The 288358-nt window shown below is 48.3% G+C and overlaps 2 protein-coding genes across 4 annotated transcripts in view; both read left to right on the forward strand.

Moving 5' to 3' along the window:
* Nucleotides 1–79672: 79672 nt before the first annotated feature.
* Nucleotides 79673–223275, forward strand: ST8SIA5 (ST8 alpha-N-acetyl-neuraminide alpha-2,8-sialyltransferase 5). 3 transcript variants are annotated; one of them, XM_063958488.1, is made up of 8 exons: nucleotides 79674–80266; nucleotides 119383–119493; nucleotides 181389–181481; nucleotides 198452–198538; nucleotides 199071–199215; nucleotides 200404–200516; nucleotides 216490–216582; nucleotides 222400–223275. In XM_063958488.1, exons 1-8 carry the CDS (start codon nucleotides 80136–80138, stop codon nucleotides 222860–222862), a joined length of 1236 nt encoding a protein of 411 aa, XP_063814558.1. In that variant the 5' UTR covers nucleotides 79674–80135; the 3' UTR covers nucleotides 222863–223275. The 3 variants fall into 3 exon arrangements, with proteins under 3 accessions (XP_063814567.1, XP_063814558.1, XP_063814577.1); XM_063958497.1 differs by lacking the exon at nucleotides 216490–216582 and having other exon boundaries at nucleotides 79673–80266; XM_063958507.1 differs by lacking the exon at nucleotides 119383–119493 and having other exon boundaries at nucleotides 79677–80266.
* Nucleotides 223276–243387: 20112 nt separating this feature from the next.
* The window catches only part of LOXHD1 (lipoxygenase homology PLAT domains 1), a 391860-nt gene continuing 346889 nt past the window's right edge, over nucleotides 243388–288358 (forward strand). The window contains exons 1-7 of the mRNA XM_063958520.1: nucleotides 243388–243562; nucleotides 257215–257370; nucleotides 265127–265282; nucleotides 265873–266024; nucleotides 266974–267099; nucleotides 268028–268192; nucleotides 273428–273626. Of these exons, the coding sequence (XP_063814590.1) occupies nucleotides 257241–257370; nucleotides 265127–265282; nucleotides 265873–266024; nucleotides 266974–267099; nucleotides 268028–268192; nucleotides 273428–273626 (928 nt within the window). The 5' untranslated portion in view covers nucleotides 243388–243562; nucleotides 257215–257240. The remainder of the gene's footprint in view (nucleotides 243563–257214; nucleotides 257371–265126; nucleotides 265283–265872; nucleotides 266025–266973; nucleotides 267100–268027; nucleotides 268193–273427; nucleotides 273627–288358) is intronic.

The following is a 288358-nucleotide window of genomic DNA, read 5'->3' on the forward strand; positions in this document are numbered from 1 at the left end:
GGGTGTGTCAAGCCGCAATGATGATGAGCGGAGAAACCAAGAGAAGAAAGGAAAGGAAAGAGAACGAGAAAAAGAAGAACATGTGGAAAAAAAGCAACACAGAAAACATATAACCATATAACAACAATAATACGTCCTGTAAAATGGCAATGTCACCGCCGTTAAGCCGTAGGGATGGTATACCCACGACTTAAGAGCCAAAACAGGCAGGCAGCCTGACCCAACTGGGGAGCAGTAGTAATGACACAACCCAGGACAGCAACAAAACAGTGCTTAACTAAGGAGACTCAAGAAAAAAATCATCTGACTGTAGCTGTATATAGAAAACAGTCTCCCCTTACTATAATATACGCAGCGGGGAAAAATATCTCTATATGAACAAATGATAATAAATTTATAGAAAGCCATGGAATGCAATAATCCCAAACATCAAGATTATCAAAGGGGGGGAGGGGTGCAAGCATGAAAAGGCAATATCATTAAGCAAAATCTCTGGAGTATAGGAGGAGCAATGACCTAGCAGTGAACTCCAGGATCGGCTCAACCAGACATCTAAGAACCAAGCAGTGCCGATCAGTGTTAGACTTCATCTGGCAAGTCCATGTCGGAGAAAAATAAAATATCATGAATCAGGTCCCGGTTTCTCCATGGTTCGGAGGTGACCGGGTCGATCCCCTTTTTCTGTTGTTGGCCAGGGTCCAGGTTGGCCGTGGGACCAGAGGCGTCGGTGGGTCAAAACGATGATAAGATTGAACCCAGTCCTTTAAAGGCTGGTTTAGGTATAGACAATGATGAGCAAAAATTGTCCAAGTCGTCTGGTGTGTGCAAGATAACCTGTCGTCCCTCAAAGGTGGCTTGAATATTGAAGGGGAAGCACCACCGGAACCGTATACCCTTCTCTTTAAGAGCCTCTGTCAGGGGTTTGAGAGATTTACGTTGCTGGAGCGTATACCATGACAGGTCCGGGAAGATCTGGATCACATTATTGTTGAACTCCAAACAATCCAATTTGCGGGCTTTACTAAGTATCTCCTCCTTTATGTGATAATAGTGAAGCCGACATATCACGTCTCTGGGAGCTTCAGAAGAAAGACCTTTCGGCCGCAGTGCTCTGTGGGCCATATTAAACATTATGGTATTGTCCGGTGTCGCATACATGATCTCATTGAATATCTTAGTGAGGGCGTCCATTATACCTGGACCTTGTACATCTTCCGTCAAGCCCCTGATGCAGTGGTTCCCAAACTGTGTGCCTAGGCTCCCTGGGGTGCCACAAGGCTTTTGCAGGGGTGCCTCTTGATTTGTGGTCCAGGACCATATCAAATTATTTATGGTCAAAGTGACAGGCAAAACCAATGCTAGTGGCTGCCAATCATAAAGCATGTGGACAATCAAAGCACCACTGTACACAATCACATAACTGACCCTAAGGAGGACAGGTAGTCATAATCTACTTAATTGGGGTGCCTTGAAAAAAATGCTGATACTCTAGGGCGCTGTGATTCCAGAAAGTTTGGGATCCACTCAGGGCCGGTTCTGGCGCTCTGTGCGCCCCGGGCAGCAATAGGGGGTGGGGCTTCATACAGGGGGCGTGGTCATTTACGCCCCCTGTACAGACTGAACTGATGTGCGGTGCACGATGATGTCATCGCGCAACGCACAGCAAAGGTCCTCTCCACGAAGGGAAACTAGACGCGTACGCGCCTAGTTTCCCTTCACAGCGGCAGCGGGGGGCAGCGGCCAGCGGCAGCAGGGGGGCAGCGGGCAGCGGGGGGCACACAGCAGCAGCGGATCTTGCCCTGGTGCGGCGCCCTCCGGATGGCGCCCTGCGCACTCTGGAAGGCGGCACCTCGGGCAAAAGTCCTGCTTGCCCGTGGCAAGATCCGCTACTGGATCCACTGCCCTGATGCGTAAGTTATTTCTCCGGCCTCTATTGTCAAGGTCATCCTGTCGGCGCCACAGTGCCTTCAGTTCCTGAGCCTGAAGAGCAACTGTATCACAGAGTTTCCATTGGAACGAAGAGACTTCATCGACATGGTCTTCCACATCTGAGACTCGATGAGATATTTGGGAAATATCTGCCTGTAGGACGGAGATCTCAGATTTAACCGTGTCATGTATCTTTTGTTCCTGATCTAAAAAGTCTCGTTTAGTAGGCAGATCTTTTTGGGTAGGAAGTGCACGCAAATAGGCCAGAACATTGGCCATAGAAGCTTCAGGGCCCTTATCCAATGGAGAAGAGTCAGCTCCCGCCATCTCTCCTGTGTCGGCAGGAGTGCCCGAAACAGAGGATGATAAACGAGTGTCTTCACTCTCTATGTCCAGTTGAAGGTAGCGAAACAAGTTGGGTTGTAGGGACTTGTCACCGGATTTCTTAGCCGCAGATGATTGCACTCCTTTCTTAGTTTTCCCCATCAGCATACGTGAAACATAGTAATATACAGTGAAACAGGGGAAGGGCACATAATTAGATCAAAAGCATTCTATATCTGGCTTGCTGAGTCCCCGCTGCATTACGAGTGTCCCGGGCTATGTCATCAGCCACCAATCCCCATTGTGTACGGGTGAATCAGGGGTTCATGGCATGGAGCAAGGGCAAGATTCAAGGCATTAATGCTGCAGTGGGGAGGTCAAAGTAGACTGTGATATCAATCAGAGGGTGCACATAAACAGCAATCACTACAGGGAGTAGCAAGAATAATGCAGCTAAGTATTACAGCAGCCCTGGAAGTGCAGTGAATACGCTGGGGTGAGAGAGCACAAGCCAGGCAGCTGTGTGTACTTTCAGCTTTCTGTGCACAGCATGTACTCAACAGATTGCAAAATGAAATGGCCGCCACTATGTAGGTAGGCAGAGAGTCTCTAGAGTGTACCTGGAGGTTGCAGGCCTCTATGAGGAGCCCTGTTTAGTGTGGGGTATCCAGAGGTCCAATGCAGGTCCCTAATCACATGAGGAGTGTGAGGGATAATGGCTCTGTGTTCTCCCAGCCCTGGTTTCTGTAGTGTGGGCGTGCAGCCCCTATCCAAGATGGCGCCGCCACCTTCAGTAGCAGGGCCTCGGTGCCCGTGATGTCTGGGGCCAGCCGAGCGGATCCAAGCGTTGGTGGCAGTGGCGGAGCCGTGCTGCGGGCGCTATCCCAGCGCACGTCCGTGAAGGAGAAGAGGACCCGCCGCGCGGCTTCCGGCCTCCCGGTCACAGGTCACTGGGGCGCCGCAGACGCGTCCGCTCCGAACAGCGGTCTCCCGCTCCAGGTAGCGCAGCCGCGGGGGAGCCCACTGAAGGCTGCAGTCAGGCAGGGGGATGAGCGGAGATGCAGCCGGGGGAGGGTGATGGCCTCTGTAGCGCCCGCAAGCGCCGAGCACCCCGCTTCCAGTCCGGATCTGACACAAACTCAAGGCCCCGGCTTCTGGAGGATGGAGTGGGCAGCAACCCGCGCGGGAGCAGGAGGCCCCCGCCGGCTCCGCAGACCGCTCCACCCGTGGCAGACGTGTTGTATGGGTCCAATAAGGTCGTATCTGTGGCAGCAGCGACCCTGAATATATAGTTTAAGCAGGCGTCAGGTAGGAGCTCAGGCAAGTCACAGCATCTACATCCAGCAGCCAGGCCACGCCCCTCCGCAATATTTTGTTTTAATACTTTTGTGTTGTCTTCTGTCTTGCATCTCCTAATGGCTGTATTTCCAATTTAGAGATGTGCAGTGGGCATTTTTCGTGTTTTGGTTTTGGATTTGGGTCCGCGGTCGTGTTTTGGATTCGGACACGTTTTGGCAAAACCACCCTTTCGGGTTTTGGATTCGGGTGATTTAAAAAAAAAAACTCAAAAACAGCTAAAATCATAGAATTTGGGGGTCATTTTGATCCTATAGTATTATTAACCTCAATAACCATAATTTCCACTCATTTCCAGTCTATTCTGAACACCTCACACCTCACAATATTATTTTTAGTCCTAAAATTTGCACCGAGGTCGCTGGATGACTAAGCTAAGCGACCCAAGTGGGCGGCACAAACACCTGGCTCATCTAGGAATGGCACTGCAGTGTCAGACAGGATGGCACATCCAAAAATAGTCCCCAAACACATGATGCAAAGATAAATTAAAAAAAAGAGGTGCAAGATGGAATTGTCCTTGGGCCCTTCCACCCACCCTTATGTTGTATAAACAGGACATGCAGACTTTAACAAACCAATCATTTCAGCGACAGGGTCTGCCATACGACTGTGGCTGAAATGACTGGTTGGTTTGGGCCCCCACCAAAAAAGAAGCAATCAATCTCTCCTTGCACAAACTGGCTCTACAGAGGCAAGATGTCCACCTCATCCTCCGATTCCTCACCCATTTCACTGTGTACATCCTCCTCCTCACAGAGTATTAATTCGTCCCCACTGGAATCCACCATCACAGGTCCCTGTGTACTTTCTGGAGGCAATTGCTGGTAAATGTCTCCACGGAGGAATTTATTATAATTAATTTTGATGAACATCATCTTCTCCAAATTTTCTGGAAGTAACCTCCTACGCTGATCGCTGACAAGGTGACCGGCTGAACTAAACACTCTTTCGGAGTACACACTGGAGGGGGGGAGGGGGGGGGGGGCAACTTAGGTAAAATAAAGCCAGTTTGTGCAAGGGCCTCCAAATTGCCTATTTTTCCTGCCAGTATATGTACGGACTGTCTGACATGCCTACTTGGATGCTGTCACTCATATAATCCTCCACCATTGTTTCAATGGTGACAGAAGTATATGCAGTGACAGTAGACATGTCAGTAATCATTGGCAGGTCCTTCAGTCCGGACCAGATGCAGCACTTGCTCCTGACTGCCCTGCCAGTGGGTGGTTTTGGAAATGTTATCCTTTTCCTGGCAGCTCCAGTGGCGGTAGAAAATTAAGGAGGAGCTACTGGCGGGTCATGTTCTGCTTGACTTGACAATTGTCTCACCAGCAGGTCTTTGAACATCTGCAGACTTGTGTCTGCCGGAAAGAGAGATACGATGTAGGCTTTAAACTTAGGATCGAGCACGGTGGCCAAAATGTAGTGCTCTGATTTCAACAGATTGACCACCCGTGAATCCTGGTTAAGCGAATGAAGGGCTCCAGCCACAAGTCCCACATGCCTAGCGGAATTGCTCCGTTTTAGCTCCTCCTTCAATCTCTCCAGCTGCTTCTGCAAAAGCCTGATGAGGGGAATGACCTGACTTAGGCTGGCAGTGTCTGAACTGACTTCACATGTGGCAAGTTTAAAGGGTTGGAAAACCTTGCACAACATGGAAATCATTCTCCACTGCGCTTGAGTCAGGTGCATTCCCCCTCCTTTGCCTATATCGTAGGCAGATGTATAGGCTTGAGTGGCCTTTTGCTGCTGCTCCATCCTCTAAAGCAGTGGTTCTCAAACTCGGTCCTCAGGACCCCACACGGTTCACGTTTTCCATGTCACCCAGCAGGTGCACTGTGTATCACCAACTGTCACATTTTAAAAATCTACAGATGATCTGCAAAACATGAACCGTGTGGAGTCCCGAGGACCGAGTTTGAAAACCTGTGCTCTAAAGCATAGAGAGGGTTGAATTCCACCTCGTTACCACCTCTTGCTTCAGCTGATGGCAGGGTATGTTCAGGAGTATTTGCTGGTGCTCCAGTCTTCAGCACGCGGTGGCTGAATGCCGAAAGTGGCCCGCAATTTTTCGGCCACCAACAGCATCTCCTGCACGCCCCTGTCGTTTTAAAAAAAATTCTGCACCACCAAATTAATTGTATGTGCAAAACATGGGACGTGCTGGAATTTGCCCACATGTAATGCACGCACAATATTGGTGGCGTTGTCCGATATCACAAATCCCCAGGAGAGTCCAATTGGGGTAAGCCATTCTGCGATGATGTTCCTAAGTTTCCGTAAGAGGTTGTCAGCTGTATGCCTCTTATGGCAAGCGGTGACACAAAGCGTAGCCTGCCTAGGAACGAGTTGGCGTTTGCGAGATGCTGCTACTGGTGCCGCCGCTGCTGTTCTTGCTGCGGGAGGCAATACATCTACCCAGTGGGCTGTCACAGTCATATAGTCCTTAATCTGCCCTGCTCCACTTGTCCACATGTCCGTGGTTAAGTGGACAGTGGGTACAACTGCATTTTTTAGGACACTGAGGACACTTTTTCTGACGTCTGTGTACATTCTCGGTATCGCCTGCCTAGAGAAGTGGAACCTAGATGGGATTTGGTACCGGGGACACACTACCTCAAGCAATTCTCTAATTCCTGTGAACTAATGGTGGATACCGGACGCACGTCTAACACCAACATAGTTGTCAAGGCCTGAGTTATCCGCTTTGCAGCAGGATGACTGCTGTGATATTTCATCTTCCTCGCAAAGGACTGTTGGACAGTCAATTGCTTACTGGAAGTAGTACAAGTGGTCTTCCGACTTCCCCTCTGGGATGACGATCGACTCCCAGAAGCAACAACAGCAGCGCCAGCAGCAGTAGGCGTTCCACTCAAGGATCCATCGGAGGAATCCCAGTTAGGAGAGGACTCGTCAGTCTTGCCAGTGACATGTCCTGCAGAACTATTGGCGTTCCTGTCTAAGGAGGAAATTGACATCGCGGGAGTTGGTGGTGTGGTTTGCAGGAACTTGGGTACAAGAGGAAGAAGGGATTTATTTGTCAGTGGACTGCTTCCGCTGTTACCCAAAGTTTTTGAACTTGTCAGTGACTTCTGATGAATGCACTCCAGGTGACGTATAAGGGAGGATGTTTCTAGGTGGTTAACGTCCTTACCCCTACTTATTACAGCTTGACAAAGGCAACACACGGCTTGACACCAGTTGTCCGCATTTCTGTTGAAATAATTCCAAACCGAATAGGTGATTTTTTTGGTATTTTGACCAGGCATATCAATGGCCTTATTCATCCCACGGACAACAGGTGTCTCCCCAGGTGCCTGATTTAAACAAACCATATCACCATCAGAATCCTCCTCGTCAACTTCCTCCTCGGCGCCAGCAACACCCATATCCTCATCCTGGTGTACTTCAACAGTGACATCTTCAATTTGACTATCAGGAACTGGACTGCGGGTGCTCCTTCCAGCACTTGCAGGGGGCGTGCAAATGGTGGAAGGTGCCACCTCTTCCCGTCCAGTGTTGGGAAGGTCAGGCATCGCAACCGACACAATTGGACTCTCCTTGGGGATTTGTGATTTAGAAGAACGCACAGTTCTTTGCTGTGCTTTTGCCAGCTTAACTCTTTTCATTTTTCTAGCGGGAGGATGAGTGCTTCCATCCTCATGTGAAGCTGAACCACTAGCCATGAACATAGGCCAGGGCCACAGCCGTTCCTTGCCACTCCGTGTCGTAAATGGCATATTGGCAAGTTTACGCTTCTCCTCAGATGCTTTTAATTTAGATTTTTTTGGTCATTTTACTGAACTTTAGTTTTTTGGATTTTACATGCTCTCTACTATGACATTGGGCATCGGCCTTGGCAGACGACGTTGATGGCATTTCATCATCTCTGCCATGACTAGTGGCAGCAGCTTCATCACTAGGTGGAAGGGGATCTTGATCTTTCCCTATTTTACCCTCCACATGTTTGTTCTCCATGTTTTAATGTGTGGAATTATATGCCAGTAATATATCTGGAATTAGACGGCAGTAATGTCTGGAATTAGATACCACTAGATAGATACCAGATACCACTGTGACTGGAATGATGATGGCCTATGCACAGTGACAGGACACTACCACAGCACCCTACAGCAGCAAGATGCAGCACAAGACACTGGACTAGTATTAGTAATGTAGTATTACTGAGCACCACAAGACAATGAGCAGTGATACTGAGCACTGATGATACTACTGAGCACTAATGATACTACTGAGAACTGACACTGAGCAGCACGACGCGCGGCTCTTTATATGGAATCCGAATCTCGCGAGAATCCGACAGCGGGATGATGACGTTTTTCCTCGTTCTGGTTTTCCGAGTCAGGCGGGAACAACCGAGCTGGGCTCGGACCCGTGTTTGACACGTGAAGTTCGGGGGGGGGGGTTCGTTTCTTGGCGAACCGAACCCGCTCATCTCTAATTTCCATACATATATCATAAAGGTGATGCCACTAAGTGCTGCCTCCTCTTCCACAGGTCCAAAATAACAGCATAAATGAAACAAAACAGTCATACTACTGCAAACGTGGGGTGTATCTATAATGGGTGCACCCTGGGGCAGGCCCGGCGCTACCCGCTCAGCGAAGGGATGCAGTGCAGGGAGGCGCTGGGACGGATAGGCGCTTCCACTGCTCTGCATCCCTTCCCTGCTGTGCCGTCCTGTCCCCCCTGCTGCTGCTGCTGCCAGTGCTGTGTCTGTCACTGTATGACAGGCACTGGCAGCGGGCACCTGCAGCATGATACGCCTCCTCCCTCCCCTCACCTCATCTCATCTGTGTGACTGTGAGAGCGCCGAGTACGGGACATAAGGGGGCGGAGCTACACGGGACGGTAGGGGGCGTGGCTAAACGGGCCATAAGGGGGCGGAGCTACACGGACCTGGCTGCTGTACAGAGGGAGACTGGATTAGGTAAGTGGAGGGTGAGAGAGAAGTGTGTGGTGGGTGTGTATGTGTGTGTATATATGTGTGAATTGTGTGTGTGTGAGGTTTGTCTGTGCGCGCGCTCTATGGACGCCACTACTGGGGGGGCATTACATATAAGGACGCTATTACTACAGGGGGGCATTACGTGTAACAACGCTACTACTGGGGGGGCCATTACGTGTAAGGACGCTACTACTACTGGGGGTGCACTACGTATAAGGACACTACTACTACTGGGGGGTATTACGTATAAGGACGCGTCTACTACTGGGGGTGCACTACGTATAAGGACACTACTACTACTGGGGGGTATTACGTATAAGGACGCGTCTACTCAGAGGCGTCACTAGGGTTGGTGTCACCCGGTATTGTAACACATGGTGTCACCCCCCCCACCACCACCACCATCGACCTACTCTCGTATCAGTCCATATAGAAACCCTGACAGCAGGGGACAGCGCTAGGGTGTTTGGAACCCCCAGCAAATGACAAATTTGCGCCCTCCCTCAATACGCAATAAAGGGACTGTGCGTGCTGAAGGCACACACAGCAAAAAGAGGGGTGTGGTCTAACAAGGTAGGGGCATGACCACCAATAGTACCCCCAATTCAAATTACGCCACACAGTAGCACACAATAGCATACAATCTTATTCACATTACACTGCACGTAGTGCCCATGATCCATATTACATCACGTTACAACATACAGTAGTGGCCCTTATACACAATACCCACAGTCAGGGCTGGAAACAGAAATGGGGGGCTCTATACACTGATATCTCTGCCCCCCCCCCCCCCCCCCCATAGGACAGGATTTGTAAGGGGGGTTCCAGATATTTTCTATATAGATAGTATTTGTGCTGGCGGGCCTGATAATAATTTTCTTTTAATTTGTGGGGACCCCAGAGTGCATGCTTTAAAAAGCCCTCTTAAGCACTGTGTCCCCATTTATTGTTCCCCTGAACCTAGGGACCACTCTGGGGACTTGGGGCCTGGTACGGGTGTCCTTTTTGATCCCCCTGTTGCCGAGCCTGCCCATAGTATTAGTTTCCCTTAGAAAACATAACGCCCACAGTAGTAGTGCTTGAAGACCCTCCCAACCCTTCCGTATATATATTTAGCGATTTTGTGCCCCATATTCCCCTTCCCTTATATTTACTTAGAATTTTATACTACCCCCTTATGTTTTTTTATGCTCATTATTACCCATATATATTTTATATCCATCACCCGCCACTCCTTTTTTTTGCCCATCAACACCTTAACCCACCCCTAATATATTTTATGCCCATCAGACCCCACCAGTTATATACTTTAAGCATATCAGCCCCCCCCCGCCATCCCCTTATATAATGAACACACATCTACCCTTTATCTATCCTACATTGCCACACACTTTTTTAATGTACCTTTACTTGGATGTAACTTGGGGCAGTTCTTCAAGGAATGCAGCAGGTTGGATGTACTGTAGTGTCAGTCGAAGACATAGATATGCAGGTAGCCAGAGACAGCCGAAGCCAGTGCAGCGCACTGCTGCATTATAAACATACATAAGCTGTGGTAGACAAACCACCCCGTGACCCTCCCCAAATGCGGCCAGTTAGACAGTTACTGGAGCCTACGTTGGATGGCAGAGGCTGTAGCTCTATGGTAGGGCCGCGCAGGGAGGGGGGGGGGGGGGGGGGGGGAGTAGCAATGTGTTATGTCAGCTGAGGGGGAAACAGTGCAGAAATGAGTGCAGCATTTGGTGTCACCCCCACAGAGTGTGACATCCGGGGTGCGCACTTCACTGCACTCCAGGTCCTTCCGTTTGTCCCTCCCTCCTGGAATGGTATGCGGTGCCGGAGTGCGCGATAACATCACAAGGAGCGACGTACAGCACCCGGCATCATCTTCAGAGAGATTGCATCAGTATGGACCCGGCGGCGCGCAGCGGTCAATGACAGTCCGACAATGAGCTCAGGAGTCGGCAGGGGGTGTGGAAGCTTGGTGCCCCAGGGAGGAGTGGATGCTGCCACGGGCATGTCAAGTCAGTGTTTGGGATGGGGGTGCGTGTGTGCAGCTCCTTTTGGTGTCACCCCATTGAAGGGTGACACCTGGGTGCGGACCGCACCCCCCCGCACCCCCCTCATGACGCCACTGCGTCTACTACTGGGGGGTATTACGTATAAGGACGCGTCTACTACTGGGGGTGCACTACGTATAAGGACGCTACTACTACTGTGGGTGCATTATGTATAAGAATGCTACTACTACTCGGGGGGCATTATGTATAAGGATGCTACTACTACTGGGGTGCATTACATATAAGGACGCTACTACTACGGGTGGGGCATTACCAGGCCCGGCGCTACCCGCTCAGCGAAGGGATGCAGTGCAGGGAGGCGCTGGGACAGAGAGGCGCTTTCCCTGCTCTGAATCCCTTCACTGCTGCGCCGTCCTGTGACTCCTGTCACCCCTGCTGCTGCTGCTGTGTCTGTCACTGTATGACAGTCACTGGCAGCAGCGTCTGCAGAATCAAAAACCTCCTGCCTCCCCTCCCCGTGTGACAGCGGCTGAGTACGGGACAGACGGGGGCGGAGCTTAACGGGCCGAAAGGGGGCGGGGCTAACCGGGATAGAAGGGGCGGAGCTACACTGACCAGGCTGCACTGCAGTACAGAGGGAGACTGGCTTAGGTAAGTGGTGTGTGTGTGTGTGTGTGTGTGTGTGTGTGTGTGTGTGTGTGTGTGTGTGTGTGTGTGTGTGTGTGTGTGTGTGTGTGTGTGTGTGTGTGTGTGTGTGTGTGTGTGTGCATATGGTGGGTGGGTGTGTATGTGTGTGTATATATGTGTGAATTGTGTGTGTGAGGTATGTCTGCGTACGCGCACTATATGGACGCTAGTACTGGGGGGGGCATTACGTATAATGACGCTACTACTGGGGGAGGCCATTACATGCAAGGACGCTACTACTACTGGGGGGGCATTACGTATAAGGACGCTACTACTACAGGGGGGCATTACGTGAAACTACGCTACTACTGGGGTGGCCATTATTTATAAGGACGATACTACTACTAGGGGGGAATTACGTATAAGGATGTTACTACTACTGTGGGTGCACTACGTATAAGGATGCTACTACTACAGGGGGGGCTTTACGCGTAACAACGCTACTACTACTGGGAGGGTGCATTACATATAAGGACGCTACTACAGGGGGGGCATTACGCGTAACAACGCTACTACTGCTGGGGGGGGGGCATTACTTATAAGGACGCTACTAGTACTACGGGGGAATTACATATAAGGAGGCTTCTACTGGGGGTGCATTATGTAAAAGGACGCTACTACTACTGTGGGGCATTACGTATATGGACGATACTACTATTATGGGGAATTACGTATAAGGACGCTTTTACTACTGGGGGTGCACTACGTATAAGGACGCTACTACTGCTGGGGGGGGCATTACGTATAAGAACGCTACTACTACTTGGGGGCATTATATATAAGGACGCTACTATTACTCGGGGGGCATTACGTATAACAATGCTACCACTACTAGAGGGGCATTACGTATAAGGACGCTTTTACTACTGGGGGTGCACTACGTATAAGGACGCTACTACTGCTGGGGGGGGGGCATTACGTATAAGAACGCTACTACTACTTGGGGGCATTATATATAAGGACGCTACTATTACTCGGGGGGCATTACGTATAACAATGCTACCACTACTAGAGGGGCATTACGTATAAGGATGCTACTACTGGGGGGGCATTATGCATAAGGACGCTACTACTACAGGGGGGGGCATTACATGTAAAGATGCTACTACTGGGGGGGCCATTACGTATAATGACGCTACTACTGGGGGAGGTCATTACATGCAAGGACGCTACTACTACTGGGGGGGCATTACGTATAAGGACGCTACTACTACAGGGGGGCATTACGTGAAACTACGCTACTACTGGGGTGGCCATTATTTATAAGGACGATACTACTACTAGGGGGGAATTACGTATAAGGATGTTACTACTACTGTGGGTGCACTACGTATAAGGATGCTACTACTACAGGGGGGGCTTTACGCGTAACAACGCTACTACTGCTGGGGGGGGGGCATTACTTATAAGGACGCTACTAGTACTACGGGGGAATTACATATAAGGAGGCTTCTACTGGGGGTGCATTATGTAAAAGGACGCTACTACTACTGTGGGGCATTACGTATATGGACGATACTACTATTATGGGGAATTACGTATAAGGACGCTTTTACTACTGGGGGTGCACTACGTATAAGGACGCTACTACTGCTGGGGGGGGGCATTACGTATAAGAACGCTACTACTACTTGGGGGCATTATATATAAGGACGCTACTATTACTCGGGGGGCATTACGTATAACAATGCTACCACTACTAGAGGGGCATTACGTATAAGGATGCTACTACTGGGGGGGCATTATGCATAAGGACGCTACTACTACAGGGGGGGGCATTACATGTAAAGATGCTACTACTGGGGGGGCCATTACGTATAAGGACGCTACTAGTACTGTGGGGGGGGGCATTACGTATAAGGACGCTACTACTACGGGTGGGGCATTACGTATAAGATTAATAAGATTGTGCTACATTGTGGCGTAATTTTAAATGGGGGTACTACTGTGTGGCCATGCCCCTTACTTGTGAGACCACACCCCTTTTCCCGGCGCGCGCCAAACGAATATGGGAGGGCGCAAATTTATAGTTTGCAGGGGGGCGCCGAACACCCTAGCACCGGCCCTGCCCTGGGGTCATGGGGACCCACACCGCACATTCTGCACCCATATACACTAACCTCTCAGTCAGCGCTGCTGGTGCATTGTCCCCCAGGGTTATCCGTTCTATAGAACTACACTAAAAAGGTCTACAGTCAACAGGACGACCGCTAATGGTCGACGTGCATTAGGTTGACAGGGTCAAAAGATTGACATGACAATGGTTCGACAAAATTTATGTGTATTTTTTTTTTTTCATTTTTCAACTTTTTCATACTTTACCATCCGCGTGGACTACGATTGGGAATAATAACCTGCAAGAAGCGTGGTGAGCGAAGCGAGCCATTCGAGGGGACGCGGTGCACTAATGGCGCTTGTTTGTGGCAGAAAAGTGTCAAAACAACCGGAAAAAAAGGGTCAACCTATTTGCGTCGACCGTTTCCATGTCAACTTTTGACCCTGTCAACCTTTTCTCCTGTCTACCTATTCCATTTTGTACTTTTGACCTTATGCATGTCAACCATTAGCGGTCGACCTACTGACCTTTTTAGTGTAGATCTAATGATCTACACCCCATTTTCATTTTAAATAGATCTGACGGGGGGAAGAAAATTAATTTAACAGTAAATTATTTTTTTTGCCAGCAATATGATTATTTTTTTTATAACCTTTATACAACTAGGGGGAGATATATCAAACCTTGGAGAGAGATAAAGTGAAGATAGATAAAGTACTAGTTAATAAGTCACTAGCTTTTGAAACACAGCCTGTAACATGGCAGTGAGAAGCTGATTGGCTGGAACTTTATCTCTCTCTCCCCACTTTCTCTCACTCCAAGGTTTGATACATTCTCCCCAGAGGCGTATCTAGCACGGGGCGAGCAGGGCACGTGCCCTGGGCGCCATGGCAGCCCCAACAGAGGGGGGCGCCACCGGCACCTGCACGGACCACTCGCCCCATGCTTCAGGGATTCCGCCGGCGCTACCCGCGGCGCTTTCCCTGTCTCCCCGGCTGCTGTGCCTGTCACAATAGACAGGCAGCGGCAGCCAGGAGCCTCCCCCTACTCCCCCCTGCAAAGTGACTGTGTGTGTACGCGATCGCGACCGCGGAGGTGCGCGCATGCGCGTGCGCGACCTCGGGGGGGGGGGGGGGGGCGTGCGTGCGGCCCCTGCCCTCAGCCCTGACAGCAGTGAGTGGCGTGCAGGTGAGCGGGAAGGGGGTGCGGGACATTTTTTTTGTGTGTGTGTGTGTGTTAAGTGTGTGTGTGTCGGACAGTGTGCGTGTGTGTTGTGTGTGGGACATTGTGTGTGTGTGGTACAGTGTGAGTGTTAATTGTGTGTGTGGGACAGTTTGAGTGTGTGTAAATTGTGTGTGTGTGACTGCGTGTGTGTGTGTGGGACAGTGTGCGTGTGTTAATTGTGTGTGTGTGTGTGACAGTGTGAGTGTGTTAATTGTGTGTGTGGGACAGTGCGTGTTTGTTAATTGTGTGTGTGTGTGACAGTGTGTGTGTGTTAATTGTGTGTGTGTGTGGGACAGTGTGAGTGTGTTAATTGTGTGTGTGTGGGAAAGTGCGTGTTTGTTAATTGTGTGTGGGACAGTGTGCGTGTGTGTTATTTGTGTGTGTGGGACAGTGTGCGTGCGTGCGTGTTAATTGTGTGTGGGACAGTGTGCGTGTGTTAATTGTGTGTGTGTGTGTGTGTTAATTGTCCCGGCGGTTATTGGCGTCTGTAGTGTGCGCCCCATCCTCCTCCGCTGCCGCTGACAGGAGCGGCGGTGTGCGGCTCTCCCCCTCCTCCGCCGGCTCCGTCCTCCCGTCGTGGCCCTGCAGTGTGTGCCGGTCTCCCCAGCAGCAGCAGCAGGTTAGTCTCTCTCCCCCCCCCCCCCTCTCTCTCTCTCTCTCTCTCTCTCCTCCTGTGGATTGCAGTTTGTAAGTATCATTTTAATTTTTACAGGTACCCCTATTGAATTCTACTGGACAAGTGGACGTGACCGGCGTGGGATGTAGGTAAGTAATCTGTCTCTTATTTTTACAGGTACCCCTATTGGATTCTACTGGACAAGTGGACGTGACCGGCGTGGGATGTAGGTAAGTAATCTGTCTCTTATTTTTACAGGTACCCCTATTGAATTCTACTGGACAAGTGGACGTGACCGGCGTGGGATGTAGGTAAGTAATCTGTCTCTCATTTTTACAGGTACCCCTATTGGATTCTACTGGACAAGTGGACGTGACCAGCGTGGGATGTAGGTAAGTAATCTGTCTCTCATTTTTACAGGTACCCCTATTGGATTCTACTGGACAAGTGGACGTGACCGGCGTGGGATATAGGTAAGTATGTGTGAGTGTGTCAGTGTGCTTTAATAAATTTTTACTGTCACGGTGTGTGAGTTGTGTTTTTATTTGGGTATTTTTTCTGTTGTAGAACTACAGGTACCGGCGGGCCCGTTATTTCCCTGCATGTTGGTACTTGAGGTTCTCCAAGTACCAGCAAGCGGGGAGGCTTCCTGAGCCTTGTAGTTCCACAACAAAAAACAATATTCTTTTTTTACTTACATGACTATCAGCCTCCCATCCACAGCCCACGGATGGGGGGGACAGCCTCGGGCTTCACCCCTGGCCCTTGGGTGCCTGGAGGGGGGGTGACCCCTTGATTTAAGGGGTCCCCACTCCTCCAGGGAACCCCGGCCAGTGGTGACTAGTTGGGGGGGTAATGCCACGGCCGCAGGGACCTACATAAATGTGTCCCCTGGCTGTGGCATTATGTCCCTGGCTAGTGGAGCCCGGTGCTGGTTTTAAAAATACGGGGGGACCCCTACATCTTTTGTCCCCCGTATTTTTGGAACCAGGACTGGACTAAGAGCCCGATGCTGGTTGTCTAAATACGGGGAACCCCTGTCCAATTTTTTCCCAGTATTTAAACAACCAGGACCGGCTCAAAGAGCCCGAGGCTGGTTATACTTAGGAGGGGGACCTCACGCAGTTTTTTTTTACATTTTTAACCCATTCAGACCCTTCTCCATTAAGTTAATGGAAACCCTGGACAACAAAATTGCATTCATGTCCTCCTCCCGCTCCCTTCCCAGTCCCAAACACTGATTATTATTTTTTTCTATAAAAATGTACAATATATCATAAGTATGATGAGCAGGCATGCAGCGGGCATTGGCGACTTTGGACTGAGTTGCAAATTAGTGGCGCAGGGCTGGGTCAGTTGATGGTGGGCGAGTTTGTAAGCCATTGGTGGTGGCAGCGGGCATCGGCTCAGAGGTAGTGGTGGGCATTGGCTCGGTGGCGGTAGGGTTCATCGACAGGATTCGGCGGACATTATGGCTGTAGTGCCTCACCGCACGCCACTGACCTCACCGCACGCCACTGGTGTGTGGGACAGTGTGCGTGTGTGTTAATTGTGTGTGTGGGACAGTGTGAGTGTGTGTTAATTGTGTGTGTGTGGAACAGTGTCAGTGTGTGTAAATTTTTGCAGTCCAGTGTGTGTGTGGGGGAGAGGAAAGTATGAGAATGTGTGTGTGTGTGTAGTCTGAGTGGGTGTGTGTAGGATTTGGGGGTGGCCAGTCTGTGTGTGTGTAATGAGTGTGTGTGGGATGTACTAATGGCCATTTACCGAAGAGAGATATGTATTAAACCACGGGCACTGAGATGCCCTTCTCACTCACCATCCAGCTGGGTGGGCGAGCCGGGCGGGTGGAAAGCCAGCAGCAGGGGCAGCATGCCGGATATCAGCAGCCGAGGGTGGGGGCTGTAATGCACATGCGGAGCCCAAAGCCGGAGATCAGCAGCATGCTGACCAGCAATAAGCAGCTTCTGCTTCCGCGTTCAACATGCTGCTGATCTCCGGCTTTGGGCTACGCAGGGTTCGGGGGATGGGTGTCCTCTGCCGGTGTACTGCAGCTCCGGGGGTGCGGGCTCCGGAGGCTTTCAGCACTGTTGAATATCCAGCTGCCTCAAGTATGTACAGCCCGCACCCTCTGCTGCTGATATCCGGCATGCTGCTGCTGGCTGTCCCCCCGCCCGGCTCGGCCACACAGCTATATGGTGAGAAGGGCATCTCAGTTCCTGAGGTTTAACACATATGCCTCAGAAAATGGCCTCTGCGGTAAACGATACTAATGCTTACCGTGACAGTAACAGCGGGGAGGAAGGCGCACATCGGGATCCTGCAGCATGAAACAAGAACCCCTTCGGAGCGCAGCAGGCCACACTGAAAAGGGTGCATACCCGGTGCGGTGCTCTGCATCCCGGGTGGTGCCGAAGATGTGGAGTGTCGGAGGTGGCAGAAGCGCCGCAGCTTGGAGTGAGAAACCGCTGCAGCCCTTCCGCTGCTAAACTCTGCAATTAGTCTATTAAGGGGGTGGGCTCCCCTCATCATAGTGCCCCACAGGCCATGTTAATTCTGGGGGTAGGATCCCCTAACTCTATAATGGGAATTTTGGCTCATATCATGTGCTGTAACGTGAATTTTGGCTAATACCGTGTGCTATAATGTGAATTTCGGCTCATACTATGTGGGGTAATGTGAATTTTGGCTCATACCGTGTGCTATAATGTGAATTTCGGCTCATACTATGTGGGGTAATGTGAATTTTGGCTCATACCGTGTGCTGTAATGTGAATTTCGGCTCATACCGTGTGCTGTAATGTGAATTTCTGCTCATACCATGTGGGGAAATGTGAATTTTGGCTCATACCATGTGGAGTAATGTGAATTTTGGCTCATACCGTGTGCTATAATGTGAATTTTGGCTCATACCATGTGGGGTAATGTGAATTTCGGCTCATACTGTGTGCTATAATGTGAATTTCGGCTCATGCCGTGTGGGGCAATGTGAATTTCGGCTCATACTGTGTGCTATAATGTGAATTTCGGCTCATACCGTGTGCTATAATGTGAAAGGGGCACCAGTACTAGATAGTATAAGGGGTCCTACTACACTGAAGGACACGCCCCTTTTGAGTAACCACACCCCTTTTCCGGAGCGCGCGCGCCTTCGGCGCGCGCATAATTGCTATCTGCACTCTTTCATTCCACCTTCAAAAATTCAACTTCGACCACCGCACCTACATACACATACATACACACACACCCTGACATCTTTATATGCAGTGACACCAGTGGCGTCTGCACATACTTTCCTTTTGTATTTTTTTTTTTATTATCATTTTATTAATGTATTATTTTTATTAAGAAAAAAAATTTTTTTTTTTTTGGGGGGGGGGGCGCCATTATTGATCTTGCCCTGGGCTCCAAAAACCCTAGTTACGCCTCTGATTCTCCCCTTAGATCCCCGAACGTCTCACAAGCAGAGTAAATAGAATAAAGAAATGCCATACACTGGAAATCAATTTCAAAATATACAGAAACAGAGAGCAAGCTGTTTGCTCAATCTTATTTTTAGCCCGAATTGAAAAGCTCAGGGGTGTGTGGTAGAAATCCATAGTCAGTAACACAGGAATATAAACGCCGCCACGTCTGATGCCGACTCCAGATGGCGCGCTGTCGTCATCCAGAAAGAAAGGGGCTGTCAGTCATCGCAGTGGGGATGTCAATGCCTTTCTCATAGTCAGATTAATAACTTTACAGGCGCCTAATGGGAGTCCGCCCACAGCTCACAGCCGTCTGCTGCCATATCCGGGGTTTCAGATAAAGCGGTTTTAAAGAGAGGGTTTTGTCAGACTTCTGGAATTATGACCACGGGGAATCGAGAGAGGCCGATTCATGCCAACAGATTTTTCAGAAGACGTGCAAAACATAGAAAAAAAAAAGAGTCAGGATTACGTTTAGGAAGAAGTAAATGGGGCTAATTCAGACCTGATCAGTGTTTTCGCACAGCAGCAATTAGGCCTGAACTGCGCATGCGCCGCAGTGCGTCGGCACATGCCAGACAGCCGACGGCTGTCTTAACCCTGCGATCGCCTCTGCCTGATTGACAGGCAGAGGCGGTCACTGGGCGAGAGGGGGCGGGCCGGCGGCGTCTGGCCGCCGTTTAGGGGGCACGGTTTCAGGCAACGCAGGCGTGCCCGGACCGTTGGGGTCGAGCCGCGGCGGCTGCAACTCAGGCAGCGATCAGGTCTGAACTGCGCATGCGCAGGCACCGCAGTGCGCCTGCGCATGTCAGAGATGCGATCGGCATCTCTACCCAGTGATTGACAGGTAGACGCGTTCGCTGGGCGAGAAGAGGTGGGCCAGCTGCGCTGGACCGCCATTTTGGGGCGCGGTCCGGCAACGCAGGCGTGCCCAGACCGTGCAGGGGGCAGGTCTGGCAGCTGCGTGATGTCACACGCAGCCGCTGTGACCCAGAGAGCGACGGCTAGCTCCCTGCCAGTGCGCAGGAGCTGCGCTGGCTGGGAGCTACTCTTCCAGTACAAAAGCATCGCCGCTGTGCGATGCTTTTGTACTTGTGTGGGGGGGTCGGGCCTGACATGCGGAGCGCACTAGCCCTGTGCTGGGCGCCCCCCCACATGTCTGAAGACTGATCGTAGATGTGCTAAATTTAGCACATCTACGATCAGGTCTGAATTAGGCCCAATGTGCGTAATAATTAGACATTTTCCTAACAGGTAATGCTATTGGCAGATGCATACAAGTTGGCAGGTGGATATAAGAAGATGACAGGATACAGGTGATAGAAGTTAAACAGCAGTCAATATGATAAGGTATCAATCTCTCCTGGGCTAAGTACTGTACAGCTGTGCAGCACTGTGATGCTCCAATAACACAGTGACAGGCTTTTGCATAGGCAGACCATTTTATAGAGCCAAGTAAACAACATGCACCTGCAGTCTAATCAGCCTGACCTTTTAGTCTGGTGACGCAGATATGGGGTGTTATTGCAGTTAATGAGTCATGAACAATTACACAGACATGTGATGTTATTGTGGCTGATGAGTCAGGCACAATAACACTCAGTTAAGAGATAGCTTGTAGTGTTTAACCATTTCACTGTATGTCAACAAATGCACTACAAAACGCACACTGTATCGTATATATTCGTATTTAATTTTTATTAATTTATATCAAATTAAGCACGGGACCTCTTTAAGAGATGGATATACATGCAAGGTGCACTTTTGTAATCGCCTATGTGCATCGTTTTGTGATGCCAAACTCTTGCGTCTTTCATCTCGGTTGCATTTTGCACTTACGGCTTCCCGTGACAAGGAGGCCAGGGCGTTATTGGAAGAGATATGTAGATGCAGATAAAGTACTCTGACCTGCCGAGCATGTACAACACACGTCCAATTATGCACAGTGCACCGAACATTCATTTTTACTAAATAAAACAGAATTCCTTCTCTGACACAAAACAGAAAAGAAATATGCCGTGCTCGGATTTGCCCATATTGTATATAGTAGCAGCTGCGTGGCAGTATTAGTGCCATATATGTATACAAAGCAGAAAGACTTTTGCGATCGGCGCTAACAGTAATATACTGCAAATCTGTGTACCTGTATCTGAGCGGTGGGTGCATGTAACTGCAATGTAATGCAGTGCTGGACTTATATGCTAGTGTAGGGGCGTGCAGAGAACTGGGGTCCCTGGATGATGGGCTGCAAGCTTAAAAGTTTTTTATTTTATCAAAATATGATTCTTTCTGTGTTTGGGAAGGGGAAGGCTGCTAATTTGTTATCAGTGTGGAGTTTACCTAAAGGTAAAATGTTCTATTTGCACCTTGTTCGATTTGCTACTTATTAACACTTTCCAGACTCTTGCTGTAATGTGTCTGCACTGTGTACTGTGTTCTGCCCTGCTGTGTGCTCTCAGTGAAACCACTCCTGGCGTATCTGCTCCTGTTATTTGCATGGGGAGGGAGGCGCATTTTCTGGGTGTGGTATTGAAAGTCGACAGTAACTAGGTCGACAATGTCTAGGTCGACCACTATTGGTCGACAGTAACTAGGTCGACAGGGTATACAAAAAAGAATAGAGTAGTCCACAAGCGCCACTATAGCTGAGGGAGTCTCTAGTTAGTTCCTGCCCAAATGTTTTCTCTATCTGGATGCAGAATTATTTTCCCTCAGTGTTGTACAGTTCTTTTCCTTCCACACCTAGGTTCGCACCTTTGGACTGACCTCCATTCAGTGCGGGATGTACATCAAAAGGTTTCTTTACATTTCTTTCACAGCTTCTCAAATTGCATCAATTGGACATCATCACGTCCCTTGCAGGGGACACTCACCTCTACTAGGTTCCCTATGTTCCTTGAAAGGTTTCTTTAGCCGTGACACCGTCCTGATTCTCTCAAGGGTCCAGATGTCGTTCACCACATCAATTGATTAAACAGGAGGCCAAAAAACCAAATGGTAATAAAATTCTTTCCAAAAACAGGAATATTTTTATTCCAACGTACAAAAAGGTAACAATACATAAAAACAATTAAAATATGAAAAGCAATGAAGATCCCACTACTCCTGTGTTTGTTCTGCTCTATACCCTCAGGAGCCAATTGCATAAAAAATGGACCTTAATAACGGGTAAGGGATAAAATGAACACTTACAGGCAGGGATCAGCACAAGTACCAACGCGTTTCGGATAAGCTATCCTTCCTCAGGGCATCGACAGGGTGTCTAGGTCGACAGGGTCTTTAGGTCGACATGTTCTAGGTCGACAGGTCAAAAGGTCAACATGAGTTTTTAATGTTATTTTGGTGTCGTTTTCTTCGTAGAGTGACCGGGAACCCCAATTAGTGCACCGCGTCCCCTCGCATGGCTCGCTTCGCTCGCCATGCTTCGGGCATGGTGCCTTTGCTTCGCTCGGCACAGATTACCGTTCCAATTGTAGTCCACGTGGATCGTTAAGTATGAAAAGGTTCAAAAAAGAAAAAATTTGTGAAAAACTCATGTCGACCTTTTGACCTGTCGACCTAGAACATGTCGACCTAAAGACCCTGTCGACCTAGACACCCTGTCGACCTAGTTACTGTCGACCAATAGTGGTCAACCTAGACATTGTTGACCTAGTTACTGTCGACTTTCAATCCGGATCCTGCATTTTCTACCTATGCCAAGTGGGCCGCATCTCACGCTTATACCCGATTCTGCATAAGTAGTATTTTTGTTCCCCAGGCGCATTTATGTTTGTAATAGTTGCATACCGCTCAACTTTCCTGTGAAGGGAGTCGGGACCCTCTCGCAGCAAAGTCGCGTGCGATCCAGAAATGGGCGTGGTCTCACCAAACAGATTCATTTTCCAGCCCTTTGGGGGCATGCCCAGCGCTCCCCAGCAGCTGGGCAGCCCCCTGCTTCCCTCCCAGCACTGAATATATGTCGGGGTTGGTGTGGCTAGGCCGGGCTTCTCCCGGAAAGGAGTCGCCGCTTGCCAGTGCAGGTGGCGGGTCTGGGCTGCACACAACACCATGCTCCACCCCCAAAATGCTGTGATTCGGGGGTCCATGTAGAAGGGCGGGGCTATATGACAAAAATTTGCATCATTAAGCCACACTCCCTCCATACAGACCCGTAATTCCCTGCATGGTCTCCTCATCCTGCCCGCTTGGGATGCGGGAGATCTCGCCACTCTTCCATGGATGCGGGGGACTGCCCGCCATAATAGCACCAGTGTAAATGTTTTTGCTCTCAACTTATATTTTTACGGTTTGCAATTTCCTCCTTTCATGTAAATGGACCAGCTCCACATGTCTACATAGGGGCTAATTCAGACCTGATCGTAGCCGTGCAAAATTGCCGGCGCACTGCGGTGCCTGCGCAGTTCAGACCTGATCACCCGCTGGGCAAAAATGCAGAGCAGAGATCAGGTCTGAATTAGCCTATATTGAGAGAAAATAAACTTACGCAATAATGGAAATACTGTAGATTCCTGAAAACCATGAAAGTCCCTTCTGGGTCCACTAGATGGCAGCACATGTAAGTATTTCCCTATGCTTAAAAACTCATCTCCAGCCCATGCACGAAAACGATTTCTCATCTTTATCACCTTTAGAAATGCCGGCTGTTAAATTAAGTGAGGGCACTTTGGTCCCTATTTTCCACAGTCTGCATTTTTAATGCGGATGTGATAAATTGTTTTCGTCTAAATTTGCAACGTTACCCATGTATGCCGCCACCACTCTCCTTAAGTGTCCCTCTGCCCCAGCCCTCAGATGTTCCTATGACCACCTCCTTGTCTCTGACCCTGCTGTCTCCCCCATTCCCGAATGTGCCTTTTACTCCTCCCCAAGCTGGTGGCTGCAAACAGATGTAGCATGGCGGAACAGAGGCAATATGGCGCCCATCGCCACATAAATCTAAAAATGACAGACGAGTGCAATTTTTTTACTTTAATAAATAATCTAGGCTTTCTCCCTGTAATGGACTGTCTGTAACACTGCTATGAGGTGCGTGTCAGTACTTTGCAGGGTGTCATAGCTGCTGTGGGGGTCAGCACTCCATGATAGACCGCTGCGTCCACCAGGTGGGAGGCCTGTTTCATCTGGACTGGGCCCCACAATTTCTGATGGCAGCCCTGTTTAGCCCTGCCCACTAAGTGCAAGCCCCCTCAGTGATTGGCTGGTTGACCGCCATTCATTACGGCATCTGATGTTTAACATTGTGGCCACATATCTCCATCTTTATCTGTCCTTCGGTTCACCCCTATACCCAGGACATCGCCAGCAAACTCCAGTGGTTCGTTTCTGTTATAAGAGCAGAGACATATTATGTGCAGTATATGTACAGTAAGGGTGTATTCCCGTACATCTGCAATGTATTATCGCAATTTGCCGATACCCCGGCGCTGAGTTGGGGAATCGAGAATATTCAACAGGTTTAAAGATCTCGAGTTCCCGATCCTGAGCAGAAAATTTTCAGAATCGGCAAATTGGGGCTTTTTAATATAAATAATTTCCCCAATTCCCAGATGGATCATTGATGGCGGTTCCAAATGGCGGCTCCAGTCTGGTCAGGGAATCTGGGAAACAGCGGCCAGATGTATGAGGCCCTTTAGACATAATGGACCCTAAATTGTAGCTTGTACGGGTCCAAAAAGACTGGTGACTTCACTCAACATTGTTCAAATGCTGACTTGGATAATAACCATATCTGATCATTAAGGTCTGGCGACATTGGGGTACAAAGGGTACACCCATCCCAGGCCCTGAGGATCAGAGAAACAAAATGGGGACGCAGCGCCTACTAGTGATTTGTAGACTGAACGCACCAGACAGGTAGCCAAAAAACCAATGTCATTGTACCAGGCCGCAAGACTTCTATTTCTGGCCCTGCTGACCATGTATGGGGCCATTGTCAGACAGAGATGTATGATCTGGCCATTCGGCAAGAGCACCAAATGGCTACAACATTGTATGTGCCTGTAAGTACAGTGGTGCTTGAAAGTTTGTGAACCCTTCAGAATTTTGTATATTTCTGTTGAAATTTGACCCAAAACTACCTCAGATTTTCACACAAAAAGTAGATAAAGAGAACCAAACCAAACAAATGAGACAAAAAAATAGACGTGTTCATTATTTTGATGGTTTTGTAGCCTGATGAGCATCAACAACTCTTCTTTTGAGGCCCTCAAAAATCTCCTTTATTCGTGGCATAATACATGTGTACATATGAACATCAGACTTTGATAGATCCCTGTTCTTTTATAAAGACAGGTTGTCCACTCACACCTGATTGTCATCCCATAGATTGAAAATTCCTGACTCTAATTTCACCTTCAAAATATCTGCTAAGCCTAAAGGGTCACATACTTTTGCCACTCACAGATATGTGATATTGGATCATTTCCTCAATACAAAAATGAGCACGTCTAATTTGGTTCTGTTTATCTACTTTTAGGACTGTACCCGGACTCCTGGTCGACAGCAAAAATGTCGACACACCTTAGGTCGCCCGCCGTCAATTGGTCGACACACCTTAGGTCGACATGGACAAAAGGTCGATATGGGCAAAGGTTGACAGGAACAAGGTCGACATGGAATAAGGTCGACATGAGTTTCACAATTTTTTTCTTTTTTGGAACCTTTTCATACTTAACGATCCACGTGGACTACGACTGGAACGGTAATCTGTGCCGAGCGAAGCGGAGCGGAGGCACCATGCCCGAAGCATGGCGAGCGAACGCGGTGCACTAATTGGGGTTCCCGGTCACTCTACGAAAAAAACGACACCAAAAAAACATAAAAAAACTCATGTCGTCCTTTTCCATGTCGACCTTGTTCCTGTCGACCTTTTGTCCTTGTTGACCTAAGGTGTGTCGACCAATTGGCGTCGACCTAAGGTGTGTCAACCTTTTTGTTGTCGACCTGGAGTCCCAGACCCTTTTTGGACTTGTGTGAGAATCTGAGGTAATTTTAGGTCAAATTTCAGCTGAAATATAGAAAATTCATAAGGTTTAACAAACGTTCAAGCACCACTGTATATGGTCAAATCTGACAAAAATTCAGTTGCAGGCCAGGTGGGGCCCCTACAATTGTGGTGCCCTGGGCTGCTGCCCAGTGTGCCTGTGCGTTAAGATGGCCCTAGCGCTGTATCGTTACCTTTGAATCAGCCCCTATTACTTGTGTTGCAGGTAACCTGAATCTGATCTCGATTTGCCCCCACTTATATAGCTGAAGACTCCACAAATGTGCAGCACAAAAAGCATTTGGGCCAGAGCAAGGATAGCACCAGCTGTGACTGCATCCGTACGTGGCATTGGAGCCTCAGGAAATCAGGCGTCTAAGGAAAAATGTCTCCCCCTCCAAAAAAAATAACTCTATAGCACCCATTAAGCACAGTGCTTCCAATTAAGGCCACATTTTTTTTAAAAAAATGACGGAAATATTTCACAAAACAATTATGTCGTTTCCTTGAACACTGATGAGCATATTTCTACCACTGATAAGAGACATCCTCTCTCCCGCCCGCTGACGTCTCCTGAGGTGCCTGAAGTCTTCTGTCTGTCTCCTCGGATGGAGTGTGATTCATATTACAGGAGCCTGAAGGGTCCGGAGCCCTGATGTTCTCATGGCACGCTGTGTCTCTTTCCGTCCGTCTCTGGGTATAGATGTCCTTGCCAAATGATATTTCTGCAGATCTCTCTATAGCTAGATAGGGCAGCGACACGTGGGCCGATTCCTGCCCCAGATTTCTGGAATATCGCACTGAGGTTGGGCATACAACGGAGGACAATGGAAATTCCCCATCTGCTGTAACAGAGGGGGCTGATGGAGTCACTATCTGGCAGGGAGAGCCAGAAACGCTGGCATGCGACATTACGGTGTGCAGCCTCTATTCAGGACAGAGATAATGATGTTATAAACACTTTTTAAGGGGAACTGAGAGGCCCCTGGGTGAACGTTTGGGGTCTGAGTTTTGGTATACAGATGACAGATCGACAATGTATAGGCTGAGTCTTTAGGTCGACACCATATAGTTGACATGCATTATATCGACACGCACAAAAGGTTGACAGGAACAAAAGGTTGACGGGTGAAAGGTCGACACGTTCAAAAGGTCGACCTGAAAATGGTCGATACAAATGGCTGACATGTTTTTTTGTTGTTATTTTGTCCCAGATTTAGGATCTGCTTTATTTACTATCCGCGTGACATGTATTGGGAAGAGTAACCTGCGAGGGTACAAGTTTCTAATGTTGGTGAACAGATGAAAGGAAAGATACTACATATGGGACAAAATAAACCCAAAAACTTGTGTCAACCATTTGTGTGTCGACTATTTCCATGGCGCCTACCCCAGAGTAATTAGGAACGTGCGTGATCCGTTTCACACTGCGCATTAGCCGCATACTTGCCTACCTTGCTGCCCCCTCCTCCTGCAGGAGGCAGCGTTGTAGGCACATGGGAGCGTGTCCGACGGCATGATGGGCCGTCCGAGGGGCGTGACGACAGGGAAGTGGGCAGTCCGGAGGCATGACATCACGATCGCGTCATCGTGGCTCCGCCCCCGCTATACAGTGCTGAGAAACTAGGCACTGTATAGCGAGGGGCAGAGCTATGATGATGCGATTCAGCGCGAATCGCGTCATCGGATCCCCTCGGCCGCCCACTTGTTCTCTGCTGTGGGTGGCCGAGTGGGGGAGTGGAGAGCCTGACAGTGATAACGGGAGGCTTGCCCAACCTTCCGGGGGGACCACCCAATTTTTGGGAGCCTCCCGTCCATTCTGGGAGGGTAAGCAAGTATGAAGCCGGAGTTGGACACAACTCAGCCCCTTCCTCACTTGCTGCTAAAGCGGAATAACGGGGCATTCCCATGTAACGAAGACATGATGAGGGTGTTTCGAGGAATTGTGCACTATTTGGATATGTGCAGAGTCATAAATCCATCTCTTTTGCAGCCGTACCGCCCGCCCACTTTGCAGCTGCAATTAGCTGCAATTCGTTTTTACACTGCACTGCCGTGCAAATTCACAGCGCTCTGCGGAGAGACAGACGGGCCTGCCGGGAGCATGATGCAGACATCTCGCTCCCTGTCATGGCGCGAATGAGAGCCTGTCCTGCTATGCTGTTCCAGCGGTGCCTGTCTGGCCTCACTGGACGCTTCAGACAAAGAAGGCAGCGGTGAGGCTGAGAGACATAGTGAAGGGGGTGGGGAGGCTGAGAGACACAGAGTGAACGGGGGAGGCTAAAAGACATAAATTGAAGGGGGAGACTGAGAGACACAGAGTTAAGGGGAGAGGCTGAGAGACACAAAGTAAGACGGATGGTGAGAGATGCTGGGGGGGGGGGAGATGAGGTGTGGCTGAGAGACACAGGTGGGAGATGGTGTGGCTGAGAGACTCAAGGAGGATGATGGTGTGGCTGAGAGATGCAGAGGGCAGGAGGTGACACAAGTCTGGTTAAACCTCTGTTGTATGATGATATTGGTTATATTCCTACACAAACAGGTTCCTTCCAGACTATGTGATCTATGACATGAATAGTGAATACCGACTGAAGGCCCTGTCTGCCCAGGGGACTCAATTTCTTCAGAGGTTCCCCGTCATGATAAACCACCATATATGTAAGGTGCATTTGGAATGGAATAGAAAGGAATGCTCCCTGTGGGGGACATTTACTAAGCAGTGATAAGAACGGAGAAGTGAGCCAGTGGAGAAATTTCCCCATCAACCAATCAGCAGCTCTGTATCATTTTATAGTATGCAAATTATAGATGTTACTTCAGTGCTGATTGGTTGCCATGGGCAACTTCTCCACTGGCTCACTTCTCTGCTCTTATCACTGCTTAGTAAATGTACCCCAGAGTGAGGAGAAACGGGTGTCCGTTTTCTGTGACCACGTCCCCGTGGCATGTGGCCACGCTCAGTACCACTAAGAAATGTATGCACCACTGAGCAGTATTAATGCACGTGCGCGCTTATAATGCGATGTTACAGTAACCAAGCATGTTATTGGTGGGAGCAGAGATGCGCACAGCTCAGCATTTGGGTGAGCAGCCTGGGTGTGGTATGAAAGGTAGATAGTAACTAGGTCGACAGTGTCTAGGTCGACCACTATTGGTCGACAGTAACTAGGTCGACAGGGTCTCTAGGTCGACAGGGTCTTTAGGTTGACATGGTCTAGGTCGACAGGTCAAAAGGTCGACATGAGTTTTTTATGTTTTTGGGGGTCGTTTTCTTCGTAGAGTGACCGGGAACCCCAATTAGTGCACCGTGTCCCCTCGCATGGCTCGCTTTGCTTGGCACAGATTACCGTTCCAGTCGTAGTCAATGTGGAAAAAGTAGCACTCGGAGTTGGGATGTTTTCCCTTCCCTTGTACATGTGGCCCTTTGTAACAGGTCCTGATTGTAGTGTTGTTGCGGACATAGGCCCTCATTCCGAGTTGTTCACTCGATAGCTGCTCTTAGCAGCCGTGCAAACGCTAAGCCGCCGCCCTCTGGGAGTGTATCTTAGCTTAGCAGAAGTGCGAGTGAAAGGATCGCAGAGCGGCTACAAAAAAAGATTGTGCAGTTTCTGAGTAGCTCCAGACCTACTCCTACCTTGCAATCACTTCAGACTGTTTAGTTCCTGTTTTGACGTCACGAACACGCCCTGCGTTCGGCCAGCCACGCCTGCGTTACCCCAGGCGCGCCTATGTTTGTATCTGACACGCCTGTGTTTTTACACACACTCCCAGAAAGCGGTCAGTTATCTCCCAGAAACACCCACTTCCTGTCAATCACTCTGCGGCCAGCAGTGCGACTGAAAAGCGTCGCTAGACCTTGTGTGAAACTGCATCGGCTTTTGTGAAAGTACGTCGCGCGTGCGCATTGAGCCCCATACGCAGGCGCAGAAGTGCAGTTTTTTTGCCTGATCGCTGCGCAGCGAACGAAAACAGCTAGCGATCAACTCGGAATGACCACCATAATGGGAACTGTAAGTTGGAATGTGGTTGCATCTTGTGAGTCTTAGCAAATGGCACGTGCGCCAGTGGATTGCGTCTCTGGGATGTTTCTCTTCATTCATGAAATGGGAGTTTCTGGGCATCGGGCCTAATTCAGTAAGGATATCAGATGCTGCTAATCAGCAGAATTTGTTATCATTTTGCTCGCATGCTGGGGGCCGCCCAGCGCTGGGTAAGGCCACCCAGCATACTGACCGGTGCCTCCCCCCCTGCTACAAGCAGAAATTGCGATCGCATCGCAATTTCTACTTGTCAGCAGAAACTAAGGTTGACTCCTGCTGGCGCAGCTTAGCTGCGGCCGCAGGACTCCCGGCCCCATCTTACCTGTCGCGGCGGCTGCATGTGATGTCACGCAGCCGCCGCGACTGCACCCCCAACATGCCCCCGTTCGGGTTGCCCTGCCACCGCAATGTTCCGTTTACTCCCTGAAAACGGAGCGTTGCCCCTCCCCCTCCCGCCCCGCGATCGCCTCTGTCTGATTGACAGGCAGAGGCGACCGCATTTTCTGTGGCCCCCCGCAGAAAATGCGGACGCATGTGCGCCCGAGGCACCCCCACAATAATTTCGGGTGGATCGCGATATGCGATCCAACCTGAATTAGCCCCATCATCTGCTACATGCAGAAGCAGCCAGTATTTACCTTGCATGCAGCACCAATAAGCGCAGGTGGTATCAAGCAAGAAAATGCGCTCAGAACTCTGTAAAAGTGCAGTTTTTCCAGGTTTGCCACTAAACATTTGGTTCCCCATATGTAATAAGTGGTCCATAGCAGATATCGTAATTATCCGCTGCGGACCGACGGCACAGCAATCCCCATAGAATTCTGTAGGGCTGTGATGAGTCTACATGCAACAAGCTCCGGAAATCAAAACTTTCTGATGCTTGTGCCCGATAGGCAGCGCCATCTGTAGATGCCATTGTCTATAGAAGCCTATGGGCTTTGTACTGCAAAAATTCCCAGTGAGGATCCCTCTCCTTTCCCCTGAGTCTTGAGATGAATACCAGTCAGTCTCCCTGCCCCAGGTTGCAGCGGCCTCCCCTGCTCCCTACATCAGCAGCAAAGGGCTGAGCATCCTGAAGTGTAATACTCTGTACGGAGAAGGAAGTCACGACTGTCCAGAATCCATCAGAATGTAACTGATCCATCTTATTAATAGGTCATTATTAAGAGGCTTCATGGCCTGTGTTCTTGTGAGTCGGCATTTCTCTGAATTGTGAGTAATAAATCTGTCTGTTGCAATTTTCCGCTATGCGGGTCTCTCGCTCTATTTCATCTTTAAACTTTGTGCTTTCAGTTATAGAAACATACATAGATCTTATTAAAGTCACTGTCTTCCTCTGGTGCAACTGCAATGCCGAGTGCTGCTATCCCTGCATAGGCGTTACTCACAGACGAAACATCTTCACGGATAGCAACACTGAGGTCCAGATGTACTAAGCCTTGAAAAGTGATACATTTCACGGTGATAAAGTGCCAACCAATCAGCTCCTAACTGTCATTTTTCACACCTGGCCTGTAACATGGCAGTTAGAAGCTGATTGGCTGGTACTTTATCACCGTGAAATTGATCACTTTTCAAGGCTTAGTACATTTCCAAAAACATAAAAACCTTAAAGATAATGGTGGTCATTCCGACCCGATCGATCGCTGCAGTTTATCGCATGCGGGGCGGACTAGCCCTGTGTTGGGAGTCCACCCGCATGTCTGAGTGCCTGATCATAGCTGTGCTAAATTTAGCACAGCTTCGATCAACTCGGAATGACCCCCAATAAGCCCTTTATTGGTAACTTCTTCCCCACTATTACCTAAGAAATGTCACTGGACCATGGGAACGAATGCAAAGAACGTGATTGGTCAGTCACTCAAGTCTGCCAGGTCTGTAGGCACCTGATAGGACAACATCCAGAACAGAAACATCCCATCAGGGGGTAAATTTACTAAGATGGGAGTTCTATTTAAGATGGGATGTTACCCATAGCAACCAATCAGATTCCACTTCTCATTTATCTAGCACCTTCTAGAAGATAATACCTGGAATCTGATTGGTTGCTATGGGCAACATCCCATCTTAAACAGAACTCCCATCTTAGTAAACTTACCCCCAGGTGTCAAATATGATGCACACCCTCTCACCCCTCTCAGTGGCTGTTACCCCACTGCGCGCCAAGCATCCACTATCCATTTCTGTATGCCTAATTGTCTCCACAGAGCGGCTGTTTAGCCTATTCAATGCAAATGACTCTGCATGGTAGCTATAAAGACCTTGTTGAAAAGCACAGAAAAAATATAAAGCATTTCGCAAAAGACTTTTACATATATGTTACATATTCTGCAGCGTTTTCCAGAGAATATTCCAGTCACATCAGTCCCTGCCCCGTGGAGCTAACAATCTACGGGTGTGGTATGTTAGGTAGATTAGACTTAGGTCGACAGTGTCTAGGTCGACCACTATTGGTCAACATTTAGTATGCCGACATGATTTCTAGGTCGACAGGGACTCTAGGTCGACATGAGAAAAGGTCAACATGAGGTTTGTTTTACCTTTTTTTGGTATCGTTTTCTCCGTACAGTGACCGGGAACCCCAATTAGTGCACCGTGTCCCAGCGCTTCGCTCGCCATTGTAGTCCCCGTGGATCGTCAAGTATGAAAAAGGGGAAAAAAGTGAAAAACTCATGTTGACCTTTTGTCATGTCGACCTAGAACATGTCGACCTAGAGTCCCTGTCGATATTTGCACTGTGATATTTACACAAGAACGTATCAAACATGGCATGTGGGGACAGAGCTTGTGAGAAAGTCCCTGTGAGTCTCTCCTCCCTCTTCTCAGGGTATTTTTAGCGGGAGGCATTCAATTTGCCGATTGTCGGAATCCTGGCTGTCATGAGACCGACGCCGGAATCCTAACACCCAGTGTAATACCGGTGGTCGGAATCCCAACTGCCAGGCGAAATCAGGTGGTGATCCACGCCACCAGCCAAGGGAGACTATAACCCTGTGGTGACCGAAGATCGCCAACGGGCCCGAAGCATGGCAAGCGCAGCCTGTCGGTATCCCGGCATCGGTCTCCTGACCGCCGGGATATCATACTGATCACACTTTTGCCAAAATCTACACCCCCTCTCATGACCGCCCCTCTAAGTTAACACTTACCTCATTGCCCCCGGGGATGGGAGTATGGCTCCATCTCTCTATGACCCCGGTTAGCTGATCAGTGCTGTAAATTGAGATGCCGGCTGGGAGTTTCATAGCATCAGCTGGCCAGAGAAGGAGCCTGATAAAGCTAAATATTTATCTTATTTAAAACCCTTTAAGAGGCCTAAGAACACTGTACGCTATTCACGTATGGAGTACCGTAAGGGTACGCACGTTGCGTAGCAATCGCTTAGCCGAGGTCGAGACGCTCAAGCGTCACGTTCGCTCACGGCCAAGAGATCACAGGCAGGCACGCTATTGGCTGCTGACTAACGTAATGGTTCGCTATAGCGTAGCGGACGCTCGGGACCACGAGGAGATCACCAGCGGCGCAGACGCTCACAATGTTAAACCTTTATATCTAAACCATAAACAATATAATATGCAGTAAAACCTTAGTGTAGAGATAGGGTGTAGATGCAACACAGTGTAACCTTATTAACTTAAAAGCTGTTTGAGCGTCACCGACACTCTGTGAATACTTAACACTATAATAAATACACAACTACCGGGCTTAGGGTCTAACGCCTTATATGAATGTTATACTTGCAAAAAGAATAATACAATACAAGTCATACACTACCATATAACATAGACTAACTAACCAGGTAACTACACAGGAAATACAATACAATACAATTACGTTTAAGGGAAAATGAGAGAAAGAGGAGAAGAGAGAGAGAGAGATATGGCCCATAATAACAAGAAAGACAATATGATTGCGGAGAAAACTTACGCACAAAGGGGAACGATCGCATGCGCCTCTGGACATCCAGCTCCCGATTATCAGCAATGAGAACCGTTGAAGAGTGAGAGCTGGATGTGATCGGCTTGTCTATTTATGCCCCACACACAATACAATTCAATGGTCCCTACAATCTCATTGTTCATTGGACACAGGAATTCCTCCTCGCATTATAACAAAAGGTCATAGGTTGATTCATACAGGTGGGCTGTGACAATTTCCAACTGCTCAGGTGGGTGGGAAACTAGGTTTCCCGCCGCATGGATAAGTAAGTGCAAATAATAGTAAATGGACATAAACTTCTTATGTCCATAACTATTCGCACGAGCGATTAATCCGCTTCAAACCAACACCGGAATATTGCTAATTAAATATTCTTCCGATGGATACTAAACACCACTGTATTACTCCTGTCTGACCCTTCGTATCAAACAAAGAGGGATTTCTCTGTCCATGAACATGCTACATTAACTAAACTTTCAGATTCTATCAAAGGGACCATTGTCTACAAAATACATTATATAGTGAAAATATGTAACGATTGAGTCGCACGCTACGAACACATGAACTCTACCGTAAATGCACATACCGTGAGCCTGCGGGTGCCCGCAACAGCGAGTATGCGCACGCACGGGAGAGCGCACGCATGCGCAGTGCGGACCTGTATGAGGTGCAAATAGGGCAGTGTGCATCGTGGTATTTTTCTGACTTTGACAGTCCACCCTTTGGCAGTCAACAATAACTGCCACTTCCTAAAACATTTCAAAACGAGAAAAATATATGTCAGGGGTTAATACATTTACATGGTTGGGTAGGGGAGGAGAGGAGAAGGTAGGAAAAGGGTATGACCTAGTGAGATAGCAGAAGCATGTGTGTATGAATCCGTGTTTGGGGGTCATGTATCATCGTGCCGTACGTGTTTTAAATCAAGCTTCGAGGTATTGCGAAGTATACATTCGAATTCCTTCTTATCCCGTGGTACGGGTCTGTGGATGGGCTGTCAAACTTTACCGAGCTCTTTTCGGCTGTGGTTGTAACAAAATGGGGAGCACATTTTAGTTGATGATACATGAATGGGGGAATATGTGATTGCTGATATCTGTGCCTGTATTCCCTATCGACTATGTGTGTAATTACCTTAAGGTTGTAGAGATGAAGAAAAGACATAATTACGGTAAATGCAGTGGTATTCTATGTCAGGTTAATGAACATTTGTCGGTTGAAGTCTTGTTCGGTGTCTGTTGAATGCAGTCTTCTTTGTGCTTTTGCCAAAAGGCGTGTGGGCAAAAAGCTTTGTCAATGTCCATAGACTTACAAAAGTGTTGGGCTAGCGTAATTTTAAAATTTCTAGGGAAACTGGGGGTCTATGGCAAAGTTCATCAAATATCTGTGTATAAGGTTGTCAAAACTTCTTCTTTAATCCATCAGTTGTCTGTATACAGGATCATCAAATTCCTAGTCCAAGTGGGTCTTTTTACCTTGGAGAAAACGGAAAAACAGGTGAAAGAAACGGACCGTAGAAATCGCATTTTCATCACATCATTGTTTCTACATTTGGGTCATAAATCAAATCCATTGGAATTACAATTTCCTCACTCCTTAAACTCATTACCCTGGTACTACGTTTGCACTTCATTAAAGCCTGACCGCATCTAAATATCAAGCCAATCGTTATGACAACACCTAAGATACATAGGAGAAACTTCCCTACATCCATTATGACTCCTTGAGCCCATTCTCCTAAACCAGAGAACCAATTTCGCGGGTTCAACCATGACACCCAACTAGTCAGCTCATTACTCACAGCAGCAAGGGTGAGATTGTGTCTCCTGCGAAATTCCCACTTCAATTGGAGAATATCGTCCATCTTTTGGTCTATGACCTCGACCGGGTCCTCGGTACTATTCGTTATATATGTGCAGCATTTCACGCCGTACTGCGTTGCCAGTGTGACACAATATCCACCTGTCACTGCAGTGAGATAATTGAGAACCATTCTATGCTGAACCAGTTCTGTTTTATAAGCTTGAAGTTCTCTTCCAGTATACCTAAACGTGTCATCATACATTTCTGTGATATTGTCTAACAAATTTGCAAGCGCAGAGATGTATCTATAGTTCAGCACTCCTCTAGCGGTGCGAGTGATATCTAACGCGATTAGAAACTGAATCCCGGTGGATTCATGGATCATGTCAGAGGCCGGATGCTCTGTTCTTTCTATCAGGTGCCGTTTAACTACGTGCTCGTAATGGGTATGAGTATAAGGAGCTTGGGCAACACGGTGTATATCTTTCATTTTGGCATGTGATACAGTCATTACTTCAGGCAGTACTTTTCCAATATAACACAATCCTTCAGAGTTTGGGGCAAGCCACTTATACGCCTTCCTCCCGCATATGAAATATGCATCATCGGGGAGAACATATGGGACGGAGTAGGACATAACCATATTACACATCTTCCATGTGAAATCTCCTAGCCCTAATTCTCCCATCTGTCTAGTACACGTATCAGCTTGTACGATATGTGCACAGTATCCTGGTGATACCTCTCCAACTCTCGTAATCCTACTTCCTAGGGTATACCTATATCGGAAAGATTTTCCTCTACTGGCTATGTGGCGTATAAGCTCTGTATCTGTAGGCATTCTATCTGCTCTATATGAAAAGGTCATGGTTTGGTTACTCCATGACACTTCCCAATTTCCCGGCTTTCGGGGATTGGAAATGTTAAAACATATTAGGGATCTATCCACATGATATTGGTGGAGCTTCAAACTAGGGGGACTGGAGATATTAAACCTCCTGTCCACCGGCCTCCCACCACTTAGCTCAAGTACCTCCCCTATCGTTAAAGGAAATGGTACTAGTCCTGATTTGCTATGACCTTGAGGTACTTGAGAGCATACCCAACAATCTGTTTGATTTAACACACTACCCACTAAGGAGTGATAGTCACTCAAGGGGTGCCGGTCCATGTGGATATTAAAACTGGATTGGCATTTCTTGATGCACCCATCCTCAACCACATTGTCACAGAGCCTACAGATACAGTTTTCTTCAGCTAACAATCCTTCACAATTCCTTCTATGGTCTATGTTATCGGATCGTTTTCTGATACTCGCCTTTGCTTGTTGATTATGTTGTTCTCGGAAAACTACGCCTCCATCTCTGCCATCAGAACCCATTCCAGAACCTCTATCGACCTCCATGGTACTCTCGCCGGAACAGACTGCTCTGGTCAACATCATGGTCAACAGGAAAATCTGGATCACAGTCTCTTGAGGCAAGTCCATCTTAGGAGGAAACGAAGAAGAATGAGAAGGGGGGAAAAAAAATAATTTGAGGGAGAGGGGATGGGAAGTGGAGAAAAACAATAAAAGGGAACAGGGAATCGACAACTGCTTTTGATCTTGTGATTTTCAATGCTCAGGTGCCGCCTCAGTCCTCCTGGAACAGACACTCCAGTGATACAACTTCCTCTACCGTCTGTTCCTTATCACGGGACCTCTCTGGGTCAGCAACCTTCTTACAATGGGACGAATGAACCCAAGTCTCTCTCTCGGCAACTTTCAATGCTGTAGTGCTAGTCAGTAAGACTTGGTATGGTCCTTCCCATCTGTCAATAAGGCAACCTGAGCGTAGAAAATTCTGTATCATTACATAATCCCCAGGTTCAATGTCATGACAATTACTATCTGGTAAATCAGGAATCACTAACTTCAAATTATCATTTTGATTCCTTAACTGTTTACTCATGTTAATCAAGTATTTTACAGTCACTTCATTGTTACACTTCAAATCATCCTGAGGGTTAATCATAACATGCGGTTGTCGACCAAACAAGATTTCAAAGGGAGACAGATTAAGAGGGGACCTGGGAGTGGTTCTGATGCTGTACAGTACAATGGGTAAAGCTTCTGGCCATGTCAATCCTGTCTCTGCCATAACTTTGCTCAGTTTATTTTTAATAGTGCTGTTCACTCTTTCCACCTTCGCACTCGCCTGTGGACGGTATGGAGTGTGCAGCTTGCTATCAATTCCCATCAACTTACACATTCCTTGAAAGACATCACCTGTAAAATGGGTACCCCTATCACTTTCAATTATTCTAGGGATACCATATCTACATACAAATTCCTGCACAATTTTCTTAGCAGTAAACATAGCGGTATTTGTGGCCGCAGGAAATGCTTCGACCCAATTTGAGAACACATCTATACAAACAAGTACATATTTCAAATTTCGACAAGGGGGTAATTGAATAAAGTCAATCTGTATTACCTGAAAAGGACCGCCTGTAGGTGGGATATGAGATGGTTCTGTTGGTATTGCCTTTCCGATATTCTTTCTCAAGCATGTAAGGCAGGCCTGGCCAACCTGTGGCTCTCCAGATGTAGTGAAACTACACATCCCAGCATGCCCTGCCACAGTTTTAGCATTCCCTAATAGCAAAACTGTGGCAAGGCATGATGGGACTTGTAGTTTTACAACAGCTGGAGAGCCACAGGTTGGCCAGGCCTGATGTAAGGCATGACATTGCTCTCTTACTTGCATGAGATGAAAATCCTGGGGCGCACCAATATGCTCTTACCAACTTGCACATTCCTTCCCTGCCCAGATGAGTCAGCCCGTGAGCTGCCTCAGCTAAACATGGGAGATATGCTCTGGGGGCCACTGGTTTACCTTGTCCATCCGTCCAGAGTCCTGAGGACTCCTGGCCATATCCCTTTGCCTTCCAAACTGCCTTTTCCTGTGTGGAACACAAATTTTGCATCTCACACAACTTCTGTGTGTTGATGGTATTAAATACCATCAGTTGTGTGGTATCTGTCTGTCTGGGGGTACCAGCTGCTAACTTAGCTGCTTCGTCTGCTCGGCTGTTACCAAGTGATACTGGGTCTTGGCTATATGTGTGTGCTTTACACTTGATAACAGCCACTCTGTCGGGTTCCTGTATCGCTGTTAGAAGCCTTTTGATGTGAGCTGCATGCGCTACCGGTGTACCAGCTGCCGTCATGAAATTTCTGAGGCGCCATAGGGCTCCGAAATCATGGACTACCCCGAATGCGTATCTAGAGTCGGTGTAGATATTGGCTGATTTGCCCTTAGCCAATTCACATGCTCTGGTTAGGGCGACCAGTTCAGCAACCTGGGCCGAGTGAGGTGGGCCTAGCGGTTCCGCTTCTATGGTGTCTTGGTCATCTACGACTGCGTATCCAGTACACAAGTCTCCCGAGTCTGACTGTCTGTGACAACTACCGTCCGTGTAGAGAGTTAGATCTACATCTTCCAGTGGGTTGTCACTGATGTCAGGCCTTGCGGTAAAATTTTGGGTCAAATATTCCATACAATCATGTGTGTCCTCCTTTGTATTAAATTCTCCTTCCCCACCACTCTCATCCTCCACCCTTTGTGCCTGTCCAGGCACACCTGGGAGATATGTTGCAGGATTTAATGCACTGCATCTCCTTATGGTGATGTTTACGGGGGCCATTAGTGCCAATTCCCATCTTGTAAACCGCGCTGATGAGACGTGCCTGGTTTGGGCAGAATTTAGCAAGGCTGACACTGCATGTGGTGTATGAATTGTGAGGTTGTGACCTAGCACTACATCTTCGCTTTTCGTTACTAGCAATGCTATCGCAGCAACGCTTCGCAAGCATGTGGGGAGGGATCGCGCTACCGTATCTAGCTGAGCGCTGTAGTATGCTACTGGCCTGCTGGCATCACCGTGCTTTTGGGTTAAGACGCCTGCCGCGCAACCAGCACTTTCTGTTCCGTACAGCTCAAAGGGTTTCCCATAGTCTGGCATACCTAATGCTGGTGCCTGCGTTAGGCACTGTTTAAGTCTCTCAAATGCCATCTCGGACTCGTCTGTATGCGAAATCCGATCAGGTTTGTTTGAGGAGACCATCTCCTGCAAAGGTAATGCTAGAATGGAAAACCCTGGGATCCAGTTACGGCAATACCCACACATTCCTAAAAATGTTCTGATCTGTTGCTGGGTTTGTGGCAGAGTCATGTCTCTAATTGCTTGAATTCTATCAGCGGTCAGGTGTCTCAGTCCTTGTGTTAGACAGTGTCCCAAATATTTTACCTTAGTTTGGCATAATTGCAACTTGTCTTTGGAAACCTTGTGTCCTGTGTCTGAAAGATGAAACAGGAGCTGTTTCGTATCCTTCAGGGATGCTTCCAATGAATCAGAACACAGTAGTAGATCATCCACGTACTGTATCAATACTGATCCACTCTCTGGTTGGAAAGACTGTAAACAATCATGCAAAGCCTGGGAAAATGTACTTGGACTGTCTATGAAACCTTGTGGTAATCGAGTCCATGTGTATTGGACTCCTCTGTATGTGAATGCAAACAAATATTGGCTGTCAGGGTGCAAAGGTACCGAAAAGAAAGCGGAGCAGAGGTCAATAACAGTGAAAAATTTCGCAGTGGGAGGGATTTGCATAAGGATGACAGCTGGATTTGGCACTACGGGGAACTGACTCTCAACTATTTTGTTAATCCCCCTTAGATCCTGCACTAGCCGGTAACCCCTCCCCCCACTCTTTTTCACAGGGAAGATGGGACTATTGGCTGTGCTGGATGTTCTTACCAGAATGCCCTGTTGTAGCAAGCGCTCTATTACGGGATACACTCCTAACTCCACCTCTGGCTTCAGAGGGTATTGTGGGATTTTTGGAGCTATCCTACCATCTTTTACTTGTACAACTACCGGAGCTACATTTGCCATTAATCCAGTGTCCTGTCCATCTTTAGTCCAAAGTGACTCTGGTATCTGGGATGTCATTTCTTCTACTTGGGAGGGAGTCCTATTTGTCATAGTGGTATGTGACATTAATTTTGATGGGGAGTCTAACATGTCTCGCACTTCCTGAGCGTGATTCTCAGGTATGTCCAAGAATACACCTTCAGGAGTACAATAAATGACGCACCCCATTTTACACAATAAGTCTCTTCCCAGGAGATTAGTCGGTGCCGATGCAGCCAGCAAAAAGGAATGCTTGGTATGTAAAGGCCCTACTGTAATCTCGGCTGGTTTGCTAACAGGGTGGTGCTGGACTACTCCTGTTACTCCCATGGCTGGAATTGTCTTACCAGTGGTTCTCATGCCCACTGTTGAATTTATCACTGATTTGGCCGCCCCTGTATCTACAAGGAAGTTTAATGTTTTACCAGCTACATTAATTGCAATTTCAGGTTCACTCCCAAGACTTGCAATCAATTTTACTGGCTGCAGATTACAGGTATGGCCACACCCCTATTGGGTATGGTGACCTCCCTGAATCCCGCTGGCAGCAACTACTTGTGAAGGGGTTAAATGGGAACTGCCAGAGGCTTGCCAGTCTCTGTTCGGGGGGTATCTTTTTGTTTCCCCTGCATGTGGCTCATAACTCCGTTTCTGCGGACCCTGCTCCCAATGTCGTGTGTCGTGTCGTTGTCTAGGGGGTTGATATGAGTTTTGTGAATTTTTCACTCTACAGTCTCGTGCCATGTGTCCCTGTCTATGACAAGAAAAACAAGTTACCACATTTGACTTACCCACAGGGTTTGGTGATTTATACAAAGGCTGCCTTGTGGTCAGGGCCTGTATACTTACGGCCATTAACTTATCACCTTGTGACTCCCTGTGTCGGGTGATATTCCGGTCGTGATCAATAGCAGCCTCTCTCAAAGTAGCCACCGACAGACCTCGCCAACATGGTTGCGTGGTCTGTACCCTTGTCTTTAATGTCTCTTTTAAACCATCCATTAGTACAGATACTGCTACTTCTCGATGGTTTATGTTTGTTTTAATGTCCTCTATACCTGTGTATTTTGCCATTTCTAGTAATGCCCTGTGAAAATATTCTGCAGCAGTTTCTGACTCTTTCTGTTTAATGGAGAAAATCTTGTTCCACTTAACTACCGCTGGAAAATACTCCTTTAACTGTAAACTTATTCTTTTTACGTTATCTTTGTTGTACACATCTGTAAGAGGTACATCCTGATCCAATCCACAGTCAGCTAAAAATTGAGCTGCGTCGACATTTGAGGGTAAACATGCCCTCAGCAATATCTGCCAGTCTTTGTTATTGGGCTCTAAAGTGTTTCCTAGGTCTCTGATGTATTTCTGGCTAGCAACTAAGTCTTTCCTAGGGTCAGGGAATTCTGACACTATGGTTCTTAATTCCATTCGGGAAAATGGGCTGTACATGGCAATGTTCCTAACAGGTGTGATTCCTGTCGTGTCAGTTTTCCCATTTGGTACTGCTATTACCCTAACAGGATTAAGTCTACTAACATCATTCTGTGTAGGTTCTACAGCCTGTGGTGAAATGGTTTCAGCATAGTGTATGGTGCCGTACTTACCTGTAGATACGACCTCACCTATCCCTCCGCTAGGGGCTTTTGTTACTAATCTCGTGGGTGGAGCCGTGCCTACTGTTGTCTCTGCTATGGTGGCTGCTAGAGAGAGCGCCGATATTGTTGCCGATTCGTCCTCTTGATCACACTCCTGGGGAAAGTTCAAAACAGGGTACAACTTGCACGGGTTAATACTTGCATTTGTTAACTTATTAACATTTACACAGTTGCTAAGTGTTTGTTTGTTTGTTACACCCTAATGCGTCATTCTCCGCAACCAATTTCTCTCCTGATATGTATGGTGGCGGCGGGGCCGTGGCTACCAATTTCTTGATAGGATTTGATCCCGCCGCCAGAGCCAATCCTCTCTGTATTTCACCCTCCTGTTGCCATAACTGCAAATAATCATAATGTTGGATTCGTCTCTTTGTTGATTTAATGAGACATATCCTCCTCCTTAAATTTTGCAACACTTCTGGGCTAAAGCTACCTACTCTTGGGAATTTCTCCCCGTCATGCACTGTCATTCTCTCCCATTCATCACATAAAACCTCTGTATGTGAACCATATTTTTCACACATTACGTACCTTGCCGACCCGACTGGTCGGTTTACTGAATCAACCCGAACCGAGGTTGATCGCCCCCTTCCTGAACAATTAGCCCCCATAACTTGCAGGCGTTGCTTTCACCACCTCTGACCTTCAATCAGGGTCTTCAGCGAACCCTTACAAAAACCAAAATGTTCACGATAGGCTGACGGTGGCGGTTTACCGAGTACCCCACTCACTCGCCCACGCCGACCAATACGACCTACACACTGCCTTAGCGCTGGCGTACTCGACCCAGGGCCCCTATGAACCTCTATTTACTGGAACATGCGAGGGATATCCGCAGAACACTTACTCTTTCCAGTAACTATTGGTTGTTGGACAATTCCTGAGTGACCAGCGAACTTCCCTTCAGAAAATAAAAAATTACACAAATCACATCAGAATGTACAAATAGTTTTATGACCGGGTTCGTACACAAATGGTACTGGTCAGATTAACTAATGCACACAATTACGTGCGGTACAATCGTTCAGCACATAAGCAACTAATCTTATGTGCTGAGCGACCAGTGGAATCGAAAATTTCGGCTGCGAATTCCTTCAGCCAGAGCTTTATTGGCCTATATGGGTTTTGCACCAACCCCCTGGGTTGTGCCCTTTTCTCTTATTTATGGCAGACTTCTTAGTCTGCTGTACCTGGACCTCCTGGTCTGTAGTATGACCTCCTGGTCTACTATACTCTACTGCTCAAATTTTATATTTAACAAAGGATGCCTCCCTCGCCACCATGTACGACACTTACATGCATGTACCTCTGCGAGAACTCGACTTCTTGTGGTTCAACCTGGAAAATTGTATAAACTTATATATACAAAACACTCACTCACCACATGTACACTTTTGTTTCTATTTCTATTTCTGCGCAGAAATTTTTCTTTAAACCAGATGTGTTGTGAATTTGGAGAAGGATCTGTTAGTCTAAATTTCGGACACTAAAATAAACTTGCGCTATTTATCGCGTTGCCACCTTTTCGCCTGTTACGATAAGACTACCGTGTGATTTGAGCTACGTGGGCGTACCCAGACGCTCCGTTGCGTAATTTAGTCGGCCTTTGAGTTGCGTACGCGAGTCTCACCCTTTGTTAGAGACACATGTACGCAAAGCAAATATCCACCGTAACACAACTAACACGTTTATCAATGTAGATGATCCTCGATCGTCTACCGCGCAACACACCAATCTCTCCTTATACCTTAGGTAGAGTTGCGTGTGGGCTTTACACTTTATCCCTTTATATATTACATTTACACTTTAACTATGAAATAGCGACAAATCTCTCTTAGCACGTTTTATCAATTATAAAATGGCAAACAGGAGAGTGATATGAAAATACACGAATGAAAAAGAAATGCAGATATGTGCGTGCGTGCGTACGCAAGACAGAAATAAACAGTTTTGAAAGACACTAGCGTTTTGTTCTTACCTCCGGTTCCGGATTCCTTCAGCACCCTTTACTAAGCTAAGCAGACGCTTATCCAAACAGCACTACGAGGAATATGACCTCCCGCCCTTTGCTGATGGATAATGTCTGCTGAAATTACCTAGCAGAGATATGTGAAGGACAGGACGAGCCGCCAATTGATAAAGCTAAATATTTATCTTATTTAAAACCCTTTAAGAGGCCTAAGAACACTGTACGCTATTGACGTATGGAGTACCGTAAGGGTACGCACGTTGCGTAGCAATCGCTTAGCCGAGGTCGAGACGCTCAAGCGTCACGTTCGCTCACGGCCAAGAGATCACAGGCAGGCACGCTATTGGCTGCTGACTAACGTAATGGTTCGCTATAGCGTAGCGGACGCTCGGGACCACGAGGAGATCACCAGCGGCGCAGACGCTCACAATGTTAAACCTTTATATCTAAACCAAAAACAATGTAATATGCAGTAAACCCTTAGTGTAGAGATAGGGTGTAGATGCAACACAGTGTAACCTTATTAACTTAAAAGCTGTTTGAGCGTCACTGACGCTCTGTGAATACTTAACACTATAATAAATACACAACTACCGGGCTTAGGGTCTAACGCCTTATATGAATGTTATACTTGCAAAAAGAATAATACAGTACAAGTCACACACTACAATATAACATAGACTAACTAACCAGGTAACTACACAGGAAATACAATACAATACTATTACGTTTAAGGGAAAATGAGAGAAAGAGGAGAAGAGAGAGAGAGAGAGATATGGCCCATAATAACAAGAAAGACAATATGATTGCGGAGAAAACTTACGCACAAAGGGGAACGATCGCATGCGCCTCTGGACATCCAGCTCCCGATTATCAGCAATGAGAACCGTTGAAGAGTGAGAGCTGGATGTGATCGGCTTGTCTATTTATGCCACACACACAATACAATTCAATGGTCCCTACAATCTCATTGTTCATTGGACACAGGAATTCCTCCTCGCATTATAACAAAAGGTCATAGGTTGATTCATACAGGTGGGCTGTGACAATTTCCAACTGCTCAGGTGGGTGGGAAACTAGGTTTCCCGCCGCATGGATAAGTAAGTGCAAATAATAGTAAATGGACATAAACTTCTTATGTCCATAACTATTCGCACGAGCGATTAATCCGCTTCAAACCAACACCGGAATATTGCTAATTAAATATTCTTCCGATGGATACTAAACACCACTGTATTACTCCTGTCTGACCCTTCGTATCAAACAAAGAGGGATTTCTCTGTCCATGAACATGCTACATTAACTAAACTTTCAGATTCTATCAAAGGGACCATTGTCTACAAAATACATTATATAGTGAAAATATGTAACGATTGAGTCGCACGCTACGAACACATGAACTCTACCGTAAATGCACATACCGTGCGCCTGCGGGTGCCCGCAACAGCGAGTATGCGCACGCACGGGAGAGCGCACGCATGCGCAGCGCGGACCTGTATTAGGTGCAAATATGGCAGTGTGCATCGTGGTATTTTTCTGACTTTGACAAGCCGGACACCGATCCCGGGGTGCAGCAGCGTGCAGGTAAGTTTTATTTTATTATTTTCTTTTTTAACTTCTAATTTTCTTCAGTGATCAGCCTGTGATCTGGTTAGGCACACAAGGCTGATCACAGGCACCAGCTCTGCTCTGCCTGTTAGAGTAGAGCAGGGGTAGTGGAAACGGAGGAAAGCCTGTATAACGCCATCTGCAGATGGTGTTATTATCACAGGGCTCCCTCCGGTATTTTTTTACAATTTAATTTAAGCAAAATTGGGCAGATCACATTTCCCATTATAAGTATGGGAAATGTGATCTGATTACTAAAAAATAAATAAATGTGTATTTAAGGGTCTGGAGGAGAATTTAATGAATTGCCAATTGGTGCATTCATGTGATGTAATGTGTAAAGGGTCCTATTGAAGCGAAGCCATAATAAACAACTGTGCCTGATGATATAGACACATTGCTAGGACACCTAGAAGAAGGAAGCTAAGCCTGTACCGAATACTCACATAAACCACACTACTGGTTAAGCCACTGGACTGCTGACTGGGTCAAATACCTGCCGCTACTAATACCACCACATGTACTGTAAACATATTTCCATCACTTTACACCTTAATCAGTGTACTATGCATCATTACAAACATGTATTCCACTAGTCCATGTGCACAGATACTGTAAAGCTGGGTTCACACTAGGCAATATTTTAATTGATATCGCTCATTTTTACCCTTTTCAGCGATATCGTTTGTAATATCATCCTGTGTGTAAGCACAATGGGGGTCATTCACATGATCCCCATTCAAAAATGCACAGCAGCGATCGGGTCTGAAGTGCGCGGGCGCATGGCTGACAGCCGACGGCTGTCATAGCCTAGCGATCGCCTCTGCCTGATTGACAGGCAGAGGCGGTTGTTGGGCGAGAGGGGGGCGGCACGGCGGCATTTGGCTGCCATTTTGTGGGCGCGGTCCGGCCAATGCAGGCATGGTGGGGCGGGCCGCAGCGGCTGCGTGACGTCACATGCAGCTGCTCCGACCAGGGCAGCGACGAGTAGCTCCCGGCCAGCGCACAGGAGCTGGCTTTTGTACTTTTGCAGGGGGGGGGGGGGGGTCGGGCCTGACATGCGAGGCGGACTAGCCCTGTACTGGGCGTCCCCCCGCATGTCTGTGTGCCTGATCGTAGCCCTGCAAAATTTTGCAGGGCGACGATCAGGTCTGAATTAGGCCCAATATCGTTAACGATGTGCGCTCCCGCGGGTCTTTAACCAGGGCATCTGTCGTCTTTACATGCAGGTCAATTTTGACTATCTCGTTGACGATGCATGTACAGGACGGAGACAGGATGACTATGAAAGTGTTATTCCGTTATAAACAACAGTCACCGCAACTGGTGTGTAAATAATGTTGTGAAAGTTATGAAAGAAAACAAATCCATGTATGTGGAATGGGGCTGATTCAGCGTTGTACGCTAACGCAATTGCAATTGTGATTTTCTAAGCTACGCAGGTGCTGGTGTTAGCTAGTGACACTGCTGCCCATAAATGAAAATAGACGCCCACAGGAGCGAACGCAACTCATGCGCAATTTGCATACATATACGCAGTCTATACTCAAGAACATTAAACACTGACTTCTCGAGCAGGCCTAGGGCTACGCAGTATTCGGTATTCACACAGGCGCCATGTTTTTATATGCAGGAGCAGGCATCGCACACACGCCCCATAAACGGCCATGACACGCCCGCGTTTTTACAGGCACTCCCCGCTAACACCATGTTACCACCCCCAAACGGTCACTTCCTGTCAATCACTTTGCAACTGAATCCTCATTGCAAACGCAACCATAAAGATACCTTTGCGCATGTGCTGTGCCATCGTAGCACATGCGCAGTCTGCCGATAGTTACGAAAACATCGACATAGCGTACAACTTAGGCCCAGCGTCTGTATGGAATGCAGTCAGAATACCGACGCCTGAATCATTACACTATGCAGAATGACGATACTGGCAACCCGAATTGTACACATTCCGGCGCCAGAATGCCAAACAGCCGGGATGCCGAACGCCCAGACACCGCGCCGCTGGAGAGGTAAGCCGCGGGGGGGTAGGTGAGGTTAGGTTTAGCCTGCAGGGGGAGGTTAGGGTGCAGGGAGGGGGGGGGTTAGGGGTAGGCAGCGGGGACAGGGGGTTAGGTTTAGGCACTAACGGGATAGTTAGAGTTAGGCACTAAAGAGGGAGGTTAGGGTTAGGCTGCGGGTAGGGAGGGTTAGGGGAGTAGGGGAGAGGGTATAACATCCCTTACTCACCCCTGTCGGCTTTTACACAATCAGGATCCCGGCGTCGGTATTTAGAACGTCGGGATCCCGTGTTTCCTACTGAACCCATCTGTACAGCGTATACTAACTGGAAATTCAACCAATATAACTATTGTTCTTATCAATATTGGATATCCAATTAGCTGGGATCATTTTCCGGCCGATAAAAAACAGCCTGATAGCGCACTGTTTAGTCATTATCACGGTATCCAATTATAGGCCGCTTTGATCGGCCGAAAAAGGACCCGCTACCGTGCGATAACACATGGGATCCGGGATAAGTTCCCGATCCCATGTGTTATCGCCAGGGCCGTAACTAGGTGTGTGCAGAATGTGCATTAACCACAGCGCATTTGCCCAGTGGGCGCACCTTCTACATACACCTTGAGTTGCCGCATATTCCCCCCCCCCCCCTCCTCCAAGTACCGCCCGGGACTGCGCCTGTTATCACTGACCTCTGGCGTTCTCCGCCGCGGCTCCCGCTTCCCCGCTGGATCCACCTCCATCAGGAGCAGGTAAACACTGGGGAGACACGAGTTGCTGGAGCCTGTCAGCACGGCAGTAACTCGCAGCGCGGCTCCTTTCAGCGGATCACCTCAGCGCTGGCTTTGCTCACACTGTCACCAACGTCTCGCAGCCTAGGCAGCAGTGTAAGCTGCATATTATGAAAAATAAACTAAGGTCTCTTTCTGTTTAACCCCCTCCTTAGGGGGTAATTATAACAGTGGGGCACCATATCTCCTTTCCAGGTATCACCTGGAAGGAAGGCAGAATATGCCTACACACTACACTACTCTACATTAGTGCTTCTCAACTTCGGTCATCAAGTACCCCCAGCAGTTCATGTTTTCCAGGTCACCTAGCAGTTGAACAGGTGTATTTATTACTCACTGACACATTTTAAAAGACCCACAGGTGGAGCAAATTATTTCACTTGCAGTCCTGTGAGGAGACCTGGAAAACATGATCTGTTGGGGGTACTTGAGGACCGAGGTTGAGAACCACTGCTCTACACTATACTACACTACACTATACTACACTTCAGTACTCTACACGACGCTACAGTACACTACGCTACTGTACACTACACAACACCCTAAGAGTAGGGAGGGGGATGTACGGTACTTTATCTGCGTAATGTGTAAGAGGAGTTTACCTGCGGTATTTTTAAAAAGGGGACTCTACCTGCCGTAATGTGCAAAAAGGGGACTCTACCTGCCGTAATGTGCAAAAAGGGGACTCTACCTGCCGTAATGTGCAAAAAGGCACTCTACCTGCCGTAATGTGCAAAAAGGGGACTCTACCTGCCGTAATATGCAAAAAGGGGACTCTACCTGCCAGAATGTGCAAAAAGGGGAATCTACCTGCCGTAATGTGTAAAAAGGGGACTCTACCTGCCGTAATGTGTGAAAAGGGGACTCTACCTGCCGTAATGTGCAAAAAGGGGACTCTAGCTGCCATAATGTGCAAAAAGGGGACTCTACCTGCCGTAATGTGCAAAAAGGGGACTTTACCTGCCGTAATGTGTAAAAAGGGAATTCCATCTGGCGTAATGTGTAAAACGGGCTCTACCTGGTGTAGTGGCGCTACAATGCGGCAGTATTTGAATAATGGAGACTACTGTGCAGCGTAATATAAATTGGTATTATTTTGTGGCCATGCCGCTTGTCATGAAGCCATGCCCCATATTTTTGGGCACGCCTACGGCGCGCACTGGCCCTATTTTAAATAAGGGGGGGGTGTCTTGCACACAGCACAAAAATGTCTAGTTACGGCACTGATTATCGCGTCTCCGAAGAATGCTTATTGAAGATAATGCTTGTGGGGGGAGGGGGGGGGGGGGTTCTGAGGCACCTGAAGCATTATCCCTGATAAATGACGGCTATCGGGGCTAATTGGGTAGCCCCCGGCGGACCTATTAGCAGCAGTAAATTACCGCCGCTCATAGGAATAATAATTCTAGTTATAATAATTCATTATTTTGTAAATACTTTGTTGCCATCTAATGCAAGGTATCGCATTTGTATATATAAGCAGATGTAAGATATTGTAACACTGTTTTGTAGTTGTGCTCTATAGAGATGCTCCACAAGCACATTACTGAGACATAGATACAGTATATCTTACACTCACAGCCACATGGGACACTGGAACCTCAGACATTTGTCACTACTGTGATATGTTTTACGCCCAAGTGTTATTCTGTGTGCAATTTGTTATGTATTCCTGGGTTGTCACTGGCTACAGTATATGCCAGCAAGCCAATGGGACTGACAGGCATTCAAGTGTGTGTGTGTGTGTGTGTGTGTGTGTGTGTGTGTGTGTGTGTGTGTGTACTGTATATTACCAACAACCACCAAAGTGCTATGTGACAAGAAAGACAGACACACTTACCTAACTTCCACAATAAATAAATAAATATGAAATAAAACCACCAGGATATCCAAATAACCAAAAACAACTGCAAACGCTGAAAGACAAGAACAAGAGCATCTAGCAAACACACACACACACACACACACACACACACACACACACACACACACACACACACACACACACACACACACACACACACACACACACACACTTTTTACCAGAACAATAACTACCAAAACAGAAGCCAAACAGAAATCTTTAGCAAACGCTGTAAGTGTCCTGAACACCTGGCCTGTCCATACAGTGATAGGTGCCAAGAATGAGAGCCAGACAAACACACACTTACCTTCAAAGACCCAAATGATCATCAGCACCAAACATCAAAGTAAAACCAACAGAAACCTTTTGCAAATGACTATCCGGTTGATAGGTCAACAGTCAATAGCTCGACACCAAATGGTCGACATAGTCACAAGATCAACAGGTTCAAATTATCAACATGACAACGGTCCACATGAAAAGGTCGACATGGTTTTGTTTTTTTTAAACTTTTTCATTCTTACCATCCACGTCGACTACAATTGGGAATAGTAAGCGCAGCAGTAGCGGAGCGAGGCACTTTGCCAGGAGCATGTTCACCTTTTCATGTGTCGTCCATTTCTGTGTCGACCTTCTGAATGAAGCAAAAGAAGAATGACCGGCTGCACCATGCTGCCTATCTCGCTCAGTCCTTGTGGTATACCACTGTGGAAGAACTGGCACTGGGGTCTACACAGGGCCGGCTCTAGCATAAGGCAGCTGCCTAGGGCGCCGGGATCTGGGCGGCGACACTGAGTCTGCCTATCACAAAATGAAGGATATCTCTGAAAGAAACATCCTTGTACTTAATGCAAGTGGTGGCTGTGGAACTTATAAGTCACACTTTTATCTGAAGGGTTGGGAAGTGGGTATTGGTGGTGGTTGGGGGCAGTAGGCTGAAGTTTTGCCTAGAGTGCTGAGAAACCTTGCCCCGGCCCTTGGTCTATAGTAAGGCGTGGGCCACATAGATTCTGAGATGCCTACAACTCTCCTGGGCTTCATCCTGAGATGGAAGCGGCACCGCACCACCATTGATGCCGCTCTGCTCCACCAGTGACCCCATTCTCCATAGGATTTAGGCTGAATCCCAGCACAATGGGCTTCTCCTCTCACAGATTGGGGGTCACTGGTGCATCAGAAGGCGCTCTGAGAGAGGCAGAATGTGCTCCTCCCCTGCATGCAGAAGCTCTCTGCTCGTCTTACCCATGGATTGTGGGATAATGTAGCAAGGATTCTAGATCCAGGCCCACCAGCTGTAACAAAACCTGCCGCAGAGCCCGCCACCTCACGTCAACAGTTCCCCAGCCCCGGTGAGGCTGATCCCATCCCTGGTCAGTGGTGAAGAAAGTTTAGTCGCGAGCTGGCCGCTCGTGTTGCTAAATCTGCACTGAAGCATGGGCACCGCAAGTCACCGTGCAGTGATCTCTTGCCAGATCTGCATATTGGTTGTAGCCAAGGCATGATTAAGGGGGGCAGGGGCCACAGGGGGACAAGTCCCCCGGGCCCCCCTCTCTGAGATGGTCCCCCACAGATCGGATCATTATCATCGATCCTATCCACAGCATTGCAGGCTGCTGCTGCTAGCAGTCACACCCTCACGGTGCGGCGGCAGCAGTGCCGGTCTGCCTGGACTCTCACACTTACTGCTCAGAGTGCTGTGCAGCCGGGGGCCATCTATGGGAATGTTTTTATTTAAAGTTGCATAAAATTTTACATAGTTACGGGGTAAAAATAAATAATTGAAATTAAAAAATAAGATACGCAATCAACAAAAAATTTCCATAATTAAAATTACATTTCCAAGAAATTAACAAAACATTTTCTTTATGTTCCCTCATTTGTACTACAAAACTTTCCTTCACTCACTCAAAATTTTGTTTTTTTTCCCTCAAACCACCTTACCGCTCCAGAAACCCCTCCTGTCCTTTATCTCCCAGGAGCACAGACATACCTCCAAGCTCTCACCCATTCATGCATCCTCCCCACTCTCTCCCATCCTCACTCCCTTCATTCTCCCATTCACCCTTCTCTCAAACCAGGACTACCAACATTCAGTGAGAAAGAATAAGGGATTTTTGCAGCCCATCAGATACATGCAAACCATTTCAAAAAAGAAACATAAGTACAGAACTAGAGTGAACAGATATAGCTAGACCCAAAGGTTGGAAAGAGGGAAGTCATCCGTCACCCTCTAAGGGGCTTCAACTGGCGCCACAGCCACGACCAGTTGACAACATCTCACCTCCCCCTCTCTAACTCCATCATCCTCCTCACCTCGTGCAGAATCAGAGCCACCACCTTTCTGTAGGGAAGGACTTTGCCTCTCAGAGATACCTGACACCGTGCACTCCATACATGGTACCTAACAGCTAAACTAACTAGAAAAATAGTGCTCAACTCAAAACCCTCATACCATTTGAATGTCCCATGGACCCAATCCGGATAGCTCAGCCCCGAAAGGCAAGGGATACCTAAAGCTTTTGAAACTGCCTTGTAAATTTCAATATTATAGGGACACTATAGAAAGAAGCGATCCATGGTTTCTACTTCTCCCCAGACACTCAACACGCGGACTGCCACGATCATTGGCACCTCTAAATCTCAGGTTCCCTCTAACATAGAGCTTCCACTCGATGTCCCTGAATTTAAACAGAATTCTTTTTTAATTGATCAGAGAGATTCCCTCTGAACAAACATCCCCTGGACAATCCCACAAGGCCAGTGGAACATGGAAATGGGTTTCCAAGATCCTCTTTTCCAACTCCCTTCTACCGAGGTCTCTTAGCTCCTCCGCCCCCAAGCTCCACTGCCCTGTTACATTCACGCACTGAATTACGTAGATCGGGAGGCAGCCTTTTCTTACCTGAAGACTTCTCATGCGACCACAATCTAGCCAAGCTCCAAAGAAAGGGGACACCCATTCCCTGAAACCAGCTACCCACCGAGGGGGGTCTCTAAAAAGAGACCTTCAACATTCATCTTTAAAAACATTGTTATAAAGAAAACCACGGGGTTCACCATTCCTAGTCCTAGGAACGTTCGGCGGGGTTGGCCGTACACACACAGCCAGACATGCTGACATGTCTTTAAGATACATGGGGCTAATGGCTGTGCAGCAGAGCCGACCTGATATGTCTGTGAATGACGTGGTTCCCAGACATATCGTTGTACACACCTGCTGATGAACTACCAATATAGCGTTTGTCGCATGAAGGAACAATGGGCCCGATTCAGACCTGATCGCTGCTGTGCGTTTTCGCACAACGGGCGATCAGCTATTAACTGCGCATGCACCGAAATGCACGGCGAACAACAACGGGCATTGCCGGACAGCGACAGATTCTAATCGCACAGCCATTCGCATGCTGAGTGACAGGAGGAAGCCGTTTGTGAGTGGTAACGCAGGCGTGCCCAAGCGTTGTCAGGGAGGGTGTGTGACGTCAGCTCCGGCCCCGATCAGCCTGTTCTCATCTCACTGTAGGAGTAAGTCCTGGGCTGCGCACACACTGCACACACTGGTAACAACCATTCACTGGTGAGTGAGGTGCGTACGGATTTGCAGCTGTCCGCTGACTGAGGGAGTTTTAGCTGCTCGGCGTACACATGTGATCGCACACTTGCACGGTGACTATACATTCCCCTTGGGCGATGACTATCTGATCGCAGGACTACAATTCTAGCAGGCTAGCAATCAGGTCTGAATCACCCCCAATATATCATTCATGTGTAGAGATAGTGTAAAACAAAACTGCCTGTCTAAATTAGTGAATGACGCTATGATTTGAATTCTAGATTTTAGATCCCCCCTGTCTTAAGTGTCCCAAGTCCTCCAATGTCTTAATCCACCTCTGGCTGTAGCCCCCAAATTCCTGTTGGCCGGTTCTCCATTGCCACAGAGATCTTAAGCTTCTTGAGGCTGAAATGTGGCATTTGTGATTTTTCTTTTGGGCCCTGCCTGGGTCAGCAGCCAGCAGGTGATTTGGCCCTAGAATCTCACGTTCCTTCCTGCAAACAGTAGTGCTGGTTCCTGGTATTGCATTTGGAGTGGGTATGTATGTACAGTGGCGTCACCAGGAGCAGTGATGGGGGGTGCGGACTGCACCCGGGTGTCACCCGCCGAGGGGTGACACCAAAATGCTGTCTCCTAGGGGCAAAGGACGCCAAAATGGCGCCCGGAGCCGGCTAAGGGGGAGGGCCGCGGGGGTGGGGGGCGCGTGGCTGGCGGCGGGAAAGGCAGGGAGGCGGGCAAGTGAGCCCGTCCCCGTTTTGGCACCTAGGGTAGCCAGCGGGCCAGTGGGGCAGCGCGGTCGCGGGCAGGGGGCAGTGCTGGCGCAGCATTCTTAAGGAGCAGCAGGAGGGAGAGGAGTCCGGGAAAGGTTGCCCACCCACCCAACCCACTGGGAGGCTATACCAAGCCTTTCTTGTGCGTAGAACCATATTACGGTGTAAGCAGGTGAAGGGTAATTTATTGTGATGTGTGTTTAACATTTTGTGTTGAGGTCACGTTTTAAAAAAAAAAACAACAAAAAAAAACATTAAATAAGAGGTATATGCAAGAGCTGTTATTTGGTAATGCGTTAATAACGGGAAGGTTATGTGGATACGATCAGTGCGGTGATCAAAAAATTGTCACAGTCTTTGGCAGCGGCGTGAGGAAAATGGTGAGCAAGGCATGGTATGGAATGTTACGTAAAGGGATGGCAGATGGGCAGTCGTATTCACCAGGCCGCACGCCTGGCTCCGACTTGGGACGGTTGGTTCGCACGGGCTGTGTGCCAGTTCAAGGTGGTATGCACATGGGGTCAGGGTCCCCAGGTGGGGCGGATGTTGCATGCCTACTAGGTTGGGCCGAACGCCCCCACATACACTGGTAGGCGGGAGGGGGGGGGGCGGGATGCGGCGTGCCCATAAGGTTGGGCTGAGCACACCTCCACCCATAGGTATACGGGGGGGCGGGATGTGGCGCGCCCACGCGGTTAGGGCGGGCACACCTCCACCCAATTTTTACGAACATGGTTATAGGAGCCTTGCTCACTCATTCTTTCCTTGCCCTGCGATTTATTCTGTATTGGGGTGTTTTCAATAAAGCTGTGACCAAGTTTGCCCAAGATCGTTGTGGTCTCAAGTTATTGGGGAATCTCGCTGGGGGCCAGGGGTCACCAGATAGTCGGCCTCTCACCCTTATGCTCAGTGACAGGAGCTGAGTGCTGTACTGTTACATTACGTGCAGCACTCGGCTCCTGTCACTGTGTCAGAGCCAGCACTGCAGCCACAGCACTCCCCGGGCGGCAGCCTCACCTCTCGAACCCCCGGCGGGATGAAAAAACGGGGGCCGGGATGCAAAGCCACGCCCCTCATGTGAAGCTTTACCCCCTTCCCCGTGAAGCCCCACCCCTTTCCCCAGTGCCGCACCGGGTGTCCTTACAGTAAGTGACGCCTTTGGGTATGTAACAGGCATTGCAAGACGAGGCTGAAGTTAGCTTCTTATTCGGCCAGCTTCTTATTCACTTCTTATTCAAGCTCCAGCTTCTTATTCACTTCTTATTCGAACTCCAGCTTCTTATTCAGATCATTCAGTTTCGCAAGGGTTAATGAGTCTTCTGTCACAAATTTGACACCTGAAATCAACAGAGTAGGGTCCCTTGCATGTGACCCACTTGTATTTTGCCTGGCCCAACACTGTTTTGGGCATGAAATACACTGGCAAAGTGGGCACACACACCATATTTTGCCATTTTGAATAAGTAGCTGTAGTTTTGCAAGGGTTAACTAGTCTTGGGCCACAAATTTGACACCTGAAATCAACAGAGAGTGGTCACTTGCATGTGACCCACTTGTATTTTGCCTGGCCCAACGCTGTTTTGGGCATGAAATACACTGGCAAAGTGGGCACACACACCATATTTTACCATTTTGAATAAGTAGCTGTAGTTTTGCAAGGGTTAACCAGTCTTGGGCCACAAATCTGACACCTGAAATCAACAGAGGGTGGTCACTTACATGTGACGCAGTTGTATTTTGCTTGGCCCAATGCTGTTTTGGGCATGAAATATACTGGCAAAGTGGGCACACACACCATATTTTGCCATTTTGAATAAGTAGCTGTAGTTTAGCAAGGGTTAACTAGTCTTGGGCCACAAATTTGACCCCCAAAAACAACAGAGGGTGGTCACTTACATATGACGCAGTTGCATTTTGCTTGGCCCAACGCTGTTTTGGGCATGAAATACACTGGCAAAATGGGCACACACACCATATTTTGCCATTTTGAATAAGTAGCTGTAGTTTAGCAAGGGTTAACTAGTCTTGGGCCACAAATTTGACCCCCAAAAACAACAGAGGGTGGTCACTTACATATGACGCAGTTGTATTTTGCCTGGCCCAACGCTGTTTTGGGCATGAAATACACTGGCAAAGTGGGCACACACACCATATTTTACCATTTTGAATAAGTAGCTGTAGTTTTGCAAGGGTTAACCAGTCTTGGGCCACAAATCTGACACCTGAAATCAACAGAGGGTGGTCACTTACATATGACGCAGTTGTATTTTGCTTGGCCCAACGCTGTTTTGGGCATGAAATACAGTACACTGGCAAAGTGGGCACACACACCATATCTTACCATTTTGAATAAGTAGCTGTAGTTTTGCAAGGGTTAACCAGTCTTGGGCCACACATTTGACCCGCAAAAACAACAGAGGGTGGTCACTTGCATGTGACCCACTTGTATTTTTCCTGGCTCAACGCTGTTTTGGGCATGAAATACACTGGCAAAGTGGGCACACACACCATGATTTGCTATTTTGAATAAGTAGCTGTAGTTTTGCAAGGGTTAACCAGTCTTGGGCCACAAATTTGACAACTGAAATCAACAGAGGGTGGTCACTTACATATGACCCACTTGTATTTTGCTTGGCCCAACGCTGTTTTGGGCATGAAATACACTGGCAAAGTGGGCACAGACACCATTTTATAAATTGCCATTTTGAATAAGTAGCTGTAGTTTTGCAAGGGTTAACTAGTCTTGGGCCACAAATTTGACCCCTGAAATCAACAGAGGGTGGTCACTTACATATGACCCACTTGTATTTTGCTTGGCCCAACGCTGTTTTGGGCATACAATACACTGGCAAAGTGGGCACACACACCATATTTTGCCATTTTGAATAAGCAGCTGTAGTTTTGCAAGGGTTAACTAGTCTTGGGCCACAAATTTGACCCCTGAAATCAGCAGAGGGTGGTCACTTACATATCACCCACTTGTATTTTGTTTGGCCCAACGCTGTTTCGGGCATGAAATACACTGGCAAAGTGGGCACACACACCATATTTTACCATTTTGAATAAGTAGCTGTAGTTTTGCAAGGGTTAACCAGTCTTGGGCCACAAATCTGACACCTGAAATCAACAGAGGGTGGTCATTTACATGTGTCGCAGTTGTATTTTGCCTGGCCCAACGCTGTTTTGAGCATGAAATATACTGGCAAAGTGGGCACACACCATATTTTGCCATTTTGAATAAGTAGCTGTAGTTTAGCAAGGGTTAACTAGTCTTGGGCCACAAATTTGACCCCCAAAAACAACAGAGGGTGGTCACTTACATATGACGCAGTTGTATTTTGCTTGGCCCAACGCTGTTTTGGGCATGAAATACACTGGCAAAGTGGGCACACACACCATATTTTGCCATTTTCAATAAGTAGCTGTAGTTTTGCAAGGGTTAACTAGTCTTGGGCCACAAATTTGACACCTGAAATCAACAAAGGGTGATCAGTTACATATGACCCACTTGTATTTTGCTTGGCCCAACGCTGTTTTGGGCATGAAATACACTGGCAAAGTGGGCACACACACCATATTTTGCCATTTTGAATAAGTAGCTGTAGTTTAGCAAGGGTTAACTAGTCTTGGGCCACAAATTTGACCCCCAAAAACAACAGAGGGTGGTCACTTACATATGACGCAGTTGTATTTTGCTTGGCCCAACGCTGTTTTGGGCATGAAATACACTGGCAAAGCGGGCACACACACCATATTTTGCCATTTTGAATAAGTAGCTGTAGTTTAGCAAGGGTTAACTAGTCTTGGGCCACAAATTTGACCCCCAAAAACAACAGAGGGTGGTCACTTACATATGACGCAGTTGTATTTTGCCTGGCCCAACGCTGTTTTGGCCACGAAATACACTGGCAAAGTGGGCACACACACCATATTTTACCATTTTGAATAAGTAGCTGTAGTTTTGCAAGGGTTAACCAGTCTTGGGCCACAAATTTGACACCTGAAATCAACAGAGGGTGGTCACTTACATATGACCCACTTGTATTTTGCTTGGCCCAACGCTGTTTTGGGCATGAAATACACTGGCAAAGTGGGCACACACACCATATTTTACCATTTTGAATAAGTAGCTGTAGTTTTGCAAGGATTAACCAGTCTTGGGCCACAAATCTGACACCTGAAATCAACAGAGGGTGGTCACTTACATGTGACGCAGTTGTATTTTGCTTGGCCCAACGCTGTTTTGGGCATGAAATATACTGGCAAAGTGGGCACACACACCATATTTTGCCATTTTGAATAAGTAGCTGTAGTTTAGCAAGGGTTAACTAGTCTTGGGCCACAAATTTGACCCCCAAAAACAACAGAGGGTGGTCACTTATATATGACGCAGTTGTATTTTGCCTGGCCCAACGCTGTTTTGAGCATGAAATATACTGGCAAAGTGGGCACACACCATATTTTGCCATTTTGAATAAGTAGCTGTAGTTTAGCAAGGGTTAACTAGTCTTGGGCCACAAATTTGACCCCCAAAAACAACAGAGGGTGGTCACGTACATATGACGCAGTTGTATTTTGCTTGGCCCAACGCTGTTTTGGGCATGAAATACACTGGCAAAGTGGGCACACACACCATATTTTACCATTTTGAATAAGTAGCTGTAGTTTTTCAAGGGTTAACCAGTCTTGGGCCACAAATCTGACACCTGAAATCAACAGAGGGTGGTCACTTACATATGACGCAGTTGTATTTTGCTTGGCCCAACGCTGTTTTGGGCATGAAATACACTGGCAAAGTGGGCACACACACCATATTTTGCCATTTTGAATAAGTAGCTGTAGTTTAGCAAGGGTTAACTAGTCTTGGGCCACAAATTTGACCCCCAAAAACAACAGAGGGTGGTCACTTACATATGACGCAGTTGTATTTTGCCTGGCCCAACGCTGTTTTGGGCATGAAATACACTGGCAAAGTGGGCACACACACCATATTTTACCAGTTTGAATAAGTAGCTGTAGTTTTGCAAGGGTTAACCAGTCTTGGGCCACAAATCTGACACCTGAAATCAACAGAGGGTGGTCACTTACATATGACGCAGTTGTATTTTGCTTGGCCCAACGCTGTTTTGGGCATGAAATACAGTACACTGGCAAAGTGGGCACACACACCATATCTTACCATTTTGAATAAGTAGCTGTAGTTTTGCAAGGGTTAACCAGTCTTGGGCCACACATTTGACCCGCAAAAACAACAGAGGGTGGTCACTTGCATGTCACCCACTTGTATTTTTCCTGGCTCAACGCTGTTTTGGGCATGAAATACACTGGCAAAGTGGGCACACACACCATGATTTGCTATTTTGAATAAGTAGCTGTAGTTTTGCAAGGGTTAACCAGTCTTGGGCCACAAATTTGACAACTGAAATCAACAGAGGGTGGTCACTTACATATGACCCACTTGTATTTTGCTTGGCCCAACGCTGTTTTGGGCATGAAATACACTGGCAAAGTGGGCACAGACACCATTTTATAAATTGCCATTTTGAATAAGTAGCTGTAGTTTTGCAAGGGTTAACTAGTCTTGGGCCACAAATTTGACCCCTGAAATCAACAGAGGGTGGTCACTTACATATGACCCACTTGTATTTTGCTTGGCCCAACGCTGTTTTGGGCATACAATACACTGGCAAAGTGGGCACACACACCATATTTTGCCATTTTGAATAAGCAGCTGTAGTTTTGCAAGGGTTAACTAGTCTTGGGCCACAAATTTGACCCCTGAAATCAGCAGAGGGTGGTCACTTACATATCACCCACTTGTATTTTGTTTGGCCCAACGCTGTTTCGGGCATGAAATACACTGGCAAAGTGGGCACACACACCATATTTTACCATTTTGAATAAGTAGCTGTAGTTTTGCAAGGGTTAACCAGTCTTGGGCCACAAATCTGACACCTGAAATCAACAGAGGGTGGTCATTTACATGTATCGCAGTTGTATTTTGCCTGGCCCAACGCTGTTTTGAGCATGAAATATACTGGCAAAGTGGGCACACACCATATTTTGCCATTTTGAATAAGTAGCTGTAGTTTAGCAAGGGTTAACTAGTCTTGGGCCACAAATTTGACCCCCAAAAACAACAGAGGGTGGTCACTTACATATGACGCAGTTGTATTTTGCTTGGCCCAACGCTGTTTTGGGCATGAAATACACTGGCAAAGTGGGCACACACACCATATTTTGCCATTTTCAATAAGTAGCTGTAGTTTTGCAAGGGTTAACTAGTCTTGGGCCACAAATTTGACACCTGAAATCAACAAAGGGTGATCAGTTACATATGACCCACTTGTATTTTGCTTGGCCCAACGCTGTTTTGGGCATGAAATACACTGGCAAAGTGGGCACACACACCATATTTTGCCATTTTGAATAAGTAGCTGTAGTTTAGCAAGGGTTAACTAGTCTTGGGCCACAAATTTGACCCCCAAAAACAACAGAGGGTGGTCACTTACATATGACGCAGTTGTATTTTGCTTGGCCCAACGCTGTTTTGGGCATGAAATACACTGGCAAAGCGGGCACACACACCATATTTTGCCATTTTGAATAAGTAGCTGTAGTTTAGCAAGGGTTAACTAGTCTTGGGCCACAAATTTGACCCCCAAAAACAACAGAGGGTGGTCACTTACATATGACGCAGTTGTATTTTGCCTGGCCCAACGCTGTTTTGGCCACGAAATACACTGGCAAAGTGGGCACACACACCATATTTTACCATTTTGAATAAGTAGCTGTAGTTTTGCAAGGGTTAACCAGTCTTGGGCCACAAATTTGACACCTGAAATCAACAGAGGGTGGTCACTTACATATGACCCACTTGTATTTTGCTTGGCCCAACGCTGTTTTGGGCATGAAATACACTGGCAAAGTGGGCACACATACCATATTTTACCATTTTGAATAAGTAGCTGTAGTTTTGCAAGGATTAACCAGTCTTGGGCCACAAATCTGACACCTGAAATCAACAGAGGGTGGTCACTTACATGTGACGCAGTTGTATTTTGCTTGGCCCAACGCTGTTTTGGGCATGAAATATACTGGCAAAGTGGGCACACACACCATATTTTGCCATTTTGAATAAGTAGCTGTAGTTTAGCAAGGGTTAACTAGTCTTGGGCCACAAATTTGACCCCCAAAAACAACAGAGGGTGGTCACTTATATATGACGCAGTTGTATTTTGCCTGGCCCAACGCTGTTTTGAGCATGAAATATACTGACAAAGTGGGCACACATACCATATTTTACCATTTTGAATAAGTAGCTGTAGTTTTGCAAGGGTTAACTAGTCTTGGGCCACAAATTTGACACCTGAAATCAACAGAGGGTGGTCACTTACATATCACTCATTTGTATTTTGTTTGGCCCAACGCTGTTTTGGGCATGAAATACACTGGCAAAGTGGGCATAAACACCATTTTATAAATTGCTATTTTGAATAAGTAGCTGTAGTTTTGCAAGGATTAACTAGTCTTGGGCCACAAATTTGACACCTGGAATCAGGAGCCTGCAATACAGTCTCTGCGCATAAAGCTTTTCTTAAATTCTGCAATGTAGTCTCTGCGGGCCTAGGGGGTAATTCAGACTGCATCACTGCAGCGGCAACGATCACAGTCTGAATTACTTTGTGGAGTGCGCAATCCGGGAGCCCAGTGAGATTCTATCAGCATCTCAGGGCTTCGATCGCCTCTGCCTGATTGACAGGCAGAGGCGGTCATGTGGTGGGAAGGGGCATGCCACCGGCTTTAGAACCACAGTCCGGACAACGGAGGCCTGTCTGGACCGTTGGGGGGTGGCCCGAGGCAGCTGCGTGGTGTTACACACAGACTCTGCGACCCGGGATGTGGCGAGTAGCGGACTGCCAGCGTGCAGGAGCTTCGTTTGCAGGGAGTTACTCATCAGGTACAAAATCATCGACACCGTGCAATGGTTTTGTACCTGTGCGAGGGGGATGGGGGGGGGGCTAGGGCCAGTCATGCAGGGCGGACCAGCCCTGTGCTGGGCATCCACCCGCATGTCAGAGTACATGATTGTAGATGTGCTACATTTAGCACATCTGTGATTAGATCTTGTCTGGGGACTGTTTCCTCAGACATTCAGTGAATGATGCTGCCCTGTGGCAAATTCGCGCATGCACCTACGCAGTGGCGGAACAAGACCATAGTGGGCCGAGGTGCAACAAAATGCGTTGCCCCAGCCCGCCCAAGATCCAAAACGTGTGTCAAAAAATAGGGCATGGTCTCATTGAAAAGGGGTGTGGGCACACAATAGTACCACCAATTCAAATTATGCCACACAGTAGTGCAACCTCATTACATTACACTGATTTACATTACATTACACTGAACAGTAGTACTCCTTATATACATTACGCTACACAGTACTGCTCCTGAAACACGTTATGCCACACAGTATTGCTTCTTATACGCATTACGCCACATAGTAGAGCTCCTTCTACACGTTACGCCACACAGTAGTGCTCCTGAAACACGTTATGCCACACAGTACTGCTTCTTATACGCATTACGCCACATAGTAGAGCTCCTTCTACACGTTACGCCACACAGTAGTTCTTATACACATTACAACACACAGTAGTGCCTCTTATACATGTTACGCCACACAGTAGTATCTTAATATACGTTATACCACACAGTAGTATCTTAATATACGTTATACCACACAGTAGTGCTCCTGATACACGTTACTCCACCCAGTACTGTTCCTTATACATGTTACGCAACACAGTAGAGCTCCTTATACACGTTACAACACACTGTAATGGTCCTTATACACTTTACGCCACACAATAGTGCTCCTTATACACGTTACGCCACACAGTGGTGCTTCTTATAGACGTTACACCACACAGTAATACCCCTTATACAGGTTAAGCCACACAGTAGAGCTCCTTATACACATTACGCCACACAGTAGAGCTTCTTTTACACATAACGCCAATATAGTAGGCACTACGGTAAAGTTTTAGGGTTAGGCTGCTGGGGGGGAGGGGGGAGGCACTGGGGTGGTGGCTAGGGTTAGGCTGTGGGGAGGGGTAAAGGTTAAGGTTAGCTACTAGGGAAAGGTTTAGGGATTAGGGATAATGGGGAAAATACTCACCAGAACACTGCTGAGACATCGCCAATGCAATGTGATCCAGAAAAAGGCACTGCTGTCACCGGTATAAAGTACGAAACTGCTATATCACAAGGGACTGTTTGTTGACAGTTCTTTATGTCGACATAATGAATATCAATATGATAACTGTCGGCCAATTGTATCCAACTCCCACAAAAACTCAGAAGACTTCTCACTGTATAAAAATGGGACAATTCCTTTGTACAAGGATACACAAGGCCCATGGAGACAGATGTCCACACTATGCATCATGCAGCCAGCAGCAGCACATGCACCCTGGGTGACAACACATGACCCTGTGCCTGGCTGCCTTAGTGGGGTCACTCTATGCTGTGCTGTATGTTATATGTCACTGCACAGTCACCATTACTATTTGCAGAGAGACCACCACCTCCCAATCTCCGCCCCCTCAATGTAGGCTCCGCCTCTTCGAGGTCCGCGATTCTGAGTTTGCAGGATGAAATGTACAATTAGAAAAATGTATAATAAAATAAAAATAAATAAACACACAGCTGCCTTACCGCCTTTACAAGGAATGCTGCTGCACTAACTCTACAGTTTAGCCGCATGGTCACGTGATGCTCCGGCTCCGGTAGCAAAAAGAAACAGCTGGGCTGCCCGTGAATGAGAGGGGAAGATGGCCCCTTCTCCTTCTCCAGACTCCTCCACTGCATCCTCCTCCCCCTCTGGCCAGACTGCAGCTCAGCCTCATTCTGTTAAGGGGAAGCGGCGGCTTGCAGCGCGCCGGCAGGTGGCATGTAATGAGTCAGTCTCACTCATTGTAGTGCCTCCGGCTGTGGGCCCCTTCATCGTGGAGGGGCCCTGCCGGTTGCACCGCTGCAAGTTCCACCCCTGAACCTACGATAATAGCCCACCAGACCAAAGAATATCCTGAGTTGCGACATACATTTTAGCTTAGGCCATGTGAAGACTGCTTCCACCTTGCCAGGTTGAGGTTTAACTTACCCTTGGCATACAATATACCCCAGATACTTTGCCTCCACAGATATGATGGCACACTTCTCCAGGTTAGCTGTGAACCCTTGTGCCTGTAGAGACTGTAACACTGCATCCACCTTTGGAAGGTGCGACTGGAACAAACCCACTGTGGTAGAGAAGGCTGTTGTTGCTTTGGCAGCTTCCATCAGAGGAATTTGCCAGTACCCCTTCAGTAAATCTAGCGTAGTTAGATACAGGCTTATTGCTAAGTTCATAAACCCGGGGCATAGGATAGGAATCAAACCGAGGAACTTTATTTAACTTTCTGAAGTCATTACAGAATCTCAAAGCTCCAAAAAGCTTGGGCTCTAAAAAAAAATGGGATTATTCCATTCACTGTTTGACTACTCTGTGACCCCCAAGCGCCGCATCACTTCCAGTTCCCGTTTTACTGCTGCCTGTTGGGCCTCAGATATACAATATTGCCTTTGTTTTATCACCCCCCTGGGTGGAGTAACATTGTCATGCTGTATGATTTGAGTTTTCCCCAGGAGGGCAGAGAACACAACCTGGTACTGTGCTACTAAGTTTACCACTTCTTGTTTCTGGCTAGGACTCAGTTACTTCAGTAGGCACCAGACATTCTGGGGTTTTCATGGCCACTAAAGAGGGATGACTGGCACTTTCCAAGGCTTCAACAAATTCACATGGTAGACTTTTACCTCTTTCCTTCTACCTTCCTGCCGTACCTAGACACAAGTATCAGTACCTTGTTGCCCCTATTGAGAGTCCGGTTGACAGCAGTAACGCCATGACTGCGTTTTTGATCCTGTTGAGCTCTTGCCATATGCTTGGTCAGAAGTGGCGCAATTTGCCTTAGACAGCCATATAATTGGGACACAAACTGAACGATGTTAGGCTCTTGGGACGGGATCAGTACTAAATCCCGCAGGATGGGATCCCGGCGGTCGAAATACTGACGCCGGAATTTCGACCACACAATCCCGACAGGGGTGGCGAGCAGAACGCAGCCCATTGTGGGCTCGCTTTGCTCGCCACGCTGCAGGCACGGTGCTTTGCTATGCTCAGCACACTTTTATATTCTCCCTCTATGGGTGTCGTGGACACCCACGGAGGCAGAATATGTCGGGATTGTGCCGGTCGGGGTTCCGGCGTCAGTATTTCAACCGCCGGGATTCCGTCCGGCGGGATCTTAACCGCATCCCCTTGGGACAATTGCTGCTCCCACCCATCTTTTAATAGATCTAGTATCCCTCTGCGTTGTCTACCATAGAGGAGTTTGAAGGGTCTAAACCCCATACAGTCTCTATATAAAGTCTCTATATAAATAAAGGATAATAATAATAATAATAATAATAATAATAAAAAAAGAGGCTTGGGGTACCTCTCAAACTGCCAACATTAGCTAAGGTAAGAGTAGGTCCTAATCTCGCTTCTCCTGTGACACTGCCCTTTTCATCATCTGCATAAGGGTTCTGTTAAAGCATTCAACCAAGCCGTCTGTCTGCGGGTGGTAAACCGAAATGGTAATTCTATCCACCTTTAACAGGCGACACAGGTATTTCATTAATTTAGACACAAAAGGGGTACCTTAGTCGGTCAGGACCTCTATTGGTATTCCTAGACGGGTATACAGCATCAAGAACTCCTGGACAATAGTGCTAGATTTCATGTTACATAGTGGTATGGCCTCCGGGTACCCGGTGGAGTAGTCCACCGTCACCAATATATACTGATGCCCATGATCCGATTTTTCTACTGGCCCTATCAGATCTATAAAAATTGGCTGAATAGGCATGGAAATTATAGTCAGGAAAACCAAGGTCGCCCTAAATTCTGTCTGGGGTGCATTCTTTTAGTACACTGGGCATTCCTGACAATATTCTTTTACTGCAGCATGAATGCCTGGCCAGGAGAAACATAGCTGGAGAGTTTTCCTCTCCCCTAAATGGCCACCCCATAAATGCATGTGAGCCGCCCTCAGTACCAGCTGCTCGTGTTTTCGGGGAATCAGCAACTGGTCTACCCTTTTACCTTGCAAATAAGTTACAAGGTAAAAAAAAAATGTTTTTCACATAAAGTAAGGTACACCTCCAGGTGGTAAAGCAGAGTTTACCTTACCATTTACCACTACCACATTTTAAAAAGTATTAGACAAGTTGCCATCGTTATGTTGATCTCGCCTAAAGTCCTGCAAAGACACTCTTTCACAAATGGGGGACTAATGTGTCTCAATCTCACTGGCAAGAGAGGGGTTTACAGTCATACAACCTTGGCTTCCAGTAGATCTTGGCCCCTGCGACAGCTTAACCTTTGTCTGTCTGCCAATGTCATGCCAGGTAACAAACTCCTGCAACAGTGGGAAGTCCTGGCCCAGGATTAGTGGATAAAGAGGTTTGGAAGCTACTGTGACTACCATTTTTACTGGTCTTACTTTAATCACCACCGGCAGGTGCACTCATGGGCATTCTTCTATGTCACCAAGTATACATAGCATCTTTACCAGAAGCACAACCTGGCCAGACCCGGGAAGAACCAGGTTAGCAGAGATGATAGATAATTCATTGCCAGTATCAACCAAGGCCCAGATATCCCAGCCTTCAATCTGTACCATCAGATGAAATGGTAGTTTCAGCTGGGGAAATAATTCCAGGCGCCATACTGAATACAGGTTGTACTGTTTTCCCTGAGCTGCAATCCACTAGCTCACCCTGCTTTAGGAAGTACCGCTGTGCATGACTGGGCTCTCTGCACTCAAAACATATGACTGGAGACGGGCTGTTTGGTTTAACAATGGGGATCTGGGTATTGGGCTTATGTACTGGCTGTAACCCTTGCTTGGCTTTATTAAAATTTCCCAGGGTCAGGTACCTCTCAATCACCACTGCTAGCTCCTCAATTGTCTGGGGTCAGCCTGCAAAGGCCCAGTGTTTTACACCACGGTCTGATACCCGTATAGCCTGGTCTAGAGCCATCACTTCCACTACCCACTGAGAAGAGTTTTTATCTGTAACCAGGTTTTACTCAGTTTGGCCAATTATGCCAGTTTGACCACTGGAGGCTCAGATGGGTTCAGCTGCAACTCATAATATTCTTGGGCTTTGCTGGGACCCGTCACCCCAATCCTGCTGAGTATAGCTTCCTTCAAGCAAGGATAAGAGCTGACTTCAGACAACTTTAACGCAACATAGACTCTCTATGACTCCCCTGTGCGATAAGGAGCTAATCTAACCCTTGATTTCTGGTATCAAATATGTCGCCCAAGACTAGTTAACCCTTGCAAAACTACAGCTACATATTCAAAATGGTAAATCATAATATGGTGGTTGTGCCTACTTTCCCAGCGTAATTCATTCACAAATCAATGTTGGGCCAAGCAGAATACAAGTGGGTGATATGTAAGTGACCACATTCTGTTGATTGCAGGTCTCACAATTGTGTCCCAAGACTAGTTAACTCTTGCAAAACTATAGCTACTTATTCAAAATGGTAAAATATGGTGTGTGGGCACACTTTGCCAGTGTATTTCATGCCCAAAACAGCGTTGGGCCAAGCAAAATACAAGTGGGTCATATGTAAGTGACTACGCTTTGTTGATTTCAGGTGTCAAATTTGTGGCCCAAGACTAATTAACCCTTGCAAAACTACAGCTACTTATTCAAAATGGCAATTTATAAAATGGTGTTTGTGCCCACTTTGCCAGTGTACTTCATGCCCAAAACCGCATTGGGCCAAGCAAAATACAAGTGGGTCATATGTAACTGACCACCCTCTGTTGATTTCAGGTGTCAAATTTGTGGCCCAAGACTGGTTAACCCTTGTAAAACTACAGCTACTTATTCAAAATGGAAAATATGGTGTGTGTGCCCACTATGCCAGTGTATTTCATGCCCAAAACAGCGTTGGGCCAGGCAAAATACAAGTGGGTCACATGCAAGTGACCACTCTCTGTTGATTTCAGGGGTCAAATTTGTGGCCCAAGACTAATTAACCCTTGCAAAACTACAGCTACTTATTCAAAATGGCAATTTATAAAATGGTGTTTGTGCCCACTTTGCCAGTGTATTTCATGCCCAAAACCGCATTGGGCCAAGCAAAATACAAGTGGGTCATATGTAACTGACCACCCTCTGTTGATTTCAGGTGTCAAATTTGTGGCCCAAGACTGGTTAACCCTTGCAAAACTACAGCTACTTATTCAAAATGGAAAATATGGTGTGTGTGCCCACTATGCCAGTGTATTTCATGCCCAAAACAGCGTTGGGCCAGGCAAAATACAAGTGGGTCACATGCAAGTGACCACTCTCTGTTGATTTCAGGGGTCAAATTTGTGTCCCAAGACTGGTTAACCCTTGCAAAACTACAGCTACTTATTCAAAATGGAAAATAGGGTGTGTGTGCACGCTTTGCCAGTGTATTTCATGCCCAAAACAGTGTTGGGCCAAACAAAATACAAGTGGGTCATATGTAACTGACCACCCTCTGTTGATTTCAGGTGTCAAATTTGTGGCCCAAGACTAGTTAACCCTTGCAAAACTACAGCTACTTATTCAAAATGGAAAATATGGTGTGTGTGCCCACTATGCCAGTGTATTTCATGCCCAAAACAGCGTTGGGCCAGGCAAAATACAAGTGGGTCACATGCAAGTGACCACTCTCTGTTGATTTCAGGGGTCAAATTTGTGGCCCAAGACTAATTAACCCTTGCAAAACTACAGCTACTTATTCAAAATGGCAATTTATAAAATGGTGTTTGTGCCCACTTTGCCAGTGTATTTCATGCCCAAAACCGCATTGGGCCAAGCAAAATACAAGTGGGTCATATGTAAGTGACCACCCTCTGTTGATTTCAGGTGTCAAATTTGTGGCCCAAGACTGGTTAACCCTTGCAAAACTACAGCTACTTATTCAAAATGGAAAATAGGGTGTGTGTGCACGCTTTGCCAGTGTATTTCATGCCCAAAACAGTGTTGGGCCAAACAAAATACAAGTGGGTCATATGTAACTGACCACCCTCTGTTGATTTCAGGTGTCAAATTTGTGGCCCAAGACTAGTTAACCCTTGCAAAACTACAGCTACTTATTCAAAATGGAAAATATGGTGTGTGTGCCCACTATGCCAGTGTATTTCATGCCCAAAACAGCGTTGGGCCAGGCAAAATACAAGTGGGTCACATGCAAGTGACCACTCTCTGTTGATTTCAGGGGTCAAATTTGTGGCCCAAGACTAATTAACCCTTGCAAAACTACAGCTACTTATTCAAAATGGCAATTTATAAAATGGTGTTTGTGCCCACTTTGCCAGTGTATTTCATGCCCAAAACCGCATTGGGCCAAGCAAAATACAAGTGGGTCATATGTAACTGACCACCCTCTGTTGATTTCAGGTGTCAAATTTGTGGCCCAAGACTGGTTAACCCTTGCAAAACTACAGCTACTTATTCAAAATGGAAAATATGGTGTGTGTGCCCGCTTTGCCAGTGTATTTCATGCCCAAAACAGTGTTGGGCCAAACAAAATACAAGTGGGTATCTTTTTATTAAGAAAATTGCAACATATATTATATAAATATGGTAAAATTCATAAAACAAGACACACAGTATACACTGAATTGTTGTCTAGCCAACCAAACAGAAATCAACAAAGCTTGTATGGCTGCACATACTGCCAGTACAGCTTCACATATATCATCTAGACAAAACCAACCTTCTATACAAACAATACACATCATAACCAGAAGCAATGAAAAAATTAATGAAACCTTTTAGCCACATGTAAACCGACTCAACAAAAGAACCAGAAAAAGAAAATCTACGGGGAGGTGAAGAACAGAAAGCCAAAAGATGAACAAGAAAAGGATTTCTGCTACCCACTCAAGGGGGTTTCAAGTGGCGCCAGAGCCTGGACCACTCGACAGCATCCAACCTCCTCCTGTCCATATCCATCATCCCCCTAATCTCGTGTAGAATATTTCCCACCACCACTTCACAGGGGAGGACCTTTGCTCTGAGGGAAACCTGACACCGTGCACCCCATGTGTGAAACCTAACTGCTAAACTAACTAAAAAAATTGTGGTTAAATCATATCCTTTATACCCTTTGAACGTCCCATAAACCCACTCAGGGTAACTATGCCCCGAAAGGCACGGGATGCGTAAGGCCCTTGAAACCGCTTTACAAACCTTTATATTGAAGGGACACTCAAGGAGGAAGTGGTCCATTGTCTCCTCCTCCCCTAGACATTCCTCACGTGGGCAACCACGATCATCGGCACTTCGGCACTTGAGATTACCCCGCACATAAAGTCTCCCTTGGAAGGAAAGCCAGGCAATATCTCTGAACTTCAGTGGGATTCTCTGAGAATTAATCAGAGACAACCCATCTGAGCAGACACTGCCCGGGCAGTCCCTTAATGACAGCGGAGCATAGAAGTGAGTCTGTAAAATTCTTCTCTCCAACTCCCTTCTAGAGAAGTTTTTGACTTCACCCACCTCCAGCCCCCAAAGCCTTGTCATCTTCAAGCACAGTATAACGTAGATCGGGAGGTAGCCATGCCGGACTCCAAGGGTTTTTACTCGGCCACCATCCATCCATAACCCGAGGAAGGGAGACACCCAAGCCCTAAAACTTTCTACCCATCGAGGGGGAGTTTCTAGAAACAAACTCCCTAGATTTAGCTTTAAAAAAGTTGTAGCGAAAAACACTACAGGGTTGACCATACACAGCCCCCCTTGTTCCCTCGATCTGTAGGTGATCCCTCTCTTGACCAGATTCATTCTATTCCCCCATAACATCAGGAAGAATAAAGAATACATCTTGGTCCACAAAGATTGTGGCAAAAAGCACACATAACTGACATACAAGAAAAGCGGAACCAAGTAGGTTTTGCATAAATCAACCCTTTCCCTGAGAGAGAGCTGCCACCTTCTCCAGGACTGCACCTTTCTAGTAGCATCTTCCAGCCTCTTATCCCAATTTTGAGTGGCATAATCACCACGGCCAAATTTAATACCTAGAACTTTTATCTCTGGACTGGCGCGGGGGAGACTATCCGGAAGGGCAAACTCGTCACCTTCCTCCCCCATCCAGAAAGCTTCACACTTGTCCTGATTGATCCTGGAGCACGAAGCCTCAGAATACTCGCAGATAAGACGTTCCATGTCACGCGCCTCTGCCACAGACGACACGACCACAGTAACGTCATCCGCGTAGGCCGCCACCCTCAGTGGTAGCCCAGGGCCCAGCTGCACCCCTGCAACAGTACTGCACTCAATCCTCCGCACAAATGGGTCAATTGCGAATACGTACAGAAGGGGGCTCAGGGGACACCCCTGACGGACACCCGAGTCAACCGAAAATGTGGGCCCAACCCAACCATTGACAAGCGGGAAGCTCTCAGCCTGATTGTAAATGACACGTAGCCAATCTACCACCCTTACTGGAAGACCATACCTTTCCAGCACAGCCCACAGGTACTGATGATTAACCCGGTCAAAAGCCTTGGACTGGTCCAATGCCAGCAAATACTTACCCCATTTTTCAGCACGACATTGCTCTACGGCCTCCCGGATGCCAAGGACAGCACTAAAGGTGCTTCGACCCTTTACAGTGCAATGCTGAGACGGGGAAAGTAACAGCCCGGAAACTTCCATCAGCCGATTAAAGAGTACCTTTGCCAGAATCTTTCTGTCCGTATTGAGAAGAGCGATGGGGCGCCAATTCTCAATACGGGCTGGGTCCTTACCCTTAGACAATAATATGAGAGCAGAGGATCTCATAGAGGGAGGGAGCACTCCCTCACCCAGGCTTTCATTAAATACCTCTACAAGATGAGGAGCCAAGATGTCTGAGAAAACTTTAAAAAATTCAGATGTTAACCCATCTGGGCCTGGAGATTTTTTTATAGACAAACCGTCTATAGCCTTCTTGACCTCCTCCACTGTCACATCATTCCCCAAAGAGTCAAAAGAAGGATCAAGCTGCTCAAGCCCAGGTGTCTCCCCCAGGAACCGATCCATCCTCTAATGAGTGGCTGCTCAGACAAAAGGTCGGAGTAATAAGACCTGATGACTCCCAAAATACCCTCCCTGTCTCCATGAAGAGTACCCTGGTCATCAAACAGGCCCTGGACCTCCCTCAAATCAACTGATTTTCTGCAACTCTGGTAGGGATCAGGCGAGTGGTATTTTCCATAATCCCTCTCCAAAATCAAAGAAGCCAGACGATCATACTGATATTCTCTCATCTGAGCCTTCACCCGGGAGATTTCCCCACAATCCCCACGCCCAGAGATCAAGAAATCTAGTTCCTTTCTCAGGCTCTGGTAGATACATCTTTTTGTCAAGTTTCTCCTGGCTACCAGCCTTTGAAAAAACCTTTGAGTCCTCTTTTTACACTCCTCCCACCACTCAGATCTACTCCAACCAGCCTCCAGAAGTGTTTCCTGCAGTTGAAAAAAGTCTCTAAAGGACTGTCTAACTCCCTCCTCCTTCAGGAGCCCAGAATTCAAACGCCAAAGGCCCCGCCCTTTCTGAGGGGTTTCTGAGACGTTCAAAGCAACACACAGAAAAACGTGGTCGGAGAACTCTACTGGCTTTGTCTCAGGAGGCAAAGTTTTCGAGGACTCCTTAACAAAAAACCTATCTATCCTAGAACTACGGCTACCACAATGATAGGTGAAACCAGTGAGGTCTGGGAAATGGCGAACATGCACATCGACCAGACCAGCCTCTCTAATCATGCTAACTAAAAAATTGGAATCATAGCCCAGGGTCATCTTTGTGACTCCCCTATCTTTTGGCCTAATAACGGTGTTAAAATCACCACCAAAGATGATCTGCCGGGCCGTAAAGAGAAACGGTTTTATCTCCCTGAAAAGACATTTCCTGTCCCAAGCTGTTTGGGGCCCATAGATGTTTATTAATCTCAGGTCATGTCCTCTCAGGTTGACATCCAAAACCATGCACCTACCTACCTGTAATTCTATAATCCTGTGCACGTTTACCATATCAGTAAAAAGCACTGCCAACCCACCGTACGGCTCGGCCGCAAGAGACCAGAAGGAAGGCCCACGCCTCCACTGACCCTTGGCCCGATGAAGTGTGGCCAGGTCACCTATCCTGGTCTCCTGCAAAAATAAAAAATCAACATCAACCGTGTTGAAAAAATCAAAGGCCAAGAAACGAGCACGTTCGGAAAACACGGAAGCCACATTAATGGTGGCACATCGCATAGGTTGGGGATCCATGTTTCTTGGACTATAGAAGTAGGATCCCATTCACTTTTTCTTTGCTTGTCTTTTAGAGTCCTCATCCGAGGATCCAACTCTTTTACATGCCACCCCAAAAGGGATAGCATCCTCATCAGACAGGGAGATCTCTTCCTCCTCCCCCTCCTCCTCACTCACACTATCAGCAACAGGGACCACAGTCTCACTAAGTAGACTCTCGGACCCCTTCCTACCAATCCCCTCCCCAACAACACACCCCTCCACCTTTACCACCTCGTCCGGGGGAGGATCCGGATCAGGAGCCTTTGGGGTACTAATAAAGGAGCCGCCTCCGGGACCACCCACACCAGGGGACCCAGGAGTTTCATCAACCACCAACACCTCATCTGAAGAATGAGGGACTTCCCCTTCTGGACACTGAGCTACTTCAACCACGTCTAACAGGGATCCTACAGCCTGGCTCAACTGAATCCCCACAGGGTCCCACTCCAGCTCCCCCTGAGAACCATTTCTTTCCAAGTGCTTAGTTTTGCTTTGGGCTTTACCTTGTCCCATTTTTCCCTGTTTATCCTTAGCTACAACCTCCTTCCCAGCAACTGACAGCTTAGAGGCCTGCTTTGGCTTTCTATTTTTTGAGACATTTGGGACAAAAACTAATTCTTTGCCCCCAACCATGACCACCTCCCCCTCTTCTTCATCATCAGAAGAAGACAGGACATCGAACCTATTTGAGCAAATAAAATCTGCCTCCTTTTTTTTAGGCTTCCTCCTCCTCCCTTTATTGACGATCTGAAAGGATGCCTCCCCCTTTTCAGGCTGAACCTTCTCTTTCCCACCATCTTCTATTCTCTTCGAGATGTCCTGATGCTGCACAGTAACCGGTACGCTACTTTCTCGACCAGGACCAACCTCCGGCACCACTTCTTCCACCCCTGCACTATAATTATGCGAAGCCTTAGGGCATCGACTGTAGGGATGACCAACTGTACCGCAAAGATTACACCTGACCTTGCTGCATTCCCGGGACCCATGCCCCAACTGGCCACACAAAGCACATTTAATCACCCCACAATCGCTACTGAGGTGACGGAAGTCACCACACTTATGACAGGTTCTGGGTTGCCCAGGGTAAAAACACTGGAGTCGATCACGGCCAATGTAAGCGGCGGAAGGTATGTGTCTAGTCTCAGCCCCTACCTGGTGTAACCTCACAAAGGCCGAATAGGCACCACCCCAGACCCCCCTTGTATGATCAAACTTTACCAAAGGAGAGAGTACTGTACAAGACCTAGACAACCAATATATAATATCAGCAGGGGGCAGTGATTCGTTACGCACCAACACAGTGATCTTAACCCTGTCCTGCCTCGTGATGGTATGGGATTTGAAAAAACAATATGGTTCCTTCATCTTGTTTTTCTCCCAACGTGAGCCAAAGGCCTGCAGGCCATTCAGGGAGAGGAAGCTCAGGTCGAAATCTGGAGTTCTCACTGGGTGAATGCATGCAAAAAGATCTGCAGCCTCAAACCCCAGTGAGAAGATTATACCTAAGAACTCCGACTTTGAAGGAGCCTCCCCATCCCCTACCCATTTGAACTGTACCACATTTCTTCTTTTTATGGGCTGACCCCCACTCACCCCGAACTGAGGACCAGCACTCGGCCGACCAGGAGCAGCCAAAGAATTAGCATATGAACCAGCACCTGGCCTAACCTCAGAGGGAGTTACAGGGAGCCCTTCAGGTGCCAGACCACTACAAGCCCCTATTCCCACATTCCCCACCCCACCAGTCATCCTGACCTGGTTCGCCTGAAACAAATTCACAGCTGCTAGAGCCCTTACCGGCATATCCATGTTACCATATACAGTTTCTACTAACATAAATTCTTCAGGGGTTAATTTGCTCTTATCTACAGCTGGCAGTCCTTGAGCCAATCTCTGCCCCTCTTTCGGCATGGCTTCATACTTTGAAACACCCATCGATGTGGGTAATGATGTCACCTGCGATGTCATACCTGATGCGTCTTTGGCCCCGCCTCCCTCAGCCACCACGGCGACTAAGCCAGAGCCAGCCACCGCAGGCTTACAGGGATGGCCAGCCTCAGCATCAACCACGGCCCGCGCCGCACCCACACTTGCAACTTTAGAGGCGAGCGTTTCGGGGACAAGTCCACAGGGAGCAGTGACAGTCACAAGAGTCCCAGCATCCGCCAAGACCCCAGCAACCGCCACGCCCCCCGCACCGTCACCACCCAGCACTCCCTCCAGGAGAGACGCCTCCCCCGTTTGGAAGCCACCAGATACTGCCATCATTGACCTTTCCACGATATCTGCAGCATCATGCACGATCTTAGAAAAATCACTTCCATCACAGCTCCCGACAGCCACTTCCTTCTCCATAGGCTGGACTCCCACCTCCATACACTCCACTGGAGGCTCTGATGCCGCTACTGAACTTGCCAGGACCAGGCCGCCACCGCCATCCTGTTCAGGCAGAGATTCCTGCAACTCCTTTTTCCCTTGAGACAGAACCTGACGACACAATGCCGACGCAGCCACTGAAACTGCTGGGACCGACCTGCTACTGCCCCCACAATCCTGCTCAGGTAAGGACTTTATCAATACTTCTTTCTCCTGAGAAAGAGCCAGATTACATAACACTTTCATTCTTTCCTTTACTGCAGCCAGGCTAGTACTTAGCTCCCATATCTCATCCTTTAGGAGAGCTCTCTCACGACTGCTACAAGTATTTCGTTTCCTTCTCTTGAGGGAAAGACGAGAGGTTAAACGAGACTGCTCCATTTTTAACTCTTCCAGGCTCATATTCACATATTCATCCACAGAGGATTCTGAGCTGCTATCAAAGACCACAGCATCCCCCGCTTCACCACAGGCAGGTACCTTCGCCATATCACCCCCCCGGTTTTCCTCACCTGGAGAGCCAGAGTCCCGTGGTTTGGGGGTCACCAGTTGGGGATCCTGTTTCTTCACAGGGTCCACAATCACTGGGGCTGCCACACTGACCAAATCTCCCAATGCTGGAACTTCCATGGCTGTATGCAGGCCAGAAATCCCGGGGCCTCCTTCGGGCCCAGCAGCCCGGGACTCGCCATCATCGTCCTCCCCAGGAGGATCCATCCTCCCCTGGGAGGCTCCCAGGGGAAACACTGCAGGCTTCAGAAAAGGACCAGGGCCTAAGAGCTCTCTCCTGTGCAGCCTCCTCCAGTCTCAGGTGTCAAATTTGTGGCCCAAGACTGGTTAACCCTTGCAAAACTACAGCTACTTATTCAAAATGGAAAATAGGGTGTGTGTGCACGCTTTGCCAGTGTATTTCATGCCCAAAACAGTGTTGGGCCAAACAAAATACAAGTGGGTCATATGTAACTGACCACCCTCTGTTGATTTCAGGTGTCAAATTTGTGGCCCAAGACTGGTTAACCCTTGCAAAACTACAGCTACTTATTCAAAATGGAAAATATGGTGTGTGTGCCCGCTTTGCCAGTGTATTTCATGCCCAAAACAGTGTTGGGCCAAACAAAATACAAGTGGGTCATATGTAACTGACCACCCTCTGTTGATTTCAGGTGTCAAATTTGTGGCCCAAGACTGGTTAACCCTTGCAAAACTACAGCTACTTATTCAAAATGGAAAATATGGTGTGTGTGCCCACTATGCCAGTGTATTTCATGCCCAAAACAGCGTTGGGCCAAGCAAAATACAAGTGGGTCATATGTAAGTGACTACGCTTTGTTGATTTCAGGTGTCAAATTTGTGGCCCAAGACTAATTAACCCTTGCAAAACTACAGCTACTTATTCAAAATGGCAATTTATAAAATGGTGTTTGTGCCCACTTTGGCAGTGTATTTCATGCCCAAAACCGCATTGGGCCAAGCAAAATACAAGTGGGTCATATGTAACTGACCACCCTCTGTTGATTTCAGGTGTCAAATTTGTGGCCCAAGACTGGTTAACCCTTGCAAAACTACAGCTACTTATTCAAAATGGTAAAATATGGTGTGTGCCCACTTTGCCAGTATATTTCATGCTCAAAACAGCGTTGGGCCAGGCAAAATACAACTGCGTCATATGTAAGTGACCACCCTCTGTTGTTTATGGGGGTCAAATTTGTGGCCCAAGACTAGTTAACCCTTGCTAAACTTCAGCTACTTATTCAAAATGGCAAAATATGGTGTGTGTGCCCACTTTGCCAGTGTATTTCATGCCCAAAACAGCGTTGGGCCAAGCAAAATACAACTGCGTCACATGTAAGTGACCACCCTCTGTTGATTTCAGCTGTCAGATTTGTGGCCCAAGACTGGTTAACCCTTGCAAAACTACAGCTACTTATTCAAAATGGTAAAATATGGTGTGTGTGCCCACTTTGCCAGTGTATTTCATGCCCAAAACAGCGTTGGGCCAGGCAAAATACAAGTGGGTCACATGCAAGTGACCACTCTCTGTTGATTTCAGGTGTCAAATTTGTGGCCCAAGACTAGTTAACCCTTGCAAAACTACAGCTACTTATTCAAAATGGCAAAATATGGTGTGTGTGCCCACTTTGCCAGTGTATTTCATGCCCAAAACAGTGTTGGGCCAGGCAAAATACAAGTGGGTCACATGCAAGGGACCCTACTCTGTTGATTTCAGGTGTCAAATTTGTGACAGAAGACTTATTAACCCTTGCGAAACTGAATGATCTGAATAAGAAGCTGGAGTTCGAATAAGAAGTGAATAAGAAGCTGGAGCTTGAATAAGAAGTGAATAAGAAGCTGGCCGAATAAGAAGCTAACTTCAGCCTCGTCATTGCAAGACCCTTTTTTTTTTTTTCGTAAATAATGTTAAATATGTTTAAAATGGGTTGGGGCTGTAATGGCGAAGGGCGGGATATCGGCAGTCAGAATACCGACCGCGGCATTCCGCTGTTTAGAATCCCAATCCCCTCCTCGCAGCCTAACCCTAACCCTCTCTGGGGGTGCCGCCGTTCCAATGGCACCATTTGGGCATTGCTCTTATATTGTCTCTGATTTAATGCCTCACGTTTTACTCCCCTTACCAGATTATAAACACCATGGATGCCTATACTACATATACCTATATATATATATATATATATATATATATATATATGTATATATATATCCGATAGACTGTAATAATAATGACGCTGATCTGGAACTTTAATTGTACTGGTATCAGACTCAGAAGGTACAATACTGCTAAATGAAATTGCAGCACTGGGGACCATGCCTGGTTCCTCCTCTCCCATGTGCACCTGAGCTGGTGTGTATACTGTATATACTGTATAGATGAGGAGGCAGCCTGCCCAGCACAGGGGACTGCTGTAATGCAGGAGCAGAGCCATGCAGGAGCAGTGTCCTTGGGCAGATGCACAGTATGACCTTGGATGTGTGCAGCCAGGGGAGCCCCAGCCATCAGAGGTAATGTAGCAGCAGCAGCAGGCACTTTGCAGCAGCCTGCTCTATCGGCACATCTCAGAGTGCCTGCTCTATGGGCACAGTTCTGCAGCAGCCTGCTCTGTGTATGGGCACCGTGCTGCAGCAGCCTGCTCTGTCTATGGGCACCGTGCTGCAGCAGCCTGCTCTGTCTATGGGCACCGTGCTGCAGCAGCCTGCTCTGTGTATGGGCACCGTGCTGCAGCAGCCTGCTCTGTGTATGGGCACCGTGCTGCAGCAGCTGAGCATTGCAGGGGATAGAGGAAGCTGGTCACGTCTCTGAGATGCTGCTGTACCTCACACATGGGGGAGCCAGTCCGTGTCTCTCCCCAGTCATCTGGAACATCAGCCTGCTGCTGCTGCTGCTGGATCACTGGAGGGGGGAGGAGGAGGGACAGTCACAGGCAGACCTGCATCTATGCCACCCCTCTAGCTGGAAGGGGGACCAGCCTTCTTTTGCATGTTACCCACGTCCTGGGCTCTTGGAAACTTTACCCTGGGCGCAGGGCAGAGAGGGAGCCACTGAGGCTGCACAATGGGGCACCTTGTCCTCTGGATGGGGGGCTGGGCGAGGGGCTTGCCATGCTGACACCACTGTGAATAACAAGGGCATCTTCCTCCCTGCAGCCCTGCAATAAATAAGCAGCTTCAGAGACAGCATAATCCCTCTCCCTGGCATTTTGGGGGGTACCCTGGGCATGGGGTACGCGGACCCCTCCTCCAGCAGGGACCTGCTGGGCAACAGAACTTTATTCTTCATCTTCATCTGTGCTTTTGCTCTGGTGACCTTGCTGCAACAGATCCTGTATGGCAGAAACTACATCAAGAGGTAAGTGCCCACCTACAGGACATTAACCCTTTCCTTCACAGCCAGGCATTTGCCATGGGGTCTCATTCACAGCTCAGGTGCCAAGGTGACCCCCTTGCCAAGCCTGACCCTTAGGGCAGCCCCCCACACGTCAGTGTAATGGTGTATCTGTGCTGTAGTGCTGTACCCTCTGTCCCAGCACTGGTTACATGTACTGCAGCCTGTCCCAGCACTGGTTACATGAAGGGTACACATGTACTGCAGCCTGTCCCAGCACTGGTTACATGTAGGATACACATGTACTGCAGCCTGTCCCAGCACTGGTTACATGTAGGATACACATGTACTGCAGCCTGTCCCAGCACTGGTTACATGTAGGATACACATGTACTGCAGCCTGTCCCAGCACTGGTCACATGTAGGATACACATGTACTGCAGCCTGTCCCAGCACTGGTCACATGTAGGATACACATGTACTGCAGCCTGTCCCAGCACTGGTTACATGTAGGATACACATGTACTGCAGCCTGTCCCAGCACTGGTTACATGTACTGCAGCCTGTCCCAGCACTGGTTACATGTAGGATACACATGTACTGCAGCCTGTCCCAGCACTGGTTACATGTAGGATACACATGTACTGCAGCCTGTCCCAGCACTGGTCACATGTAGGAGACACATGTACTGCAGCCTGTCCCAGCACTGGTCACATGTAGGATACACATGTGCTGCAGCCTGTCCCAGCACTGGTCACATGTAGGATACACATGTGCTGCAGCCTGTCCCAGCACTGGTCACATGTAGGAGACACATGTACTGCAGCCTGTCCCAGCACTGGTCACATGTAGGATACACATGTACTGCAGCCTGTCCCAGCACTGGTCACATGTAGGATACACATGTACTGCAGCCTGTCCCAGCACTGGTCACATGTAGGAGATACATGTACTGCAGCCTGTCCCAGCACTGGTTACATGTAGGATACACATGTACTGCAGCCTGTCCCAGCACTGGTTACATGTAGGATACACATGTACTGCAGCCTGTCCCAGCACTGGTTACATGTAGGATACACATGTACTGCAGCCTGTCCCAGCACTGGTTACATGTAGGATACACATGTACTGCAGCCTGTCCCAGCACTGGTTACATGTAGGATACACATGTACTGCAGCCTGTCCCAGCACTGGTTACATGTAGGATACACATGTACTGCAGCCTGTCCCAGCACTGGTCACATGTAGGATACACATGTACTGCAGCCTGTCCCAGCACTGGTCACATGTAGGATACACATGTACTGCAGCCTGTCCCAGCACTGGTCACATGTAGGATACACATGTACTGCAGCCTGTCCCAGCACTGGTTACATGTACTGCAGCCTGTCCCAGCACTGGTTACATGTAGGATACACATGTACTGCAGCCTGTCCCAGCACTGGTTACATGTAGGAGACACATGTACTGCAGCCTGTCCCAGCACTGGTCACATGTAGGAGACACATGTACTGCAGCCTGTCCCAGCACTGGTCACATGTAGGATACACATGTACTGCAGCCTGTCCCAGCACTGGTCACATGTAGGATACACATGTACTGCAGCCTGTCCCAGCACTGGTCACATGAAGGGTACATATGTACTGCAGCCTGTCCCAGCACTGGTCACATGTAGGATACACATGTGCTGCAGCCTGTCCCAGCACTGGTCACATGTAGGATACACATGTGCTGCAGCCTGTCACTGTAAATGCTTTCAATGTGCTGGGAATGAAGTTCTAATACTTACCCCCAGCACTGAGGGATGCAGGACTTATCCCCAGCACTGAGGGATGCAGGACTTATCCCCAGCACTGAGGGATGCAGGACTTATCCCCAGCACTGAGGGATGCAGGACTTATCCCCAGCACTGAGGGATGCAGGACTTATCCCCAGCACTGAGGGATGCAGGACTTACCCCCAGCACTGAGGGATGCAGGACTTACCCCCCGCACTGAGGGATGCAGGACTTACCCCCAGCACTGAGGGATGCAGGACTTATCCCCAGCACTGAGGGATGCAGGACTTACCCCCAGCACTGAGGGATGCAGGACTTACCCCCCGCACTGAGGGATGCAGGACTTACCCCCAGCACTGAGGGATGCAGGACTTATCCCCAGCACTGAGGGATGCAGGACTTATCCCCAGCACTGAGGGATGCAGGACTTATCCCCAGCACTGAGGGATGCAGGACTTATCCCCAGCACTGAGGGATGCAGGACTTATCCTCAGCACTGAGGGATGCAGGACTTACCCCCCAACACTGAGGGATGCAGGACTTACCCCCAGCACTGAGGGATGCAGGATTTACCCCCAGCACTGAGGGATGCAGAACTTATCCCCAGCACTGAGGGATGTAGGATTTACCCCAGAACTGAGGGATGCAGGACTTACCCCAGCACTGAGGGATGCAGGATTTACCCCCAGCACTGAGGGATGCAGGACTTACCCCAGCACTGTGGGATGCAGGACTTACCCCCAGCACTGAGGGATGCAGGACTTACCCCAGCACTGTGGGACGCAGGACTTACCCCCAGCACTGAGGGAGGCAGGACTTACCCCCAGCACTGAGGGAGCCAGGACTTACCCCCAGCACTGAGGGAGGCAGGACTTACCCCCAGCACTGAGGGATGCAGGACTTACCCCCAGCACTGAGGGATGCAGGACTTACCCCAGCACTGTGGGATGCAGGACTTACCCCCAGCACTGAGGGATGCAGGACTTACCCCCAGCACTGAGGAATGAAGGATTTACCCCCAGCACTGAGGGATGCAGGACTTACCCCCAGTACTGAGGGATGCAGGACGTACCCCCAGCACTGAGGGATGCAGGACTTACCCCCAGCACTGAGGGATGCAGTACTTACCCCCCAGCACTGAGGGATGCAGGATTTACCCCAAGCACTGATCGATGCAGGACTTACCACCAGCATTGAGGGATGCAAGACTTACCCCCAGCACTGAGGGATGCAGGACTTACCACCAGCATTGAGGGATGCAAGAATTACCCCCAGCACTGAGGGATGCAAGACTTACCCCCAGCACTGAGGGATGTAGGACTTACCCCCAGCACTGAGGGATGTAGGACTTACCCCCAGCACTGAGGGATGCAAGACTTTCCCCCAGCACTGAGGGATGCAGGACTTACCCCAGCACTGTGGGATGCAGGACTTACCCCCAGCACTGAGGGATGCAGGACTTGCCCCAGCATTGTGGGATGCAGGACTTACCCCCAGCACTGAGGGAGGCAGGACTTACCCCCAGCACTGAGGGATGAAGGATTTACCCCCAGCATTGAGGGATGCAAGACTTACCCCAGCACTGAGGGATACAGGACTTACCCCAGCACTGTGGGATGCAGGACTTACCCCCAGCACTGAGGGATGCAGGACTTACCCCCAGCACTGAGGGATGAAGGATTTACCCCCAACACTGAGGGATGCAGGACTTACCCCAGCACTGAGGGATGCAGGACTTAACCCCAGCACTGAGGGATGCAGGACTTAACCCCAGCACTGAGGGATGCAGGACTTACCCGCAGCACTGAGGGATGCAGTACTTACCCCCCAGCACTGAGGGATGCAGGACTGACCCCAAGCACTGAGGGATGCAGGACTTACCACCAGCATTGAGGGATGCAAGACTTACCCCCAGCATTGAGGGATGCAAGACTTACCCCCAGCACTGAGGGATGCAAGACCTACCCCCAGCACTGAGGGATGTAGGACTTACCTGCAGCACTGAGGGATGTAGGTCTTACCCCCAGCACTGAGGGATGCAGTATTTACCCCCAGCACTGAGGGATGCAGTACTTACCCCCAGCACTGAGGGATGCAGTACTTACCCCCAGCACTGAGGGATGTAGGACTTACCCCCAGCACTGAGGGATGCTGTACTTACCTGCAGCACTGAGGGATGCATTTAGGTATTTCATTTGTAAAATCAATTTCCAAGTTATGTATTGGCTGTTGTCACTCACAGCATAATGGTGGTTGCCAAGATGTAATAGCAATAAGCTTACACTGCACACCTCGTAATCTCTAACTGGCCCGGTGAGCTTACAATCAGATAGGGGTTCACTGTGAATGTAATGGGCTACAGTATTGGACTGTGTACAACTTTCACTGGGTGGCACCTACAGAATGTGCAAACTAAGAGGTCAGCTGTCTCTCCCAGTATCTACAGAAATGCATATGTTGTGAGAGTGGGTGGCATTACTAGTAACCTATAGATCTGTGTACACTGTGAGAGTGGGTGGCAGTACCATTACCTATAGATCTGTGTACACTGTGAGAGTGGGTGGCAGTACCATTACCCATAGATCTCTGTACACTGTGATAGTGGGTGGCAGTACCATTACCTATAGATTTGTGTACACTGTGAGAGCGGGTGGCAGTACTATTACCTATAGATCTGTGTACACTGTGAGAGCGGGTGGCAGTACCATTACCTATAGATCTGTGTACACTGTGAGAGCGGGTGGCAGTACCATTACCTATAGATCTGTGTACACTGTGAGAGCGGGTGGCAGTACTATTACCTATAGATCTGTGTACACTGTGAGAGTGGGTGGCAGTACCATTACCCATAGATCTCTGTACACTGTGATAGTGGGTGGCAGTACCATTACCTATAGATCTGTGTACACTGTGAGAGTTGGTGGCAGTACCATTACCTATAGATCTGTGTACACTGTGAGAGTGGGTGGCAGTACCATTACCCATAGATCTCTGTACACTGTGATAGTGGATGGCAGTACCATTACCTATAGATCTGTGTACACTGTGAGAGCGGGTGGCAGTACTATTACCTATAGATCTGTGTACACTGTGAGAGTGGGTGGCAGTACCATTACCCATAGATCTCTGTACACTGTGATAGTGGGTGGCAGTACCATTACCTATAGATCTGTGTACACTGTGAGAGCGGGTGGCAGTACTATTACCTATAGATCTGTGTACACTGTGAGAGTGGGTGGCAGTACCATTACCCATAGATCTCTGTACACTGTGATAGTGGATGGCAGTACCATTACCTATAGATCTGTGTACACTGTGAGAGCGGGTGGCAGTACTATTACCTATAGATCTGTGTACACTGTGAAAGTGGGTGGCAGTACCATTACCCATAGATCTCTGTACACTGTGATAGTGGGTGGCAGTACCATTACCTATAGATCTGTGTACACTGTGAGAGCGGGTGGCAGTACTATTACCTATAGATCTGTGTACACTGTGAGAGTGGGTGGCAGTACCATTACCCATAGATCTCTGTACACTGTGATAGTGGGTGGCAGTACCATTACCTATAGATCTGTGTACACTGTGAGAGCGGGTGGCAGTACTATTACCTATAGATCTGTGTACACTGTGAGAGCGGGTGGCAGTACCATTACCTATAGATCTGTGTACACTGTGAGAGTTGGTGGCAGTACCATTACCTATAGATCTGTGCACATTGTGAGAGTGGGTGGCAGTACCATTACCTATAGATCTGTGTACACTGTGAGAGCGGGTGGCAGTACCATTACCTATAGATCTGTGTACACTGTGAGAGTGGGTGGCAGTACTATTACCTATAGATCTGTGTACACTGTGAGCGCGGGTGGCAGTACCATTACCTATAGATCTGTGTACACTGTGAGAGTTGGTGGCAGTACCATTACCTATAGATCTGTGCACATTGTGAGAGCGGGTGGCAGTACCATTACCTATAGATCTGTGTACACTGTGAGAGCGGGTGGCAGTACCATTACCTATAGATCTGTGTACACTGTGAGAGTTGGTGGCAGTACCATTGCCTATAGATCTGTGCACATTGTGAGAGTGGGTGGCAGTACCATTACCTATAGATCTGTGTACACTGTGAGAGTGGGTGGCAGTACTATTACCTATAGATCTGTGTACACTGTGAGAGCGGGTGGCAGTACTATTACCTGTAGTAAGACCTTCACCTGTTTAATGCAGGGTGTATCTGGGGATACTCAGGGAATCAGTGGATGCTCCGCAGAGAGGGGGGTCATCGGAATTGCGCATATATAATTGTTACTCCTATTTTGCAGTCACATCTTTTGCACCTAATATAAGGCTGCTGCATGTGTGCGCAATTCAGCCGAGGGGTGAACGTGTGTATTTTTCTCAGTGGTCGCGATGCGGGTGTAATTGCGACTGACCTGCATTCAGCTCTGGATGAATACGGGTTATTTTCCCCTATGGATCTATGGGTCTGATGCAGTGTCGGTAGCAACATCAGCACTAATTACTCCAAAAATAAGTGCATGCAAAAATTGCGTATTAGCGCCAATCTGCAATAAGTCATCACCCAGGCGTCTACTTGTACCTACTCGCCTCGTGCTTAACGCATTCGAATCTAGAATTGCACAATTGTGTGTTCTCGTATTCTGGAGCGCTACACATCATAGCAATCACTGTACACTGGGGGTAATTCCAAGTTGATCGCAGCAGGAAATTTTTTAGCAGTTGGGCAAAACCATGGCCCTCATTCCGAGTTGTTCGCTCGCAAGCTGCTTTTAGCAGCTTTGCACACGCTAAGCCGCCGCCTACTGGGAGTGAATCTTAGCTTATCAAAATTGCGAACGAAAGATTCGCAATATTGCGAAAATACTTCTCTGTGCAGTTTCTGAGTAGCTCGAGACTTACTCTGCCAGTGCGATCAGTTCAGTGCTTGTCGTTCCTGGTTTGACGTCACAAACACACCCAGCGTTCGCCCAGACACTCCTCCGTTTCTCCAGCCACTCCCGCGTTTTTCCCAGAAACGGTAGCGTTTCTTCACACACTCCCATAAAACGGCCAGTTTCCGCCCAGAAAAACCCACTTCCTGTCAATCACATTACGATTACCAGAACGAAGAAAAAACCTTGTAATGCCGTGAGTAAAATACCTAACTGCATAGCAAATTTACTTGGCGCAGTCGCAGAGCGAACATTGCGCATGCGCAATAAGCGGAAAGTCGCTGCGATGCGAAGAAAATTACAGAGCAAAAGACTCGGAATGACCACCCATGTGCACTGCAGGGGGGGCAGATATAACATTTGCAGAGAGAGTTAGATTTGGGTGGGTTATTTTGTTTCTGTGCAGGGTAAATACTGGCTGCTTTATTTTTACACTGCAATTTAGATTGCAGATTGAACTCACCACACCCAAATCTAACGCTCTCTGCAAATGTTATATCTGCCCCTCCTGCAGGGCACATGGTTTTGCCCAACTGCTAAAAAATTTCCTGCTGCGATCAACTTGGAATTACCCCCAATATCGGTACTTGTAGCTTCTGTCTTGCTGCAGTCACCACAGAACAATGGTGTCTGTCCAAGTGCCTGGGTGCAATTAGATTTATAGTCCGATTCCTGAATGTACCCCTCCCTGCTTCCCCGCCATTCTCGATTTCACGTTTCATGTGACCACATTGTTTTAATGTAAAGAACTAAAATAAAAAAAAAGTCAAGTGAATAATAAAATTATCGTTTATAAAAGAAACAGAGGGGGTCATTCAGAGTTGTTCACTCGCTAGCAGTTTTTAGCAGCCGAGCAAACGGTATGCCGCCGCCCACTGGGAGTGTATTTTAGCTTAGTAGAAGTGCGAATGAAAGGATCGCACAGCGGCGGCAAAGTTTTTTGTGCAGTTTTAGAGTAGCTCAAAATCTACTCAGCGCTTGCGATCACTTCAGACCATTCAGTTCCCGAGTTGACGTCACAAACACGCCCTGCGTTCACCCAGCCACGCCTGCATTTTTTCTGGCATGCCTGCGTTTTTCCGAACACTCCCTGAAAACGGTCAGCTGACACCCAGAAATGCCCACTTCCTGTCAATCACTCTGCGGCTGCCCGTGCGACTGAAAAGCTTCGCTAGACCCTGTGTGAAACTACATCGTTCGTTGTAATAGTACGCCGCGCGCGCATTGCGCCGCATACTCATGCACAGAAGTGCCATTTTTTTGCCTCATCGTTGCGCAGCGAACGAATGCGGCTAGCGATCAACTCGGAATGACCACAAGAAGTCGGTATCCGGCCGGCCGTAGAGGGGAGTGCCGGGGATCAATGTGCTCAGGTTGGCAGCAGTGCGTAGCTTTTCCTGAGGATACTGTTTGGAAATTCTGCGTATTGGCTGCAGAGCAGCGTTCTGCGGTGTAGCAATGACTTCGCTGTGTTGTTGGGATTTGAGAGAAGTTTCCGTTGTAGACAAGAACGTTTCTATTTATATTGCTGGAAACCTTTAATGTAAGCGTCTGCTATCTCTTTTAATTATACAGCGGGTCACCGCTGCTACAGCACTGGATGCCCTCAGATTTCTTCTCTACTAAAACTATAAAACTGTCTCATTGGTTTAAAAGGCGTTCTCAGTCCTGCTATATACAGGGCCACTCAATGGGAAATCAGCGGCACCCGGAGAATTGTGCAAACAACTTGTATTAGCGTGTCATAAAAACTTCTGAGGTTTCGAAGTGTGTAGCCCCTTTGTCAATGTATATATACACCTGATGTTGGGACAGGATGACTGATACGAGGCGCAGTCTAATGGCCGTGAGGGAAGCAGCGGTCTACCTGCTCTGGCCTGGTGGGAAATTAAACTTTAGCAGATTTGAGAGGTCTTGTTACCTTACTTATTGAACCACCCTTGTAAGCACAGCAGAGGCGTTACCGGGTGTGGTCACACCTGGTGCGCACTCCGGGACTCCCGCACGCACTCAGGGAGAAAGGGCGTGGTCACACATACAGGGGCGTGGCCTCGCGGGATCCCAAAATCAATATATATACCGTATATAAAATGCCACAAGAGGCATCTTGCATAAATAGACGCTTTTTGCCCCCGTTTCCGCCGCATCGCCGCCCCCGACTGCCCTGCGAACGGCTCTGCCTGTCAATCAGGCAGAGGCGTTCGCATCACTGAGATGCGGTCGCATCTCTCCGGTCCGCGCAGAGCCTATTCTGCGCGTGCGCACTGCGGCGGCAAGCGGGGAGATGCGATCCCATCTCAGTAGCGTTGACTACTGAATAACCCCCAGAGCCCAGACACCTTGAGACTCAGGATGCTCCCAGTGTATCTCTGCTTTCTGTAGGACACTGGTTCTCACTCAGGCGGCTGCTTCCTGTCGACCGTAAGCACTGTCATCCTTTTACATGTCGACTGAATGGACGTCGACCATATGGGGTTGACCTATTGACTAATGACCTAATTAGTGACGACCTATCATCCGGATACCGTCTTTTATGACCGCTTTGTGCTTGAAGATTCTGGTTTCCGGGAAAATAAAGTAGCTTTAGATTCCCAATGGGAAAACTTGAAACTGCACTAAGGAAATTGAGATTGAGGAACTGTAAGCTAGAACGTAACTTGTTTTATACGGAGTGAAAGGAATCAGCCTGGCGTGGCGGTCTACAGTAGGTGTGACAACCCAGACCGTCCTCTGCTATACTGTAATTGTCTGAGACCACAACTGGCCTACAGAATGGGGGGATAGTGATCTTTAATGGAGGTATTGATCTCTTGGTAGGCTCTCCACTTCTCTGCTGGCCTGCGCCTGGCAGCAGGAAGGTGGTGGCACTGTGTAGCATGGTTGGCATCGTGGTTACCATTACCACCTCACAGCACTGAAGTCATGAGTTAAATTTCCTGACTTAGGTGTGGAGTTTATATGTTCTCCCCATGCTTGCGTGGGCTTCCTCCGAGGGCTCCGGTTTTCCAACATGCTGGTAGGTTCATTGGTTTCTAACAAAACAAATTTAGCTTGAGTGCGTATGTGTGTCCGTGTGGCAGGGAATATAGATTGTAAGCTCCACTGGGGCACTGGGACTGAATGACAATGAAATATTCTTTGTAAATAATAAATAAGTATAGAGTAGAACAGGGATCCCTTTGCCAACACACCCACTCTCAACGCTCACATGGTAAACCAAACCGTCCCACTTTTCGAGCACTGTCCCACTGTGTCACCCACGAGCCGCAACTTCCTGCGTTTGGGAAAGATTGAGAAGTCTCACTCACACCTGCCACTCGCCATTGCAAACACTAGAGAGAGAGAGGGAGAGAGAGCAGCCCTCAATGCTTGACCACACCCCTATGCCATTAGGCCACACCCCCTTTTCACGCAAGTGCGCACACACTGGCCCATTCCGAGTTGATCGCTCGCTAGCTGCTTTTAGCAGCAGTGCACACGCTAGGCCGCCTCCCACTGGTAGTGTATTTTAGCTTAGCAGAAGTGCGAACGAAAGGTTAGCAGAACTGCTCGTAAAAATTTTCATGCAGTTTCTGAGCAGCTCCAGACCTACTCCTACCTTGCGATCACCTCAGTCAGTTTAGTTCCTGCTTTGACGTCACAAACACGCCCTGCGTTCGGCCAGCCACTCCCCCGTTTACCCAGGCACGCCTGCGTTTTTACCTGTCAAGCTTGCGTTTTTTAGCACACTCCCGGAAAACGGCCAGTTACCTCCCAGAAATGCCCACTTCCTGTCAATCACTCACCGATCAACACAGCGACTGAAAAGCGTTGCTCGACCTTGTGTAAAACTGCATAGTTTTGTGTGAAAGTACTTCGCGCGTGCGTACTGCGGCCCGTATGCATGCGCAGAAATGCCACATTTTCACCTAATCGCCGCGCTGCCACCGAAAGCAGCTAGCGATCAACTCGGAATGAGGGCCACTGTCCCTATCCGCACCCCAAATGTTAAGAGGTAGGAGTAAACCACTTCATACAATTTGAATTTCGCAGTCAAAGAAAATGATTTTGCACCAGTGTGATGGGATTGGTTTAGAACGGGAAACGTGTGAGACTAGATCCCGCCTTGTGCGCAGTGATTTTGATGAAAAGAATATGTTACCTAACAGTTTTGATAACTCTCTTATCTCTATCTCCAACGACTTCTGAAAGTGCCCGCGCTCTTATAGCACTCCATGTGCTTAGAGGAGCCTCTCGGTGGTGATATTGTAGTCATTTTGAGGTGGGACCCTCAACTCCCGGTTATATGGAAATGGGGTACCACCTATGGGGGAGAAGGGGGGGCACCCTGTATCTGAAAATAAAGTGTAACTAGAATATATAACAGAGTGAGTTATCCGTGCCCAGGAAGCGTTTACATTTGGATTTTAAAAGGACTAAAAGGTCTATTTACGAAGCCTTGGATGGGGATAAAGTGGACGGAGATTAGGACATTTACTAAGCAGTGATAAGAGCGGAGAAGTGAGCCAGTGGAGGAGTTGCCCATGGCAACCAATCAGCACTGAAGTAACATCTATAATTTGCATACTATAAAATGATACAGAGCTGCTGATTGGTTGATGGGGCAACTTCTCCACTGGCTCACTTCTCCGCTCTTATCACTGCTTAGTAAATGCCCCCCTAAGTACCAGCCAATCACTGTCTAACTGCCATGTCACAGGCTGGGTTTGAAAAATGACAGTTAGGAGCTGATTGGCTGGTACTTTATCTCCGTCCACTTTATCTCCATCCGAGGTTTAGTAAATAGACTGCTAAGTGAGGGTGTGTAGTCAGGGTCTCAGTAAGTGTCCTGGATTAGAGAGCTGCAGCCCTATTTATAGCAGATACTATCATATAACCGTCACTATAGGCTGATATGTTATTGCGAAGTAACGTGTTTTCCTGTACAGCCCCCTCCAGGGACTCAGAGTCAGTATCCGGCGTCAGACCCAGGAACTGAGCTATTGATGCAGCTGCTACTATCCAGATGGATCCATTACATTCTATTGATTTATTTACTACTATCCATGTGTTCCGCTGTGTCGTTACATACACGCGTGCCGCGTAGCACATGTGTGCATTGTATGGCGGCTGTATGACTACCATTCACCTCAAGGTTCCTCGTCTACATGTAACCCTGAGTGGACATTGAGAAGATAAAGTTGTCAGTGGGAAAGCCATGGACAAACTATTGTGCTGATCTATGGCAGAAGGATCCATTGCCAGCGTACACACCAGATAGGGCTGTTCCTCACATAAGGGCATATTTATTTATTATCAGGCTTTAGACCTCATTTATTATTGCCGTTTATTGCACATGTAGAGAGCTTGTCCCTGTGATGTGTCAGAAGTGACTTACAGGGTCATTCAGACCTGATCGCACGCTAGCTTTTTTCGCTGTGCTGCGATCAGGTCAGAACTGCGCATGCGTATGCACCGCAATGCTCAGGCGCGTTTCACAGGTACAAAGCGGATCGTTGCTGTGCGATGGGTTTTACGAACAATTCTTCGCACAGCCGATCGCAAGGTGATTGACAGGAAGAGGGCGTTTGTGGGTGGCAACTGAGCATTTTCTGGGAGTGGTTGGAAAAACGCAGGCGTGTCCAAGCGTTTGCAGGGCGGGTGTCTGACGCCAATTCCGGGCCCAGACAGGCTGAAGTGATCGCAGCGGCTGAGTAAGTTCTGGGCAACTCAGAAACTGCACAAAGTATTTTTGTACCGCTCGGCTGCACATGTGATTGCACACTTGCAAAGCAAAAATACACTCCCCTATGGGCGGCGACTATCCGCTCGCAGCAGTGCTAAAAACTGCTAGCGAGCAATCAGGTCTGAATTAGGCCCTTAATGCGATCACTTCACTTTGCTTAAGGACCCCGCTGCGCTACTTGCACATGTGCGATCTGCGGACCATGCATGTGCGAATGGCCATTGACGGGAAGGGGAACCCATCAAATACTGAGGGACTGTAACCCATAGAGGGCCAAATTCAGACCTGATCGCAGCAGCAAAATTGTTTTCTAATGGGCAAAACCATGGTGGTCATTCCGAGTTGATCGCACATAGCAACGTTTTGCTGTTCGCGCGATCAACTAGACGCTGCCTATGGGGGAGTGTATTTTAGCATAGCAGGGCTGCGATCGCTTGTGCATCCCTGCCATGCTAAAAAAGTTTTGTGCAGAAGTAGACTACCCCTGCAGTTACCTACCCTGTGCGATCGATCAAGCGATGAAGGTCCCGGATTTGACGTCAGACATCCGCCCTCCAGACGCCTGGACACGCCTGCGTTTGCATCTCCACGCCCGGAAAATGGTGAGTAGACGCCCCGGAACGCCTCCCCGCTGTCAATCTTCTTGCGATCACGCTAGCGATCACTTTCGTCTTTATTCTGGCCGAGCAACGACGTGCGTGTGCAATTCCGACCCGTTCGCACCGCAGCGATGAACCGCTACGTGCGAACGGGTCGGAATGACCCCCATGTGCACTGCAGGTGGTACAGATGTAACATGTGCAGAGAGAGTTAGATTTGGGTGGGGTGTGTTCAAACTGAAATCTAAATTGCAGTGTAAAAATAAAGCAACCAGTATTTACCCTGCACAGAAACAACATAACCCACCAATTTTGAGGATACCCCTGAAGATACCCTTTGGGCATAGTTGCCAGCTTTCACACACTGCGCGGAGTACCCACTTTACTCGGGAAGTGGGCGGTGTCAGATAGACAGTATGCTTTAGCCCTATACATGGAGGGGTTGCTGTCGGTGATGACAGTGGCTGTTTTTCCATGCATTAGCATATCTGGCTTTTCAGTTCCACAGGGCAACGTATAATATGGAGAAAAGGCAGGTGCCCAGGCCAAGTTATAATGTCAGTTATCCAGTCTCCGTGCAGCCAAGAGGTAACGTTGGGACTCCCTGGATCCCGTTCTGGAAATGTGTGAAGGTTTGTCCCTCAGCGCGTCACCATATTGAGACTGACAGCAGCGCACAGAAAGTACAGTAGTATAATATGTTCAGAGACAAGTAAAAATGACTTGTAGTATGTATGCGCACACCCGATTGCAGGGGGTGTACGGGGCGGCCCCTCCTGCTCGCTCCTTGTTAGTTGCGGCATATGGTACCCACTGGATCGTATTATAATTATCCAAAATACCACAAAGAAAACACTATTCAGTAGAAACCAGTGTTAGACTGGGGTATGGAGGGCCCACCAGGGAATGCTGTAGTAAGGGCCCAAGCTTAAGGGGTGTGGCCAGCCACCACAGAGGTATTTGGCCCACATTAGATGCAGACAGGGTGTGTCAGGACCACCCACTTTATTTAGCAGGAAGGCTATCTTAGTGTGGTTTCCATAGAAACAAACCAAGCACCCAGGTTTATCTATGATCCTAGCAGTGATGGCTAACCTTGACACTCCAGCTGTTGTTAAACTACACATCCCAGCATGCCCTGCTACAGTTTTGCTATTTGCCCATGCTAAAACTGATGCAGGGCATGCTGGGATGTGTAGTTCAACAACAGCTGGAGTGTCAAGGTTAGCCATCACTGTCCTAGAGGATGGGGTAGGGCCCTTGGACAATCTGGTAGTAACCCCAATAACATGTATTTATATAAAAAGAATGATAGTGTTGTCACAATGGTATAAGTCCCATGATAAATAACGTGAAGAAAATACCAGATACTGTGGTGTCTATTTACTTGGAGAGAGATAAAGTCAGGAGAGAGATAAAGTCAGGAGAGATATAGTACCGACCAATCAGCTCCTGTCATTTTCCAAACACAGCCTGTAAACATAGCAGTTAAGAGCTGATTGGCTGGTACTTTATCTCCGTCCACTTCCTCTCTCTCCAAGGCTAAGTACATAGGAGGTCATTCCGAGTTGTTCGCTCGCAAAGCGATTTTAGCAGAGTTGCTCACGCTAAGCCGCCGCCTACTGGGAGTGAATCTTAGCATCTTAAAATTGCGAACGATGTATTCGCAATATTGCGATTACACACCTCGTAGCAGTTTCTGAGTAGCTTCAGACTTACTCGGCATCTGCGATCAGTTCAGTGCTTGTCGTTCCTGGTTTGACGTCACAAACACTCCCAGCGTTCGCCCAGACACTCCTCCGTTTCTCCGGCCACTCCTGCGTTTTTTCCGGAAACGGTAGCGTTTTTTCCCACACGCCCATAAAATGGCCTGTTTCTGCCCAGTAACACCCATTTCCTGTCAATCACATTACGATCGCCAGACCGATGAAAAAGCCGTGAGTAAAATTCCTAAGTGCATAGCAAATTTACTTGGCGCAGTCGCAGTGCGAACATTGCGCATGCGCATTAAGCGGAAAATAGCTGCGATGCGAAGATTTTTACCGAGCGAACAACTCGGAATGAGGGCCCTTATGTGGACCATCTGCTCATTCATGTCCTTCTGATAACAGAAAGCGTCTCTGACCCTAGTGAGGTGCACCTTAGGAAGAAGTAAAACCCAGTGGAGGTAACTGTGTGGCTGGGCCCAGCTCCCCACATGCTGTATTACAGCGGATGTGTCTATTCCCCTCTGTGTGACATTGCAGAGGAGCTGAGGGACTGCACCGTGGTTCTTCCTCATGCCCAGCGTATGGATAAAGCTGCTAGTGATACATCGTTATACAAAGCCTCCGCTGCTCCACAGTAACACCGTGCGATCCGGTCACCTTCAACCTGTTTGCAGACAGAGGGTCTTTATTCAGAGCTGCAAAATTCGCCCGCAAATATTTTTTGCTTCCTTGGGACCTATTTAGGGTTGGTCGCATACATACGAGTTCTCCAAAAAGATGGAAACGCAGCATAGGTAGAGGCCGGAGAGAGCAGACAGCACTGAGAGTACCCACGTGGCTTGTTTACTGTATGTCTCATTCTGACTAAGGCCCAGAATGTCTGCCCGCGCTCTCCTTTACTGCTAGCGCATTCTGCACTCCCATATATAGGGGATGGTTTATTAAAGTGCGTTTTCAAAGGTCACGGGGCTCTTTACCGTTTCGCCTTATTCAGCAAAGCAGACTCGCTGCCTCTCCTGGAATATTCCTCAGAGCAGGGTCACTCGTCCCTACAAATGAGGCAGTGGTGGATCTGATGCGGCATTGACACTGGGCCTCATTCAGCAGGGTAATGCAGCAGAGGGCGTCGCAAGACGTCGGCATTACCGATCCGAAGTGTGTCCTAGGATCGGATCACCTGCGACGCCATCAACCTCGTCACTCCCCTACAACAGTGGCGACACATGCACCCGTTTTGGGAAATAGAGGCCGTCTGCGCCCCCTGGCCGCCCCCAAACAGCAGCAGACTGTCAACCACTGACAATCTACTGCCGATCTGCGTCTGACGTCGAAGACCTTACTGCACATGCGCAAAGTACCAAACATCGCAACATGTGCCCCACCCCCTACCACATCGGAATTAGGCCCATTGCTGCAAAAAAAAAGTGAACGGAAAGAAAAGAGTATACCTGCTGGTATACGTCTTGTGACACCCCCTCTTTCCCCATGAGTATGCATGGTTTTCTCCTAGTTACTATCGGCAACGGTGCACACTTGCGCCAGCACTAGCTGCAGAAGATTCACCTCCAAACAGTGCTGTTTACTTTTATGTCCAGGCGGCGCCCTCGCTTTACCACCAGTTCCACCTCTGCTTTCGCGAGTGCGGAGGCAATCATAAAGCGCCCAACAATTTGCAGAGCGTGCGCAGTGCGCATACAGGCAGGATAAGCTCCGCAACGTGCGCAAGTTCAGCTCTGCGTCAGGCTTCCTGTGCTCCAGCCCTTTGTTGGTCTGCAATGTAAATTAGAACTGAAAGAAATGGTCTGTTGGGCGCTTGAGCTTCGTGATGCAGAATTGCAGCCGCGCTCAGCCGCCAGGCTCCTCAGAAATGCAGCTGCAGCCCTCTGCACTGGCCCAAGTCATTATTATTAAGATGTCAGCGCTACGTTCCCCAGCGCCCGGGAATTCTTTCCTGAGGTGGGGGATTTCCATATCCCTCCAAAACAGCTTTAGCTCCATTTAGCTGAGGTAACACCAGACATTTATCAGGCCTCATTTTATTTATTTATTTCACCTTGATTTATATTCTCCGTGGTGGGGCTGACTGGGCTCCGTGAGAAGCGCTTATCTCTGTAGGTTTAGCCGCAGTTCAGATGAGCCCTTTTACCTTTCATTTTTTAATAATGTAATTGCATTAGCCAGGACGTCCTCAGTCTTGTGCCTGGCGTCTGCGTTAATTAGAGACACGGAAATCTCTCACCTGCTCCCACTCGCCACATGGACGGAAACGTTTCCTAGATGCAGCCTTGGCTGGAGAATATTTATGGGGTGTTATTCTTTTCTGTTATCAGTTTGCTATAAAAGTATTTAGGCTATTTATCAATGAAGGAGATATCAGTGATCTCTCCTTACCAAACTCTAAAAAGCATAACTTGGGTGGGCGGCATGCTTCCTGGCCCCCCAGCATCTGACTCCAGGTTGTCCGCTGGAGGGGCGCCCCTCTGCCGGTATAGGCACCGAGCGCGTCATTATTGCAACGGCTTGCTTACGGTCTTCTCTTCTGTGATGTCTTGACGTCATGTACACTTGGGGTGGTGGGGCACAGAGCTGCCCTAATACAGCACTGGTCCCAGATGCCAACCCACTGTGCCACAAGCAATTTGAACAGGCTTGGGGCACCAGCTTTAATGGGAACACTGGGTTTATCAGGGATCACCCCAAGTTTGTAATGGACTTTGGGGGTGATTCCGAGTTGTTCGCTCGCTAGCTGCTTTATAGCAGCATTGCACACGCTAGGCCGCCGCCCTCTGGGAGTGTATCTTAGTTTAGCAGAATAGCGAACGAAAGATTAGCAGAATTGCGAATAGAAATTTCTTAGCAGTTTCTGAGTAGCTCCAGACCTACTCACACATTGCGATCAGTTCAGTCAGTTTCGTTCCTGGTTTGATGTCACAAACACACCCAGCGCTCACACAGACACTCCCCCGTTTCTTCAGACACTCCCGCGTTTTTCCCAGAAATGCCTGCGTTTTTCCGCACACACCCATAAAACGGCCAGTTCCACCCAGAAACACCCACTTCCTGTCAATCACACTACGATCACCAGAACGATGAAAAATCTTTGTTACGCCGTGAGTAAAATACCAAACTTTTGTGCTAATTTACTTGCAGGCGCACTGCGAACATTGCGCATGCGCACTTTGCTACTAATCGCTCCGTAGCGAAAAAAAACTAACGAGCGAACAACTCGGAATCACCCCCTTTGCCATGGGGGTCTCCCAGCTTACAGTTCTCAGGCTACCTAATGTACAAAAACGTGGCGCCTGTGTGACTACTTCCGTGTCCGGTCTGCGTAGCCATAAGTCTAACCTTCAGCCCGATGCTGTGTATGTGTACGCAATTGCGAATGAGTCGCAGTAGCTCCGGTGGGCGTCTCCTTTCATTTCTGAGCGGCAGCATCAATTGCTGATATCGGCAGTTGCGTTGCGGAGGAAATCGCACTTGAAACTGCAACTATCTCTGAATTAGACCCTCTGTCCTGCCCCACATTGACTATATACATATACAATATAAAGGGCGTGGGACAATGTCATTCCGAGATGATCGCCTGCTGCGGTTTTTCGCAGCGCAGTGATCAGGTCTCTACCGTGCATGCGTATGCACCGCAATGCGCATGCGCGTCGTACGGGTACACAGCGGATTGTTGCTGAGCTATGGATTTAACAAAGAATCCATTCGCACGGGCAATCGCAAGGAAATTGACAGGAAGAAGGCGTTTGTGGGTGTCAACTGACCGTTTTCTGGGAGTGTTTGGAAAAACGCAGGCGTGTCCAAGCGTTTGCAGGGCGGGTGTCTGACGTCAATTCCGGGACCAAAAAGACTGAAATGATCGCAGCGGCTGAGTAAGTTCAGACCTACTCAGAAACTGCACAAAATATTTTTGCTGCGTTCGGCTGCACAGGCGTTCGCACACTTGCAAAGTGAAAATACACTCCCCCGTGGGCGGTGACCATGCGTTTGCACGGCTGCTAAAAGTAGCTAGCGAGCGAACAACTCGGAATGAGGGCCATTATGTCAGCATTTTAACGCCGTCGGCAGTATAACTGTAGACGTGCTATTTGTAGTTCTACTGCAGACATCATTAAATGTTTTAATTAGCATTTCAGCGGGGTGCTGGGATTCCGGTGCCAATTGTCTACACTGTACTTGCCGTCATTCGGACTGCGTACCAAGGGAACGGACGTTGCCCCATTGTAGACAAAGGGGCCAATTCAGACGTGTACGCAAATCAATGGTTTCCATACATCTCCGGTGTTTAATAAACTGCGCATGTACAGGTTGGGTCCTGTGTCGTTGGGCACAACCTGATTGACATTCTGCGGTCTTTTGGGGGCGAGGGCGGCAACGGAGAGCGATTATGTAACCAATGGTTGCTATAAGGGTACGATGACCGATCACAAGGGGGATCCGATGTCTGGGTGTATTGCCGCTCCGTCCAGTGGCGCAGCAGTGATGCAGACAACGCCCATCTGTGAATCGGCGTACAATGTCCTTGTTCTCCCCCCAACAAAGAAATCTAGATTCTACAAAAAATTAATATATCAGTTCTTGCAATATGTATCTCTGACGCGCCGACATATGCGGTAGTTGGGGGAAGCTGACGTTACATAAAAATAGATTTTCATTTGTATTTTCCTGTCAATAAATGACGCCAGCGAGGACTGTAGAGACCGTGTAACAAACATGGCGATACCCTCCACTGTCATCCGCTTTCATGTACAGAAGAACTCGTTGAGTCTTATCTCCTGCCGGCATGTGCTGACCTTCATTCATTCCATCTGCCCTCTGGATAATGTGCTGCCGTTTGCTGTGGTTTGGTCTGAGCAGCGTAAATGAAGCGTTCCCGGCAGCTTAGGCCGTCTCGCCTGCGCTGCTCAAGGAATGGGGAAAAGGATACAGAATTTTCTTCCCTTGTGTCTTCTAAGCAAAGGAGATGGATTTCCGGCAAATACCAATTAGTTGAAAACGTTGTATATCTATCCCATAAATGCAGCGACACTGCGGAAACACGGAAAGCAAACACGTGAAATGTTATTATACGATGGTTCCGTTTCCGCCGTCGGAGGACTATCGTGTCGCACTTGCTATAAGGGTCAGCTATAAAGCTGTACATACAGTATGGAGAGCCGCAGCACTAGGGCGATTCCTCACCTTCTCCGATATCATCAGGAAAAACTTTACATTGCGGCACAGCGGGCATGAGATTGAGGGCCAGATGTACTAAGGCCTTGCAAAGTGATAAAGTGGAGATAAAGTACCAGCCAATCAGCTCCTAACTCATGTTTCAAACACAGTCTGTCACATGGCAGTTAGGAGCCGATTGGCTGATACTTTATCTCTCTCCACTTTATCACTTTTCAAAGCTTTGTACCTCTCCCCCTTGTTCTAAGAGCAAGGTGTGATAGGAACACATTGGGGGAAATCCAGGGATGCTTCCAAAGCAAATCTGTGAGCCTCACTCACCTTCTGAGCCAGGCTAATGCCCCGTACACACGGGGAGAGATGTGTGCTGAGCGATCTATCAGTGACCGCTCAGCACAGAGGCGGAACTACCGCCAGTGCAACCAGTGCGTTGCACTGGGGCCCGCCACTGTCCAGGGGCCCAAGCATGTAATGAGTCAAACTGACTCATTACATGCCGCTGTGTGCTGCAGGCAACCGCTGCCCGCAGCACACAGCCGCCCGTAGCACACAGGACAGAAGAGGAGAGGAGCGCAGCTGTCATGGGGGGAACTCTTCCTGCACATCATCACACTCTCCCCGGGACCTACCTGCTGCTGCCGCACACCCGTCTAACCATCTCTATCTCTCTCTCTCTCTCTCCCCGCGTCCTGTCTCGCCGCTCCCCCCGTGTCCCGGCTCCTCTTCCCCCGCTCCTGTCCTCTCTCCCCCTCCGCTCCCATTGTGATCTGTGTCTCCTGGAAACTTTCCCGCGGCGGACGCTCAGGAAGAGGAGGAAGCGAGCCGCCCGGTGCGCCCCCAGCCAGCGCTGCCAGCCTTGCCCTGTGCCCCGGAGCCCGGCACTGCGACCTGAATGGCATGCATGCACCGCAGTCGCCGTCACCCTAAACACGGAGAGATCTAGTCAGATTGCTTAGAACTTAAGCACGTATCTCTCCGTATGTACCCCCCTTTAGAAGAACAGTTTCCCTCACCTGCTGCTATCTTCTATTTGCAAAGGGAAATGACCTAGCAGAAAATACCTGGGGACATCACCGCTCTTTGTCACAGAGTGGGCTGCTGGCAACGTCAGTGTGTAATGGGGATTGCCTCAGTGACCTGGTGCATGCTTTTCTAAGGGTGACATCCCTAGCTAGGGGGGTGCAGTTGTATGACCGCCGGTCACTATAACGACGCCGGGATCCTGACCGATGAATAGCCCGACGGTCGGCATGCCAACCAACAAGAACTATTTCCACTCGTGGAAATAGTCCACGGGGCTTGGTTGCGCTCACACGCATGAGAGTATATTATACACTGAGCTGTCCCAGGTACCAACAGGCGGCTGCTACAGGATGTCTCGTGGTTGGTACAGAGGTTTTTACAGGGTGACTGTTTGTTGGTACAGGGTGGCCAGTGGTTGGTCACGCTTGGGTGACATTGTCTATAAATCTTGACATTGTATATTTTATAGCAGTGATGGGCAACAGGTGTCCCCCCCCCCCTTCTGAGCCCTTACCTGCGGACCCAGCCCCTTCCTGATTTATCAGATTTGTTCGCTAAAGCTTGTAACACTAAAACCTGCTGTTATTACAGATACATATCACTTTTTCTGATTAAATGTATTGTTTTAGCTTACTACTAAGATTAAGGGTGATGTGCAAACGTTTGGAAGATCACAGGGTCACAGAAGTGCATCACGTTCCCTATCCCTGTTTTATAATGTGTTTTAAAACATCTTTGTGCCAGAGTCTATTGCGTATGCGCAGGTCTCCGGGAACATGGCGCCCAAGATTTGTTCCAGGCGAAATCTCTATTGCACATGTGCAAATCACTGGGAAAATAGGCGCCACTCCATTTTCCCAGTAATTTCTGTCTGCAGCGCCGGCCGCCGTGGGTCTTCGGAGGGGTGAGTATAATTTTATGGGTGCTGGGTGTGCAGTTTGGGCCCCTAGGACCCAGGGCAACGCACAGCTTGCACCCATTGTAGATACGCCAATGCGCGTGGTGTGTCCAAACTAAAATCTAAATTGCAGTGTAAAACTAAAGCCGCCCAGCATTTGTGGGCTACATGCAACAGCAGCCAGTATTTACCATGCATGCAAAAACAAGAAATGCATTTGCCCCTCTAACATTGTAACGTGGTTTGTTCCAAGTGCAGCCCCATAAAATAATAATGTCCGCACATTGTAGCACAAAGCGAATGGAAGACGGAGGCCCCTGAGTCAGCGGAAACCTGGTTTGGAAACATTCTCGGCTTCTCTGGCAGTAAATTACCAGGTTCCTCTCCGCTGACTACATGTAAATTGCAGGCTGGATCTGAGCACATAATTAGCTTCTACTGTATCTAGCTGTAGATAGATGTGAGGAGTTCTAGGAACAGGGCCCAATTTCTGGAAACAATTTAAAAAATCATCTAAAGTGTCAATCACTTGTCTTTCCCTTTCAGTGTGAGCAACCCTCGCACAAAGCGTCACTTGTCTGCAGCGGGCTCACACAGAACGGCCATTTGTGCTGCTTCTTAGGCCTCCAGAACGGGACGTTTAACCTTATTGACAAATGGTCCTCCGCTCCCTGACTGTATAATACAGGGATTAGCTGTGTAAGTGGATAGGTCTTCCCCTAAAGTGGACCCATATATTGAACTCACATTTACAGGACTGAAACATTTGTCAAGAGAAGAGAGCAATTCACAAACTACTGTGCAGGCGACATAATCGAGGCATGAGGCCCTTTGTACATTAAAGCCTCAGTCAAGTTGCCGGTGTCTGGAGCAACCTCGGTCCTCAAGGCACACTAACAATCCAGGTTTTGAGGATACCCATACTTGAGCACAGATGACTAAGGGGTCTATATAGTAAGCCTTGGATGGAGATAGAGTCCCAGCCAATCAGCTCCTAACTGCCATGCCACAGACTGGGACTGAAAAATGACAGATAGGAGCTGATTGGCTGGTACTTTGGGGCAGATGTATTAAGCCTGGAGAAGTGATAAAGCAGTGATAAGTGGAAAGTGATAACGCACCAGCCAATCATTACGGGTTTGAAAAATGACAGATGCTGATTGGCTGGTGCGTTATCACCTTGCACTTATCACTGCTTTATCCCTTCTCCAGGCTTAATACATCTGCCCCTTATCTCCATCCACTTTATCTCCATCCAAGGCTTAGTAAATAGACCCATTAATTTGTACCTCATTTATTTTGATTTAACCGTATGTGTTCAAGCATGGATATCCTTAACACCTGGACTGTCAGTGTGCCTTGAGGACCAAGGTTGGTTTAGATCAAAGGTTCCCAAACTCATGGGGTTATTCAGAGATGGACGCGGCCACTGCGTTAGCATGCAGCGGCCGCATCCATAGGGTATGCGCACGCACACTGGCCATAGTGCACTTGCTCGGCCCTTTACCATGCAATTGCATCCTGTAAAGATGCGATTGCATAGTGATTGACAGCGGCGGCTGGCGGGGGGTGGAGGGGGGCATCAACGCAGCATTTGGCGGGCGTGGGGTGGACAATGCAGGTGCTTCCGGACCGTTTTAGGGGTAGCTGGGTGACATCACACACAGCCCCTGCAAGACAAACGATGGTGCCAGACCGCCTGTCAGCGCAGCCAGGGAGTGCAGGCAGGGGTCATCCTCTAATTGATGCCCCAATTAAATTGCGCAACACACATGCTGGGCAGCCTCCAACATGTGAGTAGATGGACGCAGATATCCCTGCGGAAGTAAGATCTGTGTCCATCTCTGAATAACCCCTCAGTTTCCATGGCACCCTAGCGGTCAAGGTTTTAAGGATATCCGTGGTTGAGCAAAGATGTTTAAATCATATTGATTGAGGTACTAATAAAGTCACCTGTGCCCAAGCTTGGTTATACTTAAAACCTGGACTGTTAGAGTGCCTCGAAGACCACGACTGGGAATCTCTGGTGTAGATCATAAAATGTCTATTTACGCTGCCTGTGGGTCATGAGTCTACTGTAAACGAGCTTAGTTCAGGGCCGTAACAAGGGCTGTGTGACTGGTGCCACCGCCCAGGGTGCAAGAAAAAGGTGGTGTCACAGTTGCTGCCATCAGAAATTGTGGGGCCCAGAGCAGACAAAATAGGCGTCCCCCTCCCACCCCCAAACTGCAGGGCTCCCGGGGTAGTCCATGCTGTACGAGCTGGAGGGCAGGGTGGGTGATTTATGTTGCGCTCACAGCTAACGTCACCCGGAAGTGCCCGCTAGCCATTACTTCCGTGTTGCGCTCCAAATCCTGGGAACACTGCAGTTGGCCTGGCAGACTTTTGAATTAGCCCGGGCTGGCAAGCATTGCGACCGGGTGAGCCCCCCTCTCTGTACGGGCCCGAGACTCCAGTCCCGCCAGTCCCCCTCTAGTGGCAGCCCTGCTTATGACGTCTGTTTCCATCTCGGTGGGTGCTTCTCCAGGCATCCCGCTGCATAGGCTTCTGGTACAATCTCTGTGTTACCGGCAGCTGTTATGTGACGGGGGAAGGAGGTGCCAGGCCAGGGTACATATGCTCCCTGCTGCGGCACTGACATCATTTGTGCATTTGGTGATCAAATAAAGATGTTTTTAGCTGACTGCGTGATAAACGTAAAGAGCTTTCCTAAAACGACAGAGGAGCTTTATAGGGCTGCACCCAACCAATATGTTAGGTTCTGCCAGAATATTGAAGCCTTTCATAAATGATTCTTCCAAACAGAACCCAACCCCTAATTTATATGTTAAAATGCAACAGAAGGAGCCTAAATAAATCAGGTATTTGTAATCTTCTCATTGTGATAGAGCTGTATCTGACTGACATCAGGACGTGTACTGGCTGGCAGAATCTGGGCATTGCATATGGACGCTTTCCAAACCCCCTGATCTGAATACTGCATTTAGGTCCTTATTCAGCTTCAGCTGCAAATTCGCAGATCGTCCGACGTCAGCGCATGCGCGGCCCGCGTTCTGCGATTCACCTGCGATCGCATCTTGCCAGGATGCGGTCGCAGGTTGATTGATAGGCCGTGGGTGTTCCTGGGCGTGCACATGGCATTTATGGGGAGTGGTGAGAAAATGGAGGCGTGTCTTGGCCGTTTTCGAGGCGTGCATCTGACGTCAGCTACGATTGCTGTGACTTAAAACATGGCGCCCGGTGCGACTGCGTTATCATTATACTGAGTAGCCCTGGGTCATCCGCAACTGTCGCTAGTGCTCGTTTTTTGCGATGCACACGCAATTCTGCGGCTGCATTTACAGAATTGCAAATGTATCGTGGGCGCCTTGTTACGCGCTGGGCGACTCTTGCAGTGCGATTCTATGCCGTTACGGCTCTGCTACAATGGCAGAACTGAAGCTGGAGCTGGATGGGTACTTAGTGCAGCCCTTGTCTAGCAGGTGCTGCGCTGGCTGCCATGACGCCGTGGTTGCTGCGTGGTCTGCGTTCAAGTTATACAGCCTTTCTCATGAGTATTAAGCTGCAGCCAAGTTAAAAAATGATCCCTTCTGAATCGACTGTTGTGTAGTTGTGTAGATTGCGTCTGACATCCTCTAGTTCTGTTGGCAGAATGTGTTTTCCCATAAGCAGCAACTGTTGCCGCCAGCTTCCCCCATAGGGGAGGAACGGGACAGTAATCCCTGTACAGACACATTACATGCCCACAATACACATGGCTGGGAATATACCATCATTTACCAGCAACCACACAATCAATGCTACAAACACCTTCTGCTGCATATATTATGCCAACGTAGTGCCTCCCCTCATACAGTGTGCCAGCACAGTGCCTCCCCTCATACACTATGCCAGAGTAGTGCCTCCCCTCATACAGTGTGCCAGCACAGTGCCTCCCCTCATACAGTGTGCCAGCACAGTGCCTCCCCTCATACACTATGCCAGAGTAGTGCATCCCCTCATACAGTATACCAGAACAGTGCCTCCCCTCATACAGTATGCCAGAGTAGTGCCTACCCTCATATACTATACCAGAACAGTGCCTCCCCTCATACAGTGTGCCAGCACAGTGCCTCCCCTCATACACTATGCCAGAGTAGTGCCTCCCCTCATATACTATACCAGAACAGTGCCTCCCCTCATACAATGTGCCAGCACAGTGCCTCCCCTCATACAGTATACCAGCACAGTGCCTCCCCTCATACAGTATACCAGAACAGTGCCTCCCCTCATACAGTATGCCAGAGTAGTGCCTCCCCTCATATACTATACCAGAACAGTGCCTCCCCTCATACAGTATGCCAGAGTAGTGCCTCCCCTCATACATTATACCAGAACAGTGCCTCCCCTCATACAGTGTGCCAGCGTAGTGCCTCCCCTCATACAGTATGCCAGCGTAGTGCCTCCCCTCATACAGTATACCAGAACAGTGCCTCCCCTCATACAGTGTGCCAGAGTAGTACCCTTCCTCATACAATTTACCAGCACAGTGCCCATCCTCATACAGTATACCAGCACAGTGCCTCCCCTCATACAGTATGCCAGCGTAGTGCCTCCCCTCATACAGTATGCCAGCACAGTGCCCCTTGTCATGCCGTATACCAGCACAGTGCCACTCCTCATATAGTATGACAGCACAGTGCCCATCGTCATACAGTATACCAGCACAGTGCCACTCCTCATACAGTATGCCAGGACAGTGTCCCTCCTCATACAGAATGCCAGCACAGTGTCCCTCCTCATACAGTATACCAGCACAGTGCCTCTCTTCATACAGTATGTCAGCACAGTGTCCCTCCTCATACACTATGCAGGCACAGTGTCCCTCCTCATACAGTATACCAGCACAGTGCCTCTCTTCATACAGTATGCCAGCACAGCGTCCCTCCTCATACACTATGCCAGCACAGTGCCCCTCCTCATACAGTATACCAGCACAGTGCCCATACTCATACAGTATGCCAGCACAGTGCCCATCCTCATAAAGTATGCCAGCACAGTGCCCCTCCTCATACAGTATACCAGCACAGTGCCCCTCTTCATACAGTATGCCAGCACAGTGCCCCTCCTCATGCAGTATACCAGCACAGTGCCTCTCTTCATACAGTATGCCAGCACAGTGCCCCTTCTCATACACTATGCCAGCACAGTGCCCCTCCTCATACAGTATGCCAGCACCGTGGCAATCCTCATACAGTATGCCAGCACAGTGCCCATCCTCATACAGTATGCCAGCACAGTGCCCATCCTCATACAGTATGCCAGCACAGGGTCCCTCCTCATACAGTATACCAGCACAGTGCCTCTCCTCATACAGTATACCAGCACAGTGCCTTTCTTCATACAGTATGCCAGCACAGTGCCCTCCTCATACAGTATGCCAGCACAGTGCCCATCCTCATACAGTATGCCAGCACAGTGCCCCTCCTCATACAGTATACCAGCACAGTGCCACTCCTCATACAGTATACCAGCACAGTGCCCCTCCTCATACAGTATACCAGCACAGTGCCCCTCCTCATACAGTATACCAGCACAGTGCCACTCCTCATACAGTATACCAGCACAGTGCCTTTCTTCATACAGTATGCCAGCACAGTGTCCCTCCTCATACAGTATGCCAGCACAGTGCCCATCCTCATACAGTATGCCAGCACAGTGCCCCTCCTCATACAGTATGCCAGCACAGTGCCCCTCCTCATACAGTATGCCAGCACAGGGTCCCTCCTCATACAGTATACCAGCACAGTGCCACTCCTCATACAGTATACCAGCACAGTGCCCCTCCTCATACATTATGTCAGTACGGTGCCCCGCCTCATACATTATGCCAGCACAGTGCCTATCCTCATACAGTATGCCAGCACAGTGCCCCTCCTCATACAGTATACCAGCACAGTACCCATCCTCATACAGTATACCAGCATAGAGCCCCATCTCATACAGTATGCCAGCACATTGCCTCTCTTCATACAGTATGCCAGCACAGTGCCCATCCTCATACAGTATACCAGCACAGTGCCACTCCTCATACAGTATACCAGCACAGTGTCCATCCTCATACAGTATACCAGCACAGTGCCCCTCCTCATACAGTATGCCAGCACAGTGCCCATCCTCATACAGTATACCAGCACAGTGCCTCTCTTCATACAGTATGCCAGCACAGTGTCCCTCCTCATACACTATGCCAGCACAATGCCCCTCCTCATAAAGTATGCCAGCACAGTGCCCATCCTCATACAGTATGCCAGCACAGTGCCCATCCTCATACAGTATGCCAGCACAGGGTCCCTCCTCATACAGTTTACCAGCACAGTGCCCCTCCTCATACAGTATACCAGCACAGTGCCCCTCTTCATACAGTATGCCAGCACAGTGCCCCTCCTCATACAGTATACCAGCACAGTGCCTCTCTTCATACAGTATGCCAGCACAGTGCCCCTTCTCATACACTATGCCAGCACAGTGCCCCTCCTCATACAGTATGCCAGCACAGTGCCCATCCTCATACAGTATGCCAGCACAGTGCCCATCCTCATACAGTATGCCAGCACAGTGCCTCTCCTCATACAGTATACCAGCACAGTGCCACTCCTCATACAGTATACCAGCACAGTGCCTTTCTTCATACAGTATGCCAGAACAGTGCCCCTCCTCATACAGTATGCCAGCACAGTGCCCATCCTCATACAGTATGCCAGCACAGTGCCTCTCTACATACAGTATGCCAGCACAGTGCCCCTACTCATACAGTATGCCAGCACAGTGCCTCCCCTCATACAGTATGCCAGCACAGTGCCTCCCCTCATACAGTATGCCAGCACAGTGCCTCTCCTCATACAGCATGCCAGCACAGTGCCTCTCCTCATACAGTATGCCAGCACAGTGCCCCTTCTCATACAGTATACCAGCACAGTGCCCTTCCTCATACAGTATGCCAGCACAGTGCCTCTCTACATACAGTATGCCAGCACAGTGCCCCTACTCATACAGTATGCCAGCACAGTGCCTCTCCTCATACAGCATGCCAGCACAGTGCCTCTCCTCATACAGTATGCCAGCACAGTGCCCCTCCTCATACAGTATACCAGCACAGTGCCCCTCCTCATACAGTATGCCAGCACAGTGCCTCTCTACATACAGTATGCCAGCACAGTGCCCCTACTCATACAGTATGCCAGCACAGTGCCTCCCCTCATACAGTATGCCAGCACAGTGCCCCTCCTCATACAGTATGCCAGCACAGTGCCTCCCCTCATACAGTATGCCAGCACAGTGCCTCTCCTCATACAGCATGCCAGCACAGTGCCCCTCCTCATACAGTATACCAGCACAGTGCCACTCCTCATACAGTATGCCAGCACAGTGCCCCTCCTCATACAGTATGCCAGCACAGTGCCCCTCCTCATACAGTATACCAGCACAGTGCCCCTCCTCATACAGTATGCCAGCACAGTGCCTCTCTACATACAGTATGCCAGCACAGTGCCCCTACTCATACAGTATGCCAGCACAGTGCCTCCCCTTATACAGTATGCCAGCACAGTGCCTCCCCTCATACAGTATGCCAGCACAGTGCCTCTCCTCATACATTATGCCAGCACAGTGCCTATCCTCATACAGTATGCCTGCACATTGCCCCTCCTCATACAGTATGCCAGCACAGTGCCCCTCCTCATACAGTATACCAGCACAGTGCCCCTACTCATACAGTATGCCAGCACAGTGCCTCTCTACATACAGTATGCCAGCACAGTGCCCCTACTCATACAGTATGCCAGCACAGTGCCTCCCCTCATACCGTATGCCAGCACAGTGCCTACCCTCATACAGTATGCCAGCACAGTGCCTCTCCTCATACAGCATGCCAGCACAGTGCCTCTCCTCATACAGTATGCCAGCACAGTGCCCCTCCTCATACAGTATACCAGCACAGTGCCCCTCCTCATACAGTATGCCAGCACAGTGCCTCTCTACATACAGTATGCCAGCACAGTGCCCCTACTCATACACTATGCCAGCACAGTGCCTCTCCTCATACAGCATGCCAGCACAGTGCCTCTCCTCATACAGTATGCCAGCACAGTGCCCCTCCTCATACAGTATACCAGCACAGTGCCCCTCCTCATACAGTATGCCAGCACAGTGCCTCTCTACATACAGTATGCCAGCACAGTGCCCCTACTCATACAGTATGCCAGCACAGTGCCTCCCCTCATACAGTATGCCAGCACAGTGCCCCTCCTCATACAGTATGCCAGCACAGTGCCTCCCCTCATACAGTATGTCAGCACAGTGCCTCTCCTCATACAGCATGCCAGCACAGTGCCCCTCCTCATACAGTATACCAGCACAGTGCCACTCCTCATACAGTATACCAGCACAGTGCCTTTCTTCATACAGTATGCCAGCACAGTGTCCCTCCTCATACAGTATGCCAGCACAGTGCCCATCCTCATACAGTATGCCAGCACAGTGCCCCTCCTCATACAGTATACCAGCACATTGCCCCTACTCATACAGTATGCGAGCACAGTGCCCCTCCTCATACAGTATGCCAGCACAGGGTCCCTCCTCATACAGTATACCAGCACAGTGCCACTCCTCATACAGTATACCAGCACAGTGCCCCTCCTCATACATTATGACAGCTCGGTGCCCCGCCACATACATTATGCCAGCACAGTGCCTCCCCTCATACAGTATGCCAGCACAGTGCCTCCACTCATACAGTATGCCAGCACAGTGCCTCTCCTCATACATTATGCCAGCACAGTGCCTATCCTCATACAGTATGCCTGCACATTGCCCCTCCTCATACAGTATGCCAGCACAGTGCCCCTCCTCATACAGTATGCCAGCACAGTGCCCCTCCTCATACAGTATACCAGCACAGTGCCCCTCCTCATACAGTATGCCAGCACAGTGCCTCTCTACATACAGTATGCCAGCACAGTGCCCCTACTCATACAGTATGCCAGCACAGTGCCTCCCCTCATACAGTATGCCAGCACAGTGCCTCCCCTCATACAGTATGCCAGCACAGTGCCTCTCCTCATACAGCATGCCAGCACAGTGCCTCTCCTCATACAGTATGCCAGCACAGTGCCCCTCCTCATACGGTATACCAGCACAGTGCCCCTCCTCAGACAGTATGCCAGCACAGTGCCTCTCTACATACAGTATGCCAGCACAGTGCCCCTACTCATACAGTATGCCAGCACAGTGCCTCTCCTCATACAGCATGCCAGCACAGTGCCTCTCCTCATACAGTATGCCAGCACAGTGCCCCTCCTCATACAGTATACCAGCACAGTGCCCCTCCTCATACAGTATGCCAGCACAGTGCCTCTCTACATACAGTATGCCAGCACAGTGCCCCTACTCATACAGTATGCCAGCACAGTGCCTCCCCTCATACAGTATGCCAGCACAGTGCCCCTCCTCATACAGTATGCCAGCACAGTGCCCCTCCTCATACAGTATGCCAGCACAGTGCCCCTCCTCATACAGTATGCCAGCACAGTGCCCCTCCTCATACAATATGCCAGCACAGTGCCCCTCCTCATACAGTATGCCAGCACAGTGCCCCTCCTCATACAGTATGCCAGCACAGTGCCCCTCCTCATACAGTATACCAGCACAGTGCCCCTCCTCATACAGTATGCCAGCACAGTGCCTCTCTACATACAGTATGCCAGCACAGTGCCTCCCCTCATACAGTATGCCAGCACAGTGCATCCCCTCATACAGTATGCCAGCACAGTGCCTCTCCTCACACAGCATGCCAGCACAGTGCCTCTCCTCATACAGTATGCCAGCACAGTGCCCCTCCTCATACAGTATACCAGCACAGTGCCCTTCCTCATACAGTATGCCAGCACAGTGCCTCTCTACATACAGTATGCCAGCACAGTGCCCCTACTCATACAGTATGCCAGCACAGTGCCTCTCCTCATACAGCATGCCAGCACAGTGCCTCTCCTCATACAGTATGCCAGCACAGTGCCCCTCCTCATACAGTATACCAGCACAGTGCCCCTCCTCATACAGTATGCCAGCACATTGCCTCTCTACATACAGTATGCCAGCACAGTGCCCCTACTCATACAGTATGCCAGCACAGTGCCTCCCCTCATACAGTATGCCAGCACAGTGCCCCTCCTCATACAGTATGCCAGCACAGTGCCTCCCCTCATACAGTATGCCAGCACAGTGCCTCTCCTCATACAGCATGCCAGCACAGTGCCCCTCCTCATACAGTATACCAGCACAGTGCCACTCCTCATACAGTATGCCAGCACAGTGCCTCCCCTCATACAGTATGCCAGCACAGTGCCCCTCCTCATACAGTATACCAGCACAGTGCCCCTCCTCATACAGTATGCCAGCACAGTGCCTCTCTACATACAGTATGCCAGCACAGTGCCCCTACTCATACAGTATGCCAGCACAGTGCCTCCCCTCATACAGTATGCCAGCACAGTGCCTCCCCTCATACAGTATGCCAGCACAGTGCCTCTCCTCATACATTATGCCAGCACAGTGCCTATCCTCATACAGTATGCCTGCACATTGCCCCTCCTCATACAGTATGCCAGCACAGTGCCCCTCCTCATACAGTATACCAGCACATTGCCCCTCCTCATACAGTATGCCAGCACAGTGCCTCTCTACATACAGTATGCCAGCACAGTGCCCCTACTCATACAGTATGCCAGCACAGTGCCTCCCCTCATACAGTATGCCAGCACAGTGCCTACCCTCATACAGTATGCCAGCACAGTGCCTCCTCTCATACAGCATGCCAGCACAGTGCCTCTCCTCATACAGTATGCCAGCACAGTGCCCCTCCTCATACAGTATACCAGCACAGTGCCCCTCCTCATACAGTATGCCAGCACAGTGCCTCTCTACATACAGTATGCCAGCACAGTGCCCCTACTCATACAGTATGCCAGCACAGTGCCTCTCCTCATACAGCATGCCAGCACAGTGCCTCTCCTCATACAGTATGCCAGCACAGTGCCCCTCCTCATACAGTATACCAGCACAGTGCCCCTCCTCATACAGTATGCCAGCACAGTGCCTCTCTACATACAGTATGCCAGCACAGTGCCCCTACTCATACAGTATGCCAGCACAGTGCCTCCCCTCATACAGTATGCCAGCACAGTGCCCCTCCTCATACAGTATGCCAGCACAGTGCCTCCCCTCATACAGTATGTCAGCACAGTGCCTCTCCTCATACAGCATGCCAGCACAGTGCCCCTCCTCATACAGTATACCAGCAGGAGTTGCGCTGCCCGGGAGTTACTCCTCAAATACAAAGGCATCGCCGCTGTTTGATGCTTTTGCATTTGTGCTGGAGGGGGCGGATTGACATGCGGAGGTCCCCCCGCATGTCAGGGAAGATGATCGTAGCTGTGCTAAATGTACTACTTTTTTTTTTTGCACGATTCTTGCACAACTAGCACAGTGACACTTTATATTCTGATCAGTGCACTTTATTGATACATTGTCTTCCATCTCCCATCCACGTGGAATATCACGTAAATATCCGGATGGATATAAGAGGAGGAGTCTAACAAGGAGGAAGGCCGAGATGAAAAGAAATCCTTTATGCTCACATATCAATGTGTGTCTGGTACGCATATTTGGTTATTATTTAAGGACACTTTGTTGAATCACTTTTAAGAACACTGAAGGCGCGGCTGATTTTCCTTTTGAACAATATATATATATATATATATATACTAGGTGATTCATCGCACCCTACTGGTGCTCTTCACACCGTCGTAAGGGGCTACGTCCCCGTAACCCCTACAGAAAGGTCAAGGTGTATAATAGCAGTTGTATATTTTATTGTGGTGGAATGGGACGTTTGCTGTTGGTAAAATATTGCATGGCAAAGTGAAATGTGATGGTGAATGATGTGTAGGGCGTTGTGAGTGGGTGAACAGTGTATGCAGGGTACGATGTGAGGGTGTGTGGGAGATATGGGGTTATTGGTGGTGTGAGATGGGCTTGTGGTGTGTGGGGGGGGTGTTGGACAGGTGGTTGCGTGGGTGTGGGTTTGTGTGTAAAAAGTGCAGGTGGTTGTGTAACGAGTATTTTTTTTTGCTGTTGGAATTGGCGAATGAGTGCCTTTAGGATATGGCGGTAGTGTTGTGCGGTCACTGGTGTTGTGATGGGTTGACCGAATTAGTTAGTTGCAGAGGGAGGTGGGTGTGCGATAGGGTTAGGGTGGTGTTTGGCTGGATTTTGGAGGGTGGTGTTCTGAAATGCTGGGGTGAATGATTTATGGTGCCTGGGCAAGTGCGTGGAGTGGGTTCGCTGCCTGTATATGTTGTGGCATAGTGGTGGTGGTGACCGGAGGTGCAGTGTGGGATACCGATGTGGGTGGGAGGGGGATGGGGGAGGGGGTTTGAAGTTTGCATGGGTGGAGGAGGTGCACATAGGATGGGTGGGTGGATAGTGGAGTGTTTTGTGGAGTTTGTGGTGTGTGCAGGGGAAGGGAGGGAAGGGAAGGAAAGGGGGGGTGTCTGGATGTTTGAGATAGGTAAGGTTGTGCTGTGGTGCAGGGGGTGTTGGACGGGTGTTGTATTTGTGGAGGGTGGGTGGGAGGTATGGGGTTATTGGGGGTGGGTGATCGGCTTGCGGTGTGCGCGGGTGTGTTGGACAGGTGGTTGTGTGGTTGTGGGTTTGTGTGTTAAAGGTAGTGTTGGGTGTGTGTGTTTTTTGTTTACCCTAGTGGTGTGAGGGAGATGGGGGCAGGAGTGGTTGTTGTTGTGTGGTGGTGTAGCCAAGATGGGTAAGGTGTTTTGTGTGAGGAGGTGGATGGGGGGAGAAGGGGAAGGGTGGAGGGTGGGTGGGTGAGTGTGTGTGTGTGTGTGTGTGTGTGTGTGTGTGTGTGTGTGTGTGTGTGAGGTAGAAGTGGTAGCAGTGTTTGTGTGCTGATAGTGAGTGTTAGGCTGAGGTGGGTGTAGACACTGTGGGATGTTTGCGGTCTGTTGTCCAGCGGGGGTGTTGGGAAAGACACATGCATTTGTGGGGTGTGGGGGCAGCAGCCAGCGCATGCTGGTAGAGAGGCAGGTGCGGCGTGCTGTGGGGGTGAAGGTGCGCGGCATGTGCAGCAATGCATTGGTCCATTCGACATCAGCGTGTGCCGGCGGCTCCTGGGCAGTGTGTACATGTGTGAGCTAGTGAGGGGGTGGTGCGGAGCAGTGACGTTCGGTGGGGTGAGGCAGGTGAGGCAGAGCCTTTCCTGTCATACTTACATTTAAACCAGAGTTTTGACCGTGCGGAGGGAGGCTTCCGTGGTGCGGGTGTCATTCGGCTCCCGTCCAGCGGTTCCCGTGAGTGGATGGAGGTGGGAGCTGGGGACAGGGTGTTGCAGAGGCAGGGTTCCGTGGTGCAGGGTGCGGGTGTCATTCGGCTCCCGTCCAGCGGTTCCCGTGAGTGGATGGAGGTGGGAGCTGGGGACAGGGTGTTGTGGTGGCAGGTTTCCGTGGTGCAGGGTGCGGGTGTCATTCGGCTCCCGTCCAGCGGTTCCCGTGAGTGGATGGAGGTGGGAGCTGGGGACAGGGTGTTGCAGAGGCAGGGTTCCGTGGTGCAGGGTGCGGGTGTCATTCGGCTCCCGTCCAGCGGTTCCCGTGAGTGGATGGAGGTGGGAGCTGGGGACAGGGTGTTGTGGTGGCAGGTTTCCGTGGTGCAGGGTGCGGGTGTCATTCGGCTCCCGTCCAGCGGTTCCCGTGAGTGGATGGAGGTGGGAGCTGGGGACAGGGTGTTGTGGTGGCAGGTTTCCGTGGTGCAGGGTGCGGGTGTCATTCGGCTCCCGTCCAGCGGTTCCCGTGAGTGGATGGAGGTGGGAGCTGGGGACAGGGTGTTGTGGTGGCAGGTTTCCGTGGTGCAGGGTGCGGGTGTCATTCGGCTCCCGTCCAGCGGTTCCCGTGAGTGGATGGAGGTGGGAGCTGGGGACAGGGTGTTGCAGAGGCAGGGTTCCGTGGTGCAGGGTGCGGGTGTCATTCGGCTCCCGTCCAGCGGTTCCCGTGAGTGGATGGAGGTGGGAGCTGGGGACAGGGTGTTGTGGTGGCAGGGTTCCGTGGTGCAGGGTGCGGGTGTCATTCGGCTCCCGTCCAGCGGTTCCCGTGAGTGGATGGAGGTGGGAGCTGGGGACAGGGTGTTGTGGTGGCAGGTTTCCGTGGTGCAGGGTGCGGGTGTCATTCGGCTCCCGTCCAGCGGTTCCCGTGAGTGGCTGGAGGTGGGAGCTGGGGACAGGGTGTTGTGGTGGCAGGTTTCCGTGGTGCAGGGTGCGGGTGTCATTCGGCTCCCGTCCAGCGGTTCCCGTGAGTGGATGGAGGTGGGAGCTGGGGACAGGGTATTGCAGAGGCAGGGTTCCGTGGTGCAGGGTGCGGGTGTCATTCGGCTCCCGTCCAGCGGTTCCCGTGAGTGGATGGAGGTGGGAGCTGGGGACGGGGTATTGCAGAGGCAGGGTTCCGTGGTGCAGGGTGCGGGTGTCATTCGGCTCCCGTCCAGCGGTTCCCGTGAGTGGCTGGAGGTGGGAGCTGGGGACAGGGTGTTGCAGAGGCAGGGTTCCGTGGTGCAGGGTGCGGGTGTCATTCGGCTCCCGTCCAGCGGTTCCCGTGAGTGGCTGGAGGTGGGAGCTGGGGACAGGGTGTTGCAGAGGCAGGGTTCCGTGGTGCAGGGTGCGGGTGTCATTCGGCTCCCGTCCAGCGGTTCCCGTGAGTGGATGGAGGTGGGAGCTGGGGACGGGGTATTGCAGAGGCAGGGTTCCGTGGTGCAGGGTGCGGGTGTCATTCGGCTCCCGTCCAGCGGTTCCCGTGAGTGGATGGAGGTGGGAGCTGGGGACAGGGTGTTGCAGAGGCAGGGTTCCGTGGTGCAGGGTGCGGGTGTCATTCGGCTCCCGTCCAGCGGTTCCCGTGAGTGGATGGAGGTGGGAGCTGGGGACAGGGTGTTGTGGTGGCAGGTTTCCGTGGTGCAGGGTGCGGGTGTCATTCGGCTCCCGTCCAGCGGTTCCCGTGAGTGGATGGAGGTGGGAGCTGGGGACAGGGTGTTGCAGAGGCAGGGTTCCGTGGTGCAGGGTGCGGGTGTCATTCGGCTCCCGTCCAGCGGTTCCCGTGAGTGGATGGAGGTGGGAGCTGGGGACAGGGTATTGCAGAGGCAGGGTTCCGTGGTGCAGGGTGCGGGTGTCATTCGGCTCCCGTCCAGCGGTTCCCGTGAGTGGATGGAGGTGGGAGCTGGGGACGGGGTATTGCAGAGGCAGGGTTCCGTGGTGCAGGGTGCGGGTGTCATTCGGCTCCCGTCCAGCGGTTCCCGTGAGTGGCTGGAGGTGGGAGCTGGGGACAGGGTGTTGCAGAGGCAGGGTTCCGTGGTGCAGGGTGCGGGTGTCATTCGGCTCCCGTCCAGCGGTTCCCGTGAGTGGCTGGAGGTGGGAGCTGGGGACAGGGTGTTGCAGAGGCAGGGTTCCGTGGTGCAGGGTGCGGGTGTCATTCGGCTCCCGTCCAGCGGTTCCCGTGAGTGGATGGAGGTGGGAGCTGGGGACGGGGTATTGCAGAGGCAGGGTTCCGTGGTGCAGGGTGCGGGTGTCATTCGGCTCCCGTCCAGCGGTTCCCGTGAGTGGCTGGAGGTGGGAGCTGGGGACGGGGTATTGCAGAGGCAGGGTTCCGTGGTGCAGGGTGCGGGTGTCATTCGGCTCCCGTCCAGCGGTTCCCGTGAGTGGATGGAGGTGGGAGCTGGGGACAGGGTATTGCAGAGGCAGGGTTCCGTGGTGAGGGTGCGGGTGTCATTCGGCTCCCGTCCAGCGGTTCCCGTGAGTGGATGGAGGTGGGAGCTGGGGACAGGGTGTTGTGGTGGCAGGTTTCCGTGGTGCAGGGTGCGGGTGTCATTCGGCTCCCGTCCAGCGGTTCCCGTGAGTGGATGGAGGTGGGAGCTGGGGACAGGGTGTTGCAGAGGCAGGGTTCCGTGGTGAGGGTGCGGGTGTCATTCGGCTCCCGTCCAGCGGTTCCCGTGAGTGGATGGAGGTGGGAGCTGGGGACGGGGTATTGCAGAGGCAGGGTTCCGTGGTGCAGGGTGCGGGTGTCATTCGGCTCCCGTCCAGCGGTTCCCGTGAGTGGCTGGAGGTGGGAGCTGGGGACAGGGTGTTGTGGTGGCAGGTTTCCGTGGTGCAGGGTGCGGGTGTCATTCGGCTCCCGTCCAGCGGTTCCCGTGAGTGGATGGAGGTGGGAGCTGGGGACAGGGTGTTGCAGAGGCAGGGTTCCGTGGTGAGGGTGCGGGTGTCATTCGGCTCCCGTCCAGCGGTTCCCGTGAGTGGATGGAGGTGGGAGCTGGGGACAGGGTATTGCAGAGGCAGGGTTCCGTGGTGCAGGGTGCGGGTGTCATTCGGCTCCCGTCCAGCGGTTCCCGTGAGTGTCTGGAGGTGGGAGCTGGGGACAGGGTGTTGCAGAGGCAGGGTTCCGTGGTGCAGGGTGCGGGTGTCATTCGGCTCCCGTCCAGCGGTTCCCGTGAGTGGATGGAGGTGGGAGCTGGGGACAGGGTGTTGTGGTGGCAGGTTTCCGTGGCCCGGGGTGCGGGTGTCAGTGAGCTCCCGGTCAGTGTGTTCCGACAGTGGCTGGATGTGGGAGCTAGTGACGGTGTTGGGGAAGGAGGGTTCCGTGCTGTGGGGTGCGGGTGTCATTTGGGGTGTAGGTGGCTGTGTGTTGCGGGGAAACCAAGGGAGGGGTTTATGGGGTGGGGTGTGGGTGTGTATTGTGGTACCGTGCACGGTGGGGCGTTCGTCCCATCATGTTTTCCTCTGATGATGGCGGCCGGATTCTGTGGCTGCTGCTGCCGCCGCTGTCCACCTCCCTACGTGTAGCTAGGGTTGTGCTGGCACAGGGCAGAAGCAGGTGACTCCGCCCAGCCCTGTGACTCCACCCAGCGTTACGGGCCCAGGCACAGAGTCACAGATTTGGCCTAATATATAGGAGATATCTATATTAGTATACATTCACTTACATTTGGAATAAATAAACCGAATGTGTCGCCCTGTGATTGGTGGGAAATAACTGGAACATTTCCGCTGATGGTGCTGCACATACTAATGCCGTGTGGTACTGAGACGGTTAATTGCTTGGTGTGAGTGAATATGAATATTGTGCTGTGTTTTGTCAATGAAAAGATCTGGGCAGGAGACAAGACGGTGCACCGTGTAAACTGCCTCCTTCTCTCACTAGAGGACTGCAGTTTAGCTGGCAGAACGGAGGAGAGGAGTTGGGAAATTGGACGGGGATCTTTAATTTCACGGATGACGGAGCAGTGAAGACTGGGAGTGACGCAGGCGGCAGGTACAGACTCACACGGAATAACAATGGGGTGGGAGGGAACAGTGGACGCTACATTCTATTACAGGCTGTCTCCGCTGATCATTGTGGGGCATTTGTTATCAAAGCTTGGCGAGGGGTAAAATTCCAACCAATCAGCTCCTAACTGCCATGTTACAGGCTGTCTTTAAAAAAAGACGGGAGCTGATTGGTTGGTACTTAATCTCTCTCCAAGGATTAGTACATAGACCCCAATGGGGGAAATTTATCATATGCCCCTGAGTTTGCTGGGCCTGTAGTTTACCAAGCTACAACTCCAAGTTTCTTCTGCCTGACGGTGACAGGGGTGTAGTAGTGTATGCCGGCGGCCGGGCTCCCGGCGACCAGCATACCGGTGCCAGAATCCCAACCGCTGGCATACCGACAGCTGGGCGAGCGCAAATGAGCCCCTTGCGGGCTCGCTACGCTCGCCACGCTTTGGGCACGGTGTCGCACTACGCTCACCATGCTATTTATTCTCCCTCCAGGGGAATCGTGGACCCCCAAGAGGGAGAAAAAGTGTTGGCATGCCGGCTGTCGGGATTCTGGCGTCAGTATACTGTGCGCCGGGATCCCGACAGCCAGCAAACTGAAGACCACCCGGTGACAGTACATGCTGGGAGTCGTAGCTCACCATAGGTTTGCAATTAATAAATGCCCACACAGAGGGGTTACAAAAGATGTGGAAAATTGCGGGTAGATTTGTGGTGTTTCCCATAGCAACCAATCAGATTATAGCTATCATTAACTTAGTACATTCTAGAAAATAATAGCTAGTTTCCTATTGGTTGATATGGGCAGCGCCTCCACTTTTCCTTCTTGGAGGTACAGGTTGAGTATCCCTTATCCAAAATGCTTGGGACCAGAGGTATTTTGGATATCGGATTATTCCGTATTTTGGAATAATTGCATAGCATAATGAGATATCATGGTGATGGGACCTAAATCTAAGCACAGAATGCATTTATGTTACATATACACCTTATACACACAGCCTGAAGGTTATTTTAGCCAATATTTTTAATAACTTTGTGCATTAAACAAAGTGTGTCTACATTCACACAGTTCATTTATGTTTCATATACACCTTATACACACAGCCTGAAGGTCATTTAATACAATATTTTTAATAACTTTGTGTATTAAACAAACTTTGTGTACATTGAGCCATCAGAAAACAAAGGTTTCACTATCTCTGTTCTACTCCAAACATTCCGTATTTCGGAATATTCCGTATTTCGGAATATTTGGATATGGGATACTCAACCTGTATTAGTTTATCCAGAATTCCGCAATTTCCCCTATTACAGCCCAGATTTTCAGGATATCCATGCTTGAGCACAGGTGATTGAATTAGTATCTCAGTCAATTTGAATTAGCCAACTGGACTTAAACATAGATTTCCTTAAAACCTGGACTGTAATGGCACAGTTTAGGAAACTCTGACTTAAGCTATCCTTTAAAAAGGTAATGTACGCACGCACGCATGAACCTTTATTAGTTATTTTAACAAAAAATGTATATTTGAAAAACATTTCCAATACAGAATTGTTAGTAAATAGAAGTTACTGTATGTTTATCTGTAAACTTCTCAGCTGCCCTGTTGCTATGCCTCGTCTCCCCTAGCAACCATCACGGGTAAATACTTTGAACTCCCTCCTCTCTTCCTAACTAACCACTCCCATTGCTATTACTGTCTCTTTGACATTCATTATTCTTGTAGTAACTGCCTCTATTTTGTCCATGTATCATACAGTATTTATCATTATTGTGTCTGATCATTTTGCCACTGTACCGCTGCCTTTATCATTGTTTTCGTTATCATTTTTCCACTGTATTATAACCTTTGTCATTTTGCCACCGCAACACTTTTGGACCCATTGCTCTCACTACCTTTAAGCTTCTACTCTTCGCTCCATCATCCCCCCACCCCCTAGTCATCCATTTTCACATCATGCACTCACCTCCTATCCACCTCATCTGTTTATCACCACTGTCCTATGTTACTGTATGATTTACCTCTCACTTTTTCTGTCTTTACTCCCCCCTTCCTTCTGCTGCCTCACTTCACTTGCACCAAACCCAGCCTTCCTCAGCGTACCTGCAACCTCTCTAACCTCAACCACAATAAATGTATTCCCAACTATGACCTCTTCATCTCTACCTCCCTTGACCTTCCCATAACCTCTCATAACCTTTGTATCACCAAATGACACCACCTCTTTAGCGGGACAATCTGTTCTCCCAAACCCATGGTGGTGGAGTTGGGATTTTACTTTCCCCTCTCTACACCATCTGGTTCATTCCTCCTGAACCCTCTCTTCTTTGAGGTTGACTCAATTTACCTCTTACATCTTATCCACTCTCACATTGCTATCATCTGTTGTCTGAAAGGTCCCATCTCCCAATTCCTCAATACCTTTGCCACCTGAATTCCTCATTTCTTCTCATTAGACCTGCTCAGCCTCCCACATCAGAGGCCACTCGGTTGACATGGTTTTCTCCCACCTCTGTACTATCTCCAGTTTCAGCAACCCTCTTTGTCAGACCACCACTCTCTCTCCTTCAATATTTCCCTCCCATCACACCCCCTCTTAAGGCTTCTCTTGCAAGACAAAATCTAAATGTCTGTGATGCCACCATTTTTTCCTCCTTTCTAGACTTTCTACTCTCACCTATGACCCTCTCCTGCCCTGACCAGACTGTCTCCTTTTACAACCATGTGCTCACTTCTGCCCTTGACTCTCCTATTCCCCTGGTTGTCACTATAAGTCAAGAGAGTGCTTCTGGAGGAAATTGTGATATCTTGCTGTCTTCCTCCACTTCAAATTCATTCTTTCTTCCTACATCACTGCGCTAAGTACTCCCACTTCAAGTATCTCATTTCCTCCCAGTCCTCCAATCACCACCGTGTTTTTGCCACATTCAATTACATCCACTCCTCCTCTCCTCCCTTACTGTACGTGACTTTGGCAAAAATTTTCCATAGAAAATTGAGTCTATCTCCATGACATCTCTGATCTTCAGACCACTGTCCCGCCTTAAGGCTAGTGACCTCATCTTCCATCTCCCTATGGGTTGGAAGTCCTTTTTTTCTTCTCCTCCTCTCCATCATCCACTTTCCCCATAAACCCTATTCCTTCTCCTCTTATGTTCAGCTTATCCGTCTCCTGTGGTACTTTCACTGCATCCTGCCAGAATGTTACAGTCGAAATATGCAATTTTGCATATAAATCTAACTGTAAACCTAACCCTAATCCTAATTGCAGCCTAACCCTAATCTAACTCTGACACTAACTGCAGCTTAACCCTAACCCTAAAATCATGTGTTGACCCTAATCTTCTGCTGCCACGCTCGCCTTTGGGATTTCTCCTGTGCCACCCCCCAATCGCGGGAATGCCCTCCACTCATACTAACTTGCCACCAACCTTCCAGCCTTTAAATGTTACCCTAATGCTACACTCAGGCCTACCACCCCTCCTTCTAACATTCCAACCACTGGCCCCTGCCCCTCTCTTCCCCTCTCCCTCTCTGTGCCATCCTATCCTCTAGAATGTCACTTCTTGCCAGCTGGGCACTCTCCCCTTTGCTTTGTTGCGTAATTATGTGATTTCAGCACTCTAATTATGTATGTTTGTGTTACTTGTATGTTTCACCTCTGTGGGGGGGAGTCAATTAGCCATGGTAAATTACAATGGGTAACTGATCCTCCGGGGCTATCCAATTAGCCTCGAAAAGTTGGCACTATTGAGGATTTTTTTTCACTAGCCTGTAGGTAGGCAAAAAAAAAAAATCCCTGCTAACTGACGTGTTTTCGTGATAGTAGCCGTGACAACACGTGGATCTGGAAACTTATCCTGGATCCAGGTGTTTTAGACTGAAAACAGTTTCGCGTGGAAAAGTTAAGTTACAAAAGCTTTTATTTTTTTTTTATATATATATATATATATATATATATAAGTTGGGGTAACCCATTGGAGGCCAGTATACAGTTGTATGTAAATGTCAAATTGTGACTTTTGCATACACAAAATTTGTATTTGTCCACTTAGGTTTCTAAAACTGTATTACAAGTAGCAAGTATCTGCAAAGTCACCATCATCTTGCAACAGGTGCAAAATGCACACAAAGACACGCACACAAACTATATGTTAAAGATACATGGAAGTCCCCATGCCCCATCTGTAGTTACACTTTCCATTCCCAAATCTGCTCATCTAGGGGAAGATGCTTCAAGCCTTCTACAGAGGATAAGAGGAGATGTGGCCCTTCTAGCTTGATCAGGTGCATTCTGTAAAATGATACATAGACGCACTTGTCCTTTTTAGAAGCATTGATATATATCTCCTCACTAAGAAGAAGAGAGATAAAAGACGTTCTAGTCCCTGGTCACCAGCAATAGTATCTAAGTCACCATAGTCTGCTGCTTCCAGTGTACTGATCACCTTACCACTACTGGTCTTGCATTTACCCGCTCTGGTCTCTGCTCCAGTCCGGTCTGTCCATTCTTCTTTACAACACCAACTAGAGGATGAAAATCTCCCGTAGCCTTCCAAAGTGATTTAGGCATGTTTGTTCATAATGGAAGCCTCCTTAACCTACCGCAGAAGTGGTACAGCCATGGATGCCTGCAGAGACATCTAATTCAGGCATTGCCTTCTGTTCTGAGGGTCCAGCCACTGCCTCCTGTTCTGAAGGTCCAGTTGCTGGGCCTGTGGACAAACCTTGAGCCATGGACTACAGATATTAGGACAAACAATATTATCTGGTCATTTGGCCTGATGACAAACCTTTTTACTCTGGCCTGCCTTTCCCTACAGTCACTGCATTGATCAAGGTGTCTGAGATGACTGCCTTACACAAAGCTCCAGTTGCTGCCTTTGCTGAGTTCCCATTCACTGCCCGGTCTGAGCTCTCAGAGATAACTGCCTTGCCTTGATTCTAGTCCTGGGGTCCTGTAGATTCCAATCATGTCCTGAGGTCCCGGAGATTCCAATCTTATGTCCCGACATCCCAGAGAATCCAGCCGCATGTCTCTAGATTCCGTAGATTCCGACCTCATGTCCTGAAGTTCACAGAAATTCCAGCCTCATGTCTTTAGATTCTGTAGAATCTGACTTAATTTTCTGAGGTCCTGGAGATTCCAGGCTGATGTCCCTAGGTACCCAAGATGACTGCTGTTCATGAGGCATCCAAGATGTTTGTTTTTACTGGGAGGTCTTGCCTGATGGATGTCTGCTTTTCATGAGGTTTCTGAGACAACATCCTTTGCCCAGGGGTCCAGTCACCTCACCAGTCCACCTAAGAGACAACCGACTAAACTGAGACTTGCACAGCAAAGCAGGCATCTATCTCCGTTCCCGAACTGAGTCTAGGTTTTAAGTAAAGTATATCCATGCTTGGTCACAGGTGACTTAATTAGTACCTCAGTCAATATGATTTAACCGGGTGTGGATCATTAGATCGACAATGTTTAGGTCGACCACTATAGGTCGACAGTCTCTAGGTCGACAGGGTTTCTAGGTCGACATGTGGTAGTTCGACAGGTCAAAAGGTCGACATGAGGTTTTTGTTTTTTTGTGTGTGTTGTTTTCTTCGTAGATTGACCGGGAACCCCAATTAGTGCACCGTGTCCCCTCGCATAACTCGCCATGCTTCGGGCAAGGTGCCTCGCTGTGCTACCGCTTCGCTCGGCACAGATTACCATTCCAATTGTAGTCCACGTGGATCGTTAAGTATGAAAAAGTTTTAAAAAAAGAAAAAAAAATGTGATAAACTCATATCGACCTTTTCACCTGTCGACCTAGCACATGTCGACCTAGAAACCCTGTCGACCTTCCAACCCTGTCGACCTAGTGACTGTCAACCTATAGTGGTCAACCTAAACATTGTCGACCTAGATAGTGTCGATCTCCAGACCGGATCCCGATTTAACCATCTGTGCTGTGCCATGGATATACTTTAAACCTGGACTGTTAGTGCACCTCGAGGACTATGGGGTCTATTTACTAAGCCTTGGATAGTGATAAAGTGCCAGCCAATCAACTCCTAACTGACATTTTTTAAAACACAGCCTGTGACATGTCTGGTAGGAGCTGGTTGGCTGATACTTTATCTCCATTCACTTTATCTCCATCCGAAGCTTAGTAAATAGACCCCTGAGTTTGGGAACCCCTGATCTATGTACAGTGTATAAAGAACACCGTACAACAGGCAATGAGACTTGTCAGCGCCAGATACTCACTTACACCACTCAGAGAGTTTGTAACTGGAACATTCCAGTTTCAAGGGCCAGTGACTGAATTAGGGATGTCACCGACAGACATAGCGATTTCCTTATCAGTGGCTCCATATCACAGTTACCACCTGTCTGCTCGCTTAGTTACCGTCCAGCCAGCCACAAATAACTAGGGGTCTGTTTAGTAAATTAAAGCCTTTCATTTCAATTGTGAATAGAAAAAAAGAAATGTGTGGAGAAATCTTCTTTCTCCGCCTTTTCTTTCCTCTAATAACAGTGCTACAGACCTCGTTGGTTTCAATAGAGGCTGCACACATTGGGGGTCATTCCGAGTTGTTCGCTCGCTAGCAGATTTTAGCAGCATTGTACACGCTAGGCCGCCGCCCTCTGGGAGTGAATCTTAGCTTAGCAGAATTGCGAACGAAAGATTAGCAGAATTGCGAATAGAAAATTCTTAGCAATTTCCGAGTAGCTCGAGACTTACTCCTACACTGCGATCAGCTCAGCCCGTTTCGTTCCTGGTTTGACGTCACAAACACGCCCTGCGTTCGGCCAGCCACTCCCCCGTTTCTCCAGACACTCCCGCGTTTTATCCTGGCACGCCTGCGTTTTTCCGCACACTCCCAGAAAACGGTCAGTTTCCGCCCAGAAACACACACTTACTGTCAATCACACTCTGATCACTTCAACGATGAAAATTCTTCGTTCGGACGTGAGTACATCTACTAAGTTTTGAGCTAAAATACTTAGCGCATGCGCACTGCGTACCATGCGCATGCGCATTTTCGCCTTAATCGCTCCGTTGCGAAAATCGGCAACGAGCGAACAACTCTGAATGACCCCCATAGTGTATTTAATAAAATTACAGAAGTGAACCATCTGAGGATGGCGTTATGTGCGTCTGCAGGGGAGATAAGCAGGTAAAGAACGTTCTCTTCCAGCTCTCTCCCATACTGCATTGTGCCCCTAGCACCTTTGACCATGGCATTGTTGCATGTGATCTGCAGCTGGCGATTTTCAGGGTTTAGCTCTGTGCATCAGAGACTTGTGACAAGTGCAATAATGCAGATACTAACGTTCTTCGTCTCTCTGGATGGCATATGGAGGTCTTGGAATTATTTATTACAGGACTGCGCTTGATCATGTGCCATTTTGGATTCTCTGTGATCACTACTCTGTGTTGCCCCTCACCTCTGGGCCCCTTAGCTGTTGTACCCCCGGCAGCGGTGTGGCAGTTCTGCCACGCCTAAAAATGGGGTTTGCCCTCACCCTACAGTATATACATTTTCGTCTTTACATTGTTGTCAGCTGTTTCCACACAAGGTGATGGTGACTGCTATCTACAGGGGGAGGGTTGCCCCTGGTGATGAAAGCCTAGTCTCACCCCTGCCACTCAGTGCCATCATCGCACACATGACCAGTGCCGGCACTTGGAGATGAGATCATCTCCTCGCGTCGGCTCTCCCTATCCTGTCAACGGGTGTTGGGTGGCTTCGACTTGGCTTACCCGTTTACACTGCACTGCGTCCCAGGTCCATCGCGGGACCAACCCTGCAAGCTAGCCAGGTTGAATTCCCGGTAAACCCTTCCTTTTCCACTGAGACACTCCCGGGTTTTTAGCGGCAGTGGAAAAGGGGTATTAGCGTCAGAGACTGTTATATCTGTTATATTGATCTTGGGGTTTTTTCTTACTGTTGGACAACAATGCCAGACATTTTTTTAGGAGTGTTAGTAAATTTTCTGACCTTTGATAACCTATAATGTGTCCGAATATACCGTCGGGGCTGGTTCACCGGGGATTCGCTTACGGTCCATTTATGCCGTGACAATGTTCAGAGGCACCAGGTTCTCTGTACTCGCACCTGTAATCACTTGTGATGCAGGTAGCGGGTGTAAAACATACTTACCTACTTTGAATGTCTCCTCTCCGGGAGAAGCCGCTGCAGGAGACTTCAGGGGGCGGGGCCGGGCTGTGACATCATCAAGCCCTGCCCCCCACATCCAGAAAACGCAGCGATTCGCGGGTCCGCGGGAAGCGGGTGGGGCTAAAATGACACAATTCGTGGCATTTTAACCCCTTCCCCACTCCACGGACCCACGAACTCAGGAGAGTATCTCTCCATCCTGCCCACAACACTAGGATGCGAGCAGGATGCGGGAGACTTGCCTACTCTTCCGGGGGTGCTGGGTGCTACCTCAAAAAACGGGAGCCTCCCGCAGCTTCCGGGAGAGTAGGTAAGTATGGTGTAAGGAGCCAGTTGCTTCAAAACATTGTTCCGGCTTAAATGGACCGGAAGCGCATCCCCGGTCAGCCAGTTCGGCGATGGATGTTATAACACCTGTGAAGACCACACACTGCAGCCTCCATTACATCAGTTGTGTAGCTTAGCTAGAACTTTTCCCTCTGTCATGTAACTTTACCCCAGCCCCCATCCTCCGACTTCCCTGGGAAGAATCCGGCTGTGGGCGCTGGAGCTTTTCCCAGGTGGAATATTCACAGTCTAATAATAGGGAGTGTAAAATGTTTCACAGCTGTTCCTCTTGTCACTTATACACCTCTAACACAGAGAGAGACACCTAATAACCCTCTGATGTCATCTGCTCGTCCCTGTGACAATGCAGATTTCCTTATAATATCCTACAGAGCGCAGAGGACGGGTGCTGGGATTCAGAGATGGTATACTGTAATCCGCTATGGGCAGTGGTGCTTAGCCTGTCACTGCAGGCACTAAGGGGGTTATTCAGAGATGGACGTAAATCTTGCTTCCGCAGCAAGATCTGCGTCCATCTCCTCACATGCTGGGGGGGCCACCCAGCATGTGTGTGGTGCCGCCCTGCAATACATCTGCAATTACATTGCGGACGCATCAATTTAAGTTCGACCCCTCTCTGCGCAGCCTGACTGTACTGGCAGGCGGTCCGGCGACATTTTTTTCCCCTGGAACAACTGCATGTGACATCACGCAGCCACCCTGAAAATGTCCCCCCCCCCCTCCCGTTTTGCCCACCATGCCCCCACAACGCCATGTCGCCGCCCACCCAACGCCAGTTGCTGTCAGTCATCTTGCGGTCACATCCTTCAGGGATGCGGCCGCAATGTGAATGACCACGCAGGCACGGTGCAGCCGCTGCGCATGTGCAGTTTGACGATGTATGGCAAACTGCGATGCGGCTGCATTAATGGGTATCAAGGGGGACATGTACTAAGCAGTGATAAGAGTGGAGAAGTGAGCCAGTGGAGAAGTTGCCCATGGCAACCAATCAGCACTGACGTAACATTTAAAATTTTCATACTATAAAAGTATACAGAGCAGCTGATTGGTTGCCATGGGCAACTTCTCCACTGGCTCACTTCTCCACTTTTATCACTGCTTAGTACATGTCCCCCTAGGTTAGCAGAGTCACTAGGAGGATGTGACCACCAGACCCTGGCTGTACTCTCTAGTGACAGTCTGTAGCATTAACCTACTATATGAGCCCAGGGCTGTTCTGTATACTTTTATAGTATGCAAATTATAAGTGGTTGCCATGGGCAACTTCACTGGCTCACTTCTCCACTTTCATCACTGCTTAGTACCTGTCGCCCAAAGTGGAGAGAGATAAAGTGGAGAAAGATAAAGTACCAGCCAATCAGCTCCTAACTGCCACGTTACAGGCTGTGTTTGAAAAATGACAGTTAGGAGCTGACTGGCTGCTACTTTATCTCCATTTAAGGCTTAGTAAATAGACCCCTAAGAGTTACTTCCACTGCTATTGCTGCGGGGTCTTCCCCATACAAGTGTTACGGCGGTAATTGCACCGTTGCAGTGCCTGGTCAGTTATCGCAGTCTCAGGATGACGATAGCCAATGAAAATCATTAGTAAGAATTTTTTTTTTAAGGTTTAAAGGTTTTCAAATATTATTTGTATTTTGTTACATTTTTTTTTTTTTGTGTTCATTTTGTGGGGTTTCGGTTCCACTGCACATACAGTATGTTGTCTGGCGTGTCCATTCACGGATGCGCACCTCTGCAGACTGGCCCGACAAAGTGGTATGTCAGCCATTGCTGCTTTGTGGCAGTATTGTAGGGCAGCATGATGTAAGTATTCTCACCTGTCACAGCAATATATTTTCTGGGTAAATTGCAGCAATATGGGATTTTTTTATCATCATAAATTACCATAATATATAGAGATCAGTCGCAATCACTTAAAACCCTATTGATAAATTAGGACTATTGCTCTCAGCGGTCTGTGCATGAAGCAGCGTGCACAATTTTTGTGGCTTTTATGCCAGACAAATGGCTAATCACTGATTTAACTTGCTATCCCTGTATTTATTTCCACAGGTGTCCGTCTCCCCATAGTCTGCTATGGGAACTGCAGTATCTGCTCAATTTAGGACGTGTGGTTACCTATAGCTGGCAGTGGGGGACCAGTGAAGCTCTTGATCCCCGCTGTACCCGATAGAAGCCCATGATTGGTAAATTGCGGTGCTACCATAACCTGTATTGCCACAATAAGGATCACCAGTTAATGTGTGGCCTACATAACTAGCCCCCCGGGTGAATAGGCAAATTTGTCCCTTTGGCCTAGTGGGCTTTGAGCTCTATGCATTATTTTTGGTGTATGTGCCCAGTGGTAAAACCTTTATGGGATGTCTTGCGTGTGGCGGGGTGTTTGGAAGGGTGGGAAGTCCCAATGTTACACAGTGACACCCCCACCCTTACTGCTCTACTATTATATACCAAGCATTGGAAACAGGGTTGGCCTGGCCACACAGGGGTACAAGGAAACCCCCCGGTGGGCCCCACTGTCTTGGGCCCCCACCTTCACCTCTAGTGAACAGGATCCATAATGTGCACTTGATTTATACATTATACATCTGTTACCTTATACTGCACAGGACTATGGTGTATTCTCTATAGTGCATTGCAGTTATTAATCTGGTACATTATCATGCATGCACTTACTATATGTATTTATCAAGTATTTACTATATGTATTTATCAAGGGCACCAGACCATGCACTCTCTAATGCATTGATTTTCAACCTTTTTTAACTCGCGGCACACCAAACAATATTTGAAAATTGCCAAGGCACACCATCAGTTCTCCACAGAAAAAAACATATACACACATTGGCCCTCACAGTAAATAAAACTCCACACATAAATTGGCCTACACAGAAAAATATATCACATTGCTCCCCACATAAATCTTGTTAAATTATTCACATTGTTCCCACCCATAAATCCTTTTGCTCCCCACATAAATCCTATTGCTCCCAACAGGAGAAATAAGATAACTAATATTAGCCCCTATCTGTCAGCTGTCCTCCTCCCTGTCCTTTAGTTGCGGGGGTTGTTCATAGTGGAGAGCGAATACTGAGCAGTGGGCGGTCGGGCAGGAGTGGATGAGGTGAGCAGGGAACGTTTTTTATGCGGGTGGGAACTGGAAGATGTGTGTGTGTATGTGTGGGCTGGCTGGGTGGTGAGACGTGCTGGCTGTGACCTATGATGTCACACTGCTGCGTCTTCAAGGCATAAGTCACGACCGGGGCATGATTGATCCCCTAAGAAGAGCCCGGGCCAACAGATCGCTCTGAAGGTGCAGGAAGTGGCTCTGACTCAGCGGCACACCTTGCAACTGGTCGCGGCACACTAGTGTGCCACGGCACACTGGTTGAAAAAGCCTGCTCTAATGGTTAGCCAAACCTCTGTTGTCTCTGGCCACACCCCCTCTGGAGGCTGGTCACACCCCTAAACATGGGCCCCTATTGCTGCATTCCCCCGGTGGGCCCTCCATGCCCCAGTCCGACACTGATTGGAATATATTTTTGCCCTGCATGTAGTGATGGTAATTACAAGAACCCATCGTCTTAGACACGTTCTGTCTTAGAAGGCTGCACACAGTAACTAGAGCTACTCAGAGGCTTTGTGCAGCCATCGTGTGATCAGAGTCAGGAGGATGCAGTTATTATGGAGGATGTGAGCAGAGGTCATTGCACAGACATCTCATCCGTAGTGAGATCATCTGGCTGTACTGCCGCAGGTTCCCGTCCCTGCCTCTGCGCTAGTCCTGCTGGACGGAAAGCCACACTGAGATCCCGCTCTCCATTCTGCTCATCTGCACTCAGACTAGTTACCCCTGGGCACAGCCACTCTGTATTCTGCTCATGGGCCATTCATCTATCGCGCCGCTGTTTTGTTTGGTGTAATACGAGGACAGGCTCAGGCTTTTATTTTTAAACCTTCTATATTAAATTGGTATCTTATAGTTGGAGAATGTGAGAATAGCACACGTACTGTATGCACTACAAGTCCCAGCATGCTCCACTAAACAGGGGCAGCTAACAGTTTGCAGTAGCGCAGGACTACTGGAAAGACTGCCTGGAATAATGAGTTCATGAAGTAGATAATAAAGCTAGGATTTTCAGCGGATTATAAAACAAGACTTTATAACATTGATAAATATGGGTAACAGTATGGCGCGGTGCTGGTGCCACGGTACTGGTATGACTGCATCACACTGCTTGTATGATGGTGATGTAATGCTCGTACGATGGTATGATGATCGCACAGTGCTTGTATGATGGTGATGTAATGCTCGTACGATGGTATGATGATCGCACAGTGCTTGTATGATGGTGGTATGATGCTCGTACGATGGTATGATGATCGCACAGTGCTTGTATGATGGTGGTATGATGCTCGTACGATGGTATGATGATCGCACAGTGCTTGTATGATGGTGGTATGATGCTCGTACGATGGTATGATGATCGCACAGTGCTTGTATGATGGTGGTATGATGCTCGTACGATGGTATGATGATCGCACAGTGCTTGTATGATGGGGGTATGGTGCTCGTACAATGGTATGATCGCACAGTGCTTGTATGATGGGGTATGGTGCTCGTACAATGGTATGATGATCGCACAGTGCTTGTATGATGGGGGTATGGTGCTCATACAATGGTATGATGATCGCACAGTGCTTGTATGATGGGGGTATGGTGCTCGTACAATGGTATGATGATCGCACAGTGCTTGTATGATGGGGGTATGGTGCTCATACAATGGTATGATGATCGCACAGTGCTTGTATGATGGGGGTATGGTGCTCGTACAATGGTATGATGATCGCACAGTGCTTGTATGATGGGGGTATGATGCTCGTACAATGGTATGATGATCGCACAGTGCTTGTATGATGGGGTATGATGCTCGTACAATGGTATGATGATCGCACAGTGCTTGTAAGATGGGGGTATGGTGCTCGTACAAAGGTATGATGATCGCACAGTGCTTGTATGATGGGGGTATAGTGCTCATACAATGGTATGATGATCGCACAGTGCTTGTATGATGGGGGTATGGTGCTCGTACAATGGTATTATGATCGCACAGTGCTTGTATGATGGTGGTATGGTGCTCAGACAATGGTATGATGATCGCACAGAGCTTGTATGATGGTGGTATGGTGCTCGTACAATGGTATGATGATCGCACAGTGCTTGTATGATGGTGGTATGGTGCTCATACAATGGTATGATGATCGCACAGTGCTTGTATGATGGTGGTATGGTGCTCGTACGATGGTATGATGATCGCACAGTGCTTGTATGATGGGGGTATGGTGCTGATACAATGGTATGATGATCGCACAGTGCTTGTATGATGGGGTATGGTGCTCAGACAATGGTATGATGATCGCACAGTGCTTGTATGATGGGGGTATGGTGCTCGTACAATGGTATGATGATCGCACAGTGCTTGTATGATGGTGGTATGGTGCTCATACAATGGTATGATGATCGCACAGTGCTTGTATGATGGTGGTATGGTGCTCGTACAATGGTATTATGATCGCACAGTGCTTGTAAGATGGTGGTATGGTGCTCAGACAATGGTATGATGATCGCACAGTGCTTGTATGATGGGGGTATGGTGCTCGTACAAAGGTATGATGATCGCACAGTGCTTGTATGATGGGGGTATGGTGCTCATACAATGGTATGATGATCGCACAGTGCTTGTATGATGGAGGTATGGTGCTCGTACAATGGTATGATGATCGCACAGTGCTTGTATGATGGGGGTATAGTGCTCATACAATGGTATGATGATCGCACAGTGCTTGTATGATGGGGTATGGTGCTCGTACAAAGGTATGATGATCGCACAGTGCTTGTATGATGGGGGTATAGTGCTCATACAATGGTATGATGATCGCACAGTGCTTGTATGATGGGGTATGGTGCTCGTACAAAGGTATGATGATCGCACAGTGCTTGTATGATGGGGGTATAGTGCTCATACAATGGTATGATGATCGCACAGTGCTTGTAAGATGGTGGTATGGTGCTCATACAATGGTATGATGATCGCACAGTGCTTGTATGATGGTGGTATGGTGCTCGTACAAAGGTATGATGATTGCACAGTGCTTGTATGATGGTGGTATGGTGCTCGTACAATGGTATGATGATCGCACAGTGCTTGTATGATGGGGGTATAGTGCTCGTACAATGGTATGATGATCGCACAGTGCTTGTATGATGGGGTATGGTGCTCGTACAAAGGTATGATGATCGCACAGTGCTTGTATGATGGGGTATGGTGCTCGTACAAAGGTATGATGTTTGCACAGTGCTTGTATGATGGGGGTATAGTGCTCATACAATGGTATGATGATCGCACAGTGCTTGTAAGATGGTGGTATGGTGCTCATACAATGGTATGATGATCGCACAGTGCTTGTATGATGGGGGTATGGTGCTCATACAATGGTATGATGATCGCACAGTGCTTGTATGATGGTGGTATGGTGCTCGTACAATGGTATGATGATCGCACAGTGCTTGTATGATGGTGGTATGGTGTTCGTACAATGGTATGATGATCGCACACTGCTTGTATGATGGTGGTATGATGCTCGTACAATGGTATGATGATCGCACAGTGCTTGTAAGATGGTGGTATGGTGCTCATACAATGGTATGATGATCGCACAGTGCTTGTATGATGGTGGTATGGTGCTCATACAATGGTATGATGATCGCACAGTGCTTGTAAGATGGTGGTATGGTGCTCATACAATGGTATGATGATTGCACAGTGCTTGTAAGATGGTGGTATGGTGCTCGTACAATGGTATGATGATCGCACAGTGCTTGTATGATGGTGGTATGGTGCTCGTACAATGGTATGATGATCGCACAGTGCTTGTATGATGGTGGTATGGTGCTCGTACAATGGTATGATGATCGCACAGTGCTTGTATGATGGTGGTATGATGCTCGTACAATGGTATGATGATCGCACACTGCTTGTATGATGGTGGTATGGTGCTCGTACAATGGTATGATGATCGCACAGTGCTTGTATGATGGGGGTATGGTGCTCGTACAGTGGTATGATGATCGCACAGTGCTTGTATGATGGGGGTATAGTGCTCGTACAATGGTATGATGATCGCACAGTGCTTGTATGATGGGGTATGGTGCTCGTACAAAGGTATGATGATCGCACAGTGCTTGTATGATGGGGTATGGTGCTCGTACAAAGGTATGATGTTTGCACAGTGCTTGTATGATGGGGGTATAGTGCTCATACAATGGTATGATGATCGCACAGTGCTTGTAAGATGGTGGTATGGTGCTCATACAATGGTATGATGATCGCACAGTGCTTGTATGATGGGGGTATGGTGCTCATACAATGGTATGATGATCGCACACTGCTTGTATGATGGTGGTATGGTGCTCGTACAATGGTATGATGATCGCACAGTGCTTGTATGATGGTGGTATGGTGCTCATACAATGGTATGATGATCGCACAGAGCTTGTATGATGGGGGTATGATGCTCGTACAATGGTATGATGATCGCACACTGCTTGTATGATGGTGGTATGGTGCTCGTACAATGGTATGATGATCGCACAGTGCTTGTATGATGGTGGTATGGTGCTCATACAATGGTATGATGATCGCACAGAGCTTGTATGATGGGGGTATGATGCTCGTACAATGGTATGATGATCGCACAGTGCTTGTATGATGGTGGTATGGTGTTCGTACAATGGTATGATGATCGCACACTGCTTGTAAGATGGTGGTATGATGCTCGTACAATGGTATGATGATCGCACAGTGCTTGTATGATGGTGGTATGGTGCTCGTACAATGGTATGATGATCGCACAGTGCTTGTATGATGGTGGTATGGTGTTCGTACAATGGTATGATGATCGCACAGTGCTTGTATGATGGGGGTATGGTGCTCGTACAATGGTATGATGATTGCACAGTGCTTGTATGATGGGGGTATGGTGCTCATACAATGGTATGATGATCGCACAGAGCTTGTATGATGGTGGTATGGTGCTCGTACAATGGTATGATGATCTTACAGTGATTGTATGATGGGGGTATGGTGCTCCTACAATGGTATGATGATCGCACAGTGCTTGTATGATGGGGATGTGGTCAAGATCCCGCCGGACGTAATCCCGGTGGTCGAAATACCGACATCGGAATCCGGACAGGCACAATCCCAACATATTCTCCCTCCGTGGGTGTCCACGACACCCATAGAGGGAGAATAAATTAGTGTGTCCGCATTTGATTTCATTAAGGTACAAGGCATTTTGCTCTGTGTCAGCCCAATGAAATAGCAGTAAGACATATTAATCGTCCATTTTTCATTTATTATTCTGATGTTACCCTGATGAAGTTACGTAATGGGACAAAACGCGTAGGGTGATGGTGGTGTATTGGCATACACTCTGTGGAAGGTACTGTCGTGAGCTCACACCCTTCACAGGATGAAGACAGGAAACTGGTGACATCTTTTCCTAATTGGGGGGGAAAATACTGCACCTCTACAGATTGTGAGCCATTTATTTTATCATATAAATATTTGAACAGTTATTAATGAGTGGCCTTTGAGCCTTCTCTTTTGGGGTGATTTTGTTGGTATGAAGGTCTATCTGGACAACATCGATTTGAGGGCTAACCCAAAAAGAGTTCTATATTGCACAAGCTCAAACATACCCTTTTCAGACCGTCTGTGGCGGGTTGCACCAGGGATCCTGACAAGGGAGATCCTAGGGTGTGACCTGCCTCAGGTGCCCCACTGCCACTGTCTGCAACCTGGGATATTGGCGGGTTGGTGAAGTCAGCGGTGATGCGGTGGGGACGGCGCTTGGAGATCACATGATCTCCCAAGTGCCACCTGTACACACACAGTAAACGGGAAATGGGTTGCATTGACCCGGCTCCTGTATCTGGCACTGTGGGGGCATATCTAGCACCGGGGAGGGTGGGGGGGGGGGGGGGGTATTTCTGGCACTGTGGGGGCTTGTGTATCTGGCACTGTGGGGGCATGTGTATATCTGGCACTGTGGGGGCATATGTGTATCTGGCACTGTGGGGGCATATGTGTATCTGGCACTATTGGGGGCATGTGTGTATCTGGCACTGCACTATTGGGGTCATATGTGTATCATGCCACCATTTTCATTGGCCACGCCCCATGTGGCATGTGGCCACACCCATTTTTGGTGTGCATGCGCCAAAGACGTGCGCACACAGTACCACTAAGACTTTGTTTTTCTACTTGCACCACTGGGTAGTGCGCTGCACTGCACTTCTTTGCACTACTATTTGATTATACTACCTGGCCTTGGGTGGCATTGCGTCCTCAGCCAGGCCAGCCACTGCTGATGTCTCCTCAGTGTTATAAGAATTACTGTGTGGGCATAATGTGTAAAGGGAACTGCTACTGTGTGGGCATAATGTGTAAAAGGGTTACTACTGTGTAGCATAATTTGAATTGGTGGACTATTGTATTGCCATGCCCCTTTCCCACAAGATCATGTCCCTTTTTTTGTACATGCACCTTTTCTATTTCAAATATGGAGGGCGCCAGTCCCTTACTTTGCCAGAGGCGCCCGGACCCCTAGATACACCCCTGCCTAGCATTTATCTGACACATTCTATAAAGAAAAAGCTAGAATCAGACTGGTTTCTATGAGCAACTTCTCAGCTTCTCCACTCTTTAGGTTTGAAACATTTCCCCCAAAAGACCTTAACACTACCAAGCAGATGGTTGCTACGTAAGAGTTATATTGTATTATATAACACTGCGGGCCAACACAGTATCAATGCTGAAAGTGATTTTGGGGCTAATTCAGACCTAATTGCTCGCTAGGGGTGTTTTGCAGTCCTGCGTTCGCATAGTCACCGCCCATGGGGGAGTGTATTTTAGCTGTGCAAGTGTGCGATCGCATGTGTAGCAGAGTTGTACAAACATCTTGTGCAGTCTCTGCGCAGCCCAGAACTTACTCAGCCGCTGCGAACACGTCAGGCTGTCCGGGACCGGAATTGACGTCAGGAACCCTCCCTGCAAACGCTTGGACACGCCTGTGTTTTTCCAGCCACTCCCTGAAAACGGTCAGTTGCCGCCCACAAACGCCCTCTTCCTGTCAATCTCCTTGCGATCGCCCGTGCGAATGGATCCTTTGCACAAACCCATCGCTGAGCGGCGATCCGCTTTGTACCCGTGCGACGCGCCTGCACATTGTGGTGCATATGCATGCGCAGTTCTGACCTGATCGCCCACTGTACGAAAACGCAGCCTAGCGATCAGGTCTAAATTAGCCCCTTTGTTTCTTGCATTTTAGGAGCACAAAGAGCATCCAGCTACTGTAGGAATCACAGCCAGGTGACCCGTCTTATATCAGTTTATTATGTTGATATACAGTACTGTACATTTCTTCCATTTTTCATCACTTGGTGTTTTAAAGACATTGTAGAAGTTATATTTTTGGTGTTTCACTGCTTAAAATTATGTCCCAGTATAGAATACTTGTCTGCCATGCGACTTTACCTGTAGGATAATAGATGACCCAGGCGAAGTCGGGGACAACAGTGGTTACACTATATATATAAAGTGTACTATAAGTCACACATGTGCTGTATATGTGCTGGTATTTAATACTGTGGGTGTGGTCCAGGCATGGAGAGGATAATTGCTAAGGGGGACGGCATAACGTAAATCTTAGTCTGCCATGCTTCTGTAAGCGTAAATAGTCGCCCAATGCCCATCTATATAACAAACGAGATGTTCTGAGACTAACGTGTATTCAGAGCTGGGGTAATGGGTCCTACTACTTTGGACGGGGGGGTGGGGGTCACCAGGGCCGTAGCTAGGTGTGTGCGGAGGGTGCACCACACATAGCACTGCAGGGTAGGGGGTGTTGTTGGCAGCACTTGTCAATTATGTGTTTTAATTACTTTCACTTGCAGCATCCCCCCCATTTTGAAGACCAGCATCTCCTGACCGGGTGTGGTATGCAAGGTTGACAGTGACTATTTCGACCACTATTGGTCGACAGTAACCAGGTCGACAGGGTCTCTAGGTCGACAGGGTATCTAGTTCGACATGGTCTAAGTCGACAGGTCAAAAGGTCGACATGAGTTTTTTAAATGTTTTTTTGGTGTCGTTTTCTCCGTACAGTGACCGGGAACCCCAATTAGTGCACCGTGTCCCCTCGCATGGCGAGCGATCGGGCAAGGTTCCCAATCGTACTCCGCTTGGATCGTTAAGTATTAAAAAGCTTGCAAAAAGAAAAAAATTGTGAAAAACTCATGTCGACCTTTTGACATGTCGACCTAGTTACCAGATCCCCTCCTACTTTCTTCCCTGACCCCTTATGTCGCTAATACCTATACAACATTCATAAACTCAACTTGAGATGTCTTTGTTATGCAGTCACACTGTCCTTTATTACATTTCAATATGCTGACATACCTGGGATTCAAACCTATTGCCTGTGGCATTGCAGTCACACAATCTATTCATTGAGCTATCTGCCCTTGCATCGAAAGCTTGATTCTAAGCTAGAGAATTCTAACTATTTGAAGCTTACCTTGTACTTTGTAAAAAAATGATCAGCGTTGTGGCTGAGCAGATCTATGTAGTGTGCGGCTGCAGGAGATTGGATATGTGGCTGCACACTGCATGGATCTGCTCAAATGCAATGCTGATTTTTTTTTTTTATCACAAAGTACCAGTAGCTTCATATAATGATCACAGTTTTTATACAGGAGCACATAGCTCAATTAGTAGGGTGTGTGATTAGAGTACAGCAGGTTATAGGTTTGAATCCTGGATATGGCAGTATATTGAAATGTTATTTCTCTGACGTCCTAGTGGATGCTGGGACTCCGTAAGGACCATGGGGATATAGCGGCTCCGCAGGAGACAGGGCACAAAATAAAAGCTTAAGGATCAGGTGGTGTGCACTGGCTCCTCCCCCTATGACCCTCCTCCAAGCCTCAGTTATATTTTTGTGCCCGGCCGAGAAGGGTGCAATCTAGGTGGCTCTCCTGAGCTGCTTAGAATAAAAGTTTAGTTAGGTTTTTTTTTTATTTTCAGTGAGTCCTGCTGGCAACAGGCTCACTGCATCGTGGGACTAAGGGGAGAAGAAACGGACTCACCTGAGTGCAGAGTGGATCGGGTTTCTTAGGCTACTGGACACTAGCTCCAGAGGGACGATCACAGGTTCAGCCTGGATGGGTCACCGGAGCCGCGCCGCCGTCCCCCTTACAGAGCCAGAAGAGACGAAGAGGTCCGGTGAAATCGGCGGCAGAAGACATCCTGTCTTCAGACTAAGGTAGCGCACAGCACCGCAGCTGTGCGCCATTGCTCTCAGCACACTTCACACTCCGGTCACTGAGGGTGCAGGGCGCTGGGGGGGGAGCGCCCTGAGACGCAATATAACAGAATACCTTAGGTGGCAAAACAGAATACATCACATATAGCTCCTGGGCTATATGGATGTATTTTAATCCCCTGCCATTTTACACAAAAAAGCGGGAGATAAGGACGTCGTGAAGGGGCGGAGCCTATCTCCTCAGCACACAAGCGCCATTTTCCCTCACAGCTCCGCTGGAAGGACGGCTCCCTGACTCTCCCCTGCAGTCCTGCTTCAGAATCAGGGTAAAAAAGAGAAGGGGGGGCATTGTTGGCAGCAAATAACAATAATTAACAGCAGCTATAAGGGAATAACACTTATATAAGGTTATCCCTGTATATATATATATAGCGCTGGGTGTGTGCTGGCAGACTCTCCCTCTGTCTCTCCAAAGGGCTAAGTGGGGTCCTGTCCTCTATCAGAGCATTCCCGGTGTGTGTGTGCTGTGTGTCGGTACGCGTGTGTCGACATGTATGAGGAGGAAAATTATGTGGAGGCGGAGCAGTTGCCTGCGTTGGTGATGTCACCCCCTAGGGAGTCGACACCTGACTGGATGATTGTATTTAAACAATTAAGTGATAATGTCAGCAATTTGCAAAAAACTGTTGACGACATGAGACAGCCGGCAAATCAGTTAGTGCCTGTCCAGGCGTCTCAGACACCGTCAGGGGCGCTAAAACGCCCGTTACCTCAGTGGGTCGACACAGACCCTGACACAGATACTGAGTCTAGTGTCGACGGTGACGAGACAAACGTAATGTCCAGTAGGGCCACACGTTACATGATCACGGCAATGAAAGAGGCATTGAACCTTTCTGACACTACAAGTACCACAAAGAAGGGTATTATGTGGGGTGAGAAAAAACTACCAATATTTTTTCCTGAGTCAGAGGAAATAAATGAGGTGTGTGAAAAAGCGTGGGTTTCTCCCGATAAAAAACAGCTAATTTCTAAAAAATTATTAGCATTATATCCTTTCCCGCCAGAGGTTAGGGCGCGTTGGGAAACACCCCCTAGGGTAGATAAGGCGCTCACACGTTTATCTAAACAAGTAGCGTTACCGTCTCCTGATACGGCTACCCTCAAAGAACCAGCTGATAGAAGGCTGGAAAATATCCTAAAAAGTATATACACACATACTGGTGTTATACTGCGACCAGCAATCGCCTCAGCCTGGATGTGCAGTGCTGGAGTCGCATGGTCGGATTCCCTGACTGAGAATATTGATACCCTGGATAGGGACAATATTTTGTTAACTATAGAACATTTAAAGGATGCATTATTATATATGCGTGATGCACAGAGGGATATTTGCACCCTGGCATCAAGAGTAAGTGCTATGTCCATCTCTGCCAGAAGAGCGTTGTGGACGCGACAGTGGTCAGGGGATGCGGATTCCAAACGGCACATGGAAGTATTGCCGTATAAAGGGGAGGAGTTATTTGGGGCTGGTCTATCGGACCTGGTGGCCACGGCAACGGCTGGAAAATCCACCTTTTTACCCCAGGTCACTCCACATCAGCAGAAAAAGACACCGTCTTTTCAATCTCAGTCCTTTCGTTCCCATAAGTACAAGCGAGCAAAAGGCCACTCCTTTCTGCCCCGGGGCAGAGGAAGAGGAAAAAGACTGCACCATGCAGCCGCTTCCCAAGAGCAGAAGCCCTCCCCTGCTTCTGCCAAGTCTTCAGCATGACGCTGGGGCTTTACAAGCAGACTCAGATATGGTGGGGGCCCGTCTCAAAAATTTCAACGCGCAGTGGGCTCACTCGCAAGTGGATCCCTGGATTCTACAGGTAGTATCGCAGGGGTACAAACTGGAATTCGAGGCGTTTCCCCCTCATCGTTTCCTGAAGTCTGCTTTACCAAAGTCTCCCTCCGACAGGGAGGCAGTTCTAGAAGCCATTCACAAGCTGTATTCCCAGCAGGTGATAATCAAGGTACCCCTCCTGCAACAAGGAAAGGGGTATTATTCCACGCTGTTTGTGGTACCGAAGCCGGACGGCTCGGTGAGACCAATTTTAAATCTGAAATCCTTGAACACTTACATAAAAAGGTTCAAATTCAAGATGGAGTCACTCAGAGCAGTGATAGCGAACCTGGAAGAAGGGGACTATATGGTGTCTCTGGACATCAAAGATGCTTATCTCCACGTCCCGATATACCCTTCTCACCAAGGGTACCTCAGGTTTGTAGTACTAAACTGTCATTATCAGTTTCAGACGCTGCCGTTTGGATTGTCCACGGCACCTCGGGTCTTTACCAAGGTAATGGCCGAAATGATGATTCTTCTACGAAGAAAAGGCATTTCAATTATCCCTTACTTGGACGATCTCCTGATAAGGGCAAGATCCAGGGAACAGTTAGAAGTCGGAGTAGCACTATCTCAGGTAGTGTTACGTCAGCACGGGTGGATTCTAAATATTCCAAAATCGCAGCTGATTCCAACGACACGTCTACTGTTCCTAGGAATGATTCTGGACACAGTCCAGAAGAAGGTGTTTCTCCCGGAGGAGAAGGCCAGGGAGTTATCCGAGCTAGTCAGGAACCTCCTAAAACCAGGACAGGTCTCAGTGCATCAGTGCACGAGGGTCCTGGGGAAAATGGTGGCTTCTTACGAAGCGATTCCATTCGGAAGATTCCATGCAAGAACATTTCAGTGGGATCTACTGGACAAATGGTCCGGATCGCATCTGCAGATGCATCAGCGGATAACCCTGTCGCCAAGGACAAGGGTGTCTCTCCTGTGGTGGCTGCAGAGTGCTCATCTACTAGAGGGCCGCAGATTTGGCATTCAGGATTGGATCCTGGTAACCACGGATGCCAGCCTGAGAGGCTGGGGAGCAGTCACACAGGGAAGGAATTTCCAGGGCCTGTGGTCAAGCTTGGAAACGTCTCTTCATATAAACATTCTGGAACTAAGGGCCATTTACAATGCCCTAAGTCAAGCAAAACCTCTGCTTCAGGGTCAGGCGGTGTTGATCCAATCGGACAACATCACGTCAGTCGCCCACGTAAACAGACAGGGCGGCACGAGAAGCAGGAGGGCAATGGCAGAAGCTGCAAGGATTCTTCGCTGGGCGGAAAATCATGTGATAGCACTGTCAGCAGTATTCATTCCGGGAGTGGACAACTGGGAAGCAGACTTCCTCAGCAGACACGACCTTCACCCGGGAGAGTGGGGACTTCACCCAGAAGTCTTCCACCTGATTGTAAACCGTTGGGAAAAACCAAAGGTGGACATGATGGCGTCACGTCTAAACAAAAAACTGGACAGATATTGCGCCAGGTCAAGGGACCCTCAGGCAATAGCAGTGGACGCTCTGGTAACGCCGTGGGTGTACCAGTCAGTGTATGTGTTCCCTCCTCTGCCTCTCATACCAAAAGTACTGAGAATCATAAGAAGGAGAGGAGTAAGAACTATACTCGTGGTTCCGGATTGGCCAAGACGGACTTGGTACCCGGAACTTCAAGAGATGCTCACGGACGAACCGTGGCCTCTACCTCTAAGAAAGGACCTGCTACTGCAGGGGCCTTGTCTGTTCCAAGACTTACCGCGGCTGCGTTTGACGGCATGGCGGTTGAACGCCGGATCCTGAGGGAAAAAGGCATTCCAGAAGAAGTCATCCCTACTCTGGTCAAAGCCAGGAAGGACGTAACCGCAAAACATTATCACCGCATTTGGCGTAAATATGTTGCGTGGTGTGAGGCCAAGAAGGCCCCTACAGAGGAATTTCAACTGGGTCGTTTCCTTCATTTCCTGCAAACAGGACTGTCTATGGGCCTAAAATTAGGGTCCATTAAGGTTCAAATTTCGGCCCTGTCGATTTTCTTCCAGAAAGAACTGGCTTCAGTACCTGAAGTTCAGACATTTGTAAAAGGGGTGCTGCACATACAACCTCCTTTTGTGCCTCCAGTGGCACCTTGGGATCTCAATGTGGTGTTGAGTTTTCTAAAGTCACATTGGTTTGAACCACTTTCCACTGTGGACTTAAAATATCTCACATGGAAGGTGTCGATGCTGTTAGCCTTGGCTTCAGCCAGGCGTGTGTCAGAATTGGCGGCTTTATCATATAAAAGCCCTTACTTGATATTTCATTCTGACAGGGCGGAATTGAGGACTCGTCCTCAATTTCTACCTAAGGTGGTTTCTGCATTTCACATGAACCAACCTATTGTGGTACCTGCGGCTACCAGGGACTTAGAGGACTCTAAGTTGCTTGACGTTGTCAGGGCCTTGAAAATATATGTTTCCAGGACGGCTGGAGTCAGAAAATCTGACTCGCTGTTTATCCTGTATGCACCCAACAAGCTGGGTGCTCCTGCTTCTAAGCAGACGATTGCTCGTTGGATTTGTAGTACAATTGAGCTTGCACATTCTGTGGCAGGATTGCCACAGCCAAAATCAGTAAAAGCCCATTCCACAAGGAAGGTGGGCTCATCTTGGGCGGCTGCCCGAGGGGTCTCGGCTTTACAACTTTGCCGAGCAGCTACTTGGTCAGGGGCAAACACGTTTGCTAAATTCTACAAATTTGATACCCTGGCTGAGGAGGACCTGGAGTTCTCTCATTCGGTGCTGCAGAGTCATCCGCACTCTCCCGCCCGTTTGGGAGCTTTGGTATAATCCCCATGGTCCTTACGGAGTCCCAGCATCCACTAGGACGTCAGAGAAAATAAGATTTTACTTACCGATAAATCTATTTCTCGTAGTCCGTAGTGGATGCTGGGCGCCCATCCCTAGTGCGGATTGTCTGCAATACTTGTATATAGTTATTGTTACAAAAATTCGGGTTATTATTGTTGTGAGCCATCTTTTCAGAGGCTCCTTTGCGTTTATCATACTGTTAACTGGGTTCAGATCACAAGTTGTACGGTGTGATTGGTGTGGCTGGTATGAGTCTTACCCGGGATTCAATATCCTTCCTTATTATGTACGCTCGTCCGGGCACAGTATCCTAACTGAGGCTTGGAGGAGGGTCATAGGGGGAGGAGCCAGTGCACACCACCTGATCCTTAAGCTTTTATTTTGTGCCCTGTCTCCTGCGGAGCCGCTATATCCCCATGGTCCTTACGGAGTCCCAGCATCCACTACGGACTACGAGAAATAGATTTATCGGTAAGTAAAATCTTATTTTAATAAAAGGTAAGTGAATAACAACGAGCTCTCTAGTTACAGTAAGTGCCTGAATGTGGTATAAAGAGGATTTGTGTCCAAATCCATTTTCTTTCAGTGGTCTATAAATGTGTGTCAACGCAGCGTTTAGTGGGCACGGTTTTCGGTGGGTGGCTGCGTAACGTCACACGCAGCCGCTCTGAGAAAAAAACCCGCATAGGCAGGGATCGTCCTCTAATCAATGTAATTGCGAACGTACCATGGGGTGGCGCCACACACACGCTGGGCAGCCTTGATGGAAAAGCAGGATCTGTGTCCGTCTCTGAACAGCCCCCCCAAATTGTACTTGCATGGCTTTTGCAAATATTAGTATCTGAGTAAAAGTATTGATTAATATGGAATATATATATATATATATATATATATATACACACAGATAGATAGATAGATAGATAGATAGATAGATAGATAGATAGATAGATAGATTTTAAGCTATCCTATGTCCCCATCACTCCCCCACAAATTTGTATTCAAAAAGTGGAAGGACACCGTGAGGTCACACACCCTGTATACTATGCTAGGCCCCCCAGATGGAATTCATAGTCTTATATGTGTTCCCTGTATCAGTGTAATCAGTACGAGCTGCGGGATCTGCCTGATTCTGGCTGATGTTTGCAGGATATCTAGCGTTCAGATGCGTTGTGCCTGGTAATTTGTCCTCTACACTGTAACAAAAGAACCTCACAAGAAAAATGATTATTCCACAAAAGGCAAAATATACAGAATAAGGGGAAGGGATGACAGGAGGCGCCATTTATCATGGTCATAGAGAGTGTTCTCTGTCTGTGATGCAGATCTGTAGAATCTTCTGCTTTCAGTAAGACAAATGTTTATATCTATTTTCCATTGTCCATGTTCACTATCCGCACTGATTGCAGCGAACATGCGTCTGACCGTGTTCACTATCCGCACTGATTGCAGCGTACATACACCTCTGACCATGTTAACTATCCGCACTGATTGCAGCGTACATACACGTCTGACTGTGTTCACTATCTGCACTGATTGCAGCGTACATACACATCTGACCGTGTTCACTATCCACACTGATTGCAGCGTACATACACCTCTGACCATGTTCACTATCTGCACTGATTGCAGCGTACATACACATCTGACCGTGTTCACTATCTGCACTGATTGCAGCGTACATACATACACGTCTGACCGTGTTCACTATCCACACTGATTGCAGCGTACATACACATCTGACCGTGTTCACTATCTGCACTGATTGCAGCGTACATACACGTCTGACCGTGTTCACTATCCGCACTGATTGCAGCGTACATACACATCTGACCGTGTTCACTATCCGCACTGATTGCAGCGTACATACACGTCTGACCGTGTTCACTATCCGCACTGATTGCAGCGTACATACACGTCTGACCGTGTTCACTATCCGCACTGATTGCAGCGTACATACACGTCTGACCGTGTTCACTATCCGCACTGATTGCAGCGTACATACACATCTGACTGTGTTCACTATCCGCACTGATTGCAGCGTACATACACATCTGACCGTGTTCACTATCTGCACTGATTGCAGCGTACATACACGTCTGACCGTGTTCACTATCCGCACTGATTGCAGCGTACATACACGCCTGACCGTGTTCACTATCCGCACTGATTGCAGCGTACATACACATCTGACTGTGTTCACTATCCGCACTGATTGCAGCGTACATACACATCTGACCGTGTTCACTATCTGCACTGATTGCAGCGTACATACACGTCTGACCGTGTTCACTATCCGCACTGATTGCAGCGTACATACACGTCTGACCGTGTTCACTATCTGCACTGATTGCAGCGTACATACACGTCTGACCGTGTTCACTATCCGCACTGATTGCAGCGTATATACACGTCTGACCGTGTTCACTATCTGCACTGATTGCAGCGTACATACACGTCTGACCGTGTTCACTATCCGCACTGATTGCAGCGTATATACACATCTGACCGCGTTCACTACCCGCATTGATTGCAGCGTACATACACGTCTGACCGTGTTCACTATCCGCACTGATTGCAGCGTATATACACGTCTGACCGCGTTCACTACCCGCACTGATTGCAGCATACATACACATCTGACCATGTTCACTATCAGCAATGATTTCAGCGTACATACACGTCTGACCGTGTTCACTATCCGCACTGATTTCAGCGTACATACACATCTGACCGTGTTCACTATCCGCACTGATTGCAGCGTACATACACATCTGACCATGTTCACTATCCGCACTGATTGCAGCGTACATACACGTCTGACCATGTTCACTATCCGCAATGATTTCAGCGTACATACACATCTGACCGTGTTCACTATCCGCACTGATTTCAGCGTACATACACATCTGACTGTGTTCACTATCCGCACTGATTGCAGCGTACATACACATCTGACCGTGTTCACTATCCGCACTGATTGCAGCGTATATACACATCTGACCGTGTTCACTATCCGCACTGATTGCAGCGTATATACACGTCTGACCGTGTTCACTATCCGCACTGATTGCAGCGTACACACATGTCTGACCATGTTCACTATCCACACTGATTGCAGCGTACATACACATCTGACCGTGTTCACTATCCGCACCGATTGCAGCGTACATACACATCTGAACGTGTTCACTATCCGCACTGATTGCAGCGTACATACACATCTGACCGTGTTCACTATCCGCACCGATTGCAGCGTACATACACATCTGAACGTGTTCACTATCCGCACTGATTGCAGCGTACATACACATCTGACCGTGTTCACTATCCGCACCGATTGCAGCGTACATACACATCTGAACGTGTTCACTATCCGCACTGATTGCAGCGTACATACACATCTGACCGTGTTCACTATCCGCACTGATTGCAGCGTACATACACATCTGACCGTGTTCACTATCCGCACTGATTGCAGCGTACATACACATCTGAACGTGTTCACTATCCGCACTGATTGCAGCGTACATACACATCTGACCGTGTTCACTATCCGCACTGATTGCAGCGTACATACACATCTGACCGTGTTCACTATCCGCACTGATTGCAGCGTACATACACATCTGACCGTGTTCACTATCCGCACTGATTGCAGCGTACATACACGTCTGACCGTGTTCACTATCCGCACTGATTGCAGCGTACATACACATCTGACCGTGTTCACTATCTGCACTGATTGCAGCGTACATACACGTCTGACCGCGTTCACTATCCGCACTGATTGCAGCGTACATACACGTCTGACCGTGTTCACTATCCGCACTGATTGCAGCGTACATACACATCTGACTGTGTTCACTATCCGCACTGATTGCAGCGTACATACACATCTGACCGTGTTCACTATCTGCACTGATTGCAGCGTACATACACGTCTGACCGTGTTCACTATCCGCACTGATTGCAGCGTACATACACGTCTGACCGTGTTCACTATCCGCACTGATTGCAGCGTACATACACATCTGACTGTGTTCACTATCCGCACTGATTGCAGCGTACATACACATCTGACCGTGTTCACTATCCACACTGATTGCAGCGTACATACACGTCTGACCGTGTTCACTATCCGCACTGATTGCAGCGTACATACACGTCTGACCGTGTTCACTATCCGCACTGATTGCAGCGTACATACACGTCTGACCGTGTTCACTATCCGCACTGATTGCAGCGTACATACACATCTGACTGTGTTCACTATCCGCACTGATTGCAGTGTACATACACATCTGACCGTGTTCACTATCTGCACTGATTGCAGCGTACATACACGTCTGACCGTGTTCACTATCCGCACTGATTGCAGCGTATATACACGTCTGACCGTGTTCACTATCTGCACTGATTGCAGCGTACATACACGTCTGACCGTGTTCACTATCCGCACTGATTGCAGCGTATATACACGTCTGACCGCGTTCACTACCCGCATTGATTGCAGCGTACATACACGTCTGACCATGTTCACTATCCGCACTGATTGCAGCGTATATACACGTCTGACCGTGTTCACTATCTGCACTGATTGCAGCGTACATACACGTCTGACCGTGTTCACTATCCGCACTGATTGCAGCGTATATACACGTCTGACCGCGTTCACTACCCGCATTGATTGCAGCGTATATACACATCTGACCATGTTCACTATCAGCAATGATTTCAGCGTACATACACGTCTGACCGTGTTCACTATCCGCACTGATTTCAGCGTACATACACATCTGACCGTGTTCACTATCCGCACTGATTGCAGCGTACATACACATCTGACCATGTTCACTATCCGCATTGATTGCAGCGTACATACACATCTGACCATGTTCACTATCAGCAATGATTTCAGCGTACATACACGTCTGACCGTGTTCACTATCCGCACTGATTGCAGCGTACATACACATCTGACCGTGTTCACTATCCGCAATGATTTCAGCGTACATACACATCTGACCGTGTTCACTATCCGCACTGATTGCAGCGTACATACACGTCTGACCGTGTTCACTTTCCACACTGATTGCAGCATACATACATGTCTGACCATTTTCACTATCCACACTGATTGCAGCGTACATACACATCTGACCGTGTTCACTATCCGCACCGATTGCAGCGTACATACACATCTGACCGTGTTCACTATCAGCACTGATTTCAGCGTACATACACATCTGACCGTGTTCACTATCCGCACTGATTGCAGCGTACATACACGTCTGACCGTGTTCACTATCCGCACTGATTGCAGCGTATATACACGTCTGACCGTGTTCACTATCCGCACTGATTGCAGCGTACATACACATCTGAACGTGTTCACTATCCGCACTGATTTCAGCGTACATACACATCTGACCGTGTTCACTATCCACACTGATTGCAGCGTACATACACGTCTGACCGTGTTCACTATCCGCACTGATTGCAGCGTATATACACGTCTGACCGTGTTCACTATCCGCACTGATTGCAGCGTACATACACATCTGACCGCGTTCACTATCCGCACTGATTGCAGCGTACATACACGTCTGACCGTGTTCACTATCCGCAATGATTTCAGCGTACATACACGTCTGACCGTGTTCACTATCCACACTGATTGCAGCGTACATACACGTCTGACCGTGTTCACTATCCACACTGATTGCAGCGTACATACACGTCTGACCGTGTTCACTATCCACACTGATTGCAGCGTACATACACGTCTGACCGTGTTCACTATCCGCAATGATTTCAGCGTACATACACATCTGACCGTGTTCACTATCCACACTGATTGCAGCGTACATACACGTCTGACCGTGTTCACTATCCGCACTGATTGCAGCGTACATACACATCTGACCGTGTTCACTATCCGCACTGATTGCAGCGTACATACACATCTGACCGTGTTCACTATCCGCACTGATTTCAGCGTACATACACGTCTGACCGTGTTCACTATCCACACTGATTGCAGCGTACATACACGTCTGACCGTGTTCACTATCCACACTGATTGCAGCGTACATACACGTCTGACCGTGTTCACTATCCTCACTGATTGCAGCGTATATACACATCTGACTGTGTTCACTATCCGCACTGATTGCAGCGTACATACACATCTGACCGTGTTCACTATCCGCACTGATTGCAGCGTACATACACATCTGACCGTGTTCACTATCCGCACTGATTGCAGCGTACATACACGTCTGACCGTGTTCACTATCCGCACTGATTGCAGCGTATATACACGTCTGACCGCGTTCACTACCCGCACTGATTGCAGCATACATACACGTCTGACCATGTTCACTATCCGCAATGATTTCAGCGTACATACACGTCTGACCGTGTTCACTATCCGCACTGATTTCAGCGTACATTCACGTCTGACCGTGTTCACTATCCACACTGATTGCAGCGTACATACACATCTGACTGTGTTCACTATCCGCACTGATTGCAGCGTACATACACATCTGACCGTGTTCACTATCCACACTGATTGCGTCGTATATACACATCTGACCGTGTTCACTATCCACACTGATTGCAGCGTACATACACATCTGACCGTGTTCACTATCCGCACTGATTGCAGCGTACATACACATCTGACCGTGTTCACTATCCGCAATGATTTCAGCGTACATACACATCTGACCGTGTTCACTATCAGCACTGATTGCAGCGTATATACACGTCTGACCTAGGGGGTCATTCCGAGTTGTTCGCTCTGTAAAAATCTTCGCATCGCAGCGATTTTCCGCTTAATGCGCATGCGCAATGTCCGCACTGCGACTGCACCAAGTAAAATTGCTATGCAGTTAGGAATTTTACTCACGGCTTTTTCATCGTTCTGGCGATCGTAATGTGATTGACAGGAAATGGGTGTTACTGGGCGGAAACAGTCCGTTTTATGGGCGTGTGGGAAAAAACGCTACGGTTTCCGGAAAAAACGCAGGAGTGGCCGGAGAAACGGGGGAGTGTCTGGGCGAACGCTGGGTGTGTTTGTGACGTCAAACCAGGAACGACAAGCACTGAAATGATCGCAGATGCCGAGTAAGTCTGGAGCTACTCAGAAACTGCTACGAGGTGTGTAATCGCAATATTGCGAATACATCGTTCGCAATTTTAAGATGCTAAGATTCACTCCCAGTAGGCGGCGGCTTAGCATGAGCAAATCTGCTAAAATCCGCTTGCGAGCGAACAACTCGGAATGACCCCCCGTGTTCACTATCCGCAATGATTTCAGCGTACATACACATCTGACCGTGTTCACTATCCGCAATGATTTCAGCGTACATACACATCTGACCGTGTTCACTATCCGCAATGATTTCAGCGTACATACACATCTGACCGTGTTCACTATCTGCACTGATTGCAGCGTACATACACGTCTGACCGTGTTCACTATCCGCACTGACTGCAGCGTACATACACGTCTGACCGTGTTCACTATCCGCACTGATTGCAGCGTATATACACGTCTGACCATGTTCACTATCCGCAATGATTTCAGCGTACATACACGTCTGACCGTGTTCACTATCCGCACTGATTCCAGCGTACATACACGTCTGACCGTGTTCACTATCTGCACTGATTGCAGCGTACATACACGTCTGACCATGTTCACTATCCGCAATGATTGCAGCTTATATACACGTCTGACTGTGTTCACTATCCGCACTGATTGCAGCGTACATACACATCTGACCGTGTTCACTATCCGCACTGATTTCAGCGTACATACACGTCTGACCGTGTTCACTATCCGCACTGATTGCAGCGTACATACACATCTGACCGTGTTCACTATCCGCACTGATTGCAGCGTACATACACGATTCATCGTGTTCACTATCCGCACTGATTGCGTCGTATATACACATCTGACCGTGTTCACTATCCGCACTGATTGCATCGTATATACACGTCTGACCATGTTCACTATCCGCACTGATTGCAGCGTATATACACGTCTGACCGTGTTCACTATCCGCACTGATTGCAGCGTACATACACATCTGACTGTGTTCACTATCCGCACTGATTGCAGCGTACATACACATCTGACCGTGTTCACTATCTGCACTGATTGCAGCGTACATACACGTCTGACCGTGTTCACTATCCGCACTGATTGCAGCGTATATACACGTCTGACCGTGTTCACTATCCGCACTGATTGCAGCGTACATACACGTCTGACCGTGTTCACTATCCGCACTGATTGCAGCGTATATACACGTCTGACCGCGTTCACTACCCGCACTGATTGCAGCGTACATACACATCTGACCATGTTCACTATCCGCAATGATTTCAGCGTACATACACGTCTGACCGTGTTCACTATCCGCACTGATTTCAGCGTACATACACATCTGACCGTGTTCACTATCCGCACTGATTGCAGCGTACATACACATCTGACCATGTTCACTATCCGCACTGATTGCAGCGTACATACACATCTGACCGTGTTCACTATCCGCACTGATTGCAGCGTACATACACATCTGACCATGTTCACTATCCGCAATGATTTCAGCGTACATACACATCTGACCGTGTTCACTATCCGCACTGATTGCAGCGTACATACACGTCTGACCGTGTTTACTAGCCGCACTGATTGCAGCATACATACAAGTCTGACCGTGTTCACTATCCACACTGATTGCAGCATACATACACGTCTGACCATGTTCACTATCCGCAATGATTTCAGCGTACATACACGTCTGACCGTGTTCACTATCCGCACTGATTTCAGCGTACATACACATCTGACTGTGTTCACTATCCGCACTGATTGCAGCGTACATACACATCTGACCAAGGCCCTCATTCCGAGTCGTTCGCTCGGTAATTTTCATCGCATCGCAGTGAAATTCCGCTTAGTACGCATGCGCAATATTCGCACTGCGACTGCGCCAAGTAATTTAACAATGAAGATAGTATTTTTACTCACGGCTTTTTCTTCGCTCCGGCGATCGTAGTGTGATTGACAGGAAATGGGTGTTACTGGGCGGAAACACGGCGTTTTATGGGCGTGTGGATAAAAACGCTACCGTTTCCGGAAAAAACGCAGGAGTGGCCGGAGAAACGGGGGAGTGTCTGGGCGAACGCTGGGTGTGTTTGTGACGTCAAACCAGGAACGACAAGCACTGAACTGATCGCAGATGCCAAGTAAGTCTGAAGCTACTCTGAAACTGCTAAGTAGTTTGTAATCGCAATATTGCGAATACATCGGTCGCAATTTTAAGAAGCTAAGATTCACTCCCAGTAGGCGGCGGCTTAGCGTGTGTAACTCTGCTAAAATCGCCTTGCGAGCGATCAACTCGGAATGAGGGCCCATGTTCACTATCCGCACTGATTGCAGCGTATATACACGTCTGAACGTGTTCACTATCCGCACTGATTGCAGCGTACATACACATCTGACCATGTTCACTATCCGCACCGATTGCAGCGTACATACACATCTGACCGTGTTCACTATCCGCACTGATTGCAGCGTACATACACATCTGACCGTGTTCACTATCCGCAATGATTTCAGCGTACATACACATCTGACCGTGTTCACTATCCTCACTGATTGCAGCGTACATACACGTCTGACCGTGTTCACTATCCTCACTGATTGCAGCGTATATACACATCTGACTGTGTTCACTATCCGCACTGATTGCAGAGTACATACACATCTGACTGTGTTCACTATCCGCACTGATTGCAGCGTATATACACATCTGACTGTGTTCACTATCCACACTGATTGCAGCGTACATACACGTCTGACCGTGTTCACTATCCGCACTGATTGCAGCGTACATACACGTCTGACTGTGTTCACTATCTGCACTGATTGCAGCGTATATACACGTCTGACCGCGTTCACTACCCGCACTGATTGCAGCATACATACACGTCTGAGCATGTTCACTATCCGCAATGATTTCAGCGTACATACACGTCTGACCGTGTTCACTATCCGCACTGATTTCAGCGTACATTCACGTCTGACCGTGTTCACTATCCACACTGATTGCAGCGTACATACACATCTGACTGTGTTCACTATCCGCACTGATTGCAGCGTACATACACATCTGACCATGTTCACTATCCACACTGATTGCAGCGTACATACACATCTGACCGTGTTCACTATCCACACTGATTGCGTCGTATATACACATCTGACCGTGTTCACTATCCACACTGATTGCAGCGTACATACACATCTGACCGTGTTCACTATCCGCACTGATTGCAGCGTACATACACGTCTGACCGTGTTCACTATCCGCACTGATTGCAGCGTATATACACGTCTGACCGTGTTCACTATCCGCACTGATTGCAGCGTACATACACATCTGACCGTGTTCACTATCCGCACTGATTGCAGCGTACATACACGTCTGACCGTGTTCACTATCCGCACTGATTGCAGCGTATATACACATCTGACCATGTTCACTACCCGCACTGATTGCAGCATACATACACGTCTGACCGTGTTCACTATCCGCACTGATTGCAGCGTATATACACGTCTGACCGTGTTCACTATCTGCACTGATTGCAGCGTACATACACATCTGACCGTGTTCACTATCCGCACTGATTGCAGCGTACATACACGTCTGACCGTGTTCACTATCCGCACTGATTGCAGCGTATATACACGTCTGACCGCGTTCACTACCCGCACTGATTGCAGCATACATACACGTCTGACCGTGTTCACTATCCGCACTGATTGCAGCGTACATACACATCTGACCGTGTTCACTATCCGCACTGATTGCAGCATACATACACGTCTGACCGTGTTCACTATCCGCACTGATTGCAGCGTACATACACATCTGACCGTGTTCACTATCCGCATTGATTGCAGCGTACATACACATCTGACCGTGTTCACTATCCACACTGATTGCAGCGTACATACACGTCTGACCGTGTTCACTATCCGCAATGATTTCAGCGTACATACACGTCTGACCGTGTTCACTATCCACACTGATTGCAGCGTACATACACGTCTGACCGTGTTCACTATCCGCAATGATTTCAGCGTACATACACGTCTGACCGTGTTCACTATCCACACTGATTGCAGCGTACATACACGTCTGACCGTGTTCACTATCCGCACTGATTGCAGCGTACATACACGTCTGACCGTGTTCACTATCCGCACTGATTGCAGCGTATATACACCTCTGACCGCGTTCACTACCCGCACTGATTGCAGCATACATACACGTCTGACCGTGTTCACTATCCGCACTGATTGCAGCGTACATACACATCTGACCGTGTTCACTATCCGCACTGATTGCAGCGTACATACACGTCTGACCGTGTTCACTATCCGCACTGATTGCAGCGTATATACACGTCTGACCGTGTTCACTATCCGCACTGATTGCAGCGTACATACACATCTGACCGTGTTCACTATCCGCACTGATTGCAGCGAACATACACGTCTGACCGTGTTCACTATCCGCAATGATTTCAGCGTACATACACGTCTGACCGTGTTCACTATCCACACTGATTGCAGCGTACATACACGTCTGACCGTGTTCACTATCCGCAATGATTTCAGCGTACATACACATCTGACCGTGTTCACTATCCTCACTGATTGCAGCGTACATACACGTCTGACCGTGTTCACTATCCTCACTGATTGCAGCGTATATACACATCTGACTGTGTTCACTATCCGCACTGATTGCAGCGTACATACACATCTGACCGTGTTCACTATCCGCACTGATTGCAGCGTACATATACATCTGACCGTGTTCACTATCCGCACTGATTGCAGCGTACATACACGTCTGACCGTGTTCACTATCCGCACTGATTGCAGCATACATACACGTCTGACCATGTTCACTATCCGCAATGATTTCAGCGTACATACACGTCTGACCGTGTTCACTATCCGCACTGATTTCAGCGTACATTCACGTCTGACCGTGTTCACTATCCACACTGATTGCAGCGTACATACACGTCTGACCGTGTTCACTATCCACACTGATTGCAGCGTACATACACGTCTGACCGTGTTCACTATCCGCAATGATTTCAGCGTACATACACATCTGACCGTGTTCACTATCCTCACTGATTGCAGCGTACATACACGTCTGAGCGTGTTCACTATCCTCACTGATTGCAGCGTATATACACATCTGACTGTGTTCACTATCCGCACTGATTGCAGCGTACATACACATCTGACCGTGTTCACTATCCGCACTGATTGCAGCGTACATACACATCTGACCGTGTTCACTATCCACACTGATTGCAGCGTACATAAACATCTGACCGTGTTCACTATCCGCACTGATTGCAGCGTACATACACGTCTGACCGTGTTCACTATCCACACTGATTGCAGCGTACATACACGTCTGACCGTGTTCACTATCCGCAATGATTTCAGCGTACATACACATCTGACCGTGTTCACTATCCTCACTGATTGCAGCGTACATACACGTCTGACCGTGTTCACTATCCTCACTGATTGCAGCGTATATACACATCTGACTGTGTTCACTATCCGCACTGATTGCAGCGTACATACACATCTGACCGTGTTCACTATCCGCACTGATTGCAGCGTACATATACATCTGACCGTGTTCACTATCCGCACTGATTGCAGCGTACATACACGTCTGACCGTGTTCACTATCCGCACTGATTGCAGCGTATATACACGTCTGACCGCGTTCACTATCCGCAATGATTTCAGAGTACATACACGTCTGACCGTGTTCACTATCCGCACTGATTTCAGCGTACATACACATCTGACCGTGTTCACTATCCTCACTGATTGCAGCGTACATACACGTCTGACCGTGTTCACTATCCTCACTGATTGCAGCGTATATACACATCTGACTGTGTTCACTATCCGCACTGATTGCAGCATACATACACATCTGACCGTGTTCACTTTCCGCACTGATTGCAGCGTACATACACATCTGACCGTGTTCACTATCCGCACTGATTGCAGCGTACATACACGTCTGACCGTGTTCACTATCCGCACTGATTGCAGCGTATATACACGTCTGACCGCGTTCACTACCCGCACTGATTGCAGCATACATACACGTCTGACCGTGTTCACTATCCGCACTGATTGCAGCGTACATACACATCTGACCGTGTTCACTATCCGCACTGATTGCAGCGTACATACACGTCTGACCGTGTTCACTATCCGCACTGATTGCAGCGTATATACACGTCTGACCGTGTTCACTATCCGTACTGATTTCAGCGTACATACACGTCTGACCGTGTTCACTATCCACACTGATTGCAGCGTACATACACATCTGACCGTGTTCACTATCCGCACTGATTGCAGCGTACATACACGTCTGACCGTGTTCACTATCCACACTGATTGCAGCGTATATACACGTCTGACCGTGTTCACTATCCTCACTGATTGCAGCGTACATACACATCTGACCGTGTTCACTATCCTCACTGATTGCAGCGTACATACACATCTGACCGTGTTCACTATCCGCACTGATTGCAGCGTACATACACATCTGACCGTGTTCACTATCCTCACTGATTGCAGCGTATATACACATCTGACTGTGTTCACTATCCGCACTGATTGCAGCGTACATACACATCTGACCGTGTTCACTATCCGCACTGATTGCAGCGTACATACACGTCTGACCGCGTTCACTACCCGCACTGATTGCAGCATACATACACGTCTGGCCGTGTTCACTATCCGCACTGATTGCAGCGTACATACACATCTGAACGTGTTCACTATCCGCACTGATTGCAGCGTATATACACGTCTGACCGTGTTCACTATCCGTACTGATTGCAGCGTACATACACATCTGACCGTGTTCACTATCCACACTGATTGCAGCGTACATACACGTCTGACCGTGTTCACTATCCGCAATGATTTCAGCGTACATACACATCTGACCGTGTTCACTATCCTCACTGATTGCAGCGTACATACACGTCTGACCGTGTTCACTATCCGCACTAATTGCAGCGTACATACACATCTGACTGTGTTCACTATCCGCACTGATTGCAGCGTACATACACATCTGACCGTGTTCACTATCCACACTGATTGCAGCGTACATACACGTCTGACCGTGTTCACTATCCGCACTGATTGCAGCGTACATACACGTCTGACCGTGTTCACTATCCGCACTGATTGCAGCGTACATACACGTCTGACCGTGTTCACTATCCGCACTGATTGCAGCGTACATACACATCTGACTGTGTTCACTATCCGCACTGATTGCAGCGTACATACACATCTGACCGTGTTCACTATCCTCACTGATTGCAGCGTATATACACGTCTGACCGTGTTCACTATCCGCACTGATTGCAGCGTACATACACGTCTGACCGTGTTCACTATCCGCACTGATTGCAGCGTACATACACGTCTGACCGTGTTCACTATCCGCACTGATTGCAGCGTACATACACATCTGACTGTGTTCACTATCCGCACTGATTGCAGCGTACATACACATCTGACCGTGTTCACTATCCGCACTGATTGCAGCGTACATACACGTCTGACCGTGTTCACTATCCGCACTGATTGCAGCATACATACACGTCTGACCATGTTCACTATCCGCAATGATTTCAGCGTACATACACGTCTGACCGTGTTCACTATCCGCACTGATTTCAGCGTACATTCACGTCTGACCGTGTTCACTATCCACACTGATTGCATCGTACATACACATCTGACTGTGTTCACTATCCGCACTGATTGCAGCGTACATACACATCTGACCGTGTTCACTATCTGCACTGATTGCAGCGTACATACACGTCTGACCGCGTTCACTATCCACACTGATTGCAGCGTACATACACGTCTGACCGTGTTCACTATCCGCACTGATTGCAGCGTACATACACATCTGACTGTGTTCACTATCCGCACTGATTGCAGCGTACATACACATCTGACCGTGTTCACTATCTGCACTGATTGCAGCGTACATACACGTCTGACCGTGTTCACTATCCGCACTGATTGCAGCGTACATACACGTCTGACCGTGTTCTCTATCCGCACTGATTGCAGCGTACATACACATCTGACTGTGTTCACTATCCGCACTGATTGCAGCGTACATACACATCTGACCGTGTTCACTATCCACACTGATTGCAGCGTACATACACGTCTGACCGTGTTCACTATCCGCACTGATTGCAGCGTACATACACGTCTGACCGTGTTCACTATCCGCACTGATTGCAGCGTACATACACGTCTGACCGTGTTCACTATCCGCACTGATTGCAGCGTACATACACGTCTGACCGTGTTCACTATCCGCACTGATTGCAGCGTATATACACGTCTGACCGCGTTCACTACCCGCATTGATTGCAGCGTACATACACATCTGACCATGTTCACTATCAGCAATGATTTCAGCGTACATACACGTCTGACCGTGTTCACTATCCGCACTGATTTCAGCGTACATACACATCTGACCGTGTTCACTATCCGCACTGATTGCAGCGTACATACACATCTGACCGTGTTCACTATCCGCACTGATTGCAGCGTACATACACATCTGACCGTGTTCACTATCCGCACTGATTGCAGCGTACATACACATCTGACCGTGTTCACTATCCGCAATGATTTCAGCGTACATACACATCTGACCGTGTTCACTATCCGCACTGATTGCAGCTTACATACACGTCTGACCGTGTTCACTATCCGCACTGATTTCAGCGTACATACACATCTGACTGTGTTCACTATCCGCACTGATTGCAGCGTATATACACGTCTGACCGTGTTCACTATCCGCACTGATTGCAGCGTACATACACGTCTGACCGTGTTCACTATCCGCACTGATTTCAGCGTACATACACATCTGACTGTGTTCACTATCCGCACTGATTGCAGCGTATATACACATCTGACTGTGTTCACTATCCGCACTGATTGCAGCGTATATACACGTCTGACCATTTTCACTATCCACACTGATTGCAGCGTACATACACATCTGACCGTGTTCACTATCCGCACCGATTGCAGCGTACATACACGTCTGACCATGTTCACTATCCGCAATGATTTCAGCGTACATACACGTCTGACCGTGTTCACTATCCGCACTGATTTCAGCGTACATACACATCTGACCGTGTTCACTATCCGCACTGATTGCAGCGTACATACACGTCTGACCGTGTTCACTATCCGCACTGATTGCAGCGTACACACACGTCTGACCGCGTTCACTACCCGCATTGATTGCAGCGTACATACACATCTGACCGTGTTCACTATCAGCAATGATTTCAGCGTACATACACGTCTGACCGTGTTCACTATCCGCACTGATTTCAGCGTACATACACATCTGACCGTGTTCACTATCCGCACTGATTGCAGCGTACATACACATCTGACCGTGTTCACTATCCGCACTGATTGCAGCGTACATACACATCTGACCGTGTTCACTATCCGCACTGATTGCAGCGTACATACACATCTGACCGTGTTCACTATCCGCAATGATTTCAGCGTACATACACATCTGACCGTGTTCACTATCCGCACTGATTGCAGCTTACATACACGTCTGACCGTGTTCACTATCCGCACTGATTTCAGCGTACATACACATCTGACTGTGTTCACTATCCGCACTGATTGCAGCGTATATACACGTCTGACCGTGTTCACTATCCGCACTGATTGCAGCGTACATACACGTCTGACCGTGTTCACTATCCGCACTGATTTCAGCGTACATACACATCTGACTGTGTTCACTATCCGCACTGATTGCAGCGTATATACACATCTGACTGTGTTCACTATCCGCACTGATTGCAGCGTATATACACGTCTGACCATTTTCACTATCCACACTGATTGCAGCGTACATACACATCTGACCGTGTTCACTATCCGCACCGATTGCAGCGTACATACACGTCTGACCATGTTCACTATCCGCAATGATTTCAGCGTACATACACGTCTGACCGTGTTCACTATCCGCACTGATTTCAGCGTACATACACATCTGACTGTGTTCACTATCCGCACTGATTGCAGCGTATATACACGTCTGACCGTGTTCACTATCCGCACTGATTGCAGCGTACACACATGTCTGACCATTTTCACTATCCACACTGATTGCAGCGTACATACACATCTGACCGTGTTCACTATCCGCACCGATTGCAGCGTACATACACATCTGACCGTGTTCACTATCCGCAATGATTTCAGCGTACATACACATCTGACCGTGTTCACTATCCGCACTGATTGCAGCGTACATACACATCTGACTGTGTTCACTATCCGCACTGATTGCAGCGTATATACACGTCTGACCATTTTCACTATCCACACTGATTGCAGCGTACATACACATCTGACCGTGTTCACTATCCGCACCGATTGCAGCGTACATACACGTCTGACCATGTTCACTATCCGCAATGATTTCAGCGTACATACACGTCTGACCGTGTTCACTATCCGCACTGATTTCAGCGTACATACACATCTGACTGTGTTCACTATCCGCACTGATTGCAGCGTATATACACGTCTGACCGTGTTCACTATCCGCACTGATTGCAGCGTACACACATGTCTGACCATTTTCACTATCCACACTGATTGCAGCGTACATACACATCTGACCGTGTTCACTATCCGCACCGATTGCAGCGTACATACACATCTGACCGTGTTCACTATCCGCAATGATTTCAGCGTACATACACATCTGACCGTGTTCACTATCCGCACTGATTGCAGCGTACATACACATCTGACCGTGTTCACTATCCGCACTGATTGCAGCGTACATACACGTCTGACCGTGTTCACTATCCGCACTGATTGCAGCGTATATACACGTCTGACCGTGTTCACTATCCGCACTGATTGCAGCGTACATACACATCTGACCGCGTTCACTATCCGCACTGATTGCAGCGTACATACACGTCTGACCGTGTTCACTATCCGCAATGATTTCAGCGTACATACACGTCTGACCGTGTTCACTATCCGCACTGATTTCAGCGTACATTCACGTCTGACCGTGTTCACTATCCACACTGATTGCAGCGTACATACACATCTGACTGTGTTCACTATCCGCACTGATTGCAGCGTACATACACATCTGACCATGTTCACTATCCGCACTGATTGCAGCGTACATACACATCTGACCGTGTTCACTATCCACACTGATTGCGTCGTATATACACATCTGACCGTGTTCACTATCCACACTGATTGCAGCGTACATACACATCTGACCGTGTTCACTATCCGCACTGATTGCAGCGTACATACACATCTGACCGTGTTCACTATCCGCAATGATTTCAGCGTACATACACATCTGACCGTGTTCACTATCAGCACTGATTGCAGCGTACATACACATCTGACCTAGGGGGTCATTCCGAGTTGTTCGCTCGGTAAAAATCTTCGCATCGCAGCGATTTTCCGCTTAATGCGCATGCGCAATGTCCGCACTGCGACTGCGCCAAGTAAATTTGCTATGCAGTTAGGAATTTTACTCACGGCTTTTTCATCGTTCTGGCGATCGTAATGTGATTGACAGGAAATGGGTGTTACTGGGCGGAAACAGTCCGTTTTATGGGCGTGTGGGAAAAAACGCTACGGTTTCCGGAAAAAACGCAGGAGTGGCCGGAGAAACGGGGGAGTGTCTGGGCGAACGCTGGGTGTGTTTGTGACGTCAAACCAGGAACGACAAGCACTGAAATGATCGCAGATGCCGAGTAAGTCTGGAGCTACTCAGAAACTGCTACGAGGTGTGTAATCGCAATATTGCGAATACATCGTTCGCAATTTTAAAAACTAAGATTCACTCCCAGTAGGCGGCGGCTTAGCATGAGCAAATCTGCTAAAATCCGCTTGCGAGCGAACAACTCGGAATGACCCCCCGTGTTCACTATCCGCAATGATTTCAGCGTACATACACATCTGACCGTGTTCACTATCCGCAATGATTTCAGCGTACATACACATCTGACCGTGTTCACTATCCGCAATGATTTCAGCGTACATACACATCTGACCGTGTTCACTATCTGCACTGATTGCAGCGTACATACACATCTGACCGTGTTCACTATCCGCACTGATTGCAGCGTACATACACGTCTGACCGTGTTCACTATCCGCACTGATTGCAGCGTATATACACGTCTGACCATGTTCACTATCCGCAATGATTTCAGCGTACATACACGTCTGACCGTGTTCACTATCCGCACTGATTCCAGCGTACATACACGTCTGACCGTGTTCACTATCTGCACTGATTGCAGCGTACATACACGTCTGACCATGTTCACTATCCGCAATGATTGCAGCTTATATACACGTCTGACTGTGTTCACTATCCGCACTGATTGCAGCGTACATACACATCTGACCGTGTTCACTATCCGCACTGATTTCAGCGTACATACACGTCTGACCGTGTTCACTATCCGCACTGATTGCAGCGTACATACACATCTGACCGTGTTCACTATCCGCACTGATTGCAGCGTACATACACGATTCATCGTGTTCACTATCCGCACTGATTGCGTCGTATATACACATCTGACCGTGTTCACTATCCGCACTGATTGCATCGTATATACACGTCTGACCATGTTCACTATCCGCACTGATTGCAGCGTATATACACGTCTGACCGTGTTCACTATCCGCACTGATTGCAGCGTACATACACATCTGACTGTGTTCACTATCCGCACTGATTGCAGCGTACATACACATCTGACCGTGTTCACTATCTGCACTGATTGCAGCGTACATACACGTCTGACCATGTTCACTATCCGCAATGATTTCAGCGTACATACACGTCTGACCGTGTTCACTATCCGCACTGATTTCAGCGTACATTCACGTCTGACCGTGTTCACTATCCACACTGATTGCATCGTACATACACATCTGACTGTGTTCACTATCCGCACTGATTGCAGCGTACATACACATCTGACCGTGTTCACTATCTGCACTGATTGCAGCGTACATACACGTCTGACCGCGTTCACTATCCACACTGATTGCAGCGTACATACACGTCTGACCGTGTTCACTATCCGCACTGATTGCAGCGTACATACACATCTGACTGTGTTCACTGTCCGCACTGATTGCAGCGTACATACACATCTGACCGTGTTCACTATCTGCACTGATTGCAGCGTACATACACGTCTGACCGTGTTCACTATCCGCACTGATTGCAGCGTACATACACGTCTGACCGTGTTCTCTATCCGCACTGATTGCAGCGTACATACACATCTGACTGTGTTCACTATCCGCACTGATTGCAGCGTACATACACATCTGACCGTGTTCACTATCCACACTGATTGCAGCGTACATACACGTCTGACCGTGTTCACTATCCGCACTGATTGCAGCGTACATACACGTCTGACCGTGTTCACTATCCGCACTGATTGCAGCGTACATACACGTCTGACCGTGTTCACTATCCGCACTGATTGCAGCGTACATACACGTCTGACCGTGTTCACTATCCGCACTGATTGCAGCGTATATACACGTCTGACCGCGTTCACTACCCGCATTGATTGCAGCGTACATACACATCTGACCATGTTCACTATCAGCAATGATTTCAGCGTACATACACGTCTGACCGTGTTCACTATCCGCACTGATTTCAGCGTACATACACATCTGACCGTGTTCACTATCCGCACTGATTGCAGCGTACATACACATCTGACCGTGTTCACTATCCGCACTGATTGCAGCGTACATACACATCTGACCGTGTTCACTATCCGCACTGATTGCAGCGTACATACACATCTGACCGTGTTCACTATCCGCAATGATTTCAGCGTACATACACATCTGACCGTGTTCACTATCCGCACTGATTGCAGCTTACATACACGTCTGACCGTGTTCACTATCCGCACTGATTTCAGCGTACATACACATCTGACTGTGTTCACTATCCGCACTGATTGCAGCGTATATACACGTCTGACCGTGTTCACTATCCGCACTGATTGCAGCGTACATACACGTCTGACCGTGTTCACTATCCGCACTGATTTCAGCGTACATACACATCTGACTGTGTTCACTATCCGCACTGATTGCAGCGTATATACACATCTGACTGTGTTCACTATCCGCACTGATTGCAGCGTATATACACGTCTGACCATTTTCACTATCCACACTGATTGCAGCGTACATACACATCTGACCGTGTTCACTATCCGCACCGATTGCAGCGTACATACACGTCTGACCATGTTCACTATCCGCAATGATTTCAGCGTACATACACGTCTGACCGTGTTCACTATCCGCACTGATTTCAGCGTACATACACATCTGACTGTGTTCACTATCCGCACTGATTGCAGCGTATATACACGTCTGACCGTGTTCACTATCCGCACTGATTGCAGCGTACACACATGTCTGACCATTTTCACTATCCACACTGATTGCAGCGTACATACACATCTGACCGTGTTCACTATCCGCACCGATTGCAGCGTACATACACATCTGACCGTGTTCACTATCCGCAATGATTTCAGCGTACATACACATCTGACCGTGTTCACTATCAGCACTGATTGCAGCGTACATACACATCTGACCTAGGGGGTCATTCCGAGTTGTTCGCTCGGTAAAAATCTTCGCATCGCAGCGATTTTCCGCTTAATGCGCATGCGCAATGTCCGCACTGCGACTGCGCCAAGTAAATTTGCTATGCAGTTAGGAATTTTACTCACGGCTTTTTCATCGTTCTGGCGATCGTAATGTGATTGACAGGAAATGGGTGTTACTGGGCGGAAACAGTCCGTTTTATGGGCGTGTGGGAAAAAACGCTACGGTTTCCGGAAAAAACGCAGGAGTGGCCGGAGAAACGGGGGAGTGTCTGGGCGAACGCTGGGTGTGTTTGTGACGTCAAACCAGGAACGACAAGCACTGAAATGATCGCAGATGCCGAGTAAGTCTGGAGCTACTCAGAAACTGCTACGAGGTGTGTAATCGCAATATTGCGAATACATCGTTCGCAATTTTAAGAAGCTAAGATTCACTCCCAGTAGGCGGCGGCTTAGCATGAGCAAATCTGCTAAAATCCGCTTGCGAGCGAACAACTCGGAATGACCCCCCGTGTTCACTATCCGCAATGATTTCAGCGTACATACACATCTGACCGTGTTCACTATCCGCAATGATTTCAGCGTACATACACATCTGACCGTGTTCACTATCCGCAATGATTTCAGCGTACATACACATCTGACCGTGTTCACTATCTGCACTGATTGCAGCGTACATACACATCTGACCGTGTTCACTATCCGCACTGATTGCAGCGTACATACACGTCTGACCGTGTTCACTATCCGCACTGATTGCAGCGTATATACACGTCTGACCATGTTCACTATCCGCAATGATTTCAGCGTACATACACGTCTGACCGTGTTCACTATCCGCACTGATTCCAGCGTACATACACGTCTGACCGTGTTCACTATCTGCACTGATTGCAGCGTACATACACGTCTGACCATGTTCACTATCCGCAATGATTGCAGCTTATATACACGTCTGACTGTGTTCACTATCCGCACTGATTGCAGCGTACATACACATCTGACCGTGTTCACTATCCGCACTGATTTCAGCGTACATACACGTCTGACCGTGTTCACTATCCGCACTGATTGCAGCGTACATACACATCTGACCGTGTTCACTATCCGCACTGATTGCAGCGTACATACACGATTCATCGTGTTCACTATCCGCACTGATTGCGTCGTATATACACATCTGACCGTGTTCACTATCCGCACTGATTGCATCGTATATACACGTCTGACCATGTTCACTATCCGCACTGATTGCAGCGTATATACACGTCTGACCGTGTTCACTATCCGCACTGATTGCAGCGTACATACACATCTGACTGTGTTCACTATCCGCACTGATTGCAGCGTACATACACATCTGACCGTGTTCACTATCTGCACTGATTGCAGCGTACATACACGTCTGACCGTGTTCACTATCCGCACTGATTGCAGCGTATATACACGTCTGACCGTGTTCACTATCCGCACTGATTGCAGCGTACATACACGTCTGACCGTGTTCACTATCCGCACTGATTGCAGCGTATATACACGTCTGACCGCGTTCACTACCCGCACTGATTGCAGCGTACATACACATCTGACCATGTTCACTATCCGCAATGATTTCAGCGTACATACACGTCTGACCGTGTTCACTATCCGCACTGATTTCAGCGTACATACACATCTGACCGTGGCCCTCATTCCGAGTTGTTCGCTCGCAAGGCGAATGTAGCAGAGTTACACACGCTAAGCCGCCGCCTACTGGGAGTGAATCTTAGCTTCTTAAAATTGCGACCGACGTAGGCGCAATATTGCGATTACAAACGAGATAGCAGTTTCTGAGTAGCTTCAGACTTACTCTGCCTGTGCGATCAGTTCAGTGCTTTTCGTTCCTGGCTGACGTCATAAACACACCCAGCGTTCGCCCAGGCACTCCCACCGTTTCTCCGGCCACTCCTGCGTTTTTTCCGGAAACGGTAGCGTTTCCTGCCACACGCCCCTAAAACGCCGTGCATCCGCCCAGTAACACCCATTTCCTGTCAATCACAATGCGAACGTCGGAGCGATGAAAATGCCGTGAGTAAACTTACTTTCTTCATAGTAAAGTTACTTGGCGCAGTCGCAGTGCGAACATTGCGCATGCGCACTAAGAGAATTCTCACTGCGATGCGATGAAAAACTCCGAGCGAACAACTCGGAATGAGGGCCCGTGTTCACTATCCGCACTGATTGCAGCGTACATAAACATCTGACCATGTTCACTATCCGCACTGATTGCAGCGTACATACACATCTGACCGTGTTCACTATCCGCACTGATTGCAGCGTACATACACATCTGACCATGTTCACTATCCGCAATGATTTCAGCGTACATACACATCTGACCGTGTTCACTATCCGCACTGATTGCAGCGTACATACACGTCTGACCGTGTTTACTAGCCGCACTGATTGCAGCATACATACACGTCTGACCGTGTTCACTATCCACACTGATTGCAGCATACATACACGTCTGACCATGTTCACTATCCGCAATGATTTCAGCGTACATACACGTCTGACCGTGTTCACTATCCGCACTGATTTCAGCGTACATACACATCTGACTGTGTTCACTATCCGCACTGATTGCAGCGTACATACACATCTGACCAAGGCCCTCATTCCGAGTCGTTCGCTCGGTAATTTTCATCGCATCGCAGTGAAATTCCGCTTAGTACGCATGCGCAATATTCGCACTGCGACTGCGCCAAGTAATTTAACAATGAAGATAGTATTTTTACTCACGGCTTTTTCTTCGCTCCGGCGATCGTAGTGTGATTGACAGGAAATGGGTGTTACTGGGCGGAAACACGGCGTTTTATGGGCGTGTGGATAAAAACGCTACCGTTTCCGGAAAAAACGCAGGAGTGGCCGGAGAAACGGGGGAGTGTCTGGGCGAACGCTGGGTGTGTTTGTGACGTCAAACCAGGAACGACAAGCACTGAACTGATCGCAGATGCCAAGTAAGTCTGAAGCTACTCTGAAACTGCTAAGTAGTTTGTAATCGCAATATTGCGAATACATCGGTCGCAATTTTAAGAAGCTAAGATTCACTCCCAGTAGGCGGCGGCTTAGCGTGTGTAACTCTGCTAAAATCGCCTTGCGAGCGATCAACTCGGAATGAGGGCCCATGTTCACTATCCGCACTGATTGCAGCGTATATACACGTCTGACCGTGTTCACTATCCGCACTGATTGCAGCGTACATACACATCTGACCATGTTCACTATCCGCACCGATTGCAGCGTACATACACATCTGACCGTGTTCACTATCCGCACTGATTGCAGCGTACATACACATCTGACCGTGTTCACTATCCGCAATGATTTCAGCGTACATACACATCTGACCGTGTTCACTATCCTCACTGATTGCAGCGTACATACACGTCTGACCGTGTTCACTATCCTCACTGATTGCAGCGTATATACACATCTGACTGTGTTCACTATCCGCACTGATTGCAGAGTACATACACATCTGACCGTGTTCACTATCCGCACTGATTGCAGCGTACATACACGTCTGACTGTGTTCACTATCTGCACTGATTGCAGCGTATATACACGTCTGACCGCGTTCACTACCCGCACTGATTGCAGCATACATACACGTCTGACCATGTTCACTATCCGCAATGATTTCAGCGTACATACACGTCTGACCGTGTTCACTATCCGCACTGATTTCAGCGTACATTCACGTCTGACCGTGTTCACTATCCACACTGATTGCAGCGTACATACACATCTGACTGTGTTCACTATCCGCACTGATTGCAGCGTACATACACATCTGACCATGTTCACTATCCACACTGATTGCAGCGTACATACACATCTGACCGTGTTCACTATCCACACTGATTGCGTCGTATATACACATCTGGCCGTGTTCACTATCCACACTGATTGCAGCGTACATACACATCTGACCGTGTTCACTATCCGCACTGATTGCAGCGTACATACACGTCTGACCGTGTTCACTATCCGCACTGATTGCAGCGTATATACACGTCTGACCGTGTTCACTATCTGCACTGATTGCAGCGTACATACACATCTGACCGTGTTCACTATCCGCACTGATTGCAGCGTACATACACGTCTGACCGTGTTCACTATCCGCACTGATTGCAGCGTATATACACATCTGACCATGTTCACTACCCGCACTGATTGCAGCATACATACACGTCTGACCGTGTTCACTATCCGCACTGATTGCAGCGTATATACACGTCTGACCGTGTTCACTATCTGCACTGATTGCAGCGTACATACACATCTGACCGTGTTCACTATCCGCACTGATTGCAGCGTACATACACGTCTGACCGTGTTCACTATCCGCACTGATTGCAGCGTATATACACGTCTGACCGCGTTCACTACCCGCACTGATTGCAGCATACATACACGTCTGACCGTGTTCACTATCCGCACTGATTGCAGCGTACATACACATCTGACCGTGTTCACTATCCGCACTGATTGCAGCGTACATACACGTCTGACCGTGTTCACTATCCTCACTGATTGCAGCGTATATACACATCTGACTGTGTTCACTATCCGCACTGATTGCAGCGTACATACACATCTGACCGTGTTCACTATCCGCACTGATTGCAGCGTACATACACATCTGACCGTGTTCACTATCCGCACTGATTGCAGCGTACATACACGTCTGACCGTGTTCACTATCCGCACTGATTGCAGCGTATATACACGTCTGACCGCGTTCACTACCCGCACTGATTGCAGCATACATACACGTCTGACCGTGTTCACTATCCGCACTGATTGCAGCGTACATACACATCTGACCGTGTTCACTATCCGCACTGATTGCAGCGTACATACACGTCTGACCGTGTTCACTATCCACACTGATTGCAGCGTATATACACGTCTGACCGTGTTCACTATCCGCACTGATTGCAGCGTACATACACATCTGACCGTGTTCACTATCCGCACTGATTGCAGCGTACATACACGTCTGACCGTGTTCACTATCCGCAATGATTTCAGCGTACATACACGTCTGACCGTGTTCACTATCCACACTGATTGCAGCGTACATACACGTCTGACCGTGTTCACTATCCGCAATGATTTCAGCGTACATACACATCTGACCGTGTTCACTATCGTCACTGATTGCAGCGTACATACACGTCTGACCGTGTTCACTATCCGCACTGATTGCAGCGTACATACACATCTGACCATGTTCACTATCCGCAATGATTGCAGCGTACATACACGTCTGACCATGTTCACTATCCGCAATGATTTCAGCGTACATACACGTCTGACCGTGTTCACTATCCGCACTGATTTCAGCGTACATTCACGTCTGACCGTGTTCACTATCCACACTGATTGCAGCGTACATACACGTCTGACCGTGTTCACTATCCACACTGATTGCAGCGTACATACACGTCTGACCGTGTTCACTATCCACACTGATTGCAGCGTACATACACGTCTGACCGTGTTCACTATCCGCAATGATTTCAGCGTACATACACATCTGACCGTGTTCACTATCCTCACTGATTGCAGCGTACATACACGTCTGAGCGTGTTCACTATCCTCACTGATTGCAGCGTATATACACATCTGACTGTGTTCACTATCCGCACTGATTGCAGCGTACATACACATCTGACCGTGTTCACTATCCGCACTGATTGCAGCGTACATAAACATCTGACCGTGTTCACTATCCGCACTGATTGCAGCGTACATACACGTCTGACCGTGTTCACTATCCACACTGATTGCAGCGTACATACACGTCTGACCGTGTTCACTATCCGCACTGATTGCAGCGTATATACACGTCTGACCGTGTTCACTATCCTCACTGATTGCAGCGTACATACACGTCTGACGATGTTCACTATCCTCACTGATTGCAGCGTATATACACATCTGACTGTGTTCACTATCCGCACTGATTGCAGCGTACATACACATCTGACCGTGTTCACTATCCGCACTGATTGCAGCGTACATATACATCTGACCGTGTTCACTATCCGCACTGATTGCAGCGTACATACACGTCTGACCGTGTTCACTATCCGCACTGATTGCAGCGTATATACACGTCTGACCGCGTTCACTACCCGCACTGATTGCAGCATACATACACGTCTGACCATGTTCACTATCCGCAATGATTTCAGCGTACATACACGTCTGACCGTGTTCACTATCCGCACTGATTTCAGCGTACATACACGTCTGACCGTGTTCACTATCCTCACTGATTGCAGCGTATATACACATCTGACCGTGTTCACTATCCGCACTGATTGCAGCATACATACACATCTGACCGTGTTCACTATCCGCACTGATTGCAGCGTACATACACATCTGACCGTGTTCACTATCCGCACTGATTGCAGCGTACATACACGTCTGACCGTGTTCACTATCCGCACTGATTGCAGCGTACATACACGTCTGACCGTGTTCACTACCCGCACTGATTGCAGCATACATACACGTCTGACCATGTTCACTATCCGCAATGATTTCAGCGTACATACACGTCTGACCGTGTTCACTATCCGCACTGATTGCAGCGTACATACACGTCTGACCGTGTTCACTATCCGCACTGATTGCAGCGTATATACACGTCTGACCGTGTTCACTATCCGCACTGATTGCAGCGTACATACACGTCTGACCATGTTCACTATCCGCAATGATTTCAGCGTACATACACGTCTGACCGTGTTCACTATCCGCACTGATTGCAGCGTACATACACGTCTGACCGTGTTCACTATCCGCACTGATTGCAGCGTATATACACGTCTGACCGCGTTCACTACCCGCACTGATTGCAGCATACATACACATCTGACCGTGTTCACTATCCGCACTGATTGCAGCGTACATACACGTCTGACCGTGTTCACTATCCGCACTGATTGCAGCGTACATACACGTCTGACCGCGTTCACTACCCGCACTGATTGCAGCGTACATACACATCTGACCGTGTTCACTATCCGCACTGATTGCAGCGTACATACACATCTGACCGTGTTCACTATCCGCACTGATTGCAGCGTACATACACGTCTGACCGTGTTCACTATCCGCACTGATTGCAGCGTATATACACGTCTGACCGTGTTCACTATCCGCACTGATTGCAGCGTACATACACATCTTACCGTGTTCACTATCCACACTGATTGCAGCGTACATACACGTCTGACCGTGTTCACTATCCTCACTGATTGCAGCGTACATACACGTCTGACCGTGTTCACTATCCACACTGATTGCAGCGTACATACACGTCTGACCGTGTTCACTATCCGCAATGATTTCAGCGTACATACACATCTGACTGTGTTCACTATCCGCACTGATTGCAGCGTACATACACGTCTGACCGTGTTCACTATCCACACTGATTGCAGCGTACATACACATCTGACCGTGTTCACTATCCACACTGATTGCAGCGTACATACACGTCTGACCGTGTTCACTATCCGCAATGATTTCAGCGTACATACACATCTGACTGTGTTCACTATCCGCACTGATTGCAGCGTACATACACATCTGACCGTGTTCACTATCCGCACTGATTGCAGCGTACATACACATCTGACCGTGTTCACTATCCGCATTGATTGCAGCGTACATACACGTCTGACCGTGTTCACTATCCGCACTGATTGCAGCGTATATACACGTCTGACCGTGTTCACTATCCGTACTGATTGCAGCGTACATACACATCTGACCGTGTTCACTATCCGCACTGATTGCAGCGTATATACACGTCTGACCGTGTTCACTATCCGTACTGATTGCAGCGTATATACACGTCTGACCGTGTTCACTATCCGCAATGATTGCAGCGTACATACACATCTGACCGTGTTCACTATCCGCATTGATTGCAGCGTACATACACGTCTGACCGTGTTCACTATCCGCACTGATTGCAGCGTATATACACGTCTGACCGTGTTCACTATCCGTACTGATTGCAGCGTACATACACATCTGACTGTGTTCACTATCCGCAATGATTGCAGCGTACATACACATCTGACCGTGTTCACTATCCGCATTGATTGCAGCGTACATACACGTCTGACCGTGTTCACTATCCGCACTGATTGCAGCGTATATACACGTCTGACCGTGTTCACTATCCGTACTGATTGCAGCGTACATACACATCTGACTGTGTTCACTATCCGCACTGATTGCAGCGTACATACACATCTGACCGTGTTCACTATCCGCACTGATTGCAGCGTACATACACGTCTGACCGTGTTCACTATCCGCAATGATTTCAGCGTACATACACGTCTGACCGTGTTCACTATCCACACTGATTGCAGCGTACATACACGTCTGACCGTGTTCACTATCCGCACTGATTTCAGCGTACATACACGTCTGACCGTGTTCACTATCCGCAATGATTTCAGCGTACATACACATCTGACCGTGTTCACTATCCTCACTGATTGCAGCGTACATACACGTCTGACCGTGTTCACTATCCTCTCTGATTGCAGCGTATATACACATCTGACTGTGTTCACTATCCGCACTGATTGCAGCGTACATACACATCTGACCGTGTTCACTATCCGCACTGATTGCAGCGTACATATACATCTGACCGTGTTCACTATCCGCACTGATTGCAGCGTATATACACGTCTGACCGTGTTCACTATCCACACTGATTGCAGCGTACATACACGTCTGACCGTGTTCACTATCCACACTGATTGCGTCGTATATACACATCTGACCGGGAGACACATCTAAAACGATATAGGAGCTTTCTCTCTCTTTAAGAAGGGGAGACGCAGTTGCTGGATCAACAGGAAATAATTAACATAGCCTGGGGCTGTTGGAATAATAATATCCGTCCTATTAGTGTCTGCAGAAGTGCTCAGTGCTAAAAGTAGTCAGGAAAATTCCTGTGAGCTGGGGAAGTGTGCGACGTGACCCTCAGACACCTAATTCAGCCAGAAGGTGCTTACACACCGAATATTATCATCCTCATCTTCCGGAGGTTATCCTGAGGTTACCATAGTATGGGGTAGATGTATCCAACTTGGAGAGAGATAAAGTACCAGCCAGTCAGCTCCTGTCATTATTCTAACAGCCTGTAACATGGCAGTTAGGAGCTGATTGGTTGGTAGTTTATCTCTCTCCAATTTATCTTTCTCCAAGCTTTCATAAATCTCCCTCATTGCCTGGGCCTTATTAATATGGTGAGAGCCGCCACTCCACTCACTCTACAGGTCACATTAAGACACTCTATCTTCCTCTGACCCCTAGTATCTGATTGGACTGCCTTGTCGTTTTACGGGATTGGTCTTGGTATACACTGGGTATATGATGTCAGGGGTCAGGGCCTCGGCCAGTTTAAACTCAGTCTGTGATTTATGGAATGTTATGAGGTGTGAGGTGAATGCCTCGCAACGTTTACACACGTGGAATCGGGATAAATAAACCTCGCTCCCAATAATCTGGATAAACTCTGGGCAGAATGTAACAGTCCGCAATATGCATGAACTGGCGATTACAGAGAGATTGTCACTGGATTTAAAAGAGCAATTCATTTAAAGACAATCCAACCTGGTTTTGCCTTTAAGCTAATTGCCGATTTAAATCTAGCAGCTGTGTCACAGTTTCCGCAAGTCGCAGGATCTTACTTATAGGCCCTACACACTGGTCGATCTGACTAAAAGATATGAACGATCTCGTTCATTAATGAACGAGATACCGTTCATATCTTACAGTGTGGAGGCACCAACGATGAACGATGCGCGGCCCCGCGCTCGTTCATCGCTGGTGCCCCGTCGCTTGTGCATGCAGGCTAATATGGACGATCTCGTCCATATTTGCCTGACTTCTATGGAGCCGGGTGACGGGGGGAGTGAAGGAACTTCACTTCCCTCGTCACTGCCCCCCCCCCCCCCCCCTCCCCTGCCGGTTCGCCCGTCGGCCGTATCCACCGTCGGGCAGCTCGGCGGCGAATCGTTAAATGTGTAGGGCCCTTTAGGTTCTCGGTCAGCAAGATCCAAAAGTGCCCTCTATGGGGTGAAAGTTAGCTCTGCTGAAGTGGGACATTTGGGGGGTATCAATGATGGAGACCACAGAAGAGGGATTTGGGGAAGCTGTTTGCTGGCATGAACCAGTAAATCTTTTCTCAGGCAGTGATAGCAAAGGGGCTGATTTTTATAACATAAAGCCATATTGCAAGTGGAAACTGCCTGGGATAGGGCTTTTCCTCACTAGAAAGGTACCTCAGAGACTTACACAGGGGGTGATTCACACCTGATCGTTAGGCTGCTAAAATTGTAGTCCTGCGATCAGATAGTCGCCGCCCAAGGGGAGTGTATATTCGCCATGCAAGTGTGCGATCACATGTGTACGCTGAGCAACTAAAAACCCCTCAGCGGACAGCTGCAAATCCGTTCACACCTCACTCACCAGTGAATGTTTTTACCAGTGTGTGCGCAGCCCAGGACTTACTCCTACAGTGCGATGAGAACTGGCTGATCGGGGCCGGAGATGACATCACACACCCGCCCTGAAAACACTTGGGCACGCCTGCGTTTCTCCTGACACTCCCAGAAAGCGGTCAGTTACCACCCACAAATGGCCTCTTCTTGTCACTCAGCATGTGAATGGCTGTGCGATTAGAATTTTCGCACCAGCCTGTCGCTGACCGGCGATACCATTTGTTGTTTGCCAACGCGCGTGCGCATTGCGGTGCATATGCATGCGCAGTTAATCGCTGATCGCCCGTTGTACGAAAACGCACAGCAGCAATCAGGTCTGATTCACCCCCACTGTCCACTAGGCCCAATTGCAGCCTAACTCTTCATCATGCCTGTAATCAATTAATCCTGTGTGAATAAATGTATGTATGTGCAGCAGGCCTGGCCAATCTGTGGCTCTCCAGATGTTGTGAAACTACACATCCCAGCATGCCATGCCACAGTTTTAGCATTACCTAATAGCAAAACTGTGGCAAGGCATGATGGGACTTGTAGTTTTACAACAGCTGGAGAGCCACAGGTTGGCCAGGCTTGATGTGCAGTATGTGTGTGTACATATGTATCTTGGTGTATGTGCTTGTATATGTCTTTTCTTCATGTCTATGCCAGTTTTATTATTTCTATGCATGTATACAGTATGTATGTATTGGGGCTTTTTGTGCATTATATGTGGGATAGTTGGATTATGGAAATTACCTCAGTTTACTTACTTTTAGAAGATTACCAAACTCACCTATGACATCTAATAGCTGTAATAATTGGCATTATCCCAATGGGTACATAGTTACATGAAAGATATAATTATGTTTGCCATATTATTTTATAAGTGAGATTTAGCAAAACTTGGAGAGAGATAAAGTACCAACCAACAGGGGCGTAGCCAGAACTTTGTGGGCCCCATAGCAGCATATATAAGGGGCCCCTGACCCAGAGCCGGCCTTAGGCATAGGCAAACTAGGCAAATGCCTAGGGCATTTGGTTTGCTTAGGGGCACCAGTAGATTCTGCTGATTAAAATGATATGCAGCATGCCTATATTCTGTGTGCAACTGTGGCTGTATCTAAATACGAAATGCTATATTGCAGTGTATTCTTGGAAATCACTGTAATGTAGCAATTCGTATGCAGATACAGCCACAATCACACACAGAATATAGGAATGCTGCATATAATTTTAATCAGCAGAAGCTGCTTGTGCATCCTAGCCACATAGTAATGCAAATATGATGCATTTTCATAAACAAAAGGCTCCCGACATTAGCAGAGCTGCCAGCTGACTCATGCCAGGCATCTCCTGCAGAACTAGCAGCGGTGCTAGGGGGCACCAGCCAAAATCTTGCCTAGGGCATCATATTGGTTAAGGCCGGCTCTGCCCTGACCCAATGCTTCTAGCGAGACACCTCTCAGCAGCAATTGTTAACTTTTATGCCCCATAATAGAGCCCTAGTTCATTTTCTGAACCATAGTAGAGCCTTAGGCCCTCATTCCAAGTTGTTCGCTCGCTAGCTGCTTTTATCAGCAGTGCACACGCTAAGCCGCCGCCCCCTGGGAGTGTATCTTCGCTTAGCAGAATTGTGAACGAAAGATTAGCAGAATTGCGAATAGACCGTTCTTAGCAGTTTCTGAGCAGCTCGAGACTTACTCCTACACTGCGATCAGTTCAGTCAGTTTCGTTCCTGGTTTGACGTCATAAACACACCCAGCGTTCGCCCAGACACTCCCCCATTTCTCCAGACACTCCCGCGTTTTTCCCTGACACGCCTGCGTTTTTCCGCACACACCCATAAAACGGCCAGTTTCCGCCCAGAAACACCCACTTCCTGTCAATCACACTACGATCACCAGAACAATGAAATTTCTTTGTTACGCCGTGAGTAAAATACCAAACTTTTTTGCAAATTTACTTGGCGCAGGCGCAATGCGGACATTGCGCATTCGCAGTTTGCGACTAATCGCTCCGTTGCGAAAAAATCTAACGAGCGAACAACTCGGAATGACCCCCTTAGTTCACAGTATTTCACATTGTCGGGCCACTAGTACACATTTGGGGTATTCCTGAGTTGATCGCAGCAGCAGCTTTGTTAGCAGTTGGGCAAAACCATGTGCACTGCAGGGGAGGCAGATATAACATGTGCAGAGAGAGAAAGATTTGGGTGGATTATTTTGTTTCTGTGCAGGGTAAATACTGGCTGCTTTTTTTTTACACTGCATTTTAGATTGCTGATTGAACACACCACACCCAAATCTAACTCTCTCTGCACATGTTACATCTGCCCCACTGCAGTGCACATGGTTTTGCCCAACTGCTAACAAGGGCCCTCATTCCGAGTTGTTCGCTCGTTCTTTTTCTTCACATCGGTGCTATAAGTCGCAAACTGCGCATGCGCAATGTTCGCAGTGCGCCTGCGCCAAGTAAATTAGCACAAAAGTTTGTTATTTTACTCACGGCTTTGCGAAGATTTTTCATCGTTCTGGTGATCGGAGTGTGATTGACAGGAAGTGGGTGTTTCTGGGCGGAAACTGGCCGTTTTAGGGGTGTGTGCATAAAAACGCTGCCGTTTCTGGAAAAAACGCGGGAGTGTCTGAAGAAACGAGGGAGTGTCTGGGCGAACGCTGGGTGTGTTTGTGACGTCAAACCAGGAACGAAAAGGACTGAACTGATCGCAGTGGCAGAGTAAGTCTCGAGCTACTCGGAAACTGCAAAGAAATTTCTATTCGCAATTCTGTTAATCTTTCGTTCACAATTCTGCAAAGCAAAGATTTACTCCCAGTAGGCGGCGGCTTAGCGTGTGCAATACTGCTAAAAGCAGCTAGCGAGCGAACAACTCGGAATGAGGGCCAAAGTCCCTGCTGCGATCAACTCAGAATTACCCCCCTATGCAACACATTACCCCAATTCACAGTTCTTCTAGTTCATCTTAATCCACACTATAGAGCCTCCACTTTATACTGTGCCACGATACAGTGCCGCAATTCATATTATGTAACATTAAAATGCCCTCCAGTTCATTTTATAACACATTACAATGTGCAGGTCCAGGGACATAACTAGATATATTGTAGGTCCCAAGGCACAAATTATAAGTCCCCCTGTGTACCACCCAATGGTGAAAAATGTATGTAACACAGGTAACTGTGACAGGGAAAGTGAAAGTGGCCCCTCTCAGCTCTGGGCCCCATAGCAGCTGCACTCCCTGCACCTATGGTAGCTGCGCCCTTGCCAATCAATCAGCTTCTGCCATTTTACAGAAAAATGACAGAAGCTGGTTGGTTGGTGCTTTGTCTCTCTCCTCTATCACTTTTCAATGCTTAGTACATCTGGCCTTTTACCTCTCTCTGCTCTATGTATCTCTAAGATTTGATAAACCTCCCCCTACATCTTTCACTCAGAGGCCGCGTTAGGACATAACGCATCCACGCCAGATAGTGGTTAGGGTTATATTTTTCATCACATACTTTGCTGAAACAATACTGACATCTTCTCTGTTTCGTTCCTCGATCTATGTTCCCTCCCCAGACATTTCTCCGCTCACAGGAGAGCGCCAGAGTTTTATGATGTGATGTATTATATCTGAACGGTGAATTCTCTTTGTGTTCTCATCTCATTGTCCTCACAAGTGGAGCTCACGCAGCCCAGCTTCTGATGTTTTGTAACTCTACTTCTTTTCAGATACTTTGAATTTTCCGAAGGTCCTTTGGATTTCAACTCTACAAAATGCCTGGACCTCCGGCAAGACCTCATGGCTGTGAAAGTTCTCTCTATGTAAGTGTGTTACAGCGCTGGGATGGCGACGCGCTTCTCTGCCATCCATGGGGGCGGATCGAAAATTATTTATGGAATATTGAACCTGAGATCAGTTGCAGAGAACTTTTAAAATGTTTCCGTTGAATCTAATTCTCTCTCTAGATGAGTTCCAATCAGTTTCATCAACATTTTCTGTCAGGATATTGTGTTCCTGGGTCTTTAGGGCCATGATATATTGGGGGTAATTCAGACCTGATCACTCACTAGTGTTTTTTGCAGCGCTGCGATCAGGTCTGAACTGCGCGTGCGTATACACCGCAATGCGCAGGTGCGTCGCACGGTTACAAAGCGGATCGCCGCTCAGCGATGGGTTTGTGCGAAGGATCCGTTCGCACAGGCGATCGCAAGGAGATTGACAGGAAGAAGGCGTTTGTGGGTGTCAACTGACCGTTTTCAGGCAGTGGTTGGAAAAAACGCAGGCGTGTCCAAGCGTTTGCAGGGCGGGTGTCTGACGTCAATTCCGGTCTCGGACAGGCTGAAGTGTTCGCAGCGGCTGAGTAAGTCCTGGGCTGCGCAGAGTCCCTGCACAAGATCTGCACATGCGTTTGCACACTTGCAAAGCGAAAATACACTCCCCTATGGGCGGCGACTATCTGTCCGCATCGCTGCAAAAAAAAAACTAGCGAGCGATCAGGTCTGAATTAGGCCCATTATACTGAGACCACTGAGGTGACAAAGTCAGAGATGTACGCAATGTTCCGATGTTTGTGGTACTGCGCTTGTACAGAATGGGTCCCGCGGTGTCACACGCAGTGCCCATTTAGCCGTTGGGGGGGGGGGGGGGCGGCGGTGTAGACTGTTTTACAAAATGAGGGAGTGTCCAAAGACGCAGCTGCTGTACGAACCGCGACCATGTCTGTATCAGGCCCCAAGTTGCCATTTTTTTCACTAGTTCGATCACACCGTAGTGGGTCTGTTTAGAGCCCTGGGGCTTTCACTGAATGGTTTGTAGTCTCGGGGAGGCGGACGCACCATTATTATAGTGACCGCCTTTCCCCGAAGCAGAGGATCCCCACAGGTTGTGTACTGTAAGTATGTTTAGCCTAACCTTAAAACTTCGCCATGTAGCGGACAGCTGCAAATCCGTTCGCAACTCACTCACCATCGAATGTTTTTTCTAGTGTGTGCAGTGTGTGTACCGCCCAGGTCTTACGCCTGCAGTGCGATGAGAACGGGCTGATCGGGGCCGGAGCTGACGTCACACACCCTCCCTAAGAATGCTTGGGCACGCCTGCGTTTTTCCAGACACTCCCAGAAAACAGGCAGTTACCACCCACAAACGCCCGCTTCCTGTCAATCTCCTTACGTACGCCTAGCGTTCAAAATTTTCACACCATTCTGTCACTGTTTGGCGTCGCGCCTGTGCATTGCGGTGCATTTGATAATCGAATGCGAATTCGCACAACAGCGATCGGGTCTGAATCGGGCCCTCAGTGCGCAGCAGCTGTGCGCAAATATGTAAATATCGCAGCCGCCGGGATTTGTGTTGAGATGCTCACTGGGGGCGCCTCATATTCACCGTATGAAAACGGGAACATTGATAGCCAACCTTCTGAGTTACCCCGGGGTCGCGCAGCATGGCGCTGGAGGCATGGTAACTGCGTAAGGGATTGCAGTCGCAGGATATGACACGTTCCCTAAAAGGGTCGAAACGCTCCTACATTTGAGTCGCCACTCCCCCGTTACTGCCCACAAGCCATCCCTGACTGTCAATCACTTTGCAAATACATTTTCTCTGCGATCGCTGTCACAAGACCATCCCAGCTCATGCGCAATATCTGTAGACTAATAGCAGAAAGGTGACTTTTATGAGTGACATATTTCTATGGTGCCGTTGCCTGAGCCGGGCATTTCATATACCATTAAATTAAAGGCCTTGGTCCATAGAGTTATGTGGCAAAACGTTCGCCTGCCATTTACAGTGCATCACCATTGTGCTCTGGAAAATGTGACAGTTGCTCAACTCTACCTGTGCAGCTGCTGCGTGACATTAAACATGTGACCTGCTGGGTGCCCTGGAACATGTGACCTGCTGGGTGGTCTGAGAACTGTGACAGTTATTTGCAGCCACCCACTAAGCAGAGACTTTCTCAAATTAGACTCCTAAGGGGGTGAAAAGGGGTAAAATGTTCCGCCCAGCAAACCTTTGCTTGGGCACATCAGCTAGTAATAATAGGATTTTAATACCTACCGGTAAATCCTTTTCTCTTAGTCCGTACAGGATGCTGGGGACTCCAAAAGGACCATGGGGTATAGAAGGGATCCGCAGGAGACATGGGCACACTATAAGACTTTGAATGGGTGTGAACTGGCTCCTCCCTCCATGCCCCTCCTCCATACTTCAGTTAGAAAACTGTGCCCAGGGAGACGGACATTTCGAGGAAAGAATTTATTGTTTAAACATGGTGAGTGTCATACCAGCTCACACCTCGAACCTGCCTCAGAACGTGGCATTCAATAGAACACCAGCTGACGGCATGGAAAAAACATACAGCAATATGCTGACCGAAAATGTAACACAACCTGTGTGTAACACGACCAGTAATCACATACCGCATGCCATGGCATAAATAACAGCAGCAACAGACTTGACTGAAAAGAAACACCACATGAGTGTAACGACAACCAATAACTGCAGACACAGTACACACTGGGACGGGCGCCCAGCATCCTCTACGGACTAAGAGAAAAGGATTACCGGTATTAAAATCCTATTTTCTCATACGTCCTAGAGGATGCTGGGGACTTCAAAAGGACCATGGGGTTTATACCAAAGCTCCAGACCGGGCGGGAGAGTGCGGACGACTCTGCAGCACTGATTGAGCAAACATGAGGTCCCCATCAGCCAGGGTATCAAACTCGTAGAACTTAGCAAAAGTGTTTTAACCCGACCAAGTAGCTGCTCGGCAAAGTTGAACCGCCGAGACTCCTCGGGCATCTGCCCCAGGAAGAGCCCACCTTCCTGATAGAATGGGTCTTCACCGACTTCGGTACCGGCAATCCAGCCGTAGAATGAGCATGTCGAATCGTATCACAGATCCAGCGCGCAACAGTCTGCTTAGAAGCAGGAACTCCAATTTTGTTGGGAGCATAAAGGATAAACAGAGCGACTGTTTCCCCAATCTGAGCCGTTCTGGCGACATAAATATTCAAAGCTCTGACTACATCGAGAGACTTCGAATCAGCCAAGGCTTAAGTAGCCCCAGGCGCCACAATAGGCTGGATCCTGTGAAACGCAGAAACCACTTTTGGCAGACATTGTTGCCGAGTTCTCAATTCCGCTCTATCCATGTGGAAGATCAAATAGGGGCTCTTGTGAGACAAAGCCGCCAATTCCGACACCCGCCTGGTGGACGCCAAGGCCAATAGCATGACCACTTTCCAAGTGAGACATTTTTACCCAACCTTTCGTAAAGGTTCCAACCAGTGTGACATAAGAAAACTGCAACACCACATTAAGGTCCCATGGTGCCACTGGGGCACAAATGGAGGTTGGATGTGCAGCACTCCTTTCACGAAAGTCCTAACTTTTGGAAAGGTGGCCAATTCTAATGGAGGCTAACTTTAGGTCTGCATCCACACCTTCTTGCAAAAAATGGAGAAAACGACCCAGCTGAAATTCCTCCGCAGGAGCCTTCTTGGATTCACACCAAGACGCAATCTTCCTCCAAATACGGTGGTAAAGCTTCGCCGTTACTTCTTCCCTAGCCTGAAACAATGTGGGAATGACTTCACCGGCCATACCCTTTCGGGCTAGGATATGGCGTTCAACCGCCAAGCCGTCAAACGCAGCCTCGGTAAGTCTTGATACATGCCCGGTCCTTGCTGTAACAGGTCCTCTCGTAGAGGAAGAGGCCAGGAATCTTCTATGAGTATGTCTTGAAGATCTGGATACCAAGCCCTCCTTGGCTAGCCCGGAATAACGAGGATCGCTTGAACCTTTGTTTCTCTAACGTCCTAGTGGATGCTGGGGACTCCGTCAGGACCATGGGGATTAGCGGCTCCGCAGGAGACAGGGCACAAAAATAAAGCTTTAGGATCAGGTGGTGTGCACTGGCTCCTCCCCCTATGACCCTCCTCCCAGTTAGGTTTTTGTGCCCGTCCGAGCAGGGTGCAATCTAGGTGGCTCTCCTAAAGAGTTGCTTAGAAAAAGTTTTTAGGTTTTTTATTTTCAGTGAGTCCTGCTGGCAACAGGCTCACTGCAACGAGGGACTTAGGGGAGAAGAAGTGAACTCACCTGCGTGCAGGATGGATTGGCTTCTTAGGCTACTGGACACCATTAGCTCCAGAGGGATCGAACACAGGCCCAGCCATGGAGTCCGGTCCCGGAGCCGCGCCGCCGACCCCCTTGCAGATGCCGAAAAGCGAAGTGGTCCAGAAACCGGCGGCAGAAGACTTTTCAGTCTTCATGAGGTAGCGCACAGCACTGCAGCTGTGCGCCATTGTTGTCACACACTTCACACCAGCGGTCACGGAGGGTGCAGGGCGCTGCAGGGGGCGCCCTGGGCAGCAATGAGAATACCTTGTTCTGGCTAAAAAATACATCACATATAGCCCTTGGGGCTATATGGATGTATTTAACCCCTGCCAGGTCTCACAAACTCCGGAGAAGAGCCCGCCGAAATAGGGGGCGGGGCCTATCTCCTCAGCACACAGCGCCATTTTCCTGCTCAGCTCCGCTGCGAGGAAGGCTCCCAGGACTCTCCCCTGCACTGCACTACACTACAGAAACAGGGTAAAAAAGAGAGGGGGGGGGCACTTTTTTTGGCGTTTTTGATATATATTAAGCTGCTATAAGGGAGACAACACTTCTATAGGGTTGTTCCTATATATATTTATAGCGCTTGGGTGTGTGCTGGCAAACTCTCCCCCTGTCTCCCCAAAGGGCTAGTGGGGTCCTGTCTTCGATAAGAGCATTCCCTGTGTGTCTGCTGTGTGTCGGTACGTGTGTGTCGACATGTATGAGGACGATGTTGGTGTGGAGGCGGAGCAATTGCCGGTAATGGTGATGTCACCCCCTAGGGAGTCGACACCGGAATGGATGGCTTTATTTATGGAATTACGTGATAATGTCAGCACATTACAAAAATCAGTTGACGACATGAGACGGCCGGAAAACCAGTTAGTACCTGTACAGGCGTCTCAGACACCGTCAGGGGCTGTAAAACGCCCTTTACCTCAGTCGGTCGACACAGACCCAGACACGGACACCGAATCTAGTGTCGACGGTGAAGAAACAAACGTATTTTCCAGTAGGGCCACACGTTATATGATCACGGCAATGAAGGAGGCTTTACATATCTCTGATACTGCATGTACCACAAAAAGGGGTATTATGTGGGGTCTGAAAAAACTACCTGTAGTTTTTCCTGAATCAGACGAATTGAATGAAGTGTGTGATGAAGCGTGGGTTAACCCCGATAGAAAACTGCTAATTTCAAAGAAGTTATTGGCATTATATCCTTTCCCGCCAGAGGTTAGGGCGCGCTGGGAAACACCCCCTAGGGTGGATAAGGCGCTCACACGCTTATCAAAACAAGTGGCGTTACCGTCTCCTGAAACGGCCGCCCTCAAGGATCCAGCAGATAGGAGGCTGGAAACTACCCTGAAAAGTATATACACTCATACTGGTGTTATACTGCGACCAGCCATCGCCTCTGCATGGATGTGCAGTGCTGGGGTGGTTTGGTCGGATTCCCTGACTGAAAATATTGATACCCTGGATAGGGACAGTATTTTACTGACTATAGAGCATTTAAAGGATGCATTTCTATATATGCGAGATGCACAGAGGGATATTTGCACTCTGGCATCGAGAGTAAGTGCGATGTCCATATCTGCCAGAAGAAGTTTATGGACGCGACAATGGTCAGGTGATGCGGATTCCAAACGGCATATGGAAGTATTGCCGTATAAGGGGGAGGAATTATTTGGGGTCGGTCTATCGGATTTGGTGGCCACGGCAACAGCCGGGAAATCCACCTTTTTACCTCAGGTCCCCTCCCAACAGAAAAAGACACCGTCTTTTCAGCCGCAGTCCTTTCGTTCCTATAGGAACAAGCGGGCGAAAGGACAGTCATATTTGCCCCGAGGCAAAGGAAAGGGTAAGAGAGTGCACCAAGCAGCTTCTTCCCAGGAGCAGAAGCCCCCCCCCGGCTTCTGCAAAGCCCTCAGCATGACGTTGGGGCTTTACAAACGGACTCAGGGGCGGTGGGGGGTCGACTCAAGAATTTCAGCGCACAGTGGGCTCACTCACAGGTGGACCCCTGGATCCTGCAGATAATATCTCAGGGTTACAGGTTGGAATTCGAGAAGTCTCCCCCTCGCCGGTTCCTAAAGTTGTTGCTGTATTCTCAGCAGGTGATAGTCAAGGTACCCCTCCTACAACAGGGAAAGGGGTATTATTCCACACTATTTGTGGTACCGAAGCCGGACGGCTCGGTAAGACCTATTCTAAATCTGAAATCTTTGAACCTGTACATACAAAAATTCAAGTTCAAGATGGAGTCACTCAGAGCAGTGATAGCGAATCTGGAAGAAAGGGACTTTATGGTGTCCCTGGACATCAAGGATGCTTACCTGCATGTCCCAATTTGCCCTTCACATCAAGGGTACCTCAGGTTCGTGGTGCAAAACTGTCATTATCAGTTTCAGACGCTGCCGTTTGGATTGTCCACAGCACCTCGGGTCTTTACCAAGGTAATGGCCGAAATGATGTTTCTTCTACGAAGAAAAGGCGTGTTAATTATCCCTTACTTGGACGATCTCCTGATAAGGGCAAGGTCCAGGGAACAGCTGGGGGACGTAGTAGCACTAACCCAAATAGTGCTGCAACAGCACGGGTGGATTCTGAATTTTCCAAAATCTCAATTGACCCCGACGACACGTCTGCTGTTCCTGGGAATGATTCTGGACACGGTTCAGAAAAAGGTGTTTCTTCCGGAGGAGAAAGCCAAGGAGTTATCCGAACTTGTCAGGAACCTCCTAAAACCAGGGAAAGTGTCTGTGCATCAATGCACAAGAGTCCTGGGAAAGATGGTGGCTTCTTACGAAGCGATTCCATTCGGCAGATTCCACGCACGAACTTTTCAGTGGGATCTGCTGGACAAATGGTCCGGATCGCATCTGCAGATGCATCAGCGGATAACCTTATCGCCACGGACAAGGGTGTCTCTTCTGTGGTGGTTGCAGAGTGCTCATCTGTTAGAGGGCCGCAGATTCGGCATACAGGACTGGGTCCTGGTGACCACGGATGCCAGTCTGAGAGGCTGGGGAGCGGTCACACAGGGAAGAAACTTCCAGGGAGTATGGTCAAACCTGGAGATATCTCTTCACATAAATATACTGGAGCTAAGAGCGATTTACAATGCTCTAAGCCTGGCAAAACCCCTGCTACAGGGTCAGCCGGTGTTGATCCAGTCGGACAACATCACGGCAGTCGCCCACGTAAACAGACAGGGCGGCACAAGAAGCAGGAGAGCAATGGCAGAAGCTGCAAGGATTCTTCGCTGGGCGGAAGATCATGTGATAGCACTGTCAGCAGTGTTCATTCCGGGAGTGGACAACTGGGAAGCAGACTTCCTCAGCAGACACGATCTACACCCGGGAGAGTGGGGACTTCATCCAGAAGTCTTCCACATGATTGTGAACCGTTGGGAAAAGCCAAAGGTGGACATGATGGCGTCTCGCCTCAACAAAAAACTGGACAGGTATTGCGCCAGGTCAAGAGACCCTCAGGCAATAGCTGTGGACGCTCTGGTAACGCCGTGGGTGTTCCAGTCAGTGTATGTGTTTCCTCCTCTGCCTCTCATACCAAAAGTACTGAGAATTATACGGCAAAGGGGAGTAAGAACGATACTCGTGGCTCCGGATTGGCCAAGAAGAACTTGGTACCCGGAACTTCAGGAGATGCTCACGGAAGATCCGTGGCCTCTACCTCTAAGACGGGACCTGCTTCAGCAGGGACCGTGTCTATTCCAAGACTTACCGCGGCTGCGTTTGACGGCATGGCGGTTGAACGCCGAATTCTAAAGGAAAAAGGCATTCCGGAAGAGGTCATTCCTACACTGGTAAAAGCCAGGAAGGAGGTGACTGCACAACATTATCACCGCATTTGAAGAAAATATGTTGCGTGGTGTGAGGCCAGGAAGGCCCCCACGGAGGAATTTCAATTGGGTCGATTCCTACATTTCCTGCAAACAGGATTGTCTATGGGCCTCAAGTTGGGGTCCATTAAGGTTCAAATTTCGGCCCTGTCGATTTTCTTCCAGAAAGAATTGGCTTCAGTTCCTGAAGTCCAGACTTTTGTAAAAGGAGTACTACATATACAGCCCCCGGTTGTGCCCCCAGTGGCTCCGTGGGACCTTAATGTAGTTTTGGATTTTCTCAAATCCCATTGGTTTGAGCCACTCAAATCGGCGGATTTGAAATATCTTACATGGAAAGTAACCATGCTACTGGCCCTGGCTTCAGCCAGGAGAGTGTCAGAATTGGCGGCTTTATCGTATAAAAGCCCATATCTGATTTTCCATACGGACAGGGCAGAACTGCGGACGCGTCCTCATTTTCTGCTTAAGGTGGTGTCAGCGTTTCACCTGAACCAGCCTATTGTGGTGCCTGCGGCTACTAGCGATTTGGAGGATTCCAAGTTGCTGGACGTTGTCAGGGCATTGAAAATATATATTTCAAGGACGGCTGGAGTCAGAAAATCTGACTCGCTGTTTATACTGTATGCACCCAACAAGCTGGGTGCTCCTGCTTCTAAGCAGACGATTGCTCGTTGGATTTGTAGCACAATTCAACTTGCACATTCTGTGGCAGGCCTGCCACAGCCTAAATCTGTCAAGGCCCATTCCACAAGGAAGGTGGGCTCATCCTGGGCGGCTGCCCGAGGGGTCTCGGCATTACAACTCTGCCGAGCAGCTACGTGGTCGGGGGAGAACACGTTTGTAAAATTCTACAAATTTGATACCCTGGCTAAAGAGGACCTGGAGTTCTCTCATTCGGTGCTGCAGAGTCATCCGCACTCTCCCGCCCGTTTGGGAGCTTTGGTATAATCCCCATGGTCCTGACGGAGTCCCCAGCATCCACTAGGACGTTAGAGAAAATAAGATTTTACTTACCGATAAATCTATTTCTCGTAGTCCGTAGTGGATGCTGGGCGCCCATCCCAAGTGCGGATTGTCTGCAATACTTGTACATAGTTATTGTTACAAAAAAATCGGGTTGTTATTGTTGTGAGCCGTCTGTTCAGAGGCTCCTACGTTGTCATACTGTTAACTGGGTTCAGATCACAAGTTGTACGGTGTGATTGGTGTGGCTGGTATGAGTCTTACCCGGGATTCAAAATCCTTCCTTATTGTGTACGCTCGTCCGGGCACAGTATCCTAACTGAGGCTTGGAGGAGGGTCATAGGGGGAGGAGCCAGTGCACACCACCTGATCCTAAAGCTTTATTTTTGTGCCCTGTCTCCTGCGGAGCCGCTAATCCCCATGGTCCTGACGGAGTCCCCAGCATCCACTATGGACTACGAGAAATAGATTTATCGGTAAGTAAAATCTTATTTTTTCTTACGTTTATCACCTTCGGAAAGAGTGAAAATGGAGGGAAAACATAGACCGACTGAAACACCCAAGGCGTCACGAGGGCGTCCACTGCTATAGCTTGAGTGTCCCTTGACCTGGAACAATATCCCAGAAGTTTCTGTGAAAACTTCTTGATGAAGACCGCACTCTCCTGGATGGAGATCGTGTCTGCTGAGGAAGTCTACTTCTCCGTTGTCTTCACCCGGAACGACGACCTCTAATAGAGCGTTTACATGCCTTTCCACTCATCGGAAACTTTTGCGGCTTCTACCATTCCCGCTTTGCTCCTCGTTCCACCCTAGTGACTTACTAACGCAACTGCTGTTTAGTCGACCGACAGAATTAAGACGGGCAGAACACGAAGAAGATGTTCCGTTGTAAATAGCTCTTAATTCAAGAACGCTTATTGCAGACAAGCTTCCCGGCTTGACCTTTCCCCGTGGAAAATCTTCCCCTGGAAAGACTGCTTCCCAGCCTCGGAGACTTGTATCCATGGACACCAGGATCTAATCTTGGATCCCGAACCTCGTCTCTCTCTAGGAAATGAGAACCGTGAAGCCACCACAGGAGATATATCCTGGTCCTGGAAAATAGGATTATTTTCCGGTGCATGTGCAGGTAAGACCCGGACCACATGTCCAACTGGTCCCACAAAAACAACTCTGGCATTTGACCTGCTCACCGAATGGCCTCGTAGGCCGCAACCATCGTCTGCATCAACGGAAAGTATCGACGGGTTTACACTGTTGCAAATCTGATCCGACTCTGGATCCTCAGATCTCTTTCCACAGGAAAAACCAAACTCTTAACAGATCAGTATCTACTCTTATTCCCAACTCCGACCTCTGCATCGTTGGGATCAACAGCGATTCTTCGTGTTGAAGAACTGTCAGAGAGAAACAACGAATTGTACCACTTGTTTCTTGACCTCGCCGTAGACAGGAGAGTGTCCCAGTACAGAATAATAATGGCTCTTACTATAGAAGGAAAACCATCATACTGCCATCACTCTGGTTAAATGGCAATGACAATCCTGAATAGCAAAACCAGGTAAGCTTAATGCGGATAATACCGCATGGAAACCCTCTTTCTTCTTTTACAGGTTGGAGATCCCTGCCCTGAGAGATTCCATCTTATAGTTCAATTTCTTGAGTAGAAATCTTTTTTGGTATTGTTCTGACCGAGCTGCCCGGGCTCAGAAGCACGAAAAAGCTTGAAGAACAGCTTTTTTTTTTTTTTTTTATGACAGGGACAGGAGGACAATGTCCTGAACCTGACCCAACTCTTGTATGGCGTCGCATACTACCTCTCCAGAGGAGAATCGGTAAGATCTGTTTGAACACTCAGTGAGGGGAATCATTTGGAAAACTCGAGTATGTCCCCCTTTGGACTCTATTCTTAACTCACTGTGTCAAGTCATTCCAGGACTGACTGAAGAGTATTAGACAAGTTCCCACCGGTGTGGGCTCCAGCAAGATAGACCCAGCGACCTGCGGTGGATGTGGTAGAAACAGAGGACGGTATCAGGTTCTGCGAAGTTGAAAAGGCTGCAGACCTCTTACCTTTTCACCTCCCTCTACCTACAAAGAAGGGGAATAAAAACGGTATCCAACCGGTCAAAATGACTGCATCCCACAAAAAATGCGTCACCAACCGTTGTGATGAAACCTAGCACAAGAAGGTAGACTTACCAGTGGTATCTGCCGAGATCAACTTAACCGAGTCATCCCCAAACAGATGATCCCTTCCTAGGGAAGATACTCCATTATTTCTCAGAGTCAGTGCATACCTCTTGTAGGCGCACGGCAGCAAGCTGCAATGTACTAGATAAGACCCAAGGAATATCTCATTTCTCCCCAGGGTAATTATATCGGATGACAAGGTAACCGACCATTTCTGAATACAAGCACTCCCCCATGCGTATGTAATGCAAATATCATCAATTCATATAATTAAAATATCACTTAGCTTCCTGTATACGATCCTCTGTGACAGGGCCCCGTGCAGACCAGGGGTTGACATTCACTTTATTCTATCCACGGCGGGAAAAGAATAAACACTCGGACTCCTCGTGAGGATTCGAGACCATCTTGTCACGGCTGACCTAGAGCTTCATCAACAGAGCGACCAGCACATGAGAAGGAATAACTTTACTTCAGCATTCATAATAAATTGAAATATAAATGTGCACATTTAAATACACATATATACACATATATCTATATATACATCTCATATATATATATATATATACAATCTGTCAGGAACATCAGGGTCCCTAGTGACATTAATGTGTTCTGAATGTGTATGAACATGTACAGAATGCCAATGTTGTGGATCTAATCAGGAAACATTATGGCCGACATAGAACATAGTATTCGTGTCGACAACAGGGAGTAGTAACTGGGCAAAACAACATTTTTGTGACCCCTATGGGCCTGAGGGAAACATATACCTAATTTCACTAGGACTTCCCACAATACTACCACGTCTGTGCTCGAGCTACAGCTCACTGCAAACGTACCATACATATATATACAGTTCCCCAAACAGTGTTTACTTTGGAAAAGCTTACAACTGCTGACATGCTTAATCTCATGAATCAAGTACCATCCGGAGTCGGCAATGCCGACAGAGGGATTCCCATATCTGCTAGTGGTAGAGCACTCACACATGTCGACACACGAGTACCAAACACCCACCAACATTGCTAAAATGGGCAGATTTCTGACAGGGAAAACACAGAAACTCTAACCAACTCCTTGTACACACGCTCATTATATATACATATCTACAGTGCTTCATGGTTAAACCTGTATTGCACTAAATAACTGTGTCCCCCCCCCCCCCCATTTCACACTGTTAGTGTATAACAGCGTTTTGGCGGGCCCAGCATCTCTGAGGAGAAAATGGCGCTGTATAGAGTTGTGAGGGCTAAACCACGCCCCCTTATCGGTGCGCTTCAGCCCCGCTATCTTTTTACATTTTTATGCTGGCGGGGGTCCGTATACAGTGCCTATGCACTGTATACATCTTTGCCAGGCTTATTTTATGAGGTATATTGCTGCCCAGGGCGCCCCCCCTGCGCCCTGCACCCTTGTAGTGCCGCTTGTGTGTGGGAGCAATGACTCTGAAGTCTTCTGCCGTCACTGAAGTCTTCTGTTCTTCTAATACTCACCCGGCTTCTTTCTTCTGGCTTTGTGAGGGGGGTGACGGCGCGGCTCCGGGAACAAGCAGCTAGGCGAACCAAGTGATCAGACCCTCTGGAGCTAATGGTGTCAAGTAGCCTAAGAAGCAGAGCCCTTGAACTCAGAAGAAGTAGGTCTGCTTTTCTCCCCTCACTCCCACGATGCAGGGAGCCTGTAGCCAGCAGGACTCCCTGAAAATAATAAAACTAACATAAAGTCTTTTCAGAGAAACTCTGTAGAGCTCCCCTAGTATGTGTCCAGTCTCTCTGGGCACAGAGTCTAACTGAGGTCTGGAGGAGGGGCATAGGGGGAGGAGCCAGTTCAAACCCATTCAAAGTCTTATAGTGTGCCCATGTCTCCTGCGGATCCCGTCTATACCCCATGGTCCTTTTGGAGTCCCCAGCATCCTCTAGGACGTATGAGAAAATTATAATAAAACACAGTAATACCACTTTCAGACAGAAAAATCTCAAATTCCCTGTTTTTTTCCGGTTTCGTGAAGCCGGGGAAAACCCAGGTTAAAGTCCCTAACCCCCCTTCACACAGCACATTTAACCCGGATTATTCCCGGGTCGTCCCCTTTCAGAAAGTTCCCGTGTCAGGCCTGCAATAGACTTGTGTGTCATAAGAAATGGACTGTTTTTATGGCACACAGAGTTGAGGTCATGAAAAGTGGGTGGTGACTGATCACAGCATGGCCGCTCAATGCCCCTTGAGGTAAGTATTTTGGCAATGTTGGTGTACACTGTGGCGTCCTTCACTGTCCCAGTGATCTGATTCTGGATATCCTCCTCCCCTCTAACAGAAAGCAGCTCCCTGATCTCTTCCTCCTTCCAGTGCGCCATGCTGTCTCTCTCATCCGTCTCCCTTGCAGCACAATTGTGACCTCAGATGCCATCGCCAGTGCCACGCCCGCTCAGCCAATCAGAGAGACCCTGCTGCTCAGCCAATCGCCAGTGCCCCACCAGCACAGCCAATCAGCGCTGTTAACCGCGACCCGTTTAGAAAATACCAGGTCGGACCCTTTCAGACAGCCGGCAACCCGTGTACGATCCGTGAAAAATCCAGGTAGAAACCTGGGTTGAATTCCCGGGAATTCAGTCTCGTGTTGACCCTTTCAGACAGAAAAAAATCCAGTCGACTCTTCCAGAGCCGGGAAATTACCGTGTTCTTTTATAGAGAAAGAGGTCAGAAGTGTTTGTAATTTGCTGCAAGTACAGGTCACACCTCACCCGACACAATCATTGTAACACCGTGTAACGGAGGAGTTAGTGAGCAGAGTATAATCTATCACAGGCTCCTATATGACTTCTGACAAATAACTTACTTATTACATGTTTGACTTTCTGTAAATATGTAGCTATAGAAACGATGTGATTCAGAATTTACACATAGCTTTCTGTGCGAGTGCGTCTAGTATGCGCGTAGTGTTTTCTCAGTTGTCGCTTGACATTGTGTTTGACTAATGGTCCCTGTGTTTTGTCAGGAGCTGTGAGTTGTACTTGCTGGACCTGTCTGTCTTCTTGTATGTGCTCAGGAGACTGGGCGCGCCCCATGGCGGGACGTCTTGAGCTGACAGCGAATGTGTCTCAGATGCGTACGGCCCTAAATTCCCCCTAGTTGCTGGAAGCTGCATATGGGGCTAATTCAGGCCTGATCGTAGATGTGTAAATTTAGCACATCTACGATCAGTCACACTGACATGCGGGGGGACGCCCAGCACAGGGCTAGTCCGCCCCACATGTCAGTCCCTGCCCTGTCGCACAAGTACAAAAGCATTGCACAGCGGCGATGCTTTTGTACTTCAGTATCCAGGCTTCAGCACAGGTGACTTATACCCCTTTTCCATTACTGAGCACGGGTCGCAGCCGGGAGCCTTACACGGGTGCTGCCCGGCTGCGGCCAGTGCTCAGCCCCCTTTCCCACTGCGCTCACCAACCCGGCATATTGCCGGGTTGGTGACGCTGCTAGTGACGCGGCAGGGGCGGCGCTGGAAGATCGCATGATCTCCCAGCGCCGCCCTTCCATGCAGTGTAAATGGGAGCCGCGTCGCATCGACGCGGCTTCCGTTTACACTACAACCCTACCCGGATCATTCCCGTCTCCTACCCAAGTAGTTACCCGGGTAGGATTCACGGGTCACTTGATCCAGGTTTTTGCGGGGGGACCCTTTTCCACTTGCGAAAAACACGGGTAAATGTGCGCCCCCGCGCATTTATCCGTGTTTCTTGAGCTAGTGGAAAAGGGGTATTAATTAGTAGCTCAGTTATTTTGATTTACCCATCTGTGCTGCAGCCTGGATATCACTAAAACCTGCACTGTTGGTGTGCCTTGAGGACCGTGGTTGGGAATGCCTGCTGTAGAACGTTCTATATCTCGGCTCCGGTTGAGGACTGAAAATAACACATACACCCCCAGGTTTCCCAAAGTAGGCTGGAATGCCCCGATCTGAGAGGACTGTCCCATCACCTGTGACCGGGTGCACCTTGCTGCATCATATTTACGTATTTAGCGCCACTGGATTCGGGGGGATGCCGTCAGTGTACCTACAATCAAAATCCTGACGGTCAAAATCCCGACAACCATTGACCGACGGTCAAAATCCCGACAAGGTCAAAATACCGACATTTAAAATACCAACGCGGTCATAATACCGACATTTAAAATGTCAACGGGTCAAAAATGTCGACAGGGCGAAACGTCGACATGATTTTTCCATGATTTTTTTCATTGAAACCGACTTGTTCATACTTTACCATCCCAGTGGACCTGGAGAGGGAATATAATAGTGTGCCAAGCGCAGCATGCGAGGAGACGCGGCACACTTATACGGTGTTCATGTCGACCTATGTCAAAATACACACCAAAAAACAATGAAAAACTCTTGTTGACTTTTTGACCTGTCAACATTTTGAGTGTCGGTATTTTGACCTTGTTTGTATTTTGACCTTGTCGGTATTTTAAATGTCGGTATTTTGACCTTGTCGGGATTTTGACCGTTGGGAGTTTGATTGTAGGTACAGTATTTCATACTGATCCCAATTCGGGTTATTAGGGGATTCCCTCTTACCATCAGTCACTGACTCCACAGGCGTGTGTAAAGTCCACGGACGTGGAAAGACCCTTCCTAGTGAAATCTGTAAGGGATGTCAGCGTACAAATGTGCAGGAAATTCTTGAAAACAAATAGTTTTCCCCCCAGACCTGCTGAACACTTTACATAGAGACACAGATGACTCCCTATTTACATTTCAAAGAAAAGTTTTGTTCAGTCACCACCATCCCCTCTGGTGGTGCCTTGCGGGTATGGTACCTCCACAGTGCCCGCCACAGGTTATATTCTCCCTCTATGGGTGTCATGGACACTCACAGAGGTAGAATAGCCTGTGGCGCCAGTATTCCGCCGGCGGCATTTCACCACTAGTCGGGATTCTGGCATTGATTAGCGATATTTTAACCGCTTCCCCTCATTGCCACAGCCGCCATCTTAACCAGATCAGCTTCTCTTATCATAGCCCACGCACATGCTGACCTAGGGCACTACTTAGCCAGGGTTTATATATACAGAGTACAGAGGCAACCTCTACAACTGCTTTGCCGGTGATGGGCTACCGGGAGAACACGGCCGACTGTGATAAATACATTATTGAGGGCTTGACACAGCCATCGTGTGCTGGCGAAATAATTCTGTAGCCAGGTCTCCGGTAAAAGGGGACATTTACTAAGCAGTGATAAGAGCGGAGAAGTGAGCCAGTGGAGAAATTTCCCCATCAACCAATCAGCATCTCTGTATCATTTTATAGTTTGCAAATTATAGATGTTACTTCAGTGCTGATTGGTTGCCACGGGCAACTTCTCCACTGGCTCACTTCTCCGCTCTTATCACTGCTTAGTAAATGTCCCCCCTAAGTTGTCTATAACGGGCTACAAGATATTCCATTACACACAAGTTCAGAGCTTTATGGGAGGATTTTCATGTATTTGCAGCAAACACTTCAGCTTCAGGTGCATAAATCCCTTTTGTACTAATGGATTAGCACATTTTGTATAGGAGATCTAGATAGTCAGCTCTAGCGGCATTTTAGTCACTGACCGGTATAATGCTCGGTAACCTCTTACCTGTGGGGTGAGTCTTACGCTGACGTTTTCTGCCGCAGGGTCAAGGAAACAGAACTGTTTGATCGTTGGAAAAGTCTTCAGATCTGCAAGTGGGAGATAAATGTGACTGAAGCCAATATCTTCAGGTAAGAGGCTCTGGGGTTGTTGTTTTTTTTAAGTTCGAAATGAGTATTTGATCATACAGCAGCATGTATGGATGGTGGCTTGCTGCACCATGCCTCGCCTGACTCACCGCTCCGCACATCACTGATTTAAACCATACTCACATTAGATAAACCACACCCACATTAGAGAAGCCACACCCACATTAAAGAAACCACACAAACATGATAAACCACACCCACATTTGATAACCCACACCCACATTAGGGAAACCACACCCACATAACCACACCCACATTAGAGAGACCACACCCACATTAGAGCAAAATAACGTCACATCTATAAATAACAAGTTAATACTAAATTAACATATATAGACGTAAAAAAGTAGGTAATTAAAACAAAAAAAGGAAGCATTAAAATATGAAAATGAATAACAATCTCACAGTGTAGTGCCAAATGCCACGCGTTTCGTGAATCGCAAGTCGCTTCCTCAGGCAGGTTATTAGACCTTGTGAGACGTTTACCGTGATGCCGTTTTGTGTTCTGTCTTAGATCTGCACTGGCGCGGTGTTGCAATGCTCCGTCCTTCCTGTTCACCACCCAGAAGAACACGCCGCTTGGGACAAAACTCAGATATGAAGTTGACACAAGTGGTATATTCCAGATCACCCCTGAGATATTCAATATATTCCCTAAGGTACCTAGGAATGACTGTTGTGCGTCCACTATGGCTGCTGATACAAAGCACACCATCAGAGCTGGCCCTAACCAATATGATGCCCTAGGCAATTGCCTAGTTTGCCTATGCATAGGGCCGGCTCTGCACACCATGGCAACTAAATGGGTGATATGGCGGGAGGGGAACCTATTCTACACCAAAATATATTCCATGGAGCAGCTACAGTATATTTATTTATTACCAGTCATTTATATAGCGCACACATATTCCGCAGCGCTGTAAAGAGAGTATTTTGGCCATTCACATCAGTCCCTGCCCCAGTGGAGCTTACAATCTATATTCCTTACCACATGTACACGCACTCACATTCACGCTAATTTTGTTGGGAGCCAACTAACCTACCAGTATATTTTTGGATTGTGGGAGGAAACCGGAGTACCCGGCGGAAACCCACGCAAGAATGGGGAGAATATACAAACTCCACACAAGTACATACTAATTATCGTACATCTCCTCACACATCTTGTGCCTCACGATTGCAGTTTCTGTCCAGAGTAAGACACTTTTATATGTGCACTTGACAGCTTAAAAAAACACATTTGTTTTTACATTCATGCGTTGCAATACTTTTCAATAAAAACAGTTAACAAAAAAACATCTATTGCATTTATTCAAAAATACTGGGTACATATAGATTTGCAGGAGGGGAAATGGGACAACGGGTAAGAAATGGGAGCATTAAAATGTAAACAGCAGCACAGAGAGAAATCCATTTATTAAATGTAAATTTCCTGCTTCGCAAGTGTGCTGTGTTGTACCCATCTGCGCCTAGATTTTTGCGGGTCACATAGATTTGTGGCGGCTCCAGAGTTGGGGGCTGCAGCGCAGTTCAAAATTTAGATAGGGGAGTCACACCACCTGCCAGTGAGTCCCGGCTAGTGATGGTTGGGGTGGCAGTAAGTGTGTATGCCATACTTGAATTTTGGACTGCGCAGCAGCCCCACCTCTGGAACAACCGCCATCAGATGCCAGGGTAGCAGAAGAGTGGCAATTTGCACAGGCAGAGAGGAGGAGCTGTGCGGAGTGAAGGGGTCCCTTGCAATGTACAGGGTAGGCCGCCTCCAGTGCGACGCGTTTTGCAGAGCAGAAGCAGCGATAAATAATAAAGTAAAACGCTGTGTAATGATACTGTTCTCTTTATTACAGGACATGCCTTATTATCGCTCACAATTTAAGAAGTGCGCAGTGGTTGGGAACGGCGGAATACTGAAGAACAGCAAATGTGGGAAAGAAATAGACAGTGCAGATTTTGTCTTCAGGTAAATCAGTCTAACGTCGCGCCTTGCGTCCGTTTTTGTGGCTAGATCTTGCGCTTTTAAGCACTGCGCATGCTGCAGAGACTAGTCCGCGTATCTACGGGCGTTTCAGTCACACGTAACTCCGTGGCATCTCCACTTGCGGTCTAATGGGCGTAACTGGGTGGTACCTGGATGTCCGTGGGCAGAGATCTTTCTGTTTTCATATGGATCTCTTGCATTAGGGATAAGGCTGGTGCAGGGGCACAGTGATGATAGTGACAGCTATGAAACCCCATGTGTACATATAGGGGCGACACAATGTGGCATAATAGCGATTTACGCATTTTCCTGCTTCTACGCAATGCCTGCAAAAAAAGGGGGGGGGGAGGTTTGGGGAAGGCCGCACAGGATTACTAATTGGACAAAATATAACTACCTCAGAATTGACTGACACTCTTGGGATATTTTTCCCTTTAATTGGTCAATTGTATACCTATAGCCAGAATGGTATTATTGGTAACAACAAATTTTGACGGTCAGTGGTGCTCCCAAGGGTATAAAAGCACAAATCATGAAGAAGACTACAAAGAAGACAAGATAACCCTGGTAGGGAGCACTCTTATCTGAGGTAACAAAATTAATTAATGTGTATTAAGGAAATAATCTTAAAATTACAAATTTTATTAGATATGCCTTAAAAATTAAAGTCTACATAGTCCGTGTGAATTCACTAATAAGTATGTGATCATTTGCGAAAATATATTGAGAGATATGGTCTTATCTAGATGACCCCAGTCAGAACAATTCTATTTGTTCAGGTCCGTCTACGTAATAATTCCCTTACCACTGGTGTGTGGCTAAGTAAGGATATGTTAAAAATTAGACAATGTGACCATCATCTTTATCAATTGTATAGCCCATATACAAATTCTCAGGGCAATAAGTTTGAATCATAGGTCACTGATAGATTATGTTTAGTTGGGTCACCTATACACCAGTATGAGGCCCAATTAACAAAGAGAAGTGTCTGTGGAGCCGTTTCTCAGAAATATAATGGACATGGGCATACCATCAGTCAGCCATGTAATGGTGCCACCTGTGTGAAAAAATGATGATTAATTTATGTTAGATCACACGCATATACAAAATAAAGGGGTATGAGGCACCAGTACTTGCAAACAACTGTCCCAAACAATACCCTAATTGTTCTATATCAAATAGTCATGTGTTAATCACCCAGAAGGAAATCAATTTACCTTTAATATGGATCACAGTCGCTGCTGTGTAGAGGTATGAGGTACATGTGCCTCCATTTTCAGCAGTTGTCAACCATTCCGCTTACTGGGTTAAGGAAGGGGTGTGAGTTATCAGTGCTTAAAGACAGCTATCTGGATAAACAGTTGCTTCGTATCAAACAGTCATGTAATGATCGCACCAAGAAAGTTATGCCTCCGTTATCAACAGCTGGATACACCCATGTCTTGAGAGATAATTTTTTTCTGAAAAAAGCTCACGCCTATCACTCCAAATCTCTTTGCCATAATTTCTTCCACATACATCCCAGCAGTTTGAGCAGGAGAACTAAAGTTGATTTGTCAGTGCTTAATGACAGCTATCTGGATAAACAGTTGTTTGAAAACAGTCATATGATGATTGCACCAGAGAAATTGTACCTCAATAATCAACAACTGGTTCCACCCATGTCTGAGAGATAATCCACTTCTAAGGAACTCACAGCGTACTCACTAAGAGACCTTTTTTGGAATTGTTGATTACAATCGTGCTTTAACAGAGGTATGAGGCACATATACCTCAATTTTTCAGCAGCTACCAAGCAATTTCAGAATGCTGAATTCAAAACAAGTGTTAATTACAATTGTGTCTTAACAGAGGTATGAGGCACAAATACCTCAATTTTTCAGCAGCTACCAAGCAGTTTCAGAATGCTGAATTCATGAAATAGTGAAAATTATTGATTACAATCATACTTTTACAGAGGTGTAAGGCATATATATCTCACTTTCTCAACAACTGCCAGCCAGTTTAAGAATGCTGAATTCATAACATGGTAATTTGTTCTTTAAACACATAGAGGTGTGTGAAGTGGCCAAGATACAGATAGACCCCCCTTCTGCTGTTCTCCCGTCTTGCCAGCAGGTATAGGACGAGGAATGAGAGAGGGTAGGTGCACCCAACTTGGCCAGAAGGAAGGAAGAGGCGGTATCAAGCAAGGAGACTATAGCAAGTACTCTCTGATGCCTTGTAACAGGTAGTGCAGAGGTTTGAACCTGCATATAAGCCTCTAATGCGGTACACTCCCGAATGGTTACATTTTTAAGAGAGATAAGGGAGAAATTACCACTATTGGCTATTGCCGGTAATAAAACAAATTAATTTGTATTGTATATTACTCCATCTCTCTTTACCATAATATCTTCCTACATACACCTCAATAGTTTAAACAAAAGAAATAGTAAAGATAATCACAGCCACTATTAGAGCTCACTGAGTATCATAACCAGCTGTTCCCTCCTGTGCATTTTCAGCTACTGCCAGCAACCTAGTAGCAAATTGTAATTAAATGTTGATCCTATATCAAAAAAATTATACAATGTCAAAAAACATGTTACTCTTCTGAGGTTGCCCACTGAAAAACTCATGTCGACCTTTCCATATGTCGACCTTTCATGTGTCGACCATTTTCATGTGTCGACCATGTGTCCATGTCGACCATGTCAATGTCGACCAATAGTGGTCGACCTAATGACTGTCGACCATGACATGGTCGACCATTCATAACGGAACCGAGAATGGTATCCGTTCACATGGTCGACCATGTTATGGTCGACAGTCATTAGGTCGACCACTATTGGTCGACATTGACATGGACACATGGTCGACACATGAAAGGTCGACACATGAAAAGGTCGACATGAGTTTTTTAACTTTCTTTTCTTTTGGGGAACTTTTCCATACTTTACGATCCACATGGACTACGATTGGAACGGTAAAGTGTGCCGAGCGAAGCGGTAGCGGAGCGAAGGCACCATGCGAGGGGACGCGGTGCACTAATTGGGGTTCCCAGTCACTTTACGCAAAAAACGACACCAAAAAAAGTTAAAAAACTCACGTCGACCTTTTCATATGTCGACCTTTCATGTGTCGACCATGTGTCCATGTCGACCATGTCAATGTCGACCAATAGTGGTCGACCTAATGACTGTCGACCATAACATGGTCGACCATTCATACCGGAACCCTGAGAATAGAAACAATTTATGTCCTCATGGCCATAACCCTGATATAATGGAATGAAACAGGGTATTTTCAGTGTTGTGGAAGAAATCTATGGAGCCGTTAATAGATTCACCGGCCGCCACCTTGTCTGTATAGTTACCACTCTTGGAATAGATTGCAGAGAGGAGAGGGGAATGCCGCCCCAGAGTCCCACATGTGAGCGTCTTTAGTCAAGGATGATCCCCGCCGCTCATCAACCGCACGGGGTCTCGTCTGCCTGAGGCCGCTCTGATCAGCGGCAACCAAACGCTCCCTCTGTTCCTACTGCCACAATGCTGTGCCGCTGACGGACCAGTGGGTCACGTGTGCGCACCACGTGACTCACACACTTAGACCTGACGTACGTTTCACAAAGCTTGATCACAAGCAATGCCTGCGGGAAATGCATTCACCACTGCTTCAGCCCCTTTATACTGTTGGTATTGGGGGTCATTCAGAGTTGATCGCTCGCCGACGATTTTTGCAGCGCAGCGATCAGGTAAAAAAAACTGCAAAACTGCGCATGCGTACGGGCCGCAGTGCGCACGCGCAACGTACTTTCACACAAAAGTATGTAGTTTTACACAAGTTCTAGCGACTCTTTTCCGTCGCTCTGTTGATCGTTGAGTGATTGACAGGAAGTGGGTGTTTCTGGGTGGTAACTGACCGTTTTCCGGGAGTGTGCTAAAAAACGCAGGCGTGTCAGGATAAAACGCAGGCGTGGCTGGGGAAACGGGGGAGTGGCTGGCCGAACGCAGGGCGTGTTTGTGATGTCAAAGCAGGAACAAAACAGACTGAAGTGATCGCAAGGCGGCCTAACGTTTGCACTGCTGCTAAAAGCAGCTAGCGAGCGATTAACTCGGAATGAGGGCCACTGACCCATCATCTACTGCAACAGTACTGTTGCTGACCTGTCTTTGTGGCATCACTTCATCTCTTCCAGCTACAGGTGTGGTGTTTTGCGGGCACTCTATAAAACACAAAGCCAGACGTACTAAGCCTTGAAAAGTGATAAAGTAGAGAAAGATAAACTGCCAACCAATCAGCTCCTAACTGTCATTTTTCAAACACAACCTGTAACATGGCAGTTAGGAGCTGATTGGCTGGTACTTTCTCCATAGAACCCACCATCTCCTAACACCGTAGGTATAAAGCAGAGAAAGCCCCCAATACATCAGTGGTCTAACCCCTCCCTTCCCCGCTGTAGTTACCAATGTCACACATGTCACGGGGTAGCGTTGGCAGGCAGTGAAATAATTGGTTACTCTAGAGCTGTTACTTGCGTCTAGCGGCAACAGTGACCGCTCGGGAGGTTGATCCACCTGTGATCACTGAATGAAGGTGCAGGTGTTCCGCTGGACCATTAACCGCCGCCACAGAAGGGAAGGTGAAGGTAGCTGAGGATTTTCTATTTGGGGGGAAGATTACAATGAATCTGATTTTCAGAGGGCATCCACCAATCCTAAATGGGAATATATGTCTGTATGAGATTGGCATGAAGCTGGTAGGTTGGCCACAGAGCTGGGCACTGCATTGTGCCCTTGTGGCTCTAAGGATGCATACATTTGGTAGATAATTGTCTGTAGTGGGCATAAGGCTGCTAAACTGACCACATGTCTGAATACAGTGGGCATTGGACTGAGGCGGCCATGAGATGATATGCTGGACACAACCGTAACTAGACATTTTAGCACTGTTTACAAGAAACGGCATTGGCACCCCCCTCCCCCATGTAAAATAGGGTCAGTGCGCGCCGTAGGTGCGTGCCAAAAATATAGGGGCGTCGCTTCATGGGGAAGGGGTGTGGTCACAAAATAATACCAATTCACATTACGATGCACAGTAGTCGCCATTATTCAAATGACACCGCACAGTAGCGCCACTACACCAGGTAGAGCCCCTTTTACACATTACGGCAGACAGCGTCCCCTTTTTACACATTACGGCAGACAGCGCCCACCTTTTACACATTATGGCAGACAGTGTCCCCTTTTTACACATTACCGCAGACAGCGTCCCGTTTTTACACATTACGGCAGACAGTGTCCCCTTTTTAAACATTACGGCAGTGTTAGGGTCTCCTGCCCTGTGCTGCCACGTCGTCATGGCAACCGGGAGACAAGTGCTAGCGGAGTAACCTGAGCGCAGCTGATACTCCGGTTCGGGTCTTTTGCTGTGCAGTGGTTACAGGCATGGGATCCGGTGCTGGTTTTTGTGCTCACAGTCTGTGAGGTCTGAGGGGGGCGTGGACAGCACCTGCTTTATAAGGCCTCTTCTCAGGTTAAGCAGATGCTGCTGAATCTTTGTTGGTTAGTCAGTTCCTGAAAGTTAGCCAGTACTGTGTAGCTTTGTATTTTGTTGTTGCTTACTGCAAATAGGCCTGGGCATTTGGTACTACACTCTGCCAATCCAGACCCAGCAGTAAGACTGGAGTCAGTCGTTTAGCCTGCTGAGGTTCTTTTGCTATTCTGTGAACCCAGCAGGTTTGTGGCTGTACTTTCAGACCTGCCTGCATAATCCTCTCTCACTGTGCAGGGCGTCCATGTGTCAGTTTAGTGGCAGTAAGCTGAACCTGGGCCCTGCAAGTGAGAATTAGGATTGTGGAGACTCTCCTTGTGTCTATTATTCCATCTCTGACCAAGGAGTTTACTGCCACACCCGTTGGTAACCCTTTAGGGTTTTGCTGTTGCCCTTAGCAACAGCATTTCGGGTTCTCTACGTATTAAAACACAACATCTTGCTTTTTCCATCTGAGCATTTCTAATACTAGGGAGACACCCAGTTTCTTAGCCTCTGGGCTTCTCTGTTCACTCTGTGTTGGTTTTGTTACCCTATCACCTTCTGTGTACGTTATGTCATATTTCCCAGTCTGTCTGTGAGTTCATTTGTTTTGCATCCCTCTCTGTTCAGACACCAGTACATTCCTGCAGGCACTGGTGTGTATAACAGTTCAAACACCAGTACATTCCTGCAGGCACTGGTGTGCATAACAGGCAGACAGCGTCCCCTTTTTACACATTACCGCAGACAGCGTCCCCCTTTTTACACATTACGGCAGACAGCGTCCCCTTTTTACTAGAGATGTGCACCAGAAATTTTCCGGGTTTTATGTTTTGGTTTTGGATTCGGTTCCGCGGCCGTGTTTTGGATTCGGACGCGTTTTGGCAAAACCTCCCTGAAATTTTTTTATCAGATTCGGGTGTGTTTTGGATTCGGGTGTTTTTTTTTTAAAAAAACCTCAAAAACAGCTTAAATCATAGAATTTGGGGGTCATATTGATCCCATAGTATTATTAACCTCAATATCCATAATTTCCACTCATTCCAGTCTATTCTGAACACCTCACAATATTATTTTTAGTCCTAAAATTTGCACCGAGGTCGCTGGATGACTAATCTAAGCGACCCAAGTGGGCAGCACAAACACCTGGCCCATCTAGGAGTGGCACTGCAGTGTCAGACAGGATGGCACTTCAAAAATTATCCCCAAACATCACATGATGCAGAGATAAATAAATAAAAAAAGAGGTGCAAGATGGAATTGTCCTTGGGTCCTTCCACCCACCCTTATGTTGTCTAAACAGGACATGCACACTTTAACAAACCCATCATTTCAGCCACAGGGTCTGCCACACGACTGTGGCTGAAATGACTGGTTGGTTTGGGCCCCCACCAAAAAAGAAGCAGTCAATCTCTCCTTGCACAAACTGGCTCTACAGAGGCAAGATGTCCATTCCTCACCCCTTTCACTGTGTACATCCTCCTCACAGAGTATTAATTCGTCCCCACTGGAATCCACCATCTCAGGTCCCTGTGTACTTTCTGGAGGCAATTGCTGGTGAATGTCTCCACGGAGGAATTGATTATAATTAATTTTGATGAACATCATCTCCACATTTTCTGGAAGTAACCTCGTACGCCGATTGCTGACAAGGTGACGGGCTGCACTAAACATTCTTTCGGAGTACACACTGGAGGGGAGGCAACTTAGGTAAAATAAAGCAAGTTTGTGCAAGGGCCTCCAAATTGCCTCTTTTTCCTGCCAGTATACGTACGGACTGTCTGACGTGCCTAATTGGATGCGGTCACTCATATAATCCTCCACCATTCTTTCAATGGTGACAGAATCATATGCAGTGACAGTAGAAGACGACATGTCAGTAATTGTTGGCAGGTCCTTCAGTCCGGACCAGATGTCAGCACTCACTCCAGACTGCCCTGCATCACCGCCAGCGGGTGGGCTCGGAATTCTTAGCCTTTTCCTCGCAGCCCCAGTTGGGAGAATGTGAAGGAGGAGATGTTGACGGGTCATGTTCCGCTTGACTTGACAAGTGTCTCACAAGCAGGTCTTTGAACCTCTGCAGACTTGTATCTGCCGGAAAGAGAGATACAACGTAGGCTTTAAACCTAGGATCAAGCACGGTGGCCAAAATGTAGTGCTCTGATTTCAACAGATTGACCACCCGTGAATCCTGGTTAAGCGAATGAAGAGCTCCATCCACAAGTCCCACATGCCTAGCGGAATCGCTCCGTTTCAGCTCCTCCTTCAATCTCTCCAGCTGCTTCTGCAAAAGCCTGATGAGGGGAATGACCTGACTCAGGCTGGCAGTGTCTGAACTGACTTCACGTGTGGCAAGTTCAAAGGGTTGCAGAACCTTGCACAACGTTGAACTCATTCTCCACTGCGCTTGAGTCAGGTGCATTCCCCCTCCTTTGCCTATATCGTAGGTAGATGTATAGGCTTGAATGGCCTTTTGCTGTTCCTCCATCCTCTGAAGCATATAGAGGGTTGAATTCCACCTCGTTACCACCTCTTGTTTCAGATGATGGCGGGGCAGGTTCAGGAGTATTGCAGCGCACATAAGTTGGGCAAAGATTTTTTTTTTTTTTATTATTTACTGATATTACTATTTCATTCTAAAATTACATTCAAGAATCCAAAACCACCGGCCGGTGAATTTAAATGACTGGTATACTAAAATTTAAAAAACATATATGACACAGCCTGTTCTTCTAATAAAATCTCTTAAATGTGAATAGACACACTAAAACTGAATTAATACATCCACAAGGAATCACTCCCACCTAAAATATCTGTCTGAATAAACACAAGAATGTATAGAGGCTCAGTCAGGAATTAATATCACTAAATCGCTAAAGGAATGTAACAATATGGCACTCTAAACAACTTTCTTTTGTAACTAATAAGTAACAGTCACACTTCTCATGAATAACTTCACAGACACACTAGATTGATCAATCCATTTTAGCACTGGCAATCTATTCAGTGCTTAATAATGTTATGTCACTATACCAACGTGACATGAAACACACTGATTCCTGCGGCTGGTTGGTGTCCCTGATAGCCGTAGTTAGATATTTCTTGAAAACCACAGATTATAGAACAGTCCGTTTAGCAGTCAATAACCGTCTATATTGAGCATGACAAAATAGACTTATTTGAATCGTCTGGCCAGACAAGGTAATTATTCTCACCGCACTCTCCAGCTAGATATGTACACAGGACTCCTCCCGGCTGCTGGTGCTTATAACCTTAGAGGGCAGTCATCTCTGGAGGATCAAGTCCATATGTAGATGTGAAACGGCTTGGAGCTGCAATTGGCGGTGAGCGTATCCACTAGCGGTGGTATGGATAAAAGTAACGTGAGTCCTTTTACACGTTTCTCCGCCTCCCTCCGGGTTCAGCGGCTTCATCAGAAATCTGATTTTCTAAGGTTGAGTAGCCTTAATTTGCTGGCAGCACATGGGTTTGGAGTGACTGAGCGCTTGGCTATATTTTTATTTTTTTTGTTCTGTAACAGGTTCAGGAGTGTTTGCTGGTGCTCCAGTCTTCGGCACGCGGTGGCTGAATGCCGAAAGTGGCCCGCAATTCTTCGGGCCACCGACAGCATCTCTTGCACGCCCCTGTCGTTTTTTTTTTAAATTCTGCACCACCAAATTCAATGTATGTGCAAAACATGGGACATGCTGGAATTTGCCCACATGTAATGCACGCACAATATTGGTGGCGTTGTCCGATGTCACAAATCCCCAGGAGAGTCCAATTGGGGTAAGCCATTCTGCGATGATGTTCCTCAGTTTCCGTAAGAGGTTGTCAGCTGTGTGCCTCTTATGGTAAGCGGTGATACAAAGCGTAGCCTGCCTAGGCACGAGTTGGCGTTTGCAAGATGCTGCTACTGGTGCCGCCGCTGCTGTTCTTGCTGCGGGAGGCAATACATCTACCCAGTGGGCTGTCACAGTCATATAATCCTGAGTCTGCCCTGCTCCACTTGACCAGATGTCCGTGGTTAAGTGGACATTGGGTACAACTACATTTTTTAGGACACTGGTGACTCTTTTTCTGACAATGAAACAAAATGAGAGGAGCGCTAAATGAATTAAAATCACAATGAAAATAAAAATAAAAATTGCAAACACCTTAAGCGCTTAATTCATTGTGATTTTTATTTTTATTTTCATTGTGATTTTAATTCATTTAGCGCTCCTCTCATTTTGTTTCATTGCTACTAATAATCTAAAGGAGCAGCTTCACAATTTCAATTGAAGCGCGGGTCATTCACCATACTCTTTTTCTGACGTCTGTGTACATTCTCGTATCGCCTGCCTAGAGAAGTGGAACCTAGATGGTATTTGGTACCGGGGACACAGTACCTCAAACAATTCTCTAATTCCCTGTGAATTAACGGTGGATACCGGACACACGTTTAACACCAACGCAGCTGCCAAGACCTGAGTAATCCGCTTTGCAGCAGGATGACTGCTGTGATATTTCATCTTCCTCGCAAAGGACTGTTGGACAGTCAGTTGCTTACTGGTAGTAGTACAAGTGGTCTTCCGACTTCCCCTCTGGGATGACGATCGACTCCCAGCAGCAACAACAGCAGCGCCAGCAGCAGTAGATGTTACACTCAAGGATGCATCGGAGGAATCCCAGGCAGGAGAGGACTCGTCAGAATTGCCAGTGACATGGCCTGCAGGACTATTGGCTTTCCTGGGTAAGGAGGAAATTGACACTGAGGGAGTTGGTGGTGTGGTTTGCAGGAGCTTGGTTACAAGACGAAGGGATTTAGTTGTCAGTGGACTGCTTCCGCTGTCACCCAAAGTTTTTGAACTTATCAATGACTTCTGATGAATGCGCTCCAGGTGACGTATAAGGGAGGATGTTCCTAGGTGGTTAACGCCCTTACCCCTACTTATTACAGCTTGACAAAGGCAACACACGGCTTGACACCTGTTGTCCGCATTTCTGTTAAAATAATTCCACACCGAAGAGGTGATTTTTTTTTATATTTTGACCAGGCATGTCAATGGCCATATTCGTCCCACGGACAACAGGTGTCTCCCCGGGTGCCTGACTTAAACAAACCACCTCTCCATCATAATCGTCCTTGTCAATTTCCTCCTCAGCGCCAGCAACACCCATATCCTCATCCTGGTGTACTTCAACAGTGACATCTTCAATTTGACTATCAGGAACTGGACTGTGGGTGCTCCTTCCAGCACTTGCAGGGGGCGTGCAAATGGTGGAAGGAGCCACCTCTTCCCGTCCAGTGTTGGGAAGGTCAGGCATCGCAACCGACACAGTTGGACTCTCCTTGGGGATTTGTGATTTAGAAGAACGCACAGTTCTTTGCTGTGCTTTTGCCAGCTTAAGTATTTTCAGCTTTCTAGCAGGAGGATGAGTGCTTTCATCCTCATGTGAATCTGAACCACTAGCCATGAACATAGGCCAGGGCCTCAGCCGTTCCTTGCCACTCCGTGTCGTAAATGGCATATTGGCAAGTTTACGCTTCTCATCAGACGATTTTAATTTAGATTTTTGGGTCATTTTACTGAACTTTTGTTTTTTGGATTTTACATGCTCTGTACTATGACATTGGGCATCGGCCTTGGCAGACGACGTTGATGGCATTTCATCGTCTCGGCCATGACTAGTGGCAGCAGCTTCAGCACTAGGTGTAAGTGGATCTTGATCTTTCCCTATTTTACCCTCCACATTTTTGTTCTCCATTTTTTAATGTGTGGAATTATATGCCAGTAACATATCTAAATAATATAGTAATATATAGTAATATAAATGCTGCACTGTAATACTATATATACTGCTCACAAAAATGCCGCACAGATATGGAATGGATACTTGCAGTGACACAGAGCTGCAAGATACAGCAATGGACTACTGTACACAACTATATACTGTTGGGTCACCAAAATGCTGCACTATAATACTATATATACTGCTCACAAAAATGCCGCACAGATATGGAATGGATACGTGCACTCAGTGACACAGAGCTGCAAGATACAGCAATGGCCTACTATATACAACTATATACTGTTGAGTCACCAAAATGCTGCACTGTAATACTATATACTGCTCACAAAAATGCAGCACAGATATGGAATGGATACTTGCAGTGACACAGAGCTGCAAGATACAGCAATGGCCTACTGTACACAACTATATACTGTTGGGTCACCAAAATGCTGCACTGTAATACTATATATACTGCTCACAAAAATGCTGCACAGATATGGAATGGATACTTGCAGTGACACAGAGCTGCAAGATACAGCAATGGCCTACTGTACACAACTATATACTGTTGGGTCACCAAAATGCTGCACTGTAATACAATATACTGCTCACAAAAATGCAGCACAGATATGGAATGGATACTTGCAGTGACACAGAGCTGCAAGATACAGCAATGGCCTGCTGTACTGTACTACTATAAGTATAATTAATTATATACTGGTGGTCCCCAGTCCCCACAATAAAGCACACTGAGCACAGATATTTGCAGCACACTGAGCATAGATATGGAGCGTTTTCAGGCAGAGAACGTAGATATTTTCAGCACACTGAGCACAGATATTTGCAGCACACTGAGCACAGATATTTGCAGCACACTGAGCACAGATATGGAGTGTTTTCAGGCAGAGAACGTAGATATTTTAAGCACACTGAGCACATATATTTGCAGCACACTGAGCACAGATATTTGCAGCACACTGAGCACAGATTACGGAGCTTTTCAGGGAGAGAACGCAGCCACGTCCTCTCCGTTCAATCTCATATGCACAAGTGAAAATGGCGGCGACGTGTGGCTCTTTATATAGAATACGAATCTCGCGAGAATCCGACAGCAGGATGATGACGTTCGGCCTCGTTCGGGTTAACCGAGCAAGGCAGGAAGATCCGAGGCTGCCTCGGAACCGTGTAAAATGGGTGAAGTTCGGGGGGTTCGGATCTCGAGGAACCGAACCCGCTCATCTCTACTTTTTACACATTACGGCAGACAGCCCCCCTTTTTACACATTACGGCAGACAGCGTCCCCTTTTTACACATTACGGTGGACAGCGTTCCCTTTTTACACATTACGGCAGACAGCGTGCCCTTTTTACACATTACGGTAGACAGCGTCCCCTTTTTACACATTAAGGCAGACAGCGTGCCCTTTTTACACATTATAGCAGACAGCGTTCCTTTTTACACATTACGGCAGACAGCGTCCTCCGTTTTACACATTACGACAGACAGCGTGCCCTTTTTACACATTACGGCAGACAGCGTCCTCCTTTTTACACATTACGGCAGACAGTGTCCCCTTTTTACACATTACGGCAGACAGCGTTCCCTTTTTACACATTACGGCAGACAGCGTGCCCTTTTTACACATTACGGCAGACAGCGTCCCCTTTTTACACATTAAGGCAGACAGCGTGCCCTTTTTACACATTACGGCAGACAGCGTTCCTTTTTACACATTACGGCAGACAGCGTCCTCCGTTTTACACATTACGGCAGACAGCGTGCCCTTTTTATACATTACGGCAGACAGCGTCCTCCTTTTTACACATTACGGCAGACAGTGTCCCCTTTTTACACATTACGGCAGACAGCGTCCCCTTTTTACACATTACGGCAGACAGCGTCCCCTTTTTACACATTACGGCAGACAGTCCCCCTTTTTATACATTACGGCAAACAGCATTCCCTTTTTACACGTTACAGCAGACAGCGTCCCCTTTTTACACATTATGGCAGACAGCGTCCCCCTTTTTACACATTACGGCAGACAGTGTTCCCTTTTTACACATTACGGCAGACAACGTCCCCCTTTTTACACATTACAGCAGACAGTGTCCCCCTTTTTACACATTACAGCTGACAGCATCCCCTTTTTACACATTACGGCAGACAGCGTCCCCTTTTTACACATTACGGCTGACAGCGTCCCCTTTTTACACATTACGGCAGACAGTTCCACTTTTTACACATTACGGCAGACAGTCCCCCATTTTACACATTACAGCAGACAGCGTCCCCTTTTTACACATTACCGCAGACAGCGTCCCCCTTTTTACACATTACGGCAAACAGCATGCCCTTTTTACACATTACGGCAGACAGTCCCCCTTTTTACACATTACGGCAGACAGCGTCCCCTTTTTACACATTACGGCGGACAGCGTTTCCTTTTTACACATTACGGCGGACAGCGTTCCCTTTTTACACGTTTCGGCAGACAGCGTCCCCTTTTTACACATTATGGCAGACAGCGTGCCCTTTTTACACATTTCGGCAGACAGCGTTCCCTTTTTACACATTTTGGCAGACAGCGTCCCCTTTTTACACATTACGGTGGACAGCGTCCCTTTTTTACACATTACGGCAGACAGCGTCCCCTTTTTACACATTACGGCAGACAGCGTGCCCTTTTTACACATTACGGCAGACAGCATCCCCTTTTTACACGTTACGGCGGACAGCGTCCCCTTTTTACACATTACGGCGGACAGCGTCCCCTTTTTACACATTACCGCAGACAGTCCCCCTTTTTACACATTACGGCAGACAGCGTTCCCTTTTTACACATTACGGCAGACAGCGTCCCCTTTTTACACATTACGGCAGACAGCGTCCCCTTTTTACACATTACAGCAGACAGCGTCCCCTTTTTACACATTACGACAGACAGCGTCCCCCTTTTTACACATTATGACAGACAGTGTTCCCCTTTTTACACATTACAGCAGACAGCGTCCCCCTTTTTACACATTACGGCAGACAGCGTCCCCCTTTTTACACATTACAGCAGACAGCGTCCCCCTTTTTACACATTACGGCAGACAGCGTCCCCCTTTTTACACATTACAGCAGACAGCGTCCCCCTTTTTACACATTACGGCAGACAGCGTCCCCCTTTTTACACATTACAGCTGACAGTTCCCCTTTTTACACATTATGGCAGACAGTTCCCCTTTTTACACATTACGGCAGACAGCGTCCCCTTTTTACACATTACGGCAGACAGCGTCCCCTTTTTACAATTACAGCAGACAGCGTCCCCTTTTTACACATTACGGCAGACAGTGTCCCCTTTTTTTACACATTACGGCAGACAGCATCCCCCTTTTTTACACATTACGGCAGACAGCGTCCCCCTTTTTACACATTACGGCAGACAGCGTCCCCTTTGTACACATTACGGCAGCCAGCACATTACGGCAGACAGTGTCCCCTTTTTTTACACATTACGGCAGACAGCATCCCCCTTTTTTACACATTACGGCAGACAGCGTCCCCCTTTTTACACATTACGGCAGACAGCGTCCCCTTTTTACTCATTACGGCGGACAGCGTCCCCTTTTTTACACATTACGGCAGACAGCGTCCCCCTTTTTTACACATTACGGCAGACAGCGTCCCCCTTTTTACACATTACGGCAGGTAGAGTCCCCTTTTTTACACATTACGACAGAGTCCACCTTTTACACATTAAAACAGACATATGCGTTGTCTGCCACCTAGTTATGGCCTTGGATAAATAGACAGATAGGTAGACAGATAGATAGATAGATAGATAGATAGATAGATAGATACTCTCTCCCCGCTGGCTCAGGCAGTCAGGCTCGGTGCTGGTAAATCCCAGACAGGGAAAGAGGAGGAGGAGGAGGGAGGGGGACTCGGGAGCCGCAGCAGCGCAATGTAAATGGTGGCGGCGCCGCTGCAGCTGTCCGTCTCCTTCCACATAGGCTGGCCTCCGCCGCTGTGAATGCTGGGATGAGGGGAGCGCATCCCAGCATTCACAGCGGCGGCGACCAGCCTAGTATTTGGAAGGAGAGGGACAGCTGCAGCGGCGGCGCCGCCACCAATTACAGTGCGCTGCTGCGGCTCCCTCCTCCTCCTTCTCCCCTGCCTCCGGAGCTTCTGCTCTTCTAGTCTCCTTGCTCAGGCGGCTTGGAATGAGTCATTTTGACTCATTACAATGCCGCTGGAACGGGGATGCGACCAGTTGCGTCCTCGGGGCACAAACGTAGTTACGGCCCTGGCTGGACAAGCGTATGCATAGTATTTCATCATGTTTTGGCATAAGACTGGTAAAAGTGGTCATATGTAGGCAATGGACTATTGGTATTGCACCCACTTATTACTCGGCGCTTTACAGAATGATTCAGACATTCACATCAGTCTATGCCCCAGTGAGCTTACTATCTAAATTCCCTAGCACAGGTTTGGCAGAAGCCAGCTGACCAATCAGTACAGTATGTTTTTTGGGAGGAAATCAGATCACCCTTTCCACAGATAGGGCCCTTGGGAGAATCGGACCCATGACCTCAGGGCTGTAAGGCAGCAATGCTAACCACTGTGCCACTGTTCACTCTGTTTTGTGTGTTGTTCTTTTTTCAGATGCAACCTGCCCCCTATATCTCATAAGTATGTGGCAGATGTAGGTATGAAGACAGATGTGGTGACAATCAACCCGAGTATTATAACAGACAGGTCAGTCATGTGATCGTTATATTCCCGTTGCTACGTATCTCCTGAGACCCCCTGTACACCCAGCGGGACCCTTTGAGATATTAGTTGTCATATAAGTGACTGTGGGCCTAATTCAGAGTTGATCGCAGCAGCAAATTTGTTAGCAGTTCGGCAAAACCATGGCCCTCATTCCGAGTTGTTCGCTCGGAGTTTTTCATCGCATCGCAGTGAGAATTCTCTTAGTGCGCATGCGCAATGTTCGCACTGCGACTGCGCCAAGTAACTTTACTATGATGAAAGTAAGTTTACTCACGGCATTTTCATCGCTCCGACGTTCGCATTGTGATTGACAGGAAATGGGTTTTACTGGGCGGATGCACGGCGTTTTAGGGGCGTGTGGCTGGAAACGCTACCGTTTCCGGAAAAAACGCAGGAGTGGCCGGAGAAACGGTGGGAGTGCCTGGGCGAACGCTGGGTGTGTTTATGACGTCAGCCAGGAACGAAAAGCACTGAACTGATCGCACAGGCAGAGTAAGTCTGAAGCTACTCAGAAACTGCTAACTCGTTTGTAATCGCAATATTGCGCGTACGTCGGTCGCAATTTTAAGAAGCTAAGATTCACTCCCAGTAGGCGGCGGCTTAGCGTGTGTAACTCTGCTACATTCGCCTTGCGAGCGAACAACTCGGAATGAGGGCCCATGTGCACTGCAGGGGAGGCATATGTAACATGTGCAGAGAGAGTTAAGGCCCATATACACTTGCCGATAAAATGAGCGACATTGCTCATTTTCCCCCTCCCTGAGCGACGTCGCTCATTTTATCGGCAAGTGTGTATGTCGCCAGCGACGACCGATGCGCGGCCCCGCGGGTCGGCAACGATCGTCGCTGTCGCCATTGCATGCATGCAGGATCTGGACTGTCGTCCACGACCTGCATGCAGGGCTGGCGGAGGCGTGACGTCACTGAGCGAAATGAGCAGTCATATCGCTCAGTGTGTACAGTCGGCCGCCGACCGGCCGGCCCGGGAGGGGAAACATTAGACGACGTCGCTCACAGAGCGACATCGTCTAATGTGTACGGACCTTTAGATTTGGGTGGGGCGTGTTCAAACTGAAATCTAAATTGCAGTGTAAAAATAAAGCAGCCAGTATTTACCCTGCACAGAAACAATATAACCCACCCAAATCTAACTCTCTCTGCACATGTTATATCTGCCCCACCTGCAGTGCACATTGGCCCTCATTCCGAGTTGTTAGCTCGCTAGCTGCTTTTAGCAGCATTACACACGCTAAGCCGCCGCCCTCTGGGAGTGTATTTTAGCTTTGCAGAATTGCGAACGAAAGAATCGCAGAATAGAAATTTCTTTGCAGTTTCTGAGTAGCTCCAGACTTACTCTGCCACTGCGATCAGTTCAGTCAGTTTCGTTCCTGGTTTGACGTCACAAACACACCCAGCGTTCGCCCAGACACTCCCCTGTTTCTCCAGCCACTCCCGCGGTTTTCCCTGACACGCCTGCGTTTTTTTTCGCACACACCCATAAAACGGACAGTTTCCGCCCAGAAACACCCACTTCCTGTCAATCTCACTCCGATCACCAGAACGAAGAAATTTCTTCGTTAAGCCGTGAGTAAAATACCAAACTTTTTTGCAAATTTACTTGGCGCAGACGCACTGTGAACATTGTGCATGCGCAGTTTGCAACTAATCGCTCCGTTGCGAAAAACACTAACGAGCGAACAACTCGGAATGAGGGCCATGGTTTTGCCCAACTGCTAACAAATTTGCTGCTGCGATCAGGTCTGAATTACCCCCTGTAACACACTGAGCCTGATTCAGAGTGACGCTGTGAGTATCAGGATGTACCTTGGTCGCACCATCAGAGGCTGCATATTTAGACGCAGTCGCTGAACGTGACACGCCCGCGCCTGGCTAGCCACCCTCAGTACTACCCAGAAACGGACACCGAAATTGCATCTATCCGTGTGCAGTTTCCATCTGCATCTGTGAGCGGTTACCATCAGGACGCATACGCAGTGTGAGTCAGAGGCATGTGCAGGCTGAAAACATTTTCTGATGTCGCCACTGCGTCGGTGAAAGCGTACACAGACACTCAACTGCTCACATAAGAGGCCATAGCTGGGGTGATGGGTCATTAGGTTGACATGAGTTTTTTTACTTTTTTGGTGTTTTCTTTGTGAAGTGACGGGGAACCCCAATTAGTGCACCGTGTCCCCCTAATGACCGTATCCCATAGCTGGACAGAAAAACTGCACCTGCAGTAGTGCCGGGTGAAAGTACCGATGGTGTGACCGATTGCTCAGGCCGGTATTTCAGCGTCTATGGTCGCTGATGGCAGGCCTCTCAGTCATCCCCATTCAGATGCACGTATGTACGCCAGGCAGGGGCTTAGTAGCTGCATTTGCATAATGTCGCAAACAGGCGACCGCCAATGGAACAGATGCGTCCGCGTCCGCATCAACCTCTGAATCTGACCCTTCACCTCCAGCACCATTGAAATGAGAGTGGTGGGGAGGGTCAGGGCCGTCTTAACAGCAGTGTGGGCCCCTGGGCACAGCAACGCACTGGGGCCCCTACCCATCCTCCAGTGGTAGGGGTGGGGGGTGCTATCAGCGGCAGCTTTGATGTTCCGCGGGCGGCAGGGGGCGTTCTATCTTCCGCTCAGCATGTAGGACCTGGAGCAGTAATTTCTGCTGATTACTCTTTTACTGCACAGATGGTGGGAGATGGGGCGGGAGGGAGAACACTAAACTGTAGAAGGGGGCATTGTGCTGAATGAAGGGGCCCTGGTACATGACTTCCAGGGTGATAGGGGGTGTTTAATACACAGGGGAGGGGTGGATAGTGGAGTGGGCTTAATATTCATCGTTTTCTGGTGGGAGGGCAGCTTCCCTGACTACAGATATCTCCAGTTCCTGGAAATAGATTTCTTAGCTTTCAATGCGATAAAAAACTAGAGAGTCCCACCTTTCAGAAGGTTCTGGGGACTTGGGGATCAGAATTCAGGAGGTACTGGGGACACCTTTCAGGAGGTACTGGGGACACCTTTCAGGAGGTACTGGGGACACCTTTCAGGAGGTACTGGGGACACCTTTCAGGAGGTACTAAGGGACACCTTTCAGAAGGTGCTGGGGACACCTTTCAGAAGGTTCTAGGGACTTGGGGATCAGAATTCAGGAGCCAGAGCAAGCCACTGACGAACATATAAAACTGTATACCAGGCGTGTGGAGCTGGAGCAGGGACCAGCTGCTGGAAGGCTGATATCTCTGGTTCTGGGCACAGTAGAGACAAGCTGCCAGTGCCCACTGAAAGGGGAGAGTCCCAGTTTTTGGTGTATGCCATCAGATAAATTCTAAGTCAGACAGAACCCGAGATATCTGGCTGGAAAGCACAATTAACAGTCCCGAATGGGACCACTGCTTTGTAGTCAAATATCTCCAGTTCCCCAGGGACGATTTAAAAAAATCTGGTACCCCCGGAAAAAGGGAACCCTCAGCTATCAGCCTAGGGCCCTTATACATCTGGGGCCCTTTGGCAACTGCCCATTGAGCTCATACTAAAAGACAGCCCTGTGGAGGGTTACTTAATAAAGGGCCATCCCCTTTCCCGTCTTCTGCTAATAATAAAAGGTCCTCAGTTCTCCGTCGCCTCTGAAGTCCCAGAGAACAGGTCTCATTCCTAGACTTCCGACAGACGAAACAATGGACGCAGGTCGGCATCAGACTGTCGTTGATTGACAGTCTGGTGTTGTTTAAGGGCAGGCAGGGGGCAGCGACGGTCTACGTTTCTCCTCCTTTACAGGGGAGGAAAGAGGCCAGGGTCTCCGTCAGAGGATATACAATTTCTGGCCTCTAGGTAACAGCTACAGCGGCCCCATGTGTCACGCAGCTGCCCGTTGGTGTCCTAGAACGCCGTTCAGATTGGTAATAATTAGTGCTAGTGCTGCTGCATCTATGTAAGCAGCAGCGATAGCACCTCCCTCCACATCTGAGTGAGGGCCATTCTGCTGGGGCATTACCTAACCCATGGGTCTTCAACCTGCTGCCCTCCAGCTGTTGTGGAACTACACATCCCAGCATGCACTGCCTCAGTTTTAGCATACCTCAAAAGCAAAACTGTGTCAGGGCATGCTGGGATGTGTAGTTTCACAGCAGCTGGAGTGACACAGGTGGAAGACCCATGAGCTAACCCTTAGTGACAAAGATGAAGCCATTTATGTCATACATACATATATACGTGCAGGATGTGAGGATACGGGGTTAATGTTACGCTCTTTTGCCGTGTCGGCTCACATTGTCAGCAGCCCCCTGCAGCTGGCTCCGGGAAGTCTGCTCCGGCACAATATCATACAATGGGCTCCCACTTATGCGCACAATGCAGCGTGATTACCCCGGTATCTCAGCAACTGCAGCCACCTCCTGGCTGTAACCCTTCCCAGTCTTTCTGGGTGAAACCATGTTTCCTTCTGACTGGAACTTCCTGAGACATATGGATGAAGGCCCATAGATGTAACTAGTATATTGTACCTTAGCCGGGTGGAGGGGCATCCCTCTTATCCCAGAAAGCACTTTCCTGCAGTCCCGTCTCTCCGTTTCCCCTGCAGTGCAAACCGTTAGTGGGGAGAGATCTGTGGCCCAGATTTATCAAGCCTTGGAGAGATAAATTGCACGGATATATAAAATACGAGCCAATCAGCTCCTAACTGTCATTTTTCATACACAGCCTGTAACATGGCAGTTAGGAACTGATTGGCTGGTACTTTATCTCCATGCTATTTAGCACTCTCCAAAGCTTGATAAATCTGAGCCTTATGTTTGCAGATCTTTCCCGTGTAATGCGACTCATGTCTCGGAAAAGAGACGTTTTCCTCCCGCTGCTCGTGTCTGACTCAGTTGAACAATTGTTATATAGATTAATGAAATTAAATAAATTAAATTAAGTTAAATGAAATACAAATATCGGTTGTCTTAGTCTTTAAAAATCCGACGTGAATATTCTTTTCTGCTGTAGACGGAATAGAAACGTCAGTAATTCATGAAGATAGGACAGATTGAACTTCTTATAATATAGCCGCAACACTAGTGTTTGTACTACTGTCAGCGGGAGGGGTCAGTATGCCATTAACCAATCAGAAGCGGCTAGATAGATAATTGCGATCGCTGAGGATTGTCTCACCAGCTCTCCAGTACCTGTAAGAGATACATGATTGCGCCCGTACTATACTCAGCCTAGGCTTACCGTCCTTTCCTCCCTTGTTCCGCCTCTCTAGGCGTAAGGAGAAGCAAGCCTACAATACACCAATAACTATATGCCAGTATTTGTATACACAGGTCTTTGTACTGAGCCACTATCGGCGACACGTCCGTGACTCGACTGTGACCCTCCAATAAAATGCAATAACTCAAGTCTGACGCAGGCGTGATGCTGAGAGGGGTAGCGTACCCAATCACATACACAATTATATACTGTATATGTTACACCTAGGCCATGCGCCCAAGATATTGCATTGCGAGATTATGATTACATTAGGCTGATGATAAAGTAATTCTGCGGAAGAGAAGGGAAACAATGGTACCTCTTCTTAATGGCACCTCACAAAAATGAGGTGAATTGCTTCATGTTTCCATTAGACTATTACAATGGTAAGCGGCACAAAATATAATGTTAGCGTCCCCCTAAACGTTCCCTCATTATATTCTGCCATTATCCCTATGAATAATATCTCCAGCAGTTGTGCCCTGTGGGCTGTGTTCACTATGGTGTTGCCCTGTGTATCACGGACTTGGCTAACTCATAGATATCACGTTTTTCCCTGACAGGTTCCAGAGGCTGGAGAAGTGGCGGAAACCTTTCTACGAGGTGTTGCAGCGGTACGAAAACGCTTCTATCCTCCTCCCCGCCTTCTACAATACCCGGAACACGGATGTCTCCATCCGGGTAAAGTATGTCCTCGATGACTTTGATTCCCAGCAGTCTGTGTACTATTTCCACCCCCAGTACCTCATCAATGTCTCCCGGTTTTGGCTCATCCAGGGCGTGCGCGCCAAACGCATCAGCAGCGGCCTGATCCTCGTCACCGCCGCCCTGGAACTGTGCGACGAGGTCCACCTGTACGGCTTCTGGGGCTTCCCTATGAACCCATCAGGGGTCTTCATTACTCATCATTATTACGACAACGTCAAGCCCCGACCGGGCTTCCACGCCATGCCCTCGGAGATATTCAACTTTATCCATATGCACAGTAAGGGCATTCTGCGTGTCCACACGGGCTCCTGCTGCTAAGAAGCCGCGGCCATGCGCACAATTTGCGCGCTGAACATTTAAACTAAAATTATGCAATAATGCTTAGAGCAGACTCTGTAGGATGAGGCCTCCTGGTGCGCCGGCGCTTGCCAGCGTCACCGCAAAGACTTCCCAAAGTTGAAGAGGAATATTTCTGATCCAAACAACAAAAAGCGAAACGCGTTGCCATCAGCCCTGGTTTGAGGGCCACAAATCAACTAAGCACACGAGAAGACAGCACACAGTGTATCTACCAGCATCTACCATTAACCTACAGTACCACAGGACTGGAGGAGACAGAAGGGCAGCGACCCATTGATCTCACAATCACCGCAGTGCTCTTTATCAACCATCTCCTGCATTTTCTGTTGTAACCCTTTAATAGCCAACACAGGGTAAAGCATTGCGTCACAGGTTACAGTGTCAACGGTTTGTGTGCGCTTCCGAATGGCGCACAACAGGAAATGAAACAGGACTGGCATTGCAAAGGGGTAACGGATCTCGGAGGCTGCAAGCACGTTAACTCTGTGGTCCGTCATCTGTTCACAATGATCGGTCATGATCAGTTTTAGGGGGGGGGATTTATCAAACCGTGGAGAGAGATAAAGGGGGATATTCAATTAGCAGCAATAACAGACTTTCTGCGCGAAAAGTCCAGTTTTTCGCACGAAAAAACAGACTTTTCCCGCAAAACGCAATTACAGCCTATTCAATTTTCCGGAAGATTTCTCGGTGATAATTTTTCACAAATTTCACTTCACCTACTCTGAGCAGGTGAAAAGTTGGGAAAAGTCACTATTTTAAGGTAAAAATGTTTGGATACGGTACAGAACTCCTGGGACACACGCCCCTTAATGACTAATTAGGCACATTGAAGTTTTTAATTATTTTTAATTGGCTAATAATGACATGTAATTTTAGGGGTGAAAAAGTACAAAGTGATGGAAATTGGGGTTCAAGGTATGGGACAGGTATATTGGGGTGCTTTATGAGTGGGACAGGTGTTTTTAGGCTTGCAGGTGGGAATAATCGGTCTGTTTCCACTTTTTTTTTTTAAAGTACCCTAAAATGACCCAAATATATACTTATACCCATTTTCATGTACCCCAAATTTAATGAGATCATTTATTTTGCACAAAAAACTTGCTTTCTATCATTTCTTTGCATTTTTAAAAAAAATGCATATAACAGCCATTTCACACAATTTAAGTCCCCATAACTCTCTAATGCGATCTCTAACACACTTCTCTTCTGTTTTCCTATGTTAGTTTAGCATTTTTTGGGGTACAGGCTGATTTCCCCATTTTCACCTACATTTTCCACTGCAACAATTTTCACGTTAAACCCGTTTGGAATTAAATAGGTCGAAAAACAGTAGCGCGCGTTCCCGCGAAAAGCCGTTTTAGCAGCAATTTGCGGGCGATTGCCGCAAAAAAAATTTGGCCGAAAAATTGCTGCGAATTTGCGGATAATTGAATACCCTAGAAAGTGCTATAAAAATGACAATGGGAGCTTTGCCACTTTATCTCTCTCCAAGATTTGATTAATCTCCCCCCTAGTGTATTGCCATTCTCCGCAAGGGATTAGTGATCACTACAACTGTACAATCCACATTTGTGCTCTGTTCAGTATCACATGGGGAAGTACGATGGCCCTTGTGCATATGCCCTAATTGGATCATAGTGATGTTTAACATGCACCAAATTAAGTGGCCTATTTATCAACGAGTGATAAAACTCACTGTGAATGATAAAACTTGTTGCATAAGATAGAAGGTGCTCCAGCCAAGCAGCTCCCAACTGTCATATTTCAAACACATGACAGGATCTGAGCACATGACAATTGGCAGCTGATTGACTGGGGCACCATTTTTTAGTTTTATCACTTGTTGATAAATAAGCCCCTAAGAAAGAAAAACATAAAATCTATGTCAAAGGAGTTTATGCCATTTTATGCCTTTTCCGTCAGGAATTAGCCGGCACGTAGATCGGATACGTCCTTCAGTCTCTCAAAAAATTGTATTTCGGGAAACAAAATGTCTTTTTTTGTTGTCTTATAAATGTGTAAAGAAAGGGAATAGATAATGAATGAGACCGTAATCTATTTGTAGATATAACTCAGGAAATATTCACAAAACTTATTCTGACAAACTGACATTTTTTTTGGTCATTTTACCTCAGAAAATTATATTATTTAAATAATTATATACACTCGAAACGGCACAGTCACATGCGTGAGAATTTGAGGTAAAAATGAAGAGCCATTTTATTTCTAACATTTGTGAAATTGTGGGTGAAGCTAATATCTATTTTTTTCCCCCCAAGGGTATAATAAAAATAAATGTATGGAATAGTTAGTTAATAGTTACTGTAAAACTTGACATGTATGTTCTAATGCAGTGGTCTCCAACCTTAATTGGGGTGCGAACTACTTTTGGAAAATAAAACCACTGAAGGAGCTACCCCTTCTCCCCAATGCGCGTGCGTTCCTGCGAAAAGTGGGTGTGGCCTCACAAAAGTGGGTGTGTCCTCACAACTACAAGTAATGCCCCCCCACGTAGTGCCAGATACACTAATAATGCCCCTCAGCAGTGCCAGATACACATATAATGCCCCTCAGCAGTGCCAGATATACAAATAATGCCCCTCAGCAGTGCCAGATATACAAATAATGCTGCCAGCAGTGCCAGATACACATATAATGCCCCCGCCAGTGCCAGATACAATTCCCCCCGCAGTGGCATTTAAAATGCCCCCTGCAGCACCAGATAAAATGCCCCCCACCCGCAGTGTCCGATACAGTGCCCCACACAGTGCTAACCCTTGCTGGCTTCTTCTACTGCCACCGCTGCTGCTCCTCCTGTATGAGGGATAGAAGGGGAGGAGAGTGCAGCGCGCGCCTCTCCTGTGATGTCCGGAGAGCGGCTGCGGTGAGGGTGACAGAGTCTCCAGCGGCGGGCATTTAAAATATGGTGCCGGTAAGTGAGCCAATCAAAACTCTCGGTCCGGCAGCCACTGCCGGTCCACGAGCTCTGATTGGCTGACGACCGGCACAATATTAAAAATGAAGGGAGGAGGAGTGCCAGTGACTGCCCAAGCCCGTGCGCTCTATGAGCTACTGAAAATACTACGGCGAGCTACCAGTAGCTCGCGAGCTACGGGTTGGAGATCACTGTTCTAATGTGTTACCTGTCATGAATGTTGTATGCGACAGCACTTACCTCAAAAGAGACTCCTCTCTGGCTCCCTCTAGTGGAACCAGACAATGCAAAAATCTATAAACTATTAGAAATACCTTGTGGTTAAAGTGACGAAACATTTATTAAATGTTTACCTTTTTATTAAACTATTATACTAATGTAAACACACGTATACGTTCAACCTGCCACAAATATATACGTTCAACTTGGAGGCCCTTTGAAGTGTCTACTAGCCTTTGTGGAGGTAATTTACACAACACCTCTGCAACACCCTCCTTAATTTGCGCAAGTGCACCTAGATTTTTCTGGCGCACAGCAGAATTGTTCACAGGCAGTGGGTAGGGTGGAGTGAAGGTGTTCTTATTGGAGTAGGGGAACATTGGGCCTCATTTTGGAGACCAGTGCAAAAATGAGATTTAATTTATCAATTGTTGTAAGAAGAGAATGAGGTTTGGGGGAGGGCATATTTTTAGGGGTGTCCCTTTCTGCTGGCAACCATTCCCTCTCTGCAAGAGGACTCGGAGCTGGTGGAGGTTGGTAGCCGGTGGTCTCCAGAACGCACTTTCCTCGGCCATCCAATTGCATGCTGGCTATTATACACCGGCGAATGTGCTCAGCAAAGCTAGCAAAATTTCCTCTCTTTTTTTTTTTCTGGAACAAATAATGCGCTACGAGCTTGACACAATTTCTGTCTCATTCTACATGTGCCCCAGTATTTTTAAGAGTTGTGTAGATAAATGGCACAATATTCTCTAATAGGCAACTGCAGGAACATTTACTAGGAACTAGTGACATCACTGAGAATACAGCCAATCCATTCACTAGGAACCAGTGATATCACTGAGAATGCAGCCTATCCATTCACTAGGAACCAGTGACATCACTGAGAATGCAGCCTATCCATTCACTAGGAACCAGTGACATCACTGAGAATGCAGCCTATCCATTCACTAGGAACCAGTGATATCACTGAGAATGCAGCCTATCCATTCACTAGGAACCAGTGACATCACTGAGAATGCAGCCTATCCATTCACTAGGAACCAGTGACATCACTGAGAATGCAGCCTATCCATTCACTAGGAACCAGTGACATCACTGAGAATGCAGCCTATCCATTCACTAGGAACCGGGGACATCACTGAGAGTGCAGCCTATCCATTCACTAGGAACCAGTGACATCACTGAGAGTGCAGCCTATCCATTCATTAGGAACTGGTGACATCACTGAGAATGCAGCCTATCCATTTACTAGGAACCAGTGACATCACTGAGAGTGCAGCCTATCCATTCATTAGGAACCGGTGACATCACTGAGAATGCAGCCTATCCATTCACTAGGAACCAGTGACATCACTGAGAGTGCAGCCTATCCATTCACTAGGAACCAGCGACATCACTGAGAATGCAGCCTAACAATTCACTAGGAACTACTGATATCACTGAGAGTGCAGCCTATCCATTCACTAGGAACCAGTGACATCACTGAGAATGCAGCCTATCCATTCACTAGGAACCAGTGACATCACTGAGAATGCAGCCTATCCATTCACTAGGAACCAGTGACATCACTGAGAATGCAGCCTATCCATTCACTAGGAACCGGGGACATCACTGAGAGTGCAGCCTATCCATTCACTAGGAACCAGTGACATCACTGAGAGTGCAGCCTATCCATTCATTAGGAACTGGTGACATCACTGAGAATGCAGCCTATCCATTTACTAGGAACCAGTGACATCACTGAGAGTGCAGCCTATCCATTCATTAGGAACCGGTGACATCACTGAGAATGCAGCCTATCCATTCACTAGGAACCAGTGACATCACTGAGAGTGCAGCCTATCCATTCACTAGGAACCAGCGACAGCGACATCACTGAGAATGCAGCCTAACAATTCACTAGGAACTACTGATATCACTGAGAGTGCAGCCTATCCATTCACTAGGAACCAGTGACATCACTGAGAGTGCAGCCTATCCATTCACTAGGAACCAGTGACATCACTGAGAATGCAGCCTATCCATTCACTAGGAACCGGTGACATCACTGAGAGTGCAGCCTATCCATTCACTAGGAACCGGTGACATCACTGAGAGTGCAGCCTATCCATTCATTAGGGACAAGTGACATCACTGATAATGCAGCCTATCCATTCACTAAGTGCCAATAACATCACTGAGGCAATAAGCGATGACACTTATTCCTAGTGAATTGAGAAGATGCCCTGGTCTTTGTGTATGGGGCATAATTCATATTTGTAAGCAAACCCGATGGTTTGTGTACAAATACGATGGGGGTCTGCGTAGGCACAAGACCCATTCTGCGCATGTGCAGAGCAGGTCTTGCAATGTCACTCTCAGCCCCCTGCATTTGGGGGGTGCAGTGGGGGTGGCACTGACTACCATGCTTCAAAATGGGGTGTGTCATCGGATCCTTTGGCCACACTTAGTAAGCTTCAGCTTGTGCCTGAAACCATCGTGAATTGTGACCAATGGTTGCGATGGTGATCCGAGGCTGCACCCTCAGATGCAGCCCTCGGATCTTGCAAATGCTAACAGGAGACATCTATCTCCTACGGACGCCTCCTCTTGAACATTTGAACAACTTGAACAACACTTGAACATCAATAACCCGGAATTGCACCGATGCCTTGCGGATGTGCAGTTATTTATTTATTTATTACCAGTTATTTATATAGCGCACTCATATTCCGTAGCGCTTTACAGTGAATATTTTGGCCATTCACATCAGTCCCAGCCCCAGTAGAGTTTACAATCTATACATGTACACACACACACACACACACACACACACACACACACACACACACACACATTCATGCTAGGGTTAATTTTGTTGGGATCCAATTAACCTACCAGTATTTTTTGGATTGTGGAAGGAAACCGGAGTACCTGGAGGAAACCCACGCAAGTACAGGGAGAATATACAAACTCCACACAGTTAGAGCCATGGTGAGAATCGAACCCATGACCTCAGTGCTATGAGGCAGTAATGCTAACCATTACACCATCCGTACTGCCCTATGGGCCCATAGTGCTCTAAATTTAGGGTCTCTCTCAGATGTTTGTCTTTTGTTATGTTGCAAATACATGAAAACAGATGAGAAATAATGACAATAATGAATCCTATGTTGCCGTCAGCCACGGTGAGTTTCTCACAACACAGGGTTCCACATTTTTACTCTCAGCCGCATTTTTCAGTTGATGAAGTTCAAGTGGTCAGCACATGAAATTCACACATATATTCCTAGTTGCAATAGAGAAGTCCATACAGGGTTTATATTTATTATAAGGGATCTATTGTAAATAAGTGTATAGTGTATTGTATGCGTTGGGTGCGGTACATGTCTTTTGGGAATTATGCTACCTGTAAATTGTGGACCGAAAGAGCTGTGTAACCCTTAGGGTATCGTAATAAAGTGCCCTCTATTTTGCAAAGAGCTGCTGTATAATGGACAATGATATAATGACAGAGCATCCTATCATTGCTGGTGGTGCATGCTGGCATTTAAGACCACTTATCCTCTTCCCAACCAAATTTGTATCCTAGGTCCGACCCTCTATGAATTTGGGTCCCAATTTCACACCCCACTCAGAGTGCAGGGATCGGGAATGATTGCAGGAATAATCTGTGCTGCCATTGTGATCGAGATTGGCTGTCTCTCTTTTAGTGGCTACCAGTTGGTTTCACCAGTAATACTGCGTACTAGGGAGGCCAATCCGGGGCCATTTTTTCAGTCTCGGGATTGAAAAATGTTCAATCCCACAATTTGCGGGATTGCTGTAAGGATCAGTAGGGAGCAAGGAGAGTGGGTGTGGGGGGCAGTGAGGAGGGTGGGTGTAAGGAGCTGTGAGGGAGGGTGGGAGTAGATAGCAATGATGGTGGGTGCGTGGGGAGCATAGATAGGATGGATACAGGGGGGTAAATTTACTAAGATGGGAGTTCTATTTAAGATGGGATGTTGCCCATAGCAACCAATCAGATTCTACTTCTCATTTATCTAGCACCTTCTAGAACATAATACCTGGAATCTGATTGGTTGCTATGGGCAACATCCCATCTTAAATAGAACTCCCATTTTAGTAAATTTAACCCAGGGAGTGTATTAAGTACCTGCTTTGGCATCTCCTGACCCCTTTCCATGTGTGTCCCAATTTGGAAAGGTTTTGGCTACAGGTTCGTGGCTCTCAGTTTTAAAGCCAGCAGTCTTTTGCAGGGGTATCAGCCCCTCTTCGATTAGGATAAGAGGGGGGCATTCCGCAAGCAGTGCAAACTGAAGCCAATGGTTAGGCTCCGGCACTGCTCACTCCCAGTGAGCTCTCACTACTGAAGTTACCCCCACTGATGGTATCTGGCTGCCTCGCTATTGGTCTCCTCATTCACCCGGCTATTCGGGTCCCGGTCAGTGTATGGAGGCACGCTGTTGCTTATTAGTTCTCCACCACCTGTGTATCAGATGGGCAGCTGTAGATACACAGACAGCGCCTACAACATTTCAAATGCAGCGCCGGCCGCCAGCCAATCAGTGCTATTGGTCCGGCAGCCAATCATAAGCCCCTGCAGCGGTCACTTCCCTGATTGGCTGCCGGTCCACCAGCTCCGATTGGCTTGCGGCCGGTGTTATATTTTAAATGCCGATGGCGCTGTCTGTGTGCCCATGGCTGCCTGCCTATGGTACATATACCCCGCTGCCACCTGATACCACCAGCGCAGTTGGGCATCATCCGAGCCAAGTGCTCAGTGCTGCCCGGTAACACTGAGTGTGCGCAACCTAATTCCATGAATCCCGGCATTATTGGGCAAAAATCCTGGGATCCCGCAGATCCTGATCTCTGGATTGGCCTCCCTAGTGCGTGCTGTTACTGGGGAAGAGATAAGTTACTGTATGTACGAGATCATGACAGGAGAGGGTGAGTAGCGTGATTGTGTGGCGTAAGATATGCTTTGTATCCCCACAGTCTAAAAACACACTGGTAAGTTAACTGGCTTCTGACGTCCTTATTTATCAGCCTTTGGTTTACGTTCTTGTTTAATGTGAATAGTCTGCGTGTTATTTTTTACGCTTCTCTGAAATTCATGTGTTATGTTTTTTTTCTGTTTTTTCTCCTTTTATGCTGCTAATTGAAGATAGTGGATTTATAATTATCAATTAACCAAATGAAACTGTATGACTAATTATGATAAGATAATAAATAGAATGTGCCATAATTCTGCTTTTGCAAAACAAAAATAAAAACAATGGGGGTCATTCCGAGTTGATCGCTATCTGCATTTGTTCGCAGCGCAGCGATCAGTCTAAAAAACGTCAGTTCTGCGCATGCGGCTCAATGTGCATGCGCGACGACCGGGTACAATGCAGTTTTGCACAGGGTCTAGCGATGCATTTCAGTCGCACTGGTTGCCGCAGAGTGATTGACAGGAAGAGGGCGTTTCTGGGTGGCAACTGACCGTTTTCAGGGAGTGTTTGGAAAAACGCAGGCGTGCCAGGGAAAACGCAGGTGTGGCTGGGCGAACGCAGGGCGGGTTTGTGACGTCAAATCCAGAACTGAACAGTCTGAAGTGATCGCAAGCGGTGAGTAGGTTTTGAGCTACTCTGAAACGACACAAAATTTTGTTGCAGGCGCTCTGCGATAAAAACGTTCGCACTTCTGCTAAACTAAAATACACTCCCAGTGGGCGGCGGCATAGCGTTTGCACGGCTGCTAAAAACTGCTAGCGAGCGATCAACTCGGAATGACCTCCAATATTCATAGCATATAATACGCTAAAGGGTCTATGTACTATGCCTTGGAGAGAGATAAAGTGAAGAGAGATAAAGTACCAACCAACCAGCACCTGTCAGTCTTCTTACACAGCCTGTAACATGGCAGTTAGGAGTTGATTGGCTGTTACTTTATCTCTCTCTCCAAGGCTTAGTAAATAGACCCCTATATCTTTTTGTGCATGACCAGAAACATTTTGCACATATGCGGATTTGCGTGAATCTTACACTTGTTCCTGGAGTGGCGCTATGCGGGGATGAGGGGAGGGGCCGGCTAACATAGGACAAGGAGTAAGTGCTTTTAGGGGCATGGTAAATGGGGCATTTTTGCAGTCCCCGTAGCAAGCTTTGGAGGACTACTTTTGAGGACATACAGAGAGAGTAACCACAGCAGCTGTCGGCTCTAGAAGGAATGATAAATTGCTCCAGGAACGATTTTAAGAATACTTATTTACACCCACAGTTTACAAATAATGATATATAGGCCCTATGTACTAAAATAGGTGCAAAGCTGTACCCTGACGTAACTATGCCAACCAGTCCATAATTACCTGTTGCTGGTTTAGTACAAGACAGCTGGTTTCTATGGGTCACTGCACTGTGTGGGTTTGTGTTAATCACAATCAAACAACTCCTAGGAATTACATTAGAATACTATAAATGGAATACCATAAACAGTTGTAACAGTTCTCTTCACGCTACAATAACAGATTATTGGGTATGAAAAGAATAAAATACATATGTGTGACTGGGTGGATGTTAAACCATGTGGCCATAATTAGGATTCGCCTTTATACTGTGAATAGGGAAATGAATAATGGCCATGTTTTGTGTGTGTGTGTGTGTGTGTGTGTGTGTGTGTGTGTGTGTGTGTGTGTGTGTGTGTGTGTGTCAGGCTGCTGTGTGTGTGTGTGTGTGTGTGTGTGTGTGTGTGTGTGTTGTCATTTCATCGCAAGCATTTATTATTAATGGCTTATTGTAACCAGTATGACAATCACAGAGATATTCCTTTCCTGCCTTGATGACGGAACAGCCATATACTGTAGTTTAGTTACATTTTATTTTCTCCCGGTCATTTTTGCTTTGTATAAAGAAACTTTTTCATCTGCCTTTAAATCATTCTCTTTGTACATACAACAATGCTGTTTTGTGTGTTCTCCAGCAGGCGCAAGTGCCTACGGCCATTTGTATGTATCACAGTACAGACATTCTATAGCTATGACTAATAATTCTATATGTAGGTGTATGTCCCTGTGCATTGTATCTTGGACATTACTGCGTGAGCTGCGTTGGGAGAGATCGCTGCAGCGCCGTACCGTGGAGCAGACGCTGCCGGTATAACCCTTGGTTTCAGGCATCAGCTATAACTATGACAACGTTCCAAAATCGCAAAAATGCTATTTATCTATTCTAATAACCGTTTAGTTTAGATCATGATAACCAATCCCCCACACCTAACAATTTCTTTTTTTTAATCATAATATCAAAATCACAAACCATCCTGAAGAACAGATTTAAGGAATAATCTGACCATTGATGCAACTGAGGTGAATGAGCCCCTACTGTGCGCAAGTGGTGTTCTACAAATATCATTGCCAGCCAAAACCATCGCTGCCTAACCCCCGAACGATATGAATCATTTAAATGTATCTCTAAAGTACAATGCAGCTGGCTGATTTGGGCAGAAATATATAAATGTATGGACAAAAAAAGCTATAGAATAATAATGGCGCCTCCTTGTGGTCAGCTCTGGAAATGCAGTCTATTTCTATGAATAGGCCCAGTATTCAGTAGAGAGAAGCCTCTGCATCCACTAAGAAAGAGTGACTGGGTTGAGGTACTAAGGCAGCGTAGGCCTCAGTGATGCCTGAGGTTGCAGTGAAGGCCGCTGTTGTAATTTTATATTTACTGCCCAAAATAAAGTGTCTGAATGATTTCTGAGGAAAATGCAAACATGTTGTTTAATATACATATTGTCTGATCCATACATGGTGTTTAATCCTAGATATTACATACATGTTGTTTAATATACATGTTGTTTAATCCTAGATGTTACATACATGTTAATTCTACAGATTACAGTATGTGCTGTTTTATCTGGCACTGTTCCCGTATGACAGGAATATATTATTGTCCGGTCCAGCATTGTGATATGAGCCTAAATCGATGAAAGCCATAAACCGTACGCCGCTAGGACGTTAACTGCTCGTCTGCCACTGTGTTTGGAAGGAAATGATCTTTGTGAATCAGTCTGGTCATGTTGGGGTTAAAATAAAGTTTTATGCGGATTAGATGCAAGTATTTTGTGCTGCGTTTTATTGTCTGGTCCTTTTACCTGAACATGAGCGTTATACAAACCTTGTACATGTATAAACAATATGAATAATTAATGTTTTTCAGAATATACATTTACACAAAGGTATTAAGTACAAGGTCTAACGTGTGCTCCTAAAGTGCAGTAACTGTGACATTCAGCGATGGTACCTCTTATACATAAATATGAAATGCCATTATATATATATATATATATATGTATACACATACAGTATATATGGAAAAAGACAGCACTCAGTGAAAGATATGACCAACAAAACAAATGGTGGTGCAAGGTCAAAAAAGGGTTAATACTGACGCTCACTTTTCCCAGGTAATGAAAAAAGAAAAACCAGCACTCACTTTTGGAGATGAAAAAACGAGTATTTATTCTTCATAAAGACTCCATTGCATGTAGACCGGGGCTGCAGTTGGTCCCATATCTCCTCGGTGACCTCTAACATCCATATAATTCACATTATCCCCAAAATAATTTTATCCCTCAGCAATATTACGCTGCTGCTGCTGCTGTTTTTGAATACATGGGGCCAAATGTAACAGAGTGAGAGTGTCAGAAAGTGAGAGATTTGGTAAGGTTTTTCAGTTTTTTTTAAAGTGGCAATCATTTACACTGCAAAACCAGGTTGATCTTGCTGTGTAAATGATTGCCGTTTTCAAAAAAATCTGCAAAACCTTACCAAATCTCTCACTTTCTGAAAGTCTCACTCTATTACATTTGGCCCCTGGGGGTAAATTTACTAAGTGGTCGACCTAATGACTGTCGACCTATTTTGAGTCGACCCAATGACCCATACCCGCCCAAATTTATCAAGCCTTCGAGAGTGATAAACGCCCCCCCCCTTCCCAAGCACCACGAGAAGGGGCGTGGCCACAGAATAGTACCAATTCACATTGCACTGCACAGTAGTGTCCATCAAGCACTTTATACCACACAGTATTACCACTTATATACACCAGGAAAAGCCCCTTATACATATTGCGCCAATTAGAACCCCTTTTGCACATTACGCCAGGCAGAGCCCCCTTTTACTCTGTATGGCAGGTAGAGCCCCTATCACACAGTACGGCCGGTAGAGTCCCCTTTCACACATAACGGCAGGCAGAGTCCCCTTTCACACATTATGGCAATAGAGTCCCCTTTTTACACACTATGGCAAATAGAGTCCCCTTTTTACACATTACGGCAGGCAGAGTCCCCTTTTTACACATTATGCCAGACAGAGTCCCCATTTTTACACATTAGGCAGGTAGAGTCCCCCTTTTTACACATTATGCCAGACAGAGTCCTCCTTTTAACACATTAGGCAGACAGTCCCCCTTTTTAACATTACAGCTGGCAGAGTCCCCCTTTTTGCACATTATGACAGGCAGAGTCCCCCTTTTTACACATTACACCAGACATTGCCCATTTTACTTTTGGCTCCATCCTCACCGGATGTCTCTGTCCTCCTAACGCTGCGGCAGTGCAGGCCACTGTGGGTGGGCTGGGGGTGGCTCTCTCAGAAGACGCTGGTTGCGGGAGGCAAAGAGATAGCCGGGACACTAATGCAGCCTAGTTCAACATCGGCCGGGGAGGCGGGCAGGCGGACGGAACCCACAGTGCGGCACACTAGCAGCAGCTGCACAATGGGTAGGGCCGGTTTAAGACTGGTGGGGGCCCGGGGGCAATAACGTTGTGGGGCCCCCCAGTAATACTGCTTATAAACAACCTGCCTCCCCCTTCTCCCCTGCATAACAAACACATACCTGCACCATCATAGAGGCCCCCCCCTCCCACCAGAATTAATACCTAATTAACAAGCTCCCCCAGTCCAGCTGTCTCACTGGGGCTAGGCTGGTATGCAGCAGGAGCGGGTCAGTGTGGGGCAGCTGCGCTGCGTGACTTCTGATGTCATACGGCACAGTGCACAGCCGGGCAGCGTCTGAGATGAGTGCTCTGGTGCTTAGCGCAGCCCGGCAGAAACCGCCACCTGTGACACGCTACCAACGTACTCCCACTGTCAGGAGGGCATAGATGGATGTGGGTGCCCGGTACGACCGCCTCTGCTTTAATACGGCTCTGACAAAGGGGACATCAGCTTCTCTAATGAGGGAGGGGATTGCCATGACGCCCCAAACACGTGCCTAGTGGGAAATCCGGCACTGCAGTTAGGAGCTGATTGGCTGGTACTTTATCACCATGTAATTTATCACGCTCCAAGGTTTGATAAATCTGGTACACAATGTGGGGGTTGTCAGCGCACACAGGAATCTATCAAGGAGGCAGGACACCTCCCAGTCTAGCTGCACCGAATCCTTTCCCCACCCCTCTCCCTACATACCCCCATATACCCATGTATGAGTGAGCGCAGTCCCCATCTTTAAACTAACAATTGATAAATCTGGGCCAGAATCTAATCGGTCGCTATGGGCAACAGAACAGTTTTCATTTTTCAGAAGCTTTATTAAATCTACCCATGTACATATATGTTTTCTTGAGGATATTTACTTCTGAGAGAATCTGTTTATATACTGGTCACAGCTTGGGTCACACATGCATTCTGTCCGCTCTGCTCTGCCCCTCTTATTCTGCCAGCTCTGCTCCGCCCCTCTTATTCTGCCAGCTCTGCTCCACCCCTTTCTGGTTAGCATTACTGTTTCACAGCACTGAGGTCTTGGGTTCGATTCCCACCATGGCCCTTACTGTGTGGAGTTTGTATATTCTCCCCGTACTTGCGTGGGTTTCCTCCGGGTACTCTGGTTTCCTCCCACACTCCAAAAATATACTGGTAGGTTAATTGACTCCCAACAAAAAATAACGTGTGTGTGTTTGTGTGTCCATGTGTTTGGTGCAGACTAGATGGGCCAAGTGGTTTCCTATCTGCTGTCAAATTCTATGTTTCTATGCTGGGTGCAAGAGACCCGTGTGATATTAGAACCCCCTCGTCGTACACACGATTTAGGCAGCTGAGATCTGTCCGACTCAGAATCACCTGGAGATACTCAAAGATGTGTATTTGCACTATGTGGTTTGTGCAATGGCTACATGAGGTCACAAATGAACCTGCATTTGACCCAGAATCAGGCCCTAAGGGGGAGATGTATGAAGCCCTAGAAAGTGATCAAGTGGAGATGTTTCTCTCAGAGCCGTAAGTAGACATTCTGGTGCCCTATGCCAGAAAGATCAATTGTCCCCGTCCCCCCCATATTTACAGCAGGGACAGTGTGCGCCGGAGATGCGCTGCAGAAATAAAAGGGTATGTCTTCACGGGTAAGGGCCGTGGCCACAAAATAATTATGCTGCTACACAGTAGTCTCCATTCAAATTATGCCACACAGTAGAACCACTTATACACATCACACCAGGTACAGCCCCTTATATACATTATGCCAGGTAGAGCCCCCTTTTACACATTGCACTAGGTAGAGCCCCTTATATACAGTATGCCAGGTAGAACCCCATTTTACACATTGTGCCAGGTAGAGACCCCTTTTACACATTGCGCCAGGTAGTCTATTATACATTGTGGAAGGTAGAGTCCTCTTTTACATATTGCACTAGGTAGAGCCCCCTTTTACACATTGTGCCAGGTAGAGTCCTCTTTTACACATTACGCTAGGTAGAGTCCTCTTTTACACATTATGCCAGGTAGAATCCTCTTTTACACATTACGCCAGGTAGAGCCCCCTTTTACACATTGCGCCAGGTAGAGCCCCCTTTTACACATTGCGCCAGTTAGAGTCTTTTATACATTGCAGCAGGTAGAGTCCTCTTTTACACACTGTACCAGGTAGAGCTCCCTTTTACACATTGCGCTAGGTAGAGTCCTCTTTTACACATTACGCCAGGTAGAGCCCCTTATATACATTGCGCCAAGTAGAGTCTTTTATACATTGAGGCAGGTAGAGCCCTCTTTTATACATTGCACCAGGTAGAGCCCCTTTTACACACTGTTCCAGGTAGAGTCCTCTTTTACACACTGCACCAGGTAGAGTCCCCTTTACACATTGTGTCAGGTAGAGTCTATAACACATTGTGGCAGGTAGAGTCCTCTTTTACATATTGCTCCAGGTATAGTCCCCTTTTACAATGCCAGGAAGAACCCCCTTTTACACATTGTGCCAGGTGGAGTCCCCTTTTACAATGCCAGGTAGAGCTGCTTTTATACATCGTGCCAAGTAGAGCCCACTTTTACACACTGCACCAGGTAGAGTCCCCTTTTACACATTAAATCAGGTACAGCCTATATGTACTAACATATGTGATTAACATCGCGATGTGGTGACAGAGACCCCCCGCGATACCTGTGAGAAGGATTGCAGGGGTCTCTGTGGGTTCCGTCACCTCCCAGCCCCGGGAGCAGGGCCGGATTAACAATGGGGCGGATGGAGCTGCAGCTCCAGGCCCCCCATTGAAAATAGGCCCACAGCAGCGAAACCCCATAACCGCCGGCATTACAATGAGTCACAGTGACTCATTGTATGTCGCAGTTGCCGCCAGCAGTGCACCTCGCCCGACGCCAGAGAAGGTACCGTAGTCTCTGTATACACAGAAATCCCGGCTGAAGTGGGTGGATGGAGGGGTCGCTCTCCTCTCCCTAGACTAGTAGCGGACAGCGGTGCTTCTGTCTGTGCTGAGTGACTAGACTGCCCGGCTGCCAAGGTGAAGGAGGAGCCACTCTCGTCTCTTCTCACAGCTCCTCCCCCCCCAGACTAAGTGCAGTGAAGAGGACGGGCCGGACGGATGGGGAGGAGGGGCCTCTCTTAATTCCTCCCCTTTCCCACAAGGGCTCAAGGAGCTGGCTGGCCTCTGACCCCCCCCCCCTCCTCCCAGCCAGGCAGTTTAGGGTCCAGACACACAGCAGCGTAGTCACAGGGGGCGGGGTTTTAGCTGGGGGCGGAGCCATCTGGATCACAGTATAAGGCAATATACGTATGTATATTGCCTTATGCTAATGCCACTACAGCTGCTGCTGACATTAGGGCTGTACAGAGGCTGCAGCTGATATACTGTGAGTGTGTGAATGGTGATTGTACCATTCTGTAGCCTCTCACTGCTGTCACTCTGCTGCTGCTGTTCTCCAGGATTACATGGACAGCTAATACTGTAGCTGACCACTCCCCTGGGACCAGCCACCAATGCTCTGAGTCCTTTCCAGGCTAGTTCCTCCCCTATATTATGTCTCCCAACCTCCAGTCTCCTCCCTATTCTGTGCCAGCCCAGTGCCTTCTGACATTTTTTCCCTCCACTGCTTCTATAAGGTGCAGAAACCAGGTCAGTGGATTGTGGGGGGAGATAAAGTTTACAAGAAAAAAAGAATCTGTTTATTATATATGTATATACAGAAATATAAAATCCTTTCCTCTCCCACTCCATCCCATTCCACACTTTGTTGTTCAACCCCCCGGAAATTGGTCGTATCCCCGACAGTCGAAACACCGACACCAGAATCCCGACACTCCGGCATCCCAACTGGGATCACAATCCCGGCGCCATCATCCCAAATGACTGACTGCCAGACAGCCAGAAAGGTAAGCCAGCGGGGGCATTTGGGGGGTTGTTGGGGAGGTTAGGTTTAGGCTGTGGGAAGGGGGGTTAAGTATAGGTATCACCAGGGATGATTAGGCGCCAGGCTGGGGACGGTTAGGTTTAGACTGTGGGAACAGAGGGTTAGAGTTTGGGGGGCATTGGGGAAAGGTCAGTATACTTAACTTCCCCTGTCTGGATCCTCACCATCGGGATGCCACGGTCGGTATTCTGACCCCCGGCATTTCAAACCGGGTGGTCTTCAGTATGCCAGCTGTTGGGGTCCTGGCGCACAGTACACCGGCGCCGGAATTCCGACAGCCGGCATACTGACACTTTTTCTCCCTCTTGGTGGTCCACGACCCCCCTGGAGGGAGAATAAAGAGTCTCATTTGCGCTCGCCCAGCTGTCGGTATGCCGGTGGTCGGGATTCCGGCGCTGGTATGCTGGCCACTGGGATCCCAACAGCCGGCATACCCTACTACTCCCTTTCAAACCCAACCCCTCCACATATATGTATATATATATATATATATATATATATATACTTTAACATTAGATACTATCGCTCCAAGGGGGTTAAACAAGAGCATTGATTATAGATGCTTTCTGTGATGAGATTTTTATGTGAATCCTGACCAAGTAGCTTGTTATTTATGTACTATTTATTGTTTATTTTTATTTTTTAGGTTGTGTCATTTTGCATTAGTGGCATATAGTAGGGCAGCAGATTGGGATTCGGTATGATATATTGTTGGACGGGATGCCGGCGGTCAGAATACAGACAGCGGCATGCCAACCATCAGAATTCCTTCAGCCCCCCAGAAAGTACTTTAACCCTCCCCTGCCCCTATCCTAACCATAACCCTCCCTTGTGGGTGTCTAACCCTCCCCGCTGGCTAAACCTATCCCACCACGCTTGGTGCCTGACCCTAAACTCCCCTTCTAAGCACCTAAACCTAACTCTCCCTCCCCGGTACCTAACCATCTCCTTCCCGTCCCTGCACCCTAACCCTAAATCTCCTTCTAATGCCTAAACCTAACCTCCCCCCCTCTTCCCCAGGACATGATCATGCCTCGCTAAAAGTAGGTTCAAGATTTTGATGCCGGTATCCCGAGCTCCTTCGAGATTTTGATGCCAGCTTTATGTTGCCGTTCGGGATTCCGGCATCGGTATTTTAGCCGCCGGGATTCCATGTGACACTATTTTAACTACATCCCGCAGATTGTAACACTATGAAGTGCAGTGTGCATAATACAATAAGTGTAAACATACTTATTGTTTTATGTACACTGTACTTCACAATGTTACTTATACCCCTTTTACACCGCCAGCATATAACACGGGTTATTGCAAATGAAGGTGCATAACCCGTGTTGCTGCTCGGTGTAAAAGAGTCGAGTTGGAATAGTCCGGGTCGAGTGACCTGGTATTCCAACTCGGGAAGTTTGCGGGGTTGAACACGTGTTCAACCCGGCAAACTGTGCAGTGTAAATGGGAGCCGGGTCGATGCGATCTGGCTTCCCGTTTACAGTCTTTGTGCGGGCGGCGCTTGGAGATCATGTAATCTCTAAGCGCCGCCCCCGTTGCATCACCGGCAACGTCACCAACCCAGCAATATGACTCCGGTGGGAAAGGGGGCTCTGATGCGGGTCGCAGCCGGGTAGCACCCGTGTCAGGCTCCTGGCTGCGACCCGCGATTTGTGATGTAAAAGACTGTATAACTCTCTGAGCAGCTGGATGTGAGTCTAACAGTTATTAGATATGTATAGTGAGGAGGAGCAATGGCACTGGAACGCACTAGGGAATGTAACACCGGAAGTGCAGATGAGCATGCGCATTATGGTGGAATGCATGACGTTCCCATAGGATATAGGAAGTGCTGGTGAGCATGTGCAGCGCGATGGAGTGCACACTCGGACCCCCGGCTGCCAGGTGTATGATCTGATTAGATTGAGATGGCTTAAGTGGTGTCCTGCGCGCAAGTCACTGTTTTACTGACTTCTGATGCGTGGCTGATTAACACTCTGTTACATGTCTCTAGCGGCCCAGGAGGGACCGAGGTTGACAAACTAACCTAAGTATAAGGAAGAGATGGCATTGATTTGCATATTGGTTTTATGGTTGCTATGATAATTATTGGATATCAGAAGCTTGCAGTTTCTTTAACTGGTTGGTGATGAAGACAAGTTGATTTATTAAATATGTAGTTTTGTGTAAAGCAACTTTTGGAGAGTGCCCTCTTGATTTAATCTGTTCTGCGGTTGCGATGTCGTTTTTCAGTGAGCATTTTGAAGGCTGTAAATGAAGGAGGAGTGCATCTTTTTTGAGAAACACACACACACACACACACACACACACACACACACACACACACACACAAGAAGCACTTAGTTTCCAGGCGGTCGGGATCCCGTCGGTCAGGATCCTGATGCATTAGGAATCCCGACCACAGCCCAGAATCCCCACTCGTGGGCTCGCCACCAGGCCCGAAGCGAGGCGAGCCCACGTGCGGATACGCTGTGCTTGCCTCCAGGATCCCGCCGACTAGGAGGGTGGGGAACACTGATGCATATACAGACTAGGAGAGGAGGGGGGCACACTAATGCATATACTTCTATGGACACACTCCTTTTCAGTGATCATGACCCCTTTTTTGGTGTGCTACAGTGCTCCCATTTCATTTCCCATACCCCTACTTCAAAATTACCATTTCGACAAGCACTGTTAAGTGGTTGAAGGTAGGCACTAGCTATGACCTTCATGCCACACCCATGGCACAGGCCACACCCCTATTTAGACCCCCCCCCGCAGCATTTGTCACACCTTCTACCAAGGCACACAATAGGCCCTTCATAAATTTCAGCTCCAGGCCCATGTGGACCTTAATCTGGCACTGCCCGGGAGGTGATGTTTGCTGGGAGCCCCGGTCTCCTCCTCCTCCCCCCTGCAGCCGGACAGGCTGTGCTGAGGGGGAAAAGGAGCTGGGGATCGCGTAGCGGCACCTGGACACAGGTTGGGGGGGGGGGGGTCGGAGGGTGCAGCGCTGGTCGGCAGGTGCGGTGTTGTGCGACGTTTGGCGGCAGTGGGAGCGAAAGAAGCCCATAGGCTTCTATAGGGTATCGCAATCAACGGCTGGCGATAGCCTTGACGGCAAAACCCCGGCAGCCGGGTCTTAGTGCACATCACAACTCATATTATCTGTATTGGCTGCGGGATCATTTCTTTTTTTAACACTTCTTCTAGAATACTGCTGAGTCTGCCTCCCATTCCCCCTCTCATTGACATACCCCTGGTAATTCGCAGGAATCACCACCAGGGGGCAGGGCAATAACACACAGTAACACTGATATGTAGTATAAGAAGTAAGAACACAACGAAATGTTCGTATTATAATAAAATAATATAGAATAGAACAAGTGTAAGTCAATGTGATAGTTGTACAGAAGCCTGAGCATCGCTCCCAGTGGCCCTGGCGTCCACTGATAAGGGGAGCATTGCGTTTGGGCCACATGAAGCGCAGTGCGGATCTCACTGCGGGAGATCCCGGCGCAACATTGCGTCTCCCGAGTTACTCTGCGCGCCTGAGTCCTGCTGCAAAGACTGACGCTGCGGGAAGATGCTATAGTGTAACCAGTGTGTGCAACAGGCAGGCCGCCTCCTGGTGACGCCCAGCCACACGCCCTCTGCGTCCCTAGCAACCCTGCATGCATGGGAGAGACCTTCATCTGCTGATTGCTGGATCCCTGAGCTCTGGTTACCCCCCCTCTGCTGCCACAGATCTCCCCCCCTTCTGCCGGACACCCTCTGACCTACACACAGCAACAGACCTCTGACCTGGAGGGTGTGCACAGCAGGAGCAGCACTCTAGGAGGTAGGTTATCCACCAGTGCCCTGTGCCCTCAGCTGTCACTGCATGCTGTGGACTGACACCCCTGGGGTCACACTGGGACAGGGGCAAAAAGTTCAATCATTTTGGCCTTTGTGGTCACCTCTGGCAGCCAATGAGGACAACAGAAAATTGCCAAATAGATGTTTTTTCTCTACAGACTGGGATGGAAGGGGCTACAGTGGAATAAGCGATAAGACAGAAACATAACCTGCATTTAGGGGAACATTTACTAAGCAGTGATAAGAGCGGAGAAGTGAGCCAGTAGAGAAATTTCCCCATCAACCAATCAGCAACTCTGTATCATTTTATAGTATGCAAATTATAGATGTTACTTCACTGCTGATTGGTTGCCATGGACAACTTCTCCACTGGCTCACTTCTCCGCTCTTATCACTGCTTAGTAAATGTACCCCTTATTCTGAATCTGATACCACATTTCATATCAATTCCGAAGGGATTCCAGCAAATTTTTATTTTAGAACATAAGCACTTAAGTTTGAACACTCTACGAGGCCCGGCGGAGGTGGGTACTATTACCTGGCAATGTACAACTCACTGTCAGTACTGTACATATTACAGAGAAATGCTTACAAGTCTTGCGGACTGATAGGTCCCTCTCTTTGCTTCTCTTACTGTAGCTCAAGGTTCTCGTTTCATTACAGACTATGGGCCTAATTCAGACCTGATCACTCGCTAGGTTTTTTTTTGCAGAGCTGCGATCAGATAGTCGCCGCCCACGGGGGAGTGTATTTTAGCTGTGCAAGTGTGCGATCGCATGTGCAGCCGAGCTCTGCAAAGACATTTTGTGCAGTTTCTGAGTTGCCCAGAACTTACTCAGCCGCTGCGATCACTTCAGCCTGTCCGGGACCGGAACTGACGTCAGACACCCGCCCTGCAAACGCTTGGACTCGCCTGCATTTTCCCTACCACTCCCAGAAAACGGTCAGTTGACACCCACAAACGCCCTCTTCCTGTCATTCTCCTTGCGATCGGCTGTGCGAACAGATTCTTCATTAAATCCATCACTCAGCAACGATCCGCTTTGTACCCGTACGACGCGCCTGCGCATTGCGGTGCATACGCATGCGCAGTAGAGACCTGATCGCAGCGAAAAACTGCAGCGTGCGATCAACTCGGAATGACCCCCTATGTTGCTGCATTTTCTTGGGTCTCTTCCCTAGTGTTCTAATATTCCCAGTCATTTGTGTGTCAATTACTCTGTAATACTTGATTTACGCGTGCTAAGCTACCTTCGTTGTAATGGGATATGTGTGTGTACGCCACATGCTATTTCCTTCTCTTTCTTCTGTATCCACATTTGTTTTTCCATTTAACTCAAAAACTATTGATAAAAAAAAAAAAAGTCTCGGGGAGATGTGGGATGGACCTTATAAGACATATGGCAGCATGCACTGAGCAACTTCTGAAATCTTTTTGATTTCAGTACATGACTTTGTTTTTCAGGCTTTAGTTAAACTCATAACAGGTGTAAATGTGGGATTTTTGGCATATTGTTGGGGATCAGGGGGTATTTGGGGCACCTATAAATGGCAGCTTTTCTGAATGTGTTTTATCTGTGCTTCCTCATGTACAAACTAGGACCAGATACTGAGAATGACGTCCAGGCTAGAGGGGTCCAGGCGAGAGGGGTCCAGGCTAGAGGGGTCCAGGCTAGAGGGTCCGGCCCTGTGATCTGTTCTCAGAAAAGACTCCGTTTCGGAACAGTTTCATTGAGCATATAAAAGCAGGAGAATTGTGCCCTGGAGCTATGATGGGACACAGGCGGCCCCCTGAGCCTGCAATTGTGGCCCCCAGCTCCTTCACTCGTGGCCCCCAGCTCCTTCCTGCTTTATTGTAGCACTGGTTTAAAATGCCTGCTGATATGTTATTACAGATACGTGTTTCTTTCATTGAATGCAAACCTTCCAAGTGTTCTGATGTTGGGGCTCTGTCCCAGGGATGTAGTTGGCATTGCCGCAGGATGCCAGTGGTGCATTGTCCCTATATGGGCGGCAGCTGGCAGGTGCAGCAATGTTTAGGGGAGGACGTAGAGGAGGGGGCTAGGTGGTAACCTATTGCTTTCTAGCGCTGACGTCCCTCCACAATGCAGGACCCTGGCCCACACATTATCGGGAGCTATGTAAATGTATTGTGTAACCTATTATTGAGAGTAATGGGGACGTGCGGCCATTTTGAAAGATAGCGCAGACCCAGGCGTGTCTGATGTGTCTCAGGCTGCCTGTCACTGCCCCAGAGCATGTGGGCTCTTTTGTGAATGCCCTTCCTGGTACCCCCACCTAGGTAGGTACCCGGCAGCTGCAGTGCCGCCTGAGCTGGCAACTAACACTGCGCCCTGCTCATTCTTTACACAAGCGGCCATAAATATCTGTATATGATCACACTAAGGAGCCGATTTATCATTTCATGTTCCCCCCCCCCCCTTCCTGAAAAACACCAATTTTTGGGGACCCACAAATATTAAGTATCCCCTGACTGTATTTATGGGGGATGCGATCCCATTTTTGATTGCAAAATCAGCGACCGTAGAATCCTATGGGGGATGCTTAATTCCCGTATTTACCTCCTCCGGAATGCAAAGTATGGTATTAGCGGTTGTAGTCTGTGGGTTACTTTCTGCCAAAGCTGCTGCGGAGGGATCCGGAGGACACACGGCATGGCGTAAATCGGCCAGGGAAGTAGTTTCCTTCGGCCAGGGAAGTAGTTTCCTTATCGGCAATCAGAATGTTGACACGGGGGGGAAATTTACTAAGATGGGCATTCTATTTAAGATGGGAGGTTGCCCATAGCAACCAATCAGCTTCTACTTTTCATTTATCTAGCACCTTCTAGAAGATATCTGGTACCTGATTGGTTGCTATGGGCAGCATCCCATCTTAAATAGAACTCCCATTTTAGTAAATTTACCCCGGGGTATGCAGACCCCGGAAAGCTGATGCCACAGTGTCGCCAAGTACTTACACAGCATTTTATGCCCCCTGTCAGTACAGTCATCTGATGACGTATCATGTTTCGGGTGGGATGTACTAAAGGGAAAATGCGATAAAACCCCCGTTTTTGGGAGGGGTTATCGCATTTTCGTATATGCTAACCCCCGACTGCCGTGTTTTCGCCGCACAGGGTATCGCCATCTTTGGATGGCGATACCCTATAGAAGCCTATGGGCTTCTTATCGCTGGCTGCCGCAACCCGCCGCCCCCGTCGCCGACCCCTCTGCCCCCCGGCATACCTTCCTCCAGGGAGCCTGGACCCGGAAGGTAATCTCCTCCTCCCCCTAGCAACGCAGCCGGAGGTCCTTCCTGTCGCCTGCTTCCTGGCAGGGGGCCAGGTGAAGAGCCCAGGGAGGTGACGGAGACCCCCACGCACACCACCTCACAGGTATCGCGGGGGGCCTCCGTCACCACATTGCAATATTGATCGCATATGTAACATGCTTTAAGTCACGTTTCGCACTTGCCGACATCCCAGTGTCTGCGTCCTGAGATCCACATTCTGACTGTCGACAAGACGTATGTATCCCAGGCTGCAATTCTGTGGACGGCATAGCGATTACATTGCAGCATCACAGCACTGAACCCTGGCCGCGGAATACCCTGTGCGCCAGGATTCCGGCTGTCGGCATTGTCAGGGGTCAGGATTGCAGCGTCGGTATCCTGACCGCCGGGATCCCGACGTCTGGCAAATGAACTGCAACCCCCTGGCCACCTCTCCTTACCTCTCCGGAGACCCACTTTGGCGCCGCACAAGTCACCAGGAAAATGGTGCAGCCACCATTTTCTACTGTGTCTGCGGTTTCCTACAAAGTCCTCAGAACACACTGTTCCCTTTATTGGCCGCTGATCTATGGTGGTCTTCCGAGTTGTTCGCTCGTTGCCGATTTTCGCTATGCTGCGATTTGTTGCTAAATGCGCATGCGCATGGTACGCAGAGCGCATGCGCTAAGTTATTTTACACAAAACTTAGTAGATTTGCTGGTGTTCGTGCGGCGCTTTTCAGTCGCACTGCTGATCTGTAAATGATTGACAGGAAAGGGGCGTTTCTGGGTGGTAACTGAGCGTTTTCTGGGAGTGTGCTAAAAAACGCAGGCGTGTCAGGGAAAAACGCGGGAGTGGCTGGAGAAACGGGGGAGTGGCTGGCCGAACGCAGGGCGTGTTTGTGACGTCAAACCAGGAACTAAACGGACTGAGCTGATCGCAATCTAGGAGTAGGTCTGGAGCTACTCAGAAACGGCAAAGAATTATTTAGTAGCAATTCTGCTAATCTTTCGTTCGCTATTCTGCTAAGCTAAGATACACTCCCAGAGGGCGGCGGCTTAGCGTGTGCAATGCTGCTAAAAGCAGCTAGCGAGCGAACAACTCGGAATGAGGGCCTATATTCATTACTGTGTGCGATGAGGGTGGCAGAGACGTCAGACAGTAAGTGCCACATAATATGCTGCCGCTCTGTAAATAAAGATGATTATTATCACCTACAAGGGAAACGCCACATGAATACTACTGCAGAAAGCAAAAGTTGTTTTGTTTTTTGTTTTCTAATTAATCTTCCATCACTTTGCTGCTCCCAAAAACTCTCAGCCTGAAAGAGCCGCCCCATTATAAGGGAATCCTCTCTCCCTTCCATCTCTTATGCTTGCAAATTGTAAAGTGCCTGATTCAGACTGTTCAGGCACAAGTCCAAATGTGGACAGATGAAGCGAGTGTCTGCAGACTATCGACGCAGGTGGAGATTGCACTGGTCCGTCTGTTGACAGATCTCTCTTTGCGTGACATGGGCGTGTAGCCTGACTTCAGTGCTCATTTGTAGTGTGCGGATGCAGATGGGACGCCTGTTTCTGATGGATCTTTGCACCCAGCGTGGGGTGGATGTAAGTCCCAATTACTAATGACGGCTGCGGTTGAGGGTGGAGCAGCGCAGCCTTCTGAATGAGGATGGATGGGTATTAGGCGTAGACGGGCAGATAGCTGCAGTAACGTAAGGTGGTGAGCAGCCTGCCATGGCCATACGGAAACGCCAACCCTGTATCAGACCCAAAATGCTTAACGTGAAAGGAAGAAAGCATTGCTGCAATTGTGCATTGGTCTGTAGATTCCTTCCTTACTCCCAGTCCAGGGAAGAGCTGGATTTAGACCTCGTGGGGATCCCTTTTGACACCAATCCTCTTTATGCCACATTCAGTTGCATTATCCTTTATTTAAGATCACACATTTCTTAGTAGTCATACTCTTGAAAATTCTGTTATAGGTGGGATTTGAACCCATCACCTGTTACTTTGCCCGCAGACACCCTACTGTTGGAGCTATCTGTTCCTGCGTAGGGAGTCTGCAAATTCTAACTAGATGAAGCTACTTATAATTGTCAGTTCAAAACCATTGCAATTAGGCAGACCTATGTAGTGTGCAGCCACACGTCCAATCCCCTGCAGCCACACACTACATAGATCTGCTCACACGTCCAATCCCCTGCAGCCACACACTACATAGATCTGCTCACACATCCAATCCCCTGCAGCCACACACTACATAGATCTGCTCACATGTCCAATCCCCTGCAGCCACACACTACATAGATCTGCTCACACATCCAATCCCCTGCAGCCACACACTACATAGATCTTCTCACACATCCAATCCCCTGCAGCCACACACTACATAGATCTGCTCACATATCCAATCCCCTGCAGCCACACACTACATAGATCTGCTCACACATCCAATCCCCTGCAGCCACACACTACATAGATCTGCTCACACATCCAATCCCCTGCAGCCACACACTACATAGATCTGCTCACACGTCCAATCCTCTGCAGCCACACACTACATAGATCTGCTCACACATCCAATCCCCTGCAGCCACACACTACATAGATCTGCTCACACATCCAATCCCCTGCAGCCACACACTACATAGATCTGCTCACACATCCAATCCCCTGCAGCCACACACTACATAGATCTGCTCACACATTCAATCCCCTGCAGCCACACACTACATAGATCTGCTCACATGTCCAATCCCCTGCAGCCACACACTACATAGATCTGCTCACACGTCCAATCCCCTGCAGCCACACACTACATAGATCTGCTCACACGTCCAATCCCCTGCAGCCACACACTACATAGATCTGCTCACACGTCCAATCCCCTGCAGCCACACACTACATAGATCTGCTCACACGTCCAATCCCCTGCAGCCACACACTACATAGATCTGCTCACACATCCAATCCCCTGCAGCCACACACTACATAGATCTGCTCACACATCCAATCCCCTGCAGCCACACACTACATTGGGGGTCATTCCGAGTTGTTCGCTCGAAAGCTGCTTTTAGCAGCTTTACACACGCTAAACCGCCGCCTACTGGGATTGAATCTTAGCTTCTTAAAATTGCGAACGAAAGATTCGCAATGTTGCGATAAGACATCTCTGTGCAGTTTCTGAGTAGCTCGAGACTTACTCTGCCAGTGCGATCAGTTCAGTGCTTGTCGTTCCTGGTTTGACGTCACAAACACACCCAGCGTTCGTCCAGACACTCCTCCGTTTCTCCAGCCACTCCCGCGTTTTTCCCAGAAACGGTAGCGTTTTTCCCCACACGCCCATAAAACTGCCTGTTTCCGCCCAGAAACACCCACTTCCTGTCAATCACATTACGATCACCAGAACGAAGAAAAAACCGTGAGTAAAATTCCTAACTGCATAGCAAATTTACTTGGCGCAGTCGCAGTGCGAACATTGCGCATGCGCACTAAGCGGAAAATCGCTGCGATGCGAAGAAATTTACCGAGCGAACAACTCGGAATGACCCCCATAGATCTGCTCAGTCACTCACAATGCTGATTATTTCTTCGACAAGTACAAGTAGCTTCATAGTTAGAATCCTCATGCTTCCTATGAAGGCGCAAATAGCTCCATCAGTACGGTGTCTGCCTCCAGTGTAACAGGTGATGAGTTTGAATCCTAGGTATAACAGAATTTTATAATGTGTGTCTTAAATACAAGGGTATGTGACTGAAGGTGCAAGGGCTGGATGGGGACACAGGAAGCTACATTAAGATGATTAAAACAGTTAATTGACAGGTGCCACTGACAGCGGGCCGTCTGTGATCCGCTAGGCCCGAAGCGGCACCTTGTGTTGTCTATCAGTAAATCCGCTACTGATCCAGGGTGCATGAATCTACAGTATTGTCCATCTCCTAAATGCACCATCATCTGAGATGTTTGTACATACATACAGTTAGTTACGCCATGGAAGGTAAAAGTGTCATATCATGCAAATGTGTCACCGCGCCCCTCCTGCAATCATAGAATTTGTCACTTAGTATTATCCGTACATTGAGCTACAATGTTGTAAGCAGAGGCTGTGCAAAAATATGCAAATAACACTGTCGCTAGGATTTGTATAAAGGTACCCACTGGAGGCTTCTTATGAACGGAGACGCAGACATCGGACGCACATCCGTCAATAATCTCCCGAGTAACCTTGTAGTCGCTCAGCGTGGGCGCACAAAGTAAGACACCGGAGCCACTGTAACTGCATACAGGATTGCAGTGGCAAGCTATAACACGCCCCTGGAACAGTCACTACACGCCTGCGCTGAGCGACCACTCCTGTTACCTCCCACGCCGCCCCCTGTCCGTCACTCCCTTCGCAAATAAATCCTCTCTGCGAATGGCGTTGCAAGACCACCGCGAAACATGTGCTGCGCAACTTTAGTAAGGCTTTTTGAATCTGTCCCACATGGCGGACTGCTAAATAAACTCGAAAGCTTGGGATCGGATACTAGGATTATTGAATGGATAAGATCTTGGTTGCAGGATAAGAAACAGAGAGTTGTGGTAAATGGAGTGCATTCACAGGAGGGAAATGTTACCAGTGGAGTACCCCAGGGATCTGTACTTGGACCAGTGCTTTTTAATATCTTAGTGGTGACATTGCAAATGTCATTAAAGGGAAAGTATGCCTTTTAGCAGAAGTCACAAAGGTATGCAACAGGGTAGACACACCAGGTGGGGTAAAACAAATGATTGAGGATCTAGGTAGACTAGAGGAATGGTCAAGAGTCTGGCAATTACAGTTTAATGCCAAAAAATGCAAAATCATGCACTTGGGTCTCAAAAATCCAATAATTATAGTATTAATGGCACTATACTGGAAACTACTGAGGAGGAAAGGGATCTACAGTAGGAGTCACTATTTCGGGTGACTTAAAGCAGAGGCGTCACTGACCTCTTTTGTATCTGGTGTGGCGGGGGGCGTGGCTTTGTGGGGCGACCCGCAGAAATGTGAGGCTTCACGGGAGGGGGCGTGGCTAAGTCCCCCAACCCGCATTGTCGTCACTCCGGGGGTCCGGGAGCTGTGACCTGCCCCTGGAGACTGGCGTGTCTGCAGTGCCAGCTCCTACATGGTGACATGAGCCGGATTGCGGCACGTAATGTTACAATGCAGCACACGGCTCCTTTCACTGAGCAGGAGCCGGCACTTTGGCGTCACCCCTCGGCGGATGACACCCGGGTGCGGGCCGCACCCCCCGCACCCACCATGTGACGCCACTGCTTAAAAAGATAACCAATGTAACAAAGCAATGAGGAAGGCTAGTCAGATGCTTGGCTGCATTGGGAGAGGAATCAGCAGCAGAAAGAAATAAGTAATAATGCCACTGTATAGGTCATTGGTGCGGCCTCATCTAGAATACTGTGTTCAGTTCTGGAGACCATGGGGTATATTCAATTAAAGTCGGATCCACTCCAACATGTATTTGTCGGAATGGATCCGACAACCCCTATTCAATCCCATCTTAATTCGACTTTTTCAAGTCGAATTGAGATGGGACCCAGAGGAGGAGGGGGGGGGGGGGGGGGCGAGCTGCGGGGAGACCAGCGGGGGGACAGCTGGCGGACATACAGGAAGATCAGCGCTACAGTAGCGCTGCTGCTGGATGTCACTCAGCCGCCCGACCTCACGGCAGCTTCCACCCTTTGGCCCCGTTTTCGACACAAGCAAGTGGATCGGCAGCTATTCCGTCGATCCACGTGCTTTTTGATAAGTCGAATTCATCGACTTGTCGAAAAATTTAGCTAAATATTGAATAGGTCGAATCAGGATTCAACCTTAAAAAGTCGAAAACTGCCGTCTTTTCGACAGACGGCAGTTTTAGACTTCAGTTGAATATACCCCCGTATCTCCAGAAAGATAGAAATAAATTAGAACATATCCAGAAAGACTAAGAAATCTCAATATGTATAGTTTGGAGCAGAGAAGGGAAAGGAGGGACATGATAGAGACTGTCACATATATCAAGGGTCTTAACAAAGTCCAGGAGGGAAACATTCTTCAAATGAAGAGAAGCAATAGGACACGAGGACATGCACTGAGACTGGAGGGGGGGAGGTTCAGGGGAAATGTGAGGACAAATTACTTCACAGAAAGGGTAGTGGACAAGTGGAGTAGCCTCCCATCAGAGGTGGTAGAGGCTAAGACAGTAGAGCAATTTAAACATGCATGGGATAGACATAAGGATCTCCTTATAAAGAAAATAAGGATCAAATAAGGTTTGAGGTAAAAATATGGTAAAAAAAGGGGTAAAACTAGATGGGCTAAGTGGTTCTTATCTGCCGTCACATTCTATGGCCCTCATTCCGAGTTGTTCGCTCGGTATTTTTCATCGCATCGCAGTGAAAATCCGCTTAGTACGCATGCGCAATGTTCGCACTGCGACTGCGCCAAGTAACTTTACTATGATGAAAGTATTTTTACTCACGGCTTTTTCTTCGCTCCGGCGATCGTAATGTGATTGACAGGAAATGGGTGTTACTGGGCGGAAACACGGCGTTTCAGGGGCGTGTGGCTGAAAACGCTACCGTTTCCGGAAAAAACGCAGGAGTGGCTGGAGAAACGGGGGAGTGTCTGAGCGAACGCTGGGTGTGTTTGTGACGTCAACCAGGAACGACAAGCACTGAACTGATCGCACAGGCAGAGTAAGTCTGAAGCTACTCTGAAACTGCTAAGTAGTTAGTAATCGCAATATTGCGAATACATCGGTCGCAATTTTAAGAAGCTAAGATACACTCCCAGTAGGCGGCGGCTTAGCGTGTGTAACTCTGCTAAAATCGCCTTGCGACCGATCAACTCGGAATGAGGGCCAATGTTTCTATGTTCTATGACTTATACACATGCACAGTGGCAAAAACTTTCTTCACAGCGCATATCGACATTGCGTTATCTCTGAATCATGATGATTGTGCCGAGATGTATGTGTTATTATGTTACTGGAGGTTAAACGCTTTACTTTATATTTATTTATTTTTTTCAACTGACCATTTGCAATAAAACTGAGGATTTCTGTGAATTTTAGGGTTTTATCTGTAATTGGCAAAGTATAATGTTATTATTGTTATTATCATGTACACATCGATGTCTGTGTAAACAGCTGCATATATTGCCAGCAGGAATAGGGTTAAGCTGTGTTGTTGTGTTTGGTTGTGTGACACAGCCGGTCCCTGTAGAAACTGCTGGTAAATCTCATTGTTTGCTTTCTGGGTCTCTAAGGAGTCACAGGACGGGAACAGTGCAGGTTACTCTCAGGTAAACGTTACCACTCACCAGAACTCGCCATGTGCCTCACACCTCCTTCAGTCCCATTGTCTGTGATTATTCCTTATCTGCCTGGCACCTCCTTTTTGGAAACTGGTCCGGTCCGGCTTTCACCGATTCCCCTCCTTCTTTGCCAAGGTTAGGAATTATCTTCTATGTGCCTCATGCCTCCTTCCGTCCGATTTTCTTATTATCTCCTGTGTGCCTCACACCTCTTTTAGTCCCATTGCCTGGGATTATCTACTATGTGGTTCATACCTCTGTTAGTCCCACTGTCTGTGATTATCTCCTATATGCCTCACACCTCCTTTGGTGACAATTGCAGGTATAATTTTTTTATGTTCCTCACGACTCCTTCAATGCCCTTGCTATTTAAAGCTAGTGCTCTAGATTGAATTGATGGTCCTGTATTATGGAATTGATCATAATGTCTGTATCGGCCCAATTGCATGTTAAATATTACAAGTGTATACTGTATATTTAATTTTGTTTATTTCTCTAGTAAAATGCAGTAATAAAACATTTCTACCTGTGCTGACCCCAGCTCTCCCCATCTTGAGCTGGTGATAGAGATTGGATGATAGCAGTTGCACTTGTACTGTCGTTATTCTTATTATATAGGAATTCTCATGAACTTCATGAGGAAGCCTTCCCTGGAGGGTCCTAAAGCAGGAGCAAATACAGGATTTCTAAGGAAGGGGGGGGGGGGGGGGGGGGGTCCAAATGCAATACTCTGTGGAGCATTGCAGCAAGTGAGGGAGTTTGGCGGAGCAGTAGAAGAAAATAGTAAAGACCCCTGGACATTAATGTAAACTGTTTTTTTTAATACACTGGATACTGTATGGAATACAGTATTAATATCTAGCACTATAGATGGTCAATAATATAGGTTGTATCCAACATTTAAATAATATAAATAAGTGGTCAGGAAAAGGTTAAACATCTCATAAGAAATAAATACACAAACATAATAGAACCAGTCCTGCACTTTCTAAGCACACATTCTCCCACCTCATAGTAAGGCTCCTGTCTCTTCTCCCTGGCAGCTATTCTCTGGTCCAGTGCACTGATTGAGGACTCAGATCCACACACACAGCTAACTTGGTAGAAGAAGATTCTACCACTGGGCATGTGTAGCAGCTCTGCTCTGTCCCTTACACTGTATGAAGTGGCGGCAGCTCTAGTAAGCGTATTATACACCATTGCTATTGTCATAATTTGAACCATTTGCCAAGAGGAGGGGGGTTTCCGGGCAGCCGGAACCCCCCCTGCGTTTGCCTATGTAGCGATGGCTACCGCTGGTCTAGTCATGCTCGGCCATAGCCTTCGCCGGGCAGTAACCTGTAATAAATAGGAATAAACCCTATAGGGCTGGAAACGATAACTAGACCCCTTAGAGTTTCTCTTAGTGTACCGCCTATCCTTCTGCTGCAGCGCTGTGTGGTTATTCTCTGCTGATTGCATAGTAATTGTCCCTTCCATGCGTATATTATTTACTATAGTATTCAGTTCATTTATATACTGCAATAATCATTTGTGTAGCATACTACAATCATGGCATTACATCATTGTGTGTGGGTGTGCTAGCACTGTACGCTGCATGTGTATCCTGGAATATGCTCTTTTCGCTCCTGTAATGGATGGGGATATACCTGCAGTACAGCTATAAAACAATCTGCATGGTTTGGAAGACAATGAGGCAGAAAAGAATGACAAATCGAGGTGTGAGACAGACATGGGCGGTGTTTAATGCAGTATATAATGTACAGGCATATGGGTTTATTTTCTGCTGTCTTCCCCCTACCTGGCTGATAACGCCCCCAGAGTGTAGTTCTAACACTGCGGGAGTGTGCTGGGGTACCAGAGTCTCCTGTACCAGTTTCCGTGGACCCTGTACAGTTTTATATGAGGCTTTTCTATTACAGGGCAGATGTCACAGTGGAAAAACATTATTATTTTTTATTTATATGGCGCTACACGGTGCCCCCAGTGCCATCCAGGTATGAGCAAAGGGGGTAATTCCAAGTTGATCACAGCAGGAACTTTGTTAGCAGGTGGGCAAAACCATGTGCACTGCAGGGGGGACAGATATAACATGTGCAGAGAGAGTTAGATTTGGGTGTGGTGAGTTCAATCGGCAATCTAAATTGCAGTGTAAAAATAAAGCAGCCAATATTTACCCTGCACAGAAACAAAATAACCCACCCAAATCTAACTCTCTCTGCACATGTTATACCTGCCCCCCCCTGCAGTGCACATGGTTTTGCCCAACTGCTAACAAAATTCCTGCTGCGATCAACTTGGAATTACCCCCAATATACTGTAAGTATTCATCAATACTTAGGCTAGCCTAGGGTGGAGGGAATGGGGGATTGAGGATAGTGTAGACCAGGCATGGCAAACTTTTGGCTAGCCAGCTGCTGTGGAACTACACAGCCCAGCATGCCCTGCAACAGTTGAGCAATTTGGGCATGCTAAAACTGTAGCAGGGCATGCTGGGATGTGTAGTTCAACAACAGCTGGAGGGCTAAAGGTTCCTCATCCCTAGCGTAGAGCAACTTCCCTCTGACTTGTACAAGCAAGTAAAGATAATTCACATGGAAAAGTGGTTGAGAGACTATCAAAGATGACCTCCAATGTATTCAAGCGTAGCTATAGGTCCAAATCACACAAAGGATGATATTTTCTGACTTTAAATTGGCACGGTAATGGATAGCATTCAAATCGCCTTTTCAGATTTAGGAGGGTGTAAGCTTCCACACACCCAACTTCGCATACGCAATATATCCAGTACCTCCACGGAATGAGTGCTGGAACTCACACAGGAGACTTTTTCAAGGTGTACATAATACAACTTGAAAAAGGCTTGTGTGTGAGGTGAAACGCGTTGGTGGAGATAGAAGGCGTACGGCGACCGTGGAGATTTCTGGGAGACTTCTTTTCTGTACTACCAGCGGCACTTTCCCATACACTGCCCTGACTACTGGTCACTGAACATAATGAATGCATCATTATTACAGGAGGAATATATATTTGGTGAAAGAAAATGCCGACTCAGATCCAGTATTACAACTCGTCCCCATCAGTCACCGGCATCCTACAGCCTCAGAACGCTGCCTCAATCAGACCCCGAGATGTCTCTGGTGCAGCGGTGCAACGTATCCGACCCTCTACTGGTAAGTACGATCATACACCCCCCTGTATATTGATGTCAACCTGGTTTATATGCTTTACTGAGTATGCACATACTGTCATGGAGGCTATATCCTTATTAACCCATGGCAACCAGTCATATTCTTGCTAACATTCCTTCACAGACACTAGACAGATTAATCTGAATGCTGATTGGTTGCTCTCTGTTACTGCACTGTGTAAAAATGTCACACTAAATATTGCTGTGAAACGCGTTGCCGTTTTCTGGAGTTGAAATGTACGTATAACAATTTAAAGACACTTTGTTAAATAGTTATCACAAATTGACAAAAAATTGCATTAACCCCTTCACCACTAAGAATGAGTGGGATATCTCTCCAACCCTGGATTACTCAGGGACAACCATATTTGGAATAGGAGAATCCCCACTTTCAAATGATATGGTGCCTTAGTGGTTACTGCTTAGTTATTATCTGTGATGCCCTGTGGCAGATTTAAGGGTCAGGCCGCCCCTAGGCAAAACATTATTTCCCACCATCCTATCTCCGCACTGGTGCTGCTATTACTATATAATAAAAGGGGCAGTATTTGTTCTGATGCAGGAGGGAAGAAGAGGGGGGGGGGGGGATTTCAGGGATGGGGGGCAACAGAGATCATGAAGCCCAATACACCAATGTTTTTGTGGCCCCTCCATCTCAGGGTCTTCAGCCTCATCCCCTCTTGTATCTCTCCAGCCCCCTTGTCTCTCCAGCCCTCTTCTGTCTCTCTAGGTTCAGCCCTGCAGTGTCTTTTCAGTCCCCTTTTGTCTCTCCAGCCCATTAGTGTCTCTCCAACCCAATAGTGTCTTTCCAGCACCCTTCTGGCTCTCCAGCCCCCTTCTGTCTCTCCAGCGCCCAGTGCCTCTCCAGCCCAGCATTGTCTGTCCAGCCCCCTTCTGTCTCTCCAGCGCCCAGTGCCTCTCCAGCCCAGCATTGTCTGTCCAGCCCTCTTCTGTCCCTCCAGCCCCATTCTGTCTCTCCAGTCTCCAGTGTCTCTCCAGCCCATCATTGTCTGTCCAGCCCTCTTCTGTCCCTCCAGCCCCATTCTGTCTCTCCAGTCTCCAGTGTCTCTCCAGCCCAACATTGTCTGTCCAGCCCTCTTCTGTCCCTCCAGCGCCCTTCTGTCTCTCCAGTCTCCTTCTTTCTGTCCAACGCCCTTCTGTCTCCCCAGCTTCAGCCCCTTAGTGTCTCTCCAGCCTCGCAGTGTCTTTCCCGTCCTGCAGTGTCTCTCAAGCCCCCCAGTGTCTCTCCAGCCCCTTTCTGTCTCTCCAGTTTTTGCCTCAGTATCTCTCCAGCCCTGCAGTGTTTCTCCAGCACCCAGTGCCTCAACAGCCCCCTTCTTTGTCTCTAGACCTCAGTATCTCTCCAGCCACAGTGTTTCTCCAGCAGCCAGTGCCTCTACAGTCCCCTTCTTTCTCTCTACCCCCCAGTGTCTCTCCAGCAACTGCATCCCTCCTGCTCCAGCCCCAGACACTTACCTTCTTCTGTGTCTTCTGGATTCTACTCCTCTTTGCGCTGCTACTCCTCTGTCTTTCGTGGAAGCGATGCAGTGTGACATCATGATGTCAAGCACACTGCACCGCAATAAAAAAGCAAACATAATTGTACCGGCGGCGCGGAAAGATTAAGCAACATTGGCTGCCGGATCCGTGGACCCTCAACATGCCTGCGCCCTGGTGATGACCAATCATCCCATCATATCACTACTGAGTATTGTAGATATAAGCTGTATGTGGATGGCGGAAGTTGAATCATTGACATCCACTTTGTTCTATTGGAACTTCCTCTGCAGCGATGGAGGTTAAGCATGATTTCAGTAAGTTAAGACACACTTCTGAAGTTCTCCATAGTCTTGATACATGGTGTCAGAAGTGGGATTTGTACCCGTATGTTGGCAAATGCAGACGGAATATGCTCTTAGGTGCCCGTGGTCAGACTGTATGTTAAATAGGTAATTTGATAATTTAGGCTCCTCCAGCTTGATTTTAATATGTGAACTTAGTGTACAAATTTGAACTGGTATTTGGCGGGATCGTTTAAACAAACAAAAAAAAAGATTGTACTGAATCATTCAGGACTTCTCAGATCAATTTACCATATTTAAAATAAGATTTTACTTACCGATAAATCTATTTCTCGTAGTCCGTAGTGGATGCTGGGGACTCCGTAAGGACCATGGGGATATAGCGGCTCCGCAGGAGACAGGGCACAATAATAAAAGCTTTAGGATCAGGTGGTGTGCACTGGCTCCTCCCCCTATGACCCTCCTCCAAGCCTCAGTTAGGATACTGTGCCCGGACGAGCGTGCATAATAAGGAAGGATATTGAATCCCGGGTAAGACTCATACCAGCCACACCAATTACACCGTACAACCTGTGATCTGAACCCAGTTAACAGTATGATAACAACGAAGGAGCCTCTGACAAGATGGCTCACAACAAGAATAACCCGATTTTTGTAACAATAACTATGTACAAGTATTGCAGACAATCCGCACTTGGGATGGGCGCCCAGCATCCACTACGGACTACGAGAAATAGATTTATCGGTAAGTAAAATCTTATTTTCTCTGACGTCCTAGTGGATGCTGGGGACTCCGTAAGGACCATGGGGATTATACCAAAGCTCCCAAACGGGCGGGAGAGTGCGGATGACCCTGCAGCACCGAATGAGAGACTCCATGTCCTCCTCAGCCAGGGTATCAAATTTGTAGAATTTAGCAAACGTGTTTGCCCCTGACCAAGTAACTGCTCGGCAAAGTTGTAAAGCCGAGACCCCTCGGGCAGTCGCCCAAGATGAGCCCCCTTCCTTTTGGAATGGGCTTTTACAGATTTTGGCTGTGGCAGGCCTGCCACAGAATGTGTAAACTGAATTGTATTACAAATCCAGCGAGCAATCGTCTGCTTAGAAGCAGGAGCACCCATCTTGTTGGGTGCATACAGGCTAAACAGCGAGTCAGATTTTCTGACTCCAGCCGTCCTGGAAACATATTTTTCAGGGCCCTGACAACGTCAAGTAACTTGGAGTCCTCCAAGTCCCTAGTACCCGCAGGTACCACAATAGGTTGGTTCATGTGAAAAACAGAAAACACCTTAAGGAGAAATTGAGGACGAGTCCTCAATTCTGCCCTGTCAGAATGAAAAATTAAGTAAGGGCTTTATATATGATAAAGCCGCCAATTCTGACACACGCCTGGCTGAAGCCAGGGCTAATAGCATCGTCACCTTCCATGTGAGATATTTTAAGTCCACAGTGGTGAGTGGTTCAAACCAATGTGACTTTAGGAAACTCAAAACAACATTGAGATCCCAAGGTGCCACTGGGGCACAAAATAAGGGTGTATATGCAGTACCCCTTTTACAAACATCTGAACGTCAGGCACTAAAGCCAGTTCTTTCTGGAAGAAATTCGACAGGGCCGAAATTTGAACCTTAATGGACCCTAATTTTAGGCCCATAGACAGTCCTGTTTTCAGGAAATGTAGGAAACGACCCAGTTGGAATTCCTCTGTAGGGGCCTTCTTGGCCTCACACCACGCAACATATCTTCACCAAATGCGGTGAAAATGTTTTTCGGTTACATCCTTCCTGTCTTCGACCAGGGTAGGGATGACTTCATCTGGAATGCCCTTTCAGGATCCGGCGTTCAACCGCCATGCCGTCAAACGCGGCCGCGGTAAGTCTTGGAACAGACAAGGCCCCTGCTGGAGCAGGTCCTTTCTTAAAGGTAGAGGCCACGGGTCTTCCGTGAACATCTCTTGAAGTTTCGGGTACCAAGTCCTTCTTGGCCAATCCGGAACCACGAGTATCGTTCTTACTCATCTCCCTCTTATGATTCTCAGTACTTTTGGTATGAGAGGCATAGGAGGGAACACATACTCTGACTGGTACACCCACAGTGTTACCAGAGCGTCCACCGCTATTGCCTGAGGGTCCCTTGACCTGGCGCAATATCTGTCTAGTTTTTTGTTCAGGCGGGACGCCATCATGTCCACCTTTGGTTTTTCCCAACGGTTTACAATCATGTGGAAGACTTCCCGATGAAGTCCCCACTCTCCCGGGTAGAGGTCATGCCTGCTGAGGAAGTCTGCTTCCCAGTTTTCCACTCCCGGAATGAACACTTCTGAGAGTGTTATCACATGATTTTTCGCCCAGCGAAGAATCCTTGTAGTTTCTGCCATTTCCCTCCTGCTTCTTGTGCCGCCCTGTTTACGTGGGCGACTGCCGTGATGTTGTCCCACTGGATCAATACCGGCTGACCTTGAAGCAGAGGTCTTGCTAAGCTTAGAGCATTGTAAATTGCCCTTAGCTCCAGTATATTTATGTGGAGAGAAGTCTCCAGACTTGATCACACTCTCTGGAAATTTTTTCCTTGTGTGACTGCTCCCCAGCCACTCAGGCTGGCATCCGTGGTCACCAGGACCCAGTCCTGAATGCCGAATCTGCGGCCCTTTCATAGATGAGCACTCTGCAGCCACCGCAGAAGAAACACCCTTGTCCTTGGAGACAGGGTTATCCGCTGATGCATCTGAAGATGCGATCCGGACCATTTTTCCAGCAGATCCCACGGAAAGGTTCTTGCGTGAAATCTACCGAATGGGATCGCTTTGTAAGAAACCACCATTTTTCACAGGATCCTTGTGCAATGATGCACTGATACTTTTCCTGATTTTAGGAGGTTCCTGACTAGCTCGGATAACTCCCTGGCTTTCTTCTCCGGGAGAAAACATCCTTTTCTGGACTGTGTCCAGAATCATCCCTAGGAACAGTAGACGTGTCGTCGGAAAAAACTGCGATTTTGGAATATTTAGAATCCACTCGTGCTGTCGTAGAACTACTTAAGATAGTGCTACTCCGACCTCCAACTGTTCTCTGGACCTTGCCTTTATCAGGAAAGCGTCCATATTTCTTTTAAGAAGAATCATCATTTCGGCCATTACCTTGGTAAAGACCCGGGGTGCCGTGGACAATCCAAACGGCAGCGTCTGAACTGACAGTGACAGTTCTGTACCACGAACCTGAGGTACCCTTGGTGAGAAGGCAAATTTGGACATGTAGGTAAGCGTCCCTGATATCCAGTGACACCATATCGTCCCCTTCTTCCTGGTTCGCTATCACTACTCTGAGTGACTCCATCTTGATTTGAACGCTTGTATGTAAGTGTTCAAATATTTCAGATCTCACCGAGCCGTCTGGCTTCAGTACCACAATATAGTGTGGAATAATACCCCTTCCCTTGTTGTAGAAGGGGTACTTTGATTATCACCTGCTGGGAATACAGCCTGTGAATTGTTCCCAATACTGCCTCCCTGTCGGAGGGAGACGTTGGTAAAGCAGACTTCAGGAACTTGTGAGGGGGAGACGTCTCGAATTTCCAATGTACACCTGGGATACTACGTGTAGGATCCAGGAGTCCACTTGTGAGTGAGCCCCCTGCGTGCTGAAACTCTTGAGATGACCCCCTACCGCACCTGAGTCCGCTTGTACTGCCCCAGCGTCATGCTGCGGACTTGGCAGAAGCTGTGGAGGGCTTCTGTTCCTGGGAATGGGCTGCCTGCTGCAGTCTTCTTCCCTTTCCTCTACCCCTGGGCAGATATGACTGGCCCTTTTGCCCGCCTGCCCTTATGGGGACGAAAGGACTGAGACTGAAAAGACTGTGTCCTTTTCTGCTGAGATGTGACTTGGGGTAACAAAAGGTGGATTTTTCAGCTGTTGCCATGGCCACCAGGTCCGATGGACCGCCCCTTTATACGGCAATACTTCCATGTGCCGTCTGGAATCTGCATCACCTGACCACTGTCGTGTCTTCGTCTGGCAGATATGGACATCACATTTACTCTTGATGCCAGAATGCAAATATCCCTCTGCGCATCTCGCATATATAGAAATGCATCTATAGTCAATAAAATCTTGTCCCTGTCAAGGGTATCAATATTTTCAGTCAGGAAATCCGACCAAGCCCCCTCAGCGCTGCACATCCAGGCTGAGGCGATTGCTGGTCGTAGTATAACACCAGTATGTGTGTATATACTTTTAGGATATTTTTCAGCTTCCTATCAGCTGGCTCGAGGGCTGCCGTATCTGGAGACGGTAACGCCCCTTGTTTTTATAAGCGTGTGAGCGCCTTATCCACCCTAAGGTGTGTTTCCCAACTCGCCCTAACTTCTGGCGGGAAAGGGTATACCGCCAATAATTTTCTATCGGAGGAAACCCACGTATCATCACACACTTCATTTAATTTATCTGATTCAGGAAAAACTACAAGTAGTTTATTCACACCCTACATAATACCCTTATTTGTGGTACTTGTAGTATCAGAAATATGTAACACCTCCTTCATTGCCCTTAACATGAAACGTGTGGCCCTAAAGGAAAATACGTTTGTTTATTCACCGTCGACACTGGAGTCAGTGTCCGTGTCTGTGTCTGTGTCAACCGACTGAGGTAAATGGGCGTTTTTACAAGCCCCTGACGGTGTCTGAGACGCCTGGACAGGTACTAATTTGTTTGCCGGCCGTCTCATGTCGTCAACCGACCTTGCAGCGTGTTGACATTATCACGTAATTCCTAAATAAGCCATCCATTCCAGTGTCGACTCCCTAGAGAGTGACATCACCAATACAGGCAATTTGCTCCGCCTCCTCACCAACATCGTCCTCCTACATGTCGACACACACACGTACCGACACACAGCACACACACAGGGAATGCTCTGATAGAGGACAGGACCCCACTAGCCCTTTGGGGAGACAGAGGGAGAGTTTTCCAGCACACACCAAAAACGCTATAATTATACAGGGACAACCCCTTATACAAGTGTTTTCCCTTATAGCATTTTTATATATGTAATCATATCGCCAAATAAGTGCCCCCCCTCTCTGTTTTAACCCTGTTTCTGTAGTGCAGTGCAGGGGAGAGCCTGGGAGCCTTCCTCACAGCAGAGCTGAGCAGGAAAATGGCGCCGTGTGCTGAGGAGAATAGGCCCCGCCCCCTTTTCGGCGGGCTCTTCTCCCGGAGTTTGTGAGATCTGGCAGGGGTTAAATACATCCATATAGCCTCAAGGGCTATATGTGATGTATTTTAGCCATAAAAAGGTATTATACATTGCTGCCCAGGGCGCCCCCCCCCCAGCGCCCTGCACCCTCAGTGACAGTTGGTGACTGTTGGTGAAGTGTGCTGACAACAATGGCGCACAGCTGCAGTGCTGTGCGCTACCTTATGAAGACTGAAAGTCTTCTGCCGCCTGTTTCTGGACCTCTGGACCTCTTCAACTTCGGCATCTGCAAGGGGGGTCGGCGGCACGGCTCCGGGACGAACCCCAGGGTGAGACCTGTGTTCCGACTCCCTCTGGAGCTAATGGTGTCCAGTAGCCTAAGAAGCAAATCCATCCTGCACGCAGGTGAGTTTACTTCTCTCCCCTAAGTCCCTCGTAGCAGTGAGCCTGTTGCCAGCAGGTCTCACTGAAAGAAAAAAACCTAACTTAAACTTTTATTCTAAGCAGCTCAGGAGAGCCACCTAGATTGCACCCTTCTCGGCCGGGCACAAAAATCTAACTGAGGCTTGGAGGAGGGTCATAGGGGGAGGAGCCAGTGCACACCACCTGATCCTAAAGCTTTTATTATTGTGCCCTGTCTCCTGCGGAGCCGCTATATCCCCATGGTCCTTACGGAGTCCCCAGCATCCACTAGGACGTCAGAGAAATATGTTTATACAGGTAGTTAAGTTTTCTTTGCCTTCTCAGGGTTTCAGTTCAGAGATGTGTCCCCACCACGTGGTAAGCCAGCGTGGAATGATTCCCGCAAGACGGAGGCCTGGCCAAATTCCTTACGGAAATACAAACTGAGTCTGAATCATAGACCTGTAGAGTCCGTGCTGAGTAAGAGAGCCCCATTTGCAGGTAATACTGGAACTGTCCTCTATGATGTATACTTCTGCCAATATTTACTGTAAAGTTACTAATATTGGTGAGGTTATGAGGATTACATGCAACATTGACCTGTTGAAACTAATTTGAGGTATCATTAGATGTAAGACCATACCATCCCAAAGTCCTGTGTTTTGATGACTGGACGTGTGCAGATTCCAGAGCCAAATGGATCCTGTGGGAGAGGGATCGTAAGATCCCTGTCCTGTGAGAATTCCTAAATAGGCATACAGCAGTTTACGACATCTGAGGAACTTGTGTCCAGCAACCGTTCCAACAAGTTGACTACAAGTAATGGAGATCCCACGTGAGTGACTGATCGGAGTGCTATAGAAAATATACACTATCTAGATAGTCAATGCATTAAGTCAACAGGTATAAAAGGTCGACAGGTGAACGTTCGACAGTGCTTAAGGTTTTGGCCTATTGACTGTCAAATTAAACAGTGTAGATCTACCATCCGGATACGGTGACTGATGTAGTAATCCTGAACAAGGGGATTTATGAACATATGAACATTGAATTAATCTTTTACTAATGTGGAGTCTGATTCCATTTACCAGCACGGACCATGAGCGCCGACTCTGGCGGCTATCGGTATAAAAGCGGCCGCGTGGACACCCTTCCACTGTACAGCTCGATGAACGACCCTCACCTGTACGACTATTACGCCAAGAAGTTTGGGCTGCAGGTTGACACCCGTCCTCCTATAGGGGTAAGTGCTGCAGTCTCATTATCCTTGATGCTTACTATACGTTCCGGTGTCCATGAGCGTATTCACTGATGCAGGGCCAGCAAAGAGAGAAGGGGCAAAAATAAATAAGAAATCACGTGTAGTCAGTAAACCGCGCGTTCACAGTGGCGCTGCGGGGTCCAAATGTAGACTTAAAATGATCGCATCAACGATACTTCACTTCCTTCCCACACATTGCAATGATGGGCTTCTCTTGGAGCTCCGGCCCTGCTTGTGGTTTTTGATACATCCGGGCGAATGTTAAGTTCTTATTGCCGCGAAGAGGAGCAACAAGAAATGACAATTATTGGGTCTACGGCAATAAAGTGACCTGAAGGTGGAGTTCCTGGGCCTGAACCAACAGTACATAGGTGGTCATTCCGAGTTGATCGCTATCTGCAATCGTTCGCTGTGCAGCGATGAGGCAAAAAAAGGCACTTCTGCACATGCGTATGCGGCGCAATGCGCACGCGCGACGTACTATTACAACGAGCGATGTAGTTTCACACAGGGTCTAGCGATGCTTTTCAGTCGCACTGGCAGCTGCAGACTGATTGACAGGAAGTGGGTGTTTCTGGGTGTCAATTGACCGTTTTCAGGGAGTGTTCGCAGGCGTGGCTGGGCGAACGCAGGGTGTGCTTGTGACGTCAAATCAGGAACTGAATAGTCTGAAGTGATCGCAAGCGCTGAGTAGGTTTGGAGCTACTCTGAAACTGCACAAAATTATTTTATAGTCGCTCTGCGATCCCTTCGTTCACACTTCTGCTAAAATACACTCCCAGTGGGAGGCGGCATAGCGTTTGCACGGCTGCTAAAAACTGCTAGCGAGCGATCAACTCGGAATGACCACCATAGTAAAGTATTCTGTACGTTATTTTGTTTATTACCATAAAATAAATATTTGTGCGTTGTTTTTGTTTTCATTTCATAGAAACGCTCATCCAGCGCCCGATTCAGCAGTTCAGGCCTCCAGTCTGGATCTATGCGGGGTAAGAACGTCCTGTACAAAGTGATGGTGAAGACCGGGGAGAAGAAACAGTGTGGAACCAGCGCCAGGGTGAGCCGCGCTACATGTGGTCTCGTAGATACAATAAGCCCCATTTAGCGTCAGGAGCAAGGCTAGTGAAAGAGCGCAGATTTGCGTCTGACCCAACCACGCTGTGATGTAAGGGGGGAGCATATGCAATTTAGTTTATATCTGTGCAGGGTGGATACTGGCTGCATTTACATGTAGCCCTGAAATGCTGGTCACCTTTATCGCTACACTGTGATTTAGAGTTGGGCTAGCCTGCGGCCACTTCCCAACTCTAAATCTGTCCGCCCATTTACATGGCTCTGCTGTATTTACTCTTCTCTATAAATTAGGCTGAAAATGTGCACAGTCTGACCAGCAAACACTACGGGCCTAATTCAGATCTGATCGCTGCTGTGCGTTTTCGCCCAGCGGGCGATCAGATCCGAACTGCGCATGCTGATTCACCGCAATGCGCAGGCGCGTCGGACAGCTGCAACGGGCATCGCCGGTCAGCGACGGGATGGTGCGAAGGATCCATTTGCACGGGTGATCGCCAGGTGATTGACAGGAAGAGACCGGTTGTGGCTGGCAACTGACCGTTTTCAGGGAGTGTCTGGAAAAACGCAGGCGGGCTCAGGCGTTTTCAGGGAGGGTTCCTGCCGTCAGCTCCGGCCTCGATAAGCAGGATTCAATCCCACTGGATAAGGAAGTCCTGGGCTGGGCAGAGATTGCGATCGCACACTTGCACAGTTTTATTCTCCCCCTGTAGGCGGCGACTATCTGAGCGCAGGACAGCAAAAAACGCAGCCCAGCGATCAGATCTGAATTACCCCCCTATTATACAGTGACCTAGGTTGGATGGAGGTAGAATCTAGTCCGGGTAGACAAACCTTAGCCCCCTAACACTGCTGGAATCTGTGGTGCATCGAGCCCTGGTTTATGTACAATGCTGTATTCTGTCACGTTCTAGGTTTATATACAGATGAAAGGAACCAAAGGGAAGCTGAACAAGACCCAGCTGAATAAGAAATCCGTCCCGGACAAAGATGGAGAATTTACTTTTGGCAAAGGATCAAGTCACACGTTCAAAGTGTCCGGCCCTGACCTCGGGGACATAAAGGACATCACTCTGGAGGTAGGTGCGCTGGTGACGGGATCCGGGGTGTGGAAGCTGGGACTACATGTCTGGGGCAACATCCACTGTCTTCCTGGTCCCTGGGGTATGTTAATATATAAATATGTATACCTATCCTTCCTCCCCCGCACACCCCGCAGTCTGTTTCCCAGCTCCCTCACATCATCCCAAAGCCCTCACCAATCCACTCTTACCAGGATGTCCTGGTGAGCGAAGCTGCTGCCATGTCCTGTAACTGCCATCAACAGAGCTGGACCCGGAAGAGCGGGTGCACACTGCGCCGCACAGTCACTGTGTGTGAGAGGCTCCTGTCACTCTGAGGCTGCGCCCACACCACCTACAGCTCCCTGCCCTATTTGGACAAGATGGATCACATACCTGCCGGGCGCTAAGCAGCATATACTTGGGGCCCCTCTGATCCTTGGGGCCCGGTACAGGTGACCCCTTTGACCCCCCCCCCCCCCACACACACACACACACACACACACTTCCCCTATCACCAGCCCTGTATACGGATCTATTCTGTCTAGATAGAAAATCAGTATGTCAACACTATATAGTTGACAGGGTCAAAACGTTAACAGGTAAAAGGTATCGCTAAAGGTCATCAGGTTCAAAAGGTCAACACGTTCAAAAGGTCGACACACATATATGGTTGACTTGTTTTTTGGTGGGTTTTCACATCTTTTTCAACTTTTGCATGGTTTACCATCCACACAGACTACAACTGGGAATATCTTGAAACATAGACAATGACACAAAAAAGCGTGTCAACCTTCTTTTGTGTCGACCATTTGCATGTTGACTTTTTGACCACATCAACCTCGTGTACCTATTGACCTTTTCTACACTCTACCTTTTCCATGTCAACGTTTAGACCCTGTTGACCTTTTCACCTTGTCGGCCTAACACAGGTCAACCACATGGGATTGATCTAACGACTGTCTATCTAATTACTAGCGATGTGCACCGGAAATTTTTCGGGTTTTGTGTTTTGGTTTTGGATTCGGTTCCGCGGCCGTGTTTTGGATTCGGACGCGTTTTGGCAAAACCTCCCTGAAAATTTTTTGTCGGATTCCGGTGTTTTTTTTTACAAAAAACCCTCAAAAACAGCTTAAATCATAGAATTTGGGGGTCATTTTGATCCCATAGTATTATTAACCTCAATAACCTTAATTTCCACTCATTTCCAGTCTATTCTGAACACCTCACACCTCACAAGGGCCCTCATTCCGAGTCGTTCGCTCGGTAATTTTCTTCGCATCGCAGCGTTTTTCTGCTTAGTACGCATGCGCAATGTTCGCACTGCGACTGCGCCAAGTAATTTTGCTATGAAGATAGTTTTTTTACTCACGGCTTTTTCTTCGCTCCGGCGAACGTAATGTGATTGACAGGAAATGGGTGTTACTGGGCGGAAACACAGCGTTTTATGGGCGTGTGGATGAAAACGCTACCGTTTCCGGAAAAAACGCAGGAGTGGCCGGAGAAACGGGGGAGTGTCTGGGCGAACGCTGGGTGTGTTTGTGACGTCAAACCAGGAACGACAAGCACTGAACTGATCGCAGATGCTGAGTAAGTCTGAAGCTACTCTGAAACTGCTAAGTAGTTTGTAAACGCAATATTGCGAATACATCGTTCGCAATTTTAAGAAGCTAAGATTCACTCCCAGTAGGCGGCGGCTTAGCGTGTGTAACTCTGCTAAAATCGCCTTGCGAGCGAACAACTCGGAATGAGGGCCAATATTATTTTTAGTCCTAAAATTTGCACCGAGGTCGCTGGATGACTAAGCTAAGCGACCCAAATGGCCAACACAAACACCTGGCCCATCTAGGAGTGGCACTGCAGTGTCAGGCAGGATGGCACTTCAAAAAAATAGTCCCCAAACAGCACATGATGCAAAGAAAAAAAGAGGTGCACCAAGGTCGCTGGATGACTAAGCTAAGCGACCCAAATGGCCAACACAAACACCTGGCCCATCTAGGAGTGGCACTGCAGTGTCAGGCAGGATGGCACTTCAAAAAAATAGTCCCCAAACAGCACATGATGCAAAGAAAAAAAGAGGTGCACCAAGGTCGCTGGATGGTTAAGCTAAGCGATCCAAGTGGCCGACACAAACACCTGGCCCATCTAGGAGTGGCACTGCAGTGTCAGACAGGATGGCACTTCAAAAAAATAGTCCCCAAACAGCACATGATGCAAAGAAAAAAAGAGGTGCACCAAGGTCGCTGGATGGTTAAGCTAAGCGATCCAAGTGGCCGACACAAACACCTGGCCCATCTAGGAGTGGCACTGCAGTGTCAGACAGGATGGGCGATTTAAAAAATAGTCCCCAAACAGCACATGATGCAAAGAAAAAAAGAGGTGCACCAAGGTCGCTGGATGGCTAAGCTAAGCGACCCAAGTGGCCGACACAAACACCTGGCCCATCTAGGGGGTAAATTTACTAAGATGGGAGTTATATTTAAGATGGGATGTTGCCCATAGCAACCAATCAGATTCCAGGTATAGATAAATGAGAAGTAGAATCTGATTGGTTGCTATGGGCAACATCTCTCTTAAACAGAACTCCCATCTTAGTAAATTTACCCCTAGGAGTGGCACTGCAATGTCAGAGAGGATGGGCGATTCAAAAAATAGTCCCCAAACAGCACATGATGCAAAGAAAAAAAGAGGCGCACCAAGGTCGCTGTGTGACTAAGCTAAGCGACACAAGTGGCCGACACAAACACCTGGCCCATCTAGGAGTGGCACTGCAGTTTTCTAGCAGGAGGATGAGTGCTTCCATCCTCATGTGAAGCTGAACCACTAGCCATGAACATAGGCCAGGGCCTCAGCCGTTCCTTGCCACTCCGTGTCGTAAATGGCATATTGGCAAGTTTACGCTTCTCCTCAGACGCTTTTCATTAAGATTTTTGGGTCATTTTACTGAACGTTTGTAGTATACTTGATGACACAGAGGTGGAGCAATGGACTACTGTACCGTACTGCTATATATACAGAGGCAGAACTCTGGGAGGCAACGGAGTCGGCTGCCGCCGGGCTCATGCTTTTAAGGGGGCACCTTGCCTGCGTTGTCTCCAGTTACATGATGGCAGCAATGAGTCAAACTGACTCATTCCTGTACAGTAAGCCCACCGGTCGCAGACTGTGATGCGGTCCCTCCAGCACTCACCTCCAGAAAGGCGTGGCACTTGTGCGTGACTGCAGTGGTTGTGAAAGTTGGGAGAGGAGCTTCTGCTGCTGCAGGAGGGACGGGGGGACGGATGTGCGAGGCGCTGTTATGATAAGAGCAGCTGGTACAGCTACAACGCTCATCTCGGATTCCCTATTGTGGCTGGCGCTCTGCGGGGAGAGCAGAGCCTTCTTTCACTGGTGCAGAGGAGGAGGAGTAGACGGGGCACCAGGAGAAGATTAGGCACGAGGTGTCTGTGTTCTGTATGTGCCTATATAAAAACGTACGCTCCCTTTCTCCCTCTCTGAGTGCACTGCCATATTCTAATAAATATATTTTGTGATATACTGTGAGATATATATATATATATATATGTACACAGTATTATGTTCTCTCTCTCTATATATATATATATATATATATATACAGTATATAATGGCTAAGATGGTGTCTATGGGCTTCTCCCACGTTTGAAATAGATCCCTCCCAGTGGCACGTGTCTGCCCACGCATGCGCAGATAGGACTCTAGGAATTCCTATCATAGCAAAGAGCAGCTCTTACCGCAAGAGCTGTCTTTTGGAATTTTCTTCAAGCATACGCCGTTATACCTGCGAAGAATGGTGGGATATATATATATTCGTCAAGATAAATATTGGTGCCCCTCCACCTCTATATATATATATATGTCTATATATAGGTGGGGGACACTTATATTTATCTTGCCTCCGGGTGTCTGGGACAAACTTACGCCACTGTATATATATACTGGTGGTCAGCAAAATTCTGCACTGTCCTCCTACTATATACTACAATGCAGCACAGATATGGAGCGTTTTTCAGGCAGAGAACGTAGATATTTTCAGCACACTGAGCACAGATATTTGCAGCACACTGAGCACAGATATTTGCAGCACACTGAGCACAGATATTTGCAGCACACTGAGCACAGATATGGAGCGTTTTTCAGGCAGAGAACGTAGATATTTTCAGCACACTGAGCACAGATATTTGCAGCACACTGAGCACAGATATTTGCAAGCACACTGAGCACAGAAACTGAGAGAACGCAGCCACGTCCTCTCGCTATCGTCTCCAAAGCACGAGTGAAAATGGCGGCGACGCGCGGCTCCTTATATAGAATACAAATCTCGCGAGAATCCGACAGCGGGATGATGACGTTTGGGCGCGCTCGGGTTAACCGAGCAAGGCGGGAAGATTCGAGGCTGCCTCGGAACTGTGTAAAATGGGTGAAGTTCGGGGGGGTTCGGATCCCGAGGAACCGAACCCGCTCATCACTACTAATTACTGTAACTTTCCTATATCACACCCGTCCCTGGACAGTAACTAAGGGTGTGCGAGCGGTGACATCACACACGGCCCTGGGGGAGGCACCGTTACTGCCCCGCGGCACCTGCAGGGTTGAACAGCTCCCTACAGCCAGTGGCGCTACTGCAGAGCCGAATGCTCCGCCCATTTCTCTACTTACCAGAGGCGGAGGCCCTGCCCTCTAGGTGTGACAGCATGACGGCACAGGTTTAGGGTGCAGGACCGCCACAGCACTGCCTGGAACTGCCTTTGCCGATCCACACCTGTCTTAGTGTATCCACCTAATAACGCTCATGGTGCAAAAAGTGAAGGGTCACCACAAAGGCCGACCTACTGCCACTTTACAATTACAGTCTCCGCTATTTCTATTCAAACTTTTGACATTTTCTCCACCAAAGGTGAGAGAGATAAAGTACCAGCGTCTGACTGCCATGTTACAGGCTGTGTTAAAAAATGACAGGAGCTGATTGGCTGGTGCTTTATCTGGGTCTGTAATATAAAACTAACTAACTAACTAACTAACTAACTAACTATTTAACTAACTAACTAACTAACTAACTAACTAACTAACTAACTAACTAACTAACACTTCATAAAGCCCTATAGCCCAGACTTTCAAACACTGCGTCTGATGATAAATCCAGTCTCATTCTTTATAAAAACGGCACAATTTTCTGCACACATCTCTGCTAATCAGGTCATCGGGACAGATGTACTAACCTGTGTCTTTCTACAGCATGACGGCCTGGAGCAGCGACACGCCTGGTATGTGGATGACGTCTTTGTTACCAACACAAACCGAGACAAGACATGGCATTTCCCGTGCCGGCGATGGTTTTCTCTGTACCATACCGATTGCCAGCTAAGCCGAACGCTAACGCCTGAAAGTAAAAATTCCCTTCATCAGCTGGACGGCAAAGCAGAGGATCATACTGGTAGGAGACAATGACATGTATCGTTATCTGTCAGTATAGCGCACCGGCCTGTGTGACGTGTACCGTTATCTGTCAGTATAGAGCACCGGCCTGTGTGACGTGTATCGTTATCTGTCAGTATAGAGCACCGGCCTGTGTGACGTGTACCGTTATCTGTCAGTATAGTGCACCGGCCTGTGTGACGTGTACCGTTATCTGTCAGTATAGAGCACCGGCCTGTGTGACGTGTACCGTTATCTGTCAGTATAGTGCACCGGCCTGTGTGACGTGTACCGTTATCTGTCATTATAGAGCACCGGCCTGTGTGACATGTACCGTTATCTGTCAGTATAATGCACCGGCCTGTGTGACGTGTACCGTTATCTGTCAGTATAGAGCACCGGCCTGTGTGACATGTACCGTTATCTGTCAGTATAGAGCACCGGCCTGTGTGACGTGTACCGTTATCTGTCAGTATAATGCACCGGCCTGTGTGACGTGTACCGTTATCTGTCATTATAGTGCACCGGCCTGTGTGACGTGTACCGTTATCTGTCAGTATAGAGCACCAGCCTGTGTGACGTGTACCGTTATCTGTCAGTATAGAGCACCGGCCTGTGTGACGTGTACCGTTATCTGTCAGTATAGTGCACCGGCCTGTGTGACGTGTACCGTTATCTGTCAGTATAGTGCACCGGCCTGTGTGACGTGTACCGTTATCTGTCAGTATAATGCACCGGCCTGTGTGACGTGTACCGTTATCTGTCAGTATAGAGCACCGGCCTGTGTGACGTGTACCGTTATCTGTCAGTATAATGCACCGGCCTGTGTGACGTGTACCGTTATCTGTCATTATAGTGCACCGGCCTGTGTGACATGTACCGTTATCTGTCAGTATAGAGCACCGGCCTGTGTGACGTGTACCGTTATCTGTCAGTATAATGCACCGGCCTGTGTGACGTGTACCGTTATCTGTCATTATAGTGCACCGGCCTGTGTGACATGTACCGTTATCTGTCAGTATAGAGCACCGGCCTGTGTGACGTGTACCGTTATCTGTCAGTATAATGCACCGGCCTGTGTGACGTGTACCGTTATCTGTCAGTATTGTGCACCGGCCTGTGTGACGTGTACCGTTATCTGTCAGTATAGTGCACCGGCCTGTGTGACGTGTACCGTTATCTGTCAGTATAGAGCACCGGCCTGTGTGACGTGTACCGTTATCTGTCAGTATAGTGCACCGGCCTGTGTGACGTGTACCGTTATCTGTCAGTATAGAGCACCGGCCTGTGTGACGTGTACCGTTATCTGTCAGTATAGAGCACCGGCCTGTGTGACGTGTACCGTTATCTGTCAGTATAGAGCACCGGCCTGTGTGACGTGTACCGTTATCTGTCAGTATAGTGCACCGGCCTGTGTGACGTGTACCGTTATCTGTCAGTATAGTGCACCGGCCTGTGTGACGTGTACCGTTATCTGTCATTATAGTGCACCGGCCTGTGTGACGTGTACCGTTATCTGTCAGTATAGTGCACCGGCCTGTGTGACATGTACCGTTATCTGTCAGTATAGTGCACCGGCCTGTGTGACGTGTACCGTTATCTGTCAGTATAGAGCACCGGCCTGTGTGACGTGTATCGTTATCTGTCAGTATAGAGCACCGGCCTGTGTGACATGTACCATTATCTGTCAGTATAGAGCACCGGCCTGTGTGACATGTACCGTTATCTGTCAGTATAGTGCACCGGCCTGTGTGACATGTACCGTTATCTGTCAGTATAGAGCACCGGCCTGTGTGACGTGTACCGTTATCTGTCAGTATAGAGCACCGGCCTGTGTGACATGTACCATTATCTGTCAGTATAGAGCACCGGCCTGTGTGACATGTACCGTTATCTGTCAGTATAGTGCACCGGCCTGTGTGACGTGTACCGTTATCTGTCAGTATAGAGCACCGGCCTGTGTGACGTGTACCGTTATCTGTCATTATAGTGCACCGGCCTGTGTGACGTGTACCGTTATCTGTCAGTATAGAGCACCGGCCTGTGTGACGTGTACCGTTATCTGTCAGTATAGTGCACCGGCCTGTGTGACGTGTACCGTTATCTGTCAGTATAGTGCACCGGCCTGTGTGACGTGTACCGTTATCTGTCATTATAGTGCACCGGCCTGTGTGACGTGTACCGTTATCTGTCAGTATAGAGCACCGGCCTGTGTGACGTGTACCGTTATCTGTCATTATAGTGCACCGGCCTGTGTGACGTGTACCGTTATCTGTCAGTATAGTGCACCGGCCTGTGTGACGTGTACCGTTATCTGTCATTATAGTGCACCGGCCTGTGTGACATGCACCGTTATCTGTCAGTATAATGCACCTGCCTGTGTGACGTGTACCGTTATCTGTCAGTATAGAGCACCGGCCTGTGTGACGTGCACCGTTATCTGTCAGTATAATGCACCTGCCTGTGTGACGTGTACCGTTATCTGTCAGTATAGAGCACCGGCCTGTGTGACGTGTACCATTATCTGTCATTATAGTGCACCGGCCTGTGTGACGTGCACCGTTATCTGTCAGTATAGTGCACCGGCCTGTGTGACGTGTACCGTTATCTGTCAGTATAGAGCACCGGCCTGTGTGACGTGTACTGTTATCTGTCAGTATAGTGCACCGGCCTGTGTGACGTGTACCGTTATCTGTCATTATAGTGCACCGGCCTGTGTGACGTGCACCGTTATCTGTCAGTATAGTGCACCGGCCTGTGTGACGTGTACCGTTATCTGTCAGTATAGAGCACCGGCCTGTGTGACGTGTACCGTTATCTGTCAGTATAGAGCACCGGCCTGTGTGACGTGTACCGTTATCTGTCAGTATAATGCACCGGCCTGTGTGACGTGTACCGTTATCTGTCAGTATAGAGCACCGGCCTGTGTGACGTGTACCATTATCTGTCAGTATAGTGCACCGGCCTGTGTGACGTGTACCGTTATCTGTCAGTATAGTGCACCGGCCTGTGTGACGTGTACCGTTATCTGTCATTATAGTGCACCGGCCTGTGTGACGTGTACCATTATCTGTCAGTATAGTGCACCGGCCTGTGTGACGTGTACCGTTATCTGTCAGTATAGTGCACCGGCCTGTGTGACGTGTACCGTTATCTGTCAGTATAGTGCACCGGCCTGTGTGACGTGTACCGTTATCTGTCATTATAGTGCACCGGCCTGTGTGACGTGTACCGTTATCTGTCAGTATAGTGTACCGGCCTGTGTGACGTGTATCGTTATCTGTCAGTATAGTGCACCGGCCTGTGTGACGTGTACCGTTATCTGTCAGTATAGTGCACCGGCCTGTGTGACGTGTATCGTTATCTGTCATTATAGTGCACCGGCCTGTGTGACGTGTACCGTTATCTGTCAGTATAGAGCACCGGCCTGTGTGACGTACACCGTTATCTGTCATTATAGTGCACCGGCCTGTGTGACGTGTACCGTTATCTGTCAGTATAGTGCACCGGCCTGTGTGACGTGTACCGTTATCTGTCAGTATAGAGCACCGGCCTGTGTGACGTGTACCGTTATCTGTCATTATAGTGCACCGGCCTGTGTGACGTGTACCGTTATCTGTCAGTATAGTGCACCGGCCTGTGTGACGTGTACCGTTATCTGTCAGTATAGAGCACCGGCCTGTGTGACGTGTACCGTTATCTGTCAGTATAGTGCACCGGCCTGTGTGACGTGTACCGTTATCTGTCATTATAGAGCACCGGCCTGTGTGACATGTACCGTTATCTGTCAGTATAGTGCACCGGCCTGTGTGACGTGTACCATTATCTGTCAGTATAGTGCACCGGCCTGTGTGACGTGTACCGTTATCTGTCAGTATAGTGCACCGGCCTGTGTGACGTGTACCGTTATCTGTCATTATAGTGCACCGGCCTGTGTGACGTGTACCATTATCTGTCAGTATAGTGCACCGGCCTGTGTGACGTGTACCGTTATCTGTCATTATAGTGCACCGGCCTGTGTGACGTGTACCATTATCTGTCAGTATAGTGCACCGGCCTGTGTGACGTGTACCGTTATCTGTCATTATAGTGCACCGGCCTGTGTGACGTGTACCGTTATCTGTCAGTATAGTGCACCGGCCTGTGTGACGTGTACCGTTATCTGTCAGTATAGTGCACCGGCCTGTGTGACGTGTACCGTTATCTGTCATTATAGTGCACCGGCCTGTGTGACGTGTACCGTTATCTGTCAGTATAGTGTACCGGCCTGTGTGACGTGTATCGTTATCTGTCAGTATAGTGCACCGGCCTGTGTGACGTGTACCGTTATCTGTCAGTATAGTGCACCGGCCTGTGTGACGTGTATCGTTATCTGTCATTATAGTGCACCGGCCTGTGTGACGTGTACCGTTATCTGTCAGTATAGAGCACCGGCCTGTGTAACGTGTACCGTTATCTGTCATTATAGTGCACCGGCCTGTGTGACGTGTACCGTTATCTGTCAGTATAGTGCACCGGCCTGTGTGACGTGTACCGTTATCTGTCAGTATAGAGCACCGGCCTGTGTGACGTGTACCGTTATCTGTCATTATAGTGCACCGGCCTGTGTGACGTGTACCGTTATCTGTCAGTATAGTGCACCGGCCTGTGTGACGTGTACCGTTATCTGTCAGTATAGAGCACCGGCCTGTGTGACGTGTACCGTTATCTGTCAGTATAGTGCACCGGCCTGTGTGACGTGTACCGTTATCTGTCATTATAGAGCACCGGCCTGTGTGACATGTACCGTTATCTGTCAGTATAGTGCACCGGCCTGTGTGACGTGTACCGTTATCTGTCAGTATAGTGCACCGGCCTGTGTGACGTGTACCGTTATCTGTCAGTATAGTTCACCGGCCTGTGTGACGTGTACCGTTATCTGTCAGTATAGTGCACCGGCCTGTGTGACGTGTACCGTTATCTGTCATTATAGAGCACCGGCCTGTGTGACGTGTACCGTTATCTGTCAGTATAGAGCACCGGCCTGTGTGACGTGTACCGTTATCTGTCAGTATAGTGCACCGGCCTGTGTGACGTGTACCGTTATCTGTCAGTATAGAGCACCGGCCTGTGTGACGTGTACCGTTATCTGTCAGTATAGTGCACCGGCCTGTGTGACATGTACCGTTATCTGTCAGTATAGTGCACCGGCCTGTGTGACGTGTACCGTTATCTGTCAGTATAGAGCACCGGCCTGTGTGACGTGTACCGTTATCTGTCAGTATAGAGCACCGGCCTGTGTGACGTGTACCGTTATCTGTCAGTATAGAGCACCGGCCTGTGTGACGTGTACCGTTATCTGTCAGTATAGAGCACCGGCCTGTGTGACGTGTACTGTTATCTGTCAGTATAGTGCACCGGCCTGTGTGACATGTACCGTTATCTGTCAGTATAGTGCACCGGCCTGTGTGACGTGTACCGTTATCTGTCATTATAGTGCACCGGCCTGTGTGACGTGTATCGTTATCTGTCAGTATAGAGCACCGGCCTGTGTGACGTGTACCGTTATCTGTCAGTATAGTGCACCGGCCTGTGTGACATGTACCGTTATCTGTCAGTATAGTGCACCGGCCTGTGTGACGTGTACTGTTATCTGTCAGTATAGAGCACCGGCCTGTGTGACGTGTACCGTTATCTGTCATTATAGTGCACCGGCCTGTGTGACATGTACCGTTATCTGTCAGTATAGTGCACCGGCCTGTGTGACGTGTACCGTTATCTGTCATTATAGTGCACCGGCCTGTGTGACGTGTATCGTTATCTGTCAGTATAGAGCACCGGCCTGTGTGACGTGTACCGTTATCTGTCAGTATAGTGCACCGGCCTGTGTGACATGTACCGTTATCTGTCAGTATAGTGCACCGGCCTGTGTGACGTGTACTGTTATCTGTCAGTATAGAGCACCGGCCTGTGTGACGTGTACCGTTATCTGTCATTATAGTGCACCGGCCTGTGTGACGTGTACCGTTATCTGTCAGTATAGTGCACCGGCCTGTGTGACGTGTACCGTTATCTGTCAGTATAGAGCACCGGCCTGTGTGACGTGTACCGTTATCTGTCAGTATAGTGCACCGGCCTGTGTGACATGTACCGTTATCTGTCAGTATAGAGCACCGGCCTGTGTGACGTGTACCGTTATCTGTCATTATAGAGCACCGGCCTGTGTGACGTGTACCGTTATCTGTCAGTATAGAGCACCGGCCTGTGTGACGTGTACCGTTATCTGTCAGTATAGAGCACCGGCCTGTGTGACGTGTACCGTTATCTGTCAGTATAGTACACCGGCCTGTGTGACGTGTACCGTTATCTGTCAGTATAGAGCACCGGCCTGTGTGACGTGTACCGTTATCTGTCAGTATAGAGCACCGGCCTGTGTGACGTGTACCGTTATCTGTCAGTATAGAGCACCGGCCTGTGTGACGTGTACCGTTATCTGTCAGTATAGAGCACCGGCCTGTGTGACGTGTACCGTTATCTGTCAGTATAGAGCACCGGCCTGTGTGACGTGTACCGTTATCTGTCAGTATAGAGCACCGGCCTGTGTGACGTGTACCGTTATCTGTCAGTATAGAGCACCGGCCTGTGTGACGTGTACCGTTATCTGTCAGTATAGAGCACCGGCCTGTGTGACGTGTACCGTTATCTGTCAGTATAGAGCACCGGCCTGTGTGACGTGTACCGTTATCTGTCATTATAGTGCACCGGCCTGTGTGACGTGTACCGTTATCTGTCAGTATAGAGCACCGGCCTGTGTGACGTGTACCGTTATCTGTCAGTATAGAGCACCGGCCTGTGTGACGTGTACCGTTATCTGTCAGTATAGTGCACCGGCCTGTGTGACGTGTACCGTTATCTGTCAGTATAGAGCACCGGCCTGTGTGACGTGTACCGTTATCTGTCAGTATAGTGCACCGGCCTGTGTGACGTGTACCGTTATCTGTCAGTATAGAGCACCGGCCTGTGTGACGTGTACCGTTATCTGTCATTATAGTGCACCGGCCTGTGTGACGTGTACCGTTATCTGTCATTATAGTGCACCGGCCTGTGTGACGTGTATCGTTATCTGTCATTATAGTGCACCGGCCTGTGTGACGTGTATCGTTATCTGTCATTATAGTGCACCGGCCTGTGTGACGTGTACCGTTATCTGTCATTATAGTGCACCGGCCTGTGTGACGTGTACCGTTATCTGTCAGTATAGTGCACCGGCCTGTGTGACATGTACCGTTATCTGTCAGTATAGAGCACCGGCCTGTGTGACGTGTACCGTTATCTGTCAGTATAGAGCACCGGCCTGTGTGACGTGTACCGTTATCTGTCAGTATAGTGCACCGGCCTGTGTGACGTGTATCGTTATCTGTCAGTATAGAGCACCGGCCTGTGTGACGTGTACCGTTATCTGTCAGTATAGTGCACCGGCCTGTGTGACGTGTACCGTTATCTGTCAGTATAGTGCACCGGCCTGTGTGACGTGTACCGTTATCTGTCATTATAGTGCACCGGCCTGTGTGACATGTACCGTTATCTGTTATTATAGTGCACCGGCCTGTGTGACGTGTACCGTTATCTGTCATTATAGTGCACCGGCCTGTGTGACGTGTACCGTTATATGTCAGTATAGAGCACCGGCCTGTGTGACGTGTACCGTTATCTGTCAGTATAGAGCACCGGCCTGTGTGACGTGTATCGTTATCTGTCATTATAGAGCACCGGCCTGTGTGACGTGTACCGTTATCTGTCAGTATAGAGCACCGGCCTGTGTGACGTGTACCGTTATCTGTCAGTATAGTGCACCGGCCTGTGTGACGTGTACCGTTATCTGTCAGTATAGTGCACCGGCCTGTGTGACGTGTACCGTTATCTGTCATTATAGTGCACCGGCCTGTGTGACGTGTACCGTTATCTGTCATTATAGTGCACCGGCCTGTGTGACGTGTACCGTTATCTGTCAGTATAGTGCACCGGCCTGTGTGACGTGTACCGTTATCTGTCATTATAGTGCACCGGCCTGTGTGACGTGTACCGTTATCTGTCATTATAGTGCACCGGCCTGTGTGACGTGTACCGTTATCTGTCAGTATAGTGCACCGGCCTGTGTGACGTGTACCGTTATCTGTCATTATAGTGCACCGGCCTGTGTGACGTGTATCGTTATCTGTCAGTATAGTGCACCGGCCTGTGTGACGTGTACCGTTATCTGTCATTATAGTGCACCGGCCTGTGTGACATGTATCGTTATCTGTCAGTATAGTGCACCGGCCTGTGTGACGTGTACCGTTATCTGTCATTATAGTGCACCGGCCTGTGTGACATGTATCGTTATCTGTCAGTATAGTGCACCGGCCTGTGTGACGTGTACCGTTATCTGTCAGTATAGAGCACCGGCCTGTGTGACGTGTACCGTTATCTGTCAGTATAGAGCACCGGCCTGTGTGACGTGTACCGTTATCTGTCAGTATAGTGTACCGGCCTGTGTGACGTGTACCGTTATCTGTCATTATAGTGCACCGGCCTGTGTGACGTGTACCGTTATCTGTCAGTACAGAGTACCGGCCTGTGTGACGTGTACCGTTATCTGTCATTATAGTGCACCGGCCTGTGTGACGTGTACCGTTATCTGTCAGTATAGAGCACCGGCCTGTGTGACGTGTACCGTTATCTGTCATTATAGTGCACCGGCCTGTGTGACGTGTACCGTTATCTGTCAGTATAGTGCACCGGCCTGTGTGACGTGTACCGTTATCTGTCAGTATAGAGCACCGGCCTGTGTGACGTGTACCGTTATCTGTCAGTATAGTGCACCGGCCTGTGTGACGTGTACCGTTATCTGTCAGTATAGAGCACCGGCCTGTGTGACGTGCACCGTTATCTGTCAGTATAGTGCACCGGCCTGTGTGACGTGCACCGTTATCTGTCAGTATAATGCACCGGCCTGTGTGACATGTACCGTTATCTGTCAGTATAGAGCACCGGCCTGTGTGACGTGTACCGTTATCTGTCAGTATAGAGCACCGGCCTGTGTGACGTGTACCGTTATCTGTCATTATAGTGCACCGGCCTGTGTGACGTGTACCGTTATCTGTCATTATAGTGCACCGGCCTGTGTGACGTGTACCGTTATCTGTCAGTATAGAGCACCGGCCTGTGTGACGTGTACCGTTATCTGTCAGTATAGAGCACCGGCCTGTGTGACGTGTACCGTTATCTGTCAGTATAGAGCACCGGCCTGTGTGACGTGTACCGTTATCTGTCATTATAGTGCACCGGCCTGTGTGACGTGTACCATTATCTGTCAGTATAGTACACCGGCCTGTGTGACGTGTACCGTTATCTGTCATTATAGTGCACCGGCCTGTGTGACGTGTACCGTTATCTGTCAGTATAGAGCACCGGCCTGTGTGACGTGTACCGTTATCTGTCAGTATAGTGCACCGGCCTGTGTGACGTGTACCGTTATCTGTCAGTATAGAGCACCGGCCTGTGTGACGTGTACCATTATCTGTCAGTATAGAGCACCGGCCTGTGTGACGTGCACCGTTATCTGTCAGTATAATGCACCGGCCTGTGTGACGTGTACCGTTATCTGTCAGTATAGAGCACCAGCCTGTGTGACGTGTACTGTTATCTGTCAGTATAGAGCACCGGCCTGTGTGACGTGTACCATTATCTGTCAGTATAGTGCACCGGCCTGTGTGACGTGCACCGTTATCTGTCATTATAGTGCACCGGCCTGTGTGACGTGCACCGTTATCTGTCAGTATAATGCACCGGCCTGTGTGACGTGTACCGTTATCTGTCAGTATAGTGCACCGGCCTGTGTGACGTGTATCGTTATCTGTCAGTATAGAGCACCGGCCTGTGTGACGTGTACCGTTATCTGTCAGTATAGAGCACCGGCCTGTGTGACGTGTACCGTTATCTGTCAGTATAGAGCACCGGCCTGTGTGACATGTTCCGTTATCTGTCAGTATAGTGCACCGGCCTGTGTGACGTGTATCGTTATCTGTCAGTATAGAGCACCGGCCTGTGTGACGTGTACCGTTATCTGTCAGTATAGTGCACCGGCCTGTGTGACGTGTACCGTTATCTGTCAGTATAGAGCACCGGCCTGTGTGACGTGTACCGTTATCTGTCAGTATAGAGCACCGGCCTGTGTGACGTGTACCGTTATCTGTCAGTATAGAGCACCGGCCTGTGTGACATGTTCCGTTATCTGTCAGTATAGTGCACCGGCCTGTGTGACATGTTCCGTTATCTGTCAGTATAGTACACCGGCCTGTGTGACGTGTACCGTTATCTGTCAGTATAGAGCACCGGCCTGTGTGACATGTTCCGTTATCTGTCAGTATAGTGCACCGGCCTGTGTGACATGTTCCGTTATCTGTCAGTATAGTACACCGGCCTGTGTGACGTGTACCGTTATCTGTCAGTATAGAGCACCGGCCTGTGTGACGTGTACCGTTATCTGTCAGTATAGAGCACCGGCCTGTGTGACATGTTCCGTTATCTGTCAGTATAGTGCACCGGCCTGTGTGACATGTTCCGTTATCTGTCAGTATAGTACACCGGCCTGTGTGACGTGTACCGTTATCTGTCAGTATAGAGCACCGGCCTGTGTGACGTGTACCGTTATCTGTCAGTATAGAGCACCGGCCTGTGTGACGTGTACCGTTATCTGTCAGTATTGTGCACCGGCCTGTGTGACGTGTACCGTTATCTGTCAGTATAGTGCACCGGCCTGTGTGACGTGTACCGTTATCTGTCATTATAGTGCACCGGCCTGTGTGACGTGTACCGTTATCTGTCAGTATAGTACACCGGCCTGTGTGACGTGTACCGTTATATGTCAGTATAGAGCACCGGCCTGTGTGACGTGTACCGTTATCTGTCAGTATAGAGCACCGGCCTGTGTGACGTGTACCGTTATCTGTTATTATAGTGCACCGGCCTGTGTGACGTGTACCGTTATCTGTCATTATAGTGCACCGGCCTGTGTGACGTGTACCGTTATATGTCAGTATAGAGCACCGGCCTGTGTGACGTGTACCGTTATCTGTCATTATAGTGCACCGGCCTGTGTGACGTGTACCGTTATATGTCAGTATAGAGCACCGGCCTGTGTGACGTGTACCGTTATCTGTCAGTATAGTGCACCGGCCTGTGTGACGTGTACCGTTATCTGTCAGTATAGTGCACCGGCCTGTGTGACGTGTACCGTTATCTGTCAGTATAGTGCACCGGCCTGTGTGACATGTATCGTTATCTGTCAGTATAGTGCACCGGCCTGTGTGACGTGTACCGTTATCTGTCAGTATAGAGCACCGGCCTGTGTGACGTGTACCGTTATCTGTCAGTATAGTGCACCGGCCTGTGTGACGTGTACCGTTATCTGTCAGTATAGAGCACCGGCCTGTGTGACGTGTACCGTTATCTGTCAGTATAGTGCACCGGCCTGTGTGACGTGTACCGTTATCTGTCATTATAGTGCACCGGCCTGTGTGACATGTATCGTTATCTGTCAGTATAGTGCACCGGCCTGTGTGACATGTACCGTTATCTGTCATTATAGTGCACCGGCCTGTGTGACGTGTACCGTTATCTGTCATTATAGTGCACCGGCCTGTGTGACATGTATCGTTATCTGTCAGTATAGTGCACCGGCCTGTGTGATGTGTATCGTTATCTGTCAGTATAGAGCACCGGCCTGTGTGACGTGTACCGTTATCTGTCAGTATAGAGCACCGGCCTGTGTGACGTGTACCGTTATCTGTCAGTATAGTGTACCGGCCTGTGTGACGTGTACCGTTATCTGTCATTATAGTGCACCGGCCTGTGTGACGTGTACCGTTATCTGTCAGTACAGAGTACCGGCCTGTGTGACGTGTACCGTTATCTGTCATTATAGTGCACCGGCCTGTGTGACGTGTACCGTTATCTGTCATTATAGTGCACCGGCCTGTGTGACGTGTACCGTTATCTGTCATTATAGTGCACCGGCCTGTGTGACGTGTACCGTTATCTGTCATTATAGTGCACCGGCCTGTGTGACGTGTACCGTTATCTGTCAGTATAGTACACCGGCCTGTGTGACGTGTACCGTTATCTGTCAGTATAGAGCACCAGCCTGTGTGACGTGTACCATTATCTGTCATTATAGTGCACCGGCCTGTGTGACGTGTACCGTTATCTGTCAGTATAGTGCACCGGCCTGTGTGACGTGTACCGTTATCTGTCATTATAGTGCACCGGCCTGTGTGACGTGTACCGTTATCTGTCAGTATAGAGCACCGGCCTGTGTGACGTGTATCGTTATCTGTCAGTATAGTGCACCGGCCTGTGTGACGTATACCGTTAGCTGTCAGTATAGTGCACCGGCCTGTGTGACGTGTACCGTTATCTGTCAGTATAGAGCACCGGCCTGTGTGACGTGTATCGTTATCTGTCAGTATAGTGCACCGGCCTGTGTGACGTGTACCGTTATCTGTCATTATAGTGCACCGGCCTGTGTGACGTGTACCGTTATCTGTCAGTATAGTGCACCGGCCTGTGTGACGTGTATCGTTATCTGTCAGTATAGAGCACCGGCCTGTGTGACGTGTACCGTTATCTGTCAGTATAGAGCACCGGCCTGTGTGACGTGTATCGTTATCTGTCAGTATAGAGCACCGGCCTGTGTGACATGTACCGTTATCTGTCAGTATAGTGCACCGGCCTGTGTGACGTGTATCGTTATCTGTCAGTATAGTGCACCGGCCTGTGTGACGTGTACCGTTATCTGTCAGTATAGTGCACCGGCCTGTGTGACATGTACCGTTATCTGTCAGTATAGTGCACCGGCCTGTGTGACATGTACCGTTATCTGTCAGTATAGTGCACCGGCCTGTGTGACATGTACCGTTATCTGTCAGTATAGAGCACCGGCCTGTGTGACGTGTACCGTTATCTGTCAGTATAGTGCACCGGCCTGTGTGACGTGTATCGTTATCTGTCAGTATAGAGCACCGGCCTGTGTGACATGTACCGTTATCTGTCAGTATAGTGCACCGGCCTGTGTGACGTGTACCGTTATCTGTCAGTATAGTGTACCGGCCTGTGTGACGTGTATCGTTATCTGTCAGTATAGAGCACCGGCCTGTGTGACGTGTACCGTTATCTGTCAGTATAGAGCACCGGCCTGTGTGACGTGTACCGTTATCTGTCAGTATAGTGCACCGGCCTGTGTGACGTGTACCGTTATCTGTCAGTATAGAGCACCGGCCTGTGTGACGTGTACCGTTATCTGTCATTATAGTGCACCGGCCTGTGTGACGTGTACCGTTATCTGTCATTATAGTGCACCGGCCTGTGTGACGTGTACCGTTATCTGTCAGTATAGTGCACCGGCCTGTGTGACGTGTACCGTTATCTGTCAGTATAGTGCACCGGCCTGTGTGACGTGTACCGTTATCTGTCAGTATAGTGCACCGGCCTGTGTGACGTGTATCGTTATCTGTCAGTATAGTGCACCGGCCTGTGTGACGTGTACCGTTATCTGTCAGTATAGAGCACCGGCCTGTGTGACGTGTACCGTTATCTGTCAGTATAGTGCACCGGCCTGTGTGACGTGTACCGTTATCTGTCAGTATAGAGCACCGGCCTGTGTGACGTGTACCGTTATCTGTCAGTATAGTGCACCGGCCTGTGTGACGTGTACCGTTATCTGTCAGTATAGAGCACCGGCCTGTGTGACGTGTACCGTTATCTGTCATTATAGAGCACCGGCCTGTGTGACGTGTACCGTTATCTGTCAGTATAGAGCACCGGCCTGTGTGACATGTACCGTTATCTGTCATTATAGAGCACCGGCCTGTGTGACGTGTACCGTTATCTGTCAGTATAGTACACCGGCCTGTGTGACGTGCACCGTTATCTGTCAGTATAGTGCACCGGCCTGTGTGACGTGTACCGTTATCTGTCAGTATAGTGCACCGGCCTGTGTGACGTGTACCGTTATCTGTCAGTATAGTGCACCGGCCTGTGTGACGTGCACCGTTATCTGTCAGTATAGTGCACCGGCCTGTGTGACGTGTACCGTTATCTGTCAGTATAGAGCACCGGCCTGTGTGACGTGTACCGTTATCTGTCAGTATAGTGCACCGGCCTGTGTGACGTGTATCGTTATCTGTCATTATAGAGCACCGGCCTGTGTGACGTGTACCGTTATCTGTCAGTATAGTGCACCGGCCTGTGTGACATGTACCGTTATCTGTCAGTATAGTGCACCGGCCTGTGTGACGTGTACCGTTATCTGTCAGTATAGAGCACCGGCCTGTGTGACGTGTACCGTTATCTGTCAGTATAGAGCACCGGCCTGTGTGACGTGTACCGTTATCTGTCAGTATAGAGCACCGGCCTGTGTGACGTGTACCGTTATCTGTCAGTATTGTGCACCGGCCTGTGTGACGTGTACCGTTATCTGTCATTATAGAGCACCGGCCTGTGTGACGTGTACCGTTATCTGTCAGTATAGTGCACCGGCCTGTGTGACGTGTATCGTTATCTGTCAGTATAGTGCACCGGCCTGTGTGACATGTACCGTTATCTGTCAGTATAGAGCACCAGCCTGTGTGACGTGTACCGTTATCTGTCAGTATAGAGCACCGGCCTGTGTGACGTGTACCGTTATCTGTTATTATAGTGCACCGGCCTGTGTGATGTGTATCGTTATCTGTC

Source organism: Pseudophryne corroboree, chromosome 1 (genome assembly GCF_028390025.1).
Source record: "Pseudophryne corroboree isolate aPseCor3 chromosome 1, aPseCor3.hap2, whole genome shotgun sequence".
In the NCBI taxonomy this organism is placed as follows: domain Eukaryota; kingdom Metazoa; phylum Chordata; class Amphibia; order Anura; family Myobatrachidae; genus Pseudophryne; species Pseudophryne corroboree.

Coding starts and splice junctions, on each gene's coding strand:
- ST8SIA5 (XM_063958488.1), top strand. CDS start 80,136: ATGGGGTACGCGGACCCCTCCTCCAGCAGGGACCTGCTGGGCAACAGA. Junction 80,267..119,382: donor GGCAGAAACTACATCAAGAG/GTAAGTGCCCAC, acceptor TTCTCTCACTAG/AGGACTGCAGTTTAGCTGGC. Junction 200,517..216,489: donor AGTGCAGATTTTGTCTTCAG/GTAAATCAGTCT, acceptor TTCTTTTTTCAG/ATGCAACCTGCCCCCTATAT.